This window comes from Podarcis cretensis (genome assembly GCF_951804945.1).
Source record: "Podarcis cretensis genome assembly, chromosome: 13".
In the NCBI taxonomy this organism is placed as follows: Eukaryota; Metazoa; Chordata; class Lepidosauria; order Squamata; family Lacertidae; genus Podarcis; species Podarcis cretensis.
This window is the reverse complement of record NC_137182.1, coordinates 178,640-466,997: the sequence shown is the minus strand read 5'-3', so window position 1 is coordinate 466,997 and position 288,358 is coordinate 178,640. Positions and strand designations below refer to the sequence as shown.

Here is a 288,358-nt window from a genome sequence, read left to right as displayed (position 1 = left end):
AATCAAAGCTTATTCCGTTTCTCTCTACACATATGGAAGCGAAAAGACACTGTTTTGAAATTTTGGTCTCGTTACATACAGTGCGTTTTTTGAGTCAATGTTGCATTTACACCAAGGAACACCTTGGAATAAGCGACATCCAAGATTCTTCTTTCTATGTAGATGGAACGCAGACAACCTGTTTTGCTTTGATCTGGCATGACACTTTGCTTTGCTATTTGTGGATGAATGAAAACCAACACCATGCGAATTGAAAGAAACCCAATCAAAGCTTATTCGTCTTCTTTCTATGCATATGGAAAAAAAGACGCTGTTCTGTTATTTTGGTCTAATTACATAAACTGCGATTTCTGGGTCAATGTGCATTTTCACCAAAGAACACGACTTGAAATAAGCAAAAGCCAAGATTTTTCTTTCTATGTAGTTGGAACCCAAAACAACCTGTTTTGGCTTATTACATTTCCGTTTGCTATATGTGGGTGAATGAAAACCGAAAGAAAAATCAAAGCTTATTTGTCCTCTTTCTATTGAGATGGAACCAAAACACCTGTGCTTGAATTGGGCTGATAACAAACCTTTCACTCTGCGATTTCTGGGTGAATGTGCATTCTAACCCCAAAAACAACAATTGGAAATAAGCCCCATCACAGCTTTTTATGTAGATGGAACCCAAAACTCCTTTTTGCTTTGGTTGAGGGCGATTCTGGTGCACACCCAACACCATGCGAATTGAAAGAAGCCCAATCAAAGCTTATTCGTCGTCTTTCTACGCATATGGAAGCAAAAAGACGCTGTCTTGTTATTTTGGTGTAATTACATAAACTTTGCGATTTCTGGGTCAATGTGCAATTTCACCAAAGAACACGACTTGAAATCAGCGACATCCAAGATTCGTCTTTCTATGTAGATGGAACCCAAAACCTGTTTTGCTTTGTTTTGGCATATTACACTTCGCGTTGCTATTTGTGGGTGAATGAACACGGAAAACAATCCAAGCTTATTGGTCCTCTTTCTATTGAAATGGAACCAAGACTCCTATGCTTGAATTGGGCTGATAGCAAACATTTCACGCTGCGATTTCTGGGTGAATGTGCATTCTAACCCCTAAAAACAACAATTGGAAATAAGCCCAATCAGAGCTTTATCGTCTTTTTATGTAGATTGAACCCGTAACTCTTTTTTTTATTTGGTTGGGGGCGATTCTGGTGCACACGCAAAAAACACCATGCGAATTGAAAGCAGCCCAATCAAAGCTTATTCGGTTTTCCTCTACACATATGGAAGCGAAAAGACGCTGTTTTGTTATTTTGGTCTCGTTACATACAGTGCTTGAATTGGGCTGATAACAAACCTTTCACTGCGATTTCTGGGTGAATGTGCATTCTAACCCCAAAAACAACAATTGGAAATAAGCCCCATCACACCTTTTTATGTAGATGGAACCCAAAACTACTTTTTGCTTTGGTTGAGGGCGATTCTGGTGCACACCCAACACCACCATGCGAATTGAAAGCCCAATCAAAGCTTATTTGTCTCCTTTCTACGCATATGGAAGCAGAAAGACGCTGTTTTGTTATTTTGGTCTAATTACATAAACTGCGATTTCTGGGTCAATGTGCATTTTCACCAAAGAACACGACTTGAAATAAACAAAAGACAAGATTCTTCTTTCTATGTTGTCGGAACCCAAAACAACCTGTTTTGGCTTATTACATTTCCGTTTGCTATATGAGGGTGAATGAAAACCGAAAGAAAAATCAAAGCTTATTTGTCTTCTTTCTATTGAGATGGAACCAAAACACCTGTGCTTGAATTGGGCTGATAAAAAAACCTTTCTGTCAGAGCTGCCTCCAGGTCCCAGCTCACAGAGGACCAACGCTAGGCTGTAGTTATGTACAAAAGTCTTTATTGAGATTCAGTCTCCATTTCAAAGCCGCAGCGTGCAGCTCTACGTCCCGAGCTTAGACCGGCGAAGTCCTGTCTGAGTCTCCTCCCCCTCCACACCAGTTTAAGACTCTCGCTTTGCTCCACCTCTTCCTAAATTCCTTTCTCCTCTGGGCCCTCCTGCCCGCTAGGGTCTCATCCTTCCTGGACTCCTCTGACGCTGACCCTGACGATTCTTGCCCCTCCTTCCGGCGGGCTTTAGGACCTGGTTCCCTATCCGGGCTACCTTCTGTGCCGCTCGCCTGTACCTTTGAACTTGGCGCGCGCGCCCAGCCTGCAACTTTCCTCTTAACCGTTAACTCGCTCTCCGATGGAGGCGTGGTCCACCCTGACTCATCTTCTCTCGCTGGTGGTGCATATGTGGGCTCTGACACCTGGGACTCCTCCCCCCCACTACGCTCTGGTGGGGAAGCTGGTCCTGATTTGCAACTGGTGCTCTGGGAGTCCCCGCTGGCCCCTTGCTTCTGGGGTGTCCCCCTTGGGTCGCCCCTTGCCCTGCCCATCGGCGCCCCCTTCTGTGAATCTTCCGATTCGCTGGAGAGGCTCATGGAATCTATCGGGCTGCTGTCATATTCTCCTACGCTGCCCTCGGATTGCTCCCCCTCGCTTTCCATCTCCTCTCCTCCCTGCGCTCCCGCTGAGTCCCTGACACCTTTCACTGCGATTTCTGGGTGAATGTGCATTCTAACCCCAAAAACAACAATTGGAAATAAGCCCCATCACAGCTTTTTATGTAGATGGAACCCAAAACTCCTTTTTGCTTTGGTTGAGGGCGATTCTGGTGCACACCCAACACCACCATGCGAATTGAAAGAAGCCCAATCAAAGCTTATTCGTCGTCATTCTACGCATATGGAAGCAAAAAGACGCTGTCTTGTTATTTTGGTCTAATTACATAAACTGCGATTTCTGGGTCAATGTGCATTTTCACCAAAGAACACGACTTGAAATAAGCGACATCCAAGATTCGTCTTTCTATGTAGATGGAACCCAAAACAACCTGTTTTGCTTTGTTTTGGCATATTACACCGCGTTGCTATTTGTGGGTGAATGAACACGGAAAACAATCCAAGCTTATTGGTCCTCTTTCTATTGAAATGGAACCAAGACTCCTATGCTTGAATTGGGCTGATAGCAAACATTTCACGCTGCGATTTCTGGGTGAATGTGCAGTCTAACCCCAAAAACAACAATTGGAAATAAGCCCAATCAGAGCTTTATCATCTTTTTATGTAGATTGAACCCGAAACTCTTTTTTTATTTGGTTGGGGGCGATTCTGGTGCACACGCAAAAAACACCATGCGAATTGAAAGCAGCCCAATCAAAGCTTATTCGGTTTTTCTCTACACATATGGAAGCGAAAAGACGCTGTTTTGTTATTTTGGTCTCGTTACATAGAGTGCTTGAATTGGGCTGATAACAAACCTTTCACTGCGATTTCTGGGTGAATGTGCATTCTAACCCCAAAAACAACAATTGGAAATAAGCCCCATCACAGCTTTTTATGTAGATGGAACCCAAAACTCCTTTTTGCTTTGGTTGAGGGCGATTCTGGTGCACACCCAACACCACCATGCGAATTGAAAGAAGCCCAATCAAAGCTTATTTGTCTCCTTTCTACGCATATGGAAGCAGAAAGACGCTGTTTTGTTATTTTGGTCTAATTAGATAAACTGCGATTTCTGGGTCAATGTCCATTTTCACCAAAGAACACGACCTGAAATAAGCAAAAGCCAAGTCTTTCTATGTAGTTGGAAGCCAAAACAACCTGCTTTGGCTTATTACATTTCAGTTTGCTATATGTGGGTGAATGAAAACCGAAAGAAAAATCAAAGCTTATTTGTCCTCTTTCTATTGAGATGGAACCAAAACACCTGTGCTTGAATTGGGCTGATAACAAAGCTTTCACTCAGCGATTTCTGGGTGAATATGCATTCTAACCCCAAAAACAACAATTGGAAATAAGCCCCATCACAGCTTTTTATGTAGATGGAACCCAAAACTCCTTTTTGCTTTTTGAGGACGATTCTGGTGCACACCCAACACCATGCGAATTGAAAGAAGCCCAATCAAAGCTTATTCGTCTTCTACGCATATGGAAGCAAAAAGACGCTGTCTTGTTATTTTGGTGTAATTACATAAACTGCGATTTCTGGGTCAATGTGCATTTTCACCAAAGAACACGACTTGAAATAAGCGACATCCAAGATTCGTCTTTCTATGTAGATGGAACCCAAAACAACCTGTTTTGCTTTGTTTTGGCATATTACACCGCGTTGCTATTTGTGGGTGAATGAACACGGAAAACAATCCAAGCTTATTGGTCCTCTTTCTATTGAAATGGAAGCAAGACTCCTATGCTTGAATTGGGCTGATAGCAAACATTTCACGCTGCGATTTCTGGGTGAATGTGCAGTCTAACCCCAAAAACAACAATTGGAAATAAGCCCAATCAGAGCTTTATCATCTTTTTATGTAGATTGAACCCGTAACTCTTTTTTTATTTGGTTGGGGGCGATTCTGGTGCACACGCAAAAAACACCATGCGAATTGAAAGCAGCCCAATCAAAGCTTATTCGGTTTTTCTCTACACATATGGAAGCGAAAAGACGCTGTTTTGTTATTTTGGTCTCGTTACATAGAGTGCTTGAATTGGGCTGATAACAAACCTTTCACTGCGATTTCTGGGTGAATGTGCATTCTAACCCCAAAAACAACAATTGGAAATAAGCCCCATCACAGCTTTTTATGTAGATGGAACCCAAAACTCCTTTTTGCTTTGGTTGAGGGCGATTCTGGTGCACACCCAACACCACCATGCGAATTGAAAGAAGCCCAATCAAAGCTTATTTGTCTCCTTTCTACGCATATGGAAGCAGAAAGACGCTGTTTTGTTATTTTGGTCTAATTAGATAAACTGCGATTTCTGGGTCAATGTCCATTTTCACCAAAGAACACGACCTGAAATAAGCAAAAGCCAAGTCTTTCTATGTAGTTGGAAGCCAAAACAACCTGTTTTGGCTTATTACATTTCAGTTTGCTATATGTGGGTGAATGAAAACCGAAAGAAAAATCAAAGCTTATTTGTCCTCTTTCTATTGAGATGGAACCAAAACACCTGTGCTTGAATTGGGCTGATAACAAAGCTTTCACTCAGCGATTTCTGGGTGAATATGCATTCTAACCCCAAAAACAACAATTGGAAATAAGCCCCATCACAGCTTTTTATGTAGATGGAACCCAAACTCCTTTTTGCTTTTTGAGGACGATTCTGGTGCACACCCAACACCATGCGAATTGAAAGAAGCCCAATCAAAGCTTATTCGTCTTCTACGCATATGGAAGCAAAAAGACGCTGTCTTGTTATTTTGGTGTAATTACATAAACTTTGCGATTTCTGGGTCAATGTGCAATTTCACCAAAGAACACGACTTGAAATAAGCGACATCCAAGATTCGTCTTTCTATGTAGATGGAACCCAAAACAACCTGTTTTACTTTGTTATGGCATATTACACTTCGCGTTGCTATTTGTGGGTGAATGAACACGGAAAACAATCCAAGCTTATTGGTCCTCTTTCTATTGAAATGGAACCAAGACTCCTATGCGATTTCTGGGTGAATGTGCATTCTAACCCCAAAAACAACAATTGGAAATAAGCCCCATCACAGCTTTTTATGTAGATGGAACCCAAAACTCCTTTTTGCTTTGGTTGAGGGCGATTCTGGTGCACACCCAACACCATGCGAATTGAAAGAAGCCCAATCAAAGCTTATTCGTCGTCTTTCTACGCATATGGAAGCAAAAAGACGCTGTCTTGTTATTTTGGTGTAATTACATAAACTTTGCGATTTCTGGGTCAATGTGCAATTTCACCAAAGAACACGACTTGAAATCAGCGACATCCAAGATTCGTCTTTCTATGTAGATGGAACCCAAAACCTGTTTTGCTTTGTTTTGGCATATTACACTTCGCGTTGCTATTTGTGGGTGAATGAACACGGAAAACAATCCAAGCTTATTGGTCCTCTTTCTATTGAAATGGAACCAAGACTCCTATGCTTGAATTGGGCTGATAGCAAACATTTCACGCTGCGATTTCTGGGTGAATGTGCATTCTAACCCCTAAAAACAACAATTGGAAATAAGCCCAATCAGAGCTTTATCATCTTTTTATGTAGATTGAACCCGAAACTCTTTTTTTTATTTGGTTGGGGGCGATTCTGGTGCACACGCAAAAAACACCATGCGAATTGAAAGCAGCCCAATCAAAGCTTATTCGGTTTTCCTCTACACATATGGAAGCGAAAAGACGCTGTTTTGTTATTTTGGTCTCGTTACATAGAGTGCTTGAATTGGGCTGATAACAAACCTTTCACTGCGATTTCTGGGTGAATGTGCATTCTAACCCCAAAAACAACAATTGGAAATAAGCCCCATCACAGCTTTTTATGTAGATGGAACCCAAAACTACTTTTTGCTTTGGTTGAGGGCGATTCTGGTGCACACCCAACACCACCATGCGAATTGAAAGAAGCCCAATCAAAGCTTATTTGTCTCCTTTCTACGCATATGGAAGCAGAAAGACGCTGTTTTGTTATTTTGGTCTAATTAGATAAACTGCGATTTCTGGGTCAATGTCCATTTTCACCAAAGAACACGACCTGAAATAAGCAAAAGCCAAGTCTTTCTATGTAGTTGGAAGCCAAAACAACCTGTTTTGGCTTATTACATTTCAGTTTGCTATATGTGGGTGAATGAAAACCGAAAGAAAAATCAAAGCTTATTTGTCCTCTTTCTATTGAGATGGAACCAAAACACCTGTGCTTGAATTGGGCTGATAACAAAGCTTTCACTCAGCGATTTCTGGGTGAATATGCATTCTAACCCCAAAAACAACAATTGGAAATAAGCCCCATCACAGCTTTTTATGTAGATGGAACCCAAAACTCCTTTTTGCTTTTTGAGGACGATTCTGGTGCACACCCAACACCATGCGAATTGAAAGAAGCCCAATCAAAGCTTATTCGTCTTCTACGCATATGGAAGCAAAAAGACGCTGTCTTGTTATTTTGGTGTGATTACATAAACTTTGCGATTTCTGGGTCAATGTGCAATTTCACCAAAGAACACGACTTGAAATAAGCGACATCCAAGATTCGTCTTTCTATGTAGATGGAACCCAAAACAACCTGTTTTACTTTGTTATGGCATATTACACTTCGCGTTGCTATTTGTGGGTGAATGAACACGGAAAACAATCCAAGCTTATTGGTCCTCTTTCTATTGAAATGGAACCAAGACTCCTATGCTTGAATTGGGCTGATAGCAAACATTTCACGTTGCGATTTCTGGGTGAATGTGCATTCTAACCCCAAAAACAACAATTGGAAATAAGCCCCATCACAGCTTTTTATGTAGATGGAACCCAAAACTCCTTTTTGCTTTGGTTGAGGGCGATTCTGGTGCACACCCAACACCATGCGAATTGAAAGAAGCCCAATCAAAGCTTATTCGTCGTCTTTCTACGCATATGGAAGCAAAAAGACGCTGTCTTGTTATTTTGGTGTAATTACATAAACTTTGCGATTTCTGGGTCAATGTGCAATTTCACCAAAGAACACGACTTGAAATCAGCGACATCCAAGATTCGTCTTTCTATGTAGATGGAACCCAAAACAACCTGTTTTGCTTTGTTTTGGCATATTACACTTCGCGTTGCTATTTGTGGGTGAATGAACACGGAAAACAATCCAAGCTTATTGGTCCTCTTTCTATTGAAATGGAACCAAGACTCCTATGCTTGAATTGGGCTGATAGCAAACATTTCACGCTGCGATTTCTGGGTGAATGTGCATTCTAACCCCTAAAAACAACAATTGGAAATAAGCCCAATCAGAGCTTTATCGTCTTTTTATGTAGATTGAACCCGTAACTCTTTTTTTTATTTGGTTGGGGGCGATTCTGGTGCACACGCAAAAAACACCATGCGAATTGAAAGCAGCCCAATCAAAGCTTATTCGGTTTTCCTCTACACATATGGAAGCGAAAAGACGCTGTTTTGTTATTTTGGTCTCGTTACATACAGTGCTTGAATTGGGCTGATAACAAACCTTTCACTGCGATTTCTGGGTGAATGTGCATTCTAACCCCAAAAACAACAATTGGAAATAAGCCCCATCACACCTTTTTATGTAGATGGAACCCAAAACTACTTTTTGCTTTGGTTGAGGGCGATTCTGGTGCACACCCAACACCACCATGCGAATTGAAAGCCCAATCAAAGCTTATTTGTCTCCTTTCTACGCATATGGAAGCAGAAAGACGCTGTTTTGTTATTTTGGTCTAATTACATAAACTGCGATTTCTGGGTCAAAGTGCATTTTAACCAAAGAACACGACTTGAAGTAAACAAAAGACAAGATTCTTCTTTCTATGTAGTCGGAACCCAAAACAACCTGTTTTGGCTTATTACATTTCCGTTTGCTATATGAGGGTGAATGAAAACCGAAAGAAAAATCAAAGCTTATTTGTCTTCTTTCTATTGAGATGGAACCAAAACACCTGTGCTTGAATTGGGCTGATAAAAAAACCTTTCACTGCGATTTCTGGGTGAATGTGCATTCTAACCCCAAAAACAACAATTGGAAATAAGCCCCATCACAGCTTTTTATGTAGATGGAACCCAAAACTCCTTTTTGCTTTGGTTGAGGGCGATTCTGGTGCACACCCAACACCACCATGCGAATTGAAAGAAGCCCAATCAAAGCTTATTCGTCGTCATTCTACGCATATGGAAGCAAAAAGACGCTGTCTTGTTATTTTGGTCTAATTACATAAACTGCGATTTCTGGGTCAATGTGCATTTTCACCAAAGAACACGACTTGAAATAAGCGACATCCAAGATTCGTCTTTCTATGTAGATGGAACCCAAAACAACCTGTTTTGCTTTGTTTTGGCATATTACACCGCGTTGCTATTTGTGGGTGAATGAACACGGAAAACAATCCAAGCTTATTGGTCCTCTTTCTAATGAGGCATCTAATCATAAGCCTGCATTTTTATTAAAGCTTATATGTTTAATCAGGGCCTGTATCTTAAAAGACCAGTCTTAGAAGACCAGTTGCTTAAAAACCTTGGCAAGATATTTTTACTCCTAAACAAGGGGCCCCCCTGATTTATAGCAGAAAACAATTCTCAAAGTCGTAAAAAGGGAATTACAGGCTGACAGCCAAGGTTACACTGACCCTACAAATTAAGGGTGGATAAATAGTAAAATGAGCCATATCTTCTTCCTAAGGTTAAGAAGGTCAAGAGCAGTGGAAAAGACAACTGACTTGGCTGGAGAAAATAGGTTTTCTTTCTTTCTATTTTTGAGGCTGAGAAACAAGAGAAGAAGAGCTGGCAGAAAGGGAGCATAAAGCTGTTTCTTTCTTAAACTAAGATCCTTTTAAGATTTCTTTTCCTTTTAAAAGGTTATTTATGTATTAAATATATTAGCTTAAATATAATTATGCAAAGGATTTAAGAAATGCTAGATTCTTATTTCATATAGTTGGAAGAGATCACAGGGGCCATCAGCCACCAGACCCCCCTTGTCAGACAGAAGACGCCATCGAGCACTCCTGAAATATGGTTGTCAAGCCTTTTGTTTAGAAACCTTCAAATGAAGGAGATCTCAATGTTGATGTGAACTCAATCCTTGACATGCATAAGATAAAAATTCAAGATTAATTATCTGTTTTGGAAGGCAATAGGGCAAGGAGGGCAAGAGGTGAGCTGGTAATTAAGATTCCTTGTTGAGACACATGTAAGATATATTACTACTTATTTGTCATTTATAGATAGAAGAATATATAGCTTTTTGATTTCCATAAAAGGGCAAGAAGGAAATGGGTGTATCTTTTGTGATTGGTTCTAGCCAACAGCCAATAGGAATTTCAACCAGGCTGATTGGACAGAGGCAGCCACAGGAGGAGCAAGGGGGCTGGATTAAGGAAATATAAGTGCTGGCCAGAATGGCAAGAGGCCAGGCCAGAGCTTGGTAACCATATACCACTGTGCCTCATATTTATTTGTCTGACAAATAAATTACTATTTTAATTTCTCTATTGCTGCGTTGAATATTTCATTCCAGCTAAGCGTTAACCACAAGCAGGGTGCTACATTTTATGGTGCCGTGACTCGGATAAGTGGTCTGCTGGAACGCAGCCCCTTCGCCCTACTGGGCAGGGTACAAGAGAGAGGACCTCTAAACTGCTTACCCAGCGCGCACTGGAAAATTTTTCCAGGGGAACGCAGAAGTCTCGTCTGTCTGATACCCTGCTCACTGGCGGCGACGGACCGGGGGGAACCAGCCAAGGGTAAGTGCACAAAGGGGTTTTGGCCCTCCAATTAATTGGGAGGAAGAGAAGTCTTGATCAAACTTCTGCGTCTCAGTAAGGGGGAACTGAGTACGCTAGGTGGCTGGGTACATCAGATGGTGATCTGGTGTAGGGAAAGGTTGGGAGGTAGAGTGTGGTGAAGTATCCAGCGCATTGTATGTGTGAGAAAGTACAGAGCAATTTGTAGCTGACCTGAGTGTGGAGTGAGTAGTACTTCGGTTCCCAGTGAGGCGACTCCATCTGGGCAAGGAATCTCACAAAGCGTGTGTATGTGTGACTGAGTGGATACTTCACAGGGCCATACAATGGGAGTTGGGGGTTCAAAGGGGGGAAATACACCTCTTGAATGTATGTTAAATAATTTTAAGAAAGCCTTCTCAGGGGCATATGGAGTCAAAATGACGCCAGAACGCTTGAGAACGTTATGTGAATTAGAATGGCCAAAAAAACAATACTGGATGGCCATGTCAGGGAACCTTTGATATAAATTTAGTAAGCAAACTTTGGTCTGATATCACCAAAGAAACTGGAGGGTGCCCAGAACAATTTTCATATATAGATTCTTGGCTGAGCACATTAAATAAAAATCCTCCATGGATAAGGGAATGCAAAGTCAAACGATGCAAATTATTGGCTGTAAAAGCCGAAGCTAGGAAAGGAATCTTGCCAAATAAACTCAAACCCATTTTTGAGGGACCAGAGGAAGAGGTGCTTCCACCTCCACCCTATGCTCCACATCGAAGGGAGCCTAATCCAAACACTCCACCAGTTGTAACCCCAAGGCAAGAAACTGGAATGAATAATGGGGGTGGAGTCACAGAGCTTGATTCCTTGATAGATTATGATAAATATCTTCAGGAGGCATTGGAGTCCTATAATAAAGCCCAAGCAGAAGCGGTTATTCCACCTGTGACTCCTAATAGACCTCCATCTACAGTCTCCTTTAGTGGAACAACTGATTGCCTACCCCAAACCCCTGTACATCCAAGTCCTAGAGAAATATTACAGAAGTTACAGGGAGACCTTGATCGGTCAGCAAGCAATACAGCCAGGCGTATAAAGCTGCTAAAAGAACGCCTTGGGACAAATACTATCCCCTATGATTTGAGGCCCCTAGAGCAAAGTGAAGAAAAAGGTCACGTAGTAGCCCCTCTTAGAAGAGTATTTGATGCACTTGAGGAGCCTGTGCTGGTTAACGGGCAACCCGGACCACGGTCACCTCGAACTTCGACCCTGCAATATATTCCATTCACGACTACGGATCTGATGAATTGGAAAACACACACCCCATCTTTCGCAGAAAAACCTCAGGCTATGATGGACTTGGTGACTTCAATAGTAAATACTCATAGTCCTACTTGGACAGATTGTCGCCAGCTCCTAAATACTCTTTTCACCACTGAGGAAAGGAGAGACATAATTGAAAAAGCACAGATATATTTGCGTGAGCAGGCCAGAGTGGGAAATATTTTTAATATTGATCGTCATCTTCAGGACAACTTTCCCTTGAAAGATCCTAATTGGGATCCAAACAATGCAATTCACCTGGCCAGACTTACCACCTACCGCCAGACACTTGTGCAAGGTATCCGCAGGGCATGCCAGAAGCCCACTAATATGTCTAAAGTCTCAGAAGGGCAGATGTGTTACCCATAACACTGTTTTGTGTTCGGTGTGCACCCACAAAAAGACTTAAGTTGTCACCTTTTGAGCTCCTGTATGGGAGGCCACCCTCCTTTGTTCAGGATATTCCAGCTGACCTTAAACAAATAGGAGACCATGTGACACAGGAACAAGTGCAATCTCTCTCCCATGTTTTTGTTTCTCTTAACAGGTGGGCCCTCAAGCACATGCCATGCAGCATTGCCAAGCCGATTCATCAGTTCCAGGCTGGCGATAGCGTATGGGTGAAAGAGTGGAAACGCGATCCACTTGCACCTAAGTGGCGTGGACCTTACACCGTCTTGCTCTCTACTCCAACAGCGGTGAAGGTAGCTGAGGTGACCCCCTGGATTCATCACTCTCGTTTGAAGAAGTCTGAAGGCAGTTGGACGTGCAAAGGTGACCCCTCTAATCCTTTAAAACTGACTCTCTCCAAAAACCCCTGTATCTAGCCCTACCGGGAACGGGCTAGGTCACGGGCAACATTAGACGACCGGCCTGCTGCAGCCACAACCTGGAAGCTGGCTGACCTGCGCACGCCTGAAGCTTGAGGAGCGTCTGAACCAGCGACTGTGAACGGAAAGATTCTCTTATACAATTGATTGACTGCCCCCTTGTGGAACAATTATAAGGGATATTACTCATTGGGGATCCTCGGGATATATGTTTTGGTCTTGGTGGTTCCCCATTTTTGTCACTGGGGGAATTATATTGGGACTAATATTTATTTGCTATCACAATAAGGTAATTTTTTGTGGAAGGAATGCATATGCTAGACATCAACATGATTTTATTATTAATCCTGATCCCTTGGGAAGGGGAAGGGTCCTTGAATCTGACCAAATTTGCTAAATATGGATTCCGCCATGACCACAATATGTGGGTAGGCTTAGCTGAGATGGTAGCCAATGTTGCAAATAGGACTAATTGCCTTGTTTGCTCTCTTGGGCCAGATGATTCAGAGGGAGGTATGCCCTTATTACCAATACCATTAAATGCCATTGGTATGGTAAGCGAAATGCCACACCAAACAGAAGTACAGAATTTCCCCGGATGGAACTCAACTAAACCAATACGAGTTATACCTGTGCAAGGGGAATTCTGTGTACATAAATCATCAGATGCAGCTGATCCTACCATGATAGGCTCTTCCCATTGCCACTATACTTGGGATTATATTAAGAATAGTCAAACCTGGGCAAACGGTACTACGTATCGAACTCGGAATACCTTGCCCTGTGCACCTCCTTTTATTCATGCATGGAAAATGGTGTGGAACATAACTGTGACAGAAGAAGGCAATCTAACATACTGCACAGTGAATTCTGTACCCCTTTTGATATTTCGCCTTCTGCACTCCACGTACCAAAAACCTCAGACCCGATGGTTGTGGTGGATATGTGGAGAATGGGCATACAAGAAACTCCCTTCCAAATGGAGTGGGACTTGTTTCTTGGGATGGGTATTACCACCAATGTGGATTATGCCCACTAGTTCGGCCAAGCGTACACGAAGAAACGCTGACATTTCTCATATAGCAGGAGGAAGTACCCAAAGTTGGAGCGGTACTGATGATTGGCCACCAGAGCGCATTATAGCCTATTATGATCCTGCCTCCTGGAATCCTGGTGAGCTCATACAAGGGGCACGGGATCCTATTTATAATCTAAACAGAATAATTCGATTGCAAGCAGTAGTGGAACTTGTAACCAATGCAACGGCCCAGAGTTTGAGACTTATTGCACAACAGTTGGATGAAAGTAGAGCCGCCATTTTGCAGCTGAAAATGGGAATGGATTATGTACTTGCCAGGCAGGGAGGCCTATGTGGAGTCTTGAACTTGACAGGGAATGCCTGTTGCTTCAACATTTCTGATAATGGTGAGGCAATCCGTGTGTTGGCCACAAAGATGGAGAATATAGCACATGTCCCAGTACAAACATGGGAAGGATGGGATATGGGATGGCTCACCAATTGGTTACCTAATGTTGCGGGACTCAAAGGGATACTATTGTCTTGCTTGTTTTTCTTGACAGTAGTAATAATGGTTTTATGTATGGTGCCATGTATCATTTCATGTTTTAGAAGTACAATTAGCAAGATGATTTCAAATGAAACTCTACCTCATATCATGGCCCTATACAGAGCTTTACCTCAGGAATATGATGAAGGTCAAGCTATCAAGGACACTTGGGATGAAGGTCCTTGAGCTTGAAAGGGGGGAATGAGGCATCTAATCATAAGCCTGCATTTTTATTAAAGCTTATATGTTTAATCAGGGCCTGTATCTTAAAAGACCAGTCTTAGAAGACCAGTTGCTTAAAAACCTTGGCAAGATATTTTTACTCCTAAACAAGGGGCCCCCCTGATTTATAGCAGAAAACAATTCTCAAAGTCGTAAAAAGGGAATTACAGGCTGACAGCCAAGGTTACACTGACCCTACAAATTAAGGGTGGATAAATAGTAAAATGAGCCATATCTTCTTCCTAAGGTTAAGAAGGTCAAGAGCAGTGGAAAAGACAACTGACTTGGCTGGAGAAAATAGGTTTTCTTTCTTTCTATTTTTGAGGCTGAGAAACAAGAGAAGAAGAGCTGGCAGAAAGGGAGCATAAAGCTGTTTCTTTCTTAAACTAAGATCCTTTTAAGATTTCTTTTCCTTTTAAAAGGTTATTTATGTATTAAATATATTAGCTTAAATATAATTATGCAAAGGATTTAAGAAATGCTAGATTCTTATTTCATATAGTTGGAAGAGATCACAGGGGCCATCAGCCACCAGACCCCCCTTGTCAGACAGAAGACGCCATCGAGCACTCCTGAAATATGGTTGTCAAGCCTTTTGTTTAGAAACCTTCAAATGAAGGAGATCTCAATGTTGATGTGAACTCAATCCTTGACATGCATAAGATAAAAATTCAAGATTAATTATCTGTTTTGGAAGGCAATAGGGCAAGGAGGGCAAGAGGTGAGCTGGTAATTAAGATTCCTTGTTGAGACACATGTAAGATATATTACTACTTATTTGTCATTTATAGATAGAAGAATATATAGCTTTTTGATTTCCATAAAAGGGCAAGAAGGAAATGGGTGTATCTTTTGTGATTGGTTCTAGCCAACAGCCAATAGGAATTTCAACCAGGCTGATTGGACAGAGGCAGCCACAGGAGGAGCAAGGGGGCTGGATTAAGGAAATATAAGTGCTGGCCAGAATGGCAAGAGGCCAGGCCAGAGCTTGGTAACCATATACCACTGTGCCTCATATTTATTTGTCTGACAAATAAATTACTATTTTAATTTCTCTATTGCTGCGTTGAATATTTCATTCCAGCTAAGCGTTAACCACAAGCAGGGTGCTACATTTTATGGTGCCGTGACTCGGATAAGTGGTCTGCTGGAACGCAGCCCCTTCGCCCTACTGGGCAGGGTACAAGAGAGAGGACCTCTAAACTGCTTACCCAGCGCGCACTGGAAAATTTTTCCAGGGGAATGCAGAAGTCTCGTCTGTCTGATACCCTGCTCACTGGCGGCGACGGACCGGGGGGAACCAGCCAAGGGTAAGTGCACAAAGGGGTTTTGGCCCTCCAATTAATTGGGAGGAAGAGAAGTCTTGATCAAACTTCTGCGTCTCAGTAAGGGGGAACTGAGTACGCTAGGTGGCTGGGTACATCAGATGGTGATCTGGTGTAGGGAAAGGTTGGGAGGTAGAGTGTGGTGAAGTATCCAGCGCATTGTATGTGTGAGAAAGTACAGAGCAATTTGTAGCTGACCTGAGTGTGGAGTGAGTAGTACTTCGGTTCCCAGTGAGGCGACTCCATCTGGGCAAGGAATCTCACAAAGCGTGTGTATGTGTGACTGAGTGGATACTTCACAGGGCCATACAATGGGAGTTGGGGGTTCAAAGGGGGGAAATACACCTCTTGAATGTATGTTAAATAATTTTAAGAAAGCCTTCTCAGGGGCATATGGAGTCAAAATGACGCCAGAACGCTTGAGAACGTTATGTGAATTAGAATGGCCAAAAAAACAATACTGGATGGCCATGTCAGGGAACCTTTGATATAAATTTAGTAAGCAAACTTTGGTCTGATATCACCAAAGAAACTGGAGGGTGCCCAGAACAATTTTCATATATAGATTCTTGGCTGAGCACATTAAATAAAAATCCTCCATGGATAAGGGAATGCAAAGTCAAACGATGCAAATTATTGGCTGTAAAAGCCGAAGCTAGGAAAGGAATCTTGCCAAATAAACTCAAACCCATTTTTGAGGGACCAGAGGAAGAGGTGCTTCCACCTCCACCCTATGCTCCACATCGAAGGGAGCCTAATCCAAACACTCCACCAGTTGTAACCCCAAGGCAAGAAACTGGAATGAATAATGGGGGTGGAGTCACAGAGCTTGATTCCTTGATAGATTATGATAAATATCTTCAGGAGGCATTGGAGTCCTATAATAAAGCCCAAGCAGAAGCGGTTATTCCACCTGTGACTCCTAATAGACCTCCATCTACAGTCTCCTTTAGTGGAACAACTGATTGCCTACCCCAAACCCCTGTACATCCAAGTCCTAGAGAAATATTACAGAAGTTACAGGGAGACCTTGATCGGTCAGCAAGCAATACAGCCAGGCGTATAAAGCTGCTAAAAGAACGCCTTGGGACAAATACTATCCCCTATGATTTGAGGCCCCTAGAGCAAAGTGAAGAAAAAGGTCACGTAGTAGCCCCTCTTAGAAGAGTATTTGATGCACTTGAGGAGCCTGTGCTGGTTAACGGGCAACCCGGACCACGGCCACCTCGAACTTCGACCCTGCAATATATTCCATTCACGACTACGGATCTGATGAATTGGAAAACACACACCCCATCTTTCGCAGAAAAACCTCAGGCTATGATGGACTTGGTGACTTCAATAGTAAATACTCATAGTCCTACTTGGACAGATTGTCGCCAGCTCCTAAATACTCTTTTCACCACTGAGGAAAGGAGAGACATAATTGAAAAAGCACAGATATATTTGCGTGAGCAGGCCAGAGTGGGAAATATTTTTAATATTGATTGTCATCTTCAGGACAACTTTCCCTTGAAAGATCCTAATTGGGATCCAAACAATGCAATTCACCTGGCCAGACTTACCACCTACCGCCAGACACTTGTGCAAGGTATCCGCAGGGCATGCCAGAAGCCCACTAATATGTCTAAAGTCTCAGAAGGGCAGATGTGTTACCCATAACACTGTTTTGTGTTCGGTGTGCACCCACAAAAAGACTTAAGTTGTCACCTTTTGAGCTCCTGTATGGGAGGCCACCCTCCTTTGTTCAGGATATTCCAGCTGACCTTAAACAAATAGGAGACCATGTGACACAGGAACAAGTGCAATCTCTCTCCCATGTTTTTGTTTCTCTTAACAGGTGGGCCCTCAAGCACATGCCATGCAGCATTGCCAAGCCGATTCATCAGTTCCAGGCTGGCGATAGCGTATGGGTGAAAGAGTGGAAACGCGATCCACTTGCACCTAAGTGGCGTGGACCTTACATCGTCTTGCTCTCTACTCCAACAGCGGTGAAGGTAGCTGAGGTGACCCCCTGGATTCATCACTCTCGTTTGAAGAAGTCTGAAGGCAGTTGGACGTGCAAAGGTGACCCCTCTAATCCTTTAAAACTGACTCTCTCCAAAAACCCCTGTATCTAGCCCTACCGGGAACGGGCTAGGTCACGGGCAACATTAGACGACCGGCCTGCTGCAGCCACAACCTGGAAGCTGGCTGACCTGCGCACGCCTGAAGCTTGAGGAGCGTCTGAACCAGCGACTGTGAACGGAAAGATTCTCTTATACAATTGATTGACTGCCCCCTTGTGGAACAATTATAAGGGATATTACTCATTGGGGATCCTCGGGATATATGTTTTGGTCTTGGTGGTTCCCCATTTTTGTCACTGGGGGAATTATATTGGGACTAATATTTATTTGCTATCACAATAAGGTAATTTTTTGTGGAAGGAATGCATATGCTAGACATCAACATGATTTTATTATTAATCCTGATCCCTTGGGAAGGGGAAGGGTCCTTGAATCTGACCAAATTTGCTAAATATGGATTCCGCCATGACCACAATATGTGGGTAGGCTTAGCTGAGATGGTAGCCAATGTTGCAAATAGGACTAATTGCCTTGTTTGCTCTCTTGGGCCAGATGATTCAGAGGGAGGTATGCCCTTATTACCAATACCATTAAATGCCATTGGTATGGTAAGCGAAATGCCACACCAAACAGAAGTACAGAATTTCCCCGGATGGAACTCAACTAAACCAATACGAGTTATACCTGTGCAAGGGGAATTCTGTGTACATAAATCATCAGATGCAGCTGATCCTACCATGATAGGCTCTTCCCATTGCCACTATACTTGGGATTATATTAAGAATAGTCAAACCTGGGCAAACGGTACTACGTATCGAACTCGGAATACCTTGCCCTGTGCACCTCCTTTTATTCATGCATGGAAAATGGTGTGGAACATAACTGTGACAGAAGAAGGCAATCTAACATACTGCACAGTGAATTCTGTACCCCTTTTGATATTTCGCCTTCTGCACTCCACGTACCAAAAACCTCAGACCCGATGGTTGTGGTGGATATGTGGAGAATGGGCATACAAGAAACTCCCTTCCAAATGGAGTGGGACTTGTTTCTTGGGATGGGTATTACCACCAATGTGGATTATGCCCACTAGTTCGGCCAAGCGTACACGAAGAAACGCTGACATTTCTCATATAGCAGGAGGAAGTACCCAAAGTTGGAGCGGTACTGATGATTGGCCACCAGAGCGCATTATAGCCTATTATGATCCTGCCTCCTGGAATCCTGGTGAGCTCATACAAGGGGCACGGGATCCTATTTATAATCTAAACAGAATAATTCGATTGCAAGCAGTAGTGGAACTTGTAACCAATGCAACGGCCCAGAGTTTGAGACTTATTGCACAACAGTTGGATGAAAGTAGAGCCGCCATTTTGCAGCTGAAAATGGGAATGGATTATGTACTTGCCAGGCAGGGAGGCCTATGTGGAGTCTTGAACTTGACAGGGAATGCCTGTTGCTTCAACATTTCTGATAATGGTGAGGCAATCCGTGTGTTGGCCACAAAGATGGAGAATATAGCACATGTCCCAGTACAAACATGGGAAGGATGGGATATGGGATGGCTCACCAATTGGTTACCTAATGTTGCGGGACTCAAAGGGATACTATTGTCTTGCTTGTTTTTCTTGACAGTAGTAATAATGGTTTTATGTATGGTGCCATGTATCATTTCATGTTTTAGAAGTACAATTAGCAAGATGATTTCAAATGAAACTCTACCTCATATCATGGCCCTATACAGAGCTTTACCTCAGGAATATGATGAAGGTCAAGCTATCAAGGACACTTGGGATGAAGGTCCTTGAGCTTGAAAGGGGGGAATGAGGCATCTAATCATAAGCCTGCATTTTTATTAAAGCTTATATGTTTAATCAGGGCCTGTATCTTAAAAGACCAGTCTTAGAAGACCAGTTGCTTAAAAACCTTGGCAAGATATTTTTACTCCTAAACAAGGGGCCCCCCTGATTTATAGCAGAAAACAATTCTCAAAGTCGTAAAAAGGGAATTACAGGCTGACAGCCAAGGTTACACTGACCCTACAAATTAAGGGTGGATAAATAGTAAAATGAGCCATATCTTCTTCCTAAGGTTAAGAAGGTCAAGAGCAGTGGAAAAGACAACTGACTTGGCTGGAGAAAATAGGTTTTCTTTCTTTCTATTTTTGAGGCTGAGAAACAAGAGAAGAAGAGCTGGCAGAAAGGGAGCATAAAGCTGTTTCTTTCTTAAACTAAGATCCTTTTAAGATTTCTTTTCCTTTTAAAAGGTTATTTATGTATTAAATATATTAGCTTAAATATAATTATGCAAAGGATTTAAGAAATGCTAGATTCTTATTTCATATAGTTGGAAGAGATCACAGGGGCCATCAGCCACCAGACCCCCCTTGTCAGACAGAAGACGCCATCGAGCACTCCTGAAATATGGTTGTCAAGCCTTTTGTTTAGAAACCTTCAAATGAAGGAGATCTCAATGTTGATGTGAACTCAATCCTTGACATGCATAAGATAAAAATTCAAGATTAATTATCTGTTTTGGAAGGCAATAGGGCAAGGAGGGCAAGAGGTGAGCTGGTAATTAAGATTCCTTGTTGAGACACATGTAAGATATATTACTACTTATTTGTCATTTATAGATAGAAGAATATATAGCTTTTTGATTTCCATAAAAGGGCAAGAAGGAAATGGGTGTATCTTTTGTGATTGGTTCTAGCCAACAGCCAATAGGAATTTCAACCAGGCTGATTGGACAGAGGCAGCCACAGGAGGAGCAAGGGGGCTGGATTAAGGAAATATAAGTGCTGGCCAGAATGGCAAGAGGCCAGGCCAGAGCTTGGTAACCATATACCACTGTGCCTCATATTTATTTGTCTGACAAATAAATTACTATTTTAATTTCTCTATTGCTGCGTTGAATATTTCATTCCAGCTAAGCGTTAACCACAAGCAGGGTGCTACACTATTGAAATGGAACCAAGACTCCTATGCTTGAATTGGGCTGATAGCAAACATTTCACGTTGCGATTTCTGGGTGAATGTGCATTCTAACCCCAAAAACAACAATTGGAAATAAGCCCAATCAGAGCTTTATCATCTTTTTATGTAGATTGAACCCGAAACTCTTTTTTTATTTGGTTGGGGGCGATTCTGGTGCACACGCAAAAAACACCATGCGAATTGAAAGCAGCCCAATCAAAGCTTATTCGGTTTTTCTCTACACATATGGAAGCGAAAAGACGCTGTTTTGTTATTTTGGTCTCGTTACATAGAGTGCTTGAATTGGGCTGATAACAAACCTTTCACTGCGATTTCTGGGTGAATGTGCATTCTAACCCCAAAAACAACAATTGGAAATAAGCCCCATCACAGCTTTTTATGTAGATGGAACCCAAAACTCCTTTTTGCTTTGGTTGAGGGCGATTCTGGTGCACACCCAACACCACCATGCGAATTGAAAGAAGCCCAATCAAAGCTTATTTGTCTCCTTTCTACGCATATGGAAGCAGAAAGACGCTGTTTTGTTATTTTGGTCTAATTAGATAAACTGCGATTTCTGGGTCAATGTCCATTTTCACCAAAGAACACGACCTGAAATAAGCAAAAGCCAAGTCTTTCTATGTAGTTGGAAGCCAAAACAACCTGTTTTGGCTTATTACATTTCAGTTTGCTATATGTGGGTGAATGAAAACCGAAAGAAAAATCAAAGCTTATTTGTCCTCTTTCTATTGAGATGGAACCAAAACACCTGTGCTTGAATTGGGCTGATAACAAAGCTTTCACTCAGCGATTTCTGGGTGAATGTGCATTCTAACCCCAAAAACAACAATTGGAAATAAGCCCCATCACAGCTTTTTATGTAGATGGAACCCAAAACTCCTTTTTGCTTTGGTTGAGGGCGATTCTGGTGCACACCCAACACCACCATGCGAATTGAAAGAAGCCCAATCAAAGCTTATTCGTCGTCATTCTACGCATATGGAAGCAAAAAGACGCTGTCTTGTTATTTTGGTCTAATTACATAAACTGCGATTTCTGGGTCAATGTGCATTTTCACCAAAGAACACGACTTGAAATAAGCGACATCCAAGATTCGTCTTTCTATGTAGATGGAACCCAAAACAACCTGTTTTGCTTTGTTTTGGCATATTACACCGCGTTGCTATTTGTGGGTGAATGAACACGGAAAACAATCCAAGCTTATTGGTCCTCTTTCTATTGAAATGGAACCAAGACTCCTATGCTTGAATTGGGCTGATAGCAAACATTTCACGCTGCGATTTCTGGGTGAATGTGCAGTCTAACCCCAAAAACAACAATTGGAAATAAGCCCAATCAGAGCTTTATCATCTTTTTATGTAGATTGAACCCGAAACTCTTTTTTTATTTGGTTGGGGGCGATTCTGGTGCACACGCAAAAAACACCATGCGAATTGAAAGCAGCCCAATCAAAGCTTATTCGGTTTTTCTCTACACATATGGAAGCGAAAAGACGCTGTTTTGTTATTTTGGTCTCGTTACATAGAGTGCTTGAATTGGGCTGATAACAAACCTTTCACTGCGATTTCTGGGTGAATGTGCATTCTAACCCCAAAAACAACAATTGGAAATAAGCCCCATCACAGCTTTTTATGTAGATGGAACCCAAAACTCCTTTTTGCTTTGGTTGAGGGCGATTCTGGTGCACACCCAACACCACCATGCGAATTGAAAGAAGCCCAATCAAAGCTTATTTGTCTCCTTTCTACGCATATGGAAGCAGAAAGACGCTGTTTTGTTATTTTGGTCTAATTAGATAAACTGCGATTTCTGGGTCAATGTCCATTTTCACCAAAGAACACGACCTGAAATAAGCAAAAGCCAAGTCTTTCTATGTAGTTGGAAGCCAAAACAACCTGTTTTGGCTTATTACATTTCAGTTTGCTATATGTGGGTGAATGAAAACCGAAAGAAAAATCAAAGCTTATTTGTCCTCTTTCTATTGAGATGGAACCAAAACACCTGTGCTTGAATTGGGCTGATAACAAAGCTTTCACTCAGCGATTTCTGGGTGAATGTGCATTCTAACCCCAAAAACAACAATTGGAAATAAGCCCCATCACAGCTTTTTATGTAGATGGAACCCAAAACTCCTTTTTGCTTTGGTTGAGGGCGATTCTGGTGCACACCCAACACCACCATGCGAATTGAAAGAAGCCCAATCAAAGCTTATTCGTCGTCATTCTACGCATATGGAAGCAAAAAGACGCTGTCTTGTTATTTTGGTCTAATTACATAAACTGCGATTTCTGGGTCAATGTGCATTTTCACCAAAGAACACGACTTGAAATAAGCGACATCCAAGATTCGTCTTTCTATGTAGATGGAACCCAAAACAACCTGTTTTGCTTTGTTTTGGCATATTACACCGCGTTGCTATTTGTGGGTGAATGAACATGGAAAACAATCCAAGCTTATTGGTCCTCTTTCTATTGAAATGGAACCAAGACTCCTATGCTTGAATTGGGCTGATAGCAAACATTTCACGCTGCGATTTCTGGGTGAATGTGCAGTCTAACCCCAAAAACAACAATTGGAAATAAGCCCAATCAGAGCTTTATCATCTTTTTATGTAGATTGAACCCGAAACTCTTTTTTTATTTGGTTGGGGGCGATTCTGGTGCACACGCAAAAAACACCATGCGAATTGAAAGCAGCCCAATCAAAGCTTATTTGTCTCCTTTCTACGCATATGGAAGCAGAAAGACGCTGTTTTGTTATTTTGGTCTCGTTACATACAGTGCTTGAATTGGGCTGATAACAAACCTTTCACTGCGATTTCTGGGTGAATGTGCATTCTAACCCCAAACACAACAATTGGAAATAAGCCCCATCAAAGCTTTTTATGTAGATGGAACCCAAAACTCCTTTTTGCTTTGGTTGAGGGCGATTCTGGTGCACACCCAACACCATGCGAATTGAAAGCAGCCCAATCAAAGCTTATTCGGTTTCACTCTACACATATGGAAGCGAAAAGACGCTGTTTTGAAATTTTGGTCTCGTTACATACAGTGCGTTTTTTGAGTCAATGTTGCATTTACACCAAGGAACACCTTGGAATAAGCGACATCCAAGATTCTTCTTTCTATGTAGATGGAACCCAGACAACCTGTTTTGCTTTGATCTGGCATGACACTTTGCTTTGCTATTTGTGGGTGAATGAAAACCAACAACACCATGCGAATTGAAAGAAACCCAATCAAAGCTTATTCGTCTTCTTTCTATGCATATGGAAAAAAGACGCTGTTCTGTTATTTTGGTCTAATTACATAAACTGCGATTTCTGGGTCAATGTGCATTTTCACCAAAGAACACGACTTGAAATAAGCGACATCCAAGATTCGTCTTTCTATGTAGATGGAACCCAAAACAACCTGTTTTGCTTTGTTTTGGCATGTTACACTTCGCGTTATAATTTGTCGGTGAATGAACACGGAAAACAATTCAAGCTTATTGGTCCTCTTTCTATTGAAATGGAACCAACTCCTATGCTTGAATTGGGCTGATAGCAAACATTTCACGCTGCGATTTCTGGGTGAATGTGCATTCTAACCCCAAAAACAACAATTGGAAATAAGCCCAATCAGAGCTTTATCATCTTTTTGTAGATTGAACCCGAAGACGCTGTTCTGTTATTTTGGTCTAATTACATAAACTGCGATTTCTGGGTCAATGTGCATTTTCACCAAAGAACACGACTTGAAATAAGCAAAAGCCAAGATTTTTCTTTCTATGTAGTTGGAACCCAAAACAACCTGTTTTGGCTTATTACATTTCCGTTTGCTATATCTGGGTGAATGAAAACCGAAAGAAAAATCAAAGCTTATTTGTCCTCTTTCTATTGAGATGGAACCAAAACACCTGTGCTTGAATTGGGCTGATAACAAACCTTTCACTCTGCGATTTCTGGGTGAATGTGCATTCTAACCCCAAAAACAACAATTGGAAATAAGCCCCATCACAGCTTTTTATGTAGATGGAACCCAAAACTCCTTTTTGCTTTGGTTGAGGGCGATTCTGGTGCACACCCAACACCATGCGAATTGAAAGAAGCCCAATCAAAGCTTATTCGTCGTCTTTCTACGCATATGGAAGCAAAAAGACGCTGTCTTGTTATTTTGGTGTAATTACATAAACTTTGCGATTTCTGGGTCAATGTGCAATTTCACCAAAGAACACGACTTGAAATCAGCGACATCCAAGATTCGTCTTTCTATGTAGATGGAACCCAAAACAACCTGTTTTGCTTGGTTTTGCATATTACACTTCGCGTTGCTATTTGTGGGTGAAGGAACACGGAAAACAATCCAAGCTTATTGGTCCTCTTTCTATGGAAATGGAACCAAGACTCCTATGCTTGAATTGGGCTGATAGCAAACATTTCACGCTGCGATTTCTGGGTGAATGTGCATTCTAACCCCTAAAAACAACAATTGGAAATAAGCCCAATCAGAGCTTTTATCATCTTTTTATGTAGATTGAACCCGAAACTCTTTTTTTTATTTGGTTGGGGGCGATTCTGGTGCACACGCAAAAAACACCATGCGAATTGAAAGCAGCCCAATCAAAGCTTATTCGGTTTTCCTCTACACATATGGAAGCGAAAAGACGCTGTTTTGTTATTTTGGTCTCGTTACATACAGTGCTTGAATTGGGCTGATAACAAACCTTTCACTGCGATTTCTGGGTGAATGTGCATTCTAACCCCAAAAACAACAATTGGAAATAAGCCCCATCACACCTTTTTATGTAGATGGAACCCAAAACTACTTTTTGCTTTGGTTCAGGGCGATTCTGGTGCACACCCAACACCACCATGCGAATTGAAAGCCCAATCAAAGCTTATTTGTCTCCTTTCTACGCATATGGAAGCAGAAAGACGCTGTTTTGTTATTTTGGTCTAATTACATAAACTGCGATTTCTGGGTCAATGTGCATTTTCACCAAAGAACACGACTTGAAATAAACAAAAGACAAGATTCTTCTTTCTATGTAGTCGGAACCCAAAACAACCTGTTTTGGCTTATTACATTTCCGTTTGCTATATGAGGGTGAATGAAAACCGAAAGAAAAATCAAAGCTTATTTGTCTTCTTTCTATTGAGATGGAACCAAAACACCTGTGCTTGAATTGGGCTGATAAAAAAACCTTTCACTGCGATTTCTGGGTGAATGTGCATTCTAACCCCAAAAACAACAATTGGAAATAAGCCCCATCACAGCTTTTTATGTAGATGGAACCCAAAACTCCTTTTTGCTTTGGTTGAGGGCGATTCTGGTGCACACCCAACACCATGCGAATTGAAAGAAGCCCAATCAAAGCTTATTCGTCGTCATTCTACGCATATGGAAGCAAAAAGACGCTGTCTTGTTATTTTGGTCTAATTACATAAACTGCGATTTCTGGGTCAATGTGCATTTTCACCAAAGAACACGACTTGAAATAAGCGACATCCAAGATTCGTCTTTCTATGTAGATGGAACCCAAAACAACCTGTTTTGCTTTGTTTTGGCATATTACACCGCGTTGCCATTTGTGGGTGAATGAACACGGAAAACAATCCAAGCTTATTGGTCCTCTTTCTATTGAAATGGAACCAAGACTCCTATGCTTGAATTGGGCTGATAGCAAACATTTCACGCTGCGATTTCTGGGTGAATGTGCAGTCTAACCCCAAAAACAACAATTGGAAATAAGCCCAATCAGAGCTTTATCATCTTTTTATGTAGATTGAACCCGTAACTCTTTTTTTATTTGGTTGGGGGCGATTCTGGTGCACACCCAACACCACCATGCGAATTGAAAGCAGCCCAATAAAAGCTTATTCGGTTTTTCTCTACACATATGGAGGCGAAAAGACGCTGTTTTGTTATTTTGGTCTCGTTACATACAGTGCTTGAATTGGGCTGATAACAAACCTTTCACTGCGATTTCTGGGTGAATGTGCATTCTAACCCCAAAAACAACAATTGGAAATAAGCCCCATCACAGCTTTTTATGTAGATGGAACCCAAAACTCCTTTTTGCTTTGGTTGAGGGCGATTCTGGTGCACACCCAACACCACCATGCGAATTGAAAGAAGCCCAATCAAAGCTTATTTGTCTCCTTTCTACGCATATGGAAGCAGAAAGACGCTGTTTTGTTATTTTGGTCTAATTAGATAAACTGCGATTTCTGGGTCAATGTGCATTTTCACCAAAGAACACGACTTGAAATAAGCGACATCCATGATTCATCTTTCTATGTAGATGGAACCCAAAACAACCTGTTTTGCTTTGTTTTGGCATATTACACTTCGCGTTGCTATTTGTGGGTGAATGAACACGGAAAACAATCCAAGCTTATTGGACCTCTTTCTATTGAAATGGAACCAAGACTCCTATGCTTGAATTGGGCTGATAAAAAAACCTTTCACTGCGATTTCTGGGTGAATGTGCATTCTAACCCCAAAAACAACAATTGGAAATAAGCCCAATCAGAGCTTTATCATCTTTTTATGTAGATTGAACCCGAAACTCTTTTTTTATTTGGTTGGGGGCGATTCTGGTGCACACGCAAAAAACACCATGCGAATTGAAAGCAGCCCAATCAAAGCTTATTCGGTTTTTCTCTACACATATGGAAGCGAAAAGACGCTGTTTTGTTATTTTGGTCTCGTTACATACAGTGCTTGAATTGGGCTGATAACAAACCTTTCACTGCGATTTCTGGGTGAATATATGTGGGTGAATGAAAACCGAAAGAAAAATCAAAGCTTATTTGTCCTCTTTCTATTGAGCTGGAACCAAAACACCTGTGCTTGAATTGGGCTGATAACAAACCTTTCACTCTGCGATTTCTGGGTGAATATGCATTCTAACCCCAAAAACAACAATTGGAAATAAGCCCCATCACAGCTTTTTATGTAGATGGAACCCAAAACTCCTTTTTGCTTTGGTTGAGGGCGATTCTGGTGCACACCCAACACCATGCGAATTGAAAGAAGCCCAATCAAAGCTTATTCGTCGTCTTTCTACGCATATGGAAGCAAAAAGACGCTGTCTTGTTATTTTGGTGTAATTACATAAACTTTGCGATTTCTGGGTCAATGTGCAATTTCACCAAAGAACACGACTTGAAATCAGCGACATCCAAGATTCGTCTTTCTATGTAGATGGAACCCAAAACAACCTGTTTTACTTTGTTATGGCATATTACACTTCGCGTTGCTATTTGTGGGTGAATGAACACGGAAAACAATCCAAGCTTATTGGTCCTCTTTCTATTGAAATGGAACCAAGACTCCTATGCTTGAATTGGGCTGATAGCAAACATTTCACGTTGCGATTTCTGGGTCAATGTCCATTTTCACCAAAGAACACGACCTGAAATAAGCAAAAGCCAAGTCTTTCTATGTAGTTGGAAGCCAAAGCAACCTGTTTTGGCTTATTACATTTCAGTTTGCTATATGTGGGTGAATGAAAACCGAAAGAAAAATCAAAGCTTATTTGTCCTCTTTCTATTGAGATGGAACCAAAACCCCTGTGCTTGAATTGGGCTGATAACAAAGCTTTCACTCAGCGATTTCTGGGTGAATATGCATTCTAACCCCAAAAACAACAATTGGAAATAAGCCCCATCACAGCTTTTTATGTAGATGGAACCCAAAACTCCTTTTTGCTTTGGTTGAGGGCGATTCTGGTGCACACCCAACACCATGCGAATTGAAAGCAGCCCAATCAAAGCTTATTCGGTTTCACTCTACACATATGGAAGCGAAAAGACGCTGTTTTGAAATTTTGGTCTCGTTACATACAGTGCGTTTTTTGAGTCAATGTTGCATTTACACCAAGGAACACCTTGGAATAAGCGACATCCAAGATTCTTCTTTCTATGTAGATGGAACCCAGACAACCTGTTTTGCTTTGATCTGGCATGACACTTTGCTTTGCTATTTCTGGGTGAATGAAAACCAACAACACCATGCGAATTGAAAGAAACCCAATCAAAGCTTATTCGTCTTCTTTCTATGCATATGGAAAAAAGACGCTGTTCTGTTATTTTGGTCTAATTACATAAACTGCGATTTCTCGGTCAATGTGCATTTTCACCAAAGAACACGACTTGAAATAAGCGACATCCAAGATGCGTCTTTCTATGTAGATGGAACCCAAAACAATCTGTTTTGCTTTGTTTTGGCATATTACACTTCGCGTTGCTATTTGTCGGTGAATGAACACGGAAAACAATTCAAGCTTATTGAATTGTTTCTTTCTATTGAAATGGAACCAACCTATGCTTGAATTGGGCTGATAGCAAACATTTCACGCTGCGATTTCTGGGTGAATGTGCATTCTAACCCCAAAAACAACAATTGGAAATAAGCCCAATCAGAGCTTTATCATCTTTTTGTAGATTGAACCCGAAACTCTTTTTTTATTTGGTTGGGGGCGATTCTGGTGCACACGCAAAAAACACCATGCGAATTGAAAGCAGCCCAATCAAAGCTTATTCGGTTTCTCTCTACACATATGGAAGCGAAAAGACGCTGTTTTGAAATTTTGGTCTCGTTACATACAGTGCGTTTTTTGAGTCAATGTTGCATTTACACCAAGGAACACCTTGGAATAAGCGACATCCAAAATTCTTCTTTCTATGTAGATGGAACGCAGACAACCTGTTTTGCTTTGATCTGGCATGACACTTTGCTTTGCTATTTGTGGGTGAATGAAAACCAACACCATGCGAATTGAAAGAAACCCAATCAAAGCTTATTCGTCTTCTTTCTATGCATATGGAAAAAAAAGACGCTGTTCTGTTATTTTGGTCTAATTACATAAACTACGATTTCTGGGTCAATGTGCATTTTCACCAAAGAACACGACTTGAAATAAGCAAAAGCCAAGATTTTTCTTTCTATGTAGTTGGAACCCAAAAGAACCTGTTTTGGCTTATTACATTTCCGTTTGCTATATCTGGGTGAATGAAAACCGAAAGAAAAATCAAAGCTTATTTGTCCTCTTTCTATTGAGATGGAACCAAAACACCTGTGCTTGAATTGGGCTGATAACAAACCTTTCACTCTGCGATTTCTGGGTGAATGTGCATTCTAACCCCAAAAACAACAATTGGAAATAAGCCCCATCACAGCTTTTTATGTAGATGGAACCCAAAACTCCTTTTTGCTTTGGTTGAGGACGATTCTGGTGCACACCCAACACCATGCGAATTGAAAGAAGTCCAATCAAAGCTTATTCGTCGTCTTTCTACGCATATGGAAGCAAAAAGACGCTGTCTTGTTATTTTGGTGTAATTACATAAACTTTGCGATTTCTGGGTCAATGTGCAATTTCACCAAAGAACATGACTTGAAATCAGCGACATCCAAGATTCGTCTTTCTATGTAGATGGAACCCAAAACCTGTTTTGCTTTGTTTTGGCATATTACACTTCGCGTTGCTATTTGTGGGTGAAGGAACACGGAAAACAATCCAAGCTTATTGGTCCTCTTTCTATTGAAATGGAACCAAGACTCCTATGCTTGAATTGGGCTGATAGCAAACATTTCACGCTGCGATTTCTGGGTGAATGTGCATTCTAACCCCTAAAAACAACAATTGGAAATAAGCCCAATCAGAGCTTTATCATCTTTTTATGTAGATTGAACCCGAAACTCTTTTTTTATTTGGTTGGGGGCGATTCTGGTGCACACGCAAAAAACACCATGCGAATTGAAAGCAGCCCAATCAAAGCTTATTCGGTTTTCCTCTACACATATGGAAGCGAAAAGACGCTGTTTTGAAATTTTGGTCTCGTTACATACAGTGCTTGAATTGGGCTGATAACAAACCTTTCACTGCGATTTCTGGGTGAATGTGCATTCTAACCCCAAAAACAACAATTGGAAATAAGCCCCATCACAGCTTTTTATGTAGATGGAACCCAAAACTCCTTTTTGCTTCGGTTGAGGGCGATTCTGGTGCACACCCAACACCACCATGCGAATTGAAAGCCCAATCAAAGCTTATTTGTCTCCTTTCTACGCATATGGAAGCAGAAAGACGCTGTTTTGTTATTTTGGTCTAATTACATAAACTGCGATTTCTGGGTCAATGTGCATTTTCACCAAAGAACACGACTTGAAATAAACAAAAGACAAGATTCTTCTTTCTATGTAGTCGGAACCCAAAACAACCTGTTTTGGCTTATTACATTTCCGTTTGCTATATGAGGGTGAATGAAAACCGAAAGAAAAATCAAAGCTTATTTGTCTTCTTTCTATTGAGATGGAACCAAAACACCTGTGCTTGAATTGGGCTGATAAAAAAACCTTTCACTGCGATTTCTGGGTGAATGTGCATTCTAACCCCAAAAACAACAATTGGAAATAAGCCCCATCACAGCTTTTTATGTAGATGGAACCCAAAACTCCTTTTTGCTTTGGTTGAGGGCGATTCTGGTGCACACCCAACACCACCATGCGAATTGAAAGAAGCCCAATCAAAGCTTATTCGTCGTCATTCTACGCATATGGAAGCAAAAAGACGCTGTCTTGTTATTTTGGTGTAATTACATAAACTTTGCGAGTTCTGGGTCAATGTGCATTTTCACCAAAGAACACGACTTGAAATAAGCGACATCCAAGATTCGTCTTTCAATGTAGATGGAACCCAAAACAACCTGTTTTGCTTTGTTATGGCATATTACACTTCGCGTTGCTATTTGTGGGTGAATGAACACGGAAAACAATCCAAGCTTATTGGTCCTCTTTCTATTGAAATGGAACCAAGACTCCTATGCTTGAATTGGGCTGATAGCAAACATTTCACGTTGCGATTTCTGGGTCAATGTCCATTTTCACCAAAGAACACGACCTGAAATAAGCAAAAGCCAAGTCTTTCTATGTAGTTGGAAGCCAAAACAACCTGTTTTGGCTTATTACATTTCAGTTTGCTATATGTGGGTGAATGAAAACCGAAAGAAAAATCAAAGCTTATTTGTCCTCTTTCTATTGAGATGGAACCAAAACACCTGTGCATGAATTGGGCTGATAACAAAGCTTTCACTCAGCGATTTCTGGGTGAATATGCATTCTAACCCCAAAAACAACAATTGGAAATAAGCCCCATCACAGCTTTTTATGTAGATGGAACCCAAAACTCCTTTTTGCTTTGGTTGAGGGCGATTCTGGTGCACACCCAACACCATGCGAATTGAAAGAAGCCCAATCAAAGCTTATTCGTCGTCATTCTACGCATATGGAAGCAAAAAGACGCTGTCTTGTTATTTTGGTCTAATTACATAAACTTTGCGATTTCTGGGTCAATGTGCAATTTCACCAAAGAACACGACTTGAAATAAGCGACATCCAAGATTCGTCTTTCTATGTAGATGGAACCCAAAACAACCTGTTTTACTTTGTTATGGCATATTACACTTCGCGTTGCTATTTGTGGGTGAATGAACACGGAAAACAATCCAAGCTTATTGGTCCTCTTTCTATTGAAATGGAACCAAGACTCCTATGCTTGAATTGGGCTGATAGCAAACATTTCACGTTGCGATTTCTGGGTGAATGTGCATTCTAACCCCAAAAACAACAATTGGAAATAAGCCCAATCAGAGCTTTATCATCTTTTTGTAGATTGAACCCGAAACTCTTTTTTTATTTGGTTGGGGGCGATTCTGGTGCACACGCAAAAAACACCATGCGAATTGAAAGCAGCCCAATCAAAGCTTATTCGGTTTTTCTCTACACATATGGAAGCGAAAAGATGCTGTTTTGTTATTTTGGTCTCATTACATACAGTGCTTGAATTGGGCTGATAACAAACCTTTCACTGCGATTTCTGGGTGAATGTGCATTCTAACCCCAAAAACAACAATTGGAAATAAGCCCCATCACAGCTTTTTATGTAGATGGAACCCAAAACTCCTTTTTGCTTCGGTTGAGGGCGATTCTGGTGCACACCCAACACCACCATGCGAATTGAAAGCCCAATCAAAGCTTATTTGTCTCCTTTCTACGCATATGGAAGCAGAAAGACGCTGTTTTGTTATTTTGGTCTAATTACATAAACTGCGATTTCTGGGTCAATGTGCATTTTCACCAAAGAACACGACTTGAAATAAACAAAAGACAAGATTCTTCTTTCTATGTAGTCGGAACCCAAAACAACCTGTTTTGGCTTATTACATTTCCGTTTGCTATATGAGGGTGAATGAAAACCGAAAGAAAAATCAAAGCTTATTTGTCTTCTTTCTATTGAGATGGAACCAAAACACCTGTGCTTGAATTGGGCTGATAAAAAAACCTTTCACTGCGATTTCTGGGTGAATGTGCATTCTAACCCCAAAAACAACAATTGGAAATAAGCCCCATCACAGCTTTTTATGTAGATGGAACCCAAAACTCCTTTTTGCTTTGGTTGAGGGCGATTCTGGTGCACACCCAACACCACCATGCGAATTGAAAGAAGCCCAATCAAAGCTTATTCGTCGTCATTCTACGCATATGGAAGCAAAAAGACGCTGTCTTGTTATTTTGGTGTAATTACATAAACTTTGCGAGTTCTGGGTCAATGTGCATTTTCACCAAAGAACACGACTTGAAATAAGCGACATCCAAGATTCGTCTTTCAATGTAGATGGAACCCAAAACAACCTGTTTTGCTTTGTTATGGCATATTACACTTCGCGTTGCTATTTGTGGGTGAATGAACACGGAAAACAATCCAAGCTTATTGGTCCTCTTTCTATTGAAATGGAACCAAGACTCCTATGCTTGAATTGGGCTGATAGCAAACATTTCACGTTGCGATTTCTGGGTCAATGTCCATTTTCACCAAAGAACACGACCTGAAATAAGCAAAAGCCAAGTCTTTCTATGTAGTTGGAAGCCAAAACAACCTGTTTTGGCTTATTACATTTCAGTTTGCTATATGTGGGTGAATGAAAACCGAAAGAAAAATCAAAGCTTATTTGTCCTCTTTCTATTGAGATGGAACCAAAACACCTGTGCATGAATTGGGCTGATAACAAAGCTTTCACTCAGCGATTTCTGGGTGAATATGCATTCTAACCCCAAAAACAACAATTGGAAATAAGCCCCATCACAGCTTTTTATGTAGATGGAACCCAAAACTCCTTTTTGCTTTGGTTGAGGGCGATTCTGGTGCACACCCAACACCATGCGAATTGAAAGAAGCCCAATCAAAGCTTATTCGTCGTCATTCTACGCATATGGAAGCAAAAAGACGCTGTCTTGTTATTTTGGTGTAATTACATAAACTTTGCGATTTCTGGGTCAATGTGCAATTTCACCAAAGAACACGACTTGAAATAAGCGACATCCAAGATTCGTCTTTCTATGTAGATGGAACCCAAAACAACCTGTTTTACTTTGTTATGGCATATTACACTTCGCGTTGCTATTTGTGGGTGAATGAACACGGAAAACAATCCAAGCTTATTGGTCCTCTTTCTATTGAAATGGAACCAAGACTCCTATGCTTGAATTGGGCTGATAGCAAACATTTCACGTTGCGATTTCTGGGTGAATGTGCATTCTAACCCCAAAAACAACAATTGGAAATAAGCCCAATCAGAGCTTTATCATCTTTTTGTAGATTGAACCCGAAACTCTTTTTTTATTTGGTTGGGGGCGATTCTGGTGCACACGCAAAAAACACCATGCGAATTGAAAGCAGCCCAATCAAAGCTTATTCGGTTTTTCTCTACACATATGGAAGCGAAAAGATGCTGTTTTGTTATTTTGGTCTCATTACATACAGTGCTTGAATTGGGCTGATAACAAACCTTTCACTGCGATTTCTGGGTGAATGTGCATTCTAACCCCAAACACAACTGTCAGGGACTCAGCGGGAGCGCAGGGAGGAGAGGAGATGGAAAGCGAGGGGGAGCAATCCGAGGGCAGCGTAGGAGAATATGACAGCAGCCCGATAGATTCCATGAGCCTCTCCAGCGAATCGGAAGATTCACAGAAGGGGGCGCCGATGGGCAGGGCAAGGGGCGACCCAAGGGGGACACCCCAGAAGCAAGGGGCCAGCGGGGACTCCCAGAGCAGCAGTTGCAAATCAGGACCAGCTTCCCCACCAGAGCGTAGTGGGGGGGAGGAGTCCCAGGTGTCAGAGCCCACATATGCACCACCAGCGAGAGAAGATGAGTCAGGGTGGACCACGCCTCCATCGGAGAGCGAGTTAACGGTTAAGAGGAAAGTTGCAGGCTGGGCGCGCGCGCCAAGTTCAAAGGTACAGGCGAGCGGCACAGAAGGTAGCCCGGATAGGGAACCAGGTCCTAAAGCCCGCCGGAAGGAGGGGCAAGAATCGTCAGGGTCAGCGTCAGAGGAGTCCAGGAAGGATGAGACCCTAGCGGGCAGGAGGGCCCAGAGGAGAAAGGAATTTAGGAAGAGGTGGAGCAAAGCGAGAGTCTTAAACTGGTGTGGAGGGGGAGGAGACTCAGACAGGACTTCGCCGGTCTAAGGTCGGGACGTAGAGCTGCACGCTGCGGCTTTGAAATGGAGACTGAATCTCAATAAAGACTTTTGTACATAACTACAGCCTAGCGTTGGTCCTCTGTGAGCTGGGACCTGGAGGCAGCTCTGACAACAACAATTGGAAATAAGCCCCATCAAAGCTTTTTATGTAGATGGAACCCGAAACTCTTTTTTTCTTTGGTTGGGGGCGATTCTGGTGCACACGCAAAAAACACCATGCGAATTGAAAGCAGCCCAATCAAAGCTTATTCCGTTTCTCTCTACACATATGGAAGCGAAAAGACGCTGTTTTGAAATTTTGGTCTCGTTACATACAGTGCGTTTTTTGAGTCAATGTTGCATTTACACCAAGGAACACCTTGGAATAAGCGACATCCAAGATTCTTCTTTCTATGTAGATGGAACGCAGAAAACCTGTTTTGCTTTGATCTGGCATGACACTTTGCTTTGCTATTTGTGGGTGAATGAAAACCAACACCATGCGAATTGAAAGAAACCCAATCAAAGCTTATTCGTCTTCTTTCTATGCATATGGAAAAAAAAATACGCTGTTCTGTTATTTTGGTCTAATTACATAAACTACGATTTCTGGGTCAATGTGCATTTTCACCAAAGAACACGACTTGAAATAAGCAAAAGCCAAGATTTTTCTTTCTATGTAGTTGGAACCCAAAACAACCTGTTTTGGCTTATTACATTTCCGTTTGCTATATGTGGGTGAATGAAAACCGAAAGAAAAATCAAAGCTTATTTGTCCTCTTTCTATTGAGATGGAACCAAAACACCTGTGCTTGAATTGGGCTGATAACAAACCTTTCACTCTGCGATTTCTGGGTGAATGTGCATTCTAACCCCAAAAACAACAATTGGAAATAAGCCCCATCACAGCTTTTTATGTAGATGGAACCCAAAACTCCTTTTTGCTTTGGTTGAGGGCGATTCTGGTGCACACCCAACACCATGCGAATTGAAAGAAGCCCAATCAAAGCTTATTCGTCGTCTTTCTACGCATATGGAAGCAAAAAGACGCTGTCTTGTTATTTTGGTGTAATTACATAAACTTTGCGATTTCTGGGTCAATGTGCAATTTCACCAAAGAACACGACTTGAAATCAGCGACTTCCAAGATTCGTCTTTCTATGTAGATGGAACCCAAAACCTGTTTTGCTTTGTTTTGGCATATTACACTTCGCGTTGCTATTTGTGGGTGAAGGAACACGGAAAACAATCCAAGCTTATTGGTCCTCTTTCTATTGAAATGGAACCAAGACTCCTATGCTTGAATTGGGCTGATAGCAAACATTTCACGCTGCGATTTCTGGGTGAATGTGCATTCTAACCCTTAGGGTTAAACAACAATTGGAAATAAGCCCAATCAGAGCTTTATCATCTTTTTATGTAGATTGAACCCGAAACTCTTTTTTTATTTGGTTGGGGGCGATTCTGGTGCACACGCAAAAAACACCATGCGAATTGAAAGCAGCCCAATCAAAGCTTATTCGGTTTTTCTCTACACATATGGAAGCGAAAAGACGCTGTTTTGTTATTTTGGTCTCGTTACATACAGTGCTTGAATTGGGCTGATAACAAACCTTTCACTGCGATTTCTGGGTGAATGTGCATTCTAACCCCAAAAACAACAATTGGAAATAAGCCCCATCAAAGCTTTTTATGTAGATGGAACCCAAAACTCCTTTTTGCTTTGGTTGAGGGCGATTCTGGTGCACACCCAACACCATGCGAATTGAAAGCAGCCCAATCAAAGCTTATTCGGTTTCTCTCTACACATATGGAAGCGAAAAGACGCTGTTTAGAAATTTTGGTCTCGTTACATACTGTGCGTTTTTTGAGTCAATGTTGCATTTACACCAAGGAACACCTTGGAATAAGCGACATCCAAGATTCTTCTTTCTATGTAGATGGAACCCAGACAACCTGTTTTGCTTTGATCTGGCATGACACTTTGCTTTGCTATTTGTGGGTGAATGAAAACCAACAACACCATGCGAATTGAAAGAAACCCAATCAAAGCTTATTCGTCTTCTTTCTATGCATATGGAAAAAAAAGACGCTGTTGTGTTATTTTGGTCTAATTACATAAACTGCGATTTCTGGGTCAATGTGCATTTTCACCAAAGAACACGACTTGAAATAAGCAAAAGCCAAGATTCTTCTTTCTATGTAGTTGGAACCCAAAACATCCTGTTTTGGCTTATTACATTTCCGCTTGCTATATGTGGGTGAATGAAAACCGAAAGAAAAATCAAAGCTTATTTGTCCTCTTTCTATTGAGATGGAACCAAAACACCTGTGCTTGAATTAGGCTGATAACAAACCTTTCACTGCGATTTCTGGGTGAATGTGCATTCTAACCCCAAAAACAACAATTGGAAATAAGCCCCATCACAGCTTTTTATGTAGATGGAACCCAAAAGTCCTTTTTGCTTTGGTTGTGGGCGTTTCTGGTGCACACCCAACAATACCATGCGAATTGAAAGAAGCCCAATCAAAGCTTATTCGTCGTTTTTCTACGCATATGGAAGCAAAAAGACGCTGTCTTGTTATTTTGGTGTAATTACATAAACTTTGCGAGTTCTGGGTCAATGTGCATTTTCACCAAAGAACACGACTTGAAATAAGCGACATCCAAGATTCGTCTTTCTATGTAGATGGAACCCATAACAACCTGTTTTGCTTTGTTTTGGCATATTACACTTCGCGTTGCGATTTGTGGGTGAATGAACACGGAAAACAATCCAAGCTTATTGGACCTCTTTCTATGGAAATGGAACCAAGACTCCTATGCTTGAATTGGGCTGATAGCAAACATTTCACGTTGCGATTTCTGGGTGAATGTGCATTCTAACCCCCAAAACAACAATTGGAAATAAGCCCAATCAGAGCTTTATCATCTTTTTATGTAGATTGAACCCGAAACTCTTTTTTTATTTGGTTGGGGGCGATTCTGGTGCACACGCAAAAAACACCATGCGAATTGAAAGCAGCCCAATCAAAGCTTATTCGGTTTTTCTCTACACATATGGAAGCGAAAAGACGCTGTTTTGTTATTTTGGTCTCGTTACATACAGTGCTTGAATTGGGCTGATAGCAAACATTTCACGCTGCGATTTCTGGGTGAATGTGCATTCTAACCCCAAAAACAACAATTGGAAATAAGCCCCATCACAGCTTTTTATGTAGATGGAACCCAAAACTCCTTTTTGCTTTGGTTGAGTGTGATTCTGGTGCACACCCAACACCACCATGCGAATTGAAAGAAGCCCAATCAAAGCTTATTTGTCTCCTTTCTACGCATATGGAAGCAGAAAGACGCTGTTTTTGTTATTTTGGTCTAAATACATAAACTGCGATTTCTGGGTCAATGTGCATTTTCACCAAAGAACACGACTTGAAATAAGCGACATCCAAGATTCGTCTTTCTATGTAGATGGAACCCAAAACAACCTGTTTTGCTTTGTTATGGCATATTACACTTCGCGTTGCTATTTGTGGGAGAATGAACACGGAAAACAATCCAAGCTTATTGTTCCTCTTTCTATTGAAATGGAACCAAGACTCCTATGCTTGAATTGGGCTGATAGCAAACATTTCACGCTGCGATTTCTGGGTGAATGTGCAGTCTAACCCCAAAAACAACAATTGGAAATAAGCCCCATCACAGCTTTTTATGTAGATGGAACCCAAAACTCCTTTTTGCTTTGGTTGAGGGCGATTCTGGTGCACACCCAACACCACCATGCGAATTGAAAGAAGCCCAATCAAAGCTTATTTGTCTCCTTTCTACGCATATGGAAGCAGAAAGACGCTGTTTTGTTATTTTGGTCTAATTACATAAACTGCGATTTCTGGGTCAATGTGCATTTTCACCAAAGAACACGACTCGAAATAAACAAAAGACAAGATTCTTCTTTCTATGTAGTTGGAACCCAAAACAACCTGTTTTGGCTTATTACATTTCCGTTTGCTATATGAGGGTGAATGAAAACCGAAAGAAAAATCAAAGTTTATTTGTCTTCTTTCTATTGAGATGGAACCAAAACACCTGTGCTTGAATTGGGCTGATAAAAAAACCTTTCACTGCGATTTCTGGGTGAATGTGCATTCTAACCCCAAACACAACAATTGGAAATAAGCCCCATCACAGCTTTTTATGTAGATGGAACCCAAAACTCCTTTTTGCTTTGGTTGAGGGCGATTCTGGAGCACACCCAACACCACCATGCGAATTGAAAGAAGCCCAATCAAAGCTTATTCGTCGTCATTCTACGCATATGGAAGCAAAAAGACGCTGTCTTGTTATTTTGGTGTAATTACATAAACTTTGCGAGTTCTGGGTCAATGTGCATTTTCACCAAAGAACACGACTTGATATAAGCGACATCCAAGATTCATCTTTCTATGTAGATGGAACCCAAAACAACCTGATTTGCTTTGTTTTGGCATATTACACTTCGCGTTGCTATTTGTGGGTGAATGAACACGGAAAACAATCCAAGCTTATTGGACCTCTTTCTATTGAAATGGAACCAAGACTCCTATGCTTGAATTGGGCTGATAGCAAACATTTCACGTTGCGATTTCTGGGTGAATGTGCATTCTAACCCCAAAAACAACAATTGGAAATAAGCCCAATCAGAGCTTTATCATCTTTTTATGTAGATTGAACCCGAAACTCTTTTTTTATTTGGTTGGGGGCGATTCTGGTGCACACGCAAAAAACACCATGCGAATTGAAAGCAGCCCAATCAAAGCTTATTCGGTTTTTCTCTACACATATGGAAGCGAAAAGACGCTGTTTTGTTATTTTGGTCTCGTTACATACAGTGCTTGAATTGGGCTGATAACAAACCTTTCACTGCGATTTCTGGGTGAATATATGTGGGTGAATGAAAACCGAAAGAAAAATCAAAGCTTATTTGTCCTCTTTCTATTGAGATGGAACCAAAACACCTGTGCTTGAATTGGGCTGATAACAAACTTTTCACTGCGATTTCTGGGTGAATATGCATTCTAACCCCAAAAACAACAATTGGAAATAAGCCCCATCACAGCTTTTTATGTAGATGGAACCCAAAACTCCTTTTTGCTTTGGTTGAGGGCGATTCTGGTGCACACCCAACACCATGCGAATTGAAAGAAGCCCAATCAAAGCTTATTCGTCTTCTTTCTACGCATATGGAAGCAAAAAGACGCTGTCTTGTTATTTTGGTGTAATTACATAAACTTTGCGATTTCTGGGTCAATGTGCAATTTCACCAAAGAACACGACTTGAAATAAGCGACATCCAAGATTCGTCTTTCTATGTAGATGGAACCCAAAACAACCTGATTACTTTGTTATGGCATATTACACTTCGCGTTGCTATTTGTGGGTGAATGAACACGGAAAACAATCCAAGCTTATTGGTCCTCTTTCTATTGAAAAGGAACCAAGACTCCTATGCTTGAATTGGGCTGATAGCAAACATTTCACGTTGCGATTTCTGGGTGAATGTGCATTCTAACCCCAAAAACAACAATTGGAAATAAGCCCAATCAGAGCTTTATCATCTTTTTATGTAGATTGAACCCGAAACTCTTTTTTTATTTGGTTGGGGGCGATTCTGGTGCACACCCAAAAAACACCATGCGAATTGAAAGCCCAATCAAAGCTTATTCGGTTATTCTCTACACATATGGAAGCGAAAAGACGCTGTTTTGTTATTTTGGTCTCGTTACATAGTGCGTTTTTTGACTCAATGTTGCAGTTACACCAAGGAACCTTGGAATAAGCGACATCCAAGATTTTTCTTTCTATGTAGAGGGAACCCAGACAACCTGTTTTGCTTTGATTTGGCATTACACTGCTTTGCTATTTGTGGGTGAATTAAAACCAACAACACCATGCGAATTGAAAGAAACCCAATCAAAGCTTATTCGTCTTCTTTCTATGCATATCGAAAAAAAAGACGCTGTGTTGTTATTTTGGTCTTACACTTTAGTGCGATTTCTGGGTCAATGTCCATTTTCACCAAAGAACACGACTTGAAATAAGCAAAAGCCAAGTCTTTCTATGTAGTTGGAAGCCAAAACAACCTGTTTTGGCTTATTACATTTCAGTTTGCTATATGTGGGTGAATGAAAACCGAAAGAAAAATCAAAGCTTATTTGTCCTCTTTCTATTGAGATGGAACCAAAATACCTGTGCTTGAATTGGGCTGATAACAAAGCTTTCACTCAGCGATTTCTGGGTGAATATGCATTCTAACCCCAAAAACAACAATTGGAAATAAGCCCCATCACAACTTTTTATGTAGATGGAACCCAAAACTCCTTTTTGCTTTGGTTGAGGGCGATTCTGGTGCACACCCAACACCATGCGAATTGAAAGAAGCCCAATCAAAGCTTATTCGTCTTCTACGCATATGGAAGCAAAAAGACGCTGTCTTGTTATTTTGGTGTAATTACATAAACTTTGCGAGTTCTGGGTCAATGTGCAATTTCACCAAAGAACACGACTTGAAATAAGCGACATCCAAGATTCATCTTTCTATGTAGATGGAACCCAAAACAACCTGATTTGCTTTGTTTTGGCATATTACACTTCGCGTTGCTATTTGTGGGTGAATGAACACGGAAAACAATCCAAGCTTATTGGACCTCTTTCTATTGAAATGGAACCAAGACTCCTATGCTTGAATTGGGCTGATAGCAAACATTTCACGTTGCGATTTCTGGGTGAATGTGCATTCTAACCCCAAAAACAACAATTGGAAATAAGCCCAATCAGAGCTTTATCATCTTTTTATGTAGATTGAACCCGAAACTCTTTTTTTATTTGGTTGGGGGCGATTCTGGTGCACACGCAAAAAACACCATGCGAATTGAAAGCAGCCCAATCAAAGCTTATTCGGTTTTTCTCTACACATATGGAAGCGAAAAGACGCTGTTTTGTTATTTTGGTCTCGTTACATACAGTGCTTGAATTGGGCTGATAACAAACCTTTCACTGCGATTTCTGGGTGAATATATGTGGGTGAATGAAAACCGAAAGAAAAATCAAAGCTTATTTGTCCTCTTTCTATTGAGCTGGAACCAAAACACCTGTGCTTGAATTGGGCTGATAACAAACCTTTCACTGCGATTTCTGGGTGAATATGCATTCTAACCCCAAAAACAACAATTGGAAATAAGCCCCATCACAGCTTTTTATGTAGATGGAACCCAAAACTCCTTTTTGCTTTGGTTGAGGGCGATTCTGGTGCACACCCAACACCATGCGAATTGAAAGAAGCCCAATCAAAGCTTATTCGTCGTCTTTCTACGCATATGGAAGCAAAAAGACGCTGTCTTGTTATTTTGGTGTAATTACATAAACTTTGCGATTTCTGGGTCAATGTGCAATTTCACCAAAGAACACGACTTGAAATAAGCGACATCCAAGATTCGTCTTTCTATGTAGATGGAACCCAAAACAACCTGTTTTACTTTGTTATGGCATATTACACTTCGCGTTGCTATTTGTGGGTGAATGAACACGGAAAACAATCCAAGCTTATTGGTCCTCTTTCTATTGAAATGGAACCAAGACTCCTATGCTTGAATTGGGCTGATAGCAAACATTTCACGTTGCGATTTCTGGGTGAATGTGCATTCTAACCCCCAAAACAACAATTGGAAATAAGCCCAATCAGAGCTTTATCATCTTTTTATGTAGATTGAACCCGAAACTCTTTTTTTATTTGGTTGGGGGCGATTCTGGTGCACACGCAAAAAACACCATGCGAATTGAAAGCAGCCCAATCAAAGCTTATTCGGTTTTTCTCTACACATATGGAAGCGAAAAGACGCTGTTTTGTTATTTTGGTCTCGTTACATACAGTGCTTGAATTGGGCTGTTAGCAAACATTTCACGCTGCGATTTCTGGGTGAATGTGCATTCTAACCCCAAAAACAACAATTGGAAATAAGCCCCATCACAGCTTTTTATGTAGATGGAACCCAAAACTCCTTTTTGCTTTGGTTGAGTGTGATTCTGGTGCACACCCAACACCACCATGCGAATTGAAAGAAGCCCAATCAAAGCTTATTTGTCTCCTTTCTACGCATATGGAAGCAGAAAGACGCTGTTTTTGTTATTTTGGTCTAAATACATAAACTGCGATTTCTGGGTCAATGTGCATTTTCACCAAAGAACACGACTTGAAATAAGCGACATCCAAGATTCGTCTTTCTATGTAGATGGAACCCAAAACAACCTGTTTTGCTTTGTTATGGCATATTACACTTCGCGTTGCTATTTGTGGGAGAATGAACACGGAAAACAATCCAAGCTTATTGTTCCTCTTTCTATTGAAATGGAACCAAGACTCCTATGCTTGAATTGGGCTGATAGCAAACATTTCACGCTGCGATTTCTGGGTGAATGTGCAGTCTAACCCCAAAAACAACAATTGGAAATAAGCCCCATCACAGCTTTTTATGTAGATGGAACCCAAAACTCCTTTTTGCTTTGGTTGAGGGCGATTCTGGTGCACACCCAACACCACCATGCGAATTGAAAGAAGCCCAATCAAAGCTTATTTGTCTCCTTTCTACGCATATGGAAGCAGAAAGACGCTGTTTTGTTATTTTGGTCTAATTACATAAACTGCGATTTCTGGGTCAATGTGCATTTTCACCAAAGAACACGACTCGAAATAAACAAAAGACAAGATTCTTCTTTCTATGTAGTTGGAACCCAAAACAACCTGTTTTGGCTTATTACATTTCCGTTTGCTATATGAGGGTGAATGAAAACCGAAAGAAAAATCAAAGTTTATTTGTCTTCTTTCTATTGAGATGGAACCAAAACACCTGTGCTTGAATTGGGCTGATAACAAACTTTTCACTGCGATTTCTGGGTGAATATGCATTCTAACCCCAAAAACAACAATTGGAAATAAGCCCCATCACAGCTTTTTATGTAGATGGAACCCAAAACTCCTTTTTGCTTTGGTTGAGGGCGATTCTGGTGCACACCCAACACCATGCGAATTGAAAGAAGCCCAATCAAAGCTTATTCGTCGTCTTTCTACGCATATGGAAGCAAAAAGACGCTGTCTTGTTATTTTGGTGTAATTACATAAACTTTGCGATTTCTGGGTCAATGTGCAATTTCACCAAAGAACACGACTTGAAATAAGCGACATCCAAGATTCGTCTTTCTATGTAGATGGAACCCAAAACAACCTGTTTTACTTTGTTATGGCATATTACACTTCGCGTTGCTATTTGTGGGTGAATGAACACGGAAAACAATCCAAGCTTATTGGTCCTCTTTCTATTGAAAAGGAACCAAGACTCCTATGCTTGAATTGGGCTGATAGCAAACATTTCACGTTGCGATTTCTGGGTGAATGTGCATTCTAACCCCAAAAACAACAATTGGAAATAAGCCCAATCAGAGCTTTATCATCTTTTTATGTAGATTGAACCCGAAACTCTTTTTTTATTTGGTTGGGGGCGATTCTGGTGCACACCCAAAAAACACCATGCGAATTGAAAGCCCAATCAAAGCTTATTCGGTTATTCTCTACACATATGGAAGCGAAAAGACGCTGTTTTGTTATTTTGGTCTCGTTACATAGTGCGTTTTTTGACTCAATGTTGCAGTTACACCAAGGAACCTTGGAATAAGCGACATCCAAGATTTTTCTTTCTATGTAGAGGGAACCCAGACAACCTGTTTTGCTTTGATTTGGCATTACACTGCTTTGCTATTTGTGGGTGAATTAAAACCAACAACACCATGCGAATTGAAAGAAACCCAATCAAAGCTTATTCGTCTTCTTTCTATGCATATCGAAAAAAAAGACGCTGTGTTGTTATTTTGGTCTTACATAAAGTGCGATTTCTGGGTCAATGTCCATTTTCACCAAAGAACACGACTTGAAATAAGCAAAAGCCAAGTCTTTCTATGTAGTTGGAAGCCAAAACAACCTGTTTTGGCTTATTACATTTCAGTTTGCTATATGTGGGTGAATGAAAACCGAAAGAAAAATCAAAGCTTATTTGTCCTCTTTCTATTGAGATGGAACCAAAATACCTGTGCTTGAATTGGGCTGATAACAAAGCTTTCACTCAGCGATTTCTGGGTGAATATGCATTCTAACCCCAAAAACAACAATTGGAAATAAGCCCCATCACAACTTTTTATGTAGATGGAACCCAAAACTCCTTTTTGCTTTGGTTGAGGGCGATTCTGGTGCACACCCAACACCATGCGAATTGAAAGAAGCCCAATCAAAGCTTATTCGTCTTCTACGCATATGGAAGCAAAAAGACGCTGTCTTGTTATTTTGGTGTAATTACATAAACTTTGCGAGTTCTGGGTCAATGTGCATTTTCACCAAAGAACACGACTTGAAATAAGCGACATCCAAGATTCATCTTTCTATGTAGATGGAACCCAAAACAACCTGATTTGCTTTGTTTTGGCATATTACACTTCGCGTTGCTATTTGTGGGTGAATGAACACGGAAAACAATCCAAGCTTATTGGACCTCTTTCTATTGAAATGGAACCAAGACTCCTATGCTTGAATTGGGCTGATAGCAAACATTTCACGTTGCGATTTCTGGGTGAATGTGCATTCTAACCCCAAAAACAACAATTGGAAATAAGCCCAATCAGAGCTTTATCATCTTTTTATGTAGATTGAACCCGAAACTCTTTTTTTATTTGGTTGGGGGCGATTCTGGTGCACACGCAAAAAACACCATGCGAATTGAAAGCAGCCCAATCAAAGCTTATTCGGTTTTTCTCTACACATATGGAAGCGAAAAGACGCTGTTTTGTTATTTTGGTCTCGTTACATACAGTGCTTGAATTGGGCTGATAACAAACCTTTCACTGCGATTTCTGGGTGAATATATGTGGGTGAATGAAAACCGAAAGAAAAATCAAAGCTTATTTGTCCTCTTTCTATTGAGCTGGAACCAAAACACCTGTGCTTGAATTGGGCTGATAACAAACCTTTCACTGCGATTTCTGGGTGAATATGCATTCTAACCCCAAAAACAACAATTGGAAATAAGCCCCATCACAGCTTTTTATGTAGATGGAACCCAAAACTCCTTTTTGCTTTGGTTGAGGGCGATTCTGGTGCACACCCAACACCATGCGAATTGAAAGAAGCCCAATCAAAGCTTATTCGTCGTCTTTCTACGCATATGGAAGCAAAAAGACGCTGTCTTGTTATTTTGGTGTAATTACATAAACTTTGCGATTTCTGGGTCAATGTGCAATTTCACCAAAGAACACGACTTGAAATAAGCGACATCCAAGATTCGTCTTTCTATGTAGATGGAACCCAAAACAACCTGTTTTACTTTGTTATGGCATATTACACTTCGCGTTGCTATTTGTGGGTGAATGAACACGGAAAACAATCCAAGCTTATTGGTCCTCTTTCTATTGAAATGGAACCAAGACTCCTATGCTTGAATTGGGCTGATAGCAAACATTTCACGTTGCGATTTCTGGGTGAATGTGCATTCTAACCCCCAAAACAACAATTGGAAATAAGCCCAATCAGAGCTTTATCATCTTTTTATGTAGATTGAACCCGAAACTCTTTTTTTATTTGGTTGGGGGCGATTCTGGTGCACACGCAAAAAACACCATGCGAATTGAAAGCAGCCCAATCAAAGCTTATTCGGTTTTTCTCTACACATATGGAAGCGAAAAGACGCTGTTTTGTTATTTTGGTCTCGTTACATACAGTGCTTGAATTGGGCTGATAGCAAACATTTCACGCTGCGATTTCTGGGTGAATGTGCATTCTAACCCCAAAAACAACAATTGGAAATAAGCCCCATCACAGCTTTTTATGTAGATGGAACCCAAAACTCCTTTTTGCTTTGGTTGAGTGTGATTCTGGTGCACACCCAACACCACCATGCGAATTGAAAGAAGCCCAATCAAAGCTTATTTGTCTCCTTTCTACGCATATGGAAGCAGAAAGACGCTGTTTTTGTTATTTTGGTCTAAATACATAAACTGCGATTTCTGGGTCAATGTGCATTTTCACCAAAGAACACGACTTGAAATAAGCGACATCCAAGATTCGTCTTTCTATGTAGATGGAACCCAAAACAACCTGTTTTGCTTTGTTATGGCATATTACACTTCGCGTTGCTATTTGTGGGAGAATGAACACGGAAAACAATCCAAGCTTATTGTTCCTCTTTCTATTGAAATGGAACCAAGACTCCTATGCTTGAATTGGGCTGATAGCAAACATTTCACGCTGCGATTTCTGGGTGAATGTGCAGTCTAACCCCAAAAACAACAATTGGAAATAAGCCCCATCACAGCTTTTTATGTAGATGGAACCCAAAACTCCTTTTTGCTTTGGTTGAGGGCGATTCTGGTGCACACCCAACACCACCATGCGAATTGAAAGAAGCCCAATCAAAGCTTATTTGTCTCCTTTCTACGCATATGGAAGCAGAAAGACGCTGTTTTGTTATTTTGGTCTAATTACATAAACTGCGATTTCTGGGTCAATGTGCATTTTCACCAAAGAACACGACTCGAAATAAACAAAAGACAAGATTCTTCTTTCTATGTAGTTGGAACCCAAAACAACCTGTTTTGGCTTATTACATTTCCGTTTGCTATATGAGGGTGAATGAAAACCGAAAGAAAAATCAAAGTTTATTTGTCTTCTTTCTATTGAGATGGAACCAAAACACCTGTGCTTGAATTGGGCTGATAACAAACTTTTCACTGCGATTTCTGGGTGAATATGCATTCTAACCCCAAAAACAACAATTGGAAATAAGCCCCATCACAGCTTTTTATGTAGATGGAACCCAAAACTCCTTTTTGCTTTGGTTGAGGGCGATTCTGGTGCACACCCAACACCCCCATGCGAATTGAAAGAAGCCCAATCAAAGCTTATTCGTCGTCTTTCTACGCATATGGAAGCAAAAAGACGCTGTCTTGTTATTTTGGTGTAATTACATAAACTTTGCGATTTCTGGGTCAATGTGCAATTTCACCAAAGAACACGACTTGAAATAAGCGACATCCAAGATTCGTCTTTCTATGTAGATGGAACCCAAAACAACCTGTTTTACTTTGTTATGGCATATTACACTTCGCGTTGCTATTTGTGGGTGAATGAACACGGAAAACAATCCAAGCTTATTGGTCCTCTTTCTATTGAAAAGGAACCAAGACTCCTATGCTTGAATTGGGCTGATAGCAAACATTTCACGTTGCGATTTCTGGGTGAATGTGCATTCTAACCCCAAAAACAACAATTGGAAATAAGCCCAATCAGAGCTTTATCATCTTTTTATGTAGATTGAACCCGAAACTCTTTTTTTATTTGGTTGGGGGCGATTCTGGTGCACACCCAAAAAACACCATGCGAATTGAAAGCCCAATCAAAGCTTATTCGGTTATTCTCTACACATATGGAAGCGAAAAGACGCTGTTTTGTTATTTTGGTCTCGTTACATAGTGCGTTTTTTGACTCAATGTTGCAGTTACACCAAGGAACCTTGGAATAAGCGACATCCAAGATTTTTCTTTCTATGTAGAGGGAACCCAGACAACCTGTTTTGCTTTGATTTGGCATTACACTGCTTTGCTATTTGTGGGTGAATTAAAACCAACAACACCATGCGAATTGAAAGAAACCCAATCAAAGCTTATTCGTCTTCTTTCTATGCATATCGAAAAAAAAGACGCTGTGTTGTTATTTTGGTCTTACATAAAGTGCGATTTCTGGGTCAATGTCCATTTTCACCAAAGAACACGACTTGAAATAAGCAAAAGCCAAGTCTTTCTATGTAGTTGGAAGCCAAAACAACCTGTTTTGGCTTATTACATTTCAGTTTGCTATATGTGGGTGAATGAAAACCGAAAGAAAAATCAAAGCTTATTTGTCCTCTTTCTATTGAGATGGAACCAAAATACCTGTGCTTGAATTGGGCTGATAACAAAGCTTTCACTCAGCGATTTCTGGGTGAATATGCATTCTAACCCCAAAAACAACAATTGGAAATAAGCCCCATCACAACTTTTTATGTAGATGGAACCCAAAACTCCTTTTTGCTTTGGTTGAGGGCGATTCTGGTGCACACCCAACACCATGCGAATTGAAAGAAGCCCAATCAAAGCTTATTCGTCTTCTACGCATATGGAAGCAAAAAGACGCTGTCTTGTTATTTTGGTGTAATTACATAAACTTTGCGAGTTCTGGGTCAATGTGCATTTTCACCAAAGAACACGACTTGAAATAAGCGACATCCAAGATTCATCTTTCTATGTAGATGGAACCCAAAACAACCTGATTTGCTTTGTTTTGGCATATTACACTTCGCGTTGCTATTTGTGGGTGAATGAACACGGAAAACAATCCAAGCTTATTGGACCTCTTTCTATTGAAATGGAACCAAGACTCCTATGCTTGAATTGGGCTGATAGCAAACATTTCACGTTGCGATTTCTGGGTGAATGTGCATTCTAACCCCAAAAACAACAATTGGAAATAAGCCCAATCAGAGCTTTATCATCTTTTTATGTAGATTGAACCCGAAACTCTTTTTTTATTTGGTTGGGGGCGATTCTGGTGCACACGCAAAAAACACCATGCGAATTGAAAGCAGCCCAATCAAAGCTTATTCGGTTTTTCTCTACACATATGGAAGCGAAAAGACGCTGTTTTGTTATTTTGGTCTCGTTACATACAGTGCTTGAATTGGGCTGATAACAAACCTTTCACTGCGATTTCTGGGTGAATATATGTGGGTGAATGAAAACCGAAAGAAAAATCAAAGCTTATTTGTCCTCTTTCTATTGAGCTGGAACCAAAACACCTGTGCTTGAATTGGGCTGATAACAAACCTTTCACTGCGATTTCTGGGTGAATATGCATTCTAACCCCAAAAACAACAATTGGAAATAAGCCCCATCACAGCTTTTTATGTAGATGGAACCCAAAACTCCTTTTTGCTTTGGTTGAGGGCGATTCTGGTGCACACCCAACACCATGCGAATTGAAAGAAGCCCAATCAAAGCTTATTCGTCGTCTTTCTACGCATATGGAAGCAAAAAGACGCTGTCTTGTTATTTTGGTGTAATTACATAAACTTTGCGATTTCTGGGTCAATGTGCAATTTCACCAAAGAACACGACTTGAAATAAGCGACATCCAAGATTCGTCTTTCTATGTAGATGGAACCCAAAACAACCTGTTTTACTTTGTTATGGCATATTACACTTCGCGTTGCTATTTGTGGGTGAATGAACACGGAAAACAATCCAAGCTTATTGGTCCTCTTTCTATTGAAATGGAACCAAGACTCCTATGCTTGAATTGGGCTGATAGCAAACATTTCACGTTGCGATTTCTGGGTGAATGTGCATTCTAACCCCAAAAACAACAATTGGAAATAAGCCCAATCAGAGCTTTATCATCTTTTTATGTAGATTGAACCCGAAACTCTTTTTTTATTTGGTTGGGGGCGATTCTGGTGCACACGCAAAAAACACCATGTGAATTGAAAGCAGCCCAATCAAAGCTTATTCGGTTTTTCTCTACACATATGGAAGCGAAAAGACGCTGTTTTGTTATTTTGGTCTCGTTACATAGTGCGTTTTTTGACTCAATGTTGCAGTTACACCAAGGAACCTTGGAATAAGCGACATCCAAGATTTTTCTTTCTATGTAGAGGGAACCCAGACAACCTGTTTTGCTTTGATTTGGCATTACACTGCTTTGCTATTTGTGGGTGAATTAAAACCAACAACACCATGCGAATTGAAAGAAACCCAATCAAAGCTTATTCGTCTTCTTTCTATGCATATCGAAAAAAAAGACGCTGTGTTGTTATTTTGGTCTTACATAAAGTGCGATTTCTGGGTCAATGTCCATTTTCACCAAAGAACACGACTTGAAATAAGCAAAAGCCAAGTCTTTCTATGTAGTTGGAAGCCAACCAAAACAACCTGTTTTGGCTTATTACATTTCAGTTTGCTATATGTGGGTGAATGAAAACCGAAAGAAAAATCAAAGCTTATTTGTCCTCTTTCTATTGAGATGGAACCAAAATACCTGTGCTTGAATTGGGCTGATAACAAAGCTTTCACTCAGCGATTTCTGGGTGAATATGCATTCTAACCCCAAAAACAACAATTGGAAATAAGCCCCATCACAACTTTTTATGTAGATGGAACCCAAAACTCCTTTTTGCTTTGGTTGAGGGCGATTCTGGTGCACACCCAACACCATGCGAATTGAAAGAAGCCCAATCAAAGCTTATTCGTCTTCTACGCATATGGAAGCAAAAAGACGCTGTCTTGTTATTTTGGTGTAATTACATAAACTTTGCGAGTTCTGGGTCAATGTGCATTTTCACCAAAGAACACGACTTGAAATAAGCGACATCCAAGATTCATCTTTCTATGTAGATGGAACCCAAAACAACCTGATTTGCTTTGTTTTGGCATATTACACTTCGCGTTGCTATTTGTGGGTGAATGAACACGGAAAACAATCCAAGCTTATTGGACCTCTTTCTATTGAAATGGAACCAAGACTCCTATGCTTGAATTGGGCTGATAGCAAACATTTCACGTTGCGATTTCTGGGTGAATGTGCATTCTAACCCCAAAAACAACAATTGGAAATAAGCCCAATCAGAGCTTTATCATCTTTTTATGTAGATTGAACCCGAAACTCTTTTTTTATTTGGTTGGGGGCGATTCTGGTGCACACGCAAAAAACACCATGCGAATTGAAAGCAGCCCAATCAAAGCTTATTCGGTTTTTCTCTACACATATGGAAGCGAAAAGACGCTGTTTTGTTATTTTGGTCTCGTTACATACAGTGCTTGAATTGGGCTGATAACAAACCTTTCACTGCGATTTCTGGGTGAATATATGTGGGTGAATGAAAACCGAAAGAAAAATCAAAGCTTATTTGTCCTCTTTCTATTGAGCTGGAACCAAAACACCTGTGCTTGAATTGGGCTGATACAACAAACCTTTCACTGCGATTTCTGGGTGAATATGCATTCTAACCCCAAAAACAACAATTGGAAATAAGCCCCATCACAGCTTTTTATGTAGATGGAACCCAAAACTCCTTTTTGCTTTGGTTGAGGGCGATTCTGGTGCACACCCAACACCATGCGAATTGAAAGAAGCCCAATCAAAGCTTATTCGTCGTCTTTCTACGCATATGGAAGCAAAAAGACGCTGTCTTGTTATTTTGGTGTAATTACATAAACTTTGCGATTTCTGGGTCAATGTGCAATTTCACCAAAGAACACGACTTGAAATAAGCGACATCCAAGATTCGTCTTTCTATGTAGATGGAACCCAAAACAACCTGTTTTACTTTGTTATGGCATATTACACTTCGCGTTGCTATTTGTGGGTGAATGAACACGGAAAACAATCCAAGCTTATTGGTCCTCTTTCTATTGAAATGGAACCAAGACTCCTATGCTTGAATTGGGCTGATAGCAAACATTTCACGTTGCGATTTCTGGGTGAATGTGCATTCTAACCCCCAAAACAACAATTGGAAATAAGCCCAATCAGAGCTTTATCATCTTTTTATGTAGATTGAACCCGAAACTCTTTTTTTATTTGGTTGGGGGCGATTCTGGTGCACACGCAAAAAACACCATGCGAATTGAAAGCAGCCCAATCAAAGCTTATTCGGTTTTTCTCTACACATATGGAAGCGAAAAGACGCTGTTTTGTTATTTTGGTCTCGTTACATACAGTGCTTGAATTGGGCTGTTAGCAAACATTTCACGCTGCGATTTCTGGGTGAATGTGCATTCTAACCCCAAAAACAACAATTGGAAATAAGCCCCATCACAGCTTTTTATGTAGATGGAACCCAAAACTCCTTTTTGCTTTGGTTGAGTGTGATTCTGGTGCACACCCAACACCACCATGCGAATTGAAAGAAGCCCAATCAAAGCTTATTTGTCTCCTTTCTACGCATATGGAAGCAGAAAGACGCTGTTTTTGTTATTTTGGTCTAAATACATAAACTGCGATTTCTGGGTCAATGTGCATTTTCACCAAAGAACACGACTTGAAATAAGCGACATCCAAGATTCGTCTTTCTATGTAGATGGAACCCAAAACAACCTGTTTTGCTTTGTTATGGCATATTACACTTCGCGTTGCTATTTGTGGGAGAATGAACACGGAAAACAATCCAAGCTTATTGTTCCTCTTTCTATTGAAATGGAACCAAGACTCCTATGCTTGAATTGGGCTGATAGCAAACATTTCACGCTGCGATTTCTGGGTGAATGTGCAGTCTAACCCCAAAAACAACAATTGGAAATAAGCCCCATCACAGCTTTTTATGTAGATGGAACCCAAAACTCCTTTTTGCTTTGGTTGAGGGCGATTCTGGTGCACACCCAACACCACCATGCGAATTGAAAGAAGCCCAATCAAAGCTTATTTGTCTCCTTTCTACGCATATGGAAGCAGAAAGACGCTGTTTTGTTATTTTGGTCTAATTACATAAACTGCGATTTCTGGGTCAATGTGCATTTTCACCAAAGAACACGACTCGAAATAAACAAAAGACAAGATTCTTCTTTCTATGTAGTTGGAACCCAAAACAACCTGTTTTGGCTTATTACATTTCCGTTTGCTATATGAGGGTGAATGAAAACCGAAAGAAAAATCAAAGTTTATTTGTCTTCTTTCTATTGAGATGGAACCAAAACACCTGTGCTTGAATTGGGCTGATAACAAACTTTTCACTGCGATTTCTGGGTGAATATGCATTCTAACCCCAAAAACAACAATTGGAAATAAGCCCCATCACAGCTTTTTATGTAGATGGAACCCAAAACTCCTTTTTGCTTTGGTTGAGGGCGATTCTGGTGCACACCCAACACCATGCGAATTGAAAGAAGCCCAATCAAAGCTTATTCGTCGTCTTTCTACGCATATGGAAGCAAAAAGACGCTGTCTTGTTATTTTGGTGTAATTACATAAACTTTGCGATTTCTGGGTCAATGTGCAATTTCACCAAAGAACACGACTTGAAATAAGCGACATCCAAGATTCGTCTTTCTATGTAGATGGAACCCAAAACAACCTGTTTTACTTTGTTATGGCATATTACACTTCGCGTTGCTATTTGTGGGTGAATGAACACGGAAAACAATCCAAGCTTATTGGTCCTCTTTCTATTGAAAAGGAACCAAGACTCCTATGCTTGAATTGGGCTGATAGCAAACATTTCACGTTGCGATTTCTGGGTGAATGTGCATTCTAACCCCAAAAACAACAATTGGAAATAAGCCCAATCAGAGCTTTATCATCTTTTTATGTAGATTGAACCCGAAACTCTTTTTTTATTTGGTTGGGGGCGATTCTGGTGCACACCCAAAAAACACCATGCGAATTGAAAGCCCAATCAAAGCTTATTCGGTTATTCTCTACACATATGGAAGCGAAAAGACGCTGTTTTGTTATTTTGGTCTCGTTACATAGTGCGTTTTTTGACTCAATGTTGCAGTTACACCAAGGAACCTTGGAATAAGCGACATCCAAGATTTTTCTTTCTATGTAGAGGGAACCCAGACAACCTGTTTTGCTTTGATTTGGCATTACACTGCTTTGCTATTTGTGGGTGAATTAAAACCAACAACACCATGCGAATTGAAAGAAACCCAATCAAAGCTTATTCGTCTTCTTTCTATGCATATCGAAAAAAAAGACGCTGTGTTGTTATTTTGGTCTTACATAAAGTGCGATTTCTGGGTCAATGTCCATTTTCACCAAAGAACACGACTTGAAATAAGCAAAAGCCAAGTCTTTCTATGTAGTTGGAAGCCAAAACAACCTGTTTTGGCTTATTACATTTCAGTTTGCTATATGTGGGTGAATGAAAACCGAAAGAAAAATCAAAGCTTATTTGTCCTCTTTCTATTGAGATGGAACCAAAATACCTGTGCTTGAATTGGGCTGATAACAAAGCTTTCACTCAGCGATTTCTGGGTGAATATGCATTCTAACCCCAAAAACAACAATTGGAAATAAGCCCCATCACAACTTTTTATGTAGATGGAACCCAAAACTCCTTTTTGCTTTGGTTGAGGGCGATTCTGGTGCACACCCAACACCATGCGAATTGAAAGAAGCCCAATCAAAGCTTATTCGTCTTCTACGCATATGGAAGCAAAAAGACGCTGTCTTGTTATTTTGGTGTAATTACATAAACTTTGCGAGTTCTGGGTCAATGTGCATTTTCACCAAAGAACACGACTTGAAATAAGCGACATCCAAGATTCATCTTTCTATGTAGATGGAACCCAAAACAACCTGATTTGCTTTGTTTTGGCATATTACACTTCGCGTTGCTATTTGTGGGTGAATGAACACGGAAAACAATCCAAGCTTATTGGACCTCTTTCTATTGAAATGGAACCAAGACTCCTATGCTTGAATTGGGCTGATAGCAAACATTTCACGTTGCGATTTCTGGGTGAATGTGCATTCTAACCCCAAAAACAACAATTGGAAATAAGCCCAATCAGAGCTTTATCATCTTTTTATGTAGATTGAACCCGAAACTCTTTTTTTATTTGGTTGGGGGCGATTCTGGTGCACACGCAAAAAACACCATGCGAATTGAAAGCAGCCCAATCAAAGCTTATTCGGTTTTTCTCTACACATATGGAAGCGAAAAGACGCTGTTTTGTTATTTTGGTCTCGTTACATACAGTGCTTGAATTGGGCTGATAACAAACCTTTCACTGCGATTTCTGGGTGAATATATGTGGGTGAATGAAAACCGAAAGAAAAATCAAAGCTTATTTGTCCTCTTTCTATTGAGCTGGAACCAAAACACCTGTGCTTGAATTGGGCTGATAACAAACCTTTCACTGCGATTTCTGGGTGAATATGCATTCTAACCCCAAAAACAACAATTGGAAATAAGCCCCATCACAGCTTTTTATGTAGATGGAACCCAAAACTCCTTTTTGCTTTGGTTGAGGGCGATTCTGGTGCACACCCAACACCATGCGAATTGAAAGAAGCCCAATCAAAGCTTATTCGTCGTCTTTCTACGCATATGGAAGCAAAAAGACGCTGTCTTGTTATTTTGGTGTAATTACATAAACTTTGCGATTTCTGGGTCAATGTGCAATTTCACCAAAGAACACGACTTGAAATAAGCGACATCCAAGATTCGTCTTTCTATGTAGATGGAACCCAAAACAACCTGTTTTACTTTGTTATGGCATATTACACTTCGCGTTGCTATTTGTGGGTGAATGAACACGGAAAACAATCCAAGCTTATTGGTCCTCTTTCTATTGAAATGGAACCAAGACTCCTATGCTTGAATTGGGCTGATAGCAAACATTTCACGTTGCGATTTCTGGGTGAATGTGCATTCTAACCCCCAAAACAACAATTGGAAATAAGCCCAATCAGAGCTTTATCATCTTTTTATGTAGATTGAACCCGAAACTCTTTTTTTATTTGGTTGGGGGCGATTCTGGTGCACACGCAAAAAACACCATGCGAATTGAAAGCAGCCCAATCAAAGCTTATTCGGTTTTTCTCTACACATATGGAAGCGAAAAGACGCTGTTTTGTTATTTTGGTCTCGTTACATACAGTGCTTGAATTGGGCTGATAGCAAACATTTCACGCTGCGATTTCTGGGTGAATGTGCATTCTAACCCCAAAAACAACAATTGGAAATAAGCCCCATCACAGCTTTTTATGTAGATGGAACCCAAAACTCCTTTTTGCTTTGGTTGAGTGTGATTCTGGTGCACACCCAACACCACCATGCGAATTGAAAGAAGCCCAATCAAAGCTTATTTGTCTCCTTTCTACGCATATGGAAGCAGAAAGACGCTGTTTTTGTTATTTTGGTCTAAATACATAAACTGCGATTTCTGGGTCAATGTGCATTTTCACCAAAGAACACGACTTGAAATAAGCGACATCCAAGATTCGTCTTTCTATGTAGATGGAACCCAAAACAACCTGTTTTGCTTTGTTATGGCATATTACACTTCGCGTTGCTATTTGTGGGAGAATGAACACGGAAAACAATCCAAGCTTATTGTTCCTCTTTCTATTGAAATGGAACCAAGACTCCTATGCTTGAATTGGGCTGATAGCAAACATTTCACGCTGCGATTTCTGGGTGAATGTGCAGTCTAACCCCAAAAACAACAATTGGAAATAAGCCCCATCACAGCTTTTTATGTAGATGGAACCCAAAACTCCTTTTTGCTTTGGTTGAGGGCGATTCTGGTGCACACCCAACACCACCATGCGAATTGAAAGAAGCCCAATCAAAGCTTATTTGTCTCCTTTCTACGCATATGGAAGCAGAAAGACGCTGTTTTGTTATTTTGGTCTAATTACATAAACTGCGATTTCTGGGTCAATGTGCATTTTCACCAAAGAACACGACTCGAAATAAACAAAAGACAAGATTCTTCTTTCTATGTAGTTGGAACCCAAAACAACCTGTTTTGGCTTATTACATTTCCGTTTGCTATATGAGGGTGAATGAAAACCGAAAGAAAAATCAAAGTTTATTTGTCTTCTTTCTATTGAGATGGAACCAAAACACCTGTGCTTGAATTGGGCTGATAACAAACTTTTCACTGCGATTTCTGGGTGAATATGCATTCTAACCCCAAAAACAACAATTGGAAATAAGCCCCATCACAGCTTTTTATGTAGATGGAACCCAAAACTCCTTTTTGCTTTGGTTGAGGGCGATTCTGGTGCACACCCAACACCCCCATGCGAATTGAAAGAAGCCCAATCAAAGCTTATTCGTCGTCTTTCTACGCATATGGAAGCAAAAAGACGCTGTCTTGTTATTTTGGTGTAATTACATAAACTTTGCGATTTCTGGGTCAATGTGCAATTTCACCAAAGAACACGACTTGAAATAAGCGACATCCAAGATTCGTCTTTCTATGTAGATGGAACCCAAAACAACCTGTTTTACTTTGTTATGGCATATTACACTTCGCGTTGCTATTTGTGGGTGAATGAACACGGAAAACAATCCAAGCTTATTGGTCCTCTTTCTATTGAAAAGGAACCAAGACTCCTATGCTTGAATTGGGCTGATAGCAAACATTTCACGTTGCGATTTCTGGGTGAATGTGCATTCTAACCCCAAAAACAACAATTGGAAATAAGCCCAATCAGAGCTTTATCATCTTTTTATGTAGATTGAACCCGAAACTCTTTTTTTATTTGGTTGGGGGCGATTCTGGTGCACACCCAAAAAACACCATGCGAATTGAAAGCCCAATCAAAGCTTATTCGGTTATTCTCTACACATATGGAAGCGAAAAGACGCTGTTTTGTTATTTTGGTCTCGTTACATAGTGCGTTTTTTGACTCAATGTTGCAGTTACACCAAGGAACCTTGGAATAAGCGACATCCAAGATTTTTCTTTCTATGTAGAGGGAACCCAGACAACCTGTTTTGCTTTGATTTGGCATTACACTGCTTTGCTATTTGTGGGTGAATTAAAACCAACAACACCATGCGAATTGAAAGAAACCCAATCAAAGCTTATTCGTCTTCTTTCTATGCATATCGAAAAAAAAGACGCTGTGTTGTTATTTTGGTCTTACATAAAGTGCGATTTCTGGGTCAATGTCCATTTTCACCAAAGAACACGACTTGAAATAAGCAAAAGCCAAGTCTTTCTATGTAGTTGGAAGCCAAAACAACCTGTTTTGGCTTATTACATTTCAGTTTGCTATATGTGGGTGAATGAAAACCGAAAGAAAAATCAAAGCTTATTTGTCCTCTTTCTATTGAGATGGAACCAAAATACCTGTGCTTGAATTGGGCTGATAACAAAGCTTTCACTCAGCGATTTCTGGGTGAATATGCATTCTAACCCCAAAAACAACAATTGGAAATAAGCCCCATCACAACTTTTTATGTAGATGGAACCCAAAACTCCTTTTTGCTTTGGTTGAGGGCGATTCTGGTGCACACCCAACACCATGCGAATTGAAAGAAGCCCAATCAAAGCTTATTCGTCTTCTACGCATATGGAAGCAAAAAGACGCTGTCTTGTTATTTTGGTGTAATTACATAAACTTTGCGAGTTCTGGGTCAATGTGCATTTTCACCAAAGAACACGACTTGAAATAAGCGACATCCAAGATTCATCTTTCTATGTAGATGGAACCCAAAACAACCTGATTTGCTTTGTTTTGGCATATTACACTTCGCGTTGCTATTTGTGGGTGAATGAACACGGAAAACAATCCAAGCTTATTGGACCTCTTTCTATTGAAATGGAACCAAGACTCCTATGCTTGAATTGGGCTGATAGCAAACATTTCACGTTGCGATTTCTGGGTGAATGTGCATTCTAACCCCAAAAACAACAATTGGAAATAAGCCCAATCAGAGCTTTATCATCTTTTTATGTAGATTGAACCCGAAACTCTTTTTTTATTTGGTTGGGGGCGATTCTGGTGCACACGCAAAAAACACCATGCGAATTGAAAGCAGCCCAATCAAAGCTTATTCGGTTTTTCTCTACACATATGGAAGCGAAAAGACGCTGTTTTGTTATTTTGGTCTCGTTACATACAGTGCTTGAATTGGGCTGATAACAAACCTTTCACTGCGATTTCTGGGTGAATATATGTGGGTGAATGAAAACCGAAAGAAAAATCAAAGCTTATTTGTCCTCTTTCTATTGAGCTGGAACCAAAACACCTGTGCTTGAATTGGGCTGATAACAAACCTTTCACTGCGATTTCTGGGTGAATATGCATTCTAACCCCAAAAACAACAATTGGAAATAAGCCCCATCACAGCTTTTTATGTAGATGGAACCCAAAACTCCTTTTTGCTTTGGTTGAGGGCGATTCTGGTGCACACCCAACACCATGCGAATTGAAAGAAGCCCAATCAAAGCTTATTCGTCGTCTTTCTACGCATATGGAAGCAAAAAGACGCTGTCTTGTTATTTTGGTGTAATTACATAAACTTTGCGATTTCTGGGTCAATGTGCAATTTCACCAAAGAACACGACTTGAAATAAGCGACATCCAAGATTCGTCTTTCTATGTAGATGGAACCCAAAACAACCTGTTTTACTTTGTTATGGCATATTACACTTCGCGTTGCTATTTGTGGGTGAATGAACACGGAAAACAATCCAAGCTTATTGGTCCTCTTTCTATTGAAATGGAACCAAGACTCCTATGCTTGAATTGGGCTGATAGCAAACATTTCACGTTGCGATTTCTGGGTGAATGTGCATTCTAACCCCAAAAACAACAATTGGAAATAAGCCCAATCAGAGCTTTATCATCTTTTTATGTAGATTGAACCCGAAACTCTTTTTTTATTTGGTTGGGGGCGATTCTGGTGCACACGCAAAAAACACCATGTGAATTGAAAGCAGCCCAATCAAAGCTTATTCGGTTTTTCTCTACACATATGGAAGCGAAAAGACGCTGTTTTGTTATTTTGGTCTCGTTACATAGTGCGTTTTTTGACTCAATGTTGCAGTTACACCAAGGAACCTTGGAATAAGCGACATCCAAGATTTTTCTTTCTATGTAGAGGGAACCCAGACAACCTGTTTTGCTTTGATTTGGCATTACACTGCTTTGCTATTTGTGGGTGAATTAAAACCAACAACACCATGCGAATTGAAAGAAACCCAATCAAAGCTTATTCGTCTTCTTTCTATGCATATCGAAAAAAAAGACGCTGTGTTGTTATTTTGGTCTTACATAAAGTGCGATTTCTGGGTCAATGTCCATTTTCACCAAAGAACACGACTTGAAATAAGCAAAAGCCAAGTCTTTCTATGTAGTTGGAAGCCAACCAAAACAACCTGTTTTGGCTTATTACATTTCAGTTTGCTATATGTGGGTGAATGAAAACCGAAAGAAAAATCAAAGCTTATTTGTCCTCTTTCTATTGAGATGGAACCAAAATACCTGTGCTTGAATTGGGCTGATAACAAAGCTTTCACTCAGCGATTTCTGGGTGAATATGCATTCTAACCCCAAAAACAACAATTGGAAATAAGCCCCATCACAACTTTTTATGTAGATGGAACCCAAAACTCCTTTTTGCTTTGGTTGAGGGCGATTCTGGTGCACACCCAACACCATGCGAATTGAAAGAAGCCCAATCAAAGCTTATTCGTCTTCTACGCATATGGAAGCAAAAAGACGCTGTCTTGTTATTTTGGTGTAATTACATAAACTTTGCGAGTTCTGGGTCAATGTGCATTTTCACCAAAGAACACGACTTGAAATAAGCGACATCCAAGATTCATCTTTCTATGTAGATGGAACCCAAAACAACCTGATTTGCTTTGTTTTGGCATATTACACTTCGCGTTGCTATTTGTGGGTGAATGAACACGGAAAACAATCCAAGCTTATTGGACCTCTTTCTATTGAAATGGAACCAAGACTCCTATGCTTGAATTGGGCTGATAGCAAACATTTCACGTTGCGATTTCTGGGTGAATGTGCATTCTAACCCCAAAAACAACAATTGGAAATAAGCCCAATCAGAGCTTTATCATCTTTTTATGTAGATTGAACCCGAAACTCTTTTTTTATTTGGTTGGGGGCGATTCTGGTGCACACGCAAAAAACACCATGCGAATTGAAAGCAGCCCAATCAAAGCTTATTCGGTTTTTCTCTACACATATGGAAGCGAAAAGACGCTGTTTTGTTATTTTGGTCTCGTTACATACAGTGCTTGAATTGGGCTGATAACAAACCTTTCACTGCGATTTCTGGGTGAATATATGTGGGTGAATGAAAACCGAAAGAAAAATCAAAGCTTATTTGTCCTCTTTCTATTGAGCTGGAACCAAAACACCTGTGCTTGAATTGGGCTGATACAACAAACCTTTCACTGCGATTTCTGGGTGAATATGCATTCTAACCCCAAAAACAACAATTGGAAATAAGCCCCATCACAGCTTTTTATGTAGATGGAACCCAAAACTCCTTTTTGCTTTGGTTGAGGGCGATTCTGGTGCACACCCAACACCATGCGAATTGAAAGAAGCCCAATCAAAGCTTATTCGTCGTCTTTCTACGCATATGGAAGCAAAAAGACGCTGTCTTGTTATTTTGGTGTAATTACATAAACTTTGCGATTTCTGGGTCAATGTGCAATTTCACCAAAGAACACGACTTGAAATAAGCGACATCCAAGATTCGTCTTTCTATGTAGATGGAACCCAAAACAACCTGTTTTACTTTGTTATGGCATATTACACTTCGCGTTGCTATTTGTGGGTGAATGAACACGGAAAACAATCCAAGCTTATTGGTCCTCTTTCTATTGAAATGGAACCAAGACTCCTATGCTTGAATTGGGCTGATAGCAAACATTTCACGTTGCGATTTCTGGGTGAATGTGCATTCTAACCCCAAAAACAACAATTGGAAATAAGCCCAATCAGAGCTTTATCATCTTTTTATGTAGATTGAACCCGAAACTCTTTTTTTATTTGGTTGGGGGCGATTCTGGTGCACACGCAAAAAACACCATGTGAATTGAAAGCAGCCCAATCAAAGCTTATTCGGTTTTTCTCTACACATATGGAAGCGAAAAGACGCTGTTTTGTTATTTTGGTCTCCTTACATAGTGCGTTTTTTGACTCAATGTTGCAGTTACACCAAGGAACCTTGGAATAAGCGACATCCAAGATTTTTCTTTCTATGTAGAGGGAACCCAGACAACCTGTTTTGCTTTGATTTGGCATTACACTGCTTTGCTATTTGTGGGTGAATTAAAACCAACAACACCATGCGAATTGAAAGAAACCCAATCAAAGCTTATTCGTCTTCTTTCTATGCATATCGAAAAAAAAGACGCTGTGTTGTTATTTTGGTCTTACATAAACTGCGATTTCTGGGTCAATGTCCATTTTCACCAAAGAACACGACTTGAAATAAGCAAAAGCCAAGTCTTTCTATGTAGTTGGAAGCCAAAACAACCTGTTTTGGCTTATTACATTTCAGTTTGCTATATGTGGGTGAATGAAAACCGAAAGAAAAATCAAAGCTTATTTGTCCTCTTTCTATTGAGATGGAACCAAAACACCTGTGCTTGAATTGGGCTGATAACAAAGCTTTCACTCAGCGATTTCTGGGTGAATATGCATTCTAACCCCAAAAGCAACAATTGGAAATAAGCCCCATCACAACTTTTTATGTAGATGGAACCCAAAACTCCTTTTTGCTTTGGTTGAGGGCGATTCTGGTGCACACCCAACACCACCATGCGAATTGAAAGAAGCCCAATCAAAGCTTATTCGTCGTCATTCTACGCATATGGAAGCAAAAAGACGCTGTCTTGTTATTTTGGTGTAATTACATAAACTTTGCGAGTTCTGGGTCAATGTGCATTTTCACCAAAGAACACGACTTGAAATAAGCGACATCCAAGATTCGTCTTTCTATGTAGATGGAACCCAAAACAACCTGATTTGCTTTGTTTTGGCATATTACACTTCGCGTTGCTATTTGTGGGTGAATGAACACGGAAAACAATCCAAGCTTATTGGACCTCTTTCTATTGAAATGGAACCAAGACTCCTATGCTTGAATTGGGCTGATAGCAAACACTTCACGTTGCGATTTCTGGGTGAATGTGCATTCTAACCCCAAAAACAACAATTGGAAATAAGCCCAATCAGAGCTTTATCATCTTTTTATGTAGATTGAACCCGAAACTCTTTTTTTATTTGGTTGGGGGCGATTCTGGTGCACACGCAAAAAACACCATGCGAATTGAAAGCAGCCCAATCAAAGCTTATTCGGTTTTTCTCTACACATATGGAAGCGAAAAGACGCTGTTTTGTTATTTTGGTCTCGTTACATACAGTGCTTGAATTGGGCTGATAACAAACCTTTCACTGCGATTTCTGGGTGAATATATGTGGGTGAATGAAAACCGAAAGAAAAATCAAAGCTTATTTGTCCTCTTTCTATTGAGCTGGAACCAAAACACCTGTGCTTGAATTGGGCTGATAACAAACTTTTCACTGCGATTTCTGGGTGAATATGCATTCTAACCCCAAAAACAACAATTGGAAATAAGCCCCATCACAGCTTTTTATGTAGATGGAACCCAAAACTCCTTTTTGCTTTGGTTGAGGGCGATTCTGGTGCACACCCAACACCATGCGAATTGAAAGAAGCCCAATCAAAGCTTATTCGTCTTCTTTCTACGCATATGGAAGCAAAAAGACGCTGTCTTGTTATTTTGGTGTAATTACATAAACTTTGCGATTTCTGGGTCAATGTGCAATTCACCAAAGAACACGACTTGAAATAAGCGACATCCAAGATTCGTCTTTCTATGTAGATGGAACCCAAAACAACCTGTTTTACTTTGTTATGGCATATTACACTTCGCGTTGCTATTTGTGGGTGAATGAACACGGAAAACAATCCAAGCTTATTGGTCCTCTTTCTATTGAATAGGAACCAAGACTCCTATGCTTGAATTGGGCTGATAGCAAACATTTCACGTTGCGATTTCTGGGTGAATGTGCATTCTAACCCCAAAAACAACAATTGGAAATAAGCCCAATCAGAGCTTTATCATCTTTTTATGTAGATTGAACCCGAAACTCTTTTTTTATTTGGTTGGGGGCGATTCTGGTGCACACCCAAAAAACACCATGCGAATTGAAAGCCCAATCAAAGCTTATTCGGTTATTCTCTACACATATGGAAGCGAAAAGACGCTGTTTTGTTATTTTGGTCTCGTTACATAGTGCGTTTTTTGACTCAATGTTGCAGTTACACCAAGGAACCTTGGAATAAGCGACATCCAAGATTTTTCTTTCTATGTAGAGGGAACCCAGACAACCTGTTTTGCTTTGATTTGGCATTACACTGCTTTGCTATTTGTGGGTGAATTAAAACCAACAACACCATGCGAATTGAAAGAAACCCAATCAAAGCTTATTCGTCTTCTTTCTATGCATATCGAAAAAAAAGACGCTGTGTTGTTATTTTGGTCTTACATAAAGTGCGATTTCTGGGTCAATGTCCATTTTCACCAAAGAACACGACTTGAAATAAGCAAAAGCCAAGTCTTTCTATGTAGTTGGAAGCCAAAACAACCTGTTTTGGCTTATTACATTTCAGTTTGCTATATGTGGGTGAATGAAAACCGAAAGAAAAATCAAAGCTTATTTGTCCTCTTTCTATTGAGATGGAACCAAAATACCTGTGCTTGAATTGGGCTGATAACAAAGCTTTCACTCAGCGATTTCTGGGTGAATATGCATTCTAACCCCAAAAACAACAATTGGAAATAAGCCCCATCACAACTTTTTATGTAGATGGAACCCAAAACTCCTTTTTGCTTTGGTTGAGGGCGATTCTGGTGCACACTCAACACCATGCGAATTGAAAGAAGCCCAATCAAAGCTTATTCGTCTTCTACGCATATGGAAGCAAAAAGACGCTGTCTTGTTATTTTGGTGTAATTACATAAACTTTGCGAGTTCTGGGTCAATGTGCATTTTCACCAAAGAACACGACTTGAAATAAGCGACATCCAAGATTCATCTTTCTATGTAGATGGAACCCAAAACAACCTGATTTGCTTTGTTTTGGCATATTACACTTCGCGTTGCTATTTGTGGGTGAATGAACACGGAAAACAATCCAAGCTTATTGGACCTCTTTCTATTGAAATGGAACCAAGACTCCTATGCTTGAATTGGGCTGATAGCAAACATTTCACGTTGCGATTTCTGGGTGAATGTGCATTCTAACCCCAAAAACAACAATTGGAAATAAGCCCAATCAGAGCTTTATCATCTTTTTATGTAGATTGAACCCGAAACTCTTTTTTTATTTGGTTGGGGGCGATTCTGGTGCACACGCAAAAAACACCATGCGAATTGAAAGCAGCCCAATCAAAGCTTATTCGGTTTTTCTCTACACATATGGAAGCGAAAAGACGCTGTTTTGTTATTTTGGTCTCGTTACATACAGTGCTTGAATTGGGCTGATAACAAACCTTTCACTGCGATTTCTGGGTGAATATATGTGGGTGAATGAAAACCGAAAGAAAAATCAAAGCTTATTTGTCCTCTTTCTATTGAGCTGGAACCAAAACACCTGTGCTTGAATTGGGCTGATAACAAACCTTTCACTGCGATTTCTGGGTGAATATGCATTCTAACCCCAAAAACAACAATTGGAAATAAGCCCCATCACAGCTTTTTATGTAGATGGAACCCAAAACTCCTTTTTGCTTTGGTTGAGGGCGATTCTGGTGCACACCCAACACCATGCGAATTGAAAGAAGCCCAATCAAAGCTTATTCGTCGTCTTTCTACGCATATGGAAGCAAAAAGACGCTGTCTTGTTATTTTGGTGTAATTACATAAACTTTGCGATTTCTGGGTCAATGTGCAATTTCACCAAAGAACACGACTTGAAATAAGCGACATCCAAGATTCGTCTTTCTATGTAGATGGAACCCAAAACAACCTGTTTTACTTTGTTATGGCATATTACACTTCGCGTTGCTATTTGTGGGTGAATGAACACGGAAAACAATCCAAGCTTATTGGTCCTCTTTCTATTGAAAAGGAACCAAGACTCCTATGCTTGAATTGGGCTGATAGCAAACATTTCACGTTGCGATTTCTGGGTGAATGTGCATTCTAACCCCAAAAACAACAATTGGAAATAAGCCCAATCAGAGCTTTATCATCTTTTTATGTAGATTGAACCCGAAACTCTTTTTTTATTTGGTTGGGGGCGATTCTGGTGCACACCCAAAAAACACCATGCGAATTGAAAGCCCAATCAAAGCTTATTCGGTTATTCTCTACACATATGGAAGCGAAAAGACGCTGTTTTGTTATTTTGGTCTCGTTACATAGTGCGTTTTTTGACTCAATGTTGCAGTTACACCAAGGAACCTTGGAATAAGCGACATCCAAGATTTTTCTTTCTATGTAGAGGGAACCCAGACAACCTGTTTTGCTTTGATTTGGCATTACACTGCTTTGCTATTTGTGGGTGAATTAAAACCAACAACACCATGCGAATTGAAAGAAACCCAATCAAAGCTTATTCGTCTTCTTTCTATGCATATCGAAAAAAAAGACGCTGTGTTGTTATTTTGGTCTTACATAAAGTGCGATTTCTGGGTCAATGTCCATTTTCACCAAAGAACACGACTTGAAATAAGCAAAAGCCAAGTCTTTCTATGTAGTTGGAAGCCAAAACAACCTGTTTTGGCTTATTACATTTCAGTTTGCTATATGTGGGTGAATGAAAACCGAAAGAAAAATCAAAGCTTATTTGTCCTCTTTCTATTGAGATGGAACCAAAATACCTGTGCTTGAATTGGGCTGATAACAAAGCTTTCACTCAGCGATTTCTGGGTGAATATGCATTCTAACCCCAAAAACAACAATTGGAAATAAGCCCCATCACAACTTTTTATGTAGATGGAACCCAAAACTCCTTTTTGCTTTGGTTGAGGGCGATTCTGGTGCACACTCAACACCATGCGAATTGAAAGAAGCCCAATCAAAGCTTATTCGTCTTCTACGCATATGGAAGCAAAAAGACGCTGTCTTGTTATTTTGGTGTAATTACATAAACTTTGCGAGTTCTGGGTCAATGTGCATTTTCACCAAAGAACACGACTTGAAATAAGCGACATCCAAGATTCGTCTTTCTATGTAGATGGAACCCAAAACAACCTGATTTGCTTTGTTTTGGCATATTACACTTCGCGTTGCTATTTGTGGGTGAATGAACACGGAAAACAATCCAAGCTTATTGGACCTCTTTCTATTGAAATGGAACCAAGACTCCTATGCTTGAATTGGGCTGATAGCAAACACTTCACGTTGCGATTTCTGGGTGAATGTGCATTCTAACCCCAAAAACAACAATTGGAAATAAGCCCAATCAGAGCTTTATCATCTTTTTATGTAGATTGAACCCGAAACTCTTTTTTTATTTGGTTGGGGGCGATTCTGGTGCACACGCAAAAAACACCATGCGAATTGAAAGCAGCCCAATCAAAGCTTATTCGGTTTTTCTCTACACATATGGAAGCGAAAAGACGCTGTTTTGTTATTTTGGTCTCGTTACATACAGTGCTTGAATTGGGCTGATAACAAACCTTTCACTGCGATTTCTGGGTGAATATATGTGGGTGAATGAAAACCGAAAGAAAAATCAAAGCTTATTTGTCCTCTTTCTATTGAGCTGGAACCAAAACACCTGTGCTTGAATTGGGCTGATAACAAACTTTTCACTGCGATTTCTGGGTGAATATGCATTCTAACCCCAAAAACAACAATTGGAAATAAGCCCCATCACAGCTTTTTATGTAGATGGAACCCAAAACTCCTTTTTGCTTTGGTTGAGGGCGATTCTGGTGCACACCCAACACCATGCGAATTGAAAGAAGCCCAATCAAAGCTTATTCGTCTTCTTTCTACGCATATGGAAGCAAAAAGACGCTGTCTTGTTATTTTGGTGTAATTACATAAACTTTGCGATTTCTGGGTCAATGTGCAATTTCACCAAAGAACACGACTTGAAATAAGCGACATCCAAGATTCGTCTTTCTATGTAGATGGAACCCAAAACAACCTGTTTTACTTTGTTATGGCATATTACACTTCGCGTTGCTATTTGTGGGTGAATGAACACGGAAAACAATCCAAGCTTATTGGTCCTCTTTCTATTGAAAAGGAACCAAGACTCCTATGCTTGAATTGGGCTGATAGCAAACATTTCACGTTGCGATTTCTGGGTGAATGTGCATTCTAACCCCAAAAACAACAATTGGAAATAAGCCCAATCAGAGCTTTATCATCTTTTTATGTAGATTGAACCCGAAACTCTTTTTTTATTTGGTTGGGGGCGATTCTGGTGCACACCCAAAAAACACCATGCGAATTGAAAGCCCAATCAAAGCTTATTCGGTTATTCTCTACACATATGGAAGCGAAAAGACGCTGTTTTGTTATTTTGGTCTCGTTACATAGTGCGTTTTTTGACTCAATGTTGCAGTTACACCAAGGAACCTTGGAATAAGCGACATCCAAGATTTTTCTTTCTATGTAGAGGGAACCCAGACAACCTGTTTTGCTTTGATTTGGCATTACACTGCTTTGCTATTTGTGGGTGAATTAAAACCAACAACACCATGCGAATTGAAAGAAACCCAATCAAAGCTTATTCGTCTTCTTTCTATGCATATCGAAAAAAAAGACGCTGTGTTGTTATTTTGGTCTTACATAAAGTGCGATTTCTGGGTCAATGTCCATTTTCACCAAAGAACACGACTTGAAATAAGCAAAAGCCAAGTCTTTCTATGTAGTTGGAAGCCAAAACAACCTGTTTTGGCTTATTACATTTCAGTTTGCTATATGTGGGTGAATGAAAACCGAAAGAAAAATCAAAGCTTATTTGTCCTCTTTCTATTGAGATGGAACCAAAATACCTGTGCTTGAATTGGGCTGATAACAAAGCTTTCACTCAGCGATTTCTGGGTGAATATGCATTCTAACCCCAAAAACAACAATTGGAAATAAGCCCCATCACAACTTTTTATGTAGATGGAACCCAAAACTCCTTTTTGCTTTGGTTGAGGGCGATTCTGGTGCACACTCAACACCATGCGAATTGAAAGAAGCCCAATCAAAGCTTATTCGTCTTCTACGCATATGGAAGCAAAAAGACGCTGTCTTGTTATTTTGGTGTAATTACATAAACTTTGCGAGTTCTGGGTCAATGTGCATTTTCACCAAAGAACACGACTTGAAATAAGCGACATCCAAGATTCATCTTTCTATGTAGATGGAACCCAAAACAACCTGATTTGCTTTGTTTTGGCATATTACACTTCGCGTTGCTATTTGTGGGTGAATGAACACGGAAAACAATCCAAGCTTATTGGACCTCTTTCTATTGAAATGGAACCAAGACTCCTATGCTTGAATTGGGCTGATAGCAAACATTTCACGTTGCGATTTCTGGGTGAATGTGCATTCTAACCCCAAAAACAACAATTGGAAATAAGCCCAATCAGAGCTTTATCATCTTTTTATGTAGATTGAACCCGAAACTCTTTTTTTATTTGGTTGGGGGCGATTCTGGTGCACACGCAAAAAACACCATGCGAATTGAAAGCAGCCCAATCAAAGCTTATTCGGTTTTTCTCTACACATATGGAAGCGAAAAGACGCTGTTTTGTTATTTTGGTCTCGTTACATACAGTGCTTGAATTGGGCTGATAACAAACCTTTCACTGCGATTTCTGGGTGAATATATGTGGGTGAATGAAAACCGAAAGAAAAATCAAAGCTTATTTGTCCTCTTTCTATTGAGCTGGAACCAAAACACCTGTGCTTGAATTGGGCTGATAACAAACCTTTCACTGCGATTTCTGGGTGAATATGCATTCTAACCCCAAAAACAACAATTGGAAATAAGCCCCATCACAGCTTTTTATGTAGATGGAACCCAAAACTCCTTTTTGCTTTGGTTGAGGGCGATTCTGGTGCACACCCAACACCATGCGAATTGAAAGAAGCCCAATCAAAGCTTATTCGTCGTCTTTCTACGCATATGGAAGCAAAAAGACGCTGTCTTGTTATTTTGGTGTAATTACATAAACTTTGCGATTTCTGGGTCAATGTGCAATTTCACCAAAGAACACGACTTGAAATAAGCGACATCCAAGATTCGTCTTTCTATGTAGATGGAACCCAAAACAACCTGTTTTACTTTGTTATGGCATATTACACTTCGCGTTGCTATTTGTGGGTGAATGAACACGGAAAACAATCCAAGCTTATTGGTCCTCTTTCTATTGAAAAGGAACCAAGACTCCTATGCTTGAATTGGGCTGATAGCAAACATTTCACGTTGCGATTTCTGGGTGAATGTGCATTCTAACCCCAAAAACAACAATTGGAAATAAGCCCAATCAGAGCTTTATCATCTTTTTATGTAGATTGAACCCGAAACTCTTTTTTTATTTGGTTGGGGGCGATTCTGGTGCACACCCAAAAAACACCATGCGAATTGAAAGCCCAATCAAAGCTTATTCGGTTATTCTCTACACATATGGAAGCGAAAAGACGCTGTTTTGTTATTTTGGTCTCGTTACATAGTGCGTTTTTTGACTCAATGTTGCAGTTACACCAAGGAACCTTGGAATAAGCGACATCCAAGATTTTTCTTTCTATGTAGAGGGAACCCAGACAACCTGTTTTGCTTTGATTTGGCATTACACTGCTTTGCTATTTGTGGGTGAATTAAAACCAACAACACCATGCGAATTGAAAGAAACCCAATCAAAGCTTATTCGTCTTCTTTCTATGCATATCGAAAAAAAAGACGCTGTGTTGTTATTTTGGTCTTACATAAAGTGCGATTTCTGGGTCAATGTCCATTTTCACCAAAGAACACGACTTGAAATAAGCAAAAGCCAAGTCTTTCTATGTAGTTGGAAGCCAAAACAACCTGTTTTGGCTTATTACATTTCAGTTTGCTATATGTGGGTGAATGAAAACCGAAAGAAAAATCAAAGCTTATTTGTCCTCTTTCTATTGAGATGGAACCAAAATACCTGTGCTTGAATTGGGCTGATAACAAAGCTTTCACTCAGCGATTTCTGGGTGAATATGCATTCTAACCCCAAAAACAACAATTGGAAATAAGCCCCATCACAACTTTTTATGTAGATGGAACCCAAAACTCCTTTTTGCTTTGGTTGAGGGCGATTCTGGTGCACACTCAACACCATGCGAATTGAAAGAAGCCCAATCAAAGCTTATTCGTCTTCTACGCATATGGAAGCAAAAAGACGCTGTCTTGTTATTTTGGTGTAATTACATAAACTTTGCGAGTTCTGGGTCAATGTGCATTTTCACCAAAGAACACGACTTGAAATAAGCGACATCCAAGATTCATCTTTCTATGTAGATGGAACCCAAAACAACCTGATTTGCTTTGTTTTGGCATATTACACTTCGCGTTGCTATTTGTGGGTGAATGAACACGGAAAACAATCCAAGCTTATTGGACCTCTTTCTATTGAAATGGAACCAAGACTCCTATGCTTGAATTGGGCTGATAGCAAACATTTCACGTTGCGATTTCTGGGTGAATGTGCATTCTAACCCCAAAAACAACAATTGGAAATAAGCCCAATCAGAGCTTTATCATCTTTTTATGTAGATTGAACCCGAAACTCTTTTTTTATTTGGTTGGGGGCGATTCTGGTGCACACGCAAAAAACACCATGCGAATTGAAAGCAGCCCAATCAAAGCTTATTCGGTTTTTCTCTACACATATGGAAGCGAAAAGACGCTGTTTTGTTATTTTGGTCTCGTTACATACAGTGCTTGAATTGGGCTGATAACAAACCTTTCACTGCGATTTCTGGGTGAATATATGTGGGTGAATGAAAACCGAAAGAAAAATCAAAGCTTATTTGTCCTCTTTCTATTGAGCTGGAACCAAAACACCTGTGCTTGAATTGGGCTGATAACAAACCTTTCACTGCGATTTCTGGGTGAATATGCATTCTAACCCCAAAAACAACAATTGGAAATAAGCCCCATCACAGCTTTTTATGTAGATGGAACCCAAAACTCCTTTTTGCTTTGGTTGAGGGCGATTCTGGTGCACACCCAACACCATGCGAATTGAAAGAAGCCCAATCAAAGCTTATTCGTCGTCTTTCTACGCATATGGAAGCAAAAAGACGCTGTCTTGTTATTTTGGTGTAATTACATAAACTTTGCGATTTCTGGGTCAATGTGCAATTTCACCAAAGAACACGACTTGAAATAAGCGACATCCAAGATTCGTCTTTCTATGTAGATGGAACCCAAAACAACCTGTTTTACTTTGTTATGGCATATTACACTTCGCGTTGCTATTTGTGGGTGAATGAACACGGAAAACAATCCAAGCTTATTGGTCCTCTTTCTATTGAAATGGAACCAAGACTCCTATGCTTGAATTGGGCTGATAGCAAACATTTCACGTTGCGATTTCTGGGTGAATGTGCATTCTAACCCCAAAAACAACAATTGGAAATAAGCCCAATCAGAGCTTTATCATCTTTTTATGTAGATTGAACCCGAAACTCTTTTTTTATTTGGTTGGGGGCGATTCTGGTGCACACGCAAAAAACACCATGTGAATTGAAAGCAGCCCAATCAAAGCTTATTCGGTTTTTCTCTACACATATGGAAGCGAAAAGACGCTGTTTTGTTATTTTGGTCTCGTTACATAGTGCGTTTTTTGACTCAATGTTGCAGTTACACCAAGGAACCTTGGAATAAGCGACATCCAAGATTTTTCTTTCTATGTAGAGGGAACCCAGACAACCTGTTTTGCTTTGATTTGGCATTACACTGCTTTGCTATTTGTGGGTGAATTAAAACCAACAACACCATGCGAATTGAAAGAAACCCAATCAAAGCTTATTCGTCTTCTTTCTATGCATATCGAAAAAAAAGACGCTGTGTTGTTATTTTGGTCTTACATAAACTGCGATTTCTGGGTCAATGTCCATTTTCACCAAAGAACACGACTTGAAATAAGCAAAAGCCAAGTCTTTCTATGTAGTTGGAAGCCAAAACAACCTGTTTTGGCTTATTACATTTCAGTTTGCTATATGTGGGTGAATGAAAACCGAAAGAAAAATCAAAGGTTATTTGTCCTCTTTCTATTGAGATGGAACCAAAACACCTGTGCTTGAATTGGGCTGATAACAAAGCTTTCACTCAGCGATTTCTGGGTGAATATGCATTCTAACCCCAAAAGCAACAATTGGAAATAAGCCCCATCACAACTTTTTATGTAGATGGAACCCAAAACTCCTTTTTGCTTTGGTTGAGGGCGATTCTGGTGCACACCCAACACCATGCGAATTGAAAGAAGCCCAATCAAAGCTTATTCGTCTTCTACGCATATGGAAGCAAAAAGACGCTGTCTTGTTATTTTGGTGTAATTACATAACCTTTGCGAGTTCTGGGTCAATGTGCATTTTCACCAAAGAACACGACTTGAAATAAGCGACATCCAAGATTCATCTTTCTATGTAGATGGAACCCAAAACAACCTGATTTGCTTTGTTTTGGCATATTACACTTCGCGTTGCTATTTGTGGGTGAATGAACACGGAAAACAATCCAAGCTTATTGGTCCTCTTTCTATTGAAATGGAACCAAGACTCCTATGCTTGAATTGGGCTGATAGCAAACATTTCACGTTGCGATTTCTGGGTGAATGTGCATTCTAACCCCAAAAACAACAATTGGAAATAAGCCCAATCAGAGCTTTATCATCTTTTTATGTAGATTGAACCCGAAACTCTTTTTTTATTTGGTTGGGGGCGATTCTGGTGCACACGCAAAAAACACCATGTGAATTGAAAGCAGCCCAATCAAAGCTTATTCGGTTTTTCTCTGCACATATGGAAGCGAAAAGACGCTGTTTTGTTATTTTGGTCTCGTTACATAGTGCGTTTTTTGACTCAATGTTGCAGTTACACCAAGGAACCTTGGAATAAGCGACATCCAAGATTTTTCTTTCTATGTAGAGGGAACCCAGACAACCTGTTTTGCTTTGATTTGGCATTACACTGCTTTGCTATTTGTGGGTGAATTAAAACCAACAACACCATGCGAATTGAAAGAAACCCAATCAAAGCTTATTCGTCTTCTTTCTATGCATATCGAAAAAAAAGACGCTGTGTTGTTATTTTGGTCTTACATAAACTGCGATTTCTGGGTCAATGTCCATTTTCACCAAAGAACACGACTTGAAATAAGCAAAAGCCAAGTCTTTCTATGTAGTTGGAAGCCAAAACAACCTGTTTTGGCTTATTACATTTCAGTTTGCTATATGTGGGTGAATGAAAACCGAAAGAAAAATCAAAGCTTATTTGTCCTCTTTCTATTGAGATGGAACCAAAACACCTGTGCTTGAATTGGGCTGATAACAAAGCTTTCACTCAGCGATTTCTGGGTGAATATGCATTCTAACCCCAAAAGCAACAATTGGAAATAAGCCCCATCACAACTTTTTATGTAGATGGAACCCAAAACTCCTTTTTGCTTTGGTTGAGGGCGATTCTGGTGCACACCCAACACCATGCGAATTGAAAGAAGCCCAATCAAAGCTTATTCGTCTTCTACGCATATGGAAGCAAAAAGACGCTGTCTTGTTATTTTGGTGTAATTACATAAACTTTGCGAGTTCTGGGTCAATGTGCATTTTCACCAAAGAACACGACTTGAAATAAGCGACATCCAAGATTCATCTTTCTATGTAGATGGAACCCAAAACAACCTGATTTGCTTTGTTTTGGCATATTACACTTCGCGTTGCTATTTGTGGGTGAATGAACACGGAAAACAATCCAAGCTTATTGGACCTCTTTCTATTGAAATGGAACCAAGACTCCTATGCTTGAATTGGGCTGATAGCAAACATTTCACGTTGCGATTTCTGGGTGAATGTGCATTCTAACCCCAAAAACAACAATTGGAAATAAGCCCAATCAGAGCTTTATCATCTTTTTATGTAGATTGAACCCGAAACTCTTTTTTTATTTGGTTGGGGGGGATTCTGGTGCACACGCAAAAAACACCATGCGAATTGAAAGCAGCCCAATCAAAGCTTATTCGGTTTTTCTCTACACATATGGAAGCGAAAAGACGCTGTTTTGTTATTTTGGTCTCGTTACATACAGTGCTTGAATTGGGCTGATAACAAACCTTTCACTGCGATTTCTGGGTGAATATATGTGGGTGAATGAAAACCGAAAGAAAAATCAAAGCTTATTTGTTCTCTTTCTATTGAGCTGGAACCAAAACACCTGTGCTTGAATTGGGCTGATAACAAACCTTTCACTGCGATTTCTGGGTGAATATGCATTCTAACCCCAAAAACAACAATTGGAAATAAGCCCCATCACAGCTTTTTATGTAGATGGAACCCAAAACTCCTTTTTGCTTTGGTTGAGGGCGATTCTGGTGCACACCCAACACCATGCGAATTGAAAGAAGCCCAATCAAAGCTTATTCGTCGTCTTTCTACGCATATGGAAGCAAAAAGACGCTGTCTTGTTATTTTGGTGTAATTACATAAACTTTGCGATTTCTGGGTCAATGTGCAATTTCACCAAAGAACACGACTTGAAATAAGCGACATCCAAGATTCGTCTTTCTATGTAGATGGAACCCAAAACAACCTGTTTTACTTTGTTATGGCATATTACACTTCGCGTTGCTATTTGTGGGTGAATGAACACGGAAAACAATCCAAGCTTATTGGTCCTCTTTCTATTGAAATGGAACCAAGACTCCTATGCTTGAATTGGGCTGATAGCAAACATTTCACGTTGCGATTTCTGGGTGAATGTGCATTCTAACCCCAAAAACAACAATTGGAAATAAGACCTATCACAGCTTTTTATGTAGATGGAACCCAAAACTCTTTTTTTATTTGGTTGGGGGCGATTCTGGTGCACACGCAAAAAACACCATGCGAATTGAAAGCAGCCCAATCAAAGCTTATTCGGTTTTTCTCTACACATATGGAAGCGAAAAGACGCTGTTTTGTTATTTTGGTCTCGTTACATAGTGCGTTTTTTGACTCAATGTTGCAGTTACACCAAGGAACCTTGGAATAAGCGACATCCAAGATTTTTCTTTCTATGTAGAGGGAACCCAGACAACCTGTTTTGCTTTGATTTGGCATTACACTGCTTTGCTATTTGTGGGTGAATTAAAACCAACAACACCATGCGAATTGAAAGAAACCCAATCAAAGCTTATTCGTCTTCTTTCTATGCATATCGAAAAAAAAGACGCTGTGTTGTTATTTTGGTCTTACATAAACTGCGATTTCTGGGTCAATGTCCATTTTCACCAAAGAACACGACTTGAAATAAGCAAAAGCCAAGTCTTTCTATGTAGTTGGAAGCCAAAACAACCTGTTTTGGCTTATTACATTTCAGTTTGCTATATGTGGGTGAATGAAAACCGAAAGAAAAATCAAAGCTTATTTGTCCTCTTTCTATTGAGATGGAACCAAAACACCTGTGCTTGAATTGGGCTGATAACAAAGCTTTCACTCAGCGATTTCTGGGTGAATATGCATTCTAACCCCAAAAGCAACAATTGGAAATAAGCCCCATCACAGCTTTTTATGTAGATGGAACCCAAAACTCCTTTTTGCTTTGGTTGAGGGCGATTCTGGTGCACACCCAACACCATGCGAATTGAAAGAAGCCCAATCAAAGCTTATTCGTCGTCTTTCTACGCATATGGAAGCAAAAAGACGCTGTCTTGTTATTTTGGTGTAATTACATAAACTTTGCGATTTCTGGGTCAATGTGCAATTTCACCAAAGAACACGACTTGAAATAAGCGACATCCAAGATTCGTCTTTCTATGTAGATGGAACCCAAAACAACCTGTTTTACTTTGTTATGGCATATTACACTTCGCGTTGCTATTTGTGGGTGAATGAACACGGAAAACAATCCAAGCTTATTGGTCCTCTTTCTATTGAAATGGAACCAAGACTCCTATGCTTGAATTGGGCTGATAGCAAACATTTCACGTTGCGATTTCTGGGTGAATGTGCATTCTAACCCCAAAAACAACAATTGGAAATAAGCCCAATCAGAGCTTTATCATCTTTTTATGTAGATTGAACCCGAAACTCTTTTTTTATTTGGTTGGGGGCGATTCTGGTGCACACGCAAAAAACACCATGCGAATTGAAAGCAGCCCAATCAAAGCTTATTCGGTTTTTCTCTACACATATGGAAGCGAAAAGACGCTGTTTTGTTATTTTGGTTTCGTTACATACAGTGCTTGAATTGGGCTGATAGCAAACATTTCACGCTGCGATTTCTGGGTGAATGTGCATTCTAACCCCAAAAACAACAATTGGAAATAAGCCCCATCACAGCTTTTTATGTAGATGGAACCCAAAACTCCTTTTTGCTTTGGTTGAGTGTGATTCTGGTGCACACCCAACACCACCATGCGAATTGAAAGAAGCCCAATCAAAGCTTATTTGTCTCCTTTCTACGCATATGGAAGCAGAAAGACGCTGTTTTGTTATTTTGGTCTAAATACATAAACTGCGATTTCTGGGTCAATGTGCATTTTCACCAAAGAACACGACTTGAAATAAACAAAAGACAAGATTCTTCTTTCTATGTAGTTGGAACCCAAAACAACCTGTTTTGGCTTATTACATTTCCGTTTGCTATATGAGGGTGAATGAAAACCGAAAGAAAAATCAAAGCTTATTTGTCTTCTTTCTATTGAGATGGAACCAAAACACCTGTGCTTGAATTGGGCTGATAACAAAGCTTTCACTCAGCGATTTCTGGGTGAATATGCATTCTAACCCCAAAAGCAACAATTGGAAATAAGCCCCATCACAGCTTTTTATGTAGATGGAACCCAAAACTCCTTTTTGCTTTGGTTGAGGGCGATTCTGGTGCACACCCAACACCATGCGAATTGAAAGAAGCCCAATCAAAGCTTATTCGTCGTCTTTCTACGCATATGGAAGCAAAAAGACGCTGTCTTGTTATTTTGGTGTAATTACATAAACTTTGCGATTTCTGGGTCAATGTGCAATTTCACCAAAGAACACGACTTGAAATAAGCGACATCCAAGATTCGTCTTTCTATGTAGATGGAACCCAAAACAACCTGTTTTACTTTGTTATGGCATATTACACTTCGCGTTGCTATTTGTGGGTGAATGAACACGGAAAACAATCCAAGCTTATTGGTCCTCTTTCTATTGAAATGGAACCAAGACTCCTATGCTTGAATTGGGCTGATAGCAAACATTTCACGTTGCGATTTCTGGGTGAATGTGCATTCTAACCCCAAAAACAACAATTGGAAATAAGCCCAATCAGAGCTTTATCATCTTTTTATGTAGATTGAACCCGAAACTCTTTTTTTATTTGGTTGGGGGCGATTCTGGTGCACACGCAAAAAACACCATGCGAATTGAAAGCAGCCCAATCAAAGCTTATTCGGTTTTTCTCTACACATATGGAAGCGAAAAGACGCTGTTTTGTTATTTTGGTTTCGTTACATACAGTGCTTGAATTGGGCTGATAGCAAACATTTCACGCTGCGATTTCTGGGTGAATGTGCATTCTAACCCCAAAAACAACAATTGGAAATAAGCCCCATCACAGCTTTTTATGTAGATGGAACCCAAAACTCCTTTTTGCTTTGGTTGAGTGTGATTCTGGTGCACACCCAACACCACCATGCGAATTGAAAGAAGCCCAATCAAAGCTTATTTGTCTCCTTTCTACGCATATGGAAGCAGAAAGACGCTGTTTTGTTATTTTGGTCTAAATACATAAACTGCGATTTCTGGGTCAATGTGCATTTTCACCAAAGAACACGACTTGAAATAAACAAAAGACAAGATTCTTCTTTCTATGTAGTTGGAACCCAAAACAACCTGTTTTGGCTTATTACATTTCCGTTTGCTATATGAGGGTGAATGAAAACCGAAAGAAAAATCAAAGCTTATTTGTCTTCTTTCTATTGAGATGGAACCAAAACACCTGTGCTTGAATTGGGCTGATAAAAAAACCTTTCACTGCGATTTCTGGGTGAATGTGCATTCTAACCCCAAAAACAACAATTGGAAATAAGCCCCATCACAGCTTTTTATGTAGATGGAACCCAAAACTCCTTTTTGCTTTGGTTGAGGGCGATTCTGGTGCACACCCAACACCACCATGCGAATTGAAAGAAGCCCAATCAAAGCTTATTCGTCGTCATTCTACGCATATGGAAGCAAAAAGACGCTGTCTTGTTATTTTGGTGTAATTACATAAACTTTGCGAGTTCTGGGTCAATGTGCATTTTCACCAAAGAACACGATTTGAAATAAGCCCAATCAGAGCTTTATCATCTTTTTATGTAGATTGAACCCGAAACTCTTTTTTTATTTGGTTGGGGGCGATTCTGGTGCACACGCAAAAAACACCATGCGAATTGAAAGCAGCCCAATCAAAGCTTATTCGGTTTTTCTCTACACATATGGAAGCGAAAAGACGCTGTTTTGAAATCTTGGTCTCGTTACTTACAGAGCGTTTTTTGAGTCAATGTTGCATTTACACCAAGGAACACCTTTGAATAAGCGACATCCAAGATTCTTCTTTCTATGTAGATGGAACGCAGAAAACCTGTTTTGCTTTGATTTGGCATTACACTGCTTTGCTATTTGTGGGTGAATTAAAACCAACAACACCATGCGAATTGAAAGAAACCCAATCAAAGCTTATTCGTCTTCTTTCTATGCATATCGAAAAAAAAGACGCTGTGTTGTTATTTTGGTCTTACATAAACTGCGATTTCTGGGTCAATGTCCATTTTCACCAAAGAACACGACTTGAAATAAGCAAAAGCCAAGTCTTTCTATGTAGTTGGAAGCCAAAACAACCTGTTTTGGCTTATTACATTTCAGTTTGCTATATGTGGGTGAATGAAAACCGAAAGAAAAATCAAAACTTATTTGTCCTCTTTCTATTGAGATGGAACCAAAACACCTGTGCTTGAATTGGGCTGATAATACTTTCACTCAGCGATTTCTGGGTGAATATGCATTCTAACCCCAAAAGCAACAATTGGAAATAAGCCCCATCACAACTTTTTATGTAGATGGAACCCAAAACTCCTTTTTGCTTTGGTTGAGGGCGATTCTGGTGCACACCCAACACCATGCGAATTGAAAGAAGCCCAATCAAAGCTTATTCGTCTTCTACGCATATGGAAGCAAAAAGACTCTGTCTTGTTATTTTGGTGTGATTACATAAACTTTGCGATTTCTGGGACAATGTGCAATTTCACCAAAGAACACGACTTGAAATAAGCGACATCCAAGATTCGTCTTTCTATGTAGATGGAACCCAAAACAACCTGTTTTTGCTTTGTTATGGCATATTACACTTCGCGTTGCTATTTGTGGGTGAATGAACACGGAAAACAATCCAAGCTTATTGGTCCTCTTTCTATTGAAATGGAACCAAGACTCCTATGCTTGAATTGGGCTGATAGCAAACATTTCACGTTGCGATTTCTGGGTGAATGTGCATTCTAACCCCAAAAACAACAATTGGAAATAAGCCCAATCAGAGCTTTATCATCTTTTTATGTAGATTGAACCCGAAACTCTTTTTTTCTTTGGTTGGGGCCGATTCTGGTGCACACCCAAAAAACACCATGCGAATTGAAAGCCCAATCAAAGCTTATTCGGTTATTCTCTACACATATGGAAGCGAAAAGACGCTGTTTTGTTATTTTGGTCTCGTTACATAGTGCGTTTTTTGACTCAATGTTGCAGTTACACCAAGGAACCTTGGAATAAGCGACATCCAAGATTTTTCTTTCTATGTAGAGGGAACCCAGACAACGTGTTTTGCTTTGATTTGGCATTACACTGCTTTGCTATTTGTGGGTGAATTAAAACCAACAACACCATGCGAATTGAAAGAAACCCAATCAAAGCTTATTCGTCTTCTTTCTATGCATATCGAAAAAAAAGACGCTGTGTTGTTATTTTGGTCTTACATAAACTGCGATTTCTGGGTCAATGTCCATTTTCACCAAAGAACACGACTTGAAATAAGCAAAAGCCAAGTCTTTCTATGTAGTTGGAAGCCAAAACAACCTGTTTTGGCTTATTACATTTCAGTTTGCTATATGTGGGTGAATGAAAACCTAAAGAAAAATCAAAGCTTATTTGTCCTCTTTCTATTGAGATGGAACCAAAACACCTGTGCTTGAATTGGGCTGATAGCAAACATTTCACGTTGCGATTTCTGGGTGAATGTGCATTCTAACCCCAAAAACAACAATTGGAAATAAGCCCAATCAGAGCTTTATCATCTTTTTATGTAGATTGAACCCGAAACTCTTTTTTTATTTGGTTGGGGGCGATTCTGGTGCACACGCAAAAAACACCATGTGAATTGAAAGCAGCCCAATCAAAGCTTATTCGGTATTTCTCTACACATATGGAAGCGAAAAGACGCTGTTTTGTTATTTTGGTCTCGTTACATAGTGCGTTTTTTGACTCAATGTTGCAGTTACACCAAGGAACCTTGGAATAAGCGACATCCAAGATTTTTCTTTCTATGTAGAGGGAACCCAGACAACCTGTTTTGCTTTGATTTGGCATTACACTGCTTTGCTATTTGTGGGTGAATTAAAACCAACAACACCATGCGAATTGAAAGAAACCCAATCAAAGCTTATTCGTCTTCTTTCTATGCATATCGAAAAAAAAGACGCTGTGTTGTTATTTTGGTCTTACATAAACTGCGATTTCTGGGTCAATGTCCATTTTCACCAAAGAACACGACTTGAAATAAGCAAAAGCCAAGTCTTTCTATGTAGTTGGAAGCCAAAACAACCTGTTTTGGCTTATTACATTTCAGTTTGCTATATGTGGGTGAATGAAAACCGAAAGAAAAATCAAAGCTTATTTGTCCTCTTTCTATTGAGATGGAACCAAAATACCTGTGCTTGAATTGGGCTGATAACAAAGCTTTCACTCAGCGATTTCTGGGTGAATATGCATTCTAACCCCAAAAGCAACAATTGGAAATAAGCCCCATCACAACTTTTTATGTAGATGGAACCCAAAACTCCTTTTTGCTTTGGTTGAGGGCGATTCTGGTGCACACCCAACACCATGCGAATTGAAAGAAGCCCAATCAAAGCTTATTCGTCTTCTACGCATATGGAAGCAAAAAGACGCTGTCTTGTTATTTTGGTGTAATTACATAAACTTTGCGAGTTCTGGGTCAATGTGCATTTTCACCAAAGAACACGACTTGAAATAAGCGACATCCAAGATTCATCTTTCTATGTAGATGGAACCCAAAACAACCTGATTTGCTTTGTTTTGGCATATTACACTTCGCGTTGCTATTTGTGGGTGAATGAACACGGAAAACAATCCAAGCTTATTGGACCTCTTTCTATTGAAATGGAACCAAGACTCCTATGCTTGAATTGGGCTGATAGCAAACATTTCACGTTGCGATTTCTGGGTGAATGTGCATTCTAACCCCAAAAACAACAATTGGAAATAAGCCCAATCAGAGCTTTATCATCTTTTTATGTAGATTGAACCCGAAACTCTTTTTTTATTTGGTTGGGGGGGATTCTGGTGCACACGCAAAAAACACCATGCGAATTGAAAGCAGCCCAATCAAAGCTTATTCGGTTTTTCTCTACACATATGGAAGCGAAAAGACGCTGTTTTGTTATTTTGGTCTCGTTACATACAGTGCTTGAATTGGGCTGATAACAAACCTTTCACTGCGATTTCTGGGTGAATATATGTGGGTGAATGAAAACCGAAAGAAAAATCAAAGCTTATTTGTTCTCTTTCTATTGAGCTGGAACCAAAACACCTGTGCTTGAATTGGGCTGATAACAAACCTTTCACTGCGATTTCTGGGTGAATATGCATTCTAACCCCAAAAACAACAATTGGAAATAAGCCCCATCACAGCTTTTTATGTAGATGGAACCCAAAACTCCTTTTTGCTTTGGTTGAGGGCGATTCTGGTGCACACCCAACACCATGCGAATTGAAAGAAGCCCAATCAAAGCTTATTCGTCGTCTTTCTACGCATATGGAAGCAAAAAGACGCTGTCTTGTTATTTTGGTGTAATTACATAAACTTTGCGATTTCTGGGTCAATGTGCAATTTCACCAAAGAACACGACTTGAAATAAGCGACATCCAAGATTCATCTTTCTATGTAGATGGAACCCAAAACAACCTGTTTTACTTTGTTATGGCATATTACACTTCGCGTTGCTATTTGTGGGTGAATGAACACGGAAAACAATCCAAGCTTATTGGTCCTCTTTCTATTGAAATGGAACCAAGACTCCTATGCTTGAATTGGGCTGATAGCAAACATTTCACGTTGCGATTTCTGGGTGAATGTGCATTCTAACCCCAAAAACAACAATTGGAAATAAGCCCAATCAGAGCTTTATCATCTTTTTATGTAGATTGAACCCGAAACTCTTTTTTTATTTGGTTGGGGGCGATTCTGGTGTACACGCAAAAAACACCATGTGAATTGAAAGCAGCCCAATCAAAGCTTATTCGGTTATTCTCTACACATATGGAAGCGAAAAGACGCTGTTTTGTTATTTTGGTCTCGTTACATAGTGCGTTTTTTGACTCAATGTTGCAGTTACACCAAGGAACCTTGGAATAAGCGACATCCAAGATTTTTCTTTCTATGTAGAGGGAACCCAGACAACCTGTTTTGCTTTGATTTGGCATTACACTGCTTTGCTATTTGTGGGTGAATTAAAACCAACAACACCATGCGAATTGAAAGAAACCCAATCAAAGCTTATTCGTCTTCTTTCTATGCATATCGAAAAAAAAGACGCTGTGTTGTTATTTTGGTCTTACATAAACTGCGATTTCTGGGTCAATGTCCATTTTCACCAAAGAACACGACTTGAAATAAGCAAAAGCCAAGTCTTTCTATGTAGTTGGAAGCCAAAACAACCTGTTTTGGCTTATTACATTTCAGTTTGCTATATGTGGGTGAATGAAAACCGAAAGAAAAATCAAAGCTTATTTGTCCTCTTTCTATTGAGATGGAACCAAAATACCTGTGCTTGAATTGGGCTGATAACAAAGCTTTCACTCAGCGATTTCTGGGTGAATATGCATTCTAACCCCAAAAACAACAATTGGAAATAAGCCCCATCACAACTTTTTATGTAGATGGAACCCAAAACTCCTTTTTGCTTTGGTTGAGGGCGATTCTGGTGCACACCCAACACCATGCGAATTGAAAGAAGCCCAATCAAAGCTTATTCGTCTTCTACGCATATGGAAGCAAAAAGACGCTGTCTTGTTATTTTGGTGTAATTACATAAACTTTGCGAGTTCTGGGTCAATGTGCATTTTCACCAAAGAACACGACTTGAAATAAGCGACATCCAAGATTCATCTTTCTATGTAGATGGAACCCAAAACAACCTGATTTGCTTTGTTTTGGCATATTACACTTCGCGTTGCTATTTGTGGGTGAATGAACACGGAAAACAATCCAAGCTTATTGGACCTCTTTCTATTGAAATGGAACCAAGACTCCTATGCTTGAATTGGGCTGATAGCAAACATTTCACGTTGCGATTTCTTTGTGAATGTGCATTCTAACCCCAAAAACAACAATTGGAAATAAGCCCAATCAGAGCTTTATCATCTTTTTATGTAGATTGAACCCGAAACTCTTTTTTTATTTGGTTGGGGGGGATTCTGGTGCACACGCAAAAAACACCATGCGAATTGAAAGCAGCCCAATCAAAGCTTATTCGGTTTTTCTCTACACATATGGGAAGCGAAAAGACGCTGTTTTGTTATTTTGGTCTCGTTACATACAGTGCTTGAATTGGGCTGATAACAAACCTTTCACTGCGATTTCTGGGTGAATATATGTGGGTGAATGAAAACCGAAAGAAAAATCAAAGCTTATTTGTCCTCTTTCTATTGAGCTGGAACCAAAACACCTGTGCTTGAATTGAGCTGATAACAAACCTTTCACTGCGATTTCTGGGTGAATATGCATTCTAACCCCAAAAACAACAATTGGAAATAAGCCCCATCACAGCTTTTTATGTAGATGGAACCCAAAACTCCTTTTTGCTTTGGTTGAGGGCGATTCTGGTGCACACCCAACACCACCATGCGAATTGAAAGAAGCCCAATCAAAGCTTATTTGTCTCCTTTCTACGCATATGGAAGCAGAAAGACGCTGTTTTGTTATTTTGGTCTAATTACATAAACTGCGATTTCTGGGTCAATGTGCATTTTCACCAAAGAACACGACTTGAAATAAACAAAAGACAAGATTCTTCTTTCTATGTAGTTGGAACCCAAAACAACCTGTTTTGGCTTATTACATTTCCGTTTGCTATATGAGGGTGAATGAAAACCGAAACAAAAATCAAAGTTTATTTGTCTTCTTTCTATTGAGATGGAACCAAAACACCTGTGCTTGAATTGGGCTGATAAAAAAACCTTTCACGGCGATTTCTGGGTGAATGTGCATTCTAACCCCAAACACAACAATTGGAAATAAGCCCCATCACAGCTTTTTATGTAGATGGAACCCAAAACTCCTTTTTGCTTTGGTTGAGGGCGATTCTGGTGCACACCTGTCAGAGCTGCCTCCAGGTCCCAGCTCACAGAGGACCAACGCTAGGCTGTAGTTATGTACAAAAGTCTTTATTGAGATTCAGTCTCCATTTTAAAGCCGCAGCGTGCAGCTCTACGTCCCGACCTTAGACCGGCGAAGTCCTGTCTGAGTCTCCTCCCCCTCCACACCAGTTTAAGACTCTCGCTTTGCTCCACCTCTTCCTAAATTCCTTTCTCCTCTGGGTCCTCCTGCCCGCTAGGGTCTCATCCTTCCTGGACTCCTCTGACGCTGACCCTGACGATTCTTGCCCCTCCTTCCGGCGGGCTTTAGGACCTGGTTCCCTATCCGGGCTACCTTCTGTGCCGCTCGCCTGTACCTTTGAACTTGGCGCGCGCGCCCAGCCTGCAACTTTCCTCTTAACCGTTAACTCGCTCTCTGATGGAGGCGTGGTCCACCCTGACTCATCTTCTCTCGCTGGTGGTGCATGTGTGGGCTCTGACACCTGGAACTCCTCCCCCCCACTACGCTCTGGTGGGGAAGCTGGTCCTGATTTGCAACTGCTGCTCTGGGAGTCCCCGCTGGCCCCTTGCTTCTGGGGTGTCCCCCTTGGGTCGCCCCTTGTCCTGCCCATCGGCGCCCCCTTCTGTGAATCTTCCGATTCGCTGGAGAGGCTCATGGAATCTATCGAGCTGCTGTCATATTCTCCTACGCTGCCCTCGGATTGCTCCCCCTCGCTTTCCATCTCCTCTCCTCCCTGCGCTCCCGCTGAGTCCCTGACATCCATCCCCCCCTCGAAGCCCCCCCTTCCCCCCTCCCCCTCTTCTGGCGTGGGTTCCGGGTGCTCCAATGCTATGGGGGTGCCTGCCGGATACCGGTCTTCCCCCCTGGCATGCTGCCAGTCCGTGACGGGTACATCGACGTCGCTCTCCTCCGCTTCCATCTCGTTGCCGGCGTGCTCGAAACCAGGATCCTCCCCCAACCCGTCCATGCCCCCTTGTTCCCCCATTTCCTCTGGGTAGTCTGCGTGCCAGGGCCCTCTGAGCAGTCTCCTGCGCCACTCCTCCTCGGGTTGAGTGTCCCACCAATAAGAGCGCTCCGCACCCAAGTCTGAGACCGACCCCTCCGGCGAGGTAGTCTCTGGAACCGTCTCCTCAGCCGAGGAGAACCCCTGAAACGTACTGGCTGAGAGTGTGGGGGTGAAAAGATATTCATCAAAATAATCCTCCGGCATGGGCCTGTGTGGGAAGATTGCGTGGAACTCGTCTTTGAGGTAGTGCTCCTCCACCGCATAGTACGGCACCCAGCTGTTGGCGCTGGCCGGGGCACCTTCCCTTGCGATGAGATATTCGACGCCCTCTTCCCCCCATCTCGAGTCCAAAATCTCCGTCACCTCGTTGAGTGGCCCCGCCCTCGGCGACCCCCCTGTCATGGGTGCATCTCTAAGCGGACTGGGAGCTGTTCCTGGCTCCTGAAACCTGTGAGGTGCCTTGTAGGGCGTTAGCACCGATCTATGAAAGACCGGGTGCATTCTGGAACCCTCCGGTAGTGTCAAACGGAAAGCCACTGGGTTGATCTGTGCCTCGACTAGGTAAGGGCCCAACTGCTTGTGTCCTAGCTTCTTCTTAGCTAAGGATCTGGCCGGCACTGCCTGGGCCGCTAACCAGACCCAGTCCCCTACCCGTATGTCCTCCCCCACTCTTCTGTGTTTGTCTGCTTGCATCTTGTATACGTGTTTTGCTAGGTCTAACTGTCTACGGAGCTGTTCATGGACCTCCTGTAACTCCTCTGCCAATGCCTCTGCTCCCTGTGGCTCCCCCTCCCCCTCTTTCTCTAAGCCCGGGAAGGTCCTGGGATGTCGCCCGTGGTTGGCAAAAAACGGTGTCACCCCCGTGGACACGTGTTGTGTGTTGTTGTAGGCAAACTCGGCCAGGGGCAGATAGTCCACCCAGGTCGAGGGCTGCTGGTTGGCGTAACATCTCAGGTACTGCTGCATGACGGCGTTGACCCTCTCCGCTTGTCCGTTGGTCTGCGGGTGTCTTGCCGACGCTAGGTTGACCTTGACGTTCAGGATTCCCATCAGCTTCCGCCAGAAACTCGAGATGAACTGGCGCCCCCTGTCGGACAGGATAGACCGTGGCAGGCCGTGCACCTTGAACACGTGGTCTATGAACAGCTTGGCTGTCTGTTCCGCTGTGGCCACCTTCGCGCAAGGAATGAAGTGCGCCATCTTGGTGAACATGTCGACTACCACGAGTACTGCTGTTTTGCCCCTCGAGCTGGGCAGGTCAGTGACAAAGTCCAAGGCTACCCTCTCCCACGGTTCGGACGGGGTCTGTAGCGGTTCTAACAGTCCCGCCGGCGGTCTGTGTACTGGCTTGGCCCTTTGGCAGGTGTCGCACCTCGTGACGTAATCCGCGACTTCTCCCCGCATCTTGGGCCACCAAAAGTCTCTGGCTACTAATTCCACTGTCTTTTCCTTGCCGAAATGTCCGGCGCTTGGTGCGTCGTGTAGCTGTTGCAGTACTGTCGCGCGGAGTTCATCTCCCGGTACGTAGATGGCCCCCTTGCGGAGGAGCAGTCCGTCGCGTATCTGGAACTCGTCGTCCTTTGCCGTGCCGCTGCGCACCTCCTCCATCTTGGAGCGCGCGAAGGAATCTGTTAGCAGCTCGCGCCGTATCGCTTCCAGGTCTACTGTGGCAGAAGCGCATGCCCACGCCTTGGGTGCGAAAATGTGTTTGGCCGCTACCGGTGCTGCTTCCTCCAGATACTGCGGCTTCCTGGATAGCGCATCAGCCATGACGTTGTTGTCTCCGGGGATATATTCTATCCTGAAGTCGAAATCCGCAAAGAACTCCGCCCAGCGGATGTGTCTCTGGTTCAGGAACCGCGCCGTGCGCCAGTACTCCAGGTTCTTATGGTCCGTGCGAACTTGCACCGTGTGTTTGGCTCCGATGAGGAAGTGCCGCCACGCCTTGAATGCTGCATGAATGGCCAGCAACTCTCTGTCCCAGATGGTGTAGTTCTGCTCCGACTTGCTGAGTTTCCTGGAGTAGAAAGCACACGGCCTCCAATCCCCTTGCGGGTCTCGCTGCAACAGGACTGCCCCCACGGCTCTGTCGGAGGCATCCGCCTCCACCCTCATGGGCTTGCTGGGGTTCACATGCAGCAGTTGTTCCTCGGAAGCAAAAAGACGCTTGAGTTTCTGAAAGGACTGCTCCGCCTGCTCCGTCCAGACGAACTTCTTCTTTTTGGAGCTGAGGGTGTCCGTGATGGCCGCCGTCTGCATAGCGAAACCCTTGATGAACTTGCGATAAAAGTTAGCAAAGCCGACAAACCTCTGGACCTCCTTCCGATTGCGCGGGCTCTTCCAGTCCAGTACTGATCGTACCTTGGCACTGTCCATGGCGATTCCCTTGTCGGACAGCTTGTAGCCCAGGAAATCCACCTCCGTCATGTCGAACTGGCATTTCTCCAGCTTGGCGTAAAGCCTGTGCTCCCGTAGTCTTTGCAGGACTTCCTTGACATCTCCCTCGTGAGCCTCCTGCGATTCCGAGAAGATCAGAATGTCGTCCAGGAAGCAGACACACTTCTTGTAGAGGAGCCCCGCTAACACGTGATGCATGAATGCTTGGAAGCAGTGGGAGCCATTTTGTAAACCGAAGGGCATAACCCTATACTCATAGGTGCCCAAGGGCGTGAACATGGCCGTCTTCCACTCGTCGCCCTCCCGCATGCGTATAAGATTGTACGCCCCTCGTAGATCCAGCTTGGTGAAGATGCGTCCCTTCCTCACCGTCGCGAGCAAGTCGTCGATCTTGGGCATCGGGAAAGCCGTGGGCTTGGTTTTCGAATTTAAAATTCTGAAATCAACTACAAGCCTCTTCTGGGGCGTGTCCTTCTTCTTCACAAAGAACACAGGACTGCCCCCCACTGCTTTGGATTCTCGGATGAATCCCCGCTTCAAATTGTGATCTATGAACTCCCTGAGCTCTTGCAGTTCGTCTTCAGACATGGAGTACAGTTTTCCGGTCGGCAGCGTTGCCCCCGGCAGGAGGTCAATCTTGCAGTCGTAGGGTCTGTGGGGAGGCAGCTTGTCCGCTTCCTTCTCGCAGAAGACCTCCAAAAACGCCTTGTACTTGTCGGGTACCGCTTGCAGCATGCCCAGTTGTAGCTGTGGGTCATCCTCTTGCCCCTCGTCCTCCTGGTTAGTCATGATGCAATGTTCTGAGCAGTAGGAGGAGCAGAAGGTCAATTTACGCTGGTACCATGCCAATGCCGGGCTGTGCCTGTCCAACCAGCTCATGCCCAACACTATGGGCGTGTCTGACAGTTGGGTGACGTTGAAGCTGATGACTTCGCGGTGATTTCCAATGCGCATCACCATTGGCGGCGTTTGCTGTACCACCTGTCCCCCCAGCAATTCTCTTCCATCGACTGTCACTACTTTCAGGGGCATCGTGGCAGGCAGGAGCGCTATGCTATGTTGCTTGATGAAATCCACCCCCATAAAGTCTGCATTGCTACCAGAGTCAATGGTAATAGGCACTTCCATGGTGAGCCCATTGGGAAGCTGGAGTGTTGCGGTGAGCTGCACCACTGGTTTGGGCGGGAGGGGGTCTGTGGGCTGTAAGATTCCTGGGGACTGCTTTACTGATTCGTCTGGCTGGGCCCCAGCGGCTCTGCTTCCAGCCAGACTTCGTCGTTTCCCTGCTGCGGTTCCCTCTGCTGAACTGCTTCTGTTACTTTTGCTGAGGCTGCATTGTGCTTGTGGAGCCTCTGGGGGCACTCTTTTGCCATATGCTGAGCACTTTCGCAGATGTAACACTTCCTGTTCCCTCTAGGAGGCTTCACCTTGGCTGCTCCTGGTGTGAGGGCTCTGGTCGCTGACTGAGCCTTGGCACCACCTATCTCCATCGGCTCCTCTCCCCCTCCCAGTGGAGGCGTGGATTGAGCGCGCGCTGAGTCTCTGGGGAAGAAAGGAGGTGCCCTTGCTGGCGTGCGTCCCCAACGCCCTTCATCTTTGCTCCAGGGACGTTCTTCCAGCCGCACACCAATCGTCAACGCCTTCTGGACCACTTCTTGAGTGCTCCGTGGCCTCTCCCCCCTTGCGATTTCGTCTTTCACAGCCCCGTTGAGCCCCTCCCAGAACAGGTCCCTGACGGACGCTGAGTCCTTTTCCCATCCCAGCGCGTTGACCAATGCAAAAAAGCGGGAATGATATTGCCTTACAGTGGCTCTGCCTTGTTTCAGACCGTGAATCTCTCTTCTAGCGACATCCACATCTATCTCTGATAAAAAACAAGCGTCCATCGCCTTAATGAAGGCTTTTGCGTTTTGGAGGGCTGGATCATTATCTCTCCACAGATTGCGCAACCACGCTTTAGCTTCTCCATGGAGATGCGTTAGTATGAAGCCTACTTTCTCCTGCTCATCTCTAAAGTCCTTCTCCAGCAACTTTAGCGCAAAAACTACGTCTGCTCTGAAGTTAGGATATTGCTGCAGACTCCCATCGAAATGCGACACCAGGCTCCCCCCTCTCTTCCCGAGCCCGATCCCTTCGGATTTGGCTGCCGGTGGCCCCTGTTTAGTCAACATTTCCAACCTGTTTTGCAGATCCTTGCAGACAGCATCTGATTCCTCTTCTCTCCTCCTTGCCGCTCGTATTTCTGCGTTAAGTTGTACCACTGCTTCTTGCAAAGCTGCCAGTCGTTCTTCTGTAGTCATCTTGTGCTGCTTTTGTGAGCTCGCGAAGCACCAATCTTCGCCCCTCGCTGCGTCCTCTCACGTTGCGAGGTTCTTTGAAATCTGAGACAGGACTTACTGTCAGAGCTGCCTCCAGGTCCCAGCTCACAGAGGACCAACGCTAGGCTGTAGTTATGTACAAAAGTCTTTATTGAGATTCAGTCTCCATTTTAAAGCCGCAGCGTGCAGCTCTACGTCCCGACCTTAGACCGGCGAAGTCCTGTCTGAGTCTCCTCCCCCTCCACACCAGTTTAAGACTCTCGCTTTGCTCCACCTCTTCCTAAATTCCTTTCTCCTCTGGGTCCTCCTGCCCGCTAGGGTCTCATCCTTCCTGGACTCCTCTGACGCTGACCCTGACGATTCTTGCCCCTCCTTCCGGCGGGCTTTAGGACCTGGTTCCCTATCCGGGCTACCTTCTGTGCCGCTCGCCTGTACCTTTGAACTTGGCGCGCGCGCCCAGCCTGCAACTTTCCTCTTAACCGTTAACTCGCTCTCTGATGGAGGCGTGGTCCACCCTGACTCATCTTCTCTCGCTGGTGGTGCATGTGTGGGCTCTGACACCTGGAACTCCTCCCCCCCACTACGCTCTGGTGGGGAAGCTGGTCCTGATTTGCAACTGCTGCTCTGGGAGTCCCCGCTGGCCCCTTGCTTCTGGGGTGTCCCCCTTGGGTCGCCCCTTGTCCTGCCCATCGGCGCCCCCTTCTGTGAATCTTCCGATTCGCTGGAGAGGCTCATGGAATCTATCGAGCTGCTGTCATATTCTCCTACGCTGCCCTCGGATTGCTCCCCCTCGCTTTCCATCTCCTCTCCTCCCTGCGCTCCCGCTGAGTCCCTGACAACACCCAACACCCCCATGCGAATTGAAAGAAGCCCAATCAAAGCTTATTCGTCGTCATTCTACGCATATGGAAGCAAAAAGACGCTGTCTTGTTATTTTGGTGTAATTACATAAACTTTGCGAGTTCTGGGTCAATGTGCATTTTCACCAAAGAACACGACTTGAAATAAGCGACATCCAAGATTCATCTTTCTATGTAGATGGAACCCAAAACAACCAGTTTTTGCTTTGTTATGGCATATTACACTTCGCGTTGCTATTTGTGGGTGAATGAACACGGAAAACAATCCAAGCTTATTGGTCCTCTTTCTATTGAAATGGAACCAAGACTCCTATGCTTGAATTGGGCTGATAGCAAACATTTCACGTTGCGATTTCTGGGTGAATGTGCATTCTAACCCCAAAAACAACAATTGGAAATAAGCCCAATCAGAGCTTTATCATCTTTTTATGTAGATTGAACCCGAAACTCTTTTTTTCTTTGGTTGGGGGCGATTCTGGTGCACACCCAAAAAACACCATGCGAATTGAAAGCCCAATCAAAGCTTATTCGGTTATTCTCTACACATATGGAAGCGAAAAGACGCTGTTTTGTTATTTTGGTCTCGTTACATAGTGCGTTTTTTGACTCAATGTTGCAGTTACACCAAGGAACCTTGGAATAAGCGACATCCAAGATTTTTCTTTCTATGTAGAGGGAACCCAGACAACCTGTTTTGCTTTGATTTGGCATTACACTGCTTTGCTATTTGTGGGTGAATTAAAACCAACAACACCATGCGAATTGAAAGAAACCCAATCAAAGCTTATTCGTCTTCTTTCTATGCATATCGAAAAAAAAGACGCTGTGTTGTTATTTTGGTCTTACATAAACTGCGATTTCTGGGTCAATGTCCATTTTCACCAAAGAACACGACTTGAAATAAGCAAAAGCCAAGTCTTTCTATGTAGTTGGAAGCCAAAACAACCTGTTTTGGCTTATTACATTTCAGTTTGCTATATGTGGGTGAATGAAAACCGAAAGAAAAATCAAAGCTTATTTGTCCTCTTTCTATTGAGATGGAACCAAAATACCTGTGCTTGAATTGGGCTGATAACAAAGCTTTCACTCAGCGATTTCTGGGTGAATATGCATTCTAACCCCAAAAACAACAATTGGAAATAAGCCCCATCACAACTTTTTATGTAGATGGAACCCAAAACTCCTTTTTGCTTTGGTTGAGGGCGATTCTGGTGCACACCCAACACCATGCGAATTGAAAGAAGCCCAATCAAAGCTTATTCGTCTTCTACGCATATGGAAGCAAAAAGACGCTGTCTTGTTATTTTGGTGTAATTACATAAACTTTGCGAGTTCTGGGTCAATGTGCATTTTCACCAAAGAACACGACTTGAAATAAGCGACATCCAAGATTCATCTTTCTATGTAGATGGAACCCAAAACAACCTGATTTGCTTTGTTTTGGCATATTACACTTCGCGTTGCTATTTGTGGGTGAATGAACACGGAAAACAATCCAAGCTTATTGGACCTCTTTCTATTGAAATGGAACCAAGACTCCTATGCTTGAATTGGGCTGATAGCAAACATTTCACGTTGCGATTTCTTTGTGAATGTGCATTCTAACCCCAAAAACAACAATTGGAAATAAGCCCAATCAGAGCTTTATCATCTTTTTATGTAGATTGAACCCGAAACTCTTTTTTTATTTGGTTGGGGGGGATTCTGGTGCACACGCAAAAAACACCATGCGAATTGAAAGCAGCCCAATCAAAGCTTATTCGGTTTTTCTCTACACATATGGGAAGCGAAAAGACGCTGTTTTGTTATTTTGGTCTCGTTACATACAGTGCTTGAATTGGGCTGATAACAAACCTTTCACTGCGATTTCTGGGTGAATATATGTGGGTGAATGAAAACCGAAAGAAAAATCAAAGCTTATTTGTCCTCTTTCTATTGAGCTGGAACCAAAACACCTGTGCTTGAATTGGGCTGATAACAAACCTTTCACTGCGATTTCTGGGTGAATATGCATTCTAACCCCAAAAACAACAATTGGAAATAAGCCCCATCACAGCTTTTTATGTAGATGGAACCCAAAACTCCTTTTTGCTTTGGTTGAGGGCGATTCTGGTGCACACCCAACACCACCATGCGAATTGAAAGAAGCCCAATCAAAGCTTATTTGTCTCCTTTCTACGCATATGGAAGCAGAAAGACGCTGTTTTGTTATTTTGGTCTAATTACATAAACTGCGATTTCTGGGTCAATGTGCATTTTCACCAAAGAACACGACTTGAAATAAACAAAAGACAAGATTCTTCTTTCTATGTAGTTGGAACCCAAAACAACCTGTTTTGGCTTATTACATTTCCGTTTGCTATATGAGGGTGAATGAAAACCGAAACAAAAATCAAAGTTTATTTGTCTTCTTTCTATTGAGATGGAACCAAAACACCTGTGCTTGAATTGGGCTGATAAAAAAACCTTTCACGGCGATTTCTGGGTGAATGTGCATTCTAACCCCAAACACAACAATTGGAAATAAGCCCCATCACAGCTTTTTATGTAGATGGAACCCAAAACTCCTTTTTGCTTTGGTTGAGGGCGATTCTGGTGCACACCCAACACCCCCATGCGAATTGAAAGAAGCCCAATCAAAGCTTATTCGTCGTCATTCTACGCATATGGAAGCAAAAAGACGCTGTCTTGTTATTTTGGTGTAATTACATAAACTTTGCGAGTTCTGGGTCAATGTGCATTTTCACCAAAGAACACGACTTGAAATAAGCGACATCCAAGATTCATCTTTCTATGTAGATGGAACCCAAAACAACCAGTTTTTGCTTTGTTATGGCATATTACACTTCGCGTTGCTATTTGTGGGTGAATGAACACGGAAAACAATCCAAGCTTATTGGTCCTCTTTCTATTGAAATGGAACCAAGACTCCTATGCTTGAATTGGGCTGATAGCAAACATTTCACGTTGCGATTTCTGGGTGAATGTGCATTCTAACCCCAAAAACAACAATTGGAAATAAGCCCAATCAGAGCTTTATCATCTTTTTATGTAGATTGAACCCGAAACTCTTTTTTTCTTTGGTTGGGGGCGATTCTGGTGCACACCCAAAAAACACCATGCGAATTGAAAGCCCAATCAAAGCTTATTCGGTTATTCTCTACACATATGGAAGCGAAAAGACGCTGTTTTGTTATTTTGGTCTCGTTACATAGTGCGTTTTTTGACTCAATGTTGCAGTTACACCAAGGAACCTTGGAATAAGCGACATCCAAGATTTTTCTTTCTATGTAGAGGGAACCCAGACAACCTGTTTTGCTTTGATTTGGCATTACACTGCTTTGCTATTTGTGGGTGAATTAAAACCAACAACACCATGCGAATTGAAAGAAACCCAATCAAAGCTTATTCGTCTTCTTTCTATGCATATCGAAAAAAAAGACGCTGTGTTGTTATTTTGGTCTTACATAAACTGCGATTTCTGGGTCAATGTCCATTTTCACCAAAGAACACGACTTGAAATAAGCAAAAGCCGTCTTTCTATGTAGTTGGAAGCCAAAACAACCTGTTTTGGCTTATTACATTTCAGTTTGCTATATGTGGGTGAATGAAAACCGAAAGAAAAATCAAAGCTTATTTGTCCTCTTTCTATTGAGATGGAACCAAAATACCTGTGCTTGAATTGGGCTGATAACAAAGCTTTCACTCAGCGATTTCTGGGTGAATATGCATTCTAACCCCAAAAACAACAATTGGAAATAAGCCCCATCACAACTTTTTATGTAGATGGAACCCAAAACTCCTTTTTGCTTTGGTTGAGGGCGATTCTGGTGCACACCCAACACCATGCGAATTGAAAGAAGCCCTATCAAAGCTTATTCGTCTTCTACGCATATGGAAGCAAAAAGACGCTGTCTTGTTATTTTGGTGTAATTACATAAACTTTGCGAGTTCTGGGTCAATGTGCATTTTCACCAAAGAACACGACTTGAAATAAGCGACATCCAAGATTCATCTTTCTATGTAGATGGAACCCAAAACAACCTGATTTGCTTTGTTTTGGCATATTACACTTCGCGTTGCTATTTGTGGGTGAATGAACACGGAAAACAATCCAAGCTTATTGGACCTCTTTCTATTGAAATGGAACCAAGACTCCTATGCTTGAATTGGGCTGATAGCAAACATTTCACGTTGCGATTTCTGGGTGAATGTGCATTCTAACCCCAAAAACAACAATTGGAAATAAGCCCAATCAGAGCTTTATCATCTTTTTATGTAGATTGAACCCGAAACTCTTTTTTTATTTGGTTGGGGGCGATTCTGGTGCACACGCAAAAAACACCATGCGAATTGAAAGCAGCCCAATCAAAGCTTATTCGGTTTTTCTCTACACATATGGAAGCGAAAAGACGCTGTTTTGTTATTTTGGTCTCGTTACATACAGTGCTTGAATTGGGCTGATAACAAACCTTTCACTGCGATTTCTGGGTGAATATATGTGGGTGAATGAAAACCGAAAGAAAAATCAAAGCTTATTTGTCCTCTTTCTATTGAGCTGGAACCAAAACACCTGTGCTTGAATTGGGCTGATAACAAACCTTTCACTGCGATTTCTGGGTGAATATGCATTCTAACCCCAAAAACAACAATTGGAAATAAGCCCCATCACAGCTTTTTATGTAGATGGAACCCAAAACTCCTTTTTGCTTTGGTTGAGGGCGATTCTGGTGCACACCCAACACCACCATGCGAATTGAAAGAAGCCCAATCAAAGCTTATTTGTCTCCTTTCTACGCATATGGAAGCAGAAAGACGCTGTTTTGTTATCTTGGTCTAAATACATAAACTGCGATTTCTGGGTCAATGTGCATTTTCACCAAAGAACACGACTTGAAATAAGCGACATCCAAGATTCGTCTTTCTATGTAGATGGAACCCAAAACAACCTGTTTGCTTTGTTATGGCATATTACACTTCGCGTTGCTATTTGTGGGAGAATGAACACGGAAAACAATCCAAGCTTATTTTTCCTCTTTCTATTGAAATGGAACCAAGACTCCTATGCTTGAATTGGGCTGATAGCAAACATTTCACGCTGCGATTTCTGGGTGAATGTGCAGTCTAACCCCAAAAACAACAATTGGAAATAAGCCCCATCACAGCTTTTTATGTAGATGGAACCCAAAACTCCTTTTTGCTTTGGTTGAGGGCGATTCTGGTGCACACCCAACACCACCATGCGAATTGAAAGAAGCCCAATCAAAGCTTATTTGTCTCCTTTCTACGCATATGGAAGCAGAAAGACGCTGTTTTGTTATTTTGGTCTAATTACATAAACTGCGATTTCTGGGTCAATGTGCATTTTCACCAAAGAACACGACTTGAAATAAACAAAAGACAAGATTCTTCTTTCTATGTAGTTGGAACCCAAAACAACCTGTTTTGGCTTATTACATTTCCGTTTGCTATATGAGGGTGAATGAAAACCGAAAGAAAAATCAAAGTTTATTTGTCTTCTTTCTATTGAGATGGAACCAAAACACCTGTGCTTGAATTGGGCTGATAAAAAAACCTTTCACTGCGATTTCTGGGTGAATGTGCATTCTAACCCCAAACACAACAATTGGAAATAAGCCCCATCACAGCTTTTTATGTAGATGGAACCCAAAACTCCTTTTTGCTTTGGTTGAGGGCGATTCTGGTGCACACCCAACACCCCCATGCGAATTGAAAGAAGCCCAATCAAAGCTTATTCGTCGTCATTCTACGCATATGGAAGCAAAAAGACGCTGTCTTGTTATTTTGGTGTAATTACATAAACTTTGCGAGTTCTGGGTCAATGTGCATTTTCACCAAAGAACACGACTTGAAATAAGCGACATCCAAGATTCGTCTTTCTATGTAGATGGAACCCAAAACAACCTGATTTGCTTTGTTTTGGCATATTACACTTCGCGTTGCTATTTGTGGGTGAATGAACACGGAAAACAATCCAAGCTTATTGGACCTCTTTCTATTGAAATGGAACCAAGACTCCTATGCTTGAATTGGGCTGATAACAAACCTTTCACTGCGATTTCTGGGTGAATATGCATTCTAACCCCAAAAACAACAATTGGAAATAAGCCCAATCAGAGCTTTATCATCTTTTTATGTAGATTGAACCCGAAACTCTTTTTTTATTTGGTTGGGGGCGATTCTGGTGCACACGCAAAAAACACCATGCGAATTGAAAGCAGCCCAATCAAAGCTTATTCGGTTTTTCTCTACACATATGGAAGCGAAAAGACGCTGTTTTGTTATTTTGGTCTCGTTACATACAGTGCTTGAATTGGGCTGATAACAAACCTTTCACTGCGATTTCTGGGTGAATATATGTGGGTGAATGAAAACCGAAAGAAAAATCAAAGCTTATTTGTCCTCTTTCTATTGAGCTGGAACCAAAACACCTGTGCTTGAATTGGGCTGATAACAAACCTTTCACTGCGATTTCTGGGTGAATATGCATTCTAACCCCAAAAACAACAATTGGAAATAAGCCCCATCACAGCTTTTTATGTAGATGGAACCCAAAACTCCTTTTTGCTTTGGTTGAGGGCGATTCTGGTGCACACCCAACACCATGCGAATTGAAAGAAGCCCAATCAAAGCTTATTCGTCGTCTTTCTACGCATATGGAAGCAAAAAGACGCTGTCTTGTTATTTTGGTGTAATTACATAAACTTTGCGATTTCTGGGTCAATGTGCAATTTCACCAAAGAACACGACTTGAAATAAGCGACATCCAAGATTCGTCTTTCTATGTAGATGGAACCCAAAACAACCTGTTTTACTTTGTTATGGCATATTACACTTCGCGTTGCTATTTGTGGGTGAATGAACACGGAAAACAATCCAAGCTTATTGGTCCTCTTTCTATTGAAATGGAACCAAGACTCCTATGCTTGAATTCGGCTGATAGCAAACATTTCACGCTGCGATTTCTGGGTGAATGTGCATTCTAACCCCAAAAACAACAATTGGAAATAAGCCCAATCAGAGCTTTATCATCTTTTTATGTAGATTGAACCCGAAACTCTTTTTTTATTTGGTTGGGGGCGATTCTGGTGCACACGCAAAAAACACCATGTGAATTGAAAGCAGCCCAATCAAAGCTTATTCGGTTATTCTCTACACATATGGAAGCGAAAAGACGCTGTTTTGTTATTTTGGTCTCGTTACATAGTGCGTTTTTTGACTCAATGTTGCAGTTACACCAAGGAACCTTGGAATAAGCGACATCCAAGATTTTTCTTTCTATGTAGAGGGAACCCAGACAACCTGTTTTGCTTTGATTTGGCATTACACTGCTTTGCTATTTGTGGGTGAATTAAAACCAACAACACCATGCGAATTGAAAGAAACCCAATCAAAGCTTATTCGTCTTCTTTCTATGCATATCGAAAAAAAAGACGCTGTGTTGTTATTTTGGTCTTACATAAACTGCGATTTCTGGGTCAATGTCCATTTTCACCAAAGAACACGACTTGAAATAAGCAAAAGCCAAGTCTTTCTATGTAGTTGGAAGCCAAAACAACCTGTTTTGGCTTATTACATTTCAGTTTGCTATATGTGGGTGAATGAAAACCGAAAGAAAAATCAAAGCTTATTTGTCCTCTTTCTATTGAGATGGAACCAAAATACCTGTGCTTGAATTGGGCTGATAACAAAGCTTTCACTCAGCGATTTCTGGGTGAATATGCATTCTAACCCCAAAAACAACAATTGGAAATAAGCCCCATCACAACTTTTTATGTAGATGGAACCCAAAACTCCTTTTTGCTTTGGTTGAGGGCGATTCTGGTGCACACCCAACACCATGCGAATTGAAAGAAGCCCAATCAAAGCTTATTCGTCTTCTACGCATATGGAAGCAAAAAGACGCTGTCTTGTTATTTTGGTGTAATTACATAAACTTTGCGAGTTCTGGGTCAATGTGCATTTTCACCAAAGAACACGACTTGAAATAAGCGACATCCAAGATTCATCTTTCTATGTAGATGGAACCCAAAACAACCTGATTTGCTTTGTTTTGGCATATTACACTTCGCGTTGCTATTTGTGGGTGAATGAACACGGAAAACAATCCAAGCTTATTGGACCTCTTTCTATTGAAATGGAACCAAGACTCCTATGCTTGAATTGGGCTGATAGCAAACATTTCACGTTGCGATTTCTTTGTGAATGTGCATTCTAACCCCAAAAACAACAATTGGAAATAAGCCCAATCAGAGCTTTATCATCTTTTTATGTAGATTGAACCCGAAACTCTTTTTTTATTTGGTTGGGGGGGATTCTGGTGCACACGCAAAAAACACCATGCGAATTGAAAGCAGCCCAATCAAAGCTTATTCGGTTTTTCTCTACACATATGGGAAGCGAAAAGACGCTGTTTTGTTATTTTGGTCTCGTTACATACAGTGCTTGAATTGGGCTGATAACAAACCTTTCACTGCGATTTCTGGGTGAATATATGTGGGTGAATGAAAACCGAAAGAAAAATCAAAGCTTATTTTTCCTCTTTCTATTGAGCTGGAACCAAAACACCTGTGCTTGAATTGGGCTGATAACAAACCTTTCACTGCGATTTCTGGGTGAATATGCATTCTAACCCCAAAAACAACAATTGGAAATAAGCCCCATCACAGCTTTTTATGTAGATGGAACCCAAAACTCCTTTTTGCTTTGGTTGAGGGCGATTCTGGTGCACACCCAACACCACCATGCGAATTGAAAGAAGCCCAATCAAAGCTTATTTGTCTCCTTTCTACGCATATGGAAGCAGAAAGACGCTGTTTTGTTATTTTGGTCTAATTACATAAACTGCGATTTCTGGGTCAATGTGCATTTTCACCAAAGAACACGACTTGAAATAAACAAAAGACAAGATTCTTCTTTCTATGTAGTTGGAACCCAAAACAACCTGTTTTGGCTTATTACATTTCCGTTTGCTATATGAGGGTGAATGAAAACCGAAACAAAAATCAAAGTTTATTTGTCTTCTTTCTATTGAGATGGAACCAAAACACCTGTGCTTGAATTGGGCTGATAAAAAAACCTTTCACGGCGATTTCTGGGTGAATGTGCATTCTAACCCCAAACACAACAATTGGAAATAAGCCCCATCACAGCTTTTTATGTAGATGGAACCCAAAACTCCTTTTTGCTTTGGTTGAGGGCGATTCTGGTGCACACCCAACACCCCCATGCGAATTGAAAGAAGCCCAATCAAAGCTTATTCGTCGTCATTCTACGCATATGGAAGCAAAAAGACGCTGTCTTGTTATTTTGGTGTAATTACATAAACTTTGCGAGTTCTGGGTCAATGTGCAATTTCACCAAAGAACACGACTTGAAATAAGCGACATCCAAGATTCATCTTTCTATGTAGATGGAACCCAAAACAACCAGTTTTTGCTTTGTTATGGCATATTACACTTCGCGTTGCTATTTGTGGGTGAATGAACACGGAAAACAATCCAAGCTTATTGGTCCTCTTTCTATTGAAATGGAACCAAGACTCCTATGCTTGAATTGGGCTGATAGCAAACATTTCACGTTGCGATTTCTGGGTGAATGTGCATTCTAACCCCAAAAACAACAATTGCAAATAAGCCCAATCAGAGCTTTATCATCTTTTTATGTAGATTGAACCCGAAACTCTTTTTTTCTTTGGTTGGGGGCGATTCTGGTGCACACCCAAAAAACACCATGCGAATTGAAAGCCCAATCAAAGCTTATTCGGTTATTCTCTACACATATGGAAGCGAAAAGACGCTGTTTTGTTATTTTGGTCTCGTTACATAGTGCGTTTTTTGACTCAATGTTGCAGTTACACCAAGGAACCTTGGAATAAGCGACATCCAAGATTTTTCTTTCTATGTAGAGGGAACCCAGACAACCTGTTTTGCTTTGATTTGGCATTACACTGCTTTGCTATTTGTGGGTGAATTAAAACCAACAACACCATGCGAATTGAAAGAAACCCAATCAAAGCTTATTCGTCTTCTTTCTATGCATATCGAAAAAAAAGACGCTGTGTTGTTATTTTGGTCTTACATAAAGTGCGATTTCTGGGTCAATGTCCATTTTCACCAAAGAACACGACTTGAAATAAGCAAAAGCCAAGTCTTTCTATGTAGTTGGAAGCCAAAACAACCTGTTTTGGCTTATTACATTTCAGTTTGCTATATGTGGGTGAATGAAAACCGAAAGAAAAATCAAAGCTTATTTGTCCTCTTTCTATTGAGATGGAACCAAAATACCTGTGCTTGAATTGGGCTGATAACAAAGCTTTCACTCAGCGATTTCTGGGTGAATATGCATTCTAACCCCAAAAACAACAATTGGAAATAAGCCCCATCACAACTTTTTATGTAGATGGAACCCAAAACTCCTTTTTGCTTTGGTTGAGGGCGATTCTGGTGCACACCCAACACCATGCGAATTGAAAGAAGCCCAATCAAAGCTTATTCGTCTTCTACGCATATGGAAGCAAAAAGACGCTGTCTTGTTATTTTGGTGTAATTACATAAACTTTGCGAGTTCTGGGTCAATGTGCATTTTCACCAAAGAACACGACTTGAAATAAGCGACATCCAAGATTCATCTTTCTATGTAGATGGAACCCAAAACAACCTGATTTGCTTTGTTTTGGCATATTACACTTCGCGTTGCTATTTGTGGGTGAATGAACACGGAAAACAATCCAAGCTTATTGGACCTCTTTCTATTGAAATGGAACCAAGACTCCTATGCTTGAATTGGGCTGATAGCAAACATTTCACGTTGCGATTTCTGGGTGAATGTGCATTCTAACCCCAAAAACAACAATTGGAAATAAGCCCAATCAGAGCTTTATCATCTTTTTATGTAGATTGAACCCGAAACTCTTTTTTTATTTGGTTGGGGGCGATTCTGGTGCACACGCAAAAAACACCATGCGAATTGAAAGCAGCCCAATCAAAGCTTATTCGGTTTTTCTCTACACATATGGAAGCGAAAAGACGCTGTTTTGTTATTTTGGTCTCGTTACATACAGTGCTTGAATTGGGCTGATAACAAACCTTTCACTGCGATTTCTGGGTGAATATATGTGGGTGAATGAAAACCGAAAGAAAAATCAAAGCTTATTTGTCCTCTTTCTATTGAGCTGGAACCAAAACACCTGTGCTTGAATTGGGCTGATAACAAACCTTTCACTGCGATTTCTGGGTGAATATGCATTCTAACCCCAAAAACAACAATTGGAAATAAGCCCCATCACAGCTTTTTATGTAGATGGAACCCAAAACTCCTTTTTGCTTTGGTTGAGGGCGATTCTGGTGCACACCCAACACCACCATGCGAATTGAAAGAAGCCCAATCAAAGCTTATTTGTCTCCTTTCTACGCATATGGAAGCAGAAAGACGCTGTTTTGTTATCTTGGTCTAAATACATAAACTGCGATTTCTGGGTCAATGTGCATTTTCACCAAAGAACACGACTTGAAATAAGCGACATCCAAGATTCGTCTTTCTATGTAGATGGAACCCAAAACAACCTGTTTGCTTTGTTATGGCATATTACACTTCGCGTTGCTATTTGTGGGAGAATGAACACGGAAAACAATCCAAGCTTATTTTTCCTCTTTCTATTGAAATGGAACCAAGACTCCTATGCTTGAATTGGGCTGATAGCAAACATTTCACGCTGCGATTTCTGGGTGAATGTGCAGTCTAACCCCAAAAACAACAATTGGAAATAAGCCCCATCACAGCTTTTTATGTAGATGGAACCCAAAACTCCTTTTTGCTTTGGTTGAGGGCGATTCTGGTGCACACCCAACACCACCATGCGAATTGAAAGAAGCCCAATCAAAGCTTATTTGTCTCCTTTCTACGCATATGGAAGCAGAAAGACGCTGTTTTGTTATTTTGGTCTAATTACATAAACTGCGATTTCTGGGTCAATGTGCATTTTCACCAAAGAACACGACTTGAAATAAACAAAAGACAAGATTCTTCTTTCTATGTAGTTGGAACCCAAAACAACCTGTTTTGGCTTATTACATTTCCGTTTGCTATATGAGGGTGAATGAAAACCGAAAGAAAAATCAAAGTTTATTTGTCTTCTTTCTATTGAGATGGAACCAAAACACCTGTGCTTGAATTGGGCTGATAAAAAAACCTTTCACTGCGATTTCTGGGTGAATGTGCATTCTAACCCCAAACACAACAATTGGAAATAAGCCCCATCACAGCTTTTTATGTAGATGGAACCCAAAACTCCTTTTTGCTTTGGTTGAGGGCGATTCTGGTGCACACCCAACACCCCCATGCGAATTGAAAGAAGCCCAATCAAAGCTTATTCGTCGTCATTCTACGCATATGGAAGCAAAAAGACGCTGTCTTGTTATTTTGGTGTAATTACATAAACTTTGCGAGTTCTGGGTCAATGTGCATTTTCACCAAAGAACACGACTTGAAATAAGCGACATCCAAGATTCGTCTTTCTATGTAGATGGAACCCAAAACAACCTGATTTGCTTTGTTTTGGCATATTACACTTCGCGTTGCTATTTGTGGGTGAATGAACACGGAAAACAATCCAAGCTTATTGGACCTCTTTCTATTGAAATGGAACCAAGACTCCTATGCTTGAATTGGGCTGATAACAAACCTTTCACTGCGATTTCTGGGTGAATATGCATTCTAACCCCAAAAACAACAATTGGAAATAAGCCCAATCAGAGCTTTATCATCTTTTTATGTAGATTGAACCCGAAACTCTTTTTTTATTTGGTTGGGGGCGATTCTGGTGCACACGCAAAAAACACCATGCGAATTGAAAGCAGCCCAATCAAAGCTTATTCGGTTTTTCTCTACACATATGGAAGCGAAAAGACGCTGTTTTGTTATTTTGGTCTCGTTACATACAGTGCTTGAATTGGGCTGATAACAAACCTTTCACTGCGATTTCTGGGTGAATATATGTGGGTGAATGAAAACCGAAAGAAAAATCAAAGCTTATTTGTCCTCTTTCTATTGAGCTGGAACCAAAACACCTGTGCTTGAATTGGGCTGATAACAAACCTTTCACTGCGATTTCTGGGTGAATATGCATTCTAACCCCAAAAACAACAATTGGAAATAAGCCCCATCACAGCTTTTTATGTAGATGGAACCCAAAACTCCTTTTTGCTTTGGTTGAGGGCGATTCTGGTGCACACCCAACACCATGCGAATTGAAAGAAGCCCAATCAAAGCTTATTCGTCGTCTTTCTACGCATATGGAAGCAAAAAGACGCTGTCTTGTTATTTTGGTGTAATTACATAAACTTTGCGATTTCTGGGTCAATGTGCAATTTCACCAAAGAACACGACTTGAAATAAGCGACATCCAAGATTCGTCTTTCTATGTAGATGGAACCCAAAACAACCTGTTTTACTTTGTTATGGCATATTACACTTCGCGTTGCTATTTGTGGGTGAATGAACACGGAAAACAATCCAAGCTTATTGGTCCTCTTTCTATTGAAATGGAACCAAGACTCCTATGCTTGAATTGGGCTGATAGCAAACATTTCACGTTGCGATTTCTGGGTGAATGTGCATTCTAACCCCAAAAACAACAACTGGAAATAAGCCCAATCAGAGCTTTATCATCTTTTTATGTAGATTGAACCCGAAACTCTTTTTTTATTTGGTTGGGGGCGATTCTGGTGCACACGCAAAAAACACCATGTGAATTGAAAGCAGCCCAATCAAAGCTTATTCGGTTTTTCTCTACACATATGGAAGCGAAAAGACGCTGTTTTGTTATTTTGGTCTCGTTACATAGTGCGTTTTTTGACTCAATGTTGCAGTTACACCAAGGAACCTTGGAATAAGCGACATCCAAGATTTTTCTTTCTATGTAGAGGGAACCCAGACAACCTGTTTTGCTTTGATTTGGCATTACACTGCTTTGCTATTTGTGGGTGAATTAAAACCAACAACACCATGCGAATTGAAAGAAACCCAATCAAAGCTTATTCGTCTTCTTTCTATGCATATCGAAAAAAAAGACGCTGTGTTGTTATTTTGGTCTTACATAAACTGCGATTTCTGGGTCAATGTCCATTTTCACCAAAGAACACGACTTGAAATAAGCAAAAGCCAAGTCTTTCTATGTAGTTGGAAGCCAAAACAACCTGTTTTGGCTTATTACATTTCAGTTTGCTATATGTGGGTGAATGAAAACCGAAAGAAAAATCAAAGCTTATTTGTCCTCTTTCTATTGAGATGGAACCAAAACACCTGTGCTTGAATTGGGCTGATAGCAAACATTTCACGTTGCGATTTCTGGGTGAATGTGCATTCTAACCCCAAAAACAACAATTGGAAATAAGCCCAATCAGAGCTTTATCATCTTTTTATGTAGATTGAACCCGAAACTCTTTTTTTATTTGGTTGGGGGCGATTCTGGTGCACACGCAAAAAACACCATGTGAATTGAAAGCAGCCCAATCAAAGCTTATTCGCTTTTTCTCTACACATATGGAAGCGAAAAGACGCTGTTTTGTTATTTTGGTCTCGTTACATAGTGCGTTTTTTGACTCAATGTTGCAGTTACACCAAGGAACCTTGGAATAAGCGACATCCAAGATTTTTCTTTCTATGTAGAGGGAACCCAGACAACCTGTTTTGCTTTGATTTGGCATTACACTGCTTTGCTATTTGTGGGTGAATTAAAACCAACAACACCATGCGAATTGAAAGAAACCCAATCAAAGCTTATTCGTCTTCTTTCTATGCATATCGAAAAAAAAGATGCTGTGTTGTTATTTTGGTCTTACATAAACTGCGATTTCTGGGTCAATGTCCATTTTCACCAAAGAACACGACTTGAAATAAGCAAAAGCCAAGTCTTTCTATGTAGTTGGAAGCCAAAACAACCTGTTTTGGCTTATTACATTTCAGTTTGCTATATGTGGGTGAATGAAAACCGAAAGAAAAATCAAAGCTTATTTGTCCTCTTTCTATTGAGATGGAACCAAAATACCTGTGCTTGAATTGGGCTGATAACAAAGCTTTCACTCAGCGATTTCTGGGTGAATATGCATTCTAACCCCAAAAACAACAATTGGAAATAAGCCCCATCACAACTTTTTATGTAGCTGGAACCCAAAACTCCTTTATGCTTTGGTTGAGGGCGATTCTGGTGCACACCCAACACCATGCGAATTGAAAGAAGCCCAATCAAAGCTTATTCGTCTTCTACGCATATGGAAGCAAAAAGACGCTGTCTTGTTATTTTGGTGTAATTACATAAACTTTGCGAGTTCTGGGTCAATGTGCATTTTCACCAAAGAACACGACTTGAAATAAGCGACATCCAAGATTCATCTTTTTATGTAGATTGAACCCGAAACTCTTTTTTTATTTGGTTGGGGGGGATTCTGGTGCACACGCAAAAAACACCATGCGAATTGAAAGCAGCCCAATCAAAGCTTATTCGGTTTTTCTCTACACATATGGAAGCGAAAAGACGCTGTTTTGTTATTTTGGTCTCGTTACATAGTGCGTTTTTTGACTCAATGTTGCAGTTACACCAAGGAACCTTGGAATAAGCGACATCCAAGATTTTTCTTTCTATGTAGAGGGAACCCAGACAACGTGTTTTGCTTTGATTTGGCATTACACTGCTTTGCTATTTGTGGGTGAATTAAAACCAACAACACCATGCGAATTGAAAGAAACCCAATCAAAGCTTATTCGTCTTCTTTCTATGCATATCGAAAAAAAAGACGCTGTGTTGTTATTTTGGTCTTACATAAAGTGCGATTTCTGGGTCAATGTCCATTTTCACCAAAGAACACGACTTGAAATAAGCAAAAGCCAAGTCTTTCTATGTAGTTGGAAGCCAAAACAACCTGTTTTGGCTTATTACATTTCAGTTTGCTATATGTGGGTGAATGAAAACCGAAAGAAAAATCAAAGCTTATTTGTCCTCTTTCTATTGAGATGGAACCAAAATACCTGTGCTTGAATTGGGCTGATAACAAAGCTTTCACTCAGCGATTTCTGGGTGAATATGCATTCTAACCCCAAAAGCAACAATTGGAAATAAGCCCCATCACAACTTTTTATGTAGATGGAACCCAAAACTCCTTTTTGCTTTGGTTGAGGGCGATTCTGGTGCACACCCAACACCATGCGAATTGAAAGAAGCCCAATCAAAGCTTATTCGTCTTCTACGCATATGGAAGCAAAAAGACGCTGTCTTGTTATTTTGGTGTAATTACATAAACTTTGCGAGTTCTGGGTCAATGTGCATTTTCACCAAAGAACACGACTTGAAATAAGCGACATCCAAGATTCATCTTTCTATGTAGATGGAACCCAAAACAACCTGATTTGCTTTGTTTTGGCATATTACACTTCGCGTTGCTATTTGTGGGTGAATGAACACGGAAAACAATCCAAGCTTATTGGACCTCTTTCTATTGAAATGGAACCAAGACTCCTATGCTTGAATTGGGCTGATAGCAAACATTTCACGTTGCGATTTCTGGGTGAATGTGCATTCTAACCCCAAAAACAACAATTGGAAATAAGCCCAATCAGAGCTTTATCATCTTTTTATGTAGATTGAACCCGAAACTCTTTTTTTATTTGGTTGGGGGGGATTCTGGTGCACACGCAAAAAACACCATGCGAATTGAAAGCAGCCCAATCAAAGCTTATTCGGTTTTTCTCTACACATATGGAAGCGAAAAGACGCTGTTTTGTTATTTTGGTCTCGTTACATACAGTGCTTGAATTGGGCTGATAACAAACCTTTCACTGCGATTTCTGGGTGAATATATGTGGGTGAATGAAAACCGAAAGAAAAATCAAAGCTTATTTGTCCTCTTTCTATTGAGCTGGAACCAAAACACCTGTGCTTGAATTGGGCTGATAACAAACATTTCACTGCGATTTCTGGGTGAATATGCATTCTAACCCCAAAAACAACAATTGGAAATAAGCCCCATCACAGCTTTTTATGTAGATGGAACCCAAAACTCCTTTTTGCTTTGGTTGAGGGCGATTCTGGTGCACACCCAACACCATGCGAATTGAAAGAAGCCCAATCAAAGCTTATTCGTCGTCTTTCTACGCATATGGAAGCAAAAAGACGCTGTCTTGTTATTTTGGTGTAATTACATAAACTTTGCGATTTCTGGGTCAATGTGCAATTTCACCAAAGAACACGACTTGAAATAAGCGACATCCAAGATTCGTCTTTCTATGTAGATGGAACCCAAAACAACCAGTTTTTGCTTTGTTATGGCATATTACACTTCGCGTTGCTATTTGTGGGTGAATGAACACGGAAAACAATCCAAGCTTATTGGTCCTCTTTCTATTGAAATGGAACCAAGACTCCTATGCTTGAATTGGGCTGATAGCAAACATTTCACGTTGCGATTTCTGGGTGAATGTGCATTCTAACCCCAAAAACAACAATTGGAAATAAGCCCAATCAGAGCTTTATCATCTTTTTATGTAGATTGAACCCGAAACTCTTTTTTTCTTTGGTTGGGGGCGATTCTGGTGCACACCCAAAAAACACCATGCGAATTGAAAGCAGCCCAATCAAAGCTTATTCGGTTATTCTCTACACATATGGAAGCGAAAAGACGCTGTTTTGTTATTTTGGTCTCGTTACATAGTGCGTTTTTTGACTCAATGTTGCAGTTACACCAAGGAACCTTGGAATAAGCGACATCCAAGATTTTTCTTTCTATGTAGAGGGAACCCAGACAACCTGTTTTGCTTTGATTTGGCATTACACTGCTTTGCTATTTGTGGGTGAATTAAAACCAACAACACCATGCGAATTGAAAGAAACCCAATCAAAGCTTATTCGTCTTCTTTCTATGCATATCGAAAAAAAAGACGCTGTGTTGTTATTTTGGTCTTACATAAAGTGCGATTTCTGGGTCAATGTCCATTTTCACCAAAGAACACGACTTGAAATAAGCAAAAGCCAAGTCTTTCTATGTAGTTGGAAGCCAAAACAACCTGTTTTGGCTTATTACATTTCAGTTTGCTATATGTGGGTGAATGAAAACCGAAAGAAAAATCAAAGCTTATTTGTCCTCTTTCTATTGAGATGGAACCAAAATACCTGTGCTTGAATTGGGCTGATAACAAAGCTTTCACTCAGCGATTTCTGGGTGAATATGCATTCTAACCCCAAAAGCAACAATTGGAAATAAGCCCCATCACAACTTTTTATGTAGATGGAACCCAAAACTCCTTTTTGCTTTGGTTGAGGGCGATTCTGGTGCACACCCAACACCATGCGAATTGAAAGAAGCCCAATCAAAGCTTATTCGTCTTCTACGCATATGGAAGCAAAAAGACGCTGTCTTGTTATTTTGGTGTAATTACATAAACTTTGCGAGTTCTGGGTCAATGTGCATTTTCACCAAAGAACACGACTTGAAATAAGCGACATCCAAGATTCATCTTTCTATGTAGATGGAACCCAAAACAACCTGATTTGCTTTGTTTTGGCATATTACACTTCGCGTTGCTATTTGTGGGTGAATGAACACGGAAAACAATCCAAGCTTATTGGACCTCTTTCTATTGAAATGGAACCAAGACTCCTATGCTTGAATTGGGCTGATAGCAAACATTTCACGTTGCGATTTCTGGGTGAATGTGCATTCTAACCCCAAAAACAACAATTGGAAATAAGCCCAATCAGAGCTTTATCATCTTTTTATGTAGATTGAACCCGAAACTCTTTTTTTATTTGGTTGGGGGGGATTCTGGTGCACACGCAAAAAACACCATGCGAATTGAAAGCAGCCCAATCAAAGCTTATTCGGTTTTTCTCTACACATATGGAAGCGAAAAGACGCTGTTTTGTTATTTTGGTCTCGTTACATACAGTGCTTGAATTGGGCTGATAACAAACCTTTCACTGCGATTTCTGGGTGAATATATGTGGGTGAATGAAAACCGAAAGAAAAATCAAAGCTTATTTGTCCTCTTTCTATTGAGCTGGAACCAAAACACCTGTGCTTGAATTGGGCTGATAACAAACCTTTCACTGCGATTTCTGGGTGAATATGCATTCTAACCCCAAAAACAACAATTGGAAATAAGCCCCATCACAGCTTTTTATGTAGATGGAACCCAAAACTCCTTTTTGCTTTGGTTGAGGGCGATTCTGGTGCACACCCAACACCACCATGCGAATTGAAAGAAGCCCAATCAAAGCTTATTTGTCTCCTTTCTACGCATATGGAAGCAGAAAGACGCTGTTTTGTTATTTTGGTCTAAATACATAAACTGCGATTTCTGGGTCAATGTGCATTTTCACCAAAGAACACGACTTGAAATAAGCGACATCCAAGATTCGTCTTTCTATGTAGATGGAACCCAAAACAACCTGTTTGCTTTGTTATGGCATATTACACTTCGCGTTGCTATTTGTGGGAGAATGAACACGGAAAACAATCCAAGCTTATTTTTCCTCTTTCTATTGAAATGGAACCAAGACTCCTATGCTTGAATTGGGCTGATAGCAAACATTTCACGCTGCGATTTCTGGGTGAATGTGCAGTCTAACCCCAAAAACAACAATTGGAAATAAGCCCCATCACAGCTTTTTATGTAGATGGAACCCAAAACTCCTTTTTGCTTTGGTTGAGGGCGATTCTGGTGCACACCCAACACCACCATGCGAATTGAAAGAAGCCCAATCAAAGCTTATTTGTCTCCTTTCTACGCATATGGAAGCAGAAAGACGCTGTTTTGTTATTTTGGTCTAAATACATAAACTGCGATTTCTGGGTCAATGTGCATTTTCACCAAAGAACACGACTTGAAATAAGCGACATCCAAGATTCGTCTTTCTATGTAGATGGAACCCAAAACAACCTGTTTGCTTTGTTATGGCATATTACACTTCGCGTTGCTATTTGTGGGAGAATGAACACGGAAAACAATCCAAGCTTATTTTTCCTCTTTCTATTGAAATGGAACCAAGACTCCTATGCTTGAATTGGGCTGATAGCAAACATTTCACGCTGCGATTTCTGGGTGAATGTGCAGTCTAACCCCAAAAACAACAATTGGAAATAAGCCCCATCACAGCTTTTTATGTAGATGGAACCCAAAACTCCTTTTTGCTTTGGTTGAGGGCGATTCTGGTGCACACCCAACACCACCATGCGAATTGAAAGAAGCCCAATCAAAGCTTATTTGTCTCCTTTCTACGCATATGGAAGCAGAAAGACGCTGTTTTGTTATTTTGGTCTAATTACATAAACTGCGATTTCTGGGTCAATGTGCATTTTCACCAAAGAACACGACTTGAAATAAACAAAAGACAAGATTCTTCTTTCTATGTAGTTGGAACCCAAAACAACCTGTTTTGGCTTATTACATTTCCGTTTGCTATATGAGGGTGAATGAAAACCGAAAGAAAAATCAAAGCTTATTTGTCTTCTTTCTATTGAGATGGAACCAAAACACCTGTGCTTGAATTGGGCTGATAAAAAAACCTTTCACTGCGATTTCTGGGTGAATGTGCATTCTAACCCCAAACACAACAATTGGAAATAAGCCCCATCACAGCTTTTTATGTAGATGGAACCCAAAACTCCTTTTTGCTTTGGTTGAGGGCGATTCTGGTGCACACCCAACACCCCCATGCGAATTGAAAGAAGCCCAATCAAAGCTTATTCGTCGTCATTCTACGCATATGGAAGCAAAAAGACGCTGTCTTGTTATTTTGGTGTAATTACATAAACTTTGCGAGTTCTGGGTCAATGTGCATTTTCACCAAAGAACACGACTTGAAATAAGCGACATCCAAGATTCGTCTTTCTATGTAGATGGAACCCAAAACAACCAGTTTTTGCTTTGTTATGGCATATTACACTTCGCGTTGCTATTTGTGGGTGAATGAACACGGAAAACAATCCAAGCTTATTGGTCCTCTTTCTATTGAAATGGAACCAAGACTCCTATGCTTGAATTGGGCTGATAGCAAACATTTCACGTTGCGATTTCTGGGTGAATGTGCATTCTAACCCCAAAAACAACAATTGGAAATAAGCCCAATCAGAGCTTTATCATCTTTTTATGTAGATTGACCCCGAAACTCTTTTTTTCTTTGGTTGGGGGCGATTCTGGTGCACACCCAAAAAACACCATGCGAATTGAAAGCCCAATCAAAGCTTATTCGGTTATTCTCTACACATATGGAAGCGAAAAGACGCTGTTTTGTTATTTTGGTCTCGTTACATAGTGCGTTTTTTGACTCAATGTTGCAGTTACACCAAGGAACCTTGGAATAAGCGACATCCAAGATTTTTCTTTCTATGTAGAGGGAACCCAGACAACCTGTTTTGCTTTGATTTGGCATTACACTGCTTTGCTATTTGTGGGTGAATTAAAACCAACAACACCATGCGAATTGAAAGAAACCCAATCAAAGCTTATTCGTCTTCTTTCTATGCATATCGAAAAAAAAGACGCTGTGTTGTTATTTTGGTCTTACATAAACTGCGATTTCTGGGTCAATGTCCATTTTCACCAAAGAACACGACTTGAAATAAGCAAAAGCCAAGTCTTTCTATGTAGTTGGAAGCCAAAACAACCTGTTTTGGCTTATTACATTTCAGTTTGCTATATGTGGGTGAATGAAAACCGAAAGAAAAATCAAAGCTTATTTGTCCTCTTTCTATTGAGATGGAACCAAAATACCTGTGCTTGAATTGGGCTGATAACAAAGCTTTCACTCAGCGATTTCTGGGTGAATATGCATTCTAACCCCAAAAGCAACAATTGGAAATAAGCCCCATCACAACTTTTTATGTAGATGGAACCCAAAACTCCTTTTTGCTTTGGTTGAGGGCGATTCTGGTGCACACCCAACACCATGCGAATTGAAAGAAGCCCAATCAAAGCTTATTCGTCTTCTACGCATATGGAAGCAAAAAGACGCTGTCTTGTTATTTTGGTGTAATTACATAAACTTTGCGAGTTCTGGGTCAATGTGCATTTTCACCAAAGAACACGACTTGAAATAAGCGACATCCAAGATTCATCTTTCTATGTAGATGGAACCCAAAACAACCTGATTTGCTTTGTTTTGGCATATTACACTTCGCGTTGCTATTTGTGGGTGAATGAACACGGAAAACAATCCAAGCTTATTGGACCTCTTTCTATTGAAATGGAACCAAGACTCCTATGCTTGAATTGGGCTGATAGCAAACATTTCACGTTGCGATTTCTGGGTGAATGTGCATTCTAACCCCAAAAACAAGAATTGGAAATAAGCCCAATCAGAGCTTTATCATCTTTTTATGTAGATTGAACCCGAAACTCTTTTTTTATTTGGTTGGGGGGGATTCTGGTGCACACGCAAAAAACACCATGCGAATTGAAAGCAGCCCAATCAAAGCTTATTCGGTTTTTCTCTACACATATGGAAGCGAAAAGACGCTGTTTTGTTATTTTGGTCTCGTTACATACAGTGCTTGAATTGGGCTGATAACAAACCTTTCACTGCGATTTCTGGGTGAATATATGTGGGTGAATGAAAACCGAAAGAAAAATCAAAGCTTATTTGTCCTCTTTCTATTGAGCTGGAACCAAAACACCTGTGCTTGAATTGGGCTGATAACAAACCTTTCACTGCGATTTCTGGGTGAATATGCATTCTAACCCCAAAAACAACAATTGGAAATAAGCCCCATCACAGCTTTTTATGTAGATGGAACCCAAAACTCCTTTTTGCTTTGGTTGAGGGCGATTCTGGTGCACACCCAACACCACCATGCGAATTGAAAGAAGCCCAATCAAAGCTTATTTGTCTCCTTTCTACGCATATGGAAGCAGAAAGACGCTGTTTTGTTATTTTGGTCTAAATACATAAACTGCGATTTCTGGGTCAATGTGCATTTTCACCAAAGAACACGACTTGAAATAAGCGACATCCAAGATTCGTCATTCTATGTAGATGGAACCCAAAACAACCTGTTTGCTTTGTTATGGCATATTACACTTCGCGTTGCTATTTGTGGGAGAATGAACACGGAAAACAATCCAAGCTTATTTTTCCTCTTTCTATTGAAATGGAACCAAGACTCCTATGCTTGAATTGGGCTGATAGCAAACATTTCACGCTGCGATTTCTGGGTGAATGTGCAGTCTAACCCCAAAAACAACAATTGGAAATAAGCCCCATCACAGCTTTTTATGTAGATGGAACCCAAAACTCCTTTTTGCTTTGGTTGAGGGCGATTCTGGTGCACACCCAACACCACCATGCGAATTGAAAGAAGCCCAATCAAAGCTTATTTGTCTCCTTTCTACGCATATGGAAGCAGAAAGACGCTGTTTTGTTATTTTGGTCTAATTACATAAACTGCGATTTCTGGGTCAATGTGCATTTTCACCAAAGAACACGACTTGAAATAAACAAAAGACAAGATTCTTCTTTCTATGTAGTTGGAACCCAAAACAACCTGTTTTGGCTTATTACATTTCCGTTTGCTATATGAGGGTGAATGAAAACCGAAAGAAAAATCAAAGTTTATTTGTCTTCTTTCTATTGAGATGGAACCAAAACACCTGTGCTTGAATTGGGCTGATAAAAAAACCTTTCACTGCGATTTCTGGGTGAATGTGCATTCTAACCCCAAACACAACAATTGGAAATAAGCCCCATCACAGCTTTTTATGTAGATGGAACCCAAAACTCCTTTTTGCTTTGGTTGAGGGCGATTCTGGTGCACACCCAACACCCCCATGCGAATTGAAAGAAGCCCAATCAAAGCTTATTCGTCGTCATTCTACGCATATTGAAGCAAAAAGACGCTGTCTTGTTATTTTGGTGTAATTACATAAACTTTGCGAGTTCTGGGTCAATGTGCATTTTCACCAAAGAACACGACTTGAAATAAGCGACATCCAAGATTCGTCTTTCTATGTAGATGGAACCCAAAACAACCTGATTTGCTTTGTTTTGGCATATTACACTTCGCGTTGCTATTTGTGGGTGAATGAACACGGAAAACAATCCAAGCTTATTGGACCTCTTTCTATTGAAATGGAACCAAGACTCCTATGCTTGAATTGGGCTGATAGGAAACATTTCACGTTGCGATTTCTGGGTGAATGTGCATTCTAACCCCAAAAACAAGAATTGGAAATAAGCCCAATCAGAGCTTTATCATCTTTTTATGTAGATTGAACCCGAAACTCTTTTTTTATTTGGTTGGGGGGGATTCTGGTGCACACGCAAAAAACACCATGCGAATTGAAAGCAGCCCAATCAAAGCTTATTCGGTTTTTCTCTACACATATGGAAGCGAAAAGACGCTGTTTTGTTATTTTGGTCTCGTTACATACAGTGCTTGAATTGGGCTGATAACAAACCTTTCACTGCGATTTCTGGGTGAATATATGTGGGTGAATGAAAACCGAAAGAAAAATCAAAGCTTATTTGTCCTCTTTCTATTGAGCTGGAACCAAAACACCTGTGCTTGAATTGGGCTGATAACAAACCTTTCACTGCGATTTCTGGGTGAATATGCATTCTAACCCCAAAAACAACAATTGGAAATAAGCCCCATCACAGCTTTTTATGTAGATGGAACCCAAAACTCCTTTTTGCTTTGGTTGAGGGCGATTCTGGTGCACACCCAACACCACCATGCGAATTGAAAGAAGCCCAATCAAAGCTTATTTGTCTCCTTTCTACGCATATGGAAGCAGAAAGACGCTGTTTTGTTATTTTGGTCTAAATACATAAACTGCGATTTCTGGGTCAATGTGCATTTTCACCAAAGAACACGACTTGAAATAAGCGACATCCAAGATTCGTCTTTCTATGTAGATGGAACCCAAAACAACCTGTTTGCTTTGTTATGGCATATTACACTTCGCGTTGCTATTTGTGGGAGAATGAACACGGAAAACAATCCAAGCTTATTTTTCCTCTTTCTATTGAAATGGAACCAAGACTCCTATGCTTGAATTGGGCTGATAGCAAACATTTCACGCTGCGATTTCTGGGTGAATGTGCAGTCTAACCCCAAAAACAACAATTGGAAATAAGCCCCATCACAGCTTTTTATGTAGATGGAACCCAAAACTCCTTTTTGCTTTGGTTGAGGGCGATTCTGGTGCACACCCAACACCACCATGCGAATTGAAAGAAGCCCAATCAAAGCTTATTTGTCTCCTTTCTACGCATATGGAAGCAGAAAGACGCTGTTTTGTTATTTTGGTCTAATTACATAATGTCAGGGACTCAGCGGGAGCGCAGGGAGGAGAGGAGATGGAAAGCGAGGGGGAGCAATCCGAGGGCAGCGTAGGAGAATATGACAGCAGCCCGATAGATTCCATGAGCCTCTCCAGCGAATCGGAAGATTCACAGAAGGGGGCGCCGATGGGCAGGGCAAGGGGCGACCCAAGGGGGACACCCCAGAAGCAAGGGGCCAGCGGGGACTCCCAGAGCACCAGTTGCAAATCAGGACCAGCTTCCCCACCAGAGCGTAGTGGGGGGGAGGAGTCCCAGGTGTCAGAGCCCACATATGCACCACCAGCGAGAGAAGATGAGTCAGGGTGGACCACGCCTCCATCGGAGAGCGAGTTAACGGTCAAGAGGAAAGTTGCAGGCTGGGCGCGCGCGCCAAGTTCAAAGGTACAGGCGAGCGGCACAGAAGGTAGCCCGGATAGGGAACCAGGTCCTAAAGCCCGCCGGAAGGAGGGGCAAGAATCGTCAGGGTCAGCGTCAGAGGAGTCGAGGAAGGATGAGACCCTAGCGGGCAGGAGGGCCCAGAGGAGAAAGGAATTTAGGAAGAGGTGGAGCAAAGCGAGAGTCTTAAACTGGTGTGGAGGGGGAGGAGACTCAGACAGGACTTCGCCGGTCTAAGCTCGGGACGTAGAGCTGCACGCTGCGGCTTTGAAATGGAGACTGAATCTCAATAAAGACTTTTGTACATAACTACAGCCTAGCGTTGGTCCTCTGTGAGCTGGGACCTGGAGGCAGCTCTGACACATAAACTGCGATTTCTGGGTCAATGTGCATTTTCACCAAAGAACACGACTTGAAATAAACAAAAGACAAGATTCTTCTTTCTATGTAGTTGGAACCCAAAACAACCTGTTTTGGCTTATTACATTTCCGTTTGCTATATGAGGGTGAATTAAAACCGAAAGAAAAATCAAAGTTTATTTGTCTTCTTTCTATTGAGATGGAACCAAAACACCTGTGCTTGAATTGGGCTGATAAAAAAACCTTTCACTGCGATTTCTGGGTGAATGTGCATTCTAACCCCAAACACAACAATTGGAAATAAGCCCCATCACAGCTTTTTATGTAGATGGAACCCAAAACTCCTTTTTGCTTTGGTTGAGGGCGATTCTGGTGCACACCCAACACCCCCATGCGAATTGAAAGAAGCCCAATCAAAGCTTATTCGTCGTCATTCTACGCATATGGAAGCAAAAAGACGCTGTCTTGTTATTTTGGTGTAATTACATAAACTTTGCGAGTTCTGGGTCAATGTGCATTTTCACCAAAGAACACGACTTGAAATAAGCGACATCCAAGATTCGTCTTTCTATGTAGATGGAACCCAAAACAACCAGTTTTTGCTTTGTTATGGCATATTACACTTCGCGTTGCTATTTGTGGGTGAATGAACACGGAAAACAATCCAAGCTTATTGGTCCTCTTTCTATTGAAATGGAACCAAGACTCCTATGCTTGAATTGGGCTGATAGCAAACATTTCACGTTGCGATTTCTGGGTGAATGTGCATTCTAACCCCAAAAACAACAATTGGAAATAAGCCCAATCAGAGCTTTATCATCTTTTTATGTAGATTGAACCCGAAACTCTTTTTTTATTTGGTTGGGGGCGATTCTGGTGCACACGCAAAAAACACCATGTGAGTTGAAAGCAGCCCAATCAAAGCTTATTCGGTTTTTCTCTACACATATGGAAGCGAAAAGACGCTGTTTTGTTATTTTGGTCTCGTTACATAGTGCGTTTTTTGACTCAATGTTGCAGTTACACCAAGGAACCTTGGAATAAGCGACATCCAAGATTTTTCTTTCTATGTAGAGGGAACCCAGACAACCTGTTTTGCTTTGATTTGGCATTACACTGCTTTGCTATTTGTGGGTGAATTAAAACCAACAACACCATGCGAATTGAAAGAAACCCAATCAAAGCTTATTCGTCTTCTTTCTATGCATATCGAAAAAAAAGACGCTGTGTTGTTATTTTGGTCTTACATAAACTGCGATTTCTGGGTCAATGTCCATTTTCACCAAAGAACACGACTTGAAATAAGCAAAAGCCAAGTCTTTCTATGTAGTTGGAAGCCAAAACAACCTGTTTTGGCTTATTACATTTCAGTTTGCTATATGTGGGTGAATGAAAACCGAAAGAAAAATCAAAGCTTATTTGTCCTCTTTCTATTGAGATGGAACCAAAATACCTGTGCTTGAATTGGGCTGATAACAAAGCTTTCACTCAGCGATTTCTGGGTGAATATGCATTCTAACCCCAAAAGCAACAATTGGAAATAAGCCCCATCACAACTTTTTATGTAGATGGAACCCAAAACTCCTTTTTGCTTTGGTTGAGGGCGATTCTGGTGCACACCCAACACCATGCGAATTGAAAGAAGCCCAATCAAAGCTTATTCGTCTTCTACGCATATGGAAGCAAAAAGACGCTGTCTTGTTATTTTGGTGTAATTACATAAACTTTGCGAGTTCTGGGTCAATGTGCATTTTCACCAAAGAACACGACTTGAAATAAGCGACATCCAAGATTCATCTTTCTATGTAGATGGAACCCAAAACAACCTGATTTGCTTTGTTTTGGCATATTACACTTCGCGTTGCTATTTGTGGGTGAATGAACACGGAAAACAATCCAAGCTTATTGGACCTCTTTCTATTGAAATGGAACCAAGACTCCTATGCTTGAATTGGGCTGATAGCAAACATTTCACGTTGCGATTTCTGGGTGAATGTGCATTCTAACCCCAAAAACAACAATTGGAAATAAGCCCAATCAGAGCTTTATCATCTTTTTATGTAGATTGAACCCGAAACTCTTTTTTTTATTTGGTTGGGGGCGATTCTGGTGCACACGCAAAAAACACCATGCGAATTGAAAGCAGCCCAATCAAAGCTTATTCGGTTTTTCTCTACACATATGGAAGCGAAAAGACGCTGTTTTGTTATTTTGGTCTCGTTACATACAGTGCTTGAATTGGGCTGATAACAAACCTTTCACTGCGATTTCTGGGTGAATATATGTGGGTGAATGAAAACCGAAAGAAAAATCAAAGCTTATTTGTCCTCTTTCTATTGAGCTGGAACCAAAACACCTGTGCTTGAATTGGGCTGATAACAAACCTTTCACTGCGATTTCTGGGTGAATATGCATTCTAACCCCAAAAACAACAATTGGAAATAAGCCCCATCACAGCTTTTTATGTAGATGGAACCCAAAACTCCTTTTTGCTTTGGTTGAGGGCGATTCTGGTGCACACCCAACACCACCATGCGAATTGAAAGAAGCCCAATCAAAGCTTATTTGTCTCCTTTCTACGCATATGGAAGCAGAAAGACGCTGTTTTGTTATCTTGGTCTAAATACATAAACTGCGATTTCTGGGTCAATGTGCATTTTCACCAAAGAACACGACTTGAAATAAGCGACATCCAAGATTCGTCTTTCTATGTAGATGGAACCCAAAACAACCTGTTTTGCTTTGTTATGGCATATTACACTTCGCGTTGCTATTTGTGGGAGAATGAACACGGAAAACAATCCAAGCTTATTTTTCCTCTTTCTATTGAAATGGAACCAAGACTCCTATGCTTGAATTGGGCTGATAGCAAACATTTCACGCTGCGATTTCTGGGTGAATGTGCAGTCTAACCCCAAAAACAACAATTGGAAATAAGCCCCATCACAGCTTTTTATGTAGATGGAACCCAAAACTCCTTTTTGCTTTGGTTGAGGGCGATTCTGGTGCACACCCAACACCACCATGCGAATTGAAAGAAGCCCAATCAAAGCTTATTTGTCTCCTTTCTACGCATATGGAAGCAAAAAGACGCTGTCTTGTTATTTTGGTGTAATTACATAAACTTTGCGATTTCTGGGTCAATGTGCATTTTCACCAAAGAACACGACTTGAAATAAACAAAAGACAAGATTCTTCTTTCTATGTAGTTGGAACCCAAAACAACCTGTTTTGGCTTATTACATTTCCGTTTGCTATATGAGGGTGAATGAAAACCGAAAGAAAAATCAAAGTTTATTTGTCTTCTTTCTATTGAGATGGAACCAAAACACCTGTGCTTGAATTGGGCTGATAAAAAAACCTTTCACTGCGATTTCTGGGTGAATGTGCATTCTAACCCCAAACACAACAATTGGAAATAAGCCCCATCACAGCTTTTTATGTAGATGGAACCCAAAACTCCTTTTTGCTTTGGTTGAGGGCGATTCTGGTGCACACCCAACACCACCATGCGAATTGAAAGAAGCCCAATCAAAGCTTATTCGTCGTCATTCTACGCATATGGAAGCAAAAAGACGCTGTCTTGTTATTTTGGTGTAATTACATAAACTTTGCGAGTTCTGGGTCAATGTGCATTTTCACCAAAGAACACGACTTGAAATAAGCGACATCCAAGATTCGTCTTTCTATGTAGATGGAACCCAAAACAACCTGTTTTGCTTTGTTATGGCATATTACACTTCGCGTTGCTATTTGTGGGTGAATGAACACGGAAAACAATCCAAGCTTATTGGTCCTCTTTCTATTGAAATGGAACCAAGACTCCTATGCTTGAATTGGGCTGATAGCAAACATTTCACGTTGCGATTTCTGGGTGAATGTGCATTCTAACCCCAAAAACAACAATTGGAAATAAGCCCAATCAGAGGTTTATCATCTTTTTATGTAGATTGAACCCGAAACTCCTTTTTTCTTTGGTTGGGGGCGATTCTGGTGCACACCCAAAAAACACCATGCGAATTGAAAGCCCAATCAAAGCTTATTCGGTTATTCTCTACACATATGGAAGCGAAAAGACGCTGTTTTGTTATTTTGGTCTCGTTACATAGTGCGTTTTTTGACTCAATGTTGCAGTTACACCAAGGAACCTTGGAATAAGCGACATCCAAGATTTTTCTTTCTATGTAGAGGGAACCCAGACAACCTGTTTTGCTTTGATTTGGCATTACACTGCTTTGCTATTTGTGGGTGAATTAAAACCAACAACACCATGCGAATTGAAAGAAACCCAATCAAAGCTTATTCGTCTTCTTTCTATGCATATCGAAAAAAAAGACGCTGTGTTGTTATTTTGGTCTTACATAAACTGCGATTTCTGGGTCAATGTCCATTTTCACCAAAGAACACGACTTGAAATAAGCAAAAGCCAAGTCTTTCTATGTAGTTGGAAGCCAAAACAACCTGTTTTGGCTTATTACATTTCAGTTTGCTATATGTGGGTGAATGAAAACCGAAAGAAAAATCAAAGCTTATTTGTCCTCTTTCTATTGAGATGGAACCAAAATACCTGTGCTTGAATTGGGCTGATAACAAAGCTTTCACTCAGCGATTTCTGGGTGAATATGCATTCTAACCCCAAAAGCAACAATTGGAAATAAGCCCCATCACAACTTTTTATGTAGATGGAACCCAAAACTCCTTTTTGCTTTGGTTGAGGGCGATTCTGGTGCACACCCAACACCATGCGAATTGAAAGAAGCCCAATCAAAGCTTATTCGTCTTCTACGCATATGGAAGCAAAAAGACGCTGTCTTGTTATTTTGGTGTAATTACATAAACTTTGCGAGTTCTGGGTCAATGTGCATTTTCACCAAAGAACACGACTTGAAATAAGCGACATCCAAGATTCATCTTTCTATGTAGATGGAACCCAAAACAACCTGATTTGCTTTGTTTTGGCATATTACACTTCGCGTTGCTATTTGTGGGTGAATGAACACGGAAAACAATCCAAGCTTATTGGACCTCTTTCTATTGAAATGGAACCAAGACTCCTATGCTTGAATTGGGCTGATAGCAAACATTTCACGTTGCGATTTCTGGGTGAATGTGCATTCTAACCCCAAAAACAACAATTGGAAATAAGCCCAATCAGAGCTTTATCATCTTTTTATGTAGATTGAACCCGAAACTCTTTTTTTTATTTGGTTGGGGGCGATTCTGGTGCACACGCAAAAAACACCATGCGAATTGAAAGCAGCCCAATCAAAGCTTATTCGGTTTTTCTCTACACATATGGAAGCGAAAAGACGCTGTTTTGTTATTTTGGTCTCGTTACATACAGTGCTTGAATTGGGCTGATAACAAACCTTTCACTGCGATTTCTGGGTGAATATATGTGGGTGAATGAAAACCGAAAGAAAAATCAAAGCTTATTTGTCCTCTTTCTATTGAGCTGGAACCAAAACACCTGTGCTTGAATTGGGCTGATAACAAACCTTTCACTGCGATTTCTGGGTGAATATGCATTCTAACCCCAAAAACAACAATTGGAAATAAGCCCCATCACAGCTTTTTATGTAGATGGAACCCAAAACTCCTTTTTGCTTTGGTTGAGGGCGATTCTGGTGCACACCCAACACCACCATGCGAATTGAAAGAAGCCCAATCAAAGCTTATTTGTCTCCTTTCTACGCATATGGAAGCAGAAAGACGCTGTTTTGTTATCTTGGTCTAAATACATAAACTGCGATTTCTGGGTCAATGTGCATTTTCACCAAAGAACACGACTTGAAATAAGCGACATCCAAGATTCGTCTTTCTATGTAGATGGAACCCAAAACAACCTGTTTGCTTTGTTATGGCATATTACACTTCGCGTTGCTATTTGTGGCAGAATGAACACGGAAAACAATCCAAGCTTATTTTTCCTCTTTCTATTGAAATGGAACCAAGACTCCTATGCTTGAATTGGGCTGATAGCAAACATTTCACGCTGCGATTTCTGGGTGAATGTGCAGTCTAACCCCAAAAACAACAATTGGAAATAAGCCCCATCACACCTTTTTATGTAGATGGAACCCAAAACTACTTTTTGCTTTGGTTCAGGGCGATTCTGGTGCACACCCAACACCACCATGCGAATTGAAAGAAGCCCAATCAAAGCTTATTTGTCTCCTTTCTACGCATATGGAAGCAGAAAGACGCTGTTTTGTTATTTTGGTCTAATTACATAAACTGCGATTTCTGGGTCAATGTGCATTTTCACCAAAGAACACGACTTGAAATAAACAAAAGACAAGATTCTTCTTTCTATGTAGTTGGAACCCAAAACAACCTGTTTTGGCTTATTACATTTCCGTTTGCTATATGAGGGTGAATGAAAACCGAAAGAAAAATCAAAGTTTATTTGTCTTCTTTCTATTGAGATGGAACCAAAACACCTGTGCTTGAATTGGGCTGATAAAAAAACCTTTCACTGCGATTTCTGGGTGAATGTGCATTCTAACCCCAAACACAACAATTGGAAATAAGCCCCATCACAGCTTTTTATGTAGATGGAACCCAAAACTCCTTTTTGCTTTGGTTGAGGGCGATTCTGGTGCACACCCAACACCCCCATGCGAATTGAAAGAAGCCCAATCAAAGCTTATTCGTCGTCATTCTACGCATATGGAAGCAAAAAGACGCTGTCTTGTTATTTTGGTGTAATTACATAAACTTTGCGAGTTCTGGGTCAATGTGCATTTTCACCAAAGAACACGACTTGAAATAAGCGACATCCAAGATTCGTCTTTCTATGTAGATGGAACCCAAAACAACCAGTTTTTGCTTTGTTATGGCATATTACACTTCGCGTTGCTATTTGTGGGTGAATGAACACGGAAAACAATCCAAGCTTATTGGTCCTCTTTCTATTGAAATGGAACCAAGACTCCTATGCTTGAATTGGGCTGATAGCAAACATTTCACGTTGCGATTTCTGGGTGAATGTGCATTCTAACCCCAAAAACAACAATTGGAAATAAGCCCAATCAGAGCTTTATCATCTTTTTATGTAGATTGAACCCGAAACTCTTTTTTTCTTTGGTTGGGGGCGATTCTGGTGCACACCCAAAAAACACCATGCGAATTGAAAGCCCAATCAAAGCTTATTCGGTTATTCTCTACACATATGGAAGCGAAAAGACGCTGTTTTGTTATTTTGGTCTCGTTACATAGTGCGTTTTTTGACTCAATGTTGCAGTTACACCAAGGAACCTTGGAATAAGCGACATCCAAGATTTTTCTTTCTATGTAGAGGGAACCCAGACAACCTGTTTTGCTTTGATTTGGCATTACACTGCTTTGCTATTTGTGGGTGAATTAAAACCAACAACACCATGCGAATTGAAAGAAACCCAATCAAAGCTTATTCGTCTTCTCTCTATGCATATCGAAAAAAAAGACGCTGTGTTGTTATTTTGGTCTTACATAAACTGCGATTTCTGGGTCAATGTCCATTTTCACCAAAGAACACGACTTGAAATAAGCAAAAGCCAAGTCTTTCTATGTAGTTGGAAGCCAAAACAACCTGTTTTGGCTTATTACATTTCAGTTTGCTATATGTGGGTGAATGAAAACCGAAAGAAAAATCAAAGCTTATTTGTCCTCTTTCTATTGAGATGGAACCAAAATACCTGTGCTTGAATTGGGCTGATAACAAAGCTTTCACTCAGCGATTTCTGGGTGAATATGCATTCTAACCCCAAAAGCAACAATTGGAAATAAGCCCCATCACAACTTTTTATGTAGATGGAACCCAAAACTCCTTTTTGCTTTGGTTGAGGGCGATTCTGGTGCACACCCAACACCATGCGAATTGAAAGAAGCCCAATCAAAGCTTATTCGTCTTCTACGCATATGGAAGCAAAAAGACGCTGTCTTGTTATTTTGGTGTAATTACATAAACTTTGCGAGTTCTGGGTCAATGTGCATTTTCACCAAAGAACACGACTTGAAATAAGCGACATCCAAGATTCATCTTTCTATGTAGATGGAACCCAAAACAACCTGATTTGCTTTGTTTTGGCATATTACACTTCGCGTTGCTATTTGTGGGTGAATGAACACGGAAAACAATCCAAGCTTATTGGACCTCTTTCTATTGAAATGGAACCAAGACTCCTATGCTTGAATTGGGCTGATAGCAAACATTTCACGTTGCGATTTCTGGGTGAATGTGCAGTCTAACCCCAAAAACAACAATTGGAAATAAGCCCAATCAGAGCTTTATCATCTTTTTATGTAGATTGAACCCGAAACTCTTTTTTTATTTGGTTGGGGGCGATTCTGGTGCACACGCAAAAAACACCATGCGAATTGAAAGCAGCCCAATCAAAGCTTATTCGGTTTTTCTCTACACATATGGAAGCGAAAAGACGCTGTTTTGTTATTTTGGTCTCGTTACATACAGTGCTTGAATTGGGCTGATAACAAACCTTTCACTGCGATTTCTGGGTGAATATATGTGGGTGAATGAAAACCGAAAGAAAAATCAAAGCTTATTTGTCCTCTTTCTATTGAGCTGGAACCAAAACACCTGTGCTTGAATTGGGCTGATAACAAACCTTTCACTGCGATTTCTGGGTGAATATGCATTCTAACCCCAAAAACAACAATTGGAAATAAGCCCCATCACAGCTTTTTATGTAGATGGAACCCAAAACTCCTTTTTGCTTTGGTTGAGGGCGATTCTGGTGCACACCCAACACCATGCGAATTGAAAGCCCAATCAAAGCTTATTTGTCTCCTTTCTACGCATATGGAAGCAGAAAGACGCTGTTTTGTTATCTTGGTCTAAATACATAAACTGCGATTTCTGGGTCAATGTGCATTTTCACCAAAGAACACGACTTGAAATAAGCGACATCCAAGATTCGTCTTTCTATGTAGATGGAACCCAAAACAACCTGTTTGCTTTGTTATGGCATATTACACTTCGCGTTGCTATTTGTGGGAGAATGAACACGGAAAACAATCCAAGCTTATTTTTCCTCTTTCTATTGAAATGGAACCAAGACTCCTATGCTTGAATTGGGCTGATAGCAAACATTTCACGCTGCGATTTCTGGGTGAATGTGCAGTCTAACCCCAAAAACAACAATTGGAAATAAGCCCCATCACACCTTTTTATGTAGATGGAACCCAAAACTACTTTTTGCTTTGGTTCAGGGCGATTCTGGTGCACACCCAACACCACCATGCGAATTGAAAGAAGCCCAATCAAAGCTTATTTGTCTCCTTTCTACGCATATGGAAGCAGAAAGACGCTGTTTTGTTATTTTGGTCTAATTACATAAACTGCGATTTCTGGGTCAATGTGCATTTTCACCAAAGAACACGACTTGAAATAAACAAAAGACAAGATTCTTCTTTCTATGTAGTTGGAACCCAAAACAACCTGTTTTGGCTTATTACATTTCCGTTTGCTATATGAGGGTGAATGAAAACCGAAAGAAAAATCAAAGTTTATTTGTCTTCTTTCTATTGAGATGGAACCAAAACACCTGTGCTTGAATTGGGCTGATAAAAAAACCTTTCACTGCGATTTCTGGGTGAATGTGCATTCTAACCCCAAACACAACAATTGGAAATAAGCCCCATCACAGCTTTTTATGTAGATGGAACCCAAAACTCCTTTTTGCTTTGGTTGAGGGCGATTCTGGTGCACACCCAACACCCCCATGCGAATTGAAAGAAGCCCAATCAAAGCTTATTCGTCGTCATTCTACGCATATGGAAGCAAAAAGACGCTGTCTTGTTATTTTGGTGTAATTACATAAACTTTGCGAGTTCTGGGTCAATGTGCATTTTCACCAAAGAACACGACTTGAAATAAGCGACATCCAAGATTCGTCTTTCTATGTAGATGGAACCCAAAACAACCAGTTTTTGCTTTGTTATGGCATATTACACTTCGCGTTGCTATTTGTGGGTGAATGAACACGGAAAACAATCCAAGCTTATTGGTCCTCTTTCTATTGAAATGGAACCAAGACTCCTATGCTTGAATTGGGCTGATAGCAAACATTTCACGTTGCGATTTCTGGGTGAATGTGCATTCTAACCCCAAAAACAACAATTGGAAATAAGCCCAATCAGAGCTTTATCATCTTTTTATGTAGATTGAACCCGAAACTCTTTTTTTCTTTGGTTGGGGGCGATTCTGGTGCACACCCAAAAAACACCATGCGAATTGAAAGCCCAATCAAAGCTTATTCGGTTATTCTCTACACATATGGAAGCGAAAAGACGCTGTTTTGTTATTTTGGTCTCGTTACATAGTGCGTTTTTTGACTCAATGTTGCAGTTACACCAAGGAACCTTGGAATAAGCGACATCCAAGATTTTTCTTTCTATGTAGAGGGAACCCAGACAACCTGTTTTGCTTTGATTTGGCATTACACTGCTTTGCTATTTGTGGGTGAATTAAAACCAACAACACCATGCGAATTGAAAGAAACCCAATCAAAGCTTATTCGTCTTCTCTCTATGCATATCGAAAAAAAAGACGCTGTGTTGTTATTTTGGTCTTACATAAACTGCGATTTCTGGGTCAATGTCCATTTTCACCAAAGAACACGACTTGAAATAAGCAAAAGCCAAGTCTTTCTATGTAGTTGGAAGCCAAAACAACCTGTTTTGGCTTATTACATTTCAGTTTGCTATATGTGGGTGAATGAAAACCGAAAGAAAAATCAAAGCTTATTTGTCCTCTTTCTATTGAGATGGAACCAAAATACCTGTGCTTGAATTGGGCTGATAACAAAGCTTTCACTCAGCGATTTCTGGGTGAATATGCATTCTAACCCCAAAAGCAACAATTGGAAATAAGCCCCATCACAACTTTTTATGTAGATGGAACCCAAAACTCCTTTTTGCTTTGGTTGAGGGCGATTCTGGTGCACACCCAACACCATGCGAATTGAAAGAAGCCCAATCAAAGCTTATTCGTCATTCTACGCATATGGAAGCAAAAAGACGCTGTCTTGTTATTTTGGTGTAATTACATAAACTTTGCGAGTTCTGGGTCAATGTGCATTTTCACCAAAGAACACGACTTGAAATAAGCGACATCCAAGATTCATCTTTCTATGTAGATGGAACCCAAAACAACCTGATTTGCTTTGTTTTGGCATATTACACTTCGCGTTGCTATTTGTGGGTGAATGAACACGGAAAACAATCCAAGCTTATTGGACCTCTTTCTATTGAAATGGAACCAAGACTCCTATGCTTGAATTGGGCTGATAGCAAACATTTCACGTTGCGATTTCTGGGTGAATGTGCAGTCTAACCCCAAAAACAACAATTGGAAATAAGCCCAATCAGAGCTTTATCATCTTTTTATGTAGATTGAACCCGAAACTCTTTTTTTATTTGGTTGGGGGCGATTCTGGTGCACACGCAAAAAACACCATGCGAATTGAAAGCAGCCCAATCAAAGCTTATTCGGTTTTTCTCTACACATATGGAAGCGAAAAGACGCTGTTTTGTTATTTTGGTCTCGTTACATACAGTGCTTGAATTGGGCTGATAACAAACCTTTCACTGCGATTTCTGGGTGAATATATGTGGGTGAATGAAAACCGAAAGAAAAATCAAAGCTTATTTGTCCTCTTTCTATTGAGCTGGAACCAAAACACCTGTGCTTGAATTGGGCTGATAACAAACCTTTCACTGCGATTTCTGGGTGAATATGCATTCTAACCCCAAAAACAACAATTGGAAATAAGCCCCATCACAGCTTTTTATGTAGATGGAACCCAAAACTCCTTTTTGCTTTGGTTGAGGGCGATTCTGGTGCACACCCAACACCATGCGAATTGAAAGAAGCCCAATCAAAGCTTATTTGTCTCCTTTCTACGCATATGGAAGCAGAAAGACGCTGTTTTGTTATTTTGGTCTAAATACATAAACTGCGATTTCTGGGTCAATGTGCATTTTCACCAAAGAACACGACTTGAAATAAGCGACATCCAAGATTCGTCTTTCTATGTAGATGGAACCCAAAACAACCTGTTTTGCTTTGTTATGGCATATTACACTTCGCGTTGCTATTTGTGGGAGAATGAACACGGAAAACAATCCAAGCTTATTTTTCCTCTTTCTATTGAAATGGAACCAAGACTCCTATGCTTGAATTGGGCTGATAGCAAACATTTCACGCTGCGATTTCTGGGTGAATGTGCAGTCTAACCCCAAAAACAACAATTGGAAATAAGCCCCATCACAGCTTTTTATGTAGATGGAACCCAAAACTCCTTTTTGCTTTGGTTGAGGGCGATTCTGGTGCACACCCAACACCACCATGCGAATTGAAAGAAGCCCAATCAAAGCTTATTTGTCTCCTTTCTACGCATATGGAAGCAAAAAGACGCTGTCTTGTTATTTTGGTGTAATTACATAAACTTTGCGATTTCTGGGTCAATGTGCATTTTCACCAAAGAACACGACTTGAAATAAACAAAAGACAAGATTCTTCTTTCTATGTAGTTGGAACCCAAAACAACCTGTTTTGGCTTATTACATTTCCGTTTGCTATATGAGGGTGAATGAAAACCGAAAGAAAAATCAAAGTTTATTTGTCTTCTTTCTATTGAGATGGAACCAAAACACCTGTGCTTGAATTGGGCTGATAAAAAAACCTTTCACTGCGATTTCTGGGTGAATGTGCATTCTAACCCCAAACACAACAATTGGAAATAAGCCCCATCACAGCTTTTTATGTAGATGGAACCCAAAACTCCTTTTTGCTTTGGTTGAGGGCGATTCTGGTGCACACCCAACACCACCATGCGAATTGAAAGAAGCCCAATCAAAGCTTATTCGTCGTCATTCTACGCATATGGAAGCAAAAAGACGCTGTCTTGTTATTTTGGTGTAATTACATAAACTTTGCGAGTTCTGGGTCAATGTGCATTTTCACCAAAGAACACGACTTGAAATAAGCGACATCCAAGATTCGTCTTTCTATGTAGATGGAACCCAAAACAACCTGTTTTGCTTTGTTATGGCATATTACACTTCGCGTTGCTATTTGTGGGTGAATGAACACGGAAAACAATCCAAGCTTATTGGTCCTCTTTCTATTGAAATGGAACCAAGACTCCTATGCTTGAATTGGGCTGATAGCAAACATTTCACGTTGCGATTTCTGGGTGAATGTGCATTCTAACCCCAAAAACAACAATTGGAAATAAGCCCAATCAGAGGTTTATCATCTTTTTATGTAGATTGAACCCGAAACTCCTTTTTTCTTTGGTTGGGGGCGATTCTGGTGCACACCCAAAAAACACCATGCGAATTGAAAGCCCAATCAAAGCTTATTCGGTTATTCTCTACACATATGGAAGCGAAAAGACGCTGTTTTGTTATTTTGGTCTCGTTACATAGTGCGTTTTTTGACTCAATGTTGCAGTTACACCAAGGAACCTTGGAATAAGCGACATCCAAGATTTTTCTTTCTATGTAGAGGGAACCCAGACAACCTGTTTTGCTTTGATTTGGCATTACACTGCTTTGCTATTTGTGGGTGAATTAAAACCAACAACACCATGCGAATTGAAAGAAACCCAATCAAAGCTTATTCGTCTTCTTTCTATGCATATCGAAAAAAAAGACGCTGTGTTGTTATTTTGGTCTTACATAAACTGCGATTTCTGGGTCAATGTCCATTTTCACCAAAGAACACGACTTGAAATAAGCAAAAGCCAAGTCTTTCTATGTAGTTGGAAGCCAAAACAACCTGTTTTGGCTTATTACATTTCAGTTTGCTATATGTGGGTGAATGAAAACCGAAAGAAAAATCAAAGCTTATTTGTCCTCTTTCTATTGAGATGGAACCAAAACACCTGTGCTTGAATTGGGCTGATAACAAAGCTTTCACTGCGATTTCTGGGTGAATATGCATTCTAACCCCAAAAGCAACAATTGGAAATAAGCCCCATCACAACTTTTTATGTAGATGGAACCCAAAACTACTTTTTGCTTTGGTTGAGGGCGATTCTGGTGCACACCCAACACCATGTGAATTGAAAGAAGCCCAATCAAAGCTTATTCGTCTTCTACGCATATGGAAGCAAAAAGACGCTGTCTTGTTATTTTGGTGTGATTACATAAACTTTGCGAGTTCTGGGTCAATGTGCATTTTCACCAAAGAACACGACTTGAAATAAGCGACATCCAAGATTCATCTTTCTATGTAGATGGAACCCAAAACAACCTGATTTGCTTTGTTTTGGCATATTACACTTCGCGTTGCTATTTATGGGTGAATGAACACGGAAAACAATCCAAGCTTATTGGACCTCTTTCTATTGAAATGGAACCAAGACTCCTATGCTTGAATTGGGCTGATAGCAAACATTTCACGTTGCGATTTCTGGGTGAATGTGCATTCTAACCCCAAAAACAACAATTGGAAATAAGCCCAATCAGAGCTTTATCATCTTTTTATTTAGCTTGAACCCGAAACTCTTTTTTTATTTGGTTGGGGGCGATTCTGGTGCACACGCAAAAAACACCATGCGAATTGAAAGCAGCCCAATCAAAGCTTATTCGGTTTTTCTCTACACATATGGAAGCGAAAAGACGCTGTTTTGTTATTTTGGTCTCGTTACATACAGTGCTTGAATTGGGCTGATAACAAACCTTTCACTGCGATTTCTGGGTGAATATATGTGGGTGAATGAAAACCGAAAGAAAAATCAAAGCTTATTTGTCCTCTTTCTATTGAGCTGGAACCAAAACACCTGTGCTTGAATTGGGCTGATAACAAACCTTTCACTGCGATTTCTGGGTGAATATGCATTCTAACCCCAAAAACAACAATTGGAAATAAGCCCCATCACAGCTTTTTATGTAGATGGAACCCAAAACTCCTTTTTGCTTTGGTTGAGGGCGATTCTGGTGCACACCCAACACCATGCGAATTGAAAGAAGCCCAATCAAAGCTTATTCGTCGTCTTTCTATGCATATGGAAGCAAAAAGACGCTGTCTTGTTATTTTGGTGTAATTACATAAACTTTGCGATTTCTGGGTCAATGTGCAATTTCACCAAAGAACACGACTTGAAATAAGCGACATCCAAGATTCGTCTTTCTATGTAGATGGAACCCAAAACAACCTGTTTTACTTTGTTATGGCATATTACACTTCGCGTTGCTATTTGTGGGTGAATGAACACGGAAAACAATCCAAGCTTAATGGTCCTCTTTCTATTGAAATGGAACCAAGACTCCTATGCTTGAATTGGGCTGATAGCAAACATTTCACGTTGCGATTTCTGGGTGAATGTGCATTCTAACCCCAAAAACAACAATTGGAAATAAGCCCCATCACAGCTTTTTATGTAGATGGAACCCAAAACTCCTTTTTGCTTTGGTTGAGTGTGATTCTGGTGCACACCCAACACCACCATGCGAATTGAAAGAAGCCCAATCAAAGCTTATTTGTCTCCTTTCTACGCATATGGAAGCAGAAAGACGCTGTTTTGTTATTTTGGTCTAAATACATAAACTGCGATTTCTGGGTCAATGTGCATTTTCACCAAAGAACACGACTTGAAATAAGCGACATCCAAGATTCGTCTTTCTATGTAGATGGAACCCAAAACAACCTGTTTTGCTTTGTTATGGCATATTACACTTCGCGTTGCTATTTGTGGGAGAATGAACACGGAAAACAATCCAAGCTTATTTTTCCTCTTTCTATTGAAATGGAACCAAGACTCCTATGCTTGAATTGGGCTGATAGCAAACATTTCACGCTGCGATTTCTGGGTGAATGTGCAGTCTAACCCCAAAAACAACAATTGGAAATAAGCCCCATCACAGCTTTTTATGTAGATGGAACCCAAAAGTCCTTTTTGCTTTGGTTGAGGGCGATTCTGGTGCACACCCAACACCACCATGCGAATTGAAAGAAGCCCAATCAAAGCTTATTTGTCTCCTTTCTACGCATATGGAAGCAGAAAGACGCTGTTTTGTTATTTTGGTCTAATTACATAAACTGCGATTTCTGGGTCAATGTGCATTTTCACCAAAGAACACGACTTGAAATAAACAAAAGACAAGATTCTTCTTTCTATGTAGTTGGAACCCAAAACAACCTGTTTTGGCTTATTACATTTCCGTTTGCTATATGAGGGTGAATGAAAACCGAAAGAAAAATCAAAGTTTATTTGTCTTCTTTCTATTGAGATGGAACCAAAACACCTGTGCTTGAATTGGGCTGATAAAAAAACCTTTCACTGCGATTTCTGGGTGAATGTGCATTCTAACCCCAAACACAACAATTGGAAATAAGCCCCATCACAGCTTTTTATGTAGATGGAACCCAAAACTCCTTTTTGCTTTGGTTGAGGGCGATTCTGGTGCACACCCAACACCCCCATGCGAATTGAAAGAAGCCCAATCAAAGCTTATTCGTCGTCATTCTACGCATATGGAAGCAAAAAGACGCTGTCTTGTTATTTTGGTGTAATTACATAAACTTTGCGAGTTCTGGGTCAATGTGCATTTTCACCAAAGAACACGACTTGAAATAAGCGACATCCAAGATTCGTCTTTCTATGTAGATGGAACCCAAAACAACCAGTTTTTGCTTTGTTATGGCATATTACACTTCGCGTTGCTATTTGTGGGTGAATGAACACGGAAAACAATCCAAGCTTATTGGTCCTCTTTCTATTGAAATGGAACCAAGACTCCTATGCTTGAATTGGGCTGATAGCAAACATTTCACGTTGCGATTTCTGGGTGAATGTGCATTCTAACCCCAAAAACAACAATTGGAAATAAGCCCAATCAGAGCTTTATCATCTTTTTATGTAGATTGAACCCGAAACTCTTTTTTTATTTGGTTGGGGGCGATTCTGGTGCACACGCAAAAAACACCATGTGAGTTGAAAGCAGCCCAATCAAAGCTTATTCGGTTTTTCTCTACACATATGGAAGCGAAAAGACGCTGTTTTGTTATTTTGGTCTCGTTACATAGTGCGTTTTTTGACTCAATGTTGCAGTTACACCAAGGAACCTTGGAATAAGCGACATCCAAGATTTTTCTTTCTATGTAGAGGGAACCCAGACAACCTGTTTTGCTTTGATTTGGCATTACACTGCTTTGCTATTTGTGGGTGAATTAAAACCAACAACACCATGCGAATTGAAAGAAACCCAATCAAAGCTTATTCGTCTTCTTTCTATGCATATCGAAAAAAAAGACGCTGTGTTGTTATTTTGGTCTTACATAAACTGCGATTTCTGGGTCAATGTCCATTTTCACCAAAGAACACGACTTGAAATAAGCAAAAGCCAAGTCTTTCTATGTAGTTGGAAGCCAAAACAACCTGTTTTGGCTTATTACATTTCAGTTTGCTATATGTGGGTGAATGAAAACCGAAAGAAAAATCAAAGCTTATTTGTCCTCTTTCTATTGAGATGGAACCAAAATACCTGTGCTTGAATTGGGCTGATAACAAAGCTTTCACTCAGCGATTTCTGGGTGAATATGCATTCTAACCCCAAAAACAACAATTGGAAATAAGCCCCATCACAACTTTTTATGTAGATGGAACCCAAAACTCCTTTTTGCTTTGGTTGAGGGCGATTCTGGTGCACACCCAACACCATGCGAATTGAAAGAAGCCCAATCAAAGCTTATTCGTCTTCTACGCATATGGAAGCAAAAAGACGCTGTCTTGTTATTTTGGTGTAATTACATAAACTTTGCGAGTTCTGGGTCAATGTGCATTTTCACCAAAGAACACGACTTGAAATAAGCGACATCCAAGATTCATCTTTCTATGTAGATGGAACCCAAAACAACCTGATTTGCTTTGTTTTGGCATATTACACTTCGCGTTGCTATTTGTGGGTGAATGAACACGGAAAACAATCCAAGCTTATTGGACCTCTTTCTATTGAAATGGAACCAAGACTCCTATGCTTGAATTGGGCTGATAGCAAACATTTCACGTTGCGATTTCTGGGTGAATGTGCATTCTAACCCCAAAAACAACAATTGGAAATAAGCCCAATCAGAGCTTTATCATCTTTTTATGTAGATTGAACCCGAAACTCTTTTTTTATTTGGTTGGGGGGGATTCTGGTGCACACGCAAAAAACACCATGCGAATTGAAAGCAGCCCAATCAAAGCTTATTCGGTTTTTCTCTACACATATGGAAGCGAAAAGACGCTGTTTTGTTATTTTGGTCTCGTTACATACAGTGCTTGAATTGGGCTGATAACAAACCTTTCACTGCGATTTCTGGGTGAATATATGTGGGTGAATGAAAACCGAAAGAAAAATCAAAGCTTATTTGTCCTCTTTCTATTGAGCTGGAACCAAAACACCTGTGCTTGAATTGGGCTGATAACAAACCTTTCACTGCGATTTCTGGGTGAATATGCATTCTAACCCCAAAAACAACAATTGGAAATAAGCCCCATCACAGCTTTTTATGTAGATGGAACCCAAAACTCCTTTTTGCTTTGGTTGAGGGCGATTCTGGTGCACACCCAACACCACCATGCGAATTGAAAGAAGCCCAATCAAAGCTTATTTGTCTCCTTTCTACGCATATGGAAGCAGAAAGACGCTGTTTTGTTATTTTGGTCTAAACTGCGATTTCTGGGTCAATGTGCATTTTCACCAAAGAACACGACTTGAAATAAGCGACATCCAAGATTCGTCTTTCTATGTAGATGGAACCCAAAACAACCTGTTTGCTTTGTTATGGCATATTACACTTCGCGTTGCTATTTGTGGGAGAATGAACACGGAAAACAATCCAAGCTTATTTTTCCTCTTTCTATTGAAATGGAACCAAGACTCCTATGCTTGAATTGGGCTGATAGCAAACATTTCACGCTGCGATTTCTGGGTGAATGTGCAGTCTAACCCCAAAAACAACAATTGGAAATAAGCCCCATCACAGCTTTTTATGTAGATGGAACCCAAAACTCCTTTTTGCTTTGGTTGAGGGCGATTCTGGTGCACACCCAACACCACCATGCGAATTGAAAGAAGCCCAATCAAAGCTTATTTGTCTCCTTTCTACGCATATGGAAGCAGAAAGACGCTGTTTTGTTATTTTGGTCTAATTACATAAACTGCGATTTCTGGGTCAATGTGCATTTTCACCAAAGAACACGACTTGAAATAAACAAAAGACAAGATTCTTCTTTCTATGTAGTTGGAACCCAAAACAACCTGTTTTGGCTTATTACATTTCCGTTTGCTATATGAGGGTGAATGAAAACCGAAAGAAAAATCAAAGTTTATTTGTCTTCTTTCTATTGAGATGGAACCAAAACACCTGTGCTTGAATTGGGCTGATAAAAAAACCTTTCACTGCGATTTCTGGGTGAATGTGCATTCTAACCCCAAACACAAGAATTGGAAATAAGCCCCATCACAGCTTTTTATGTAGATGGAACCCAAAACTCCTTTTTGCTTTGGTTGAGGGCGATTCTGGTGCACCCCCAACACCCCCATGCGAATTGAAAGAAGCCCAATCAAAGCTTATTCGTCGTCATTCTACGCATATGGAAGCAAAAAGACGCTGTCTTGTTATTTTGGTGTAATTACATAAACTTTGCGAGTTCTGGGTCAATGTGCATTTTCACCAAAGAACACGACTTGAAATAAGCGACATCCAAGATTCGTCTTTCTATGTAGATGGAACCCAAAACAACCAGTTTTTGCTTTGTTATGGCATATTACACTTCGCGTTGCTATTTGTGGGAGAATGAACACGGAAAACAATCCAAGCTTATTTTTCCTCTTTCTATTGAAATGGAACCAAGACTCCTATGCTTGAATTGGGCTGATAGCAAACATTTCACGCTGCGATTTCTGGGTGAATGTGCAGTCTAACCCCAAAAACAACAATTGGAAATAAGCCCCATCACACCTTTTTATGTAGATGGAACCCAAAACTACTTTTTGCTTTGGTTCAGGGCGATTCTGGTGCACACCCAACACCACCATGCGAATTGAAAGAAGCCCAATCAAAGCTTATTTGTCTCCTTTCTACGCATATGGAAGCAGAAAGACGCTGTTTTGTTATTTTGGTCTAATTACATAAACTGCGATTTCTGGGTCAATGTGCATTTTCACCAAAGAACACGACTTGAAATAAACAAAAGACAAGATTCTTCTTTCTATGTAGTTGGAACCCAAAACAACCTGTTTTGGCTTATTACATTTCCGTTTGCTATATGAGGGTGAATGAAAACCGAAAGAAAAATCAAAGTTTATTTGTCTTCTTTCTATTGAGATGGAACCAAAACACCTGTGCTTGAATTGGGCTGATAAAAAAACCTTTCACTGCGATTTCTGGGTGAATGTGCATTCTAACCCCAAACACAACAATTGGAAATAAGCCCCATCACAGCTTTTTATGTAGATGGAACCCAAAACTCCTTTTTGCTTTGGTTGAGGGCGATTCTGGTGCACACCCAACACCCCCATGCGAATTGAAAGAAGCACAATCAAAGCTTATTCGTCGTCATTCTACGCATATGGAAGCAAAAAGACGCTGTCTTGTTATTTTGGTGTAATTACATAAACTTTGCGAGTTCTGGGTCAATGTGCATTTTCACCAAAGAACACGACTTGAAATAAGCGACATCCAAGATTCGTCTTTCTATGTAGATGGAACCCAAAACAACCAGTTTTTGCTTTGTTATGGCATATTACACTTCGCGTTGCTATTTGTGGGTGAATGAACACGGAAAACAATCCAAGCTTATTGGTCCTCTTTCTATTGAAATGGAACCAAGACTCCTATGCTTGAATTGGGCTGATAGCAAACATTTCACGTTGCGATTTCTGGGTGAATGTGCATTCTAACCCCAAAAACAACAATTGGAAATAAGCCCAATCAGAGCTTTATCATCTTTTTATGTAGATTGAACCCGAAACTCTTTTTTTCTTTGGTTGGGGGCGATTCTGGTGCACACCCAAAAAACACCATGCGAATTGAAAGCCCAATCAAAGCTTATTCGGTTATTCTCTACACATATGGAAGCGAAAAGACGCTGTTTTGTTATTTTGGTCTCGTTACATAGTGCGTTTTTTGACTCAATGTTGCAGTTACACCAAGGAACCTTGGAATAAGCGACATCCAAGATTTTTCTTTCTATGTAGAGGGAACCCAGACAACCTGTTTTGCTTTGATTTGGCATTACACTGCTTTGCTATTTGTGGGTGAATTAAAACCAACAACACCATGCGAATTGAAAGAAACCCAATCAAAGCTTATTCGTCTTCTCTCTATGCATATCGAAAAAAAAGACGCTGTGTTGTTATTTTGGTCTTACATAAACTGCGATTTCTGGGTCAATGTCCATTTTCACCAAAGAACACGACTTGAAATAAGCAAAAGCCAAGTCTTTCTATGTAGTTGGAAGCCAAAACAACCTGTTTTGGCTTATTACATTTCAGTTTGCTATATGTGGGTGAATGAAAACCGAAAGAAAAATCAAAGCTTATTTGTCCTCTTTCTATTGAGATGGAACCAAAATACCTGTGCTTGAATTGGGCTGATAACAAAGCTTTCACTCAGCGATTTCTGGGTGAATATGCATTCTAACCCCAAAAGCAACAATTGGAAATAAGCCCCATCACAACTTTTTATGTAGATGGAACCCAAAACTCCTTTTTGCTTTGGTTGAGGGCGATTCTGGTGCACACCCAACACCATGCGAATTGAAAGAAGCCCAATCAAAGCTTATTCGTCTTCTACGCATATGGAAGCAAAAAGACGCTGTCTTGTTATTTTGGTGTAATTACATAAACTTTGCGAGTTCTGGGTCAATGTGCATTTTCACCAAAGAACACGACTTGAAATAAGCGACATCCAAGATTCATCTTTCTATGTAGATGGAACCCAAAACAACCTGATTTGCTTTGTTTTGGCATATTACACTTCGCGTTGCTATTTGTGGGTGAATGAACACGGAAAACAATCCAAGCTTATTGGACCTCTTTCTATTGAAATGGAACCAAGACTCCTATGCTTGAATTGGGCTGATAGCAAACATTTCACGTTGCGATTTCTGGGTGAATGTGCAGTCTAACCCCAAAAACAACAATTGGAAATAAGCCCAATCAGAGCTTTATCATCTTTTTATGTAGATTGAACCCGAAACTCTTTTTTTATTTGGTTGGGGGCGATTCTGGTGCACACGCAAAAAACACCATGCGAATTGAAAGCAGCCCAATCAAAGCTTATTCGGTTTTTCTCTACACATATGGAAGCGAAAAGACGCTGTTTTGTTATTTTGGTCTCGTTACATACAGTGCTTGAATTGGGCTGATAACAAACCTTTCACTGCGATTTCTGGGTGAATATATGTGGGTGAATGAAAACCGAAAGAAAAATCAAAGCTTATTTGTCCTCTTTCTATTGAGCTGGAACCAAAACACCTGTGCTTGAATTGGGCTGATAACAAACCTTTCACTGCGATTTCTGGGTGAATATGCATTCTAACCCCAAAAACAACAATTGGAAATAAGCCCCATCACAGCTTTTTATGTAGATGGAACCCAAAACTCCTTTTTGCTTTGGTTGAGGGCGATTCTGGTGCACACCCAACACCATGCGAATTGAAAGAAGCCCAATCAAAGCTTATTTGTCTCCTTTCTACGCATATGGAAGCAGAAAGACGCTGTTTTGTTATTTTGGTCTAAATACATAAACTGCGATTTCTGGGTCAATGTGCATTTTCACCAAAGAACACGACTTGAAATAAGCGACATCCAAGATTCGTCTTTCTATGTAGATGGAACCCAAAACAACCTGTTTTGCTTTGTTATGGCATATTACACTTCGCGTTGCTATTTGTGGGAGAATGAACACGGAAAACAATCCAAGCTTATTTTTCCTCTTTCTATTGAAATGGAACCAAGACTCCTATGCTTGAATTGGGCTGATAGCAAACATTTCACGCTGCGATTTCTGGGTGAATGTGCAGTCTAACCCCAAAAACAACAATTGGAAATAAGCCCCATCACAGCTTTTTATGTAGATGGAACCCAAAACTCCTTTTTGCTTTGGTTGAGGGCGATTCTGGTGCACACCCAACACCACCATGCGAATTGAAAGAAGCCCAATCAAAGCTTATTTGTCTCCTTTCTACGCATATGGAAGCAAAAAGACGCTGTCTTGTTATTTTGGTGTAATTACATAAACTTTGCGATTTCTGGGTCAATGTGCATTTTCACCAAAGAACACGACTTGAAATAAACAAAAGACAAGATTCTTCTTTCTATGTAGTTGGAACCCAAAACAACCTGTTTTGGCTTATTACATTTCCGTTTGCTATATGAGGGTGAATGAAAACCGAAAGAAAAATCAAAGTTTATTTGTCTTCTTTCTATTGAGATGGAACCAAAACACCTGTGCTTGAATTGGGCTGATAAAAAAACCTTTCACTGCGATTTCTGGGTGAATGTGCATTCTAACCCCAAACACAACAATTGGAAATAAGCCCCATCACAGCTTTTTATGTAGATGGAACCCAAAACTCCTTTTTGCTTTGGTTGAGGGCGATTCTGGTGCACACCCAACACCACCATGCGAATTGAAAGAAGCCCAATCAAAGCTTATTCGTCGTCATTCTACGCATATGGAAGCAAAAAGACGCTGTCTTGTTATTTTGGTGTAATTACATAAACTTTGCGAGTTCTGGGTCAATGTGCATTTTCACCAAAGAACACGACTTGAAATAAGCGACATCCAAGATTCGTCTTTCTATGTAGATGGAACCCAAAACAACCTGTTTTGCTTTGTTATGGCATATTACACTTCGCGTTGCTATTTGTGGGTGAATGAACACGGAAAACAATCCAAGCTTATTGGTCCTCTTTCTATTGAAATGGAACCAAGACTCCTATGCTTGAATTGGGCTGATAGCAAACATTTCACGTTGCGATTTCTGGGTGAATGTGCATTCTAACCCCAAAAACAACAATTGGAAATAAGCCCAATCAGAGGTTTATCATCTTTTTATGTAGATTGAACCCGAAACTCCTTTTTTCTTTGGTTGGGGGCGATTCTGGTGCACACCCAAAAAACACCATGCGAATTGAAAGCCCAATCAAAGCTTATTCGGTTATTCTCTACACATATGGAAGCGAAAAGACGCTGTTTTGTTATTTTGGTCTCGTTACATAGTGCGTTTTTTGACTCAATGTTGCAGTTACACCAAGGAACCTTGGAATAAGCGACATCCAAGATTTTTCTTTCTATGTAGAGGGAACCCAGACAACCTGTTTTGCTTTGATTTGGCATTACACTGCTTTGCTATTTGTGGGTGAATTAAAACCAACAACACCATGCGAATTGAAAGAAACCCAATCAAAGCTTATTCGTCTTCTTTCTATGCATATCGAAAAAAAAGACGCTGTGTTCTTATTTTGGTCTTACATAAACTGCGATTTCTGGGTCAATGTCCATTTTCACCAAAGAACACGACTTGAAATAAGCAAAAGCCAAGTCTTTCTATGTAGTTGGAAGCCAAAACAACCTGTTTTGGCTTATTACATTTCAGTTTGCTATATGTGGGTGAATGAAAACCGAAAGAAAAATCAAAGCTTATTTGTCCTCTTTCTATTGAGATGGAACCAAAACACCTGTGCTTGAATTGGGCTGATAACAAAGCTTTCACTGCGATTTCTGGGTGAATATGCATTCTAACCCCAAAAGCAACAATTGGAAATAAGCCCCATCACAACTTTTTATGTAGATGGAACCCAAAACTCCTTTTTGCTTTGGTTGAGGGCGATTCTGGTGCACACCCAACACCATGCGAATTGAAAGAAGCCCAATCAAAGCTTATTCGTCTTCTACGCATATGGAAGCAAAAAGACGCTGTCTTGTTATTTTGGTGTGATTACATAAACTTTGCGAGTTCTGGGTCAATGTGCATTTTCACCAAAGAACACGACTTGAAATAAGCGACATCCAAGATTCATCTTTCTATGTAGATGGAACCCAAAACAACCTGATTTGCTTTGTTTTGGCATATTACACTTCGCGTTGCTATTTATGGGTGAATGAACACGGAAAACAATCCAAGCTTATTGGACCTCTTTCTATTGAAATGGAACCAAGACTCCTATGCTTGAATTGGGCTGATAGCAAACATTTCACGTTGCGATTTCTGGGTGAATGTGCATTCTAACCCCAAAAACAACAATTGGAAATAAGCCCAATCAGAGCTTTATCATCTTTTTATTTAGCTTGAACCCGAAACTCTTTTTTTATTTGGTTGGGGGCGATTCTGGTGCACACGCAAAAAACACCATGCGAATTGAAAGCAGCCCAATCAAAGCTTATTCGGTTTTTCTCTACACATATGGAAGCGAAAAGACGCTGTTTTGTTATTTTGGTCTCGTTACATACAGTGCTTGAATTGGGCTGATAACAAACCTTTCACTGCGATTTCTGGGTGAATATATGTGGGTGAATGAAAACCGAAAGAAAAATCAAAGCTTATTTGTCCTCTTTCTATTGAGCTGGAACCAAAACACCTGTGCTTGAATTGGGCTGATAACAAACCTTTCACTGCGATTTCTGGGTGAATATGCATTCTAACCCCAAAAACAACAATTGGAAATAAGCCCCATCACAGCTTTTTATGTAGATGGAACCCAAAACTCCTTTTTGCTTTGGTTGAGGGCGATTCTGGTGCACACCCAACACCACCATGCGAATTGAAAGAAGCCCAATCAAAGCTTATTTGTCTCCTTTCTACGCATATGGAAGCAGAAAGACGCTGTTTTGTTATTTTGGTCTAAACTGCGATTTCTGGGTCAATGTGCATTTTCACCAAAGAACACGACTTGAAATAAGCGACATCCAAGATTCGTCTTTCTATGTAGATGGAACCCAAAACAACCTGTTTGCTTTGTTATGGCATATTACACTTCGCGTTGCTATTTGTGGGAGAATGAACACGGAAAACAATCCAAGCTTATTTTTCCTCTTTCTATTGAAATGGAACCAAGACTCCTATGCTTGAATTGGGCTGATAGCAAACATTTCACGCTGCGATTTCTGGGTGAATGTGCAGTCTAACCCCAAAAACAACAATTGGAAATAAGCCCCATCACAGCTTTTTATGTAGATGGAACCCAAAACTCCTTTTTGCTTTGGTTGAGGGCGATTCTGGTGCACACCCAACACCACCATGCGAATTGAAAGAAGCCCAATCAAAGCTTATTTGTCTCCTTTCTACGCATATGGAAGCAGAAAGACGCTGTTTTGTTATTTTGGTCTAATTACATAAACTGCGATTTCTGGGTCAATGTGCATTTTCACCAAAGAACACGACTTGAAATAAACAAAAGACAAGATTCTTCTTTCTATGTAGTTGGAACCCAAAACAACCTGTTTTGGCTTATTACATTTCCGTTTGCTATATGAGGGTGAATGAAAACCGAAAGAAAAATCAAAGTTTATTTGTCTTCTTTCTATTGAGATGGAACCAAAACACCTGTGCTTGAATTGGGCTGATAAAAAAACCTTTCACTGCGATTTCTGGGTGAATGTGCATTCTAACCCCAAACACAACAATTGGAAATAAGCCCCATCACAGCTTTTTATGTAGATGGAACCCAAAACTCCTTTTTGCTTTGGTTGAGGGCGATTCTGGTGCACCCCCAACACCCCCATGCGAATTGAAAGAAGCCCAATCAAAGCTTATTCGTCGTCATTCTACGCATATGGAAGCAAAAAGACGCTGTCTTGTTATTTTGGTGTAATTACATAAACTTTGCGAGTTCTGGGTCAATGTGCATTTTCACCAAAGAACACGACTTGAAATAAGCGACATCCAAGATTCGTCTTTCTATGTAGATGGAACCCAAAACAACCAGTTTTTGCTTTGTTATGGCATATTACACTTCGCGTTGCTATTTGTGGGAGAATGAACACGGAAAACAATCCAAGCTTATTTTTCCTCTTTCTATTGAAATGGAACCAAGACTCCTATGCTTGAATTGGGCTGATAGCAAACATTTCACGCTGCGATTTCTGGGTGAATGTGCAGTCTAACCCCAAAAACAACAATTGGAAATAAGCCCCATCACACCTTTTTATGTAGATGGAACCCAAAACTACTTTTTGCTTTGGTTCAGGGCGATTCTGGTGCACACCCAACACCACCATGCGAATTGAAAGAAGCCCAATCAAAGCTTATTTGTCTCCTTTCTACGCATATGGAAGCAGAAAGACGCTGTTTTGTTATTTTGGTCTAATTACATAAACTGCGATTTCTGGGTCAATGTGCATTTTCACCAAAGAACACGACTTGAAATAAACAAAAGACAAGATTCTTCTTTCTATGTAGTTGGAACCCAAAACAACCTGTTTTGGCTTATTACATTTCCGTTTGCTATATGAGGGTGAATGAAAACCGAAAGAAAAATCAAAGTTTATTTGTCTTCTTTCTATTGAGATGGAACCAAAACACCTGTGCTTGAATTGGGCTGATAAAAAAACCTTTCACTGCGATTTCTGGGTGAATGTGCATTCTAACCCCAAACACAACAATTGGAAATAAGCCCCATCACAGCTTTTTATGTAGATGGAACCCAAAACTCCTTTTTGCTTTGGTTGAGGGCGATTCTGGTGCACACCCAACACCCCCATGCGAATTGAAAGAAGCACAATCAAAGCTTATTCGTCGTCATTCTACGCATATGGAAGCAAAAAGACGCTGTCTTGTTATTTTGGTGTAATTACATAAACTTTGCGAGTTCTGGGTCAATGTGCATTTTCACCAAAGAACACGACTTGAAATAAGCGACATCCAAGATTCGTCTTTCTATGTAGATGGAACCCAAAACAACCAGTTTTTGCTTTGTTATGGCATATTACACTTCGCGTTGCTATTTGTGGGTGAATGAACACGGAAAACAATCCAAGCTTATTGGTCCTCTTTCTATTGAAATGGAACCAAGACTCCTATGCTTGAATTGGGCTGATAGCAAACATTTCACGTTGCGATTTCTGGGTGAATGTGCATTCTAACCCCAAAAACAACAATTGGAAATAAGCCCAATCAGAGCTTTATCATCTTTTTATGTAGATTGAACCCGAAACTCTTTTTTTCTTTGGTTGGGGGCGATTCTGGTGCACACCCAAAAAACACCATGCGAATTGAAAGCCCAATCAAAGCTTATTCGGTTATTCTCTACACATATGGAAGCGAAAAGACGCTGTTTTGTTATTTTGGTCTCGTTACATAGTGCGTTTTTTGACTCAATGTTGCAGTTACACCAAGGAACCTTGGAATAAGCGACATCCAAGATTTTTCTTTCTATGTAGAGGGAACCCAGACAACCTGTTTTGCTTTGATTTGGCATTACACTGCTTTGCTATTTGTGGGTGAATTAAAACCAACAACACCATGCGAATTGAAAGAAACCCAATCAAAGCTTATTCGTCTTCTCTCTATGCATATCGAAAAAAAAGACGCTGTGTTGTTATTTTGGTCTTACATAAACTGCGATTTCTGGGTCAATGTCCATTTTCACCAAAGAACACGACTTGAAATAAGCAAAAGCCAAGTCTTTCTATGTAGTTGGAAGCCAAAACAACCTGTTTTGGCTTATTACATTTCAGTTTGCTATATGTGGGTGAATGAAAACCGAAAGAAAAATCAAAGCTTATTTGTCCTCTTTCTATTGAGATGGAACCAAAATACCTGTGCTTGAATTGGGCTGATAACAAAGCTTTCACTCAGCGATTTCTGGGTGAATATGCATTCTAACCCCAAAAGCAACAATTGGAAATAAGCCCCATCACAACTTTTTATGTAGATGGAACCCAAAACTCCTTTTTGCTTTGGTTGAGGGCGATTCTGGTGCACACCCAACACCATGCGAATTGAAAGAAGCCCAATCAAAGCTTATTCGTCTTCTACGCATATGGAAGCAAAAAGACGCTGTCTTGTTATTTTGGTGTAATTACATAAACTTTGCGAGTTCTGGGTCAATGTGCATTTTCACCAAAGAACACGACTTGAAATAAGCGACATCCAAGATTCATCTTTCTATGTAGATGGAACCCAAAACAACCTGATTTGCTTTGTTTTGGCATATTACACTTCGCGTTGCTATTTGTGGGTGAATGAACACGGAAAACAATCCAAGCTTATTGGACCTCTTTCTATTGAAATGGAACCAAGACTCCTATGCTTGAATTGGGCTGATAGCAAACATTTCACGTTGCGATTTCTGGGTGAATGTGCAGTCTAACCCCAAAAACAACAATTGGAAATAAGCCCAATCAGAGCTTTATCATCTTTTTATGTAGATTGAACCCGAAACTCTTTTTTTATTTGGTTGGGGGCGATTCTGGTGCACACGCAAAAAACACCATGCGAATTGAAAGCAGCCCAATCAAAGCTTATTCGGTTTTTCTCTACACATATGGAAGCGAAAAGACGCTGTTTTGTTATTTTGGTCTCGTTACATACAGTGCTTGAATTGGGCTGATAACAAACCTTTCACTGCGATTTCTGGGTGAATATATGTGGGTGAATGAAAACCGAAAGAAAAATCAAAGCTTATTTGTCCTCTTTCTATTGAGCTGGAACCAAAACACCTGTGCTTGAATTGGGCTGATAACAAACCTTTCACTGCGATTTCTGGGTGAATATGCATTCTAACCCCAAAAACAACAATTGGAAATAAGCCCCATCACAGCTTTTTATGTAGATGGAACCCAAAACTCCTTTTTGCTTTGGTTGAGGGCGATTCTGGTGCACACCCAACACCATGCGAATTGAAAGAAGCCCAATCAAAGCTTATTTGTCTCCTTTCTACGCATATGGAAGCAGAAAGACGCTGTTTTGTTATTTTGGTCTAAATACATAAACTGCGATTTCTGGGTCAATGTGCATTTTCACCAAAGAACACGACTTGAAATAAGCGACATCCAAGATTCGTCTTTCTATGTAGATGGAACCCAAAACAACCTGTTTTGCTTTGTTATGGCATATTACACTTCGCGTTGCTATTTGTGGGAGAATGAACACGGAAAACAATCCAAGCTTATTTTTCCTCTTTCTATTGAAATGGAACCAAGACTCCTATGCTTGAATTGGGCTGATAGCAAACATTTCACGCTGCGATTTCTGGGTGAATGTGCAGTCTAACCCCAAAAACAACAATTGGAAATAAGCCCCATCACAGCTTTTTATGTAGATGGAACCCAAAACTCCTTTTTGCTTTGGTTGAGGGCGATTCTGGTGCACACCCAACACCACCATGCGAATTGAAAGAAGCCCAATCAAAGCTTATTTGTCTCCTTTCTACGCATATGGAAGCAAAAAGACGCTGTCTTGTTATTTTGGTGTAATTACATAAACTTTGCGATTTCTGGGTCAATGTGCATTTTCACCAAAGAACACGACTTGAAATAAACAAAAGACAAGATTCTTCTTTCTATGTAGTTGGAACCCAAAACAACCTGTTTTGGCTTATTACATTTCCGTTTGCTATATGAGGGTGAATGAAAACCGAAAGAAAAATCAAAGTTTATTTGTCTTCTTTCTATTGAGATGGAACCAAAACACCTGTGCTTGAATTGGGCTGATAAAAAAACCTTTCACTGCGATTTCTGGGTGAATGTGCATTCTAACCCCAAACACAACAATTGGAAATAAGCCCCATCACAGCTTTTTATGTAGATGGAACCCAAAACTCCTTTTTGCTTTGGTTGAGGGCGATTCTGGTGCACACCCAACACCACCATGCGAATTGAAAGAAGCCCAATCAAAGCTTATTCGTCGTCATTCTACGCATATGGAAGCAAAAAGACGCTGTCTTGTTATTTTGGTGTAATTACATAAACTTTGCGAGTTCTGGGTCAATGTGCATTTTCACCAAAGAACACGACTTGAAATAAGCGACATCCAAGATTCGTCTTTCTATGTAGATGGAACCCAAAACAACCTGTTTTGCTTTGTTATGGCATATTACACTTCGCGTTGCTATTTGTGGGTGAATGAACACGGAAAACAATCCAAGCTTATTGGTCCTCTTTCTATTGAAATGGAACCAAGACTCCTATGCTTGAATTGGGCTGATAGCAAACATTTCACGTTGCGATTTCTGGGTGAATGTGCATTCTAACCCCAAAAACAACAATTGGAAATAAGCCCAATCAGAGGTTTATCATCTTTTTATGTAGATTGAACCCGAAACTCCTTTTTTCTTTGGTTGGGGGCGATTCTGGTGCACACCCAAAAAACACCATGCGAATTGAAAGCCCAATCAAAGCTTATTCGGTTATTCTCTACACATATGGAAGCGAAAAGACGCTGTTTTGTTATTTTGGTCTCGTTACATAGTGCGTTTTTTGACTCAATGTTGCAGTTACACCAAGGAACCTTGGAATAAGCGACATCCAAGATTTTTCTTTCTATGTAGAGGGAACCCAGACAACCTGTTTTGCTTTGATTTGGCATTACACTGCTTTGCTATTTGTGGGTGAATTAAAACCAACAACACCATGCGAATTGAAAGAAACCCAATCAAAGCTTATTCGTCTTCTTTCTATGCATATCGAAAAAAAAGACGCTGTGTTGTTATTTTGGTCTTACATAAACTGCGATTTCTGGGTCAATGTCCATTTTCACCAAAGAACACGACTTGAAATAAGCAAAAGCCAAGTCTTTCTATGTAGTTGGAAGCCAAAACAACCTGTTTTGGCTTATTACATTTCAGTTTGCTATATGTGGGTGAATGAAAACCGAAAGAAAAATCAAAGCTTATTTGTCCTCTTTCTATTGAGATGGAACCAAAACACCTGTGCTTGAATTGGGCTGATAACAAAGCTTTCACTGCGATTTCTGGGTGAATATGCATTCTAACCCCAAAAGCAACAATTGGAAATAAGCCCCATCACAACTTTTTATGTAGATGGAACCCAAAACTCCTTTTTGCTTTGGTTGAGGGCGATTCTGGTGCACACCCAACACCATGCGAATTGAAAGAAGCCCAATCAAAGCTTATTCGTCTTCTACGCATATGGAAGCAAAAAGACGCTGTCTTGTTATTTTGGTGTGATTACATAAACTTTGCGAGTTCTGGGTCAATGTGCATTTTCACCAAAGAACACGACTTGAAATAAGCGACATCCAAGATTCATCTTTCTATGTAGATGGAACCCAAAACAACCTGATTTGCTTTGTTTTGGCATATTACACTTCGCGTTGCTATTTATGGGTGAATGAACACGGAAAACAATCCAAGCTTATTGGACCTCTTTCTATTGAAATGGAACCAAGACTCCTATGCTTGAATTGGGCTGATAGCAAACATTTCACGTTGCGATTTCTGGGTGAATGTGCATTCTAACCCCAAAAACAACAATTGGAAATAAGCCCAATCAGAGCTTTATCATCTTTTTATTTAGCTTGAACCCGAAACTCTTTTTTTATTTGGTTGGGGGCGATTCTGGTGCACACGCAAAAAACACCATGCGAATTGAAAGCAGCCCAATCAAAGCTTATTCGGTTTTTCTCTACACATATGGAAGCGAAAAGACGCTGTTTTGTTATTTTGGTCTCGTTACATACAGTGCTTGAATTGGGCTGATAACAAACCTTTCACTGCGATTTCTGGGTGAATATATGTGGGTGAATGAAAACCGAAAGAAAAATCAAAGCTTATTTGTCCTCTTTCTATTGAGCTGGAACCAAAACACCTGTGCTTGAATTGGGCTGATAACAAACCTTTCACTGCGATTTCTGGGTGAATATGCATTCTAACCCCAAAAACAACAATTGGAAATAAGCCCCATCACAGCTTTTTATGTAGATGGAACCCAAAACTCCTTTTTGCTTTGGTTGAGGGCGATTCTGGTGCACACCCAACACCATGCGAATTGAAAGAAGCCCAATCAAAGCTTATTCGTCGTCTTTCTATGCATATGGAAGCAAAAAGACGCTGTCTTGTTATTTTGGTGTAATTACATAAACTTTGCGATTTCTGGGTCAATGTGCAATTTCACCAAAGAACACGACTTGAAATAAGCGACATCCAAGATTCGTCTTTCTATGTAGATGGAACCCAAAACAACCTGTTTTACTTTGTTATGGCATATTACACTTCGCGTTGCTATTTGTGGGTGAATGAACACGGAAAACAATCCAAGCTTAATGGTCCTCTTTCTATTGAAATGGAACCAAGACTCCTATGCTTGAATTGGGCTGATAGCAAACATTTCACGTTGCGATTTCTGGGTGAATGTGCATTCTAACCCCAAAAACAACAATTGGAAATAAGCCCCATCACAGCTTTTTATGTAGATGGAACCCAAAACTCCTTTTTGCTTTGGTTGAGTGTGATTCTGGTGCACACCCAACACCACCATGCGAATTGAAAGAAGCCCAATCAAAGCTTATTTGTCTCCTTTCTACGCATATGGAAGCAGAAAGACGCTGTTTTGTTATTTTGGTCTAAATACATAAACTGCGATTTCTGGGTCAATGTGCATTTTCACCAAAGAACACGACTTGAAATAAGCGACATCCAAGATTCGTCTTTCTATGTAGATGGAACCCAAAACAACCTGTTTTGCTTTGTTATGGCATATTACACTTCGCGTTGCTATTTGTGGGAGAATGAACACGGAAAACAATCCAAGCTTATTTTTCCTCTTTCTATTGAAATGGAACCAAGACTCCTATGCTTGAATTGGGCTGATAGCAAACATTTCACGCTGCGATTTCTGGGTGAATGTGCATTCTAACCCCAAAAACAACAATTGGAAATAAGCCCCATCACAGCTTTTTATGTAGATGGAACCCAAAACTCCTTTTTGCTTTGGTTGAGGGCGATTCTGGTGCACACCCAACACCACCATGCGAATTGAAAGAAGCCCAATCAAAGCTTATTTGTCTCCTTTCTACGCATATGGAAGCAAAAAGACGCTGTCTTGTTATTTTGGTGTAATTACATAAACTTTGCGATTTCTGGGTCAATGTGCATTTTCACCAAAGAACACGACTTGAAATAAACAAAAGACAAGATTCTTCTTTCTATGTAGTTGGAACCCAAAACAACCTGTTTTGGCTTATTACATTTCCGTTTGCTATATGAGGGTGAATGAAAACCGAAAGAAAAATCAAAGTTTATTTGTCTTCTTTCTATTGAGATGGAACCAAAACACCTGTGCTTGAATTGGGCTGATAAAAAAACCTTTCACTGCGATTTCTGGGTGAATGTGCATTCTAACCCCAAACACAACAATTGGAAATAAGCCCCATCACAGCTTTTTATGTAGATGGAACCCAAAACTCCTTTTTGCTTTGGTTGAGGGCGATTCTGGTGCACACCCAACACCATGCGAATTGAAAGAAGCCCAATCAAAGCTTATTCGTCTTCTACGCATATGGAAGCAAAAAGACGCTGTCTTGTTATTTTGGTGTAATTACATAAACTTTGCGAGTTCTGGGTCAATGTGCATTTTCACCAAAGAACACGACTTGAAATAAGCGACATCCAAGATTCATCTTTCTATGTAGATGGAACCCAAAACAACCTGATTTGCTTTGTTTTGGCATATTACACTTCGCGTTGCTATTTGTGGGTGAATGAACACGGAAAACAATCCAAGCTTATTGGACCTCTTTCTATTGAAATGGAACCAAGACTCCTATGCTTGAATTGGGCTGATAGCAAACATTTCACGTTGCGATTTCTGGGTGAATGTGCATTCTAACCCCAAAAACAACAATTGGAAATAAGCCCAATCAGAGCTTTATCATCTTTTTATGTAGATTGAACCCGAAACTCTTTTTTTATTTGGTTGGGGGGGATTCTGGTGCACACGCAAAAAACACCATGCGAATTGAAAGCAGCCCAATCAAAGCTTATTCGGTTTTTCTCTACACATATGGAAGCGAAAAGACGCTGTTTTGTTATTTTGGTCTCGTTACATACAGTGCTTGAATTGGGCTGATAACAAACCTTTCACTGCGATTTCTGGGTGAATATATGTGGGTGAATGAAAACCGAAAGAAAAATCAAAGCTTATTTGTCCTCTTTCTATTGAGCTGGAACCAAAACACCTGTGCTTGAATTGGGCTGATAACAAACCTTTCACTGCGATTTCTGGGTGAATATGCATTCTAACCCCAAAAACAACAATTGGAAATAAGCCCCATCACAGCTTTTTATGTAGATGGAACCCAAAACTCCTTTTTGCTTTGGTTGAGGGCGATTCTGGTGCACACCCAACACCACCATGCGAATTGAAAGAAGCCCAATCAAAGCTTATTTGTCTCCTTTCTACGCATATGGAAGCAGAAAGACGCTGTTTTGTTATTTTGGTCTAAACTGCGATTTCTGGGTCAATGTGCATTTTCACCAAAGAACACGACTTGAAATAAGCGACATCCAAGATTCGTCTTTCTATGTAGATGGAACCCAAAACAACCTGTTTGCTTTGTTATGGCATATTACACTTCGCGTTGCTATTTGTGGGAGAATGAACACGGAAAACAATCCAAGCTTATTTTTCCTCTTTCTATTGAAATGGAACCAAGACTCCTATGCTTGAATTGGGCTGATAGCAAACATTTCACGCTGCGATTTCTGGGTGAATGTGCAGTCTAACCCCAAAAACAACAATTGGAAATAAGCCCCATCACAGCTTTTTATGTAGATGGAACCCAAAACTCCTTTTTGCTTTGGTTGAGGGCGATTCTGGTGCACACCCAACACCACCATGCGAATTGAAAGAAGCCCAATCAAAGCTTATTTGTCTCCTTTCTACGCATATGGAAGCAGAAAGACGCTGTTTTGTTATTTTGGTCTAATTACATAAACTGCGATTTCTGGGTCAATGTGCATTTTCACCAAAGAACACGACTTGAAATAAACAAAAGACAAGATTCTTCTTTCTATGTAGTTGGAACCCAAAACAACCTGTTTTGGCTTATTACATTTCCGTTTGCTATATGAGGGTGAATGAAAACCGAAAGAAAAATCAAAGTTTATTTGTCTTCTTTCTATTGAGATGGAACCAAAACACCTGTGCTTGAATTGGGCTGATAAAAAAACCTTTCACTGCGATTTCTGGGTGAATGTGCATTCTAACCCCAAACACAAGAATTGGAAATAAGCCCCATCACAGCTTTTTATGTAGATGGAACCCAAAACTCCTTTTTGCTTTGGTTGAGGGCGATTCTGGTGCACCCCCAACACCCCCATGCGAATTGAAAGAAGCCCAATCAAAGCTTATTCGTCGTCATTCTACGCATATGGAAGCAAAAAGACGCTGTCTTGTTATTTTGGTGTAATTACATAAACTTTGCGAGTTCTGGGTCAATGTGCATTTTCACCAAAGAACACGACTTGAAATAAGCGACATCCAAGATTCGTCTTTCTATGTAGATGGAACCCAAAACAACCAGTTTTTGCTTTGTTATGGCATATTACACTTCGCGTTGCTATTTGTGGGTGAATGAACACGGAAAACAATCCAAGCTTATTGGTCCTCTTTCTATTGAAATGGAACCAAGACTCCTATGCTTGAATTGGGCTGATAGCAAACATTTCACGTTGCGATTTCTGGGTGAATGTGCATTCTAACCCCAAAAACAACAATTGGAAATAAGCCCAATCAGAGCTTTATCATCTTTTTATGTAGATTGAACCCGAAACTCTTTTTTTCTTTGGTTGGGGGCGATTCTGGTGCACACCCAAAAAACACCATGCGAATTGAAAGCCCAATCAAAGCTTATTCGGTTATTCTCTACACATATGGAAGCGAAAAGACGCTGTTTTGTTATTTTGGTCTCGTTACATAGTGCGTTTTTTGACTCAATGTTGCAGTTACACCAAGGAACCTTGGAATAAGCGACATCCAAGATTTTTCTTTCTATGTAGAGGGAACCCAGACAACCTGTTTTGCTTTGATTTGGCATTACACTGCTTTGCTATTTGTGGGTGAATTAAAACCAACAACACCATGCGAATTGAAAGAAACCCAATCAAAGCTTATTCGTCTTCTTTCTATGCATATCGAAAAAAAAGACGCTGTGTTGTTATTTTGGTCTTACATAAACTGCGATTTCTGGGTCAATGTCCATTTTCACCAAAGAACACGACTTGAAATAAGCAAAAGCCAAGTCTTTCTATGTAGTTGGAAGGGTTGTTTTGGCTTATTACATTTCAGTTTGCTATATGTGGGTGAATGAAAACCGAAAGAAAAATCAAAGCTTATTTGTCCTCTTTCTATTGAGCTGGAACCAAAATACCTGTGCTTGAATTGGGCTGATAACAAAGCTTTCACTCAGCGATTTCTGGGTGAATATGCATTCTAACCCCAAAAGCAACAATTGGAAATAAGCCCCATCACAACTTTTTATGTAGATGGAACCCAAAACTCCTTTTTGCTTTGGTTGAGGGCGATTCTGGTGCACACCCAACACCATGCGAATTGAAAGAAGCCCAATCAAAGCTTATTCGTCTTCTACGCATATGGAAGCAAAAAGACGCTGTCTTGTTATTTTGGTGTAATTACATAAACTTTGCGAGTTCTGGGTCAATGTGCATTTTCACCAAAGAACACGACTTGAAATAAGCGACATCCAAGATTCATCTTTCTATGTAGATGGAACCCAAAACAACCTGATTTGCTTTGTTTTGGCATATTACACTTCGCGTTGCTATTTGTGGGTGAATGAACACGGAAAACAATCCAAGCTTATTGGACCTCTTTCTATTGAAATGGAACCAAGACTCCTATGCTTGAATTGGGCTGATAGCAAACATTTCACGTTGCGATTTCTGGGTGAATGTGCATTCTAACCCCAAAAACAACAATTGGAAATAAGCCCAATCAGAGCTTTATCATCTTTTTATGTAGATTGAACCCGAAACTCTTTTTTTATTTGGTTGGGGGCGATTCTGGTGCACACGCAAAAAACACCATGCGAATTGAAAGCAGCCCAATCAAAGCTTATTCGGTTTTTCTCTACACATATGGAAGCGAAAAGACGCTGTTTTGTTATTTTGGTCTCGTTACATACAGTGCTTGAATTGGGCTGATAACAAACCTTTCACTGCGATTTCTGGGTGAATATATGTGGGTGAATGAAAACCGAAAGAAAAATCAAAGCTTATTTGTCCTCTTTCTATTGAGCTGGAACCAAAACACCTGTGCTTGAATTGGGCTGATAACAAACCTTTCACTGCGATTTCTGGGTGAATATGCATTCTAACCCCAAAAACAACAATTGGAAATAAGCCCCATCACAGCTTTTTATGTAGATGGAACCCAAAACTCCTTTTTGCTTTGGTTGAGGGCGATTCTGGTGCACACCCAACACCACCATGCGAATTGAAAGAAGCCCAATCAAAGCTTATTTGTCTCCTTTCTACGCATATGGAAGCAGAAAGACGCTGTTTTGTTATTTTGGTCTAAATACATAAACTGCGATTTCTGGGTCAATGTGCATTTTCACCAAAGAACACGACTTGAAATAAGCGACATCCAAGATTCGTCTTTCTATGTAGATGGAACCCAAAACAACCTGTTTTGCTTTGTTATGGCATATTACACTTCGCGTTGCTATTTGTGGGAGAATGAACACGGAAAACAATCCAAGCTTATTTTTCCTCTTTCTATTGAAATGGAACCAAGACTCCTATGCTTGAATTGGGCTGATAGCAAACATTTCACGCTGCGATTTCTGGGTGAATGTGCAGTCTAACCCCAAAAACAACAATTGGAAATAAGCCCCATCACAGCTTTTTATGTAGATGGAACCCAAAACTCCTTTTTGCTTTGGTTGAGGGCGATTCTGGTGCACACCCAACACCACCATGCGAATTGAAAGAAGCCCAATCAAAGCTTATTTGTCTCCTTTCTACGCATATGGAAGCAAAAAGACGCTGTCTTGTTATTTTGGTGTAATTACATAAACTTTGCGATTTCTGGGTCAATGTGCATTTTCACCAAAGAACACGACTTGAAATAAACAAAAGACAAGATTCTTCTTTCTATGTAGTTGGAACCCAAAACAACCTGTTTTGGCTTATTACATTTCCGTTTGCTATATGAGGGTGAATGAAAACCGAAAGAAAAATCAAAGTTTATTTGTCTTCTTTCTATTGAGATGGAACCAAAACACCTGTGCTTGAATTGGGCTGATAAAAAAACCTTTCACTGCGATTTCTGGGTGAATGTGCATTCTAACCCCAAACACAACAATTGGAAATAAGCCCCATCACAGCTTTTTATGTAGATGGAACCCAAAACTCCTTTTTGCTTTGGTTGAGGGCGATTCTGGTGCACACCCAACACCACCATGCGAATTGAAAGAAGCCCAATCAAAGCTTATTCGTCGTCATTCTACGCATATGGAAGCAAAAAGACGCTGTCTTGTTATTTTGGTGTAATTACATAAACTTTGCGAGTTCTGGGTCAATGTGCATTTTCACCAAAGAACACGACTTGAAATAAGCGACATCCAAGATTCGTCTTTCTATGTAGATGGAACCCAAAACAACCTGTTTTGCTTTGTTATGGCATATTACACTTCGCGTTGCTATTTGTGGGTGAATGAACACGGAAAACAATCCAAGCTTATTGGTCCTCTTTCTATTGAAATGGAACCAAGACTCCTATGCTTGAATTTGGCTGATAGCAAACATTTCACGTTGCGATTTCTGGGTGAATGTGCATTCTAACCCCAAAAACAACAATTGGAAAAAAGCCCAATCAGAGCTTTATCATCTTTTTATGTAGATTGAACCCGAAACTCTTTTTTTCTTTGGTTGGGGGCGATTCTGGTGCACACCCAAAAAACACCATGCGAATTGAAAGCCCAATCAAAGCTTATTCGGTTATTCTCTACACATATGGAAGCGAAAAGACGCTGTTTTGTTATTTTGGTCTCGTTACATAGTGCGTTTTTTGACTCAATGTTGCAGTTACACCAAGGAACCTTGGAATAAGCGACATCCAAGATTTTTCTTTCTATGTAGAGGGAACCCAGACAACCTGTTTTGCTTTGATTTGGCATTACACTGCTTTGCTATTTGTGGGTGAATTAAAACCAACAACACCATGCGAATTGAAAGAAACCCAATCAAAGCTTATTCGTCTTCTTTCTATGCATATCGAAAAAAAAGACGCTGTGTTGTTATTTTGGTCTTACATAAACTGCGATTTCTGGGTCAATGTCCATTTTCACCAAAGAACACGACTTGAAATAAGCAAAAGCCAAGTCTTTCTATGTAGTTGGAAGCCAAAACAACCTGTTTTGGCTTATTACATTTCAGTTTGCTATATGTGGGTGAATGAAAACCGAAAGAAAAATCAAAGCTTATTTGTCCTCTTTCTATTGAGATGGAACCAAAATACCTGTGCTTGAATTGGGCTGATAACAAAGCTTTCACTCAGCGATTTCTGGGTGAATATGCATTCTAACCCCAAAAGCAACAATTGGAAATAAGCCCCATCACAACTTTTTATGTAGATGGAACCCAAAACTCCTTTTTGCTTTGGTTGAGGGCGATTCTGGTGCACACCCAACACCATGCGAATTGAAAGAAGCCCAATCAAAGCTTATTCGTCTTCTACGCATATGGAAGCAAAAAGACGCTGTCTTGTTATTTTGGTGTAATTACATAAACTTTGCGAGTTCTGGGTCAATGTGCATTTTCACCAAAGAACACGACTTGAAATAAGCGACATCCAAGATTCATCTTTCTATGTAGATGGAACCCAAAACAACCTGATTTGCTTTGTTTTGGCATATTACACTTCGCGTTGCTATTTATGGGTGAATGAACACGGAAAACAATCCAAGCTTATTGGACCTCTTTCTATTGAAATGGAACCAAGACTCCTATGCTTGAATTGGGCTGATAGCAAACATTTCACGTTGCGATTTCTGGGTGAATGTGCATTCTAACCCCAAAAACAACAATTGGAAATAAGCCCAATCAGAGCTTTATCATCTTTTTATTTAGCTTGAACCCGAAACTCTTTTTTTATTTGGTTGGGGGCGATTCTGGTGCACACGCAAAAAACACCATGCGAATTGAAAGCAGCCCAATCAAAGCTTATTCGGTTTTTCTCTACACATATGGAAGCGAAAAGACGCTGTTTTGTTATTTTGGTCTCGTTACATACAGTGCTTGAATTGGGCTGATAACAAACCTTTCACTGCGATTTCTGGGTGAATATATGTGGGTGAATGAAAACCGAAAGAAAAATCAAAGCTTATTTGTCCTCTTTCTATTGAGCTGGAACCAAAACACCTGTGCTTGAATTGGGCTGATAACAAACCTTTCACTGCGATTTCTGGGTGAATATGCATTCTAACCCCAAAAACAACAATTGGAAATAAGCCCCATCACAGCTTTTTATGTAGATGGAACCCAAAACTCCTTTTTGCTTTGGTTGAGGGCGATTCTGGTGCACACCCAACACCATGCGAATTGAAAGAAGCCCAATCAAAGCTTATTCGTCGTCTTTCTATGCATATGGAAGCAAAAAGACGCTGTCTTGTTATTTTGGTGTAATTACATAAACTTTGCGATTTCTGGGTCAATGTGCAATTTCACCAAAGAACACGACTTGAAATAAGCGACATCCAAGATTCGTCTTTCTATGTAGATGGAACCCAAAACAACCTGTTTTACTTTGTTATGGCATATTACACTTCGCGTTGCTATTTGTGGGTGAATGAACACGGAAAACAATCCAAGCTTATTGGTCCTCTTTCTATTGAAATGGAACCAAGACTCCTATGCTTGAATTGGGCTGATAGCAAACATTTCACGTTGCGATTTCTGGGTGAATGTGCATTCTAACCCCAAAAACAACAATTGGAAATAAGCCCCATCACAGCTTTTTATGTAGATGGAACCCAAAACTCCTTTTTGCTTTGGTTGAGGGCGATTCTGGTGCACACCCAACACCACCATGCGAATTGAAAGAAGCCCAATCAAAGCTTATTTGTCTCCTTTCTACGCATATGGAAGCAGAAAGACGCTGTTTTGTTATTTTGGTCTAATTACATAAACTGCGATTTCTGGGTCAATGTGCATTTTCACCAAAGAACACGACTTGAAATAAACAAAAGACAAGATTCTTCTTTCTATGTAGTTGGAACCCAAAACAACCTGTTTTGGCTTATTACATTTCCGTTTGCTATATGAGGGTGAATGAAAACCGAAAGAAAAATCAAAGTTTATTTGTCTTCTTTCTATTGAGATGGAACCAAAACACCTGTGCTTGAATTGGGCTGATAAAAAAACCTTTCACTGCGATTTCTGGGTGAATGTGCATTCTAACCCCAAACACAACAATTGGAAATAAGCCCCATCACAGCTTTTTATGTAGATGGAACCCAAAACTCCTTTTTGCTTTGGTTGAGGGCGATTCTGGTGCACACCCAACACCCCCATGCGAATTGAAAGAAGCCCAATCAAAGCTTATTCGTCGTCATTCTACGCATATGGAAGCAAAAAGACGCTGTCTTGTTATTTTGGTGTAATTACATAAACTTTGCGAGTTCTGGGTCAATGTGCATTTTCACCAAAGAACACGACTTGAAATAAGCGACATCCAAGATTCGTCTTTCTATGTAGATGGAACCCAAAACAACCAGTTTTTGCTTTGTTATGGCATATTACACTTCGCGTTGCTATTTGTGGGTGAATGAACACGGAAAACAATCCAAGCTTATTGGTCCTCTTTCTATTGAAATGGAACCAAGACTCCTATGCTTGAATTGGGCTGATAGCAAACATTTCACGTTGCGATTTCTGGGTGAATGTGCATTCTAACCCCAAAAACAACAATTGGAAATAAGCCCAATCAGAGCTTTATCATCTTTTTATGTAGATTGAACCCGAAACTCTTTTTTTCTTTGGTTGGGGGCGATTCTGGTGCACACCCAAAAAACACCATGCGAATTGAAAGCAGCCCAATCAAAGCTTATTCGGTTTTTCTCTACACATATGGAAGCGAAAAGACGCTGTTTTGTTATTTTGGTCTCGTTACATAGTGCGTTTTTTGACTCAATGTTGCAGTTACACCAAGGAACCTTGGAATAAGCGACATCCAAGATTTTTCTTTCTATGTAGAGGGAACCCAGACAACCTGTTTTGCTTTGATTTGGCATTACACTGCTTTGCTATTTGTGGGTGAATTAAAACCAACAACACCATGCGAATTGAAAGAAACCCAATCAAAGCTTATTCGTCTTCTCTCTATGCATATCGGAAAAAAAGACGCTGTGTTGTTATTTTGGTCTTACATAAACTGCGATTTCTGGGTCAATGTCCATTTTCACCAAAGAACACGACTTGAAATAAGCAAAAGCCAAGTCTTTCTATGTAGTTGGAAGCCAAAACAACCTGTTTTGGCTTATTACATTTCAGTTTGCTATATGTGGGTGAATGAAAACCGAAAGAAAAATCAAAGCTTATTTGTCCTCTTTCTATTGAGATGGAACCAAAATACCTGTGCTTGAATTGGGCTGATAACAAAGCTTTCACTCAGCGATTTCTGGGTGAATATGCATTCTAACCCCAAAAACAACAATTGGAAATAAGCCCCATCACAACTTTTTATGTAGATGGAACCCAAAACTCCTTTTTGCTTTGGTTGAGGGCGATTCTGGTGCACACCCAACACCATGCGAATTGAAAGAAGCCCAATCAAAGCTTATTCGTCTTCTACGCATATGGAAGCAAAAAGACGCTGTCTTGTTATTTTGGTGTAATTACATAAACTTTGCGAGTTCTGGGTCAATGTGCATTTTCACCAAAGAACACGACTTGAAATAAGCGACATCCAAGATTCATCTTTCTATGTAGATGGAACCCAAAACAACCTGATTTGCTTTGTTTTGGCATATTACACTTCGCGTTGCTATTTGTGGGTGAATGAACACGGAAAACAATCCAAGCTTATTGGACCTCTTTCTATTGAAATGGAACCAAGACTCCTATGCTTGAATTGGGCTGATAGCAAACATTTCACGTTGCGATTTCTGGGTGAATGTGCATTCTAACCCCAAAAACAACAATTGGAAATAAGCCCAATCAGAGCTTTATCATCTTTTTATGTAGATTGAACCCGAAACTCTTTTTTTATTTGGTTGGGGGCGATTCTGGTGCACACGCAAAAAACACCATGCGAATTGAAAGCAGCCCAATCAAAGCTTATTCGGTTTTTCTCTACACATATGGAAGCGAAAAGACGCTGTTTTGTTATTTTGGTCTCGTTACATACAGTGCTTGAATTGGGCTGATAACAAACCTTTCACTGCGATTTCTGGGTGAATATATGTGGGTGAATGAAAACCGAAAGAAAAATCAAAGCTTATTTGTCCTCTTTCTATTGAGCTGGAACCAAAACACCTGTGCTTGAATTGGGCTGATAACAAACCTTTCACTGCGATTTCTGGGTGAATATGCATTCTAACCCCAAAAACAACAATTGGAAATAAGCCCCATCACAGCTTTTTATGTAGATGGAACCCAAAACTCCTTTTTGCTTTGGTTGAGGGCGATTCTGGTGCACACCCAACACCACCATGCGAATTGAAAGAAGCCCAATCAAAGCTTATTTGTCTCCTTTCTACGCATATGGAAGCAGAAAGACGCTGTTTTGTTATTTTGGTCTAAATACATAAACTGCGATTTCTGGGTCAATGTGCATTTTCACCAAAGAACACGACTTGAAATAAGCGACATCCAAGATTCGTCTTTCTATGTAGATGGAACCCAAAACAACCTGTTTTGCTTTGTTATGGCATATTACACTTCGCGTTGCTATTTGTGGGAGAATGAACACGGAAAACAATCCAAGCTTATTTTTCCTCTTTCTATTGAAATGGAACCAAGACTCCTATGCTTGAATTGGGCTGATAGCAAACATTTCACGCTGCAATTTCTGGGTGAATGTGCAGTCTAACCCCAAAAACAACAATTGGAAATAAGCCCCATCACAGCTTTTTATGTAGATGGAACCCAAAACTCCTTTTTGCTTTGGTTGAGGGCGATTCTGGTGCACACCCAACACCACCATGCGAATTGAAAGAAGCCCAATCAAAGCTTATTTGTCTCCTTTCTACGCATATGGAAGCAGAAAGACGCTGTTTTGTTATTTTGGTCTAATTACATAAACTGCGATTTCTGGGTCAATGTGCATTTTCACCAAAGAACACGACTTGAAATAAACAAAAGACAAGATTCTTCTTTCTATGTAGTTGGAACCCAAAACAACCTGTTTTGGCTTATTACATTTCCGTTTGCTATATGAGGGTGAATGAAAACCGAAAGAAAAATCAAAGTTTATTTGTCTTCTTTCTATTGAGATGGAACCAAAACACCTGTGCTTGAATTGGGCTGATAAAAAAACCTTTCACTGCGATTTCTGGGTGAATGTGCATTCTAACCCCAAACACAACAATTGGAAATAAGCCCCATCACAGCTTTTTATGTAGATGGAACCCAAAACTCCTTTTTGCTTTGGTTGAGGGCGATTCTGGTGCACACCCAACACCACCATGCGAATTGAAAGAAGCCCAATCAAAGCTTATTCGTCGTCATTCTACGCATATGGAAGCAAAAAGACGCTGTCTTGTTATTTTGGTGTAATTACATAAACTTTGCGAGTTCTGGGTCAATGTGCATTTTCACCAAAGAACACGACTTGAAATAAGCGACATCCAAGATTCGTCTTTCTATGTAGATGGAACCCAAAACAACCTGTTTTGCTTTGTTATGGCATATTACACTTCGCGTTGCTATTTGTGGGTGAATGAACACGGAAAACAATCCAAGCTTATTGGTCCTCTTTCTATTGAAATGGAACCAAGACTCCTATGCTTGAATTGGGCTGATAGCAAACATTTCACGTTGCGATTTCTGGGTGAATGTGCATTCTAACCCCAAAAACAACAATTGGAAATAAGCCCAATCAGAGGTTTATCATCTTTTTATGTAGATTGAACCCGAAACTCTTTTTTTCTTTGGTTGGGGGCGATTCTGGTGCACACCCAAAAAACACCATGCGAATTGAAAGCCCAATCAAAGCTTATTCGGTTATTCTCTACACATATGGAAGCGAAAAGACGCTGTTTTGTTATTTTGGTCTCGTTACATAGTGCGTTTTTTGACTCAATGTTGCAGTTACACCAAGGAACCTTGGAATAAGCGACATCCAAGATTTTTCTTTCTATGTAGAGGGAACCCAGACAACCTGTTTTGCTTTGATTTGGCATTACACTGCTTTGCTATTTGTGGGTGAATTAAAACCAACAACACCATGCGAATTGAAAGAAACCCAATCAAAGCTTATTCGTCTTCTTTCTATGCATATCGAAAAAAAAGACGCTGTGTTGTTATTTTGGTCTTACATAAACTGCGATTTCTGGGTCAATGTCCATTTTCACCAAAGAACACGACTTGAAATAAGCAAAAGCCAAGTCTTTCTATGTAGTTGGAAGCCAAAACAACCTGTTTTGGCTTATTACATTTCAGTTTGCTATATGTGGGTGAATGAAAACCGAAAGAAAAATCAAAGCTTATTTGTCCTCTTTCTATTGAGATGGAACCAAAACACCTGTGCTTGAATTGGGCTGATAACAAAGCTTTCACTCAGCGATTTCTGGGTGAATATGCATTCTAACCCCAAAAGCAACAATTGGAAATAAGCCCCATCACAACTTTTTATGTAGATGGAACCCAAAACTCCTTTTTGCTTTGGTTGAGGGCGATTCTGGTGCACACCCAACACCATGCGAATTGAAAGAAGCCCAATCAAAGCTTATTAGTCTTCTACGCATATGGAAGCAAAAAGACGCTGTCTTGTTATTTTGGTGTGATTACATAAACTTTGCGAGTTCTGGGTCAATGTGCATTTTCACCAAAGAACACGACTTGAAATAAGCGACATCCAAGATTCATCTTTCTATGTAGATGGAACCCAAAACAACCTGATTTGCTTTGTTTTGGCATATTACACTTCGCGTTGCTATTTATGGGTGAATGAACACGGAAAACAATCCAAGCTTATTGGTCCTCTTTCTATTGAAATGGAACCAAGACTCCTATGCTTGAATTGGGCTGATAGCAAACATTTCACGTTGCGATTTCTGGGTGAATGTGCATTCTAACCCCAAAAACAACAATTGGAAATAAGCCCAATCAGAGCTTTATCATCTTTTTATGTAGATTGAACCCGAAACTCTTTTTTTATTTGGTTGGGGGCGATTCTGGTGCACACGCAAAAAACACCATGCGAATTGAAAGCAGCCCAATCAAAGCTTATTCGGTTTTTCTCTACACATATGGAAGCGAAAAGACGCTGTTTTGTTATTTTGGTCTCGTTACATACAGTGCTTGAATTGGGCTGATAACAAACCTTTCACTGCGATTTCTGGGTGAATATATGTGGGTGAATGAAAACCGAAAGAAAAATCAAAGCTTATTTGTCCTCTTTCTATTGAGCTGGAACCAAAACACCTGTGCTTGAATTGGGCTGATAACAAACCTTTCACTGCGATTTCTGGGTGAATATGCATTCTAACCCCAAAAACAACAATTGGAAATAAGCCCCATCACAGCTTTTTATGTAGATGGAACCCAAAACTCCTTTTTGCTTTGGTTGAGGGCGATTCTGGTGCACACCCAACACCATGCGAATTGAAAGAAGCCCAATCAAAGCTTATTCGTCGTCTTTCTATGCATATGGAAGCAAAAAGACGCTGTCTTGTTATTTTGGTGTAATTACATAAACTTTGCGATTTCTGGGTCAATGTGCAATTTCACCAAAGAACACGACTTGAAATAAGCGACATCCAAGATTCGTCTTTCTATGTAGATGGAACCCAAAACAACCTGTTTTACTTTGTTATGGCATATTACACTTCGCGTTGCTATTTGTGGGTGAATGAACACGGAAAACAATCCAAGCTTATTGGTCCTCTTTCTATTGAAATGGAACCAAGACTCCTATGCTTGAATTGGGCTGATAGCAAACATTTCACGTTGCGATTTCTGGGTGAATGTGCATTCTAACCCCAAAAACAACAATTGGAAATAAGCCCCATCACAGCTTTTTATGTAGATGGAACCCAAAACTCCTTTTTGCTTTGGTTGAGGGCGATTCTGGTGCACACCCAACACCACCATGCGAATTGAAAGAAGTCCAATCAAAGCTTATTTGTCTCCTTTCTACGCATATGGAAGCAGAAAGACGCTGTTTTGTTATTTTGGTCTAATTACATAAACTGCGATTTCTGGGTCAATGTGCATTTTCACCAAAGAACACGACTTGAAATAAACAAAAGACAAGATTCTTCTTTCTATGTAGTTGGAACCCAAAACAACCTGTTTTGGCTTATTACATTTCCGTTTGCTATATGAGGGTGAATGAAAACCGAAAGAAAAATCAAAGTTTATTTGTCTTCTTTCTATTGAGATGGAACCAAAACACCTGTGCTTGAATTGGGCTGATAAAAAAACCTTTCACTGCGATTTCTGGGTGAATGTGCATTCTAACCCCAAACACAACAATTGGAAATAAGCCCCATCACAGCTTTTTATGTAGATGGAACCCAAAACTCCTTTTTGCTTTGGTTGAGGGCGATTCTGGTGCACACCCAACACCCCCATGCGAATTGAAAGAAGCCCAATCAAAGCTTATTCGTCGTCATTCTACGCATATGGAAGCAAAAAGACGCTGTCTTGTTATTTTGGTGTAATTACATAAACTTTGCGAGTTCTGGGTCAATGTGCATTTTCACCAAAGAACACGACTTGAAATAAGCGACATCCAAGATTCGTCTTTCTATGTAGATGGAACCCAAAACAACCAGTTTTTGCTTTGTTATGGCATATTACACTTCGCGTTGCTATTTGTGGGTGAATGAACACGGAAAACAATCCAAGCTTATTGGTCCTCTTTCTATTGAAATGGAACCAAGACTCCTATGCTTGAATTGGGCTGATAGCAAACATTTCACGTTGCGATTTCTGGGTGAATGTGCATTCTAACCCCAAAAACAACAATTGGAAATAAGCCCAATCAGAGCTTTATCATCTTTTTATGTAGATTGAACCCGAAACTCTTTTTTTCTTTGGTTGGGGGCGATTCTGGTGCACACCCAAAAAACACCATGCGAATTGAAAGCCCAATCAAAGCTTATTCGGTTATTCTCTACACATATGGAAGCGAAAAGACGCTGTTTTGTTATTTTGGTCTCGTTACATAGTGCGTTTTTTGACTCAATGTTGCAGTTACACCAAGGAACCTTGGAATAAGCGACATCCAAGATTTTTCTTTCTATGTAGAGGGAACCCAGACAACCTGTTTTGCTTTGATTTGGCATTACACTGCTTTGCTATTTGTGGGTGAATTAAAACCAACAACACCATGCGAATTGAAAGAAACCCAATCAAAGCTTATTCGTCTTCTTTCTATGCATATCGGAAAAAAAGACGCTGTGTTGTTATTTTGGTCTTACATAAACTGCGATTTCTGGGTCAATGTCCATTTTCACCAAAGAACACGACTTGAAATAAGCAAAAGCCAAGTCTTTCTATGTAGTTGGAAGCCAAAACAACCTGTTTTGGCTTATTACATTTCAGTTTGCTATATGTGGGTGAATGAAAACCGAAAGAAAAATCAAAGCTTATTTGTCCTCTTTCTATTGAGATGGAACCAAAATACCTGTGCTTGAATTGGGCTGATAACAAAGCTTTCACTCAGCGATTTCTGGGTGAATATGCATTCTAACCCCAAAAACAACAATTGGAAATAAGCCCCATCACAACTTTTTATGTAGATGGAACCCAAAACTCCTTTTTGCTTTGGTTGAGGGCGATTCTGGTGCACACCCAACACCATGCGAATTGAAAGAAGCCCAATCAAAGCTTATTCGTCTTCTACGCATATGGAAGCAAAAAGACGCTGTCTTGTTATTTTGGTGTAATTACATAAACTTTGCGAGTTCTGGGTCAATGTGCATTTTCACCAAAGAACACGACTTGAAATAAGCGACATCCAAGATTCATCTTTCTATGTAGATGGAACCCAAAACAACCTGATTTGCTTTGTTTTGGCATATTACACTTCGCGTTGCTATTTGTGGGTGAATGAACACGGAAAACAATCCAAGCTTATTGGACCTCTTTCTATTGAAATGGAACCAAGACTCCTATGCTTGAATTGGGCTGATAGCAAACATTTCACGTTGCGATTTCTGGGTGAATGTGCATTCTAACCCCAAAAACAACAATTGGAAATAAGCCCAATCAGAGCTTTATCATCTTTTTATGTAGATTGAACCCGAAACTCTTTTTTTATTTGGTTGGGGGCGATTCTGGTGCACACGCAAAAAACACCATGCGAATTGAAAGCAGCCCAATCAAAGCTTATTCGGTTTTTCTCTACACATATGGAAGCGAAAAGACGCTGTTTTGTTATTTTGGTCTCGTTACATACAGTGCTTGAATTGGGCTGATAACAAACCTTTCACTGCGATTTCTGGGTGAATATATGTGGGTGAATGAAAACCGAAAGAAAAATCAAAGCTTATTTGTCCTCTTTCTATTGAGCTGGAACCAAAACACCTGTGCTTGAATTGGGCTGATAACAAACCTTTCACTGCGATTTCTGGGTGAATATGCATTCTAACCCCAAAAACAACAATTGGAAATAAGCCCCATCACAGCTTTTTATGTAGATGGAACCCAAAACTCCTTTTTGCTTTGGTTGAGGGCGATTCTGGTGCACACCCAACACCACCATGCGAATTGAAAGAAGCCCAATCAAAGCTTATTTGTCTCCTTTCTACGCATATGGAAGCAGAAAGACGCTGTTTTGTTATTTTGGTCTAAATACATAAACTGCGATTTCTGGGTCAATGTGCATTTTCACCAAAGAACACGACTTGAAATAAGCGACATCCAAGATTCGTCTTTCTATGTAGATGGAACCCAAAACAACCTGTTTTGCTTTGTTATGGCATATTACACTTCGCGTTGCTATTTGTGGGAGAATGAACACGGAAAACAATCCAAGCTTATTGTTCCTCTTTCTATTGAAATGGAACCAAGACTCCTATGCTTGAATTGGGCTGATAGCAAACATTTCACGCTGCGATTTCTGGGTGAATGTGCAGTCTAACCCCAAAAACAACAATTGGAAATAAGCCCCATCACAGCTTTTTATGTAGATGGAACCCAAAACTCCTTTTTGCTTTGGTTGAGGGCGATTCTGGTGCACACCCAACACCACCATGCGAATTGAAAGAAGCCCAATCAAAGCTTATTTGTCTCCTTTCTACGCATATGGAAGCAGAAAGACGCTGTTTTGTTATTTTGGTCTAATTACATAAACTGCGATTTCTGGGTCAATGTGCATTTTCACCAAAGAACACGACTTGAAATAAACAAAAGACAAGATTCTTCTTTCTATGTAGTTGGAACCCAAAACAACCTGTTTTGGCTTATTACATTTCCGTTTGCTATATGAGGGTGAATGAAAACCGAAAGAAAAATCAAAGTTTATTTGTCTTCTTTCTATTGAGATGGAACCAAAACACCTGTGCTTGAATTGGGCTGATAAAAAAACCTTTCACTGCGATTTCTGGGTGAATGTGCATTCTAACCCCAAACACAACAATTGGAAATAAGCCCCATCACAGCTTTTTATGTAGATGGAACCCAAAACTCCTTTTTGCTTTGGTTGAGGGCGATTCTGGTGCACACCCAACACCACCATGCGAATTGAAAGAAGCCCAATCAAAGCTTATTCGTCGTCATTCTACGCATATGGAAGCAAAAAGACGCTGTCTTGTTATTTTGGTGTAATTACATAAACTTTGCGAGTTCTGGGTCAATGTGCATTTTCACCAAAGAACACGACTTGAAATAAGCGACATCCAAGATTCGTCTTTCTATGTAGATGGAACCCAAAACAACCTGTTTTGCTTTGTTATGGCATATTACACTTCGCGTTGCTATTTGTGGGTGAATGAACACGGAAAACAATCCAAGCTTATTGGTCCTCTTTCTATTGAAATGGAACCAAGACTCCTATGCTTGAATTGGGCTGATAGCAAACATTTCACGTTGCGATTTCTGGGTGAATGTGCATTCTAACCCCAAAAACAACAATTGGAAATAAGCCCAATCAGAGGTTTATCATCTTTTTATGTAGATTGAACCCGAAACTCTTTTTTTCTTTGGTTGGGGGCGATTCTGGTGCACACCCAAAAAACACCATGCGAATTGAAAGCAGCCCAATCAAAGCTTATTCGGTTATTCTCTACACATATGGAAGCGAAAAGACGCTGTTTTGTTATTTTGGTCTCGTTACATAGTGCGTTTTTTGACTCAATGTTGCAGTTACACCAAGGAACCTTGGAATAAGCGACATCCAAGATTTTTCTTTCTATGTAGAGGGAACCCAGACAACCTGTTTTGCTTTGATTTGGCATTACACTGCTTTGCTATTTGTGGGTGAATTAAAACCAACAACACCATGCGAATTGAAAGAAACCCAATCAAAGCTTATTCGTCTTCTCTCTATGCATATCGAAAAAAAAGACGCTGTGTTGTTATTTTGGTCTTACATAAACTGCGATTTCTGGGTCAATGTCCATTTTCACCAAAGAACACGACTTGAAATAAGCAAAAGCCAAGTCTTTCTATGTAGTTGGAAGCCAAAACAACCTGTTTTGGCTTATTACATTTCAGTTTGCTATATGTGGGTGAATGAAAACCGAAAGAAAAATCAAAGCTTATTTGTCCTCTTTCTATTGAGATGGAACCAAAACACCTGTGCTTGAATTGGGCTGATAACAAAGCTTTCACTCAGCGATTTCTGGGTGAATATGCATTCTAACCCCAAAAGCAACAATTGGAAATAAGCCCCATCACAACTTTTTATGTAGATGGAACCCAAAACTCCTTTTTGCTTTGGTTGAGGGCGATTCTGGTGCACACCCAACACCATGCGAATTGAAAGAAGCCCAATCAAAGCTTATTAGTCTTCTACGCATATGGAAGCAAAAAGACGCTGTCTTGTTATTTTGGTGTGATTACATAAACTTTGCGAGTTCTGGGTCAATGTGCATTTTCACCAAAGAACACGACTTGAAATAAGCGACATCCAAGATTCATCTTTCTATGTAGATGGAACCCAAAACAACCTGATTTGCTTTGTTTTGGCATATTACACTTCGCGTTGCTATTTATGGGTGAATGAACACGGAAAACAATCCAAGCTTATTGGTCCTCTTTCTATTGAAATGGAACCAAGACTCCTATGCTTGAATTGGGCTGATAGCAAACATTTCACGTTGCGATTTCTGGGTGAATGTGCATTCTAACCCCAAAAACAACAATTGGAAATAAGCCCAATCAGAGCTTTATCATCTTTTTATGTAGATTGAACCCGAAACTCTTTTTTTATTTGGTTGGGGGCGATTCTGGTGCACACGCAAAAAACACCATGCGAATTGAAAGCAGCCCAATCAAAGCTTATTCGGTTTTTCTCTACACATATGGAAGCGAAAAGACGCTGTTTTGTTATTTTGGTCTCGTTACATACAGTGCTTGAATTGGGCTGATAACAAACCTTTCACTGCGATTTCTGGGTGAATATATGTGGGTGAATGAAAACCGAAAGAAAAATCAAAGCTTATTTGTCCTCTTTCTATTGAGCTGGAACCAAAACACCTGTGCTTGAATTGGGCTGATAACAAACCTTTCACTGCGATTTCTGGGTGAATATGCATTCTAACCCCAAAAACAACAATTGGAAATAAGCCCCATCACAGCTTTTTATGTAGATGGAACCCAAAACTCCTTTTTGCTTTGGTTGAGGGCGATTCTGGTGCACACCCAACACCATGCGAATTGAAAGAAGCCCAATCAAAGCTTATTCGTCGTCTTTCTATGCATATGGAAGCAAAAAGACGCTGTCTTGTTATTTTGGTGTAATTACATAAACTTTGCGATTTCTGGGTCAATGTGCAATTTCACCAAAGAACACGACTTGAAATAAGCGACATCCAAGATTCGTCTTTCTATGTAGATGGAACCCAAAACAACCTGTTTTACTTTGTTATGGCATATTACACTTCGCGTTGCTATTTGTGGGTGAATGAACACGGAAAACAATCCAAGCTTATTGGTCCTCTTTCTATTGAAATGGAACCAAGACTCCTATGCTTGAATTGGGCTGATAGCAAACATTTCACGTTGCGATTTCTGGGTGAATGTGCATTCTAACCCCAAAAACAACAATTGGAAATAAGCCCAATCAGAGCTTTATCATCTTTTTATGTAGATTGAACCCGAAACTCTTTTTTTATTTGGTTGGGGGCGATTCTGGTGCACACGCAAAAAACACCATGCGAATTGAAAGCAGCCCAATCAAAGCTTATTCGGTTTTTCTCTACACATATGGAAGCGAAAAGACGCTGTTTTGTTATTTTGGTTTCGTTACATACAGTGCTTGAATTGGGCTGATAGCAAACATTTCACGCTGCGATTTCTGGGTGAATGTGCATTCTAACCCCAAAAACAACAATTGGAAATAAGCCCCATCACAGCTTTTTATGTAGATGGAACCCAAAACTCCTTTTTGCTTTGGTTGAGTGTGATTCTGGTGCACACCCAACACCACCATGCGAATTGAAAGAAGCCCAATCAAAGCTTATTTGTCTCCTTTCTACGCATATGGAAGCAGAAAGACGCTGTTTTGTTATTTTGGTCTAAATACATAAACTGCGATTTCTGGGTCAATGTGCATTTTCACCAAAGAACACGACTTGAAATAAGCGACATCCAAGATTCGTCTTTCTATGTAGATGGAACCCAAAACAACCTGTTTTGCTTTGTTATGGCATATTACACTTCGCGTTGCTATTTGTGGGAGAATGAACACGGAAAACAATCCAAGCTTATTGTTCCTCTTTCTATTGAAATGGAACCAAGACTCCTATGCTTGAATTGGGCTGATAGCAAACATTTCACGCTGCGATTTCTGGGTGAATGTGCAGTCTAACCCCAAAAACAACAATTGGAAATAAGCCCTATCACAGCTTTTTATGTAGATGGAACCCAAAACTCCTTTTTGCTTTGGTTGAGGGCGATTCTGGTGCACACCCAACACCACCATGCGAATTGAAAGAAGCCCAATCAAAGCTTATTTGTCTCCTTTCTACGCATATGGAAGCAGAAAGACGCTGTTTTGTTATTTTGGTCTAATTACATAAACTGCGATTTCTGGGTCAATGTGCATTTTCACCAAAGAACACGACTTGAAATAAACAAAAGACAAGATTCTTCTTTCTATGTAGTTGGAACCCAAAACAACCTGTTTTGGCTTATTACATTTCCGTTTGCTATATGAGGGTGAATGAAAACCGAAAGAAAAATCAAAGCTTATTTGTCTTCTTTCTATTGAGATGGAACCAAAACACCTGTGCTTGAATTGGGCTGATAAAAAAACCTTTCACTGCGATTTCTGGGTGAATGTGCATTCTAACCCCAAACACAACAATTGGAAATAAGCCCCATCACAGCTTTTTATGTAGATGGAACCCAAAACTCCTTTTTGCTTTGGTTGAGGGCGATTCTGGTGCACACCCAACACCACCATGCGAATTGAAAGAAGCCCAATCAAAGCTTATTCGTCGTCATTCTACGCATATGGAAGCAAAAAGACGCTGTCTTGTTATTTTGGTGTAATTACATAAACTTTGCGAGTTCTGGGTCAATGTGCATTTTCACCAAAGAACACGACTTGAAATAAGCGACATCCAAGATTCGTCTTTCTATGTAGATGGAACCCAAAACAACCTGTTTTGCTTTGTTATGGCATATTACACTTCGCGTTGCTATTTGTGGGTGAATGAACACGGAAAACAATCCAAGCTTATTGGTCCTCTTTCTATTGAAATGGAACCAAGACTCCTATGCTTGAATTGGGCTGATAGCAAACATTTCACGTTGCGATTTCTGGGTGAATGTGCATTCTAACCCCAAAAACAACAATTGGAAATAAGCCCAATCAGAGGTTTATCATCTTTTTATGTAGATTGAACCCGAAACTCTTTTTTTCTTTGGTTGGGGGCGATTCTGGTGCACACCCAAAAAACACCATGCGAATTGAAAGCAGCCCAATCAAAGCTTATTCGGTTATTCTCTACACATATGGAAGCGAAAAGACGCTGTTTTGTTATTTTGGTCTCGTTACATAGTGCGTTTTTTGACTCAATGTTGCAGTTACACCAAGGAACCTTGGAATAAGCGACATCCAAGATTTTTCTTTCTATGTAGAGGGAACCCAGACAACCTGTTTTGCTTTGATTTGGCATTACACTGCTTTGCTATTTGTGGGTGAATTAAAACCAACAACACCATGCGAATTGAAAGAAACCCAATCAAAGCTTATTCGTCTTCTTTCTATGCATATCGAAAAAAAAGACGCTGTGTTGTTATTTTGGTCTTACATAAACTGCGATTTCTGGGTCAATGTCCATTTTCACCAAAGAACACGACTTGAAATAAGCAAAAGCCAAGTCTTTCTATGTAGTTGGAAGCCAAAACAACCTGTTTTGGCTTATTACATTTCAGTTTGCTATATGTGGGTGAATGAAAACCGAAAGAAAAATCAAAGCTTATTTGTCCTCTTTCTATTGAGATGGAACCAAAACACCTGTGCTTGAATTGGGCTGATAACAAAGCTTTCACTCAGCGATTTCTGGGTGAATATGCATTCTAACCCCAAAAGCAACAATTGGAAATAAGCCCCATCACAACTTTTTATGTAGATGGAACCCAAAACTCCTTTTTGCTTTGGTTGAGGGCGATTCTGGTGCACACCCAACACCATGCGAATTGAAAGAAGCCCAATCAAAGCTTATTAGTCTTCTACGCATATGGAAGCAAAAAGACGCTGTCTTGTTATTTTGGTGTGATTACATAAACTTTGCGAGTTCTGGGTCAATGTGCATTTTCACCAAAGAACACGACTTGAAATAAGCGACATCCAAGATTCATCTTTCTATGTAGATGGAACCCAAAACAACCTGATTTGCTTTGTTTTGGCATATTACACTTCGCGTTGCTATTTATGGGTGAATGAACACGGAAAACAATCCAAGCTTATTGGTCCTCTTTCTATTGAAATGGAACCAAGACTCCTATGCTTGAATTGGGCTGATAGCAAACATTTCACGTTGCGATTTCTGGGTGAATGTGCATTCTAACCCCAAAAACAACAATTGGAAATAAGCCCAATCAGAGCTTTATCATCTTTTTATGTAGATTGAACCCGAAACTCTTTTTTTATTTGGTTGGGGGCGATTCTGGTGCACACGCAAAAAACACCATGCGAATTGAAAGCAGCCCAATCAAAGCTTATTCGGTTTTTCTCTACACATATGGAAGCGAAAAGACGCTGTTTTGTTATTTTGGTCTCGTTACATACAGTGCTTGAATTGGGCTGATAACAAACCTTTCACTGCGATTTCTGGGTGAATATATGTGGGTGAATGAAAACCGAAAGAAAAATCAAAGCTTATTTGTCCTCTTTCTATTGAGCTGGAACCAAAACACCTGTGCTTGAATTGGGCTGATAACAAACCTTTCACTGCGATTTCTGGGTGAATATGCATTCTAACCCCAAAAACAACAATTGGAAATAAGCCCCATCACAGCTTTTTATGTAGATGGAACCCAAAACTCCTTTTTGCTTTGGTTGAGGGCGATTCTGGTGCACACCCAACACCATGCGAATTGAAAGAAGCCCAATCAAAGCTTATTCGTCGTCTTTCTATGCATATGGAAGCAAAAAGACGCTGTCTTGTTATTTTGGTGTAATTACATAAACTTTGCGATTTCTGGGTCAATGTGCAATTTCACCAAAGAACACGACTTGAAATAAGCGACATCCAAGATTCGTCTTTCTATGTAGATGGAACCCAAAACAACCTGTTTTACTTTGTTATGGCATATTACACTTCGCGTTGCTATTTGTGGGTGAATGAACACGGAAAACAATCCAAGCTTATTGGTCCTCTTTCTATTGAAATGGAACCAAGACTCCTATGCTTGAATTGGGCTGATAGCAAACATTTCACGTTGCGATTTCTGGGTGAATGTGCATTCTAACCCCAAAAACAACAATTGGAAATAAGCCCAATCAGAGCTTTATCATCTTTTTATGTAGATTGAACCCGAAACTCTTTTTTTATTTGGTTGGGGGCGATTCTGGTGCACACGCAAAAAACACCATGCGAATTGAAAGCAGCCCAATCAAAGCTTATTCGGTTTTTCTCTACACATATGGAAGCGAAAAGACGCTGTTTTGTTATTTTGGTTTCGTTACATACAGTGCTTGAATTGGGCTGATAGCAAACATTTCACGCTGCGATTTCTGGGTGAATGTGCATTCTAACCCCAAAAACAACAATTGGAAATAAGCCCCATCACAGCTTTTTATGTAGATGGAACCCAAAACTCCTTTTTGCTTTGGTTGAGTGTGATTCTGGTGCACACCCAACACCACCATGCGAATTGAAAGAAGCCCAATCAAAGCTTATTTGTCTCCTTTCTACGCATATGGAAGCAGAAAGACGCTGTTTTGTTATTTTGGTCTAAATACATAAACTGCGATTTCTGGGTCAATGTGCATTTTCACCAAAGAACACGACTTGAAATAAGCGACATCCAAGATTCGTCTTTCTATGTAGATGGAACCCAAAACAACCTGTTTTGCTTTGTTATGGCATATTACACTTCGCGTTGCTATTTGTGGGAGAATGAACACGGAAAACAATCCAAGCTTATTGTTCCTCTTTCTATTGAAATGGAACCAAGACTCCTATGCTTGAATTGGGCTGATAGCAAACATTTCACGCTGCGATTTCTGGGTGAATGTGCAGTCTAACCCCAAAAACAACAATTGGAAATAAGCCCTATCACAGCTTTTTATGTAGATGGAACCCAAAACTCCTTTTTGCTTTGGTTGAGGGCGATTCTGGTGCACACCCAACACCACCATGCGAATTGAAAGAAGCCCAATCAAAGCTTATTTGTCTCCTTTCTACGCATATGGAAGCAGAAAGACGCTGTTTTGTTATTTTGGTCTAATTACATAAACTGCGATTTCTGGGTCAATGTGCATTTTCACCAAAGAACACGACTTGAAATAAACAAAAGACAAGATTCTTCTTTCTATGTAGTTGGAACCCAAAACAACCTGTTTTGGCTTATTACATTTCCGTTTGCTATATGAGGGTGAATGAAAACCGAAAGAAAAATCAAAGCTTATTTGTCTTCTTTCTATTGAGATGGAACCAAAACACCTGTGCTTGAATTGGGCTGATAAAAAAACCTTTCACTGCGATTTCTGGGTGAATGTGCATTCTAACCCCAAAAACAACAATTGGAAATAAGCCCCATCACAGCTTTTTATGTAGATGGAACCCAAAACTCCTTTTTGCTTTGGTTGAGGGCGATTCTGGTGCACACCCAACACCACCATGCGAATTGAAAGAAGCCCAATCAAAGCTTATTCGTCGTCATTCTACGCATATGGAAGCAAAAAGACGCTGTCTTGTTATTTTGGTGTAATTACATAAACTTTGCGAGTTCTGGGTCAATGTGCATTTTCACCAAAGAACACGATTTGAAATAAGCCCAATCAGAGCTTTATCATCTTTTTATGTAGATTGAACCCGAAACTCTTTTTTTATTTGGTTGGGGGCGATTCTGGTGCACACGCAAAAAACACCATGCGAATTGAAAGCAGCCCAATCAAAGCTTATTCGGTTTTTCTCTACACATATGGAAGCGAAAAGACGCTGTTTTGAAATCTTGGTCTCGTTACTTACAGAGCGTTTTTTGAGTCAATGTTGCATTTACACCAAGGAACACCTTTGAATAAGCGACATCCAAGATTCTTCTTTCTATGTAGATGGAACGCAGAAAACCTGTTTTGCTTTGATTTGGCATTACACTGCTTTGCTATTTGTGGGTGAATTAAAACCAACAACACCATGCGAATTGAAAGAAACCCAATCAAAGCTTATTCGTCTTCTTTCTATGCATATCGAAAAAAAAGACGCTGTGTTGTTATTTTGGTCTTACATAAACTGCGATTTCTGGGTCAATGTCCATTTTCACCAAAGAACACGACTTGAAATAAGCAAAAGCCAAGTCTTTCTATGTAGTTGGAAGCCAAAACAACCTGTTTTGGCTTATTACATTTCAGTTTGCTATATGTGGGTGAATGAAAACCGAAAGAAAAATCAAAACTTATTTGTCCTCTTTCTATTGAGATGGAACCAAAACACCTGTGCTAGAATTGGGCTGATAACAAAGCTTTCACTCAGCGATTTCTGGGTGAATATGCATTCTAACCCCAAAAGCAACAATTGGAAATAAGCCCCATCACAACTTTTTATGTAGATGGAACCCAAAACTCCTTTTTGCTTTGGTTGAGGGCGATTCTGGTGCACACCCAACACCATGCGAATTGAAAGAAGCCCAATCAAATCTTATTCGTCTTCTACGCATATGGAAGCAAAAAGACGCTGTCTTGTTATTTTGGTCTAATTACATAAACTGCGATTTCTGGGTCAATGTGCATTTTCACCAAAGAACACGACTTGAAATAAACAAAAGACAAGATTCTTCTTTCTATGTAGTTGGAACCCAAAACAACCTGTTTTGGCTTATTACATTTCCGTTTGCTATATGAGGGTGAATGAAAACCGAAAGAAAAATCAAAGCTTATTTGTCTTCTTTCTATTGAGATGGAACCAAAACACCTGTGCTTGAATTGGGCTGATAAAAAAACCTTTCACTGCGATTTCTGGGTGAATGTGCATTCTAACCCCAAACACAACAATTGGAAATAAGCCCCATCACAGCTTTTTATGTAGATGGAACCCAAAACTCCTTTTTGCTTTGGTTGAGGGCGATTCTGGTGCACACCCAACACCACCATGCGAATTGAAAGAAGCCCAATCAAAGCTTATTCGTCGTCATTCTACGCATATGGAAGCAAAAAGACGCTGTCTTGTTATTTTGGTGTAATTACATAAACTTTGCGAGTTCTGGGTCAATGTGCATTTTCACCAAAGAACACGACTTGAAATAAGCGACATCCAAGATTCGTCTTTCTATGTAGATGGAACCCAAAACAACCTGTTTTGCTTTGTTATGGCATATTACACTTCGCGTTGCTATTTGTGGGTGAATGAACACGGAAAACAATCCAAGCTTATTGGTCCTCTTTCTATTGAAATGGAACCAAGACTCCTATGCTTGAATTGGGCTGATAGCAAACATTTCACGTTGCGATTTCTGGGTGAATGTGCATTCTAACCCCAAAAACAACAATTGGAAATAAGCCCAATCAGAGGTTTATCATCTTTTTATGTAGATTGAACCCGAAACTCTTTTTTTCTTTGGTTGGGGGCGATTCTGGTGCACACCCAAAAAACACCATGCGAATTGAAAGCAGCCCAATCAAAGCTTATTCGGTTATTCTCTACACATATGGAAGCGAAAAGACGCTGTTTTGTTATTTTGGTCTCGTTACATAGTGCGTTTTTTGACTCAATGTTGCAGTTACACCAAGGAACCTTGGAATAAGCGACATCCAAGATTTTTCTTTCTATGTAGAGGGAACCCAGACAACCTGTTTTGCTTTGATTTGGCATTACACTGCTTTGCTATTTGTGGGTGAATTAAAACCAACAACACCATGCGAATTGAAAGAAACCCAATCAAAGCTTATTCGTCTTCTTTCTATGCATATCGAAAAAAAAGACGCTGTGTTGTTATTTTGGTCTTACATAAACTGCGATTTCTGGGTCAATGTCCATTTTCACCAAAGAACACGACTTGAAATAAGCAAAAGCCAAGTCTTTCTATGTAGTTGGAAGCCAAAACAACCTGTTTTGGCTTATTACATTTCAGTTTGCTATATGTGGGTGAATGAAAACCGAAAGAAAAATCAAAGCTTATTTGTCCTCTTTCTATTGAGATGGAACCAAAACACCTGTGCTTGAATTGGGCTGATAACAAAGCTTTCACTCAGCGATTTCTGGGTGAATATGCATTCTAACCCCAAAAGCAACAATTGGAAATAAGCCCCATCACAACTTTTTATGTAGATGGAACCCAAAACTCCTTTTTGCTTTGGTTGAGGGCGATTCTGGTGCACACCCAACACCATGCGAATTGAAAGAAGCCCAATCAAAGCTTATTAGTCTTCTACGCATATGGAAGCAAAAAGACGCTGTCTTGTTATTTTGGTGTGATTACATAAACTTTGCGAGTTCTGGGTCAATGTGCATTTTCACCAAAGAACACGACTTGAAATAAGCGACATCCAAGATTCATCTTTCTATGTAGATGGAACCCAAAACAACCTGATTTGCTTTGTTTTGGCATATTACACTTCGCGTTGCTATTTATGGGTGAATGAACACGGAAAACAATCCAAGCTTATTGGTCCTCTTTCTATTGAAATGGAACCAAGACTCCTATGCTTGAATTGGGCTGATAGCAAACATTTCACGTTGCGATTTCTGGGTGAATGTGCATTCTAACCCCAAAAACAACAATTGGAAATAAGCCCAATCAGAGCTTTATCATCTTTTTATGTAGATTGAACCCGAAACTCTTTTTTTATTTGGTTGGGGGCGATTCTGGTGCACACGCAAAAAACACCATGCGAATTGAAAGCAGCCCAATCAAAGCTTATTCGGTTTTTCTCTACACATATGGAAGCGAAAAGACGCTGTTTTGTTATTTTGGTCTCGTTACATACAGTGCTTGAATTGGGCTGATAACAAACCTTTCACTGCGATTTCTGGGTGAATATATGTGGGTGAATGAAAACCGAAAGAAAAATCAAAGCTTATTTGTCCTCTTTCTATTGAGCTGGAACCAAAACACCTGTGCTTGAATTGGGCTGATAACAAACCTTTCACTGCGATTTCTGGGTGAATATGCATTCTAACCCCAAAAACAACAATTGGAAATAAGCCCCATCACAGCTTTTTATGTAGATGGAACCCAAAACTCCTTTTTGCTTTGGTTGAGGGCGATTCTGGTGCACACCCAACACCATGCGAATTGAAAGAAGCCCAATCAAAGCTTATTCGTCGTCTTTCTATGCATATGGAAGCAAAAAGACGCTGTCTTGTTATTTTGGTGTAATTACATAAACTTTGCGATTTCTGGGTCAATGTGCAATTTCACCAAAGAACACGACTTGAAATAAGCGACATCCAAGATTCGTCTTTCTATGTAGATGGAACCCAAAACAACCTGTTTTACTTTGTTATGGCATATTACACTTCGCGTTGCTATTTGTGGGTGAATGAACACGGAAAACAATCCAAGCTTATTGGTCCTCTTTCTATTGAAATGGAACCAAGACTCCTATGCTTGAATTGGGCTGATAGCAAACATTTCACGTTGCGATTTCTGGGTGAATGTGCATTCTAACCCCAAAAACAACAATTGGAAATAAGCCCAATCAGAGCTTTATCATCTTTTTATGTAGATTGAACCCGAAACTCTTTTTTTATTTGGTTGGGGGCGATTCTGGTGCACACGCAAAAAACACCATGCGAATTGAAAGCAGCCCAATCAAAGCTTATTCGGTTTTTCTCTACACATATGGAAGCGAAAAGACGCTGTTTTGTTATTTTGGTTTCGTTACATACAGTGCTTGAATTGGGCTGATAGCAAACATTTCACGCTGCGATTTCTGGGTGAATGTGCATTCTAACCCCAAAAACAACAATTGGAAATAAGCCCCATCACAGCTTTTTATGTAGATGGAACCCAAAACTCCTTTTTGCTTTGGTTGAGTGTGATTCTGGTGCACACCCAACACCACCATGCGAATTGAAAGAAGCCCAATCAAAGCTTATTTGTCTCCTTTCTACGCATATGGAAGCAGAAAGACGCTGTTTTGTTATTTTGGTCTAAATACATAAACTGCGATTTCTGGGTCAATGTGCATTTTCACCAAAGAACACGACTTGAAATAAGCGACATCCAAGATTCGTCTTTCTATGTAGATGGAACCCAAAACAACCTGTTTTGCTTTGTTATGGCATATTACACTTCGCGTTGCTATTTGTGGGAGAATGAACACGGAAAACAATCCAAGCTTATTGTTCCTCTTTCTATTGAAATGGAACCAAGACTCCTATGCTTGAATTGGGCTGATAGCAAACATTTCACGCTGCGATTTCTGGGTGAATGTGCAGTCTAACCCCAAAAACAACAATTGGAAATAAGCCCTATCACAGCTTTTTATGTAGATGGAACCCAAAACTCCTTTTTGCTTTGGTTGAGGGCGATTCTGGTGCACACCCAACACCACCATGCGAATTGAAAGAAGCCCAATCAAAGCTTATTTGTCTCCTTTCTACGCATATGGAAGCAGAAAGACGCTGTTTTGTTATTTTGGTCTAATTACATAAACTGCGATTTCTGGGTCAATGTGCATTTTCACCAAAGAACACGACTTGAAATAAACAAAAGACAAGATTCTTCTTTCTATGTAGTTGGAACCCAAAACAACCTGTTTTGGCTTATTACATTTCCGTTTGCTATATGAGGGTGAATGAAAACCGAAAGAAAAATCAAAGCTTATTTGTCTTCTTTCTATTGAGATGGAACCAAAACACCTGTGCTTGAATTGGGCTGATAAAAAAACCTTTCACTGCGATTTCTGGGTGAATGTGCATTCTAACCCCAAAAACAACAATTGGAAATAAGCCCCATCACAGCTTTTTATGTAGATGGAACCCAAAACTCCTTTTTGCTTTGGTTGAGGGCGATTCTGGTGCACACCCAACACCACCATGCGAATTGAAAGAAGCCCAATCAAAGCTTATTCGTCGTCATTCTACGCATATGGAAGCAAAAAGACGCTGTCTTGTTATTTTGGTGTAATTACATAAACTTTGCGAGTTCTGGGTCAATGTGCATTTTCACCAAAGAACACGATTTGAAATAAGCCCAATCAGAGCTTTATCATCTTTTTATGTAGATTGAACCCGAAACTCTTTTTTTATTTGGTTGGGGGCGATTCTGGTGCACACGCAAAAAACACCATGCGAATTGAAAGCAGCCCAATCAAAGCTTATTCGGTTTTTCTCTACACATATGGAAGCGAAAAGACGCTGTTTTGAAATCTTGGTCTCGTTACTTACAGAGCGTTTTTTGAGTCAATGTTGCATTTACACCAAGGAACACCTTTGAATAAGCGACATCCAAGATTCTTCTTTCTATGTAGATGGAACGCAGAAAACCTGTTTTGCTTTGATTTGGCATTACACTGCTTTGCTATTTGTGGGTGAATTAAAACCAACAACACCATGCGAATTGAAAGAAACCCAATCAAAGCTTATTCGTCTTCTTTCTATGCATATCGAAAAAAAAGACGCTGTGTTGTTATTTTGGTCTTACATAAACTGCGATTTCTGGGTCAATGTCCATTTTCACCAAAGAACACGACTTGAAATAAGCAAAAGCCAAGTCTTTCTATGTAGTTGGAAGCCAAAACAACCTGTTTTGGCTTATTACATTTCAGTTTGCTATATGTGGGTGAATGAAAACCGAAAGAAAAATCAAAACTTATTTGTCCTCTTTCTATTGAGATGGAACCAAAACACCTGTGCTAGAATTGGGCTGATAACAAAGCTTTCACTCAGCGATTTCTGGGTGAATATGCATTCTAACCCCAAAAGCAACAATTGGAAATAAGCCCCATCACAACTTTTTATGTAGATGGAACCCAAAACTCCTTTTTGCTTTGGTTGAGGGCGATTCTGGTGCACACCCAACACCATGCGAATTGAAAGAAGCCCAATCAAATCTTATTCGTCTTCTACGCATATGGAAGCAAAAAGACGCTGTCTTGTTATTTTGGTGTGATTACATAAACTTTGCGATTTCTGGGTCAATGTGCAATTTCACCAAAGAACACGACTTGAAATAAGCGACATCCAAGATTCGTCTTTCTATGTAGATGGAACCCAAAACAACCTGTTTTGCTTTGTTATGGCATATTACACTTCGCGTTGCTATTTGTGGGTGAATGAACACGGAAAACAATCCAAGCTTATTGGTCCTCTTTCTATTGAAATGGAACCAAGACTCCTATGCTTGAATTGGGCTGATAGCAAACATTTCACGTTGCGATTTCTGGGTGAATGTGCATTCTAACCCCAAAAACAACAATTGGAAATAAGCCCAATCAGAGCTTTATCATCTTTTTATGTAGATTGAACCCGAAACTCTTTTTTTATTTGGTTGGGGGCGATTCTGGTGCACACGCAAAAAACACCATGTGAATTGAAAGCAGCCCAATCAAAGCTTATTCGGTTTTTCTCTACACATATGGAAGCGAAAAGACGCTGTTTTGTTATTTTGGTCTCGTTACATAGTGCGTTTTTTGACTCAATGTTGCAGTTACACCAAGGAACCTTGGAATAAGCGACATCCAAGATTTTTCTTTCTATGTAGAGGGAACCCAGACAACCTGTTTTGCTTTGATTTGGCATTACACTGCTTTGCTATTTGTGGGTGAATTAAAACCAACAACACCATGCGAATTGAAAGAAACCCAATCAAAGCTTATTCGTCTTCTTTCTATGCATATCGAAAAAAAAGACGCTGTGTTGTTATTTTGGTCTTACATAAACTGCGATTTCTGGGTCAATGTCCATTTTCACCAAAGAACACGACTTGAAATAAGCAAAAGCCAAGTCTTTCTATGTAGTTGGAAGCCAAAACAACCTGTTTTGGCTTATTACATTTCAGTTTGCTATATGTGGGTGAATGAAAACCGAAAGAAAAATCAAAGCTTATTTGTCCTCTTTCTATTGAGATGGAACCAAAATACCTGTGCTTGAATTGGGCTGATAACAAAGCTTTCACTCAGCGATTTCTGGGTGAATATGCATTCTAACCCCAAAAATAACAATTGGAAATAAGCCCCATCACAACTTTTTATGTAGATGGAACCCAAAACTCCTTTTTGCTTTGGTTGAGGGCGATTCTGGTGCACACCCAACACCATGCGAATTGAAAGAAGCCCAATCAAAGCTTATTCGTCTTCTACGCATATGGAAGCAAAAAGACGCTGTCTTGTTATTTTGGTGTAATTACATAAACTTTGCGAGTTCTGGGTCAATGTGCATTTTCACCAAAGAACACGACTTGAAATAAGCGACATCCAAGATTCATCTTTCTATGTAGATGGAACCCAAAACAACCTGATTTGCTTTGTTTTGGCATATTACACTTCGCGTTGCTATTTGTGGGTGAATGAACACGGAAAACAATCCAAGCTTATTGGACCTCTTTCTATTGAAATGGAACAAAGACTCCTATGCTTGAATTGAGCTGATAGCAAACATTTCACGTTGCGATTTCTGGGTGAATGTGCATTCTAACCCCAAAAACAACAATTGGAAATAAGCCCAATCAGAGCTTTATCATCTTTTTATTTAGCTTGAACCCGAAACTCTTTTTTTATTTGGTTGGGGGGGATTCTGGTGCACACGCAAAAAACACCATGCGAATTGAAAGCAGCCCAATCAAAGCTTATTCGGTTTTTCTCTACACATATGGAAGCGAAAAGACGCTGTTTTGTTATTTTGGTCTCGTTACATACAGTGCTTGAATTGGGCTGATAACAAACCTTTCACTGCGATTTCTGGGTGAATATATGTGGGTGAATGAAAACCGAAAGAAAAATCAAAGCTTATTTGTCCTCTTTCTATTGAGCTGGAACCAAAACACCTGTGCTTGAATTGGGCTGATAACAAACCTTTCACTGCGATTTCTGGGTGAATATGCATTCTAACCCCAAAAACAACAATTGGAAATAAGCCCCATCACAGCTTTTTATGTAGATGGAACCCAAAACTCCTTTTTGCTTTGGTTGAGGGCGATTCTGGTGCACACCCAACACCCCCATGCGAATTGAAAGAAGCCCAATCAAAGCTTATTCGTCGTCATTCTACGCATATGGAAGCAAAAAGACGCTGTCTTGTTATTTTGGTGTAATTACATAAACTTTGCGAGTTCTGGGTCAATGTGCATTTTCACCAAAGAACACGACTTGAAATAAGCGACATCCAAGATTCGTCTTTCTATGTAGATGGAACCCAAAACAACCAGTTTTTGCTTTGTTATGGCATATTACACTTCGCGTTGCTATTTGTGGGTGAATGAACACGGAAAACAATCCAAGCTTATTGGTCCTCTTTCTATTGAAATGGAACCAAGACTCCTATGCTTGAATTGGGCTGATAGCAAACATTTCACGTTGCGATTTCTGGGTGAATGTGCATTCTAACCCCAAAAACAACAATTGGAAATAAGCCCAATCAGAGCTTTATCATCTTTTTATGTAGATTGAACCCGAAACTCTTTTTTTTTTTGGTTGGGGGCGATTCTGGTGCACACCCAAAAAACACCATGCGAATTGAAAGCCCAATCAAAGCTTATTCGGTTATTCTCTACACATATGGAAGCGAAAAGACGCTGTTTTGTTATTTTGGTCTCGTTACATAGTGCGTTTTTTGACTCAATGTTGCAGTTACACCAAGGAACCTTGGAATAAGCGACATCCAAGATTTTTCTTTCTATGTAGAGGGAACCCAGACAACCTGTTTTGCTTTGATTTGGCATTACACTGCTTTGCTATTTGTGGGTGAATTAAAACCAACAACACCATGCGAATTGAAAGAAACCCAATCAAAGCTTATTCGTCTTCTTTCTATGCATATCGAAAAAAAAGACGCTGTGTTGTTATTTTGGTCTTACATAAACTGCGATTTCTGGGTCAATGTCCATTTTCACCAAAGAACACGACTTGAAATAAGCAAAAGCCAAGACTTTCTATGTAGTTGGAAGCCAAAACAACTTGTTTTGGCTTATTACATTTCAGTTTGCTATATGTGGGTGAATGAAAACCGAAAGAAAAATCAAAGCTTATTTGTCCTCTTTCTATTGAGATGGAACCAAAACACCTGTGCTTGAATTGGGCTGATAACAAAGCTTTCACTCAGCGATTTCTGGGTGAATATGCATTCTAACCCCAAAAGCAACAATTGGAAATAAGCCCCATCACAACTTTTTATGTAGATGGAACCCAAAACTCCTTTTTGCTTTGGTTGAGGGCGATTCTGGTGCACACCCAACACCATGCGAATTGAAAGAAGCCCAATCAAAGCTTATTCGTCTTCTACGCATATGGAAGCAAAAAGACGCTGTCTTGTTATTTTGGTGTAATTACATAAACTTTGCGAGTTCTGGGTCAATGTGCATTTTCACCAAAGAACACGACTTGAAATAAGCGACATCCAAGATTCATCTTTCTATGTAGATGGAACCCAAAACAACCTGATTTGCTTTGTTTTGGCATATTACACTTCGCGTTGCTATTTATGGGTGAATGAACACGGAAAACAATCCAAGCTTATTGGACCTCTTTCTATTGAAATGGAACCAAGACTCCTATGCTTGAATTGGGCTGATAGCAAACATTTCACGTTGCGATTTCTGGGTGAATGTGCATTCTAACCCCAAAAACAACAATTGGAAATAAGCCCAATCAGAGCTTTATCATCTTTTTATGTAGATTGAACCCGAAACTCTTTTTTTATTTGGTTGGGGGCGATTCTGGTGCACACGCAAAAAACACCATGCGAATTGAAAGCAGCCCAATCAAAGCTTATTCGGTTTTTCTCTACACATATGGAAGCGAAAAGACGCTGTTTTGTTATTTTGGTTTCGTTACATACAGTGCTTGAATTGGGCTGATAGCAAACATTTCACGCTGCGATTTCTGGGTGAATGTGCATTCTAACCCCAAAAACAACAATTGGAAATAAGCCCCATCACAGCTTTTTATGTAGATGGAACCCAAAACTCCTTTTTGCTTTGGTTGAGTGTGATTCTGGTGCACACCCAACACCACCATGCGAATTGAAAGAAGCCCAATCAAAGCTTATTTGTCTCCTTTCTACGCATATGGAAGCAGAAAGACGCTGTTTTGTTATTTTGGTCTAAATACATAAACTGCGATTTCTGGGTCAATGTGCATTTTCACCAAAGAACACGACTTGAAATAAGCGACATCCAAGATTCGTCTTTCTATGTAGATGGAACCCAAAACAACCTGTTTTGCTTTGTTATGGCATATTACACTTCGCGTTGCTATTTGTGGGAGAATGAACACGGAAAACAATCCAAGCTTATTGTTCCTCTTTCTATTGAAATGGAACCAAGACTCCTATGCTTGAATTGGGCTGATAGCAAACATTTCACGCTGCGATTTCTGGGTGAATGTGCAGTCTAACCCCAAAAACAACAATTGGAAATAAGCCCTATCACAGCTTTTTATGTAGATGGAACCCAAAACTCCTTTTTGCTTTGGTTGAGGGCGATTCTGGTGCACACCCAACACCACCATGCGAATTGAAAGAAGCCCAATCAAAGCTTATTTGTCTCCTTTCTACGCATATGGAAGCAGAAAGACGCTGTTTTGTTATTTTGGTCTAATTACATAAACTGCGATTTCTGGGTCAATGTGCATTTTCACCAAAGAACACGACTTGAAATAAACAAAAGACAAGATTCTTCTTTCTATGTAGTTGGAACCCAAAACAACCTGTTTTGGCTTATTACATTTCCGTTTGCTATATGAGGGTGAATGAAAACCGAAAGAAAAATCAAAGCTTATTTGTCTTCTTTCTATTGAGATGGAACCAAAACACCTGTGCTTGAATTGGGCTGATAAAAAAACCTTTCACTGCGATTTCTGGGTGAATGTGCATTCTAACCCCAAAAACAACAATTGGAAATAAGCCCCATCACAGCTTTTTATGTAGATGGAACCCAAAACTCCTTTTTGCTTTGGTTGAGGGCGATTCTGGTGCACACCCAACACCACCATGCGAATTGAAAGAAGCCCAATCAAAGCTTATTCGTCGTCATTCTACGCATATGGAAGCAAAAAGACGCTGTCTTGTTATTTTGGTGTAATTACATAAACTTTGCGAGTTCTGGGTCAATGTGCATTTTCACCAAAGAACACGATTTGAAATAAGCCCAATCAGAGCTTTATCATCTTTTTATGTAGATTGAACCCGAAACTCTTTTTTTATTTGGTTGGGGGCGATTCTGGTGCACACGCAAAAAACACCATGCGAATTGAAAGCAGCCCAATCAAAGCTTATTCGGTTTTTCTCTACACATATGGAAGCGAAAAGACGCTGTTTTGAAATCTTGGTCTCGTTACTTACAGAGCGTTTTTTGAGTCAATGTTGCATTTACACCAAGGAACACCTTTGAATAAGCGACATCCAAGATTCTTCTTTCTATGTAGATGGAACGCAGAAAACCTGTTTTGCTTTGATTTGGCATTACACTGCTTTGCTATTTGTGGGTGAATTAAAACCAACAACACCATGCGAATTGAAAGAAACCCAATCAAAGCTTATTCGTCTTCTTTCTATGCATATCGAAAAAAAAGACGCTGTGTTGTTATTTTGGTCTTACATAAACTGCGATTTCTGGGTCAATGTCCATTTTCACCAAAGAACACGACTTGAAATAAGCAAAAGCCAAGTCTTTCTATGTAGTTGGAAGCCAAAACAACCTGTTTTGGCTTATTACATTTCAGTTTGCTATATGTGGGTGAATGAAAACCGAAAGAAAAATCAAAACTTATTTGTCCTCTTTCTATTGAGATGGAACCAAAACACCTGTGCTAGAATTGGGCTGATAACAAAGCTTTCACTCAGCGATTTCTGGGTGAATATGCATTCTAACCCCAAAAGCAACAATTGGAAATAAGCCCCATCACAACTTTTTATGTAGATGGAACCCAAAACTCCTTTTTGCTTTGGTTGAGGGCGATTCTGGTGCACACCCAACACCATGCGAATTGAAAGAAGCCCAATCAAATCTTATTCGTCTTCTACGCATATGGAAGCAAAAAGACGCTGTCTTGTTATTTTGGTGTGATTACATAAACTTTGCGATTTCTGGGTCAATGTGCAATTTCACCAAAGAACACGACTTGAAATAAGCGACATCCAAGATTCGTCTTTCTATGTAGATGGAACCCAAAACAACCTGTTTTGCTTTGTTATGGCATATTACACTTCGCGTTGCTATTTGTGGGTGAATGAACACGGAAAACAATCCAAGCTTATTGGTCCTCTTTCTATTGAAATGGAACCAAGACTCCTATGCTTGAATTGGGCTGATAGCAAACATTTCACGTTGCGATTTCTGGGTGAATGTGCATTCTAACCCCAAAAACAACAATTGGAAATAAGCCCAATCAGAGCTTTATCATCTTTTTATGTAGATTGAACCCGAAACTCTTTTTTTATTTGGTTGGGGGCGATTCTGGTGCACACGCAAAAAACACCATGTGAATTGAAAGCAGCCCAATCAAAGCTTATTCGGTTTTTCTCTACACATATGGAAGCGAAAAGACGCTGTTTTGTTATTTTGGTCTCGTTACATAGTGCGTTTTTTGACTCAATGTTGCAGTTACACCAAGGAACCTTGGAATAAGCGACATCCAAGATTTTTCTTTCTATGTAGAGGGAACCCAGACAACCTGTTTTGCTTTGATTTGGCATTACACTGCTTTGCTATTTGTGGGTGAATTAAAACCAACAACACCATGCGAATTGAAAGAAACCCAATCAAAGCTTATTCGTCTTCTTTCTATGCATATCGAAAAAAAAGACGCTGTGTTGTTATTTTGGTCTTACATAAACTGCGATTTCTGGGTCAATGTCCATTTTCACCAAAGAACACGACTTGAAATAAGCAAAAGCCAAGTCTTTCTATGTAGTTGGAAGCCAAAACAACCTGTTTTGGCTTATTACATTTCAGTTTGCTATATGTGGGTGAATGAAAACCGAAAGAAAAATCAAAGCTTATTTGTCCTCTTTCTATTGAGATGGAACCAAAATACCTGTGCTTGAATTGGGCTGATAACAAAGCTTTCACTCAGCGATTTCTGGGTGAATATGCATTCTAACCCCAAAAATAACAATTGGAAATAAGCCCCATCACAACTTTTTATGTAGATGGAACCCAAAACTCCTTTTTGCTTTGGTTGAGGGCGATTCTGGTGCACACCCAACACCATGCGAATTGAAAGAAGCCCAATCAAAGCTTATTCGTCTTCTACGCATATGGAAGCAAAAAGACGCTGTCTTGTTATTTTGGTGTAATTACATAAACTTTGCGAGTTCTGGGTCAATGTGCATTTTCACCAAAGAACACGACTTGAAATAAGCGACATCCAAGATTCATCTTTCTATGTAGATGGAACCCAAAACAACCTGATTTGCTTTGTTTTGGCATATTACACTTCGCGTTGCTATTTGTGGGTGAATGAACACGGAAAACAATCCAAGCTTATTGGACCTCTTTCTATTGAAATGGAACAAAGACTCCTATGCTTGAATTGAGCTGATAGCAAACATTTCACGTTGCGATTTCTGGGTGAATGTGCATTCTAACCCCAAAAACAACAATTGGAAATAAGCCCAATCAGAGCTTTATCATCTTTTTATTTAGCTTGAACCCGAAACTCTTTTTTTATTTGGTTGGGGGGGATTCTGGTGCACACGCAAAAAACACCATGCGAATTGAAAGCAGCCCAATCAAAGCTTATTCGGTTTTTCTCTACACATATGGAAGCGAAAAGACGCTGTTTTGTTATTTTGGTCTCGTTACATACAGTGCTTGAATTGGGCTGATAACAAACCTTTCACTGCGATTTCTGGGTGAATATATGTGGGTGAATGAAAACCGAAAGAAAAATCAAAGCTTATTTGTCCTCTTTCTATTGAGCTGGAACCAAAACACCTGTGCTTGAATTGGGCTGATAACAAACCTTTCACTGCGATTTCTGGGTGAATATGCATTCTAACCCCAAAAACAACAATTGGAAATAAGCCCCATCACAGCTTTTTATGTAGATGGAACCCAAAACTCCTTTTTGCTTTGGTTGAGGGCGATTCTGGTGCACACCCAACACCCCCATGCGAATTGAAAGAAGCCCAATCAAAGCTTATTCGTCGTCATTCTACGCATATGGAAGCAAAAAGACGCTGTCTTGTTATTTTGGTGTAATTACATAAACTTTGCGAGTTCTGGGTCAATGTGCATTTTCACCAAAGAACACGACTTGAAATAAGCGACATCCAAGATTCGTCTTTCTATGTAGATGGAACCCAAAACAACCAGTTTTTGCTTTGTTATGGCATATTACACTTCGCGTTGCTATTTGTGGGTGAATGAACACGGAAAACAATCCAAGCTTATTGGTCCTCTTTCTATTGAAATGGAACCAAGACTCCTATGCTTGAATTGGGCTGATAGCAAACATTTCACGTTGCGATTTCTGGGTGAATGTGCATTCTAACCCCAAAAACAACAATTGGAAATAAGCCCAATCAGAGCTTTATCATCTTTTTATGTAGATTGAACCCGAAACTCTTTTTTTTTTTGGTTGGGGGCGATTCTGGTGCACACCCAAAAAACACCATGCGAATTGAAAGCCCAATCAAAGCTTATTCGGTTATTCTCTACACATATGGAAGCGAAAAGACGCTGTTTTGTTATTTTGGTCTCGTTACATAGTGCGTTTTTTGACTCAATGTTGCAGTTACACCAAGGAACCTTGGAATAAGCGACATCCAAGATTTTTCTTTCTATGTAGAGGGAACCCAGACAACCTGTTTTGCTTTGATTTGGCATTACACTGCTTTGCTATTTGTGGGTGAATTAAAACCAACAACACCATGCGAATTGAAAGAAACCCAATCAAAGCTTATTCGTCTTCTTTCTATGCATATCGAAAAAAAAGACGCTGTGTTGTTATTTTGGTCTTACATAAACTGCGATTTCTGGGTCAATGTCCATTTTCACCAAAGAACACGACTTGAAATAAGCAAAAGCCAAGACTTTCTATGTAGTTGGAAGCCAAAACAACTTGTTTTGGCTTATTACATTTCAGTTTGCTATATGTGGGTGAATGAAAACCGAAAGAAAAATCAAAGCTTATTTGTCCTCTTTCTATTGAGATGGAACCAAAACACCTGTGCTTGAATTGGGCTGATAACAAAGCTTTCACTCAGCGATTTCTGGGTGAATATGCATTCTAACCCCAAAAGCAACAATTGGAAATAAGCCCCATCACAACTTTTTATGTAGATGGAACCCAAAACTCCTTTTTGCTTTGGTTGAGGGCGATTCTGGTGCACACCCAACACCATGCGAATTGAAAGAAGCCCAATCAAAGCTTATTCGTCTTCTACGCATATGGAAGCAAAAAGACGCTGTCTTGTTATTTTGGTGTAATTACATAAACTTTGCGAGTTCTGGGTCAATGTGCATTTTCACCAAAGAACACGACTTGAAATAAGCGACATCCAAGATTCATCTTTCTATGTAGATGGAACCCAAAACAACCTGATTTGCTTTGTTTTGGCATATTACACTTCGCGTTGCTATTTATGGGTGAATGAACACGGAAAACAATCCAAGCTTATTGGACCTCTTTCTATTGAAATGGAACCAAGACTCCTATGCTTGAATTGGGCTGATAGCAAACATTTCACGTTGCGATTTCTGGGTGTATGTGCATTCTAACCCCAAAAACAACAATTGGAAATAAGCCCAATCAGAGCTTTATCATCTTTTTATGTAGCTTGAACCCGAAACTCTTTTTTTATTTGGTTGGGGGCGATTCTGGTGCACACGCAAAAAACACCATGCGAATTGAAAGCAGCCCAATCAAAGCTTATTCGGTTTTTCTCTACACATATGGAAGCGAAAAGACGCTGTTTTGTTATTTTGGTCTCGTTACATACAGTGCTTGAATTGGGCTGATAACAAACCTTTCACTGCGATTTCTGGGTGAATATATGTGGGTGAATGAAAACCGAAAGAAAAATCAAAGCTTATTTGTCCTCTTTCTATTGAGCTGGAACCAAAACACCTGTGCTTGAATTGGGCTGATAACAAACCTTTCACTGCGATTTCTGGGTGAATATGCATTCTAACCCCAAAAACAACAATTGGAAATAAGCCCCATCACAGCTTTTTATGTAGATGGAACCCAAAACTCCTTTTTGCTTTGGTTGAGGGCGATTCTGGTGCACACCCAACACCATGCGAATTGAAAGAAGCCCAATCAAAGCTTATTCGTCGTCTTTCTACGCATATGGAAGCAAAAAGACGCTGTCTTGTTATTTTGGTGTAATTACATAAACTTTGCGATTTCTGGGTCAATGTGCAATTTCACCAAAGAACACAACTTGAAATAAGCGACATCCAAGATTCGTCTTTCTATGTAGATGGAACCCAAAACAACCTGTTTTACTTTGTTATGGCATATTACACTTCGCGTTGCTATTTGTGGGTGAATGAACACGGAAAACAATCCAAGCTTATTGGTCCTCTTTCTATTGAAATGGAACCAAGACTCCTATGCTTGAATTGGGCTGATAGCAAACATTTCACGTTGCGATTTCTGGGTGAATGTGCATTCTAACCCCAAAAACAACAATTGGAAATAAGCCCAATCAGAGCTTTATCATCTTTTTATGTAGATTGAACCCGAAACTCTTTTTTTATTTGGTTGGGGGCGATTCTGGTGCACACGCAAAAAACACCATGCGAATTGAAAGCAGCCCAATCAAAGCTTATTCGGTTTTACTCTACACATATGGAAGCGAAAAGACGCTGTTTTGTTATTTTGGTCTCGTTACATACAGTGCTTGAATTGGGCTGATAGCAAACATTTCACGCTGCGATTTCTGGGTGAATGTGCATTCTAACCCCAAAAACAACAATTGGAAATAAGCCCCATCACAGCTTTTTATGTAGATGGAACCCAAAACTCCTTTTTGCTTTGGTTGAGTGTGATTCTGGTGCACACCCAACACCACCATGCGAATTGAAAGAAGCCCAATCAAAGCTTATTTGTCTCCTTTCTACGCATATGGAAACAGAAAGACGCTGTTTTGTTATTTTGGTCTAAATACATAAACTGCGATTTCTGGGTCAATGTGCATTTTCACCAAAGAACACGACTTGAAATAAGCGACATCCAAGATTCGTCTTTCTATGTAGATGGAACCCAAAACAACCTGTTCTGCTTTGTTATGGCATATTACACTTCGCGTTGCTATTTGTGGGAGAATGAACACGGAAAACAATCCAAGCTTATTGGTCCTCTTTCTATTGAAATGGAACCAAGACTCCTATGCTTGAATTGGGCTGATAGCAAACATTTCACGCTGCGATTTCTGGGTGAATGTGCATTCTAACCCCAAAAACAACAATTGGAAATAAGCCCTATCACAGCTTTTTATGTAGATGGAACCCAAAACTCCTTTTTGCTTTGGTTGAGGGCGATTCTGGTGCACACCCAACACCACCATGCGAATTGAAAGAAGCCCAATCAAAGCTTATTTGTCTCCTTTCTACGCATATGGAAGCAGAAAGACACTGTTTTGTTATTTTGGTCTAATTACATAAACTGCGATTTCTGGGTCAATGTGCATTTTCACCAAAGAACACGACTTGAAATAAACAAAAGACAAGATTCTTCTTTCTATGTAGTTGGAACCCAAAACAACCTGTTTTGGCTTATTACATTTCCGTTTGCTATATGAGGGTGAATGAAAACCGAAAGAAAAATCAAAGCTTATTTGTCTTCTTTCTATTGAGATGGAACCAAAACACCTGTGCTTGAATTGGGCTGATAAAAAAACCTTTCACTGCGATTTCTGGGTGAATGTGCATTCTAACCCCAAAAACAACAATTGGAAATAAGCCCCATCACAGCTTTTTATGTAGATGGAACCCAAAACTCCTTTTTGCTTTGGTTGAGGGCGATTCTGGTGCACACCCAACACCACCATGCGAATTGAAAGAAGCCCAATCAAAGCTTATTCGTCGTCATTCTACGCATATGGAAGCAAAAAGACGCTGTCTTGTTATTTTGGTGTAATTACATAAACTTTGCGAGTTCTGGGTCAATGTGCATTTTCACCAAAGAACACGATTTGAAATAAGCCCAATCAGAGCTTTATCATCTTTTTATGTAGATTGAACCCGAAACTCTTTTTTTATTTGGTTGGGGGCGATTCTGGTGCACACGCAAAAAACACCATGCGAATTGAAAGCAGCCCAATCAAAGCTTATTCGGTTTTTCTCTACACATATGGAAGCGAAAAGACGCTGTTTTGAAATCTTGGTCTCGTTACTTACAGAGCGTTTTTTGAGTCAATGTTGCATTTACACCAAGGAACACCTTTGAATAAGCGACATCCAAGATTCTTCTTTCTATGTAGATGGAACGCAGAAAACCTGTTTTGCTTTGATTTGGCATTACACTGCTTTGCTATTTGTGGGTGAATTAAAACCAACAACACCATGCGAATTGAAAGAAACCCAATCAAAGCTTATTCGTCTTCTTTCTATGCATATCGAAAAAAAAGACGCTGTGTTGTTATTTTGGTCTTACATAAACTGCGATTTCTGGGTCAATGTCCATTTTCACCAAAGAACACGACTTGAAATAAGCGACATCCAAGATTCGTCTTTCTATGTAGATGGAACCCAAAACAACCAGTTTTTGCTTTGTTATGGCATATTACACTTCGCGTTGCTATTTGTGGGTGAATGAACACGGAAAACAATCCAAGCTTATTGGTCCTCTTTCTATTGAAATGGAACCAAGACTCCTATGCTTGAATTGGGCTGATAGCAAACATTTCACGTTGCGATTTCTGGGTGAATGTGCATTCTAACCCCAAAAACAACAATTGGAAATAAGCCCAATCAGAGCTTTATCATCTTTTTATGTAGATTGAACCCGAAACTCTTTTTTTCTTTGGTTGGGGGCGATTCTGGTGCACACGCAAAAAACACCATGTGAATTGAAAGCAGCCCAATCAAAGCTTATTCGGTTTTTCTCTACACATATGGAAGCGAAAAGACGCTGTTTTGTTATTTTGGTCTCGTTACATAGTGCGTTTTTTGACTCAATGTTGCAGTTACACCAAGGAACCTTGGAATAAGCGACATCCAAGATTTTTCTTTCTATGTAGAGGGAACCCAGACAACCTGTTTTGCTTTGATTTGGCATTACACTGCTTTGCTATTTGTGGGTGAATTAAAACCAACAACACCATGCGAATTGAAAGAAACCCAATCAAAGCTTATTCGTCTTCTTTCTATGCATATCGAAAAAAAAGACGCTGTGTTGTTATTTTGGTCTTACATAAACTGCGATTTCTGGGTCAATGTCCATTTTCACCAAAGAACACGACTTGAAATAAGCAAAAGCCAAGTCTTTCTATGTAGTTGGAAGCCAAAACAACCTGTTTTGGCTTATTACATTTCAGTTTGCTATATGTGGGTGAATGAAAACCGAAAGAAAAATCAAAGCTTATTTGTCCTCTTTCTATTGAGATGGAACCAAAATACCTGTGCTTGAATTGGGCTGATAACAAAGCTTTCACTCAGCGATTTCTGGGTGAATATGCATTCTAACCCCAAAAACAACAATTGGAAATAAGCCCCATCACAACTTTTTATGTAGATGGAACCCAAAACTCCTTTTTGCTTTGGTTGAGGGCGATTCTGGTGCACACCCAACACCATGCGAATTGAAAGAAGCCCAATCAAAGCTTATTCGTCTTCTACGCATATGGAAGCAAAAAGACGCTGTCTTGTTATTTTGGTGTAATTACATAAACTTTGCGAGTTCTGGGTCAATGTGCATTTTCACCAAAGAACACGACTTGAAATAAGCGACATCCAAGATTCATCTTTCTATGTAGATGGAACCCAAAACAACCTGATTTGCTTTGTTTTGGCATATTACACTTCGCGTTGCTATTTGTGGGTGAATGAACACGGAAAACAATCCAAGCTTATTGGACCTCTTTCTATTGAAATGGAACCAAGACTCCTATGCTTGAATTGGGCTGATAGCAAACATTTCACGTTGCGATTTCTGGGTGAATGTGCATTCTAACCCCAAAAACAACAATTGGAAATAAGCCCAATCAGAGCTTTATCATCTTTTTATGTAGATTGAACCCGAAACTCTTTTTTTATTTGGTTGGGGGCGATTCTGGTGCACACGCAAAAAACACCATGCGAATTGAAAGCAGCCCAATCAAAGCTTATTCGGTTTTTCTCTACACATATGGAAGCGAAAAGACGCTGTTTTGTTATTTTGGTCTCGTTACATACAGTGCTTGAATTGGGCTGATAACAAACCTTTCACTGCGATTTCTGGGTGAATATATGTGGGTGAATGAAAACCGAAAGAAAAATCAAAGCTTATTTGTCCTCTTTCTATTGAGCTGGAACCAAAACACCTGTGCTTGAATTGGGCTGATAACAAACCTTTCACTGCGATTTCTGGGTGAATATGCATTCTAACCCCAAAAACAACAATTGGAAATAAGCCCCATCACAGCTTTTTATGTAGATGGAACCCAAAACTCCTTTTTGCTTTGGTTGAGGGCGATTCTGGTGCACACCCAACACCACCATGCGAATTGAAAGAAGCCCAATCAAAGCTTATTTGTCTCCTTTCTACGCATATGGAAGCAGAAAGACGCTGTTTTGTTATTTTGGTCTAAATACATAAACTGCGATTTCTGGGTCAATGTGCATTTTCACCAAAGAACACGACTTGAAATAAGCGACATCCAAGATTCGTCTTTCTATGTAGATGGAACCCAAAACAACCTGTTTTGCTTTGTTATGGCATATTACACTTCGCGTTGCTATTTGTGGGAGAATGAACACGGAAAACAATCCAAGCTTATTTTTCCTCTTTCTATTGAAATGGAACCAAGACTCCTATGCTTGAATTGGGCTGATAGCAAACATTTCACGCTGCGATTTCTGGGTGAATGTGCAGTCTAACCCCAAAAACAACAATTGGAAATAAGCCCCATCACAGCTTTTTATGTAGATGGAACCCAAAACTCCTTTTTGCTTTGGTTGAGGGCGATTCTGGTGCACACCCAACACCACCATGCGAATTGAAAGAAGCCCAATCAAAGCTTATTTGTCTCCTTTCTACGCATATGGAAGCAGAAAGACGCTGTTTTGTTATTTTGGTCTAATTACATAAACTGCGATTTCTGGGTCAATGTGCATTTTCACCAAAGAACACGACTTGAAATAAACAAAAGACAAGATTCTTCTTTCTATGTAGTTGGAACCCAAAACAACCTGTTTTGGCTTATTACATTTCCGTTTGCTATATGAGGGTGAATGAAAACCGAAAGAAAAATCAAAGTTTATTTGTCTTCTTTCTATTGAGATGGAACCAAAACACCTGTGCTTGAATTGGGCTGATAAAAAAACCTTTCACTGCGATTTCTGGGTGAATGTGCATTCTAACCCCAAACACAACAATTGGAAATAAGCCCCATCACAGCTTTTTATGTAGATGGAACCCAAAACTCCTTTTTGCTTTGGTTGAGGGCGATTCTGGTGCACACCCAACACCCCCATGCGAATTGAAAGAAGCCCAATCAAAGCTTATTCGTCGTCATTCTACGCATATGGAAGCAAAAAGACGCTGTCTTGTTATTTTGGTGTAATTACATAAACTTTGCGAGTTCTGGGTCAATGTGCATTTTCACCAAAGAACACGACTTGAAATAAGCGACATCCAAGATTCGTCTTTCTATGTAGATGGAACCCAAAACAACCAGTTTTTGCTTTGTTATGGCATATTACACTTCGCGTTGCTATTTGTGGGTGAATGAACACGGAAAACAATCCAAGCTTATTGGTCCTCTTTCTATTGAAATGGAACCAAGACTCCTATGCTTGAATTGGGCTGATAGCAAACATTTCACGTTGCGATTTCTGGGTGAATGTGCATTCTAACCCCAAAAACAACAATTGGAAATAAGCCCAATCAGAGCTTTATCATCTTTTTATGTAGATTGAACCCGAAACTCTTTTTTTCTTTGGTTGGGGGCGATTCTGGTGCACACCCAAAAAACACCATGCGAATTGAAAGCCCAATCAAAGCTTATTCGGTTATTCTCTACACATATGGAAGCGAAAAGACGCTGTTTTGTTATTTTGGTCTCGTTACATAGTGCGTTTTTTGACTCAATGTTGCAGTTACACCAAGGAACCTTGGAATAAGCGACATCCAAGATTTTTCTTTCTATGTAGAGGGAACCCAGACAACCTGTTTTGCTTTGATTTGGCATTACACTGCTTTGCTATTTGTGGGTGAATTAAAACCAACAACACCATGCGAATTGAAAGAAACCCAATCAAAGCTTATTCGTCTTCTTTCTATGCATATCGAAAAAAAAGACGCTGTGTTGTTATTTTGGTCTTACATAAACTGCGATTTCTGGGTCAATGTCCATTTTCACCAAAGAACACGACTTGAAATAAGCAAAAGCCAAGTCTTTCTATGTAGTTGGAAGCCAAAACAACCTGTTTTGGCTTATTACATTTCAGTTTGCTATATGTGGGTGAATGAAAACCGAAAGAAAAATCAAAGCTTATTTGTCCTCTTTCTATTGAGATGGAACCAAAACACCTGTGCTTGAATTGGGCTGATAACAAAGCTTTCACTCAGCGATTTCTGGGTGAATATGCATTCTAACCCCAAAAACAACAATTGGAAATAAGCCCCATCACAACTTTTTATGTAGATGGAACCCAAAACTCCTTTTTGCTTTGGTTGAGGGCGATTCTGGTGCACACCCAACACCATGCGAATTGAAAGAAGCCCAATCAAAGCTTATTCGTCTTCTACGCATATGGAAGCAAAAAGACGCTGTCTTGTTATTTTGGTGTAATTACATAAACTTTGCGAGTTCTGGGTCAATGTGCATTTTCACCAAAGAACACGACTTGAAATAAGCGACATCCAAGATTCATCTTTCTATGTAGATGGAACCCAAAACAACCTGATTTGCTTTGTTTTGGCATATTACACTTCGCGTTGCTATTTATGGGTGAATGAACACGGAAAACAATCCAAGCTTATTGGACCTCTTTCTATTGAAATGGAACCAAGACTCCTATGCTTGAATTGGGCTGATAGCAAACATTTCACGTTGCGATTTCTGGGTGAATGTGCATTCTAACCCCAAAAACAACAATTGGAAATAAGCCCAATCAGAGCTTTATCATCTTTTTATGTAGCTTGAACCCGAAACTCTTTTTTTATTTGGTTGGGGGCGATTCTGGTGCACACGCAAAAAACACCATGCGAATTGAAAGCAGCCCAATCAAAGCTTATTCGGTTTTTCTCTACACATATGGAAGCGAAAAGACGCTGTTTTGTTATTTTGGTCTCGTTACATACAGTGCTTGAATTGGGCTGATAACAAACCTTTCACTGCGATTTCTGGGTGAATATATGTGGGTGAATGAAAACCGAAAGAAAAATCAAAGCTTATTTGTCCTCTTTCTATTGAGCTGGAACCAAAACACCTGTGCTTGAATTGGGCTGATAACAAACCTTTCACTGCGATTTCTGGGTGAATATGCATTCTAACCCCAAAAACAACAATTGGAAATAAGCCCCATCACAGCTTTTTATGTAGATGGAACCCAAAACTCCTTTTTGCTTTGGTTGAGGGCGATTCTGGTGCACACCCAACACCATGCGAATTGAAAGAAGCCCAATCAAAGCTTATTCGTCGTCTTTCTACGCATATGGAAGCAAAAAGACGCTGTCTTGTTATTTTGGTGTAATTACATAAACTTTGCGATTTCTGGGTCAATGTGCAATTTCACCAAAGAACACGACTTGAAATAAGCGACATCCAAGATTCGTCTTTCTATGTAGATGGAACCCAAAACAACCTGTTTTACTTTGTTATGGCATATTACACTTCGCGTTGCTATTTGTGGGTGAATGAACACGGAAAACAATCCAAGCTTATTGGTCCTCTTTCTATTGAAATGGAACCAAGACTCCTATGCTTGAATTGGGCTGATAGCAAACATTTCACGTTGCGATTTCTGGGTGAATGTGCATTCTAACCCCAAAAACAACAATTGGAAATAAGCCCAATCAGAGCTTTATCATCTTTTTATGTAGCTTGAACCCGAAACTCTTTTTTTCTTTGGTTGGGGGCGATTCTGGTGCACACGCAAAAAACACCATGCGAATTGAAAGCAGCCCAATCAAAGCTTATTCGGTTTTTCTCTACACATATGGAAGCGAAAAGACGCTGTTTTGTTATTTTGGTCTCGTTACATACAGTGCTTGAATTGGGCTGATAACAAAGCTTTCACTCAGCGATTTCTGGGTGAATATGCATTCTAACCCCAAAAACAACAATTGGAAATAAGCCCCATCACAACTTTTTATGTAGATGGAACCCAAAACTCCTTTTTGCTTTGGTTGAGGGCGATTCTGGTGCACACCCAACACCATGCGAATTGAAAGAAGCCCGATCAAAGCTTATTCGTCTTCTACGCATATGGAAGCAAAAAGACGCTGTCTTGTTATTTTGGTGTAATTACATAAACTTTGCGAGTTCTGGGTCAATGTGCATTTTCACCAAAGAACACGACTTGAAATAAGCGACATCCAAGATTCATCTTTCTATGTAGATGGAACCCAAAACAACCTGATTTGCTTTGTTTTGGCATATTACACTTCGCGTTGCTATTTATGGGTGAATGAACACGGAAAACAATCCAAGCTTATTGGACCTCTTTCTATTGAAATGGAACCAAGACTCCTATGCTTGAATTGGGCTGATAGCAAACATTTCACGTTGCGATTTCTGGGTGAATGTGCATTCTAACCCCAAAAACAACAATTGGAAATAAGCCCAATCAGAGCTTTATCATCTTTTTATGTAGCTTGAACCCGAAACTCTTTTTTTATTTGGTTGGGGGCGATTCTGGTGCACACGCAAAAAACACCATGCGAATTGAAAGCAGCCCAATCAAAGCTTATTCGGTTTTTCTCTACACATATGGAAGCGAAAAGACGCTGTTTTGTTATTTTGGTCTCGTTACATACAGTGCTTGAATTGGGCTGATAACAAACCTTTCACTGCGATTTCTGGGTGAATATATGTGGGTGAATGAAAACCGAAAGAAAAATCAAAGCTTATTTGTCCTCTTTCTATTGAGCTGGAACCAAAACACCTGTGCTTGAATTGGGCTGATAACAAACCTTTCACTGCGATTTCTGGGTGAATATGCATTCTAACCCCAAAAACAACAATTGGAAATAAGCCCCATCACAGCTTTTTATGTAGATGGAACCCAAAACTCCTTTTTGCTTTGGTTGAGGGCGATTCTGGTGCACACCCAACACCATGCGAATTGAAAGAAGCCCAATCAAAGCTTATTCGTCGTCTTTCTACGCATATGGAAGCAAAAAGACGCTGTCTTGTTATTTTGGTGTAATTACATAAACTTTGCGATTTCTGGGTCAATGTGCAATTTCACCAAAGAACACGACTTGAAATAAGCGACATCCAAGATTCGTCTTTCTATGTAGATGGAACCCAAAACAACCTGTTTTACTTTGTTATGGCATATTACACTTCGCGTTGCTATTTGTGGGTGAATGAACACGGAAAACAATCCAAGCTTATTGGTCCTCTTTCTATTGAAATGGAACCAAGACTCCTATGCTTGAATTGGGCTGATAGCAAACATTTCACGTTGCGATTTCTGGGTGAATGTGCATTCTAACCCCAAAAACAACAATTGGAAATAAGCCCAATCAGAGCTTTATCATCTTTTTATGTAGATTGAACCCGAAACTCTTTTTTTATTTGGTTGGGGGCGATTCTGGTGCACACGCAAAAAACACCATGCGAATTGAAAGCAGCCCAATCAAAGCTTATTCGGTTTTTCTCTACACATATGGAAGCGAAAAGACGCTGTTTTGTTATTTTGGTCTCGTTACATACAGTGCTTGAATTGGGCTGATAGCAAACATTTCACGCTGCGATTTCTGGGTGAATGTGCATTCTAACCCCAAAAACAACAATTGGAAATAAGCCCCATCACAGCTTTTTATGTAGATGGAACCCAAAACTCCTTTTTGCTTTGGTTGAGTGTGATTCTGGTGCACACCCAACACCACCATGCGAATTGAAAGAAGCCCAATCAAAGCTTATTTGTCTCCTTTCTACGCATATGGAAGCAGAAAGACGCTGTTTTGTTATTTTGGTCTAAATACATAAACTGCGATTTCTGGGTCAATGTGCATTTTCACCAAAGAACACGACTTGAAATAAGCGACATCCAAGATTCGTCTTTCTATGTAGATGGAACCCAAAACAACCTGTTTTGCTTTGTTATGGCATATTACACTTCGCGTTGCTATTTGTGGGAGAATGAACACGGAAAACAATCCAAGCTTATTGGTCCTCTTTCTATTGAAATGGAACCAAGACTCCTATGCTTGAATTGGGCTGATAGCAAACATTTCACGCTGCGATTTCTGGGTGAATGTGCAGTCTAACCCCAAAAACAACAATTGGAAATAAGCCCTATCACAGCTTTTTTTGTAGATGGAACCCAAAACTCCTTTTTGCTTTGGTTGAGGGCGATTCTGGTGCACACCCAACACCACCATGCGAATTGAAAGAAGCCCAATCAAAGCTTATTTGTCTCCTTTCTACGCATATGGAAGCAGGAAGCAGAAAGACGCTGTTTTGTTATTTTGGTCTAAATACATAAACTGCGATTTCTGGGTCAATGTGCATTTTCACCAAAGAACACGACTTGAAATAAACAAAAGACAAGATTCTTCTTTCTATGTAGTTGGAACCCAAAACAACCTGTTTTGGCTTATTACATTTCCGTTTGCTATATGAGGGTGAATGAAAACCGAAAGAAAAATCAAAGTTTATTTGTCTTCTTTCTATTGAGATGGAACCAAAACACCTGTGCTTGAATTGGGCTGATAAAAAAACCTTTCACTGCGATTTCTGGGTGAATGTGCATTCTAACCCCAAACACAACAATTGGAAATAAGCCCCATCACAGCTTTTTATGTAGATGGAACCCAAAACTCCTTTTTGCTTTGGTTGAGGGCGATTCTGGTGCACACCCAACACCCCCATGCGAATTGAAAGAAGCCCAATCAAAGCTTATTCGTCGTCATTCTACGCATATGGAAGCAAAAAGACGCTGTCTTGTTATTTTGGTGTAATTACATAAACTTTGCGAGTTCTGGGTCAATGTGCATTTTCACCAAAGAACACGACTTGAAATAAGCGACATCCAAGATTCGTCTTTCTATGTAGATGGAACCCAAAACAACCAGTTTTTGCTTTGTTATGGCATATTACACTTCGCGTTGCTATTTGTGGGTGAATGAACACGGAAAACAATCCAAGCTTATTGGTCCTCTTTCTATTGAAATGGAACCAAGACTCCTATGCTTGAATTGGGCTGATAGCAAACATTTCACGTTGCGATTTCTGGGTGAATGTGCATTCTAACCCCAAAAACAACAATTGGAAATAAGCCCAATCAGAGCTTTATCATCTTTTTATGTAGATTGAACCCGAAACTCTTTTTTTCTTTGGTTGGGGGCGATTCTGGTGCACACCCAAAAAACACCATGCGAATTGAAAGCCCAATCAAAGCTTATTCGGTTATTCTCTACACATATGGAAGCGAAAAGACGCTGTTTTGTTATTTTGGTCTCGTTACATAGTGCGTTTTTTGACTCAATGTTGCAGTTACACCAAGGAACCTTGGAATAAGCGACATCCAAGATTTTTCTTTCTATGTAGAGGGAACCCAGACAACCTGTTTTGCTTTGATTTGGCATTACACTGCTTTGCTATTTGTGGGTGAATTAAAACCAACAACACCATGCGAATTGAAAGAAACCCAATCAAAGCTTATTCGTCTTCTTTCTATGCATATCGAAAAAAAAGACGCTGTGTTGTTATTTTGGTCTTACATAAACTGCGATTTCTGGGTCAATGTCCATTTTCACCAAAGAACACGACTTGAAATAAGCAAAAGCCAAGTCTTTCTATGCAGTTGGAAGCCAAAACAACCTGTTTTGGCTTATTACATTTCAGTTTGCTATATGTGGGTGAATGAAAACCGAAAGAAAAATCAAAGCTTATTTGTCCTCTTTCTATTGAGATGGAACCAAAACACCTGTGCTTGAATTGGGCTGATAACAAAGCTTTCACTCAGCGATTTCTGGGTGAATATGCATTCTAACCCCAAAAGCAACAATTGGAAATAAGCCCCATCACAACTTTTTATGTAGATGGAACCCAAAACTCCTTTTTGCTTTGGTTGAGGGCGATTCTGGTGCACACCCAACACCATGCGAATTGAAAGAAGCCCAATCAAAGCTTATTCGTCTTCTACGCATATGGAAGCAAAAAGACGCTGTCTTGTTATTTTGGTGTAATTACATAAACTTTGCGAGTTCTGGGTCAATGTGCATTTTCACCAAAGAACACGACTTGAAATAAGCGACATCCAAGATTCATCTTTCTATGTAGATGGAACCCAAAACAACCTGATTTGCTTTGTTTTGGCATATTACACTTCGCGTTGCTATTTATGGGTGAATGAACACGGAAAACAATCCAAGCTTATTGGACCTCTTTCTATTGAAATGGAACCAAGACTCCTATGCTTGAATTGGGCTGATAGCAAACATTTCACGTTGCGATTTCTGGGTGAATGTGCATTCTAACCCCAAAAACAACAATTGGAAATAAGCCCAATCAGAGCTTTATCATCTTTTTATGTAGCTTGAACCCGAAACTCTTTTTTTATTTGGTTGGGGGCGATTCTGGTGCACACGCAAAAAACACCATGCGAATTGAAAGCAGCCCAATCAAAGCTTATTCGGTTTTTCTCTACACATATGGAAGCGAAAAGACGCTGTTTTGTTATTTTGGTCTCGTTACATACAGTGCTTGAATTGGGCTGATAACAAACCTTTCACTGCGATTTCTGGGTGAATATATGTGGGTGAATGAAAACCGAAAGAAAAATCAAAGCTTATTTGTCCTCTTTCTATTGAGCTGGAACCAAAACACCTGTGCTTGAATTGGGCTGATAACAAACCTTTCACTGCGATTTCTGGGTGAATATGCATTCTAACCCCAAAAACAACAATTGGAAATAAGCCCCATCACAGCTTTTTATGTAGATGGAACCCAAAACTCCTTTTTGCTTTGGTTGAGGGCGATTCTGGTGCACACCCAACACCATGCGAATTGAAAGAAGCCCAATCAAAGCTTATTCGTCGTCTTTCTACGCATATGGAAGCAAAAAGACGCTGTCTTGTTATTTTGGTGTAATTACATAAACTTTGCGATTTCTGGGTCAATGTGCAATTTCACCAAAGAACACGACTTGAAATAAGCGACATCCAAGATTCGTCTTTCTATGTAGATGGAACCCAAAACAACCTGTTTTACTTTGTTATGGCATATTACACTTCGCGTTGCTATTTGTGGGTGAATGAACACGGAAAACAATCCAAGCTTATTGGTCCTCTTTCTATTGAAATGGAACCAAGACTCCTATGCTTGAATTGGGCTGATAGCAAACATTTCACGTTGCGATTTCTGGGTGAATGTGCATTCTAACCCCAAAAACAACAATTGGAAATAAGCCCAATCAGAGCTTTATCATCTTTTTATGTAGCTTGAACCCGAAACTCTTTTTTTCTTTGGTTGGGGGCGATTCTGGTGCACACGCAAAAAACACCATGCGAATTGAAAGCAGCCCAATCAAAGCTTATTCGGTTTTTCTCTACACATATGGAAGCGAAAAGACGCTGTTTTGTTATTTTGGTCTCGTTACATACAGTGCTTGAATTGGGCTGATAACAAAGCTTTCACTCAGCGATTTCTGGGTGAATATGCATTCTAACCCCAAAAACAACAATTGGAAATAAGCCCCATCACAACTTTTTATGTAGATGGAACCCAAAACTCCTTTTTGCTTTGGTTGAGGGCGATTCTGGTGCACACCCAACACCATGCGAATTGAAAGAAGCCCGATCAAAGCTTATTCGTCTTCTACGCATATGGAAGCAAAAAGACGCTGTCTTGTTATTTTGGTGTAATTACATAAACTTTGCGAGTTCTGGGTCAATGTGCATTTTCACCAAAGAACACGACTTGAAATAAGCGACATCCAAGATTCATCTTTCTATGTAGATGGAACCCAAAACAACCTGATTTGCTTTGTTTTGGCATATTACACTTCGCGTTGCTATTTATGGGTGAATGAACACGGAAAACAATCCAAGCTTATTGGACCTCTTTCTATTGAAATGGAACCAAGACTCCTATGCTTGAATTGGGCTGATAGCAAACATTTCACGTTGCGATTTCTGGGTGAATGTGCATTCTAACCCCAAAAACAACAATTGGAAATAAGCCCAATCAGAGCTTTATCATCTTTTTATGTAGCTTGAACCCGAAACTCTTTTTTTATTTGGTTGGGGGCGATTCTGGTGCACACGCAAAAAACACCATGCGAATTGAAAGCAGCCCAATCAAAGCTTATTCGGTTTTTCTCTACACATATGGAAGCGAAAAGACGCTGTTTTGTTATTTTGGTCTCGTTACATACAGTGCTTGAATTGGGCTGATAACAAACCTTTCACTGCGATTTCTGGGTGAATATATGTGGGTGAATGAAAACCGAAAGAAAAATCAAAGCTTATTTGTCCTCTTTCTATTGAGCTGGAACCAAAACACCTGTGCTTGAATTGGGCTGATAACAAACCTTTCACTGCGATTTCTGGGTGAATATGCATTCTAACCCCAAAAACAACAATTGGAAATAAGCCCCATCACAGCTTTTTATGTAGATGGAACCCAAAACTCCTTTTTGCTTTGGTTGAGGGCGATTCTGGTGCACACCCAACACCATGCGAATTGAAAGAAGCCCAATCAAAGCTTATTCGTCGTCTTTCTACGCATATGGAAGCAAAAAGACGCTGTCTTGTTATTTTGGTGTAATTACATAAACTTTGCGATTTCTGGGTCAATGTGCAATTTCACCAAAGAACACGACTTGAAATAAGCGACATCCAAGATTCGTCTTTCTATGTAGATGGAACCCAAAACAACCTGTTTTACTTTGTTATGGCATATTACACTTCGCGTTGCTATTTGTGGGTGAATGAACACGGAAAACAATCCAAGCTTATTGGTCCTCTTTCTATTGAAATGGAACCAAGACTCCTATGCTTGAATTGGGCTGATAGCAAACATTTCACGTTGCGATTTCTGGGTGAATGTGCATTCTAACCCCAAAAACAACAATTGGAAATAAGCCCAATCAGAGCTTTATCATCTTTTTATGTAGATTGAACCCGAAACTCTTTTTTTATTTGGTTGGGGGCGATTCTGGTGCACACGCAAAAAACACCATGCGAATTGAAAGCAGCCCAATCAAAGCTTATTCGGTTTTTCTCTACACATATGGAAGCGAAAAGACGCTGTTTTGTTATTTTGGTCTCGTTACATACAGTGCTTGAATTGGGCTGATAGCAAACATTTCACGCTGCGATTTCTGGGTGAATGTGCATTCTAACCCCAAAAACAACAATTGGAAATAAGCCCCATCACAGCTTTTTATGTAGATGGAACCCAAAACTCCTTTTTGCTTTGGTTGAGTGTGATTCTGGTGCACACCCAACACCACCATGCGAATTGAAAGAAGCCCAATCAAAGCTTATTTGTCTCCTTTCTACGCATATGGAAGCAGAAAGACGCTGTTTTGTTATTTTGGTCTAAATACATAAACTGCGATTTCTGGGTCAATGTGCATTTTCACCAAAGAACACGACTTGAAATAAGCGACATCCAAGATTCGTCTTTCTATGTAGATGGAACCCAAAACAACCTGTTTTGCTTTGTTATGGCATATTACACTTCGCGTTGCTATTTGTGGGAGAATGAACACGGAAAACAATCCAAGCTTATTGGTCCTCTTTCTATTGAAATGGAACCAAGACTCCTATGCTTGAATTGGGCTGATAGCAAACATTTCACGCTGCGATTTCTGGGTGAATGTGCAGTCTAACCCCAAAAACAACAATTGGAAATAAGCCCTATCACAGCTTTTTTTGTAGATGGAACCCAAAACTCCTTTTTGCTTTGGTTGAGGGCGATTCTGGTGCACACCCAACACCACCATGCGAATTGAAAGAAGCCCAATCAAAGCTTATTTGTCTCCTTTCTACGCATATGGAAGCAGAAAGACGCTGTTTTGTTATTTTGGTCTAATTACATAAACTGCGATTTCTGGGTCAATGTGCATTTTCACCAAAGAACACGACTTGAAATAAACAAAAGACAAGATTCTTCTTTCTATGTAGTTGGAACCCAAAACAACCTGTTTTGGCTTATTACATTTCCGTTTGCTATATGAGGGTGAATGAAAACCGAAAGAAAAATCAAAGCTTATTTGTCTTCTTTCTATTGAGATGGAACCAAAACACCTGTGCTTGAATTGGGCTGATAAAAAAACCTTTCACTGCGATTTCTGGGTGAATGTGCATTCTAACCCCAAAAACAACAATTGGAAATAAGCCCCATCACAGCTTTTTATGTAGATGGAACCCAAAACTCCTTTTTGCTTTGGTTGAGGGCGATTCTGGTGCACACCCAACACCACCATGCGAATTGAAAGAAGCCCAATCAAAGCTTATTCGTCGTCATTCTACGCATATGGAAGCAAAAAGACGCTGTCTTGTTATTTTGGTGTAATTACATAAACTTTGCGAGTTCTGGGTCAATGTGCATTTTCACCAAAGAACACGATTTGAAATAAGCCCAATCAGAGCTTTATCATCTTTTTATGTAGATTGAACCCGAAACTCTTTTTTTATTTGGTTGGGGGCGATTCTGGTGCACACGCAAAAAACACCATGCGAATTGAAAGCAGCCCAATCAAAGCTTATTCGGTTTTTCTCTACACATATGGAAGCGAAAAGACGCTGTTTTGAAATCTTGGTCTCGTTACTTACAGAGCGTTTTTTGAGTCAATGTTGCATTTACACCAAGGAACACCTTTGAATAAGCGACATCCAAGATTCTTCTTTCTATGTAGATGGAACGCAGAAAACCTGTTTTGCTTTGATTTGGCATTACACTGCTTTGCTATTTGTGGGTGAATTAAAACCAACAACACCATGCGAATTGAAAGAAACCCAATCAAAGCTTATTCGTCTTCTTTCTATGCATATCGAAAAAAAAGACGCTGTGTTGTTATTTTGGTCTTACATAAACTGCGATTTCTGGGTCAATGTCCATTTTCACCAAAGAACACGACTTGAAATAAGCAAAAGCCAAGTCTTTCTATGTAGTTGGAAGCCAAAACAACCTGTTTTGGCTTATTACATTTCAGTTTGCTATATGTGGGTGAATGAAAACCGAAAGAAAAATCAAAGCTTATTTGTCCTCTTTCTATTGAGATGGAACCAAAACACCTGTGCTTGAATTGGGCTGATAACAAAGCTTTCACTCAGCGATTTCTGGGTGAATATGCATTCTAACCCCAAAAGCAACAATTGGAAATAAGCCCCATCACAACTTTTTATGTAGATGGAACCCAAAACTCCTTTTTGCTTTGGTTGAGGGCGATTCTGGTGCACACCCAACACCATGCGAATTGAAAGAAGCCCAATCAAAGCTTATTCGTCTTCTACGCATATGGAAGCAAAAAGACGCTGTCTTGTTATTTTGGTGTGATTACATAAACTTTGCGATTTCTGGGTCAATGTGCAATTTCACCAAAGAACACGACTTGAAATAAGCGACATCCAAGATTCGTCTTTCTATGTAGATGGAACCCAAAACAACCTGTTTTGCTTTGTTTTGGCATATTACACTTCGCGCTGCTATTTGTGGGTGAATGAACACGGAAAACAATCCAAGCTTATTGGTCCTCTTTCTATTGAAATGGAACCAAGACTCCTATGCTTGAATTGGGCTGATAGCAAACATTTCACGTTGCGATTTCTGGGTGAATGTGCATTCTAACCCCAAAAACAACAATTGGAAATAAGCCCAATCAGAGCTTTATCATCTTTTTATGTAGCTTGAACCCGAAACTCTTTTTTTCTTTGGTTGGGGGCGATTCTGGTGCACACACAAAAAACACCATGCGAATTGAAAGCCCAATCAAAGCTTATTCGGTTATTCTCTACACATATGGAAGCGAAAAGACGCTGTTTTGTTATTTTGGTCTCGTTACATAGTGCGTTTTTTGACTCAATGTTGCAGTTACACCAAGGAACCTTGGAATAAGCGACATCCAAGATTTTTCTTTCTATGTAGAGGGAACCCAGACAACCTGTTTTGCTTTGATTTGGCATTACACTGCTTTGCTATTTGTGGGTGAATTAAAACCAACAACACCATGCGAATTGAAAGAAACCCAATCAAAGCTTATTCGTCTTCTTTCTATGCATATCGAAAAAAAAGACGCTGTGTTGTTATTTTGGTCTTACATAAACTGCGATTTCTGGGTCAATGTCCATTTTCACCAAAGAACACGACTTGAAATAAGCAAAAGCCAAGTCTTTCTATGTAGTTGGAAGCCAAAACAACCTGTTTTGGCTTATTACATTTCAGTTTGCTATATGTGGGTGAATGAAAACCTAAAGAAAAATCAAAGTTTATTTGTCCTCTTTCTATTGAGATGGAACCAAAACACCTGTGCTTGAATTGGGCTGATAGCAAACATTTCACGTTGCGATTTCTGGGTGAATGTGCATTCTAACCCCAAAAACAACAATTGGAAATAAGCCCAATCAGAGCTTTATCATCTTTTTATGTAGATTGAACCCGAAACTCTTTTTTTATTTGGTTGGGGGCGATTCTGGTGCACACGCAAAAAACACCATGCGAATTGAAAGCAGCCCAATCAAAGCTTATTCGGTTTTTCTCTACACATATGGAAGCGAAAAGACGCTGTTTTGTTATTTTGGTCTCGTTACATACAGTGCTTGAATTGGGCTGATAGCAAACATTTCACGCTGCGATTTCTGGGTGAATGTGCATTCTAACCCCAAAAACAACAATTGGAAATAAGCCCCATCACAGCTTTTTATGTAGATGGAACCCAAAACTCCTTTTTGCTTTGGTTGAGTGCGATTCCGGTGCACACCCAACACCACCATGCGAATTGAAAGAAGCCCAATCAAAGCTTATTTGTCTCCTTTCTACGCATATGGAAGCAGAAAGACGCTGTTTTGTTATTTTGGTCTAAATACATAAAGTTTGCGATTTCTGGGTCAATGTGCATTTTCACCAAAGAACACGACTTGAAATAAGCGACATCCAAGATTCGTCTTTCTATGTAGATGGAACCCAAAACAACCTGTTTTGCTTTGTTATGGCATATTACACTTCGCGTTGCTATTTGTGGGAGAATGAACACGGAAAACAATCCAAGCTTATTGTTCCTCTTTCTATTGAAATGGAACCAAGACTCCTATGCTTGAATTGGGCTGATAGCAAACATTTCACGCTGCGATTTCTGGGTGAATGTGCAGTCTAACCCCAAAAACAATAATTGGAAATAAGCCCCATCACAGCTTTTTATGTAGATGGAACCCAAAACTCCTTTTTGCTTTGGTTGAGGGCGATTCTGGTGCACACCCAACACCACCATGCGAATTGAAAGAAGCCCAATCAAAGCTTATTTGTCTCCTTTCTACGCATATGGAAGCAGAAAGACGCTGTTTTGTTATTTTGGTCTAATTACATAAACTGCGATTTCTGGGTCAATGTGCATTTTCACCAAAGAACACGACTTGAAATAAACAAAAGACAAGATTCTTCTTTCTATGTAGTTGGAACCCAAAACAACCTGTTTTGGCTTATTACATTTCCGTTTGCTATATGAGGGTGAATGAAAACCGAAAGAAAAATCAAAGCTTATTTGTCTTCTTTCTATTGAGATGGAACCAAAACACCTGTGCTTGAATTGGGCTGATAAAAAAACCTTTCACTGCGATTTCTGGGTGAATGTGCATTCTAACCCCAAAAACAACAATTGGAAATAAGCCCCATCACAGCTTTTTATGTAGATGGAACCCAAAACTCCTTTTTGCTTTGGTTGAGGGCGATTCTGGTGCACACCCAACACCACCATGCGAATTGAAAGAAGCCCAATCAAAGCTTATTCGTCGTCATTCTACGCATATGGAAGCAAAAAGACGCTGTCTTGTTATTTTGGAGTAATTACATAAACTTTGCGAGTTCTGGGTCAATGTGCATTTTCACCAAAGAACACGACTTGAAATAAGCGACATCCAAGATTCGTCTTTCTATGTAGATGGAACCCAAAACAACCTGTTTTGCTTTGTTTTGGCATATTACACTTCGCGCTGCTATTTGTGGGTGAATGAACACGGAAAACAATCCAAGCTTATTGGTCCTCTTTCTATTGAAATGGAACCAAGACTCCTATGCTTGAATTGGGCTGATAGCAAACATTTCACGTTGCGATTTCTGGGTGAATGTGCATTCTAACCCCAAAAACAACAATTGGAAATAAGCCCAATCAGAGCTTTATCATCTTTTTATGTAGATTGAACCCGAAACTGTTTTTTTATTTGGTTGGGGGGCGATTCTGGTGCACACGCAAAAAACACCATGCGAATTGAAAGCAGCCCAATCAAAGCTTATTCGGTTTTTCTCTACACATATGGAAGCGAAAAGACGCTGTTTTGTTATTTTGGTCTCGTTACATAGTGCGTTTTTTGACTCAATGTTGCAGTTACACCAAGGAACCTTGGAATAAGCGACATCCAAGATTTTTCTTTCTATGTAGAGGGAACCCAGACAACCTGTTTTGCTTTGATTTGGCATTACACTGCTTTGCTATTTGTGGGTGAATTAAAACCAACAACACCATGCGAATTGAAAGAAACCCAATCAAAGCTTATTCGTCTTCTTTCTATGCATATCGAAAAAAAAGACGCTGTGTTGTTATTTTGGTCTTACATAAACTGCGATTTCTGGGTCAATGTCCATTTTCACCAAAGAACACGACTTGAAATAAGCAAAAGCCAAGTCTTTCTATGTAGTTGGAAGCCAAAACAACCTGTTTTGGCTTATTACATTTCAGTTTGCTATATGTGGGTGAATGAAAACCGAAAGAAAAATCAAAGCTTATTTGTCCTCTTTCTATTGAGATGGAACCAAAACACCTGTGCTTGAATTGGGCTGATAACAAAGCTTTCACTCAGCGATTTCTGGGTGAATATGCATTCTAACCCCAAAAGCAACAATTGGAAATAAGCCCCATCACAACTTTTTATGTAGATGGAACCCAAAACTCCTTTTTGCTTTGGTTGAGGGCGATTCTGGTGCACACCCAACACCATGCGAATTGAAAGAAGCCCAATCAAAGCTTATTCGTCTTCTACGCATATGGAAGCAAAAAGACGCTGTCTTGTTATTTTGGTGTGATTACATAAACTTTGCGATTTCTGGGTCAATGTGCAATTTCACCAAAGAACACGACTTGAAATAAGCGACATCCAAGATTCGTCTTTCTATGTAGAGGGAACCCAAAACAACCTGTTTTACTTTGTTATGGCATATTACACTTCGCGTTGCTATTTGTGGGTGAATGAACACGGAAAACAATCCAAGCTTATTGGTCCTCTTTCTATTGAAATGGAACCAAGACTCCTATGCTTGAATTGGGCTGATAGCAAACATTTCACGTTGCGATTTCTGGGTGAATGTGCATTCTAACCCCAAAAACAACAATTGGAAATAAGCCCAATCAGAGTTTTATCATCTTTTTATGTAGATTGAACCCGAAACTCTTTTTTTATTTGGTTGGGGGCGATTCTGGTGCACACGCAAAAAACACCATGCGAATTGAAAGCAGCCCAATCAAAGCTTATTCGGTTTTTCTCTACACATATGGAAGCGAAAAGACGCTGTTTTGTTATTTTGGTCTCGTTACATACAGTTCTTGAATTGGGCTGATAGCAAACATTTCACGCTGCGATTTCTGGGTGAATGTGCATTCTAACCCCAAAAACAACAATTGGAAATAAGCCCCATCACAGCTTTTTATGTAGATGGAACCCAAAACTCCTTTTTGCTTTGGTTGAGTGCGATTCTGGTGCACACCCAACACCACCATGCGAATTGAAAGAAGCCCAATCAAAGCTTATTTGTCTCCTTTCTACGCATATGGAAGCAGAAAGACGCTGTTTTGTTATTTTGGTCTAAATACATAAACTGCGATTTCTGGGTCAATGTGCATTTTCACCAAAGAACACGACTTGAAATAAGCGACATCCAAGATTCGTCTTTCTATGTAGATGGAACCCAAAACAACCTGTTTTGCTTTGTTATGGCATATTACACTTCGCGTTGCTATTTGTGGGAGAATGAACACGGAAAACAATCCAAGCTTATTGTTCCTCTTTCTATTGAAATGGAACCAAGACTCCTATGCTTGAATTGGGCTGATAGCAAACATTTCACGCTGCGATTTCTGGGTGAATGTGCAGTCTAACCCCAAAAACAACAATTGGAAATAAGCCCCATCACAGCTTTTTATGTAGATGGAACCCAAAACTCCTTTTTGCTTTGGTTGAGGGCGATTCTGGTGCACACCCAACACCACCATGCGAATTGAAAGCCCAATCAAAGCTTATTTGTCTCCTTTCTACGCATATGGAAGCAGAAAGACGCTGTTTTGTTATTTTGGTCTAATTACATAAACTGCGATTTCTGGGTCAATGTGCATTTTCACCAAAGAACACGACTTGAAATAAACAAAAGACAAGATTCTTCTTTCTATGTAGTTGGAACCCAAAACAACCTGTTTTGGCTTATTACATTTCCGTTTGCTATATGAGGGTGAATGAAAACCGAAAGAAAAATCAAAGCTTATTTGTCTTCTTTCTATTGAGATGGAACCAAAACACCTGTGCTTGAATTGGGCTGATAAAAAAACCTTTCACTGCGATTTCTGGGTGAATGTGCATTCTAACCCCAAAAACAACAATTGGAAATAAGCCCCATCACAGCTTTTTATGTAGATGGAACCCAAAACTCCTTTTTGCTTTGGTTGAGGGCGATTCTGGTGCACACCCAACACCACCATGCGAATTGAAAGAAGCCCAATCAAAGCTTATTCGTCGTCATTCTACGCATATGGAAGCAAAAAGACGCTGTCTTGTTATTTTGGAGTAATTACATAAACTTTGCGAGTTCTGGGTCAATGTGCATTTTCACCAAAGAACACGACTTGAAATAAGCGACATCCAAGATTCGTCTTTCTATGTAGATGGAACCCAAAACAACCTGTTTTCTTTGTTATGGCATATTACACTTCGCGTTGCTATTTGTGGGTGAATGAACACGGAAAACAATCCAAGCTTATTGGTCCTCTTTCTATTGAAATGGAACCAAGACTCCTATGCTTGAATTGGGCTGATAGCAAACATTTCACGTTGCGATTTCTGGGTGAATGTGCATTCTAACCCCAAAAACAACAATTGGAAATAAGCCCAATCAGAGCTTTATCATCTTTTTATGTAGATTGAACCCGAAACTCTTTTTTTCTTTGGTTGGGGGCGATTCTGGTGCACACCCAAAAAACACCATGCGAATTGAAAGCAGCCCAATCAAAGCTTATTCGGTTATTCTCTACACATATGGAAGCGAAAAGACGCTGTTTTGTTATTTTGGTCTCGTTACATAGTGCGTTTTTTGACTCAATGTTGCAGTTACACCAAGGAACCTTGGAATAAGCGACATCCAAGATTTTTCTTTCTATGTTGAGGGAACCCAGACAACCTGTTTTGCTTTGATTTGGCATTACACTGCTTTGCTATTTGTGGGTGAATTAAAACCAACAACACCATGCGAATTGAAAGAAACCCAATCAAAGCTTATTCGTCTTCTTTCTATGCATATCGAAAAAAAAGACGCTGTGTTGTTATTTTGGTCTTACATAAACTGCGATTTCTGGGTCAATGTCCATTTTCACCAAAGAACACGACTTGAAATAAGCAAAAGCCAAGTCTTTCTATGTAGTTGGAAGCCAAAACAACCTGTTTTGGCTTATTACATTTCAGTTTGCTATATGTGGGTGAATGAAAACCGAAAGAAAAATCAAAGCTTATTTGTCCTCTTTCTATTGAGATGGAACCAAAACACCTGTGCTTGAATTGGGCTGATAACAAAGCTTTCACTCAGCGATTTCTGGGTGAATATGCATTCTAACCCCAAAAACAACAATTGGAAATAAGCCCATTCACAACTTTTTATGTAGATGGAACCCAAAACTCCTTTTTGCTTTGGTTGAGGGCGATTCTGGTGCACACCCAACACCATGCGAATTGAAAGCAGCCCAATCAAAGCTTATTCGGTTTTTCTCTACACATATGGAAGCGAAAAGACGCTGTTTTGTTATTTTGGTCTCGTTACATACAGTTCTTGAATTGGGCTGATAGCAAACATTTCACGCTGCGATTTCTGGGTGAATGTGCATTCTAACCCCAAAAACAACAATTGGAAATAAGCTCCATCACAGCTTTTTATGTAGATGGAACCCAAAACTCCTTTTTGCTTTGGTTGAGGGCGATTCTGGTGCACACCCAACACGACCATGGAATTGAAAGAAGCCCAATCAAAGCTTATTTGTCTCCTTTCTACGCATATGGAAGCAGAAAGACGCTGTTTTGTTATTTTGGTCTAATTACATAAACTGCGATTTCTGGGTCAATGTGCATTTTCACCAAAGAACACGACTTGAAATAAACAAAAGACAAGATTCTTCTTTCTATGTAGTTGGAACCCAAAACAACCTGTTTTGGCTTATTACATTTCCGTTTGCTATATGTGGGTGAATGAAAACCGAAAGAAAAATCAAAGCTTATTTGTCTTCTTTCTATTGAGATGGAACCAAAACACCTGTGCTTGAATTGGGCTGATAAAAAACCTTTCACTGCGATTTCTGGGTGAATGTGCATTCTAACCCCAAAAACAACAATTGGAAATAAGCCCCATCACAGCTTTTTATGTAGATGGAACCCAAAACTCCTTTTTGCTTTGTTGAGGGCGATTCTGGTGCACACCCAACACCACCATGCGAATTGAAAGAAGCCCAATCAAAGCTTATTCGTCGTCATTCTACGCATAGGGAAGCAAAAAGACGCTGTCTTGTTATTTTGGTGTAATTACATAAACTTTGCGAGTTCTGGGTCAATGTGCATTTTCACCAAAGAACACGACTTGAAATAAGCGACATCCAAGATTCGTCTTTCTATGTAGATGGAACCCAAAACAACCTGTTTTGCTTTGTTTTGGCATATTACACTTCGCGTTGCTATTTGTGGGTGAATGAACACGGAAAACAATCCAAGCTTATTGGACCTCTTTCTATTGAAATGGAACCAAGACTCCTATGCTTGAATTGGGCTGATAGCAAACATTTCACGTTGCGATTTCTGGGTGAATGTGCATTCTAACCCCAAAAACAACAATTGGAAATAAGCCCAATCAGAGCTTTATCATCTTTTTATGTAGATTGAACCCGAAACTCTTTTTTTATTTGGTTGGGGGCGATTCTGGTGCACACGCAAAAAACACCATGCGAATTGAAAGCCCAATCAAAGCTTATTCGGTTTTTCTCTACACATATGGAAGCGAAAAGACGCTGTTTTGTTATTTTGGTCTCGTTACATACAGTGCTTGAATTGGTCTGATAGCAAACATTTCACGCTGCGATTTCTGGGTGAATGTGCATTCTAACCCCAAAAACAACAATTGGAAATAAGCCCCATCACAGCTTTTTATGTAGATGGAACCCAAAACTCCTTTTTGCTTTGGTTGAGTGCGATTCTGGTGCACACCCAACACCACCATGCGAATTGAAAGAAGCCCAATCAAACTTATTCGTCGTCTTTCTACGCTTATGGAAGCAAAAAGACGCTGTCTTGTTATTTTGGTGTAATTACATAAACTTTGCGATTTCTGGGTCAATGTGCAATTTCACCAAAGAACACGACTTGAAATAAGCGACATCCAAGATTCGTCTTTCTATGTAGATGGAACCCAAAACAACCTGTTTTACTTTGTTATGGCATATTACACTTCGCGTTGCTATTTGTGGGTGAATGAACACGGAAAACAATCCAAGCTTATTGGTCCTCTTTCTATTGAAATGGAACCAAGACTCCTATGCTTGAATTGGGCTGATAGCAAACATTTCACGTTGCGATTTCTGGGTGAATGTGCATTCTAACCCCAAAAACAACAATTGGAAATAAGCCCAATCAGAGCTTTATCATCTTTTTATGTAGATTGAACCCGAAACTCTTTTTTTATTTGGTTGGGGGCGATTCTGGTGCACACGCAAAAAACACCATGCGAATTGAAAGCAGCCCAATCAAAGCTTATTCGGTTTTTCTCTACACATATGGAAGCGAAAAGACGCTGTTTTGTTATTTTGGTCTCGTTACATACAGTGCTTGAATTGGGCTGATAACAAACCTTTCACTGCGATTTCTGGGTGAATGTGCATTCTAACCCCAAAAACAACAATTGGAAATAAGCTCCATCACAGCTTTTTATGTAGATGGAACCCAAAACTCCTTTTTGCTTTGGTTGAGGGCGATTCTGGTGCACACCCAACACGACCATGGAATTGAAAGAAGCCCAATCAAAGCTTATTTGTCTCCTTTCTACGCATATGGAAGCAGAAAGACGCTGTTTTGTTATTTTGGTCTAATTACATAAACTGCGATTTCTGGGTCAATGTGCATTTTCACCAAAGAACACGACTTGAAATAAACAAAAGACAAGATTCTTCTTTCTATGTAGTTGGAACCCAAAACAACCTGTTTTGGCTTATTACATTTCCGTTTGCTATATGTGGGTGAATGAAAACCGAAAGAAAAATCAAAGCTTATTTGTCTTCTTTCTATTGAGATGGAACCAAAACACCTGTGCTTGAATTGGGCTGATAAAAAACCTTTCACTGCGATTTCTGGGTGAATGTGCATTCTAACCCCAAAAACAACAATTGGAAATAAGCCCCATCACAGCTTTTTATGTAGATGGAACCCAAAACTCCTTTTTGCTTTGTTGAGGGCGATTCTGGTGCACACCCAACACCACCATGCGAATTGAAAGAAGCCCAATCAAAGCTTATTCGTCGTCATTCTACGCATAGGGAAGCAAAAAGACGCTGTCTTGTTATTTTGGTGTAATTACATAAACTTTGCGAGTTCTGGGTCAATGTGCATTTTCACCAAAGAACACGACTTGAAATAAGCGACATCCAAGATTCGTCTTTCTATGTAGATGGAACCCAAAACAACCTGTTTTGCTTTGTTTTGGCATATTACACTTCGCGTTGCTATTTGTGGGTGAATGAACACGGAAAACAATCCAAGCTTATTGGACCTCTTTCTATTGAAATGGAACCAAGACTCCTATGCTTGAATTGGGCTGATAGCAAACATTTCACGTTGCGATTTCTGGGTGAATGTGCATTCTAACCCCAAAAACAACAATTGGAAATAAGCCCAATCAGAGCTTTATCATCTTTTTATGTAGATTGAACCCGAAACTCTTTTTTTATTTGGTTGGGGGCGATTCTGGTGCACACGCAAAAAACACCATGCGAATTGAAAGCCCAATCAAAGCTTATTCGGTTTTTCTCTACACATATGGAAGCGAAAAGACGCTGTTTTGTTATTTTGGTCTCGTTACATACAGTGCTTGAATTGGTCTGATAGCAAACATTTCACGCTGCGATTTCTGGGTGAATGTGCATTCTAACCCCAAAAACAACAATTGGAAATAAGCCCCATCACAGCTTTTTATGTAGATGGAACCCAAAACTCCTTTTTGCTTTGGTTGAGTGCGATTCTGGTGCACACCCAACACCACCATGCGAATTGAAAGAAGCCCAATCCAAGCTTATTTGTCTCCTTTCTACGCATATGGAAGCAGAAAGACGCTGTTTTGTTATTTTGGTCTAAATACATAAACTGCGATTTCTGGGTCAATGTGCATTTTCACCAAAGAACACGACTTGAAATAAGCGACATCCAAGATTCGTCTTTCTATGTAGATGGAACCCAAAACAACCTGTTTTGCTTTGTTATGGCATATTACACTTCGCGTTGCTATTTGTGGGGGAATGAACACGGAAAACAATCCAAGCTTATTTTTGCTCTTTCTATTGAAATGGAACCAAGACTCCTATGCTTGAATTGGGCTGATAGCAAACATTTCACGCTGCGATTTCTGGGTGAATGTGCAGTCTAACCCAAAAACAACAATTGGAAATAAGCCCAATCAGAGCTTTATCATCTTTTTATGTAGATTGAACCCGAAACTCTTTTTTTATTTGGTTGGGGGCGATTCTGGTGCACACGCAAAAAACACCATGCGAATTGAAAGCAGCCCAATCAAAGCTTATTCGGTTTTTCTCTACACATATGGAAGCGAAAAGACGCTGTTTTGTTATTTTGGTCTCGTTACATACGGTGCTTGAATGGGGCTGATAACAAACCTTTCACTGCGATTTCTGGGTGAATGTGCATTCTAACCCCAAAAACAACAATTGGAAATAAGCCCCATCATAGCTTTTTATGTAGATGGAACCCAAAACTCCTTTTTGCTTTGTTGAGGGCGATTCTGGTGCACACCCAACACCACCATGCGAATTGAAAGAAGCCCAATCAAAGCTTATTCGTCGTCATTCTACGCATAGGGAAGCAAAAAGACGCTGTCTTGTTATTTTGGTGTAATTACATAAACTTTGCGATTTCTGGGTCAATGTGCATTTTCACCAAAGAACACGACTTGAAATAAGCGACATCCAAGATTCGTCTTTCTATGTAGATGGAACCCAAAACTCTTTTTTTATTTGGTTGGGGGCGATTCTGGTGCACACCCAAAAAACACCATGCGAATTGAAAGCCCAATCAAAGCTTATTCGGTTATTCTTTACACATATGGAAGCGAAAAGACGCTGTTTTGAAATCTTGGTCTCGTTACATACAGTGCGTTTTTTGAGTCAATGTTGCATTTACACCAAGGAACACCTTGGAATAAGCGACATTCAAGATTTTTCTTTCTATGTAGATGGAACCCAGACAACCTGTTTTGCTTTGATTTGGCATTACACTGCTTTGCTATTTGTGGGTAAATTAAAACCAACAACACCATGCGAATTGAAAGAAACCCAATCAAAGCTTATTCGTCTTCTTTCTATGCATATGGAAAAAAAAGACGCTGTGTTGTTATTTTGGTCTAATTACATAAACTGCGATTTCTGGGTCAATGTCCATTTTCACCAAAGAACACGACCTGAAATAAGCAAAAGCCAAGTCTTCTTTCTATGTAGTTTATTATATTTCCGTTTGCTATATGTGGGTGAATGAAAACCGAAAGAAAAATCAAAGCTTATTTGTCCTCTTTCTATTGAGCTGGAACCAAAACACCTGTGCTTGAATTGGGCTGATAACAAACCTTTCACTCTGCGATTTCTGGGTGAATATGCATTCTAACCCCAAAAACAACAATTGGAAATAAGCCCCATCACAGCTTTTTATGTAGATGGAACCCAAAACTCCTTTTTGCTTTGGTTGAGGGCGATTCTGGTGCACACCCAACACCATGCGAATTGAAAGAAGCCCAATCAAAGCTTATTCGTCGTCTTTCTACGCATATGGAAGCAAAAAGACGCTGTCTTGTTATTTTGGTGTAATTACATAAACTTTGCGATTTCTGGGTCAATGTGCATTTTCACCAAAGAACACGACTTGAAATAAGCGACATCCAAGATTCGTCTTTCTATGTAGATGGAACCCAAAACAACCTGTTTTACTTTGTTATGGCATATTACACTTCGCGTTGCTATTTGTGGGTGAATGAACACGGAAAACAATCCAAGCTTATTGGTCCTCTTTCTATTGAAATGGAACCAAGACTCCTATGCTTGAATTGGGCTGATAGCAAACATTTCACGTTGCGATTTCTGGGTGAATGTGCATTCTAACCCCAAAAACAACAATTGGAAATAAGCCCAATCAGAGCTTTATCATCTTTTTATGTAGATTGAACCCGAAACTCTTTTTTTATTTGGTTGGGGGCGATTCTGGTGCACACGCAAAAAACACCATGCGAATTGAAAGCAGCCCAATCAAAGCTTATTCGGTTTTTCTCTACACATATGGAAGCGAAAAGACGCTGTTTTGTTATTTTGGTCTCGTTACATACAGTGCTTGAATTGGTCTGATAGCAAACATTTCACGCTGCGATTTCTGGGTGAATGTGCATTCTAACCCCAAAAACAACAATTGGAAATAAGCCCCATCACAGCTTTTTATGTAGATGGAACCCAAAACTCCTTTTTGCTTTGGTTGAGTGCGATTCTGGTGCACACCCAACACCATCATGCGAATTGAAAGAAGCCCAATCCAAGCTTATTTGTCTCCTTTCTACGCATATGGAAGCAGAAAGACGCTGTTTTGTTATTTTGGTCTAAATACATAAACTGCGATTTCTGGGTCAATGTGCATTTTCACCAAAGAACACGAAATAAGCGACATCCAAGATTCGTCTTTCTATGTAGATGGAACCCAAAACAACCTGTTTTGCTTTGTTATGGCATATTACACTTCGCGTTGCTATTTGTGGGAGAATGAACACGGAAAACAATCCAAGCTTATTTTTGCTCTTTCTATTGAAATGGAACCAAGACTCCTATGCTTGAATTGGGCTGATAGCAAACATTTCACGCTGCGATTTCTGGGTGAATGTGCAGTCTAACCCCAAAAACAACAATTGGAAATAAGCCCAATCAGAGCTTTATCATCTTTTTATGTAGATTGAACCCGAAACTCTTTTTTTATTTGGTTGGGGGCGATTCTGGTGCACACGCAAAAAACACCATGCGAATTGAAAGCAGCCCAATCAAAGCTTATTCGGTTTTTCTCTACACATATGGAAGCGAAAAGACGCTGTTTTGTTATTTTGGTCTCGTTACATACGGTGCTTGAATGGGGCTGATAACAAACCTTTCACTGCGATTTCTGGGTGAATGTGCATTCTAACCCCAAAAACAACAATTGGAAATAAGCCCCATCATAGCTTTTTATGTAGATGGAACCCAAAACTCCTTTTTGCTTTGTTGAGGGCGATTCTGGTGCACACCCAACACCACCATGCGAATTGAAAGAAGCCCAATCAAAGCTTATTCGTCGTCATTCTACGCATAGGGAAGCAAAAAGACGCTGTCTTGTTATTTTGGTGTAATTACATAAACTTTGCGATTTCTGGGTCAATGTGCATTTTCACCAAAGAACACGACTTGAAATAAGCGACATCCAAGATTCGTCTTTCTATGTAGATGGAACCCAAAACTCTTTTTTTATTTGGTTGGGGGCGATTCTGGTGCACACCCAAAAAACACCATGCGAATTGAAAGCCCAATCAAAGCTTATTCGGTTATTCTTTACACATATGGAAGCGAAAAGACGCTGTTTTGAAATCTTGGTCTCGTTACATACAGTGCGTTTTTTGAGTCAATGTTGCATTTACACCAAGGAACACCTTGGAATAAGCGACATTCAAGATTTTTCTTTCTATGTAGATGGAACCCAGACAACCTGTTTTGCTTTGATTTGGCATTACACTGCTTTGCTATTTGTGGGTAAATTAAAACCAACAACACCATGCGAATTGAAAGAAACCCAATCAAAGCTTATTCGTCTTCTTTCTATGCATATGGAAAAAAAAGACGCTGTGTTGTTATTTTGGTCTAATTACATAAACTGCGATTTCTGGGTCAATGTCCATTTTCACCAAAGAACACGACCTGAAATAAGCAAAAGCCAAGTCTTCTTTCTATGTAGTTTATTATATTTCCGTTTGCTATATGTGGGTGAATGAAAACCGAAAGAAAAATCAAAGCTTATTTGTCCTCTTTCTATTGAGCTGGAACCAAAACACCTGTGCTTGAATTGGGCTGATAACAAACCTTTCACTCTGCGATTTCTGGGTGAATATGCATTCTAACCCCAAAAACAACAATTGGAAATAAGCCCCATCACAGCTTTTTATGTAGATGGAACCCAAAACTCCTTTTTGCTTTGGTTGAGGGCGATTCTGGTGCACACCCAACACCATGCGAATTGAAAGAAGCCCAATCAAAGCTTATTCGTCGTCTTTCTACGCATATGGAAGCAAAAAGACGCTGTCTTGTTATTTTGGTGTAATTACATAAACTTTGCGATTTCTGGGTCAATGTGCATTTTCACCAAAGAACACGACTTGAAATAAGCGACATCCAAGATTCGTCTTTCTATGTAGATGGAACCCAAAACAACCTGTTTTACTTTGTTATGGCATATTACACTTCGCGTTGCTATTTGTGGGTGAATGAACACGGAAAACAATCCAAGCTTATTGGTCCTCTTTCTATTGAAATGGAACCAAGACTCCTATGCTTGAATTGGGCTGATAGCAAACATTTCACGTTGCGATTTCTGGGTGAATGTGCATTCTAACCCCAAAAACAACAATTGGAAATAAGCCCAATCAGAGCTTTATCATCTTTTTATGTAGATTGAACCCGAAACTCTTTTTTTATTTGGTTGGGGGCGATTCTGGTGCACACGCAAAAAACACCATGCGAATTGAAAGCAGCCCAATCAAAGCTTATTCGGTTTTTCTCTACACATATGGAAGCGAAAAGACGCTGTTTTGTTATTTTGGTCTCGTTACATACAGTGCTTGAATTGGTCTGATAGCAAACATTTCACGCTGCGATTTCTGGGTGAATGTGCATTCTAACCCCAAAAACAACAATTGGAAATAAGCTCCATCACAGCTTTTTATGTAGATGGAACCCAAAACTCCTTTTTGCTTTGGTTGAGGGCGATTCTGGTGCACACCCAACACGACCATGGAATTGAAAGAAGCCCAATCAAAGCTTATTTGTCTCCTTTCTACGCATATGGAAGCAGAAAGACGCTGTTTTGTTATTTTGGTCTAATTACATAAACTGCGATTTCTGGGTCAATGTGCATTTTCACCAAAGAACACGACTTGAAATAAACAAAAGACAAGATTCTTCTTTCTATGTAGTTGGAACCCAAAACAACCTGTTTTGGCTTATTACATTTCCGTTTGCTATATGTGGGTGAATGAAAACCGAAAGAAAAATCAAAGCTTATTTGTCTTCTTTCTATTGAGATGGAACCAAAACACCTGTGCTTGAATTGGGCTGATAAAAAACCTTTCACTGCGATTTCTGGGTGAATGTGCATTCTAACCCCAAAAACAACAATTGGAAATAAGCCCCATCACAGCTTTTTATGTAGATGGAACCCAAAACTCCTTTTTGCTTTGTTGAGGGCGATTCTGGTGCACACCCAACACCACCATGCGAATTGAAAGAAGCCCAATCAAAGCTTATTCGTCGTCATTCTACGCATAGGGAAGCAAAAAGACGCTGTCTTGTTATTTTGGTGTAATTACATAAACTTTGCGAGTTCTGGGTCAATGTGCATTTTCACCAAAGAACACGACTTGAAATAAGCGACATCCAAGATTCGTCTTTCTATGTAGATGGAACCCAAAACAACCTGTTTTGCTTTGTTTTGGCATATTACACTTCGCGTTGCTATTTGTGGGTGAATGAACACGGAAAACAATCCAAGCTTATTGGACCTCTTTCTATTGAAATGGAACCAAGACTCCTATGCTTGAATTGGGCTGATAGCAAACATTTCACGTTGCGATTTCTGGGTGAATGTGCATTCTAACCCCAAAAACAACAATTGGAAATAAGCCCAATCAGAGCTTTATCATCTTTTTATGTAGATTGAACCCGAAACTCTTTTTTTATTTGGTTGGGGGCGATTCTGGTGCACACGCAAAAAACACCATGCGAATTGAAAGCCCAATCAAAGCTTATTCGGTTTTTCTCTACACATATGGAAGCGAAAAGACGCTGTTTTGTTATTTTGGTCTCGTTACATACAGTGCTTGAATTGGTCTGATAGCAAACATTTCACGCTGCGATTTCTGGGTGAATGTGCATTCTAACCCCAAAAACAACAATTGGAAATAAGCCCCATCACAGCTTTTTATGTAGATGGAACCCAAAACTCCTTTTTGCTTTGGTTGAGTGCGATTCTGGTGCACACCCAACACCACCATGCGAATTGAAAGAAGCCCAATCAAACTTATTCGTCGTCTTTCTACGCTTATGGAAGCAAAAAGACGCTGTCTTGTTATTTTGGTGTAATTACATAAACTTTGCGATTTCTGGGTCAATGTGCAATTTCACCAAAGAACACGACTTGAAATAAGCGACATCCAAGATTCGTCTTTCTATGTAGATGGAACCCAAAACAACCTGTTTTACTTTGTTATGGCATATTACACTTCGCGTTGCTATTTGTGGGTGAATGAACACGGAAAACAATCCAAGCTTATTGGTCCTCTTTCTATTGAAATGGAACCAAGACTCCTATGCTTGAATTGGGCTGATAGCAAACATTTCACGTTGCGATTTCTGGGTGAATGTGCATTCTAACCCCAAAAACAACAATTGGAAATAAGCCCAATCAGAGCTTTATCATCTTTTTATGTCGATTGAACCCGAAACTCTTTTTTTATTTGGTTGGGGGCGATTCTGGTGCACACGCAAAAAACACCATGCGAATTGAAAGCAGCCCAATCAAAGCTTATTCGGTTTTTCTCTACACATATGGAAGCGAAAAGACGCTGTTTTGTTATTTTGGTCTCGTTACATACAGTGCTTGAATTGGGCTGATAACAAACCTTTCACTGCGATTTCTGGGTGAATGTGCATTCTAACCCCAAAAACAACAATTGGAAATAAGCTCCATCACAGCTTTTTATGTAGATGGAACCCAAAACTCCTTTTTGCTTTGGTTGAGGGCGATTCTGGTGCACACCCAACACGACCATGGAATTGAAAGAAGCCCAATCAAAGCTTATTTGTCTCCTTTCTACGCATATGGAAGCAGAAAGACGCTGTTTTGTTATTTTGGTCTAATTACATAAACTGCGATTTCTGGGTCAATGTGCATTTTCACCAAAGAACACGACTTGAAATAAACAAAAGACAAGATTCTTCTTTCTATGTAGTTGGAACCCAAAACAACCTGTTTTGGCTTATTACATTTCCGTTTGCTATATGTGGGTGAATGAAAACCGAAAGAAAAATCAAAGCTTATTTGTCTTCTTTCTATTGAGATGGAACCAAAACACCTGTGCTTGAATTGGGCTGATAAAAAACCTTTCACTGCGATTTCTGGGTGAATGTGCATTCTAACCCCAAAAACAACAATTGGAAATAAGCCCCATCACAGCTTTTTATGTAGATGGAACCCAAAACTCCTTTTTGCTTTGTTGAGGGCGATTCTGGTGCACACCCAACACCACCATGCGAATTGAAAGAAGCCCAATCAAAGCTTATTCGTCGTCATTCTACGCATAGGGAAGCAAAAAGACGCTGTCTTGTTATTTTGGTGTAATTACATAAACTTTGCGAGTTCTGGGTCAATGTGCATTTTCACCAAAGAACACGACTTGAAATAAGCGACATCCAAGATTCGTCTTTCTATGTAGATGGAACCCAAAACAACCTGTTTTGCTTTGTTTTGGCATATTACACTTCGCGTTGCTATTTGTGGGTGAATGAACACGGAAAACAATCCAAGCTTATTGGACCTCTTTCTATTGAAATGGAACCAAGACTCCTATGCTTGAATTGGGCTGATAGCAAACATTTCACGTTGCGATTTCTGGGTGAATGTGCATTCTAACCCCAAAAACAACAATTGGAAATAAGCCCAATCAGAGCTTTATCATCTTTTTATGTAGATTGAACCCGAAACTCTTTTTTTATTTGGTTGGGGGCGATTCTGGTGCACACGCAAAAAACACCATGCGAATTGAAAGCCCAATCAAAGCTTATTCGGTTTTTCTCTACACATATGGAAGCGAAAAGACGCTGTTTTGTTATTTTGGTCTCGTTACATACAGTGCTTGAATTGGTCTGATAGCAAACATTTCACGCTGCGATTTCTGGGTGAATGTGCATTCTAACCCCAAAAACAACAATTGGAAATAAGCCCCATCACAGCTTTTTATGTAGATGGAACCCAAAACTCCTTTTTGCTTTGGTTGAGTGCGATTCTGGTGCACACCCAACACCACCATGCGAATTGAAAGAAGCCCAATCCAAGCTTATTTGTCTCCTTTCTACGCATATGGAAGCAGAAAGACGCTGTTTTGTTATTTTGGTCTAAATACATAAACTGCGATTTCTGGGTCAATGTGCATTTTCACCAAAGAACACGACTTGAAATAAGCGACATCCAAGATTCGTCTTTCTATGTAGATGGAACCCAAAACAACCTGTTTTGCTTTGTTATGGCATATTACACTTCGCGTTGCTATTTGTGGGGGAATGAACACGGAAAACAATCCAAGCTTATTTTTGCTCTTTCTATTGAAATGGAACCAAGACTCCTATGCTTGAATTGGGCTGATAGCAAACATTTCACGCTGCGATTTCTGGGTGAATGTGCAGTCTAACCCAAAAACAACAATTGGAAATAAGCCCAATCAGAGCTTTATCATCTTTTTATGTAGATTGAACCCGAAACTCTTTTTTTATTTGGTTGGGGGCGATTCTGGTGCACACGCAAAAAACACCATGCGAATTGAAAGCAGCCCAATCAAAGCTTATTCGGTTTTTCTCTACACATATGGAAGCGAAAAGACGCTGTTTTGTTATTTTGGTCTCGTTACATACGGTGCTTGAATGGGGCTGATAACAAACCTTTCACTGCGATTTCTGGGTGAATGTGCATTCTAACCCCAAAAACAACAATTGGAAATAAGCCCCATCATAGCTTTTTATGTAGATGGAACCCAAAACTCCTTTTTGCTTTGTTGAGGGCGATTCTGGTGCACACCCAACACCACCATGCGAATTGAAAGAAGCCCAATCAAAGCTTATTCGTCGTCATTCTACGCATAGGGAAGCAAAAAGACGCTGTCTTGTTATTTTGGTGTAATTACATAAACTTTGCGATTTCTGGGTCAATGTGCATTTTCACCAAAGAACACGACTTGAAATAAGCGACATCCAAGATTCGTCTTTCTATGTAGATGGAACCCAAAACTCTTTTTTTATTTGGTTGGGGGCGATTCTGGTGCACACCCAAAAAACACCATGCGAATTGAAAGCCCAATCAAAGCTTATTCGGTTATTCTTTACACATATGGAAGCGAAAAGACGCTGTTTTGAAATCTTGGTCTCGTTACATACAGTGCGTTTTTTGAGTCAATGTTGCATTTACACCAAGGAACACCTTGGAATAAGCGACATTCAAGATTTTTCTTTCTATGTAGATGGAACCCAGACAACCTGTTTTGCTTTGATTTGGCATTACACTGCTTTGCTATTTGTGGGTAAATTAAAACCAACAACACCATGCGAATTGAAAGAAACCCAATCAAAGCTTATTCGTCTTCTTTCTATGCATATGGAAAAAAAAGACGCTGTGTTGTTATTTTGGTCTAATTACATAAACTGCGATTTCTGGGTCAATGTCCATTTTCACCAAAGAACACGACCTGAAATAAGCAAAAGCCAAGTCTTCTTTCTATGTAGTTTATTATATTTCCGTTTGCTATATGTGGGTGAATGAAAACCGAAAGAAAAATCAAAGCTTATTTGTCCTCTTTCTATTGAGCTGGAACCAAAACACCTGTGCTTGAATTGGGCTGATAACAAACCTTTCACTCTGCGATTTCTGGGTGAATATGCATTCTAACCCCAAAAACAACAATTGGAAATAAGCCCCATCACAGCTTTTTATGTAGATGGAACCCAAAACTCCTTTTTGCTTTGGTTGAGGGCGATTCTGGTGCACACCCAACACCATGCGAATTGAAAGAAGCCCAATCAAAGCTTATTCGTCGTCTTTCTACGCATATGGAAGCAAAAAGACGCTGTCTTGTTATTTTGGTGTAATTACATAAACTTTGCGATTTCTGGGTCAATGTGCATTTTCACCAAAGAACACGACTTGAAATAAGCGACATCCAAGATTCGTCTTTCTATGTAGATGGAACCCAAAACAACCTGTTTTACTTTGTTATGGCATATTACACTTCGCGTTGCTATTTGTGGGTGAATGAACACGGAAAACAATCCAAGCTTATTGGTCCTCTTTCTATTGAAATGGAACCAAGACTCCTATGCTTGAATTGGGCTGATAGCAAACATTTCACGTTGCGATTTCTGGGTGAATGTGCATTCTAACCCCAAAAACAACAATTGGAAATAAGCCCAATCAGAGCTTTATCATCTTTTTATGTAGATTGAACCCGAAACTCTTTTTTTATTTGGTTGGGGGCGATTCTGGTGCACACGCAAAAAACACCATGCGAATTGAAAGCAGCCCAATCAAAGCTTATTCGGTTTTTCTCTACACATATGGAAGCGAAAAGACGCTGTTTTGTTATTTTGGTCTCGTTACATACAGTGCTTGAATTGGTCTGATAGCAAACATTTCACGCTGCGATTTCTGGGTGAATGTGCATTCTAACCCCAAAAACAACAATTGGAAATAAGCCCCATCACAGCTTTTTATGTAGATGGAACCCAAAACTCCTTTTTGCTTTGGTTGAGTGCGATTCTGGTGCACACCCAACACCATCATGCGAATTGAAAGAAGCCCAATCCAAGCTTATTTGTCTCCTTTCTACGCATATGGAAGCAGAAAGACGCTGTTTTGTTATTTTGGTCTAAATACATAAACTGCGATTTCTGGGTCAATGTGCATTTTCACCAAAGAACACGAAATAAGCGACATCCAAGATTCGTCTTTCTATGTAGATGGAACCCAAAACAACCTGTTTTGCTTTGTTATGGCATATTACACTTCGCGTTGCTATTTGTGGGAGAATGAACACGGAAAACAATCCAAGCTTATTGTTCCTCTTTCTATTGAAATGGAACCAAGACTCCTATGCTTGAATTGGGCTGATAGCAAACATTTCACGCTGCGATTTCTGGGTGAATGTGCAGTCTAACCCCAAAAACAACAATTGGAAATAAGCCCAATCAGAGCTTTATCATCTTTTTATGTAGATTGAACCCGAAACTCTTTTTTTATTTGGTTGGGGGCGATTCTGGTGCACACGCAAAAAACACCATGCGAATTGAAAGCAGCCCAATCAAAGCTTATTCGGTTTTTCTCTACACATATGGAAGCGAAAAGACGCTGTTTTGTTATTTTGGTCTCGTTACATACGGTGCTTGAATGGGGCTGATAACAAACCTTTCACTGCGATTTCTGGGTGAATGTGCATTCTAACCCCAAAAACAACAATTGGAAATAAGCCCCATCATAGCTTTTTATGTAGATGGAACCCAAAACTCCTTTTTGCTTTGTTGAGGGCGATTCTGGTGCACACCCAACACCACCATGCGAATTGAAAGAAGCCCAATCAAAGCTTATTCGTCGTCATTCTACGCATAGGGAAGCAAAAAGACGCTGTCTTGTTATTTTGGTGTAATTACATAAACTTTGCGATTTCTGGGTCAATGTGCATTTTCACCAAAGAACACGACTTGAAATAAGCGACATCCAAGATTCGTCTTTCTATGTAGATGGAACCCAAAACTCTTTTTTTATTTGGTTGGGGGCGATTCTGGTGCACACCCAAAAAACACCATGCGAATTGAAAGCCCAATCAAAGCTTATTCGGTTATTCTTTACACATATGGAAGCGAAAAGACGCTGTTTTGAAATCTTGGTCTCGTTACATACAGTGCGTTTTTTGAGTCAATGTTGCATTTACACCAAGGAACACCTTGGAATAAGCGACATTCAAGATTTTTCTTTCTATGTAGATGGAACCCAGACAACCTGTTTTGCTTTGATTTGGCATTACACTGCTTTGCTATTTGTGGGTAAATTAAAACCAACAACACCATGCGAATTGAAAGAAACCCAATCAAAGCTTATTCGTCTTCTTTCTATGCATATGGAAAAAAAAGACGCTGTGTTGTTATTTTGGTCTAATTACATAAACTGCGATTTCTGGGTCAATGTCCATTTTCACCAAAGAACACGACCTGAAATAAGCAAAAGCCAAGTCTTCTTTCTATGTAGTTTATTATATTTCCGTTTGCTATATGTGGGTGAATGAAAACCGAAAGAAAAATCAAAGCTTATTTGTCCTCTTTCTATTGAGCTGGAACCAAAACACCTGTGCTTGAATTGGGCTGATAACAAACCTTTCACTCTGCGATTTCTGGGTGAATATGCATTCTAACCCCAAAAACAACAATTGGAAATAAGCCCCATCACAGCTTTTTATGTAGATGGAACCCAAAACTCCTTTTTGCTTTGGTTGAGGGCGATTCTGGTGCACACCCAACACCATGCGAATTGAAAGAAGCCCAATCAAAGCTTATTCGTCGTCTTTCTACGCATATGGAAGCAAAAAGACGCTGTCTTGTTATTTTGGTGTAATTACATAAACTTTGCGATTTCTGGGTCAATGTGCATTTTCACCAAAGAACACGACTTGAAATAAGCGACATCCAAGATTCGTCTTTCTATGTAGATGGAACCCAAAACAACCTGTTTTACTTTGTTATGGCATATTACACTTCGCGTTGCTATTTGTGGGTGAATGAACACGGAAAACAATCCAAGCTTATTGGTCCTCTTTCTATTGAAATGGAACCAAGACTCCTATGCTTGAATTGGGCTGATAGCAAACATTTCACGTTGCGATTTCTGGGTGAATGTGCATTCTAACCCCAAAAACAACAATTGGAAATAAGCCCAATCAGAGCTTTATCATCTTTTTATGTAGATTGAACCCGAAACTCTTTTTTTATTTGGTTGGGGGCGATTCTGGTGCACACGCAAAAAACACCATGCGAATTGAAAGCAGCCCAATCAAAGCTTATTCGGTTTTTCTCTACACATATGGAAGCGAAAAGACGCTGTTTTGTTATTTTGGTCTCGTTACATACAGTGCTTGAATTGGTCTGATAGCAAACATTTCACGCTGCGATTTCTGGGTGAATGTGCATTCTAACCCCAAAAACAACAATTGGAAATAAGCCCCATCACAGCTTTTTATGTAGATGGAACCCAAAACTCCTTTTTGCTTTGGTTGAGTGCGATTCTGGTGCACACCCAACACCATCATGCGAATTGAAAGAAGCCCAATCCAAGCTTATTTGTCTCCTTTCTACGCATATGGAAGCAGAAAGACGCTGTTTTGTTATTTTGGTCTAAATACATAAACTGCGATTTCTGGGTCAATGTGCATTTTCACCAAAGAACACGAAATAAGCGACATCCAAGATTCGTCTTTCTATGTAGATGGAACCCAAAACAACCTGTTTTGCTTTGTTATGGCATATTACACTTCGCGTTGCTATTTGTGGGAGAATGAACACGGAAAACAATCCTAGCTTATTGGTCCTCTTTCTATTGAAATGGAACCAAGACTCCTATGCTTGAATTGGGCTGATAGCAAACATTTCACGTTGCGATTTCTGGGTGAATGTGCATTCTAACCCCAAAAACAACAATTGGAAATAAGCCCAATCAGAGCTTTATCATCTTTTTATGTAGATTGAACCCGAAACTCTTTTTTTATTTGGTTGGGGGCGATTCTGGTGCACACGCAAAAAACACCATGCGAATTGAAAGCAGCCCAATCAAAGCTTATTCGGTTTTTCTCTACACATATGGAAGCGAAAAGACGCTGTTTTGTTATTTTGGTCTCGTTACATACAGTGCTTGAATTGGGCTGATAACAAACCTTTCACTGCGATTTCTGGGTGAATGTGCATTCTAACCCCAAAAACAACAATTGGAAATAAGCTCCATCACAGCTTTTTATGTAGATGGAACCCAAAACTCCTTTTTGCTTTGGTTGAGGGCGATTCTGGTGCACACCCAACACGACCATGGAATTGAAAGAAGCCCAATCAAAGCTTATTTGTCTCCTTTCTACGCATATGGAAGCAGAAAGACGCTGTTTTGTTATTTTGGTCTAATTACATAAACTGCGATTTCTGGGTCAATGTGCATTTTCACCAAAGAACACGACTTGAAATAAACAAAAGACAAGATTCTTCTTTCTATGTAGTTGGAACCCAAAACAACCTGTTTTGGCTTATTACATTTCCGTTTGCTATATGTGGGTGAATGAAAACCGAAAGAAAAATCAAAGCTTATTTGTCTTCTTTCTATTGAGATGGAACCAAAACACCTGTGCTTGAATTGGGCTGATAAAAAACCTTTCACTGCGATTTCTGGGTGAATGTGCATTCTAACCCCAAAAACAACAATTGGAAATAAGCCCCATCACAGCTTTTTATGTAGATGGAACCCAAAACTCCTTTTTGCTTTGGTTGAGTGCGATTCTGGTGCACACCCAACACCATCATGCGAATTGAAAGAAGCCCAATCCAAGCTTATTTGTCTCCTTTCTACGCATATGGAAGCAGAAAGACGCTGTTTTGTTATTTTGGTCTAAATACATAAACTGCGATTTCTGGGTCAATGTGCATTTTCACCAAAGAACACGAAATAAGCGACATCCAAGATTCGTCTTTCTATGTAGATGGAACCCAAAACAACCTGTTTTGCTTTGTTATGGCATATTACACTTCGCGTTGCTATTTGTGGGAGAATGAACACGGAAAACAATCCAAGCTTATTTTTGCTCTTTCTATTGAAATGGAACCAAGACTCCTATGCTTGAATTGGGCTGATAGCAAACATTTCACGCTGCGATTTCTGGGTGAATGTGCAGTCTAACCCCAAAAACAACAATTGGAAATAAGCCCAATCAGAGCTTTATCATCTTTTTATGTAGATTGAACCCGAAACTCTTTTTTTATTTGGTTGGGGGCGATTCTGGTGCACACGCAAAAAACACCATGCGAATTGAAAGCAGCCCAATCAAAGCTTATTCGGTTTTTCTCTACACATATGGAAGCGAAAAGACGCTGTTTTGTTATTTTGGTCTCGTTACATACGGTGCTTGAATGGGGCTGATAACAAACCTTTCACTGCGATTTCTGGGTGAATGTGCATTCTAACCCCAAAAACAACAATTGGAAATAAGCCCCATCATAGCTTTTTATGTAGATGGAACCCAAAACTCCTTTTTGCTTTGTTGAGGGCGATTCTGGTGCACACCCAACACCACCATGCGAATTGAAAGAAGCCCAATCAAAGCTTATTCGTCGTCATTCTACGCATAGGGAAGCAAAAAGACGCTGTCTTGTTATTTTGGTGTAATTACATAAACTTTGCGATTTCTGGGTCAATGTGCATTTTCACCAAAGAACACGACTTGAAATAAGCGACATCCAAGATTCGTCTTTCTATGTAGATGGAACCCAAAACTCTTTTTTTATTTGGTTGGGGGCGATTCTGGTGCACACCCAAAAAACACCATGCGAATTGAAAGCCCAATCAAAGCTTATTCGGTTATTCTTTACACATATGGAAGCGAAAAGACGCTGTTTTGAAATCTTGGTCTCGTTACATACAGTGCGTTTTTTGAGTCAATGTTGCATTTACACCAAGGAACACCTTGGAATAAGCGACATTCAAGATTTTTCTTTCTATGTAGATGGAACCCAGACAACCTGTTTTGCTTTGATTTGGCATTACACTGCTTTGCTATTTGTGGGTAAATTAAAACCAACAACACCATGCGAATTGAAAGAAACCCAATCAAAGCTTATTCGTCTTCTTTCTATGCATATGGAAAAAAAAGACGCTGTGTTGTTATTTTGGTCTAATTACATAAACTGCGATTTCTGGGTCAATGTCCATTTTCACCAAAGAACACGACCTGAAATAAGCAAAAGCCAAGTCTTCTTTCTATGTAGTTTATTATATTTCCGTTTGCTATATGTGGGTGAATGAAAACCGAAAGAAAAATCAAAGCTTATTTGTCCTCTTTCTATTGAGCTGGAACCAAAACACCTGTGCTTGAATTGGGCTGATAACAAACCTTTCACTCTGCGATTTCTGGGTGAATATGCATTCTAACCCCAAAAACAACAATTGGAAATAAGCCCCATCACAGCTTTTTATGTAGATGGAACCCAAAACTCCTTTTTGCTTTGGTTGAGGGCGATTCTGGTGCACACCCAACACCATGCGAATTGAAAGAAGCCCAATCAAAGCTTATTCGTCGTCTTTCTACGCATATGGAAGCAAAAAGACGCTGTCTTGTTATTTTGGTGTAATTACATAAACTTTGCGATTTCTGGGTCAATGTGCATTTTCACCAAAGAACACGACTTGAAATAAGCGACATCCAAGATTCGTCTTTCTATGTAGATGGAACCCAAAACAACCTGTTTTACTTTGTTATGGCATATTACACTTCGCGTTGCTATTTGTGGGTGAATGAACACGGAAAACAATCCAAGCTTATTGGTCCTCTTTCTATTGAAATGGAACCAAGACTCCTATGCTTGAATTGGGCTGATAGCAAACATTTCACGTTGCGATTTCTGGGTGAATGTGCATTCTAACCCCAAAAACAACAATTGGAAATAAGCCCAATCAGAGCTTTATCATCTTTTTATGTAGATTGAACCCGAAACTCTTTTTTTATTTGGTTGGGGGCGATTCTGGTGCACACGCAAAAAACACCATGCGAATTGAAAGCAGCCCAATCAAAGCTTATTCGGTTTTTCTCTACACATATGGAAGCGAAAAGACGCTGTTTTGTTATTTTGGTCTCGTTACATACAGTGCTTGAATTGGTCTGATAGCAAACATTTCACGCTGCGATTTCTGGGTGAATGTGCATTCTAACCCCAAAAACAACAATTGGAAATAAGCCCCATCACAGCTTTTTATGTAGATGGAACCCAAAACTCCTTTTTGCTTTGGTTGAGTGCGATTCTGGTGCACACCCAACACCATCATGCGAATTGAAAGAAGCCCAATCCAAGCTTATTTGTCTCCTTTCTACGCATATGGAAGCAGAAAGACGCTGTTTTGTTATTTTGGTCTAAATACATAAACTGCGATTTCTGGGTCAATGTGCATTTTCACCAAAGAACACGAAATAAGCGACATCCAAGATTCGTCTTTCTATGTAGATGGAACCCAAAACAACCTGTTTTGCTTTGTTATGGCATATTACACTTCGCGTTGCTATTTGTGGGAGAATGAACACGGAAAACAATCCTAGCTTATTGGTCCTCTTTCTATTGAAATGGAACCAAGACTCCTATGCTTGAATTGGGCTGATAGCAAACATTTCACGTTGCGATTTCTGGGTGAATGTGCATTCTAACCCCAAAAACAACAATTGGAAATAAGCCCAATCAGAGCTTTATCATCTTTTTATGTAGATTGAACCCGAAACTCTTTTTTTATTTGGTTGGGGGCGATTCTGGTGCACACGCAAAAAACACCATGCGAATTGAAAGCAGCCCAATCAAAGCTTATTCGGTTTTTCTCTACACATATGGAAGCGAAAAGACGCTGTTTTGTTATTTTGGTCTCGTTACATACAGTGCTTGAATTGGGCTGATAACAAACCTTTCACTGCGATTTCTGGGTGAATGTGCATTCTAACCCCAAAAACAACAATTGGAAATAAGCTCCATCACAGCTTTTTATGTAGATGGAACCCAAAACTCCTTTTTGCTTTGGTTGAGGGCGATTCTGGTGCACACCCAACACGACCATGGAATTGAAAGAAGCCCAATCAAAGCTTATTTGTCTCCTTTCTACGCATATGGAAGCAGAAAGACGCTGTTTTGTTATTTTGGTCTAATTACATAAACTGCGATTTCTGGGTCAATGTGCATTTTCACCAAAGAACACGACTTGAAATAAACAAAAGACAAGATTCTTCTTTCTATGTAGTTGGAACCCAAAACAACCTGTTTTGGCTTATTACATTTCCGTTTGCTATATGTGGGTGAATGAAAACCGAAAGAAAAATCAAAGCTTATTTGTCTTCTTTCTATTGAGATGGAACCAAAACACCTGTGCTTGAATTGGGCTGATAAAAAACCTTTCACTGCGATTTCTGGGTGAATGTGCATTCTAACCCCAAAAACAACAATTGGAAATAAGCCCCATCACAGCTTTTTATGTAGATGGAACCCAAAACTCCTTTTTGCTTTGTTGAGGGCGATTCTGGTGCACACCCAACACCACCATGCGAATTGAAAGAAGCCCAATCAAAGCTTATTCGTCGTCATTCTACGCATAGGGAAGCAAAAAGACGCTGTCTTGTTATTTTGGTGTAATTACATAAACTTTGCGAGTTCTGGGTCAATGTGCATTTTCACCAAAGAACACGACTTGAAATAAGCGACATCCAAGATTCGTCTTTCTATGTAGATGGAACCCAAAACAACCTGTTTTGCTTTGTTTTGGCATATTACACTTCGCGTTGCTATTTGTGGGTGAATGAACACGGAAAACAATCCAAGCTTATTGGACCTCTTTCTATTGAAATGGAACCAAGACTCCTATGCTTGAATTGGGCTGATAGCAAACATTTCACGTTGCGATTTCTGGGTGAATGTGCATTCTAACCCCAAAAACAACAATTGGAAATAAGCCCAATCAGAGCTTTATCATCTTTTTATGTAGATTGAACCCGAAACTCTTTTTTTATTTGGTTGGGGGCGATTCTGGTGCACACGCAAAAAACACCATGCGAATTGAAAGCCCAATCAAAGCTTATTCGGTTTTTCTCTACACATATGGAAGCGAAAAGACGCTGTTTTGTTATTTTGGTCTCGTTACATACAGTGCTTGAATTGGTCTGATAGCAAACATTTCACGCTGCGATTTCTGGGTGAATGTGCATTCTAACCCCAAAAACAACAATTGGAAATAAGCCCCATCACAGCTTTTTATGTAGATGGAACCCAAAACTCCTTTTTGCTTTGGTTGAGTGCGATTCTGGTGCACACCCAACACCACCATGCGAATTGAAAGAAGCCCAATCCAAGCTTATTTGTCTCCTTTCTACGCATATGGAAGCAGAAAGACGCTGTTTTGTTATTTTGGTCTAAATACATAAACTGCGATTTCTGGGTCAATGTGCATTTTCACCAAAGAACACGACTTGAAATAAGCGACATCCAAGATTCGTCTTTCTATGTAGATGGAACCCAAAACAACCTGTTTTGCTTTGTTATGGCATATTACACTTCGCGTTGCTATTTGTGGGGGAATGAACACGGAAAACAATCCAAGCTTATTTTTGCTCTTTCTATTGAAATGGAACCAAGACTCCTATGCTTGAATTGGGCTGATAGCAAACATTTCACGCTGCGATTTCTGGGTGAATGTGCAGTCTAACCCCAAAAACAACAATTGGAAATAAGCCCTATCACAGCTTTTTTTGTAGATGGAACCCAAAACTCCTTTTTGCTTTGGTTGAGGGCGATTCTGGTGCACACCCAACACCACCATGCGAATTGAAAGAAGCCCAATCAAAGCTTATTTGTCTCCTTTCTACGCATATGGAAGCAGAAAGACGCTGTCTTGTTATTTTGGTCTAATTACATAAACTTTGCGAGTTCTGGGTCAATGTGCATTTTCACCAAAGAACACGACTTGAAATAAGCGACATCCAAGATTCGTCTTTCTATGTAGATGGAACCCAAAACAACCTGTTTTGCTTTGTTTTGGCATATTATACTTCGCGTTGCTATTTGTGGGTGAATGAAGACGGAAAACAATCCAAGCTTATTGGACCTCTTTCTATTGAAATGGAACCAAGACTCCTATTGTCAGGGACTCAGCGGGAGCGCAGGGAGGAGAAGAGATGGAGAGCGAGGGGGAGCAATCCGAGGGCAGCGTAGGAGAATATGACAGCAGTTCGAGAGATTCCATGAGCCTCTCCAGCGAATCGGAGGATTCACAGAAGGGGGCGCCGATGGGCAGGGCAAGGGGCGAGCCAAGGGGGACACCCCAGAAGCAAGGGGCCAGCGGGGACTCCCAGAGCAGCAGTTGGAAATCAGGAACAGCTTCCCCACCAGAGCGCAGTGGGGGGGAGGAGTTCCAGGTGTCAGAGCCCACATATGCACCACCAGTGAGAGAAGATGAGTCAGGGTTGGCCACGCCTCCATCGGAGAGCGAGTTAACGGTCAAGAGGAAAGTCGCAGGCTGGGCGCGCGCGCCCAGTTCAAAGGTACAGGCGAGCGGCACAGAAGGTAGCCCGGATAGGGAACCAGGTCCTAAAGCCCGCCAGAAGGAGGGGCAAGAATCGTCAGGGTCAGCGTCAGAGGAGTCCAGGAAAGATGAGACCCTAGCGGGCAGGAGGGCCCAGAGGAGAAAGGAACTTAGGAAGAGGTGGAGCAAGGCGAGGGTCTTAAACTGGTGTGGAAGGGGAGGAGACTCAGACGGGACTTCGCCGATCTAAGGTCGAGACGTAGAGCTGCACGCTGCGGCTTTAAAATGGAAACTGAATCTCAATAAAGACTTTTGTACATAACTACAGCCTAGCGTTGGTCCTCTGTGAGCTGGGACCTGGAGGCAGCTCTGACAGTAAGTCCCGTCTCTTATTTCAAAGAACCTCGCAACGTGAGTGGACGCAGCGAGGGGCGAAGATTGGTGCTTCGTGAGCTCACAAAAGCAGCACAAGATGACTACAGAAGAACGACTGGCAGCTTTGCAAGATGCCGTGGTACAACTCAACGCAGAAATACGAGCGGCAAGGAGGAGAGAAGAGGAATCAGATGCTGTCTGCAAGGATCTGCAAAACAGGTTGGAAATGTTGACTAAACAGGGGCCACCGGCAGCCAAATCAGAAGGGATCGGGCTCGGGAAGAGAGGGGGGAGCCTGGTGTCGCATTTCGATGGGAGTCTGCAGCAATATCCTAACTTCAGAGCAGACGTAGTTTTTGCGCTAAAGTTGCTGGAGAAGGACTTTAGAGATGAGCAGGAGAAAGTAGGCTTCATACTAACGCATCTCCATGGAGAAGCTAAAGCGTGGTTGCGCAATCTGTGGAGAAATAATGATCCAGCCCTCCAAAACGCAAAAGCCTTCATTAAGGCAATGGACGATTGTTTTTTATCGGAGATAGATGTGGATGTCGCTAGAAAAGAGATTCACGGTTTGAAACAAGGCAGAGCCACTGTAAGGCAATATCATTCCCGCTTTTTTGCATTGGTCAACGCGCTGGGATGGGAAAAAGACTCAGCGTCCGTCAGGGACCTGTTCTGGGAGGGGCTCAACGGGGCTGTGAAAGACGAAATCGCAAGGGGGGAGAGACCGAGGAGCACTCAAGAAGTGGTCCAGAACGCGCTGACGATTGGTGTGCGGCTAGAAGAACGTCCCTGGAGCAAAGATGAAGGGCGTTGGGGACGCACGCCAGCAAGGGCACCTCCTTTCTTTCCCAGAGACTCAGCGCGCGCTCAATCCACGCCTCCACTGGGAGGGGGAGAGGAGCCGATGGAGATAGGTGGTGCCAAGGCTCAGTCAGCGACCAGAGCCCTCACACCAGGAGCAGCCAAGGTGAAGCCTCCTAGAGGGAACAGGAAGTGTTACATCTGCGAAAGTGCTCAGCATATGGCAAAAGAGTGCCCCCAGAGGCTCCACAAGCACAATGCAGCCTCAGCAAAAGTAACAGAAGCAGCTCAGCAGAGGGAACCGCAGCAGGGAAACGACGAAGTCTGGCTGGAAGCAGAGCCGCTGGGGCCCAGCCAGACGAATCAGTGAAGCAGTCCCCAGGAATCTTACAGCCCACAGACCCCCTCCCGCCCAAACCAGTGGTGCAGCTCACCGCAACACTCCAGCTTCCCAATGGGCTCACCATGGAAGTGCCTATTACCATTGACTCTGGTAGCAATGCAGACTTTATAGGAGTGGATTTCATCAAGCAACATAGCATAGCGCTCCTGCCTGCCGCGATGCCCCTGAAAGTAGTGACAGTCGATGGAAGAGAATTGCTGGGGGGACAGGTGGTACAGCAAACGCCGCCAATGGTGATGCGCTTTGGAAATCACCGCGAAGTCATCAGCTTCAACGTCACCCACCTGTCAGACACGCCCATAGTGTTGGGCATGAGCTGGTTGGACAGGCACAGCCCGGCATTGGCATGGTACCAGCGTAAATTGACCTTCTGCTCCTCCTACTGCGCAGAACATTGCATCATGACTAACCAGGAGGACGAGGGGCAAGAGGATGACCCACAGCTACAACTGGGCATGCTGCAAGCGGTACCCGACAAGTACAAGGCGTTTTTGGAGGTCTTCTGCGAGAAGGAAGCGGACAAGCTGCCTCCCTACAGACCCTACGACTGCAAGATTGACCTCCTGCCGGGGGCAACGCTGCCGACTGGGAAACTGTACTCCATGTCTGAAGATGAACTGCAAGAGCTCAGGGAGTTCATAGATCACAATTTGAAGCGGGGATTCATCCGAGAATCCAAAGCAGTGGGGGGCAGTCCTGTGTTCTTTGTGAAGAAGAAAGACACGCCCCAAAAGAGGCTGGTAGTTGATTTCAGAATTTTAAACTCGAAAACCAAGCCCACGGCTTTCCCGATGCCCAAGATCGACGACTTGATCGCGACGGTGAGGAAGGGACGCATCTTCACCAAGTTGGATCTACGAGGGGCGTACAATCTTATACGCATGCGGGAGGGCGACGAGTGGAAGACAGCCATGTTCACGCCCTTGGGCACCTATGAGTATATGGTTATGCCCTTCGGTTTACAAAATGGCTCCCACTGCTTCCAAGCCTTCATGCATCACGTGTTAGCGGGGCTCCTCTACAAGAAGTGCGTCTGCTTCCTGGACGACATTCTGATCTTCTCGGAATCGCAGGAGGCTCACGAGAGAGATGTCAAGGAAGTCCTGCAAAGACTACGGGAGCACAGGCTTTACGCCAAACTGGAGAAATGCCAGTTCGACATGACGGAGGTGGATTTCCTGGGCTACAAGCTGTCCGACAAGGGAATCGCCATGGACAGCGCCAAGGTACGATCAGTACTGGACTGGAAGAGCCCGCGCAATCGGAAGGAGGTCCAGAGGTTTGTCGGCTTTGCTAACTTTTATCGCAAGTTCATCAAGGGTTTTGCTATGCAGACGGCGGCCATCACGGACACCCTCAGCTCCAAGAAGAAGAAGTTCATCTGGACGGAGCAGGCGGAGCAGTCTTTTCAGAAACTCAAACGTCTTTTCGCTTCCGAGGAACAACTGCTGCATGTGAACCCCAGCAAACCCATGAGGATGGAGACGGATGCCTCCGACAGAGCCGTGGGGGCAGTCCTGTTGCAGCAAGACCCGCAAGGGGATTGGAGGCCGTGTGCTTTCTACTCCAGGAAACTCAGCAAGTCAGAGCAGAATTACACCATCTGGGACAGAGAGTTGCTGGCCATTCATGCAGCACTCAAGGCGTGGCTGTACTTCCTCATCGGAGCCAAACACACGGTGCAAGTTCGCACGGACCATAAGAACCTGGAGTACTGGCGCACGGCGCGGTTCCTGAACCAGAGACACATCCGCTGGGCGGAGTTCTTTGCGGATTTCGACTTCAGGATAGAATATATCCCCGGAGACAACAACATCATGGCTGATGCGCTATCCAGGAAGCCGCAGTATCTGGAGGAAGCAGCACCGGTAGCGGCCAAACACATTTTCGCACCCAAGGCGTGGGCATGCGCTTCAGCCACCGTAGACCTGGAAGCGATACGACGCGAGCTGCGAACAGATTCCTTCGCGCGATCCAAGATGGAGGAGGTGCGCAGCGGCACGGCGAAGGACGACGAGTTCCAGATACGCGACTGTCAGGGACTCAGCGGGAGCGCAGGGAGGAGAGGAGATGGAAAGCGAGGGGGAGCAATCCGAGGGCAGCGTAGGAGAATATGACAGCAGCCCGATAGATTCCATGAGCCTCTCCAGCGAATCGGAAGATTCACAGAAGGGGGCGCCGATGGGCAGGGCAAGGGGCGACCCAAGGGGGACACCCCAGAAGCAAGGGGCCAGCGGGGACTCCCAGAGCACCAGTTGCAAATCAGGACCAGCTTCCCCACCAGAGCGTAGTGGGGGGGAGGAGTCCCAGGTGTCAGAGCCCACATATGCACCACCAGCGAGAGAAGATGAGTCAGCGTGGACCACGCCTCCATCGGAGAGCGAGTTAACGGTTAAGAGGAAAGTTGCAGGCTGGGCGCGCGCGCCAAGTTCAAAGGTACAGGCGAGCGGCACAGAAGGTAGCCCGGATAGGGAACCAGGTCCTAAAGCCCGCCGGAAGGAGGGGCAAGAATCGTCAGGGTCAGCGTCAGAGGAGTCCAGGAAGGATGAGACCCTAGCGGGCAGGAGGGCCCAGAGGAGAAAGGAATTTAGGAAGAGGTGGAGCAAAGCGAGAGTCTTAAACTGGTGTGGAGGGGGAGGAGACTCAGACAGGACTTCGCCGGTCTAAGGTCGGGACGTAGAGCTGCACGCTGCGGCTTTGAAATGGAGACTGAATCTCAATAAAGACTTTTGTACATAACTACAGCCTAGCGTTGGTCCTCTGTGAGCTGGGACCTGGAGGCAGCTCTGACAGTAAGTCCTGTCTCAAATTTCAAAGAACCTCGCAACGTGAGAGGACGCAGCGAGGGGCGAAGATTGGTGCTTCGCGAGCTCACAAAAGCAGCACAAGATGACTACAGAAGAACGACTGGCAGCTTTGCAAGAAGCCGTGGTACAACTTAACGCAGAAATACGAGCGGCAAGGAGGAGAGAAGAGGAATCAGATGCTGTCTGCAAGGATCTGCAAAACAGGTTGGAAATGTTGACTAAACAGGGGCCACCGGCAGCCAAATCAGAAGGGATCGGGCTCGGGAAGAGAGGGGGGAGCCTGGTGTCGCATTTCGATGGGAGTCTGCAGCAATATCCTAACTTCAGAGCAGACGTAGTTTTTGCGCTAAAGTTGCTGGAGAAGGACTTTAGAGATGAGCAGGAGAAAGTAGGCTTCATACTAACGCATCTCCATGGAGAAGCTAAAGCGTGGTTGCGCAATCTGTGGAGAGATAATGATCCAGCCCTCCAAAATGCAAAAGCCTTCATTAAGGCGATGGACGATTGTTTTTTATCGGAGATAGATGTAGATGTCGCTAGAAAAGAGATTCACGGTCTGAAACAAGGCAGAGCCACTGTAAGGCAATATCATTCCCGCTTTTTTGCATTGGTCAACGCGCTGGGATGGGAAAAGGACTCAGCGTCCGTCAGGGACCTGTTCTGGGAGGGGCTCAACGGGGCTGTGAAAGACGAAATCGCAAGGGGGGAGAGGCCACGGAGCACTCAAGAAGTGGTCCAGAAGGCGTTGACGATTGGTGTGCGGCTGGAAGAACGTCCCTGGAGCAAAGATGAAGGGCGTTGGGGACGCACGCCAGCAAGGGCACCTCCTTTCTTCCCCAGAGACTCAGCGCGCGCTCAATCCACGCCTCCACTGGGAGGGGGAGAGGAGCCGATGGAGATAGGTGGTGCCAAGGCTCAGTCAGCGACCAGAGCCCTCACACCAGGAGCAGCCAAGGTGAAGCCTCCTAGAGGGAACAGGAAGTGTTACATCTGCGAAAGTGCTCAGCATATGGCAAAAGAGTGCCCCCAGAGGCTCCACAAGCACAATGCAGCCTCAGCAAAAGTAACAGAAGCAGCTCAGCAGAGGGAACCGCAGCAGGGAAACGACGAAGTCTGGCTGGAAGCAGAGCCGCTGGGGCCCAGCCAGACGAATCAGTGAAGCAGTCCCCAGGAATCTTACAGCCCACAGACCCCCTCCCGCCCAAACCAGTGGTGCAGCTCACCGCAACACTCCAGCTTCCCAATGGGCTCACCATGGAAGTGCCTATTACCATTGACTCTGGTAGCAATGCAGACTTTATGGGGGTGGATTTCATCAAGCAACATAGCATAGCGCTCCTGCCTGCCACGATGCCCCTGAAAGTAGTGACAGTCGATGGAAGAGAATTGCTGGGGGGACAGGTGGTACAGCAAACGCCGCCAATGGTGATGCGCATTGGAAATCACCACGAAGTCATCAGCTTCAACGTCACCCAACTGTCAGACACGCCCATAGTGTTGGGCATGAGCTGGTTGGACAGGCACAGCCCGGCATTGGCATGGTACCAGCGTAAATTGACCTTCTGCTCCTCCTACTGCGCAGAACATTGCATCATGACTAACCAGGAGGACGAGGGGCAAGAGGATGACCCACAGCTACAACTGGGCATGCTGCAAGCGGTACCCGACAAGTACAAGGCGTTTTTGGAGGTCTTCTGCGAGAAGGAAGCGGACAAGCTGCCTCCCCACAGACCCTACGACTGCAAGATTGACCTCCTGCCGGGGGCAACGCTGCCGACCGGAAAACTGTACTCCATGTCTGAAGACGAACTGCAAGAGCTCAGGGAGTTCATAGATCACAATTTGAAGCGGGGATTCATCCGAGAATCCAAAGCAGTGGGGGGCAGTCCTGTTTTCTTTGTGAAGAAAAAAGACACGCCCCAGAAGAGGCTTGTAGTTGATTTCAGAATTTTAAATTCGAAAACCAAGCCCACGGCTTTCCCGATGCCCAAGATCGACGACTTGCTCGCGACGGTGAGAAAGGGACGCATCTTCACCAAGCTGGATCTACGAGGGGCGTACAATCTTATACGCATGCGGGAGGGCGACGAGTGGAAGACGGCCATGTTCACGCCCTTGGGCACCTATGAGTATAGGGTTATGCCTTTCGGTTTACAAAATGGCTCCCACTGCTTCCAAGCCTTCATGCATCACGTGTTAGCGGGGCTCCTATACAAGAAGTGCGTCTGCTTCCTGGACGACATTCTGATCTTCTCGGAATCGCAGGAGGCTCACGAGAGAGATGTCAAGGAAGTCCTGCAAAGACTACGGGAGCACAGGCTTTACGCCAAGCTGGAGAAATGCCAGTTCGACATGACGGAGGTGGATTTCCTGGGCTACAAGCTGTCCGACAAGGGAATCGCCATGGACAGCGCCAAGGTACGATCAGTACTGGACTGGAAGAGCCCGCGCAAGCGGAAGGAGGTCCAGAGGTTTGTCGGCTTTGCTAACTTTTATCGCAAGTTCATCAAGGGTTTCGCTATGCAGACGGCGGCCATCACGGACACCCTCAGCTCCAAGAAGAAGAAGTTCATCTGGACGGACCAGGCGGAGCAGTCCTTTCAGAAACTCAAGCGTCTTTTCGCTTCCGAGGAACAACTGCTGCATGTGAACCCCAGCAAACCCATGAGGGTGGAGACGGATGCCTCCGACAGAGCCGTGGGGGCAGTCCTGTTGCAGCGAGACCCGCAAGCGGATTGGAGACCGTGTGCTTTCTACTCCAGGAAGCTCAGCAAGTCGGAGCAGAACTACACCATCTGGGACAGAGAGTTGCTGGCCATTCATGCAGCATTCAAGGCGTGGCGGCACTTCCTCATCGGAGCCAAACACACGGTGCAAGTTCGCACGGACCATAAGAACCTGGAGTACTGGCGCACGGCGCGGTTCCTGAACCAGAGACACATCCGCTGGGCGGAGTTCTTTGCGGATTTCGACTTCAGGATAGAATATATCCCCGGAGACAACAACGTCATGGCTGATGCGCTATCCAGGAAGCCGCAGTATCTGGAGGAAGCAGCACCGGTAGCGGCCAAACACATTTTCGCACCCAAGGCGTGGGCATGCGCTTCTGCCACAATAGACCTGGAAGCGATACGGCGCGAGCTGCGAACAGATTCCTTCGCGCGCTCCAAGATGGAGGAGGTGCGCAGCGGCACGGCAAAGGACGACGAGTTCCAGATACGCGACGGACTGCTCCTCCGCAAGGGGGCCATCTACGTACCGGGAGATGAACTCCGCGCGACAGTACTGCAACAGCTACACGACGCACCCAGCGCCGGACATTTCGGCAAGGAAAAGACGGTGGAATTAGTAGCCAGAGACTTTTGGTGGCCCAAGATGCGGGGAGAAGTCGCGGAATACGTCACGAGGTGCGACACCTGCCAAAGGGCCAAGCCAGTACACAGACCGCCGGCGGGACTGTTAGAACCGCTACAGACCCCGTCCGAACCGTGGGAGAGGGTAGCCTTGGACTTTGTCACTGACCTGCCCAGCTCGAGGGGCAAAACATGTCGTGGTAGTCGACATGTTCACCAAGATGGCGCACTTCATTGCTTGCGCGAAGGTGGCCACAGCGGAACAGACGGCCAAGCTATTCATAGACCACGTGTTCAAGGTACACGGCCTGCCACGGTCTATCCTGTCTGACAGGGGGCGCCAGTTCATCTCGAGTTTCTGGCGGAAGCTGATGGGGATCCTGAACGTCAAGGTCAACCTAGCGTCGGCAAGACACCCGCAGACCAACGGACAAGCGGAGAGGGTCAACGCCGTCATGCAGCAGTACCTGAGATGTTACGCCAACCAGCAGCCCTCGACCTGGGTGGACTATCTGCCCCTGGCCGAGTTTGCCTACAACAACACACAACACGTGTCCACGGGGGTGACACCGTTTTTCGCCAACAACGGGCGACATCCCAGGACCTTCCCGGGCTTAGAGAAAGAGGGGGAGGGGGAGCCGCAGGGAGCAGAGGCATTGGCAGAGGAGTTACAGGAGGTCCATGAACAGCTCCGTAGACAGTTAGACCTAGCAAAACACGCATACAAGGTGCAAGCAGACAAACACAGAAGAGTGGGGGAGGACATACAGGTAGGGGACTGGGTCTGGTTAGCGGCCCAGGCAGTGCCGGCCAGATCCTTAGCTAAGAAGAAGCTAGGACACAAGCAGCTGGGCCCTTACCTAGTCGAGGCACAGATCAACCCAGTGGCTTTCCGTTTGACACTACCGGAGGGTTCCAGAATGCACCCGGTCTTTCATAGATCGGTGCTAACACCCTACAAGGCACCTCACAGGTTTCAGGAGCCAGGGACGGCTCCCAGTCCGCTTAGTGATGCACCCAGGACAGGGGGGTTGCCGAGGGTGGGGCCACTCAACGAGGTGACGGAGATTTTGGACTCGAGATGGGGGGAAGAGGGGGTCGAATATCTCATCGCAAGGGAAGGTGCCCCGGCCAGCGCCAACAGCTGGGTGCCGTACTATGCGGTGGAGGAGCACTACCTCAAAGACGAGTTCCACGCACTCTTCCCACACAGGCCCATGCCGGAGGATTATTTTGACGAATATCTTTTCACCCCCACACTCTCAGCCAGTACGTTTCAGGGGTTCTCCTCGGCTGAGGAGACGGTTCCAGAGACTACCTCGCCGGAGGGGTCGGTCTCAGACTTGGGTGCAGAACACTCTTATTGGTGGGACACTCAACCCGAGGAGGAGTGGCGCAGGGGACTGCTCAGAGGGCCCTGGCACGCAGACTCCCCAGAGGAAATGGGGGAACAAGGGGGCATGGACGGGTTGGGGGAGGATCCTGGGTTCGAGCACGCCGGCAACGAGATGGAAGCGGAGGAGAGCGACGTCGATGTACCCGTCACGGACTGGCAGCATGCCAGGGGGAAAGACCGGTATCCGGCATGCACCCCCACAGCATTGGAGCACCCGGAACCCACGCCAGAAGAGAGGGAGGGGGGAAGGGGGGGGCTTCGAGGGGGGGATGGATATCAGGGACTCAGCGGGAGCGCAGGGAGGAGAAGAGATGGAGAGCGAGGGGGAGCAATCCGAGGGCAGCGTAGGAGAATATGACAGCAGCCCGAGAGATTCCATGAGCCTCTCCAGCGAATCGGAAGATTCACAGAAGGGGGCGCCGATGGGCAGGGCAAGGGGCGAGCCAAGGGGGACACCCCAGAAGCAAGGGGCCAGCGGAGACTCCCAGAGCAGCAGTTGGAAATCAGGACCAGCTTCCCCACCAGAGCGCAGTGGGGGGGAGGAGTTCCAGGTGTCAGAGCCCACATATGCACCACCAGTGAGAGAAGATGAGTCAGGGTTGACCACGCCTCCATCGGAGAGCGAGTTAACGGTCAAGAGGAAAGTTGCAGGCTGGGCGCGCGCGCCCAGTTCAAAGGTACAGGCGAGCAGCACAGAAGGTAGCCCGGATAGGGAACCAGGTCCTAAAGCCCGCCGGAAGGAGGGGGAAGAATCATCAGGGTCAGCGTCAGAGGAGTCCAGAAAGGATGAAACCCTAGCGGGCAGGAGGGCCCAGAGGAGAAAGGAACTTAGGAAGAGGTGGAGCAAAGCGAGAGTCTTAAACTGGTGTGGAGGGGGCGGAGACTCAGACGGGACTTCGCCGGTCTAAGGTCGGGACGTAGAGCTGCACGCTGCGGCTTTAAAATGGAAACTGAATCTCAATAAAGACTTTTGTACATAACTACAGCCTAGCGTTGGTCCTCTGTGAGCTGGGACCTGGAGGCAGCTCTGACAGCATTGTTTAATGTCTGGACAAGATATAAAGACTTACTTGAAAATAAAACCCCAAGGTGGCTATCACCTATGGAAGCGAAGGCTCTGAAAAAACTCAATATGGAGGCCAACTGGCCAAAATATTGGGAGATTTTGGAACAGGAGGGTGACAAATTGAAACTGCAGTTTCGAGAAATTAAAAGATAAAGTGCGAGATTGGCTTCATTACTTTCAAATAAGGGAGGCCTATAATTTAGATAAAAAAATTGGCTTCCAGGTGGAAAAATCAAAATTAGAAACAGAACTGTTAGAACCCAAAGCTAAGATACTATCAAGAATGTATAACTTGCTGCTGAAATGGAATACTGAGGATGAAACGGTAAAATCTGCTATGATAAAATGGGCACAAGATATCGGACATGACATTATGTTTGCTGACTGGGAACAGTTGTGGACCACAGGTATGAAATTTACGGCATGTAATGCCTTAAGAGAGAATATTATGAAAATGATATACAGGTGGTACATGACTCCAGTCAAGCTTGCAAAAATCTATCATTTGCCCGATAATAAATGTTGGAAATGTAAAGAGACTGAGGGTACATTCTTTCACCTTTGGTGGACGTGCCCAAGGATTAAGGCTTTCTGGGAGATGATCTATAATGAAATGAAAAAGGTATTTAAATATACTTTCTTGAAGAAACCAGAGGCCTTTCTCCTGGGCATGGTCGGCCAATTGGTGCCAAAGAAGGATAGAACTTTCTTTATGTATGCTACAGCAGCAGCAAGAATATTCATTGCAAAGCATTGGAAGACACCTTGGAAGAATGGCAGATGCAAGTAATGGACTACATGGAATTGGCAGAAATGACCGGCAGAATCTGAGACCAGGGAGAAGAGTTGGTGGAAGAAGATTGGAAGAAATTTAAAATCTATCTACAGAAACACTGTAAAATTATTGACTGTTGATGACGTTGGAATGAAACGAAGTGGTTCTAGCAATAAGGCAAAATAAGAATATGTAAGAATAGATTGATATCAGATGAAAATTTGAAGTTAGAATACTTGAGGATAAACAATTAAGGGTAAATTAAGAGGGTACGAATTTGCTGAACAAATTTTTAAATGGAATACAAAAAAAGGAGGTGTGAGGAAGTCATGAAAATAAGTAAATGAGTGATAAGATATTAGAAAGAGGGATTTTTCTTTTTTCTTTTTACGTTAAATTTTGGTTCTTGTATTTTCTTTGTGCGTTCTTTGTTTATTGTTCACTACTTTGCAATCCTTTTTTTGTCAAAAACTTAATAAATATTATTAAAAAAAAAAAAAAAGTTGCAGAGCTGCTGATTTCCATACCCCCTAAGGTACCCATTTCACACACCCCTCTGCGACGTCACTGTTTCTGCCAAGAAAGTGCCTGTTAGGTTGAGGCACAACCTCTTCTGTTCTTTGCTCTTCGTCAAAACTGGCTATCAATTGTACTTAAGGAGGCCATCCAACAGTCCCTTGCCTGAGCTAAGCCAAGCCCCCTTGCCCACCTCACCAGCTTCTTACAGACATCTCAGTTCTGTTTCCCCATCATTGCCAACCACAGAGATGCCAACTGAGAGTGCCCACAAATTGCAAGTTTAGTTGAGTGTGCTCATACGCTACGTCACTGCACTGAATGGTGCCCAAAGCAGCCTGAAACAAACACCAACTGATTATCAAAACACAGCATCCTTGGAGGTTGCTACTGCTGCTGAAAGCTCTTAACTCTGTCCCTTGATAAAAACAGGATTATGACAGGAGGGATTCATTCCATTGTCTCTGCAGGCAAGGACAGAGGAAGGGGGTGCGGTGGTTGTGTTCCACCCTGGGCGTCACCACTGAGGAGGGTGACAAAATGCTGGACGGCACTCACCATGCAAAATGCTGGACGGCACTCACCATGCAGCATGCCAAAACCACCAGTGGTCAGGGATGATGGGCCTTGTATTCCCACAACATTAGGTGACCCAAGGTGGAGAAAGGCTGCTCTGCACTGACTGGCAACCACTCTCTATCTCACACGAGGAGAGATACCTGGGTGCATTGGGTTCGCTGATGCATTTGGTGCAGAAGTTTCCCCTACGCAGGTCGCTCTCTCTGTGGTCTTTGTGGTCTTTAAGAATAGGCAAAAAAGTCCACTGCCAGTCCTTTGGCAAACACACAGGGCAGAAGTGAAACCAATTGAATCATCTGAAGCAAACTTAACAATAATACAAGGCTATGGCTATATGCACACTAACTTGAAATTAATTTTGTTGAGATCAATGAGACATTTTGGAACCTGGGTGAAACTATCCTGAAACGGGCAAGTCAGCATAGAGGTCTTTTTTTTGTTTTGTCTTTTGTCTTTACATGGAATGGCTGCAGGTCTGTCCTGCACATTTTTCTGGAAGCAAGTCCCAAATTTATGGGTTCAGGGAAAGGCCCAAAGAAAAAATCTATGCCAATCCAGGCTATTTGCCACAGAAAGGCCTTCATTTGGCACCAACACCCAAGCTAAACACTCTGTCAGCTTGCCTCAGATTCTAGAGAATTGTAGGCTTCAGAGCTCCCCAAGGGTCATCCAGCCCATCCCCTGCAATGCAGGAAGTACACTTTGATTGCAACTGACACTCACTCACTGTTGCTCATGAGCACCAGAAGCAGGTGTTGTCCCCTTCCAACAAAAACCCAATCTGTTTTTGGAGATCTGCACACACCTCCTCAGGTTGGGCAGGTGGCCATGTTTCCATTTCACTATTTCATGAAAAGTGTGTGTTGCTTGATTGTAGAACAAAAAACCTCAAAGCAGTTTACCAAACCAGCAAAAGCACAGGCAAGCGCAGCAAAATCCTTGGCAGTGAGCATGGGGGGGGGGCAGGGGGCAACGTGGGATTTTCACTTGAGTAAATGCAGGACAGGATGCCAGTATGGCTGAGAAGCATAGCTCTTGCAGGGGGACCTCCATGGACAGATGCAACCTAGCAGGGAATGGGCTAGGCTGGGGAGGGGGGCGAGCGGAGACCAGAAGCTTAACGCTGTGTCAGGGACTCAGCGGGAGCGCAGGGAGGAGAGGAGATGGAGAGCGAGGGGGAGCAATCCGAGGGCAGCGTAGGAGAAGATGACAGCAGCCCGATAGATTCCATGAGCCTCTCCAGCGAATCGGAAGATTCACAGAAGGGGGCGCCGATGGGCAGGGCAAGGGGGGACCCAAGGGGGACACCCCAGAAGCAAGGGGCCAGCGGGGACTCCCAGAGCAGCAGTTGGAAATCAGGACCAGCTTCCCCACCAGAGCGTAGTGGGGGGGAGGAGTCCCAGGTATCAGAGCCCACATATGTACCACCAGCGAGAGAAGATGAGTCAGGGTTGGCCACGCCTCCATCGGAGAGCGAGGGAACGGTCAAGAGGAAAGCTGCAGGCTGGGCGCGCGCGCCAAGTTCAAATGTACAGGCGAGCGGCACAGAAGGTAGCCCGGATAGGGAACCAGGTCCTAAAGCCCGCCGGAAGGAGGGGGAAGGATCATCAGGGTCCGCGTCAGAGGAGTCCAGAAAGGATGAAACCCTAGCGGGCAGGAGGGCCCAGAGGAGAAAGGAACTTAGGAAGAGGTGGAGCAAGGCGAGAGTCTTAAACTGGTGTGGAAGGGGCGGAGACTCAGACGGGACTTCGCCGGTCTAAGGTCGAGACGTAGAGCTGCGCGCTGCGGCTTTAAAATGGAAACTGAACCTCAATAAAGACTTTTGTACATAACTACAGCCTAGCGTTGGTCCTCTGTGAGCTGGGACCTGGAGGCAGCTCTGACACGCTGTGATGCAGCAGCAGCAGCAGCAGCAAAAAAGGCGAATGCTCTTCTCGGCTGCCTCCACAGAAGTCTAGTGTGCAGATCCAGAGCCCAAATCCTGGAGAGTCAGTGTTCAAGTTCAGAGGCAAGAGCATTTATGTTGCAGGCAAATCCTCACTGGTATCTGCAAGGGAGGCTGGGAGAGACCCCCACCATGCCACCTGAAGCCCTAGAGAGCAGCAGCCAGTCAGTGTAGAGGTGGTGTGACATAGTGGTAAGAGCAGTGTTTCTCAAACTTGGGTCCAGACAACAGCTGGGAAGAAACAGTGGATCAGAATGTCGGTCTAGGGCCCGGGAGGCCGGGGTTCAAATTCCCATCTGGCCATGAAGCTCACTGGGTGACCTCAGGCCAGTCACTCACTCTCAGCCTGACCTCCCTCGCAGGGCTTTTGTGAAGACAGAATGAGCAGGAGTGGCAGAGCCTAGGAAAAGGGACGGGCCGTCTGTCATTCTCTCACTTTAGCCTGGGGGCTGATGCCGTAGCTGGTGAAGGCATACTGCCAATGCAGCAGCCCCAGGTGGGTGATCAGGAGCTGGCAGTAAGCGGTGAAGGTTGTGGTGAGGAAATGCCAGTAGAGAGCTCGGTCCAGAAACCAGATCTCAGAATGCGGGGTGACAACTGGAAGAGAGAAGAGAGACCGCAGGATGAGAAGAACAGACCACCCCACCTTTCAAGGGGGCCTAGGGATGACGAACTGGGCCTCGGTGCTTTCTACAAAGGATAAAGGTGTTTCCGAGGGAAATTCATCCTCTGAGGCCCTTCTTCGGGTGCCTCCTCCCCAAGAGGAGGGTGGCTACACAAGAACAGGCCTTTTCTGCAGTGGCTCCCTGTTTGTGGAAGGCTCTCTCCAGGGAGGCTCGCCTGGCACCTTTGCGACCTATCTGTAGGCGTCAGGCGAAAATGTTCCTCTTCAACCCAGCCTTTGGCTGATTGACACCTGACAGCTTTCTAAATGTGTTGCGTGGGGGGATGCTTGTTTTTCTTCTTATTTTTATTATGCATTTTGTGCTTTTTATATTGCAGTTTTAGGTGGTAAACCACCCTGAGATTTGTGGATGAAGATAATAATAATAATGGGGAAAGATGAAAGCCAGGCATAGCTTGCTTCAGGAAGACTTCATCACAGGCCATGATAGAGAACAGCCTTTGTCAACCTGGTGCCCTCCAGATGTTTTGGACTATCCGTCCAAAGCCCATCAGTCTCAGCCAGCACAACTGTATGGTTCAAGGAACAGTAGTCCTGCCCTATTCCATGACGGGGACTCAGAGAAATAAGAGGGGCTGAAGACCTATAGGGAGTGGGGAATGGGGCAATCCGTCGTCCAGGAATGGCCCTACTGCAGCTAGCGAACCAGACAAAGCTGGTAAAAGGCACTGCTAGCTCCCTGACACTTTCCATTAGCTCTTGCTAACACTGGATGAATTTGCAAGTCACAAGAAATAGTTGATGCAAATGAGCCGCAGTTTCTCTCTGGCGCGCATTCTTCCCCCACTTCCTTACCTTCTGGTTTTCCCTTGGCAACCCTTTCCTGTTTTGTGGGGGCAGTGGGGCGTCTTGCAGTAGGACCCCCTCCTAAAGTGGCTCTCTGCTATCAGCCTAGCTTCCTTCCGGACTTGAGAATCTCCGCAGCCAGTTATTTCCTCCCAGCCTAACCTGCCTGCAGGGTCGTTGTGATGACAAAATGTGGGAGAAGTTAATGACGTGCCCCATCTTGGGCTCCTCAGAGCAAAGGTGGGATATCAATGCAATGAACAAAAATGCTCCAGGGCTAATTTTTTATTGCATTTTTATCCCACCATTTCCTTCAAGGTGGTTCTCTCCCTCCTCATTCAATCCCCACAACAGCCCTGTGAGGTAGACCAGGCTGCCAGGCATTGACTGACCCCCCACCCCATGGCCAAGTGGGGATTCGAACTCTGGTCTCCCAAGGGGCAAATTGTACTGTACAGGGAATGCGTACAATGGAATTTTATGAAAGCAAAACAGTACAGTTTAATGATTTTAAAAGGTGATCAAAATCCATATAAGAGACTGTCTGTCCTCAAAGAGTACTATTTACATGGACACCCTAAAAGCTGAGTAGAGAGTCTCTCTGAACAGAAGGCTGTTGTGTACCCCAATATTATCTATAAATATAGAAAAGTCTTGGAAAACTGCTTATAATGAGTACTATTTTAGGAAGACTAAGGACAGATCGTGAAGTTGAGGCTTCAATACTTTGGCCACCTCCTGAGAAGAGAAGACTCCCTGGAAAAGACCCTGATGTTGGGAAAGATGGAGGGCACAAGGAGAAGGGGACGCCAGAGGACGAGATGGTGGGACAGTGTTCTGGAAGCTACCAGCATGAGGGAGGCAGTGGAAGACAGGAGTGCCTGGCGTGCTCTGGTCCAGGGGGTCACAAAGAGGCGGACACAACTAAACAACAACAACAGCAAACTAGCAGCTGGAACCTTGTCAGGAGATAGGAGGCAGATATTACCTTGGAAGGCAAGAGCTTGCTAATGAAGGGGAGTTAAAATAGCTCAAGGAAGACACAGGGCAACAAAAGAAAAAATGCCTTTAAAAGAAGCTTGTAAGATTTAAGATTGCTCGGAAGAGACCAAAAGGACAGAATGTACCCCTGTTACCGGAAAAATCTGAGGGCTCCCTTGGACAAAAAGTAAAGACACCAACCAGAGTAAATTGGAGCAAATCAGCAGCCTGTAGGCTTGGTCTTTATTGAAGAAAGACTGTCGCGACAGGGTGCTCCCCTCACTTGCAGGTGAGAGGAAAGACCCAGAATAATGGTGTGCAAGACCTTATAAAAACTTTTGAAATTCCCCTCCTCTAGGTCTAGCCCACCCCCAGAAACATCATGCATACATTACAGAAAGGAGGGGTTGAGGGAGGAGTTGGTGGTAACCTGAGTGTCTTGTCACCTGGCTGGTTCCCTTCTCTCCCCCTCCCCATGAGTCACTTCCAGGAGACAAAGGGGAGTTTGCAGTTTCCTGCCCCCTGAGGGAAGATCTGATCAGTGTCCTTTGCTTCAGTCCATGCTGAATCCACTCCCATATGCAAGTTCTTTGTGATCTTGATTGTCTTCTGTCTGGGATCATCAGGGTTGGCATAGCCATAACTGGGCAGGGCTCCTGTAGATGTGCTGGGATGGTGAAGGGATTATGGCTGCCCTGTATCAAACCTTCCCCATTTTGTATTCCTTCCCTCATGGAGTAAAAAATAAAAATGGAACAGTGCAAATCCGATGTATGGTTGATTTTCTTATGAATTTATAACAGAAGTGTGGCGTATGTAGTGTGTGAATGTGTGTGTGAAGTTTGTACAAACAGAATGATTGGGGTGGGGGGGTTCCTGCTACACCCCCAAAGCTAATAGGGAGACCCCAACACTGAAAGAAGAGAACAGTAAGTGACTGCTCTTTAGGAAATCCTTGCGACCTAGGTTACATTCACCCAGGAAGCGAGAAAACTGGCCAACTCCGGAGAATGGAAGACCCTTTGAAGATAAGAAAGCGGCGCTGTAGAATTGCATCCTGTGTCATAAATGATGTCAGAGCTCCTACGTCATGAGGAGCTTGCCTTTCGAAATGGGTCCAAGGTCTGGCCTGAAGTGCATACATCGCTTCAGTCTCTCGAGATTGGAGACTAGTTGCAACTAATCAAGGGCGGCTTTCCCTCAAATCCTTGGTCATTTTGATTGGCTAAGAAACTCGTGCTTCAATTCCGTCTTCCCCCAGACCTCTGGGAGATTGGCAGCTGATGGAAGCTGTCCTGCAGTGTTTGTCATGCAGCGGTGAGACTGGACTTGAGAAAATAAACTTGCTCCTAAACAGCACAGCCAAAGAGCATACACAGAGTGCTCAGAGTGGCTCCTTACAGATTAACTGCGGTCCTGGAGCCACTCTGCCTTAGTTTACACAGCAGCAGCAGCAGCAGCAGCAGCAGCAGCAGCAGCAGCAGCCCAATTCCACAGACTTCTCCTGGCTGAGACACCCTCAGGCCCACAGAGCACCTGGCGGCTATTTCATAGAATCATAGAATCATAGAGTTGGAAGAGACCACAAGGGCCATCGAGTCCAACCCCCTGCCAAGCAGGAAACACCATCAGAGCACTCCTGACATATGGTTGTCAAGCCTCTGCTTAAAGACCTCCAAAGAAGGAGACTCCACCACACTCCTTGGCAGCAAATTCCACTGTCGAACAGCTCTTACTGTCAGGAAGTTCCTCCTAATGTTTAGGTGGAATCTTTTTTCTTGTAGTTTGGAACCATTGCTCCGTGTCCGCTTCTCTGGAGCAGCAGAAAACAACCTTTCTCCCTCCTCTATGTGACATCCTTTTATATATTTGAACATGGCTATCATATCACCCCTTAACCTCCTCTTCTCCAGGCTAAACACGACCAGCTCCCTTAGCCGTTCTTCATAAGGCATCGTTTCCAGGCCTTTGACCATTTTGGTTGCCCTCCTCTGGACACGTTCCAGTTTGTCAGTGTCCTTCTTGAACTGTGGTGCCCAGAACTGGACACAGTACTCCAGGTGAGGTCTGACCAGAGCAGAATACAGTGGCACTATTACTTCCCTTGATCTAGATGCTATACTCCTATTGATGCAGCCCAGAATTGCATTGGCTTTTTTAGCTGCCGCGTCACACTGTTGGCTCATGTCAAGTGTGTGGTCAACCAAGACTCCTAGATCCTTTTCACATGTACTGCTCTCAAGCCAGGTGTCACCCATCTTGTATTTGTGCCTCTCATTTTTTTTGCCCAAGTGCAATACTTTACATTTCTCCCTGTTAAAATTCATCTTGTTTCTTTTGGCCCAGTTCTCTAATCTGTCAAGGTCGTTTTGAAGTGTGATCCTGTCCTCTGGGGTGTTAGCCACCCCTCCCAGTTTGGTGTCATCTGCAAATTTGATCAGGATGCCCTTGAGTCCATCATCCAAGGCGTTGATAAAGATGTTGAATAAGACCGGGCCCAAGACAGAACCCTGTGGCACCCCACTAGTCACTCTTCTCCAGGATGAAGAGGAACCATTGATGAGCACCCTTTGGGTTCGGTCAGTCAGCCAGTTACAAATCCACTGAGTGGTAGCATAGTCAAGTCCGCATTTTACCAGCTTCTTTACAAGAATATCATGGGGCACCTTGTCAAATGCCTTGCAGAAATCAAGGTAGACTACATCCACTGTGTTCCCTTCATCTACCAGGCTTCGAGGGATGTTTAAAACAGAAATTTGAATGTTGTTTTTCTCCTGTCCTTGTTAATCTCCTCTCTGGCAGGTTACTTGATTGGATTGCTTGGGGAGCCCGGCCAGTCTTTCGTAATGATAAATACTTAGTTCCTGGGCTGGTCACAGGCTCACCCTATTCAAACAGAGATATACCCATAAAGACAGGATTTGTGAAGACAATGGGGAGGCTTTTCCATTTTCCTTTGACCTTGCAGAGAAAACATTTGGTCAGTTTGGGAATCAAAATGGTTCCAGGTCAGTCTTCCTGTGCTGATCTATGTACGTGCTTGGTTGGTACACTTATGAACATTTAACATATATCTAAGACCTCAAAATTCCTATCACAGGGAGGAGTCCCATGTCTCAGGGACGCAGCATTTGACTGCTAACAGTTAGGCTGGAAAGATTTGTGCAGGCCTTGCCAGGCCTTCTAGGCCTTCCTGCTTCTGCTGACCAGAAGCTTGGTCTCAAGACAGGGGTGTCATGGACTGTCTGGATGCAGAGAATTGGGGGGAGGCCCAAGCTGGGGAACCCCCAGGGGAAGAAGGCTCTTAGAAGCAAAGAAAAGCCCTCAACGACTAGGACCCAAATGATTCCACCTCCCTCACGGAGAATCTCTGGTGGTTCCCAGCACCCCTGAGTTTCATCTAGTCTTCACTAGGGATGTACCCTTTAGTGTGACAAGCCAAGCCCTGTGGAACTCCCTGCTACTAGACGTTTGCGGGCACACGCGCTAAACCCTGTCTGTGGTGCCTACCCCTTTCCCCAAATGATAAGACAAGAGACCAGAGTATGGGTTCAAATTGGCCACAACTTGATTGAGCTTCAGAAGTGGGGAACTTGGCACAGGCCTTGGCAGGCAACCCTCTCAGCCCACCTGGCTGAGGATATGCAGGCAGTTGAGGCCCAGTGAGAGGGGACTGCAAAGCGCAAACTTACCCAGCATGCCCTTCCACTGACCTCGTCTGGGGAGTTTGACCTACATGCCGCCGCTCTAGGGCCAGGGACTCCCGATTTTGCCCTTCAATGGGTCCTGCAAGCATGACTGCATCCCCCCCCCAACTTGATGTTAGACTAAAGGCTACCTTGCCAAGGCCTAGAACCTCCACTCGAGGCTCTAAGGGGCCTCGCCGCCAAGTCCCACAACCGAGGACCAATTAAACCCCGCAATCTATCCAGTCCCCAAGGGCTCATCACAAGTCGTGGAGCCAGAAGTCATTGCCCAGTGGGGTCAGGTGCACCCCGTCCCCCCGGAATAGGTCAACTCTATCTGCTGTGATGGTGGGATGTGGGATTGAGAACCCACCAATTTGGCGCATGGTGTTGCACATGGCCCTGCTAATTTTACTCACTGCATAATTGAGGCGAGAGGGATTGGAAGCCCCCCTCCAGTGAAGACGGGGTAGGAGATTGGACCAGCCGATGGTCATTGATGGGTACAAGGCATGCAGGCTTTTTAAATCTGCCTTTTTGCTCCACTAGATCGTTCTCCCCCGCATGTATAATCAAGACCCTTGGAGGGCCATGGGTCGCTGCGGCACTACGCAGCATGGGCATCAAGCTCCGCCAACGCATGCCCCGCTGGGCCATCCAACAAAAGCGTACCTTGGGGTGGATGTTAAGGTTATGGCCACGATTTTGAGACTGTGCATAATCCGCTGCCCAATGGACAATGCTGTGGCCTATAACCCACATCTTCATGGTGGGCAAACCTGTAAGACAATTAAATTGCAAGTGATAAGGAGGAGGAGCCGGGACAAATGTGACTTTTGTAGGCTGTTGAGCGCCAGCGCCCCAGTGTCTTGATGTGTGCGGGGTCTCAACCCTGTATCGCCACTGAAGTGGCAGCCCCGATACGGAACGAGTGCCCGGAATATTCCTGGGGACTAACACCGCAAGCAGATAAGGCTTTGTGTAAGAACAGCAAAAGAGGCTTGAGCCCAGGAGTCAGCCTCTTTTCTTTTGGCCTTAGGCCCGCCCCTGGCCAGCCGTCCATTGTCCTCCCTGGCCGAGGGCGGGTCAAAGGCCAGCTCAAGCAGGTGGGTGGCACCCGCCCAGGTGAGCCTTGCTCGGTGCCGCAAACCCTGCCCACCTGTGGGGACCGCAAACCCTGCCCACCTGTGGGGAAGGGAGGGCGGATATTGTCAAGGAGCAGCCCTCCCTTCCTTCAGAGATCTTTGGAAAGCTTTGTTGGTTTGCTGAAACAGGCATCATGATTTTAACCAATGAGTATTGCTTGATATTCATTGACATTTTCATGGATCTTTTGTTGATTCTCCCTTCTTCATTTTCCCACTTGTTATATTGCTACAAAGGGACACGGGTGGCGCTGTGGGTTAAACCACAGAGCCTAGGACTTGCCGATCAGAAGGTCACCTTCACCTGGAAACCCTGATTCCCCTTGCTACTGTTCTACATTAAGAACACAAGAAGAGGCTGCTGGATCAGGCCCATGGCCCATGGAAGATGCCCTCAGAATACTGCTGCTCTACGATAGAGGGGATTTGGGTTTTCAGGTGAAGCTTGGCAGAAATGAATGGAGCACTTTCCAAAACCTTGCCCCAGCCTTTTGCCTCGCAGCCATGCTCAGCTCCATGCCCCTCTGTCTATGGAGCGCAACTTTCTTCCACTTCAATCAGGCCTTATGGTTGCTTAAGAACAGAATAAAAGGCTGTGCTGGGTCAGGCCAATGGCCCATCTAGTCCAGCCTCCTGTTCTCACAGTGACCAACCGGATGGCCGTGGGAAACCAGCAAGCAGGACCCGAGCGCATGAGCCCTCCCCATTCCTGAGGTTTCCAGCAACTGGGATTCAGAAGCATGGAGGCAGAGCAAAGCATTTCGCATGCGCATAGGTATTTGTCTGCTTGCACATGTGAGGAAACGCTTGCATTAGGTGGTCCGCCAGAAACAAAAGGGTCTCCTTGTGCTCAGGTCAGGAGCAAATACAAGGAGCAGGTGTGGCAACAAGAGAGCACTCAACAAAATACCCCCCCCCCACAAAACTGGCTGACTGACCGAACCCAAAGGGTGCTCATCAATGGTTCCTCTTCATCTTGGAGAAGAGTGACTAGTGGGGTGCCACAGGGTTCTGTCTTGGGCCCGGTCTTATTCAACATCTTTATCAACGACTTGGATGATGGACTCAAGGGCATCCTGATCAAATTTGCAGATGACACCAAACTGGGAGGGGTGGCTAACACCCCAGAGGACAGGATCACACCTCAAAACGACCTTGACAGATTAGAGAACTGGGCCAAAAGAAACAAGATGAATTTTAACAGGGAGAAATGTAAAGTATTGCACTTGGGCAAAAAAAATGAGAGGCACAAATACAAGATGGGTGACACCTGGCTTGAGAGCAGTACATGTGAAAAGGATCTAGGAGTCTTGGTTGACCACAAACTTGACATGAGCCAACAGTGTGACGCGGCAGCTAAAAAAGCCAATGCAATTCTGGGCTGCATCAATAGGAGTATAGCATCTAGATCAAGGGAAGTAATAGTGCCACTGTATTCTGCTCTGGTCAGACCTCACCTGGAGTACTGTGTCCAGTTCTGGGCACCACAGTTCAAGAAGGACACTGACAAACTGGAACGTGTCCAGAGGAGGGCAACCAAAATGGTCAAAGGCCTGGAAACGATGCCTTATGAGGAACGGCTAAGGGAGCTGGGCATGTTTAGCCTGGAGAAGAGGAGGTTAAGGGGTGATATGATAGCCATGTTCAAATATATAAAAGGATGTCACATAGAGGAGGGAGAAAGGTTGTTTTCTGCTGCTCCAGAGAAGCAGACACGGAGCAATGGTTCCAAACTACAAGAAAGAAGATTCCACCTAAACATTAGGAAGAACTTCCTGACAGTAAGAGCTGTTCGACAGTGGAATTTGCTGCCGAGGAGTGTGGTGGAGTTTCCTTCTTTGGAGGTCTTTAAGCAGAGGCTTGACAACCATATGTCAGGAGTGCTCTGATGGTGTTTCCTGCTTGGCAGGGGGTTGGACTCGATGGCCCTTGTGGTCTCTTCCAACTCTATGATTCTATGATTCTATGTGTTGTGTATTGAGTCAAATGATTTTATATCTGTATTATTATTGTCTGTAATTGCATTAGGGTAAAGTAACTGCCTTTTGGTTCCAGAGGGTACAGCTACTATTGGTTCATTTAAGCTGCTGTATTTGGATCCTCTGTCTTATTGGTTGCCTCCAAAAGGCAGGACTGTGATTGCCTGATATTGTTCCCTCCAAAATGTATCCTTTCTAGCTACCGTATTTTTCGCTCTATAACACGCACCTGACCATAACACGCACATCGTTTTTAGAGGAGGAAAACAAGTGAAAAAACATTCTGAATGAAACAGTAGATGTATCATTTTTGTGCTTCATGCTGTGGCCACAGACATGTGATCTGATGGTGAATTTGGGGTGACCCAATGCAAAAATCCTGAGAATCCCTGTGGATCCATGCTTTGTAACCACGTTTTTGCACCATTGCAGCCCCAGGCAACAGTGGGTGTGTGATTTTTGGGGGGCAGGCTGTAGCCATGGACATGCTATGTGCTCTAATGGTGAATTTGGGCTGACCCAATGCAAAGATCCTGTGGATCCATGTGGATCCATGCTTTGTAACCACGTTTTTGCACCATTGCAGCCCCAGGCAACAGTGGGTGCGTGATTTTTGGGGGGCAGGCTGTAGCCATGGACATGTTATGTGATCTGATGGTGAATTTGGGGTGACCCAATGCAAAGATCCTGAGGATCCATGTAGATCCATGCTTTTTAACCACATTTTTGCACCATTGCAGCCCCAGGCAACAGTGGGTGCGTGATTTTTGGGGGGCAGGCTGTAGCCATGGACATGCTATGTGCTCTGATGGTGAATTTGGGCTGACCCAATGCAAATATCCTGAGGATCCATGCTTTGTAACCACGTTTTTGCACCATTGCAGCCCCAGGCAACAGTGGGTACGTGATTTTGGGGGGGCAGGCTGTAGCCATGGACATGCTATGTGATCTGATGGTGAATTTGAGGTGACCCAATGCAAAGATCCTGAGGATCCATGTGGATCCATGCTTTGTAACCACGTTTTTGCACCATTGCAGCCCTGTTTTTGCATCAGATCATTGCTATGTGATCTGATGGTGAATTTGGGGTGACCCAATGCAAAGATCCTGAGGATCCATGTGGATCCGTGCTTTGTAACCACGTTTTAAGTGGGGAGGGAAGGAAAAATATAGAAGGGACAAGGAGCATGAGAGGGGTGTGCGGAGAAGCAGCTGGCTAAGAATGCAGGAGAGGGGTTTAAAGGGGGGGGGGAGGAAGGCAAAAGTCCACCCACCCACTCAAGCCAGCCCTCTCTCTCTCTCTCTTTCTCATCTGCATGTTTTCCGCTGCCTGCCGAGTCCCCAGACGCAGCAGCAGCAGCAGCACCGGAGCAGGGACGCTCTGCTTTCCTCTCTACTTGCCTGGAGGGGAGGGGTTGCCTGGAGGGGAGGGGATTTCACTGCTCTTTGTTCTGTCTGAGCAAACAGCAACCGAAACAGAACGGGGTGGGCAGTAAGACCCTGAGGCAGAATGCAGGAAAGCAGCAGCCTCCTCTCCTCCATGACGGCGCAATATGATTTTTGCCTGATCTTTGCCATGCACTTGGGACAAACGGCTCCAGGGACCACACATTCGCTCTATAACACGCACAGACATTTCCCCTTACTTTTTAGGAGAAAAAATCTGCATGTTATAGAGGGAAAAATACGGTAGTTCCCTGTCCCTATAAATGTAGCTCTCCCCTCCTCAGGTCTTAGCCTTGTTGCTTTAATAAAGAAGTGTTACTAGAGAACTGTCTCCAGCATATTATGTCAAGAGAGCTGAAATCACAAACCCCACGTCACAACAATTGGCGTCGAGGATGGGATCTGGAATGCTGAGGAGCGGTTAAACGCAGCCCTGCCTCAGAGTCCGGATTGTAGCTAAGAACAAGACTCACTGGCCAGCTGAGAAGACGACCCTGCCCACAGGACAATGGAGAGTCCAAGGGTATTGGAGCCCTTCCAGCCATCAGGGCCCCACACGTGGCAAGACTACGTCGAACGCTTCGAGTTCTTCTCAGTGGCTCAAGGGATCACCGATGCCAGCAAAAGAAGGGCCACATTCCTGAGCTACTGTGGGCCTGAGATCTACTGTGGGCCTGAGATCTACTGAGACCAAGATGGCCTGGCGGATGGAGTTTCATAAGAGGCAGCAGCATGCTGGGGAGTCTGTATCTGCATTTCTAGCTGAACTGCTGAAGCTCGCTCAGCACTGCGACTTTCAAGATCTGGAAGAGACTCTCCTGGATCGGTTTATCGGTGGTCTGAGCAGCAAGAAAGCCAGAAGACGCATCGTAGCTAAAGAAGTTAACCTTGCTTCAGCCTTGAAGGAGGCCACTGCCACGGAGAATTATGAAAGAGAGGAGCTTGATGCCAGTCGCAGGGCCCCTAAGCCACAGATAGAAGTTGCGCATGCCATGGACGAGCCAGAGCCCAGTCCGTGGGGTCGAGTCAGTGTGTCAGGCCTGCACAGTGCGCAAAGATCACAGAGGCAGGTGCCCTGGTTGTGGCGGAAACCATGAGCGGAAGAGTTGTCGTTTCCGGGATGCTATGTGCCGGACGTGCGGAAAGACAGGTCACATCGCCAGGGTCTGTAGATCGGCGGCGTTGGGAGCGACTGGAGCACCCAGACTGGAGCATCGCAGATCGCCCACAGAAAACCATGTTCTAAAGGACTGCCACTACGTAACGGAGATCAACGGGAGGGTCGTGCAGTTTCCAGCGCAAGGCAAGGCACACGTCAAGGTGAAGATTGAGGGTCAGCTGTGCGACGTGGAGGTGGACTCCGGATCTGGATTCACTATCGTGTTGGACCAGACCGCGAGGACATTCTTTCCCAGGGGTAAGTTGCCCCCTCTGGAGCCCTTCCCGGCAACTTTGCAGTCATACTCAGCGGGCCGCATCCATGTCATGGGAATGTGTGCCGTGAGAGTACAGTTCCGGGACAAACAGGCGGTACTCAAACTGGTGATTGCGAAGGGCAGTCGCCCCAGTCTCCTGGGCACTGACTGGTTCCCCGACCTGGGACTGAGTATATCAGGGCTTAATTCAATCCAAACCTGCCCTGAGATGAGCAAGGCATTATGCAAAGAATTTGCTGGTCTCTTTAATGGAAAACTGGGTTGTTATAAAGGGCCCCCAGTTGACTTCGAATTGGACCCTGGGGTGGCCCCAATCCGACTCAAACCAAGGCGAGTGCCATTTGCACTGCAACCCAAGATTGAAGCAGAGCTGCATAAATTGGTCAAGCAGGGAGTTCTCTCACCCGTGGACTCCGCTAAGTGGGAGACTCCAATCGTCACGCCCCTTAAAGCAAATGGGGAAGTCAGGATCTGTGCTGATTACAAATGTACTATCATTAAGGCACTCAGGGGAAACTCATACCCCATTCCAGTCGTATCACATCTGTTGGCTAAACTGGCTGGGGGCAAGGTGTTCACCAAAATTGACCTGGCACAAGCTTACCAACAGCTGCCAGTAACCCCACAATCAGCGGAAGCACAGACTATTGTCACACATAAAGGGGCGTTCAGAGTTAACAGATTACAATTTGGAGTTTGTGTGGCCCCAGGGATTTTTCAAGGGCTCATGGAACGCCTGTTAAGAGGTCTGCCGGGGGTCTTGCCATTTTTTGATGATGTTTTGATTGCTGGAAAAGACCCACAGGAGCTGGTTGCGCGTGTCCGTGCAGTGTTGCTCAAGTTCAAGGAGGCGGGGTTGCAACTAAAAAAGGAAAAATGCAGTTTTGGGGTGCCAACTGTGGAATTCTTGGGGTTTAAAATTGATGCATCAGGCATCCACCCCACAGATGCTAAGGTTAAGGCCATCATCGAGGCACCACGACCACAGAACAAGATGGAGTTGCAGTCATTCCTGGGACTTATTAACTTTTATCATTCGTTCTTACCCCAGAAAGCTTCGGTAGCTGAACCATTACATAGACTGTTGCAGAAAAAGAATGTGTGGCGATGGGGGCAGGAGCAGCAGAAGGCTTTTGATTCCTTGCGAGGAATGCTGAGTAGCAAGAGCGTCCTGGCTCATTATGATGAATCGAAGCCGCTGGTCCTGGCATGTGATGCCTCTCAATACGGCCTGGGGGCGGTGCTGAGTCATAGGGAACCGGATGGGTCAGAAAAGCCCATCTCTTTCTATTCCCGTACGTTGTCGCCCACGGAGCGCAGCTATGCTCAAATTGACAAAGAGGCGCTTGCAATTGTGGCAGGAATCAAAAAGTTCCATGATTATGTGTACGGTCATCATTTCTCCATTGAAACGGACCACAAACCACTGTTGGGGTTGTTTAACCCGAACAAACAAACGCCACAAATTCTCTCCCCCAGAATGTTGCGTTGGTCTATATTCCTGAACGGGTTCCAGTACACCTTGACCCATGTGCTGGGGAAAGGGTTGTGCCACGCTGATGCGCTGAGTCAATTGCCCCTTCCTGGCCGGAGCAATGAGGATCCTGCTCCAGCGGAGCACATAATGATGCTGGAAACACTTCCGGGGGCTCCTGTAACGGCTACTGATATTGCTGAGAAAACGAGGAAAGATGCTGTTCTCTCCCGTGTGCTCACTTGGGTGGGGAGGGGGTGGCCAGGTGGTCCGCATGAAGACAAATTCAGGCCTTATGCGACAAGGCAGCACGAGTTATCCATGCATAAGGGTTGTCTCCTGTGGGGAGATAGGGTGATCATCCCAGCACCACTGAGAAACAGGGTTCTTGAGACGCTTCAAATGGGACACCCGGGAATGGTCAGGATGAAGTCGCTAGCCCGATGTTATGTGTGGTGGCCTGGAATGGACCAGAACATAGAACAATGGGTACGAACATGCAAGGCATGCCAAGAGGTGCGGCCAGAAGTGGCCAGAGCACCAGTTCACTGGTGGGAGCAGTCCAGATCTCCCTGGAGCCGGCTGCACTTAGATTTTGCTGGGCCATTCCAGGGGAAGGTCTTTTTGGTTATCATCGATGCATATTCCAAATGGTTAGAAGTGGCGATGGTCCCTAGCATGGCATCAGCTGCCATAATCAAGGTGTTGAGACAGCTGTTTGCAACCCACAGGTTACCTGAGACCATTGTATCAGATAATGGGGCAGCTTTTGTATCCCAAGAATTCAGGGCATTCTTGGCTGATAACTTCATAAGATGGGTCACATCCGCGCCCTTTCACCCATCCTCCAATGGGCAGGCGGAGCGCATGGTAAGAACAGCCAAAGAATCCATTGCGCGCTTAATGGAGGGTAATTGGTCAGCTCGCATCGCGCGAATGTTATTTTTGCAGCATGCGACGCCGTGTACTGCGACGGGCAAGTCGCCAGCTGAGCTGCTCTTGGGTAGAAGATTGGTAACGGTGCTGGATTATGTCCACCCGGATAAAATGCCAAACCGTAATTCAAGAGCAAACCCCCAGGCTGAGACTGACACAACAAGGTATTTCGCCCCTGAAGATCTGGTCTGGGTGAGGAACTATTCACGAGGTTCGCGGTGGGTGGCTGGTGTGGTCACCCGGGCTAGTGGACCTGTGTCCTATTATGTGACCTTGGAAAATGGGGAAGTTTGGAAGAGACATATAGATCAGCTGAGGCGCCGGGCGCTCAGCAGGGAAGAGTCTGATAATTCATCCCTGGCTAACGACGCAGAGCTGCAAGACCAGAGTGAAAATGGCCCAGAGGTGCATTCACCAGGGGCTTCAGCAAATGAACCAGGGTCTGCTAGTCCTCAGGATGACGAGGTACAGGTAGGGGACCCTGAGATGTCTGGGACTCCATCTGTTCCTGACGAAACCCCTATAGCAGCCCCCCTACCACAGGTGACACCCAATCCAGAACCGGCAACACCTGTTGTCAGGAGATCAAGTAGAAGTTGTAGGACCCCACAGTACCTGAGAGATTACGTCTGCTGTGCTCACTAGGGGGGGAGGGGTGTTGTGTATTGAGTCAAATGATTTTATATCTGTATTATTATTGTCTGTAATTGCATTAGGGTAAAGTAACTGCCTTTTGGTTCCAGAGGGTACAGCTACTATTGGTTCATTTAAGCTGCTGTATTTGGATCCTCTGTCTTATTGGTTGCCTCCAAAAGGCAGGACTGTGATTGTCTGATATTGTTCCCTCCAAAATGTATCCCTTCTAGCTAGTTCCCTGTCCCTATAAATGTAGCTCTCCCCTCCTCAGGTCTTAGTCTTGTTGCTTTAATAAAGAAGTGTTACTAGAGAACTGTCTCCAGCATATTATGTCAAGAGAGCTGAAATCACAAACCCCACGTCACAACACTATGATTCTATGATTCTATGAAAAAACCCCCAGGGGTAGACTTTGGTGATATGGCGCCCTGAGCTAGGAAACAGCAGGGCTTGAGCTGACCTCTTTGAATTCCGAGGTGCCAGGACAGAGCCCAGCTTCCATCTACCATAAGGCCTATTATGGGCTGGCATTGAAGTTACAGTGGCCTCTGCCAAAGCTGGCTTCTTCAAAGTACATTTGCAAGCCATTCTGAGGCTGCCTACCCAGAAGCTTAAAAATGGTTACAACTTCTTTTTTTAACAATTATATTTTATTGTTTCAATATTTTAAAAATCATATACAGTCAAAACACAATTTTGACTTTTCTCTTAATTTTCGTCAACTTCCCACCCTGTTTTCCATGGAGTTGTTGTTTCTCTCCTGCTGCACCCCGTCTTCTGTTTGTCAAATCATAACCCCAGTATTATAATCCAATTACTTACGTTGCTCATAGCTCAAGTCCTCCTTATGAGTTCAGCGTACTATAATCCGAAAAAGGCCTATTTGCCCACAAAACTGCTAATTTTGCCAGTTCTGCATAGTCCATTATCTTACTTATCCCTTCTTTGGAACTTCTTTTTCCTTCCATTTCTGCGCATATAGAATCCTAGCTGCTGTTGTTACATATAGAAACATCTTTAACTAATTATATCGAATAGCAGGTCACCACAACCAAAAACTGCAGTATCTAGCTCACCATTGCAATGATAAACTCTAAAAATATAATTGAGACAAGACATTTCATCAGAAATTAATCAGAAACTATTCACTTTGGTTATTGTTAGTGGCTGTGGACATGCCATAACATTACAGCACATGACTCCTTCCCCCCGAGAATCATGGGAACTGTAGTTGACCTCTAAACACAGTGCTATAGGTCCCAGTGCAACACATGCCTGGCTTATCCTAGAGATCACTGTGTGCAAAATTTGTGATGCCACTTGAGCCTAATATTTACCCTGCAATGCCAACCACCTTTGCCCAGGACAATGTACGACACCCTGGACTCAGCTCTTCAAAAATTATTAGAATTTGGACTAAGAAACAGGAGAGTGTTCTGGAAGGAAGGATATTTTAAAATGACTAGAAGATCAGAATTATGAAATGGGGGGGGGGGGAAATATATTTTAAAAACTCTTCCAAAAATCCCTTTAAAAGAATCAAGTCTTTAAAAAAAAGTCCTAAAAAGTATTTAAAAGAATCCTTTCCAAAAAATTAAAAAATTGTACCGTAGCCCCTTAGAGGTAGGTAGTTGGTCTACCTAGCTGAATCTGGGGGGAAACAAGAGAGAAGAACGCAGGAACAAGTGAAAGAAACTTTCTCCCGACAGCGAGAACATGGAAAGGCCTCCCCAAAATTTTTAGTTTGGAATGTATAATTGGCTTTATTGTTTGTATTATGATGTGGCAAGAATTGATTTGATTTGTTATCATTGGAATGTTACTGTCAGGGGCTCAGGAGCAGAGGCACAGGGAAGAGAGGAGATGGAGAGCGAAGGGGAAGAATCCGAGGGGAGCGTAGGAGAAGAGGACAGTGGACCGAGGGATTCCATGAGCCTCTCCAGCGAATCGGAAGATTCACAGAAGGGGGCGCCAGTGGCCAGGGGTAGGGGGTTCCCAAGGGGAACGCCCCAGGAGCAAGGGGGCAGCAGGGACTCCCAGAGTAGTAGTTGGAAATCAGGACCAGCTTCCCCACCAGAGCAGAGTGGGGGGGGAAGAGTCCCAAGGATCAGGGCCAGTGCATTCCCCACCAGGGAGAGAAGATAAGGCAGGGCTGACCACGCCTCCATCAGAAAGTTGGACAACGGAGGAGAGGTCAGATCCGGCCAGTGTCCCGGAAGAGGGAAGCAGTGACCGAAGTAGTGTAACGGTTAGGAGAAAGGTCACTGGGCTGGCGCGAGAGGCAAGTTCAAATGTACAGGAGCGCGGGACAGCAGAGAATGAGGATTGGGAACCGGGTCCTAAAGCCCGCCGGAGGGAGGGGGAGGAGCTAAGCGACTCAGCGTCGGAAGAGTCCAGAAAGGGCAATGCCCCAGCGGGCAGGAGGACCCAGAGGAGGAGAGAGCAGCGTAAAAGGTGGAGCAGGGCTAGGATCTTAAACTGGTGTCATAGGGGAGGAGACTCAGACGGGACTTCGCCGATCTAGGGTTTAAGACGTAGGGCTGCACGCTGTGGCTTTGAAATGGAAACTGAACTTCAATAAAGACTTTTGTACATTACTACAGCCTAGCGTTGGTCCTCTGTGAGCTGGGACCTAGAGGCAGCTCTGACAGTTACTAATGGAAAATTAATTTTAAAAATATTCAATCCATTAAGAAGTTCTTAGTTCATCTTCGATGAAGGTTTGCCGGATCATAAATCAGCAAATATAATGTCAATAGAAAAAGAGATGAGCAAGAGGTCTCCTTTCCACTGACATCATCATTCCATCATGTTGTCATAGTGCTGTGACCTCATGTCTCCAGGGGCTTGGGGGCCCTTAGCAACGCTGGTACACAGCGACCTCCGTAGAGAGTGAGTGTGTTTTCTTTTTCTCCCCAAAGTTAGTGTGGTATATTTAGTTTTAACTTGACATTTGTGTTCCCTTTTAATAAGAATAAGAATGAGAATTTTTTATTTGTATCCTGCCCTCCCAGGAAGGACCTTTTAGGCAGAATTTTGTTCCAAAGCCAGAACCATTCTGCTCTTTCAGGGGTTGGCCAGGGTAAAATGTAGAAATTGGAGACAGAGCTATTTGTGGTGGTATCATTACTACTCATGGAATTCCTTACTAATTAAAGTCTCCCTGATTTCACAAGAGGAATAACCATTCTCTATATAGCTCATGTCTGGGAAAAGATGGCATTTTCCTAAGGTCTTACCATGAGGGTGCAGTAAATGAGAATTGGCCCTTAACAGCTTGCTTGGTTCCCTCCCCTGTACGTTTTAGGCTCACGTTCCCTTTTTCTCTGGGATGCGGTGCAGGCTGTGATTTGGGCTGACTTCCCAGAGAGCCTCTGTTGTAAATAAAAATTGCCCTTTTTCCTTATGGGGTATCCAAGAGCCCATATAGAGTCCTTACATGGGTTCCTTATTGGTAGGAGAAGATAACAGAGGCCAACCAGAGAATATTGAGAAGCAAGGCAGCTAGTAAGCTTGATCTTTATTGATCTGTTGCAACAGGGTGCTCCCCTCACCCGCAGGAGAGACGAGGAACCCAGAACAATGGTGCGCAAGGCCTTACATGGACTCTTGAAATTGCCACCCTGTAGACCAAGACCACCCCTGGAACATCATACATACATCACAGAAGGGGTGTAACCTAAGGCCACCCCTCAGATACATCACACCTACATCACAGAAAAGGCGGCCTAAACAGAAATTTAATGTTGGTTTTGTCCTTGTTTATCTCCTGTCTGGCAGGTTACTTGATTGGATTGCCTGGGGAGCCTGGCCAGTCTTTTGTAATGATAAATAGTTCCTGAGCCAGGTCACAGGCTCACCCTATTCAAACACAGACATACCCTTAAGACAGGATTTGTGAAGGAAAAGACAATGGGGAGGCTTTTCCAATTTGACCTTGCAGAGAAAACATTTGCTCAGTTTAGGAATCAAAATGGCTTCAGGTCCAGTTAAAAAATATTTAGAAATATGGTCTAATTTGAAGCTTTCCTTGTTGGGTCGAATTGCAGTTATAAAGATGAATGTATTGCCAAAAATGTTATTTTTGTTTCAAACTTTACAGATTGTGGACAAGATGGATTGCTTCAAGAAGTGGCAGAGAGAAATCTCTAGATTTGTCTGGCAGGGCAAAAAGCCCAGAATAAAATTTAAAATATTAACTGATGCGAAGGAAAGAGGGGGGTTTGCCCTGCCGGACTTTAAACTTTATTATGAATCAGCAGCATTCTGCTGGTTGAAAGATTGGCTGCTTCTTGAGAACACTGACATTTTTGATTTGGAAGGCTTTAATAATGCTTTTGGATGGCATGCATATTTGTGGTACGACAAGGTTAAAGTGCACAAAAACTTCAAACACCATATTGTCAGCAAAGCATTGTTTAATGTCTGGATTAGGTACAAAGATTTATTGGAAAATAAGACCCCAAGGTGGTTGTCACCCATGGAAGCAAAGGCTCTGAAAAGACTCAATATGGAGGCCAAATGGCCGAAGTATTGGGAGATATTAGAAAAGGAAGGAGATAAAATGAATTTGCAGAGTTTTTAGAAATTAAAAGACAAAGTGCGAGATTGGCTTCATTATTATCAAATAAGAGAGGCCTATAATTTGGATAAAAAATTGGGCTTCCAGGTGGAAAAATCGAAACTGGAGACAGAACTGTTAGATCCTAAAACTAAGATCCTTTCAAGAATGTATAACTTGCTGTTGAAACGGAACACTCAGGATGAAACAGTTAAACAGCCATGATTAAATGGGCACAGGACATAGGTCATAACATTTTGTTTGCTGACTGGGAAAAATTGTGGACCACCGGTATGAAATTTACGGCATGTAATGCCCTAAGAGAGAATATTATGAAAATGATCTATAGGTGGTACATGACCCCAGTCAAGCTTGCTAAAATTTATCACCTGCCTGATAACAAATGTTGGAAATGTAAAGAAACTGAGGGTATTTTCTTTCACCTTTGGTGGACGTGCCCGAAGATTAAGGCTTTCTGGGAGATGATATATAATGAACTGAAAAAGGTATTTAAATATACCTTCCTTAAGAAATCAGAGGCCTTTCTCTTGGGTATAGTCGGCCAATTGGTGTTAAAGACAGATAGAACGTTTTTTATGTATGCGACAACAGCAGCAAGAATACTTATCGCAAAGTATTGGAAGACACAAGATTTGCCCACCTTGGAAGAATGGCAGATGCAAGTAATAGACTGGCAGAACTGGCAGAAATGACTGGCAGAATCCGAGACCTGGGAGAAGAAGCGGTGGAAGAGGACTGGGAGAAGAAGCGGAGGAAGAGGACTGGAAGAAGTTAAAGAACTACCTGCAGAAACACTGCAAAGTTTATGAATGCTAAAATGATGTTGGACATAAAAATAATATGGCATTAGTGATACAGTGTTAAAAAGTATGCAAAAATGCAATAGAAATAGGGTGAAAGACTAAAGTTATATTATGTCAAAAGTAAACAATATGCTAAAGGTGTTTAAACATAAGGAGGAAAGATCGGAGACATAATAGAAGTGATTTTAATAATTAGAAATGAGTTTTTAAAGAGGGTAAGGATTTTCTGTATTTGATTGGACAAAGAGGAACACAAAAAAGGGAGGTGTGAGGAAGTCAAGAAAGAAAGTTTTGTAAACATGAATTTAAAAATTGGAGTTTTTATTTTTAATTTTTTCTTTTTTCTTGATGTGTATCTGTGATTGTTTTTGCTGTTCTGTATTTTTCTGATGTTTCTTCTTTTTCTGTAAAAACAAATAAATATATTTTAAAAAAACAAAACAAAACGGCTTCAGGTCGGTCTTCCTGTGCTGATCTATGTATGTGCGCCTATCACACCATCCCATGAGCGGTGTGAGTTGTTCAACTGCATTCTAAATGACATACAGCATTACCAAACCAATAAACAGAATATCTAGTCAACCTTCAGCTGAGGCTCCCACAAATGAGAGTTGTTGTTTTCAACACAACAAAGCCACTTCCGAAACTGGCGAGGAGTTGGGGTTGTGGGCTTCATGCCCACTCCATGTGCGCGGGGGCTGGTTTCAGCCCCCGTGAGACTGAGGGAATCCCAGCTGCGTCGTCAACCCAGCCAGCCAGTTGGGTGGCTGGGGGGCGTAGCCTGCCCTATTTTGCCGGCGCGGCCAGGGCTCACCCTCTTTTCACCTGGCCAGCCATTGGTTTGTATTAATGTTGTTTTGTCTCTTGCTTACCTTTTCTTTAGGCTGTGTATCTCAATTCCTTCGGTGATTGATTTTCACTTGGATTTACTCGCGCATCGGTGTTGTGCCTCCCATCGGATTGCCTGCCTCAAGCCCACCCGTGTTCCAGGCAGCCGCTTTGGCAGCCAGAGCCATTTAGCTCCGAAACAGCAGGGCTGAAACTGCGCTGGAAAACCCCATCGACCGGGTGTTCCCTTCTCTCTAGGTGGCTTCTCTGCAGCGGAGCTTTGCGGAACGCGGTTTGCACGTTCAGCGCCAGCCCATCGCCGTTTAGTCCTTTTACTTGGAAGCGCACAGCTTGCCCGACAGATCAGGTTTGGCTGGGGGTTCTTATTTCTAGCCGCATTCGCAGGGTGGTGGGGCACCTTTAACGTTTGGGGGGAGCTTGGTGGAGCAAAAGGAGGGAGGCTTAAAAGGACACGTCTTTGTCGCTACCCCTTTGCATTTGGTACTGGCCGCGTTGGCTTTGCGTTCCAATGGTTGCTTCTTCACCATTATACCTTTCCAAGAACTTCAGCCAGACTTCCAGATCGGATTTTACCTCTTTAGATAGGCGAACCCTGTGATGGGGTGACCGCAAGCCTGCTGACAACCTCGCGAGGCAGCCGCAAAATGGGTGGCCTGGGGAAACTACCCGGCAAGCAAAGTTCAAATGGCCTAACAACGGCTGAATCTGCCTGAGCGTAACTTTTCTTTTCTTTTTTTTAATGAATATTTATTGGCATTTTCAAAAAACCACACAAAAACAAAAGTAGACAAAAATAACAAAAATACAAAAATCCAATTCTTAAAAAAACAATTAAAAACACATAAAATTTCAGTTACATATTTTCATTTAACTTGTTTCTCAGACCTCCTTACACCTCCCCTTCTTGTATTCCAATTTAAATTATTAACTCAGCAAGTCCTTATTACTTATTTCTCAACTTTAACTTAATAATTTAATTTTAGCATGTTGCTATTTTACTTTTCCTCCTTCCATTTCCTCAATTTATTTTTGCAAACCTTATTTTCATTTAATTTAGACCATTTTAGAAACCAATTTTAACTTATCCAAACTTAAACCTCAATACTTATACATCATTACTCATTCTTAAACATTTTTCCTAAAGTCGACCAAAATTTCCCTTCCACGACTTTCCCAATTTCCATACAGATAGCAAAAAAAAAATAAAAACAGAGCAAGTTATAATTATATACCCTTTGGATTCCCAAACTCCACCCGCCCCTTTCCCGGTTTCAGTCCCCAACAAGTGTCCATCAGTTTCAATATACTGTTTAGCCTGGAGATCTCACATCCGAGGCTCTTAAATCTCTTTCAATTCCTCTCTGCTGGTCTTTTTGATAGTCCTTAATGTTAAACCCCAAATCTCGGAGAGGCTCCGGCCCAACAGGATCCATGTTTCTTCCAGCCAGACCTCCATACTTAAAAGTAAAGTCTATGGAGTACTCCAAATCTTGTTTCATACTCTTTTCAAATCCAAATGTCCCCAAAGCTTCAACTTCCATCTTAATCAAATTTATAATCCTTCGGTCTTCAGATCTCCACACAAGGAGATCTCTCAGTTTTCCGCTCTCCAATTCAGGCCAGACTTTCCACATCAGGTTTTTATTTTCCTTTGTTGCCATCATGTCAGGCCTCAAATTGCAGCTCTCCTTTAACATCTGCAAAATTACAGCTGCTCCTACCTTTTCTTCAGGGGCAACATATGTCTCCTCCATATTCTCATGGCTCTCAAGTTTCTCTATTTGTTCAATTGAATGGGCTTCCTGCTTCAAATCCTTATCAGATTCAACAATTTTATTTACTGTTAAGTCCAAAGTTGTGACGTTTATAGCCAAAACATCGATTTGGCCTTGTAACTTTCCCAAGAGAACAAATGTTCTATCCAATTCAGCCTGGATTTTCCCTCCTCCAGCCATTCTTGTAATGTCCCTAAACCCCCTCTAGGGGGATTTTGGTTCCTTAATGTTCCTTTCAGCTCAAATCCAAAAATCAAGTTAGTTTGTATCAGCCCTTCCTTATTTTCAACAAATTGTAACAAATATAACCAACAGAAACAAAGTTCTCTTTTTCCTTCTGACAGCTAACTTGACAGCTGTCAAACTCTTCAATACTTCATCAACAGGCTCTCTCGCGGGACGCTCCCGGGTCCGGGGGGGGGGGAACTTCAGCTCCCAAAGTTAATCTTTTATCCTCCAGTAAAATTTATTATAATGTCAGAACGTGAAAGTTAAAGTCTTTTAGAAAAAAGAAAGAAAAGATTCTCTCGACCTTAGTTAGCAGGTCCTTTGCTTTAGGTTATTTACAAAGGGGGGGGGCGGACTTCCTTTTTAACCCTTCCCCGCTCGTTCCTGATTCAACAAAATTTTCTTTAAATTCCAATTTCCGTACTACTCACGGGTTGTTACTTTAGAGTCCAATTGTTCCAAGGAAAAAGTCACTCCGCAGAAGGAGCAGTCTACTCACAGCACCCCGCCGCACCCCGTCCCTGTTCCGGAGCCTTTAAAAAGGCTCCTTCGCAGATTGGGGGGCGCAAATGGTGCCCACCGAGTCACCACGCTCACAGGCATCCACGCCTGTGATTTTTAAGGGTCCCCGCGTGGCTGCCGCAGACAAGACCCAATCCTGCGGAGCCGGTTCCCTCCAGAGCTCAGAGGGAATCCGCCATTAGACGATGGCACTAACCCAGAAGTCCCTGAGCGTAACTTTTCTTAGAGGGAGAAGTTGCTGAATGAGGTCCCTAAGTGCAACCATTTTTTCACTAGGAAGTTTTGAAGTTTGGGCGACTGTGTCCAACTCAATGCCTAGGTAAACCATAGTTGTAGCTGGGCCCTCCATTTTATCTGCAGCCAAAGGTACTCCCAGCTGTCCTGCTAAAGATGTGAAGGCTTCTTGAAGGGCCGAGCACTTATGCCTACTATCAGCTACGAGAATAAAGTCGTCCAAGTAGCGCGACACACCCTCAGAGCCTATTCTAAAACGAAGCGCCCAGTCCAAAAAGGTACTAAATGCCTCAAAGGCTGCACAGACCACTGAGCAACCCATAGGCATTGCTTTGTCTACAAAGTAAGTAAAGGTAAAGGTACCCCTGCCCGTACGGGCCAGTCACGTCCAACTCTGGGGTTGCGCGCCCATCTCGCTTAAGAGGCCGGGGGCCAGCGCTCTCTGGAGACACTTCCGGGTCATGTGGCCTGCGTGACGAAGCTGCTTTGGCGAGCCAGCACCAACACAGCACACAGAAATACCGTTTACCTTCCCGCTATAAAGTGGAACTTATTTATCTACTTAAGAGTGCTTTCGAACTACTAGGTGGGCAGGAGCTGGGACCGAACGACAGGAGCTCACGCCACCGCGGGGATTCGAACCGCCGACCATACGATCGGCAAGTCCTAGGCGTTGAGGTTTTACCCACAGCGCCACCCGCGTCCTGTGTCTACAAAGTATGCCCCGTCAGATTTAAAACCCAGCCACCGGAAATCTTCCGGGTGGACTGGCAGGAGTCAGAAAGCAGACTCTATATCACATTTCGCCAGCAACGCACCTTTTCCAAATTTGCGAATAAGTTTAACTGCTTGGTCAAATGAGGCATACCTCACAGAGCAAAGTTCCTGAGGTATCACATCATTGACGGACCCTCCCTTTGGGTAGGATAGGTTGTGAATCATGTGAAACTCACTGGGTGCCTTTTTGGGGACGATGCCTAATGGGGATATATACAAACCCTCTATGGGAGGGACAGAAAAGGGGCCGGCTGCCCTCCCTGCCTTAATTTCTTTAAGTATTTTCTTGCGCACCACTTTGGGCATCTCTCTAACTGATTTCTGATTTGGTGGGTCACCTGAATTGGGGGGGGGAAGCAACTGGGATCCTAAAACCTAAACTAAAACCTTCCCAGAGAAATAATGCAGCTGTTCTGTCGGGATAGAGATCCAAAAGGGTTTTTAAGGCTCACGTACCCTTTTTGTCTGGGATGCGGTACAGGCCGTGATTTGGGCTGACTTCCCAGAGACATCACATGAGCGGTGTGAGTTGTTCAACCACATTTTAAATGACACACAGCATTAAAAGGTAAAGGTAAAGGTACCCCTGCCCGTACGGGTCAGTCTTGACAGACTCTGGGGTTGTGCGCCCATCTCACTTAAGAGGCCAGGGGCCAGCGCTGTCCGGAGACACTTCCGGGTCACGTGGCCAGCGTGACATCGCTGCTCTGGCAAGCCAGAGCCGCACACGGAAACGCCGTTTACCTTCCCGCTGGTAAGCGGTCCCTATTTATCTACTTGCACCCGGAGGTGCTTTCGAACTGCTTGGTTGGCAGGCGCTGGGACCGAGCAGCGGGAGCGCACCCCGCCGCAGGGATTCGAACCGCCGACCTTTCGATCGGCAAGTCCTAGGCGCTGAGGCTTTAACCCACAGCGCCACCTGCGTCCCCTACACACAGCATTACCAAACCAATAAACAGAATATCCAGTCAATCTTCAGTACCTATAAAAGAACTTCAGGGATAGGACCAGAAGCATTAGCCTCATCCTTAGGATCAGAAGCTGAGGCTCCCACTGATGAGTTGTTGTTTTCAACACAACAAAAGGGATAGCGTTTCACTCCTGCATCTGCTGGAGAACCGCCCCCCTTCCAACTAACTGAAAGTACAACCTGGGAATATACACAGAAGCCCAAATGATTATTTGGAGGCGGAACAGGTACTGCTCGAAGCTGATGGGGTGCGGCTCTTCCCATGCGCCAGCTTCTTGAGAGCGGATCGGTGTCCTGAAGAGACTCTCTGTTGTCCATGCCTTCCCCTTTCTCGGGGGGGGGGGGAGAAGCCAGGGAGTGAAGGAGGTGAGGACAGGTGACCCCCCTAGGCCCAAAGTCACCCCAGGCCTCAAAACCAAATTTCCCCTTTCTCTCGTCTACAACAGCTTTTCTCTGCTCTTCTCTGCTTTCTCACAAGATGCTGCTGCATAAGCAAAAGGTTATTTTTTATCAGTACAAGAAGCCTTCAAAAAGCTAATGAATAGGCTCTGTCAATGCCAGGAATAAGCAGGTCTGGGAATTGAGTCTTATCTCATCCATCCAGTTGCAACACATCTTGGACACGCTGAACGCAAGGCTTCTCAACCCTCTTGGCTTCTCATCCCTCTTTCCTGGGAAGGGCACCAAGAGTCCCAAGAGTCCCAGGACAGGAGCTTTCTGTTCATGCTCAGGGAAACTCATGAGGCAGGACTCCTGAGGAGGGGGAGAAGGGGGACGGAACTGGAGGGGAATATATGCTCTGTGCAAATGGCTGTGAACTTGTGCTTGTTTGTGAAGTTATCACACTAGCTCCTTCTACCAAGCCCGGATGATAGAAATAAAGCTCTTTCTCTGAAATTATCCCTTGAGTGCCTGTTTGACTCCCCTTTCCCTCTCCCGGGTGCAATGCTCTTCCCATCCGAGGGCAAAGCCTGAAGAGGCTACAGGAGTTGTGGCGTCCTCAGGCACAGAGGTTTTCCAGGTAGCTAGTCCCAGGGTCCACTTCTGCAGGCAGCGCGCCTCCACCCGCACACAAGACAAGCCGCCTGCAGGAGTCGACTCCTGCAAAGTGGCCCACCAAGGGGAGATCCTTCCAGCAAGGTTTCAGGGCAGACCTTCAGCCAGACCTAGTCTGTCCTGGGATCCACCCATAATGAGAAAACGAAAACAAAACTGTTCACACAAAAGGCAGGCCTTACATCCAGGCTTTTACTGACTGTACATTAAAAGACCTTTTCACAAGAGATAATAAAACACAGCACCCAGAATTAGGAAGAGATAACCAGGCTGGAATAGTAGATCATGTCAGATCATTTTCCTCCACAAATTTTACAATATTCTTCCGCGGTATCCACTTCCTCCCCCCTTGGATCTACATGAGCTTGCTATTTCCAGGTCTGTCAAATATTTGGTCATCCTTCTCACTCTGAGTAAAAAGACTTCCTCATTTCAATGTTTACAAATAAAAATACGATACCAAATACTTTGAATCATTCCCAGATTCTGTCAATATCCAGGATAATATTTCCCAATTGCTAAATTTCCAGCAATCAAAACTGGAATATCATATTCCAGTCTTAATAGATTACCTAAAAATGATACTTGTTATCCAGAGATTCTATTTATTTTTTAAAAATAATTTTTTTTTTTAATTTTTCCATGGATTCTACTTCTAACAATATATCTTTAACAATTTTTCATATTTTGACCCTCATCCCCTGGACTTCCCTCGTACTCACATTTTGTTTTATTTCCCTATTGTTCACCTTGCGTATTTGATGTTTCCCCAAAATTTCCTCAATACATATAGTCTTATTTTTTGTTGTAGACAGTTGTGATTGTTCACTGCCAATGAGTCCATTTCTTTATGTTGCCTCTTCATATATGTTGTAAATGGTTCCCATTCTCTTTTAAAGTCTTTGTTGTCCTTTTCATGTAATTTTTCTGTTAGTTTTGCCAGTTCTGCATATTCCATAAGTTTCCCTTGCCATTGTTCTTTCGTTGGTATTTCTTCTGTCTTCCAAGTTTGTGCTAATTAAATTCTTGCTGCTGTTGTTGCATACATAAATAATTTCCAATTTTCTTTTTTTACATCTTGGTCTAAAATTCCTAGAAGGAATGCTTCTGGTTTCTTAACAAAAGTCTTTTTAAACAGTTTTTTCAATTCATTATATATCATTTCCCAATAATTCCTAATCTTTTTGCATCTTGCAGGATGGCTTTTTTTCTAAAAAGAAAAAAGAAGAACAAGATCTACCCCTCATACGAGGAGGAGGCCCCTGCCCTACTGCCGGCATTGGCAAAGCCTTCAACATCAGCCACAGAGGGCAGGAGGAGAAATCAAAAGATCTATCCCTCATATGAGGACGAGGCCCCTGCCCTACTGCCGGCATTGGCAAAGCCTACCCCATCAGCGGCAGAGGCCAGACCGGCAGAGGCCAGACCCCTAGTCTTGCCAGGGCTGGTGAAGCAAGACCCAAGCCAGCAGCGGCCCTCAAAAAAGAAGAGCCTTGAGGACTCTGGGCCAGCGTTCCCAGGTGAGTAGGCAGAACCAGATCCCTCTTGGGTTCCCCTTGGCCTTAGACTTGGTGTTTACCTCTACGGATGTTGGTGATCTGACACTAACTAAAAGCGAAACAAAAGAAGTGCCATGGTCAGATCACTTCCTGGTGCAACTGGACTTCTCCGCGACCCTTCCCCTCTGCAGGGAGGTGGGACCGATTCGGATGGTCCGCCCCTGCTACTTAATGGATCCAACTGGTTTCCAGAGAGCGGTAGGGGATGTTTTATCCCAAGTTGGTGGCCTCTTGGCTGATTCCCTGGTGGCCCGTTGGAATGCGGAGTTAACCAGGGCTATTGACTGTCTGGCTCCGAAGCGCCCTCTCTGATTGCATGGAGCCTGGACAGCCCCATGGTTTTCTCCAGAGCTGAGGACGATGAAACCATCGTTGAGATGGCTAGAGCGCTGGTGGCGGAAAACTCTGAATCAGACTGGACACGGGCTAGAGCTCAACGTCGAGCCTACCAAGTGGCAATGCAGAAAACAGCAGCGGGAGACTTTTTCAGGTGGTTCACAATCTATCAGAACCACTTGCACCACCAGGGCCTGGTAGGGACCCCAAGATCTCCTGCAGTGCTTTTGCAAAGTTTTTTGCAGATAAAGTCGCTCAGATTCAGAAGGAGGTAGACTCCACCGTGGGAGCAGGGACAGGGCGGGAGAGTAGCACTGTCTAGTTCTGTCTAGTCCTGTTACATGGGATCAATTCCAATCTGTTACCTCCGAAGATGTGGACAGGCTGCTTGGACAAGTGAAACCAACCACCTGTCTCCTTGATCCTTGCCCATCCTGGCTGATAAAAACGAGCCGGGAAAGGCTGGGCGATGGGCTCTGCGGGGTAGTGAATGCTTCTCTCTGTGAGGCAGCCTTCCCAGACCCACTGAAAGAGGCGGTCATTAAACCGCTTCTTAAAAAAACTTTTTTAGACCCAGCCAATTTGGCCAACTATCGCCCAGTCTCAAATTTACCATTCTTGGGCAAGGTGGTTAAGTGGGTGGTTGCCGAACATCTCCAAGCATGCCTGGAGGATACGGACCATTTGGATCCCTTCCAATCGGGATTCAGGCCTCACCATGGGACTGAAACTGCCTTGGTCGCACTGGTTGATGATCTCCGGCGGGCTAGGGACAAAGGTGAGAGCTGTTTCCTAGTTCTGCTGGATCTCTCAGCGGCCTTTGACACCATCGACCATAACATCCTTCTGGACCATCTAGAGGGGCTGGGAGCTGGGAGCACTGTTATACGGTGCTTCCGCTCCTTTCTCCTGGGCCGTGCCCAGAAAGTGGTGTTGGGGAATGAGTGTTCAGACCCCTGGGCTCTCACGTGTGGGGTGCCTCAGGGTTCCGTCCTCTCCCCCATGCTTTTTAATATCTATATGAAGCCACTGGGAAAGATCATCAGGGGGTTTGGGCTGGGTGTTCATCAGTATGCAGATGACACCCAGCTTTACCTCGCCTTTAAATCAGAACCAGTGAAGGCGGTGAAGGTCCTGTGTGAGTGCCTGGAGGCGGTTGGAGGATGGATGGTGGCTAACAGATTGAGGTTGAATCCTGACAAGACTGAAGTCCTGTTTTGGGGGGACAGGGGGCTGGCGGGTGTGGGGGATTCCCTGGTCCTGAATGGGGTAACTGTGCCCCTGCGCAGCCTGGGAGTCACTTTGGACTCACAGCTGTCCATGGAGGCACAGGTTACTTCTGTATCCATAGCAGCTGTCTACCAACTCCACCTGGTATGCAGGATGAGACCCTCCCTGCCTGCAGACTGTCTCACCAGAGTGGTGCATGCTCTAGTTATCTCCCGCTTGGACTACTGCAACGCACTCTACGTGGGGCTACGTTTGACGGTGACCCAGAAACTGCAATTAATCCAGAATGCGGCAGCTAGACTGGTGACTGGGAGCAGCCGCCGGGACCAAATAACACTGGTTCTGAGAGATCTGCATTGGCTCCCAGTACGTTTCCGAGCACAATTCAAAGTGTTAAAGCCCTAAACGTCCTCGGTCCAGTATACCTGAAGGAGCCTCTCCACCCCCATCATTCAGCCAGGACACTGAGATCCAGCACCGAGGGCCTTCTGGCGGTTCCCTCATTGCAAGAAGTAAGGTTACAGGGAACCAGACAGAGGGCCTTCTTGGTGG

At 41.7% G+C, this 288,358-nt stretch overlaps 1 long non-coding RNA gene across 1 annotated transcript in view; it reads left to right on the top strand.

Annotated features, from left to right (window-relative positions):
- The first annotated feature begins 286,131 nt into the window (after nt 1-286,131).
- The window catches only part of LOC307201124, a 5,548-nt gene continuing 3,321 nt past the window's right edge, over nt 286,132-288,358 (top strand). The window contains exon 1 of the long non-coding RNA XR_013832563.1: nt 286,132-286,201. This is a non-coding gene — a long non-coding RNA (uncharacterized lncRNA). The remainder of the gene's footprint in view (nt 286,202-288,358) is intronic.